The sequence below is a fragment of the Saccopteryx leptura genome, chromosome 3 (genome assembly GCF_036850995.1).
Source record: "Saccopteryx leptura isolate mSacLep1 chromosome 3, mSacLep1_pri_phased_curated, whole genome shotgun sequence".
NCBI lineage: Eukaryota > Metazoa > Chordata > Mammalia > Chiroptera > Emballonuridae > Saccopteryx > Saccopteryx leptura.
In genome coordinates this window covers 270,443,256-270,728,802 of record NC_089505.1, presented here as the reverse complement: position 1 = coordinate 270,728,802, position 285,547 = coordinate 270,443,256, and the positions used below count along the sequence as shown (strand labels likewise).

The following is a 285,547-nucleotide window of genomic DNA, read 5'->3' as shown; positions in this document are numbered from 1 at the left end:
CTGGAAGGAATGTAAAATGGTGTAGTCACTTTAGAAAACAGTTTGGCAGTTCCTCAAAGTTAAACATAAAGTTCCCGTATAACTTAGCAATGACCACTGCAATATGTACTCAAGAGAAATGAAGACACATGTTCCCACAAAAACTTTACCTAAATGTGGAAACAACACAGATGTCCATCAACTGGTAAGTAGATAAATAAAATATGCTACACCCATAAAATGGACTATTATTCATCAGTAAAAAAGAATGCATGTTACAACATTGATGAAGCTTAAAAATATTATTTTACATGCAAGTAGCCAGTCATAAAGGACCAAATATTGATTGGGAAAATCTAGAGACAAAAACTGGCATAACAACAGTTGCCTATGGCTGGGGAGGGGGGTGGATAAAGGAAAATGGGTATGAGATTTCTTTGGGGTGACAAAAAGTCCTAAAATTGTGGTGCAGAACTCTGAACATACTAAAAATGATTGAGTTGTACACCTTAAATGGGTGAATTGTATGGTTCATGAATTATATCTCCATAAAGGTATAAAAACAAAACAAAACAAAAAACCAGTAGTGTATGCAACTGTCACTGATATCACTGGCATTTTCCCAGAATCCTCACATTATCATTTTCTTGTCTCCACAAGTTCTTTCCAGAATGGCTGGTGGGCTCTTTTTGCAGCCTTTCTGTCTCACACTGGCCTTCCAGCTTTGACTTTCTCATGCCACTTCTCTGCCTTTGTCCCTGTCCTAGTGAATCCCCACGAGCCATCCCAGATCCTCCCTCTCCCATATCCCCCACAACAAACTCATCCAAAATTCCAATCCATTTCCCCCCGCTAAATGTTTCTTGAATGTATTTGTCTTGTTCTTCTGCACCTGACTCCACAGGCCACCATCAGTGTTGCTTGGATGGCTCCAACAGCTTCCTCCCTGGTCTCCCTGCCTCCGGCCTTGACCCCTTTCCATCTTCCATACTGCATCCAGAGTCTTCTATCTAAATTACAGCCAGCTGGGGACTCCCCACTGAGCAGCCCCCTTCAGGATGTCATCTCCAGCCTCACATCTGCCTGCCTCCCACTTTGGAGTAGCCTTGCCCTAGAGGCCATTGTCAACCCTTGCTGGCCCCAGCTCCGCATTCCAGCCTGTAGGAAGGGGGAAACTGAGGAAGTATAGGACCAGCAAGTTCTTTTCATAGAAGTCACACACTACCTTTCATTCCATTGCACTGGTAAAAACGTTGTCACATTTAATTGCAATGAGGACTGGAAAATACAGTCTCTAGTTCGGTGGACTTTTGCTGTTAATAAGTTTCACTACTAAAGAGAAAAAGGAGAGGTTGGCTCATAACATCACAGCTTCTTCCATGCACTCCTGGGAATTACTGGACCTGATTCTATCCACGGAGGTGCTGGGAGCTTGGTGACATGGGGACTATATCAGATATCTGCCACTCTGTAGCAAACCACCCAAAACTAAGTGACTTAAAACAACAGCTATTATCTTGGCTTATGACTTTGTAGGTTAGCAATTTGGCTGGGCACTATGGGTGGTTCTGTTACTGATCTTGTTTGGAGTCGGTCATGCAGCTGTAGTCATCTGGTAGTTTGATTAAGGATGGATGTCTAAAATGTCTTCACTCACATGTCTCACAGTTGACAGTCTTGAGGTTGGGACTCCCACATATACGATCACCTGGGAGGTGAAGGGGAAGAGGGAGCACTGTTGTGGGTTAATGGTGGTCCCCAAAATGATATGTCCTTATCCTAATCCTCAGAACCTGTGAATGTGACTTATTTGGGAAAAGGGTCCTTGCAGATGTGATTAAAGATCTTGAGATGAAATCATCCTGGCTTATTCAGGTGGACCCTAAATCCAATAACAAGTGTCCTTATAAGAGACATACAGAGGAAAAGACAGACACAGAGAAGGCCATGTGAGGGTGGAGGCAGAAATTGGAGTGACGCAGACAGAAGTCAGAAGACTCAAGGAAGGGTCCTCCCCTCGAGCCCCCAAAGGGGGTGTGGCCCTGACAACACTTCCATTTCAGACCTTTTGCCCCCAGAACTATGAGAGAACAAACTTATGTTATTTTAAGCCATCGAGTTTGTGGAATTTGTGATAGCAGCCCTAGGAAACTAATACAAGCACATTACTCAAAATATAGCCTCCTGGCAGCAGGGCGCGTTGGTAAGACAATTTCTCTGAGAAGGCTGTGCAGCCATATAAGCTACATAAGCACAGACCTTATTCTCTCTGTTCTTTCCTTCCCAGGCCTGAGACCGCAATTGAAGAGCACTTGAATCCCTATGTCCTGCTCCTCAGCATTAACACACATGACGCTTTCAAGAGGTCTCAAGGGGAAAAGGAAGGAGTTGGATGGATAAGTAGTTTAAAAGAGGATTATCGGATCCTGGGGAGTGTTGGGTTTGGCTGCTTGTCTCTGAAGGATGCAGAGTCCTAAGAACTCTCTTACAGGCTGAGGAAGAATCAAAGGAGAAAGAGAGGAAACATGAAGAATACATCCTTGATGCCGATCACACGCTACTTCTGTTCACACACATCAGAGAGTCGTGGAGGTTAGAACTGGACAGGACCTTGGTATTTTGCCCTTCCCTTGATGGATGAAGAAGCAGAGGGGGAAAGAGAAGAGTGACTTACCCAGGGCCCCCACAGCTATTTGCTCCCGACATCCAAACTCCTCCTCTTCCCATGCATCCAGGATGTCATGGGGTACCTTTGGCAAAGACAACTGTTTTTTGAAACTGCCTTTATTCTTGTCTCCACGCATGTAAAACGCCTCTTCTTCTTCTCCTCTTTTCCTGTGCTATCTCCCTGCTTCCCCAGACTCAGTGGCTTACGACCCCTTATTCCTGACAAGTGCAGCCGAGGGAATGGGGCTGGCCCTCGGCTGAGCAGACAGGAAAGGATGCCCCAGAAGTGGTGCTGGTCCTCCAGGCTGGCCAGGCCCACAGCACCCCACCACACCCTGCATGTTCCTCTGCCGCCAGCAGAGAACTCTGGGGGTTTCAGTTCCCTGCGTTCCATGCCAGCGAGGCTTCCAGTCAGATTCTGGAAATAGAGTCACTTGCAAAAGATTCGGGAGGCCAAAGACGGAAGAAGCCCTTCTTCTCTGAACCAGCAGTGGCCGCATGAGCTTTACCAGAGCCTCTAGGACAGTGCTTTCAAGTTGCTCACTCTGGTGACGCTGGAGGCTGGGGTGATCGGAGCACTTTTTTAAAAATTTTTTTACAGTGAAAATTTTTTATATTTAGAATTAGCCAGCCAGACTCAGTTTAGATGGGCCCAATTTTGTTGGCAACATTCAAAGCATCATAGTTGGGAAATTGTCGAACATATAAGCCTTCTTCTCTCCACCAGGCCTGATCAGGGTGTTGACCTTGGCCACGTCAATGGCACAGAGCTTCTTCATAGCTTGTTTGATCCGTGCTTGTTGGCCTTGACCTCCACAATGAACACAAGGATCTTGTCTTCTATCCTCTTCATGGCTCGCTCAGTAGTCAGGGGAACTTGATGATGACAGGTTGTCAAGCTTCTTCCTCCTGGGGGCGCTTTTCTGAGGCTATTCGGGCTGCCTGGGAACCACAGTGTTTGGGGCCTTATGAAGGTGGGAGATGTGCAGATCGTTTTTTCGTTTGCTTGTTTGTTTCTTGTTGTTGTTTTGTGGCTGTGGACACCTTTCAGCACTGCTCTTTTTGCCTTCAAAACCTTTGCTTTGGCTTCGGTTTTGGGGGGGATAGGGGTTTTGTTTTTCACTTTTGGCATCGTCTTCATGAAAAGGCTGAGTTCAGCATCTTCTCTGCAATTTTGGCACTTCCTGATTTTGTGAGGCTTGATGGTGGCTTCCCTGACCAGCCTCCATCCAGCCCTCCTGCCCATTAGACAAGCCTCTATATCCTCTGTGTTAAAACCCTACACATTACACATTTGGAATATCTAGAGTAGCTGCTGTTGTTTTGACCAAATGAACACAGATAAGGACGCTATATAAAATGATGTGGGGAAAAACCCTTCTGGAATGTCAAGTTTCCTCCTGGAAAGTGGAAGTGTTTGTATAAAGTGACAGCTTGGCTGCTGACCCATTGTTTGCTAGGCTTATTTTTTGTTGTTGTTGTTCAGTAGGGGCCATCTTGGGTGTGTGGCCTCAGAACCATGAGGTGAACATCGAAGCTCTCCTCGGAGACCTGGTCCAGAAAGGAAACCCCTCTGCCACACTCTTACTCCGCACCACAAAGACCCAGGAAAGTCACAGTCAACAAGGCCAGAGGGAGGGCAAAGGTTCCCCTCCCCTCCAGGACTATGTCCACACCGGGGACAGAGACCAGAAGCCACAGAGAAATAAAGAACAATCTGTTTGAGTATTGTCATCCTAATTTTATGAGAGCAAGAAAGAAAAAAGGTTAAATGACGTAGTTATTGATAGAATGAGAACAAATTAGTTGGGCCTTATCCCAACTAATCTTTTAAGACAAATTTTGGGTAAATAGTAATAAAAAGATATTTTGGGTAAATAATAGCATTTGATATCTTTTATTGATACTTGTCTACATACTGCCTGAAGTTTTTTATGTATCATCCTATTTAATCTTACCAATAATGCCATGGGTAGTATATCACTATACAAGTTTCATAGACTGGAAGCCTGAGGTTCACCAAGGTCAAAGCTGCCTGCTCCCAAGCCATTCTCTTTCCACGATATCATTCTGCTTCTCTTCCTGGGAAGGAGGAAAGAAGAGCAAGAGGGAAGGAGGGCTGTGGCAGGGGGAGGAAATGAGCGAGACTGCCAAAGGAGGCAGGGCAGAGACACCTGTGCGAGTAGGAAGTGGAGTGGGAGAGAAACCCCGAGGGTCTTGCTGTGTTGGGGAAACGCTCCTCGCCAGCCCTAGTCAGACTGTGTGCTTTAGAAATGTGAGCCCTGCTTTTGGCAATACCGATTAGCCAGGTAACCACCGTTCACAGCTCTTCAACTGCTCCTTCTTCTCAGGCTTTCGGAGACTCCAGTGTGAATGGTAACAAACCACAACAAACCATTGGATAAAGAACACTCTGGGCTGCCCCATCAGTGCTCATGGTAACATCACACCAGAGCAGCGATTTTCAACAGGCCTGCCACAAGAATTTTTAAAACATGCCATACTTGACTATTTAGTCAGGGGCACTGACCTCTTTTCCCCTTAGATGCTCAAATAAAAGAATGACAACAGCCAAGCCAACAATAGCCATCTGATACGAATGAAACAAAATTATATCTATATATATTTTTTGTCAGATCAACAAAAAATAAATTTTTTGATGTGCCACAGAATTTTAGTAATTAGTTTTTTTGTGCTGTGAAGTGAAAAAAATGGAAAATTGCTATAGTAGAGAGTAGATTAAATCAAGCGAAGGAGCAGCCCCAGCCCTGGGGCTAATGAAGGAGGGCGACCGAGCTTCCCGAGCACCAGGGAGCTGGTGCAGATGGTCTTGATACTCTTCTGCCTCTCCTTCCCGACCCTTCTCTAAGTACTCTCAAGCCCACCCTGATATCTCTCTTTTTTTTTTTTTTAAAGTATGGTTTTTGTATTTTATTTTATTTATTTTATTTTTTTATTTATTCATTTTTAGAGAGGAGAGAGAGGGGGAGAGAGATACAGAGAGGGAGAGAGAAGAGACAGAGACAGAGAAAGAGAAGGGGGGAGGAGCTGGAAGCATCAACTCCCATATGTGCCTTGACCAGGCAAGCCCAGGGTTTCGAACCGGTGACCTCAGCATTTCCAGGTCAACGGTTTATCCACTGCGCCACCACAGGTCAGGCCTTTTTTTTTTTGTATTTTTCTGAAGTTGGAAACAGGGAGGCAGTCAGACTCCCACATGCGCCCGACCAGGATCCACCGGCATGCCCACCAGGGGGCGATGCTCTGCCCATCTTGGGGTGTCGCTCTGCAGCAATCAGAGCCACTCTAGTGCCTGAGGCAGAGGCCACAAAGCCATCCCCAGCGCCCGGGCCAACTTTGCTCCAATGGAGCCTTGGCTGCGGGAGGGGAAGAGAGAGACAGAGAGGAAGGAGAGGGGGAAGGGTGGAGAAGCAGATGGGCACTTCTCCTGTGTGCCCTGGCTGGGAATCAAACCCGGGACTCCTGCACACCAGGCCGACGCTCTACCACTGAGCCAACCGGCCAGGGCCCCACCCTGGTATCTTATGGCCCCAGCTACTCCTGGGTTTACCTTCATGGGATAATGACAGTCTCAGCCCCCACTGGCTCGGAGAGCTGCTCCATGCTCTGTTCCTGGGAGAAAACACGTAGGAGGAGGAGGCAGGCCTTCCTGGGGCCCTCCCGTCACACCCTGACCATGGTCCCTCCCTGTGAACATGTAAGCCGGCCAGGGTTGGGAAGACCAAAGGGGCATGTGAGAGCTGGTCCCTATCTCATGATTGCCCAGTTTCCCAGAGCATAGGCAGGGCCCTCAGAGGTCCCATAAGCCAATCGTTTAAAAATACGCCTTCATTTTATCACTGAGGAAACTGAGGATCAGAGAAGGGAGGGCAGGAGCCAAAGGCCACGCTGTCTGCACACTGACCCAGGGCCCCGACGTCTGGCCTGGCACCCTCCGCAGTGGCAGCCCTGCGTCTCCCCCATCCCCAGTGCCCAGCAAGCCAGCGAGCCAGCGAGCACCTCACATGTGATTACAATTACCGTGGGCTTGGCCCGGGCCCAGCCGCACTGAAAGCATGTCCAGGCCTGGTCGCTAGCCAAGTTTCCATCTCAGTAGAAAAATGGAAAGATTCAAGGGATACATGTTAATCCCGAACACACAAGCAGGAAGGAGTGAGGTGAGAGGGAGCAGGTCAGCCAGGCTCCCTCAGGGCAACATCAGTCCATCAAGAGCACCCCCTTACCCCCGGGAGACAGAATGCCCCCAACCAAAGAGACAGGCTCTGTGCCCGCCAGGGCACCAGGACTACCCTTAATCGGCCACTGTGGTTCAACAGCCATCTCAGGATTATTTCTGGTTATAAACGCTGCTGGCTCCTGGGCCCAAGATGGAACTCAGCTGGTAAGACTTGGCCAGTGGTCCCCACAGCCGTCACCCCTCCTCGGCTGGCTCCTTCCTTGTTCTAAGCATTTTTCACACCCTTTGTGCTTTTATCCTCTCCTTCAGGATCACCACCCCCTGTCACAGATAAGGAAACTGAGGTACAGAAACGAAGAGACTGGTCTGAAGCCAAGTAGCCACTGAGGAGCCAGAGTGGGCTAGAACACAGGCTCCAGGCAGCCAGTCTGGCGACAGCCCCACCTTTAATGCTGTTGGGCTGCGTGGGGCGGCCTGGACTGTCTAGAATTCTCTTGCTTTCTCCTGCCCACTGCTATGCCCAGCGTCTGAAGATGTATTCATGAGCTATCTGACCTCATTGCTCCATACCTGCTGCATGGCCCTGGTGGATCCCAAATTCCACCCTGGCTGTTAACTTCTGCCCCTCTAACACTGACATCTCACATCCTCGAGGCTTCTAGACTAATATGTCCTCAGTTCTCCCATCCAGAGGCAAAGGTTCCTTCTTTCCCCAGGGCTGAGGCAGTCCTGAGTAACCCACCCCTCCTGGCTTACCTCAACTCCCGGGAACTCCCATCTGTAAGCCATTCTCGGCTCTGGCCACAGAAAGGGCAGGACATTTTCATTTTTGACCTGATATATGTGCATCTACCCTTTTGGGGGCTTATAACAGGTTGGATAAATATTAGGAGAATCACCATTCACTGCCTTGGGGGCAAAGGAGTTCACATGTTGCTGGAAATCTACTAACATCTACTAGTGACATAGTAAAACCGGATGGAGGACAGCAGTCATCCGTTAGATATCAACTGTCAAGTGGGGAAGAGCTGTGGCCCCAGCAGGCGGGCAACAATGGACTGATCTCTGATGCCCCTCAGGGGACACAGTTCCTTAGAAAATGAGGTCTGCTGCAGTTACATGTGCTTATTTCTACCGTCTTCTAGACTGGCGGGGGACGGCCCGGGGCCTGCAGCCAAGCATCTGAACAACGGGCAAGCTCCACAGTGCAGCTTCTTGCCGACTCGGGGATTTATGGGCTTCCTGGACGGCCAAGCAGCCTGGCTTTGAGGCCAGCAGCTGGCCAGGAGGTTGGCCAAGGTTTTCTCAGAGGCTTTAAAAGCAGTTGGGTCCTTGGGGAAAATGCCTTTGAAACACTGGGGTGTTATCTGGTCTCCCATCTCTTCTGGGCTCAAAGCCTCAGCAGGGGGCATTTTCCTAACTGAGACAGAGGGTTGGGATGGGGACGCACTATTCTCGAAAGGTCATCTCCTTTCTTTTCTCTGCTTTCAAAAGGCCAAAATGATCACTTTGTGTTTAAGCCAATAGTGCTTTTTCAAAGAAATAAAGAAAAGGAAAGATTTCTTTTCCAGGTCTAATTATAAAAACTATAAGGCTGGAAAGATATGGAGAAAACTTCTGTCTTTACTTGGGGCTGGTCTATAAATAACCTGCTTGGTGGGGTGCTCCGGCAGCAGTGGAGGGGGGCAATCTCAAGACACCCCTAACCCCCAGTCTATTTGCATCCCCGTTGCTGGAGTTAAAGTCCATTTCTTCCTTTTAGTCCTCGTGGGAGCTGGAAAATAGCCAAGAGACTAGAAGAGATAGTGATTTGGGTCCTTCTAGAATCTGAAGGGAAGCAGTTGGGGGTCCCTGTCACCCCAGGGGCACTCAGTCCTTAAAAACCTGCACTGTCTCAAAAAAGAACAAGCCCCTGAGCTAGGGTTAACCCCAGGCCTCCCTGTCCCTTCCTCTTGCAGGAGTGTCTCCTAACCATGCAGAGAAAATCCGTCTTCTGGTCTTGCTGGGATCAAGAAAAAAGAGTGAGTGTCCCTCAATTTCCTGTTTAAAAAGTGCTGGGGAGGGGGGAGTTATGGGAGAGGGAATGCATCATGCTCTCTCCCCTTCTATCAAACTGCAAGCCTCGATCTCCCCCAGGTGGGGCAGAGGGGGGCTGGGGGAGGGGGGCTCGGAGTGGGCATCTGGCAGCAGTGGCCAGTCTTGGGCAGCTTCTCCAGCTCTGACGAGCTCTGAGCTCTGAATGCAAGCTCTGGGAAACCCCCAACACCCACAGCGAGCCTCTCCTTCTTCCCATAGCAGCTCACAGCCCTGGCCACTCAAGATGACATTTTCTAAACACCAGAGAGAGAGAGATAAGAAGCAGACGGGAGGAGAGGCCTGGGAGCTGGAGATGAGCCCAGGGAGGAAAGGAGGCTCCCTGCTGAGAGAGGCAGAGGCTCCCAGGCCCCGCTGGAGACTAGACATGATAGGCAAGGAGGCCGGCACCCACCCGTGCTTTGACACTGCGCTGAGTCCGGTTGACACAAAGGCTGAGCCCTGGGCTGGACCATTTATTCACTGGTCAGAACCTGTGCTCTCCTGACTGTGCCCAGAGATCCTGCAGGCCTTCGAAAAAGAGGGGATGGGAGAGCTCATCCAATCCCTGGTACTGTTCACTCTGGGCAGCAGTGCCTGGGCAGACATGGCATATGGCCTTGTGACACTCAATACATACCCATGGAAAGAATGACTTGCTGTATTGATCCTCCTGGAGTGAGCTGATATTCTACCCAGGATAATTTCCCCAGGGATGAACTTCAGAGGCAGATAGGATGACCTCGTGTCCAGGTGGAAGCAAACACACGGGCTCGGTTAGGTGCAGATGGCCTGCATAGGGGAATTTGGAGACCTAGGCTCTTGATCTGTCTGAGATGTTTTAGGAAAGTCACCCAACAACAACAGCAATAATAATAATGGGCGCTACGGTGTGTAGAGCTTGGGAGAGGGTCTTCTGACAGGGACTGCAGAGAGTCATTTCAGGGTCACCTCTGGGCCTCCTTGGAACCTGAAGATTAATCAGGGCAGCCCAGCCTGCTTCCCTGCAACCCAGGAACCCTAAAAGTGGGAGGTGATGGACCCTCACTGAATCCTTACCCCCTTGAACTCCCATCTCCAAAGACCATCAAACAGCCCTCACTGGGATCACATGCACACCTTCCATGGATGGATGATTTCCGATTTCCCTCTCAGCCTGGACAGCATGAAATAAATACAGTATCCGGCCACACTACACTCAGCTGCTACCTCCGGGCTGAAACCTTGAGCGCAACCCAGTTCCGGCCAACCCCCCCCACACACAAAAAAAACCTATGAGTTTGGTCTGGCTAAGCCAGGTAGCTTCATTCTCCCCACCTTCTGTCCCCCCCCCCACCTTTGGAGCCAGTGAGCTGTTTGGGTAACCCCAAGACCCCACTCCCATACTGCCTACAGCCAGCCCAGGCATTCCAGAAGGGCTGCAGAACCGTGGCCTATCAGTCACTGCCTTTGAAAGTGTGAGAACTGTGGGGCTCTGGCTTCTGGGAGCCAGCCCACCTTGACCGTCCTGTCTTCTGCTTTCCCTGGACAGGGATCCCTTGGGGTGGGGGGTGATTGTCCTCAGAGGAGGAGCCCATCCCCTGAGCCCTGACCCCTGCCAGGAGCAGCACCAAGTTCCCATTCTATAGGTAAAGGAAGCTGTTTCCTGACCTCTCTTGCCACTCCATCCAGGACCTTCCACTCTCCTCCAGGTCTAACCTCTTGCTGACATGTTGACATGTCCTGTCTACTGGACTTTGTGAAAAAAATCTTTCCTACCTTTGTGGCTTCTGAGTCAAAAGTTTCTCTGCTTTCTCTTCTCTGGAGGAAAAACCCCAGCGTCTCACACACAGAGTTTGTTCACTCTAGAACAGGGTTGTCCAATAGAAATAAAATGCATGCCATAAATGAGAGTTGTGTTTGTAATTTAATATTCTCTAATAGTCACATTTAAAAAAAAGAAACATGTGAAATTCATTTCAGTGATATGTTTTATTTAACCCAACATATTTATATTAACCCAAATAAATATTATCATTGCAAACTTTAATTAACATGAAAAATTATTGATGAGATATTTTACAATCTTGTTTTTCATGCTAAGTGTATTAGTTTCCTAGGGCTGCCATAACAAATTACCACAAACTAGGTGGCTTAAAATAATAGGAACATACCCTCTCACAGTTCTGGAGGTTAGAAGTCCAAAGTCAAGGTGTCGGCAGGGCCCTGCTCCCACTCAAGGCTCTAGGGAACAACCCCTCCTGGCCCCGTCCCGCTTCCCTTGGCTGCTGGCAGTCCTCGGCCTTCCTTGGTTTATGGCTGCCTCACTCCAGCCTCTGTCCTCTTACCACACAGCCTGTTTTCTGCAACTCTGTAGCTTCACATGGCCTTCTTACAAGGGTACTTGTCCTTGGATTTAGGACCCACTTCACTCCAGTAAAATCTCATTTTATCTTAACCAATTATATCCACAAAGACCTTATTTCTAAATAAGGTCACATTCTGAAGTTTCGAGTTGGCATGCATTTTAAGGGGACAGCACTCAACCCAGGTCAATGTCAGATTCAACGTTATCTGATTGGTGAGCTCCATGACCTCTCACCCATCTGATTTTTGGCTCTCAAAATTCTGTCACTGTTTTCTGTTTTGTTGACTTTGTCCTTTTATTTTCACTTTGGTGTTCCTTGGGGCAGGGCCCAAGGTAAAAAAAAAATATATATATATATATATATTATATATATATATAATATATATATGATTAATATAAATATATGATTAATTTTAATTTTATTTAGCCTAATATATCTAAAATATTGTCATTTCAATATATAATCAATATATAAAATTATCAATAAGCTATTTTATATTCTTTTTTTTTTTTTTTGTATTTTTCTGAAGTTGGAAACAGGGAGGCAGACAGACTCCCGCATGTGCCTGACCGGGATCCACCCGGCACGCCCACCAGGGGGCAATGCTCTGCCCATCTGGGGCATCGCTCTGTTGCAACCAGAGCCATTCTAGCGCCTAAGGCAGAGGCCACAGAGCTGTTCTCATGGCCCGGGCCAACCTTGTTCCAATGGAGCCTTGGCTGCGGGAGGGGAAGAGAGAGACAGAGAGGAAGGAGAGGGGGAGGGGTGGAGAAGCAGAAGGGCGCTTCTCCTGTGTGCGCTGGCCGGGAATCAAACCCGGGACTCCTGCACGCTAGGCCGATGCTCTACCACTGAGCCAACTGGCCAGGGCTCTTTTTTTTTATACTAAGTCTTCAAAATCCCATATATACTTGACCGTTTCAACACATCTCAATTCAGACTAGCCACCTTTCAAGTGCTCCACAGCCACACATGGCTAATGACTGCCTTACTGGACAGCACAGCACAAGAGGGAAGAAGGCTAAGGCTTGTGGCAATGCTGGGGACTCCCCTAGGGAAGTCAGTGGGTTCGGGGTGGCATTTACTGATGGCATCACCACCTCCAGGGTCTCTCCTGTTATCTCTCATCGTGCCGTTTCGTGGTGGGGGGAGTCACATGGGGCCAGCTCACAGCACTGCTATAGCAAACCAGAAGGTAGAGTTGTTCATTCACAAGGAAAATGATCAACACTTGGTTGCTCTCTCATCTGTCCATGTATCTTACCCCTTCCCTGAGGCTCAGTTCTTGGAGGGCCAGTCCTGGGGAGCCTGGACTCAGAACCAAAGACAGTCCTTACTAACTGGATGACTGAAAACCTCAGGCAGCAACAGTATGAGGCATCCATCTCCCCCAGAAGAACCACCCCTGGCCAGGAGGACACGGCCAGACTCCCTCCCACTCCCAGGCAGTCTGAACTGGGCATGGCCACCTGCAAGGACCTGGTTCCTTTCTGCACCTCCATGGCAGACCTGGATGTCTGTCTTATCCACAGACATCTTTTTTCCTCTAGACCAACATTGCTCTTGCCAGCCTGGGGCCCATTCTCTCTTTTCAGGTTGACTTTGCCTCTGCCTGCTTGAATGTCTATGTGTCTGTTTTATGGTCAAACTCCCAAAGAGTAACCTCATTCTCCAGCAAACAGATTCCCCCATTTTGCTCCCTTGAAATGCCTTCAATTATTTAGTCTTCTAGACCTTTCTTCACAGCCTCTGTGTTTTTCTGAGAAAGCCAGAAATAAACAGAACGCAGACCTAGAAGCTGGGCCCAGACATCTCTCACCCACCACCACCCCTTGGGTTCTGGGGCCTGCTTATAGTAGGGGCACAGCTCCTGCCCAGAATGTGCTGGGAGGGGAAGCTGGGCCCAGACATCTCTCACCCACCACCACCCCTTGGGTTCTGGGGCCTGCTTATAGTAGGGGCACAGCTCCTGCCCAGAATGTGCTGGGGGTAGGGGGACAGAGCTTATGTTCCCCCCCCCACTGCCTTTCTGTCCTGGAGACCCAAGGACAGTAGTGCCTGAGGCTGAGCAGCAGACTGACATCCTCATGTCTGCACTCTAGAGCAGTACGTCACTGTGAATGGAGAAGGTAGTACGGAGAAATGGAGACCAAGTGTAGCAGATGAGAACTCTCTGAAGTTAATTCAGAGCTACTACCAGTTGCTTATAGCAGCAAATGACCTCTCTCTCTCTCTCTCTCTCTCTCTCTCTCTCTCTCTCTCACACACACACACACACACACACACATCTTGAGAGCCTTCCAATTTTTTTCTGTTATGCGTGGACCTCACAAAATGTGACTCAACCTTACATAAGAATCTGAGGGGGCCCAGAAGTGCGATGACTCATTGCTTTGAAATTTCCAGTGGGTTACACATGTCTTCTTGGATGATTCTTTAAAAATTCATCTTTAATAGTTGTCAAAAAGAAAACAAAAAAGGTTCAGGAAGCAGATTGGGGTGAGCATCTTGCTTCAGGGCAGGAAAGAATCCTGTGATAAAAAGAAGGACCAGGGAAAACAAGGCCCTCTCAGCAGGAACTCTCCTCTTGGGGGACCTCAGGGCATTTTCAAGAAACTCAGTGCTAAAATCACCTCAAGAAATGACCCCTAGAGTCCCCAGAATACTGTGATTGGGGATGTCTGACCGATGCCAATGTCCCTGCTGACTGAGAAGCCGCAGGGCGCTGCTGGGCGCTGGTCCCCAGCTCTGACCATGCATTAGAGCCCTCAGTGGAGCTTTTGAAAATTCCAACACCTGGGTCATGCCCCAGAACAACTTAGATCATAGACTCTGGAGACCGGGCCCAGGCATCAGGATGTTTTAGGTTCCCGGGTCACTGCAGCCACCAGGAGAGGCTGCTGGCTGGAGGGTCTGGAGCCATTTTACAACAGGTAGATAATTCCAGTTGTTGCTACCTCCCTGATTCTCAGAGGGTCATTGACCATTCCCTTGAATTCCAGAAACAACCAGATGTGGTTCCCCAGGGCACTTGAGAGTTTCTCCCTTCTCAGTCATGTTACAAAAAACCCAAAAGAAAGCACGGCTCTACAGGGAAGACTGGTGGTCCCAAAGAGCTGACCAGCGGGCTGCTGAGCAAAGGTCAACCAACCTTTTGGAGCCAGCAAGCCTTTCAAAGGACACGGCCATCAGACTGTTCTACAGACAGCCAGTGGGAAGCCCAATGTCCCCATGCCAAGTCATCTCTACCACCTCACCACAGGCCTGCAGGCCAAGGCCTGTGGGCTGCCTGCTCCGGCACTCCTCTGCTGGGTCAGCCCCACCTAAATCAGCAATGGCTGTCTTGGACAGAGGATAAACTTGCAGGCCGCATACTGGCACTTGAAGACATGCCCAACCTTCCCCCCAACACTCCTCTCCCTGATGCACATGCACCCTGCCCCTCCGGCTGCCCCTCCTGCCCCAAATGCCCTGCCCTCTCTAACATCCAGAATTCAGCTCACACCCAAATGTCCTTTGACCTGCAAGATGTACACGGTCTTCAGACATCTCCCACGGAATGCAAGCGCCCCTGGCAGAAAACTCTCTTGTCAGCCCACAGCTCGGTGGGGATCATCTAACCTATATACGCTCTTGCAAAGACAGAGGACAGGTCCTTGGCTCCAAGGTGGGGCAAAAGGGCACAAAGCACCTGAACACAATTCGTCCCAAGAGCCTCATCCACACATTCCTAGAGCCTGGGCCTGGCATTCTGCCTGTGGCTGCTCGGCATGTGGCACTGCCCGTGCCATCACCTCCCCACCCACCTCCACAGGCACACTCTGCCCTCTCACCTTTGTCAGAATTGAGCCTCACCTCCAAGAGCTCAAGAAAGGTGATGGGTAAGTCTGGACCCTCCCTCTGTGTTCAGTTACATGCTGTCTTTATGCCTGACGGCATGGGATTTCCTTTTTCTGAGCTTCCATTTCTTCATCTATAAAATAAGATAATAAAAGCACTCACCACATAGATTCATCATTAGGATAAAAATGAGGCAATACCTGTAATGAGCACAATGCATACTACCTGGTAAGCTCTCCCCAAAGCTGCTACCATGATCATGGTGTGTGATTATGTATTTGCAAATTCATTCGATTCTACCTTGGACTGTAAATGCCATGAAAGCAAAGATCTTGTTTACTTATATGCTGGGAGCCTAGCACATGCCTGGCACCAAGGAGGCACCTAGTGAGTATTAGTTGAATAAATAAGGCATGAGCTATTATTTTGTTGTTACTGCTATCATTATCATTGTTGTTCTCAGTATTGTTGATATTATTATTATTATTATTATTATTATTGGGTTCTTCCAATAACACCACCAGGTCTGGGGGTATTGTCTACTGTCCCTGGCCCTCTCCATAAGTCACATGGTCCTGGCCCTCTGCAGGGTCCTAGCTGGCTCTGAGCATTTTGTCCCCTCCTCTGACTTCTCTGCAACCCTCCTTTTTGGGGCCACTGCTGTCCTGTCTGTCACTGGGAAGCATGAACCAGGGACAGCTGCACATCCTTGTGACTTTCTGCACCCAAGTGGACAGCTTCACAAGGAACCTCACATGCACTAGTCAGTCTCATGGGCAAGGAGTCCCACTTGGGGACTCAAAAGCCTGTCCCCAAGCACTCACTGCCAGGGAGCTTTTCCATCGAGAGCTGATCGTCACTGCAGAGGAAAGCCGAGGCTGAGGACCAGCTCTGAGCTTACTCAGCTGGGCCTCGCTGGGAAGTGCCTAGGTGGGAGCCCAAAGCAACTGCAAAACAACCTTTTTGACCCTTTCTTTTCCTACCTCAGATCTTTCCTACTCAATTGCCTTTCCCTCCCCCTCTCTGGGGCAGTTGTCCCTCTGGGCAAGCAGACAACCCTTCTCTTGCTGCAGCTGCAGCCAGGGTTTGTTGAGAAATCAGTGGCTCCTGGGCCTGTCCAGTCTCTCTCCTAGGATCTGTCCTGACCTTGGAGGAAGGCTGGGGCTGGGTTAGGGGACAGGGAGGCAGGGAAGTCATAGTTGATGGTTACTGGTGATGCTGCAGTGTCCTGTTTGGCACCAGGAAAAACCATGCCAGGCAACAGAGGCACTAAAATGGCACAGAATTAGGACCACCCACTTCACACACCTTTGTTCTAAAAAAGAATTGGAAAGGTGGGCCTTGAGCCCAAATATCTGTACTCCAGCTGTCTCTGCACTGCGGAACTGCGATAGTGTCAGGTTGCTGGGCAAGCGGGAAATCTGAGCCACGGACCCCACCCCCACCCGCCAGCTCAGCATCCAGTCCAAAAAAAAGTAGTAAGGAACAGTCTAAGAGAAGACTAGGATTTTTTCTATGTTAATTTTTCCTCAAAAGATTCCCAATACATCCCAAATATCCTTAATGTCTTCTTTGTGTCTGTAGTTGTGAAAATGCAACCTGTCACTCAAGGTCTTATTTTTTTTTTTTTCCTGTGCTGTTCTATATCCCAGTACTGCCACTGATTAACCTGATCAAAGGATGAGTGTGACCTCATTAATCCAGCAGTCTAGTTAACACTCATGTCTGTATCAGCAATTATCAAAGGGTTATAAAGTAATGACCACCTGCGATCATTCCTCCTCTTACTTTTATTCAGAAAAGCCTTTGGGGCTCTTTGAGCAATGCTTTCTAAAGTCTATTCCCTGAATCTCAAGTGTTGTGAGATGGTAATTGGTATTGTATAAAAAACAATGGTCTAGCCAGTTTGTGAAATATTAGATTTTTTTCAATTAATATTTTTCTTTATGGCTTGATTCTGAGACTTTACTAATGCATCAGAGGTGGGTAGAGTATTTTCCAAACTTTCCTGACCACTCAATACTCTTTTCTGGAGGATGTCATGTGACTGGTGTTTCATGACCCCAACTTTGGGAAATTCTTCATTTCTTGGCTTCAACATTCAAAGCAACTATTCTCATTGGCCTTGTTATACAGGTTGTAGGATTTTAGATGGAAGTGTCTGTGAAGCGAGTAGCAGCTATTAGAATGTTTGATGGCAAAGCTCTTCCTGTCACCATTCCTTTAACATGAGCCCCAAGTCTGACAGGCCAGGTGACTATTCCCTCTCAGGTGAGCTCTGAGGTCAGCAGAGCACTTTTCTAGTCTTCATGAGTTCCTCTCAGTGGCTGTCCTGGAACCCTGGGCCTAGGCAAGCAGCACCCACATCCACCTCCTCAAAATAACTCAGGGGAAGCCAATGCTTTCTGCATGGAAAAGTGTATGGCCAGTAGTCACGGCCATTGCCGCCATTCACATGCAGGTTCCCATTAGATTCAGACGGACGGTAATGAAACTGTGGAGCCAAAAACTGGTGGGTCATTTCCTTATTCTAGCCTCGCACCCAGCAGGCGAGTAAAAACAAACACATGGGCACCAAAACCCACCCACACATTCTCTGGTTCCACAACCAGCGGAATCTTCTCCAAGTTTTCCTATAATCAAAGGCCCCCACCAGCCTCAGTCACCTCTGGTTCCCCATCTGCACACCTTCTCTCCTCTCTGCACAATCTGGCTTCTCCTTCAGCACCCTGCCATCTTGGCTGCCTTCTCTGCAAAACCAGGGCCTCCTCCTTTCTCCTTCTTCTTCTCTTCTTAAAACTTTTTGGCGGGAAACCACTCCTCCAGCACACATTAGCATAACAAAGCCCCTTCCCAAGCAGGAAGGTAATTAGCAGTTTCACAGATCATATGTCTGGGCAGCAGCCATTTTTAACAATAAAAGTGAGCAAAATCAAATAACACAAATTTTACAAACTTATTTGCCCAACAAAAGGTGACTGAAAACGCTGTGTAGAGACCACCCCCATATCCCTAAGATCTGAGAAAGGAAGATGGAAGGAACTGGGTCTAAACATTTGCTTAACAAAGTAAAAATGTTGTAAATACCCAACAACATGGGAATGGTTGGGTAAATCGGGGCATGTTGGCTCTTTGGAATATCATGTGATCATATGCCATGTGAAAAACTGTCATAATATGATTGACATCAGGTGAAAACAGGCTGCAATGCAGAAAGGAAACCGTTAGCTTACAAACTGGTGACAGTGTTCCAGGGGATGCCTCTGTCTGGCTCAGTATCAGGAGGCCACTAGGGGTGTGAAACATGAAGCCCCCGGGGAACGGCCTGAATGGGCTGAAGGTGTGGAGGAGGCCCACTGAACTGCACAATACAAAGGAAATAACAGGAATTTGAGAGTCAGGGCTGGCAGCTGGAGGAAAATGAGGAGCTGCCAAGTAGAACACTCAGACACTCACCTGTATCTGTGTGGAGGAACGGAGTGGCCATGAGACACTCAGAGGTGTGCACAATTCCGTTTAGAGGCCTGTGCTGTGTTGTCACATAAGTGACCAGAGCAGAGTATGCCAGTGCCGAGGAAAGACAGTAAACAGGAGCGCTGAACCAGTGTGGCCCCCACCCCTCCCCGGAGAAATCCTCCACTGCTGGGAGCACTGCTGCATCTGCCATCCCTGGCATCAGGGAGGAGCCCAGCAGGAAACAGATGGCATGCTCCAAATGCGCAATGTGAGACGGTTGAATAAAGGGACTATTTACAAAGGTGTGGGTGGGGTGTGTGGGGGCTGGTTGTCTGACAAGATTGTGACCTTCTACTGGGGGGCACAGCAAGCCCTCAATGACCCTACAGAAAGGGAGTAAGGGAAATGGTGTTATGGGATAAATTGTGTCCCTCAAAAAAATTCAGGTTGAAGCCCTAACCCCCACTATCTCAGAATGAGATATTATTTGGAAACAGGGCCTTTACAGAGGTGACTAGGTTAAGATTAGGTGGGCTCTAATCCAGTCTGGCAGGTACCCTTATAAGAAGAAAAAATTTGGACATGAAGAGATTCTGGGAGCACGCACACAGAGAGGAAAGACCACGTGCGAACACAGGGGAAAGGTGGCCATCTGTAAGCCAAGGAGAGAAACCTCAGAAGGAACCAGGCCTGCAGACACCTTGATTTTGGTTGTCTAGACTCCAGAACTGTAAGAAATAAATTTCTTTTGAACAAGCCATCCCGTCTGAGGTAGTCTGTTACAGCAGACCTAGCAAAGGAATGTAGATGAATACCCCAACTTTACCATCCTCCCTCTTTATAAACTTGGGCCACATTGGCCAAATCCCACCAAAAGCACAGGGCATAAGAGCAAGTAGACATGGTCCACGCAGGTCAGCCCACGGGGCCAGAGCAGAGTGAACGTGGGGTGGAGCGTGGACCTGCTGGGGCAGACAGAGGGTACCTGCACACCTGGACAGGGTTGGTGACCAGCTCCTGATCCCAGGTAACGAGCAGCACACAGGATGGGGTGCTAAAAGCAGGCCACTGCTTGGACCAAGATTAGAAAACAATTAGAAAAAAATGACAATGTTTGGCAGCATTGTGGCTGATTGGTTTTTAAAATCAAACTTCTCTTTACCGATATGGTTAGTTTGTTTTTAAACTAAAAAGCAACAACCCAGAGGCAGACACTGCAGAAGAAACAGCTTCAGCTCACATGGAGCGTGGGGATCAGCTGCTGGGCAGGCCGCAGGGCAGAGGTGGGTGTCCGAGAGCAAGCAGCTCCCTGGGAATATTTTAAGCAACACGGGAAAGAGGTGTTCCAGCCTCGTGTGCATGTCAGCCCTTTCTTGGGTATGACAGGTGATTTCTCCAGTGCTGGTCTCCACCTCAACAGGAAGCACACCCAGGACACAGCTCAGGGAGCTGCCCTAACTGCCTCTCAACCCTCAAGTCTGCCTCAGAGTCCCTGAGACGCTGCCATGTTTGACTTTTTGCCCGGTGTTCTCACCTTGGGTCTGTGAGCACCGTGCATGTCCTTCCTACTGGGTGAGACAGGCCAGGCCGCCAGCCGCCCTCCCAGCCCTTCTCTCTCTCCGCTTTGGAGCCCTGGTACCAGTGCCCCAGGACTGGCTCAGCCCAGCCCTACAAGCCTCGGTTCCCCAGATTGGGCAGTTCTGATTATTCTCAGTGGTTCTCCTCATGAGGACCTCAGGCTGGACACATGGCGGGGGTCCTGAGAACACTCCTGTCTTCCTTACAGAGCTGGCATGTGCTCAGCTGCTCCCCGGGCCTCCTTAACCTACAGGAACTGATAACATGGGACCAGTAACAGGGGACCGCCCACCTTACGAGATTAACAGGAGGGCTGCGTGAGAATCAGGCCTGGGGCTCAGAACACGAGGCATACAGACATGCCCTACAAATGGGGAGATGACAACAAGATGCAAGGCCTCTGGGAGAGAACCCAGCAGGACACCTCACTGGACAACTGGAGTCCATGATAGTAGCTCATGTCAATTTGGCACCCACCATGTGCCTGATAAGGGCACTCCATGGGCCATCTGTAGTGACACTCCTGGCCATTCCATGAAAGGGGTGCTGTGATTCTTCCAGCTGTGTGAGTGAGGAGAGCAGGACGCAGAGTGGTCACATAATGATCACGCTGTCGCACAAACAGTAATGGTGCAGCCAGTATTTGCACTGTGCTACATTCAGAGTCACTGAGCTGCTGGTCAGAGTTTCCTCCTCACTCAAGGTAGTGGGTAACACACTCACTGTCTCCAGGAGAACAAGCTCTATTTCCACAAGCGAGAAGAAAGCCTCGTGAAGTGGTGAGGTGCTCCCTGCCTACTCCTGACCAGGTCCACCTCTGTCCTCAGGCTGCCGAGGCTGTCCCTGGAAAGACCAGACAGGTCTTTCCTCATCGGGGCTCAGCTGAACTCAGAGCCCCTACAGCCCTGACCTCCCCAGAAGGTCTACTCACAGATTCAACCTGGGCCTTGCAGAGCTCCACAGCAGGGAGTAACTGCAAACAGTAGGGACAAGCCGTTTCCGATCTCCCTACTCCTCCCTGGGGGTTGTACGACTTGAGCACTTGACCACCAGGATATTAAGTAGCATTCTCCTTGGTTAAAACACATTTGTCAAATAGGGGACACAGACTGGGAGTCCTCCTGGAAGAAATGGGCTCCCCTCTGACCACTGCCTGGCCCCCGGGCATCTCAGAAATAGACAAGGGACAAGCCTCTGAATGGCCCCAGCTGTTGGCTTGGGAGTGTTTGCGGAGGGGAGATGTAGGCCTTGAATCTCCTCTTCTTGACACCAGAAAGAATTGACAGCCCTACATTAATCAGTTCTTCCCCCAGGCAAAGAGCTGAGCCCGCAGACTCCAGATAGGGCAGTTCCTCGTTTTTTCTTACAGGAAAGCCGGAGATTTCCAAAGGCACCCATGCAGCTTTCAGGTCTCACACTGTCTACATTCAGGAAGCACAGGATATTCTAAGGCAAAATTAGACAATAGATGTTCAATAATTCACCAATGGCATCCAATATAAGCTTACATGCAAAAAATCTCATAATTCTAATTAATATCACATTCTGAACAAGGCACCCATAAAACAAGCAGTGAGGGACAGTTATCAGACAGGTACTTCCTAAGATCATTTTATGTTTGCTTGAGAGAACATATCTACCATAATGAGTCCCATCCATCAAAACAGCCTGAGCATTGGAGAGACAACGTGGTTGTTACTTGAACCCACCCATCTTGCCACCCTTAGGGATGTGTTTGTACCTGAGGGGGTGACTTTTTCAATGAAAAGCTAAAAGAGAATGACACCACAGGGACCAAGCAACCCAGCTATGGGACTGTCCAACATCAGGAAGAGAACCTTCTTCTACTACCCATTTTTCCATGAAGCAAGAAGTAGGAGGGACACTTCACTGCCATTAACAGAAAAGCCAACTCAAAATGGCTTAAACAATGTCACATAATGAGAAATCAAAAGGTAGGCTGGCTCCAGCAATTTAGAAGCTGCATGACATCACCAAGGACCCGGGTTCTGTCTACCTCTCTGCTCTGCTATCCTTAATGCTATTGTCAGCCTTGGGCTGGGAGTCAATGCCTGTGATGGTTCCAGGCACAATCTCCAGAGGGTTAAGAGATGATCTCCTTTGAGAATGGGATGAGAAGCCTTCCCTTGGAGCACCCTTAATGAACACCCTCTTGTATCTTAGTGTCCAGAATTGGGTGACATGTCCATACCTAAGCCAATCACAGGTTATGAGGAATGGGACCACCATGATTGGCTGAAACTAATCAGGACCCACCTTCTAGAGCTAAGAATGAGCCCAGCGGCTGAAGCACGTGGTCGGAAATGGGAAAATAGAAGCTTGAGTTAAACCGGGTTCTGTTGGTGAGAAAGAACCTATATACCAGCTGAGAAGGCCAACCCAGGGTTGGCATAAAGCAGGCACAAAATACACAGAGCCATTTCCCTTTACATGGTTTGCCAAAGGGCACAAAGTTCCAAGGGGCAGAGCTGGAACTCAAATCCAAAAGAGAAGAGCAAAGGGGTTAAAGACAAACAGAATTTTTCCCAGGGGTCCCCCAGGGCAGCCCCATGATGTAGGTACCTCCTTCTTTGTGGAACTGGCTGTTTTCTCAGGCTGAAAGAGAGGGCCACAGCAGTGGTTTTCTGGGGCAGAAGAAGCCCTCCACTCCCCGGCGACCCACCTCAGCCAAACACCCAGCCAGCCCAGCTTTCACCTCGCAGCTGCATTTTTCCACCTCTCTGTATGAAATAACTCCAAAAAGTCTGACAGTTTTCCCTCTGTCCACACTTGATTTATGGCTGCAATTACAAGCTTTCCTTCACGTTGTCCGCATGCCAGCAGACATCTTTTGCAAGTCAGCAGCACTGCCATCCCAGCTCCTCACTCAAACCCCTAGCGTCAGTACTACAGAGGGCCCTTCCCTCCGTATGCTGAGACACCAGGTGCTGCCTCCTGTGGGACCCCCACCCCTATTTTCTGGGTCTGGGTTGCCAGGAATGTATCACAGTTGGGGCAAAAGGTTGGAAGATCTCTTTCAACAGAGGCTCTGAAAGATGGGAGAGGCTACTCCCCCCACCCAGCACCCACCTGGAATAGCTCAGAGCACCGCCTGCAGTCAAGGGGATGGACATTGGAGTCTTGACCACATGCTTAGAGGGCTCTCATCTTTAAGAACAGAGCAAACTCTGGGCCATGTTTGATTGGCAGCCCCGCTTCTCTTCTGCACTTTTTTGCTACCCCTTCCTATAATCACCACACTGTAGTCCAGGTCTCTGGTTCAAATTCTGGCTCTGCTTCTTGAACAAGTGACTTACCTCTCTGTGCCCCAAGTTCCTCTGAAAATGGGGATAGCAATACTACCTGCCCCACTGAGCTTTCTTGGATTAAATATGACTAGATCAAAGTCCTTAGCTTCAGTGTCTGGCATATAGTAAGTATTCTCTAAATGTTCCTTTTTATTATTACTATTACTTCTGCTTTTTCCTTTTATTCTTTTTTTAAGGGAGAGGAGGGGAAATAGTGCGACTGACTCCCACATGCACCCCAACCACGATCCACCCAGCAACTCCCATCTGGGACTGATGCTCGAATCAACCGAAGCTATTTTCAATGCTTAAGGCCGACACTTGGACCAACTGAGCTATCCTCAGCACTCAGGTTTGAACCAATCGAGCCACTATTTGTGGGAAGGGAAGAGGGATAGAAAGGAAAGAAGGAGGGGGAGAGAAGCAGATGTTCACTTCTCCTGTGTGCCCTGACTGGGAATTGAACCCAGGACATCTATACACCCGACCGATGCTCTACCCTCTGAACCAACCAGCCAGGGCCATGCTTATTTTCTAATCCAGAGCAGCAGTTCATAACCACTCACTGGGCACCTACTGCCACCAGGCACAATGCAGGGTGTCCCCACATGGTATCTCAGTGGTCCTCACAACCACTCTGGAAGACCACACCCCCATCGTGCAGTTGAGCAAACCCAGGCCGAAGGAGCTAGGAACTTGTCCAAGCTCTCCAGTCAGGAAGTGAGAAAACAGAGATCTCAGTCCAGATCTGGCTGAGTCCACAGCTGACATTTTTTCACTACACCAACAGCCTAGCAACTCCTTTTATCTAAGTAAAAAAAAAAAATTTTTTTTTTGGAGGAGTGTTGAGGAAATTGGGAGAAATCTGAGCTGTGGAAAAGGGACATTACCCAATTAAAACACAATGCCACAATTTCAGAGGTCACCAAGCATCCTGGGCCACCTCTACAAAAAGAAGTTGGGGACTGCAGGACCCTTGTGACCTCTCACATCTGTTGCTATTGTTGTCTGCTACCTGATTTTCCATAGTGATCTTAGGAAACTTGGTAAAATTAATAAATAAAAAGAATGCCTTATGTGTTGTTGTGCAAAAAGAGAAAGAAAGGGGGAGAAAAGCCGGGCACGTATATCAGGGCAGGGAGGTGCAGGTGTGGCCCTTGGCCCTTACACTGCCCTGTGAGAGTGGGTCGGGCCATCGTGCCTATTTAAAAGACCTGGTACTCGGGCATAGCCCCTTGCAGGCCCAGCCAGAGCTCTTCCGAGCCAGGGCTGAGTCCAGACAGGAAATGCTCAGGACCGCTCTCCTTCAGAACAGCTGTTTCTCTGGGGATGTCTTTCTCCCCACTTGTTGCAAGTGGCCCTAGACAGCTCTTTCTTGCACCTTCTTCTTCCCCCACCCCAAGCTTGCTCCATTCAGTCAAGGTGAGTCTAAGTTTGTTCCAGGGCAGGCACTGGGCCATGTAGACCCACACACTGGGGTGCCCCACTGCTCCTGTGCTGGCCTCTGCTCACCTCAGACTCAGGTGTGGCGCCAGGGGAAGAGGCCGCTGGGTTCAAGGCTCTTGGGCCTGACTCTCCAAGGAGAAAAGTGGTCTGACGTTGCTTTCTAGGTTTGGGGTCCAAGCTCCAGCCAGCAACACAGGATCCTTCCCTTGTTTTACCTTCTTGTGGGAGTGGCTAGAAGGTTGGGAAAGATTTGAGTGCCTCTAGGTCTTCTGATCTAATATCCATCTCTACCTGAATCTCACCATGACACCTATAGGGGGTGGTGGCAGCTATACTGTAAAAAAAATTTTTTTAAAGAGAGAGAAAAGGAGGGTAGACTCTGTCCTGGAGCCGATGAAGATAAAATGTTTGGGTCTGTGGCCCTTGGGAGTTTGCAGCTGAAAGGCCCATGCACTCCCCGGACATGCGGCGCCCAATGCCAACAACACCGAACTGAGGAAAGGAGACAAGTCCAAGAACAATGGAGACCCTAGGCTGGAGCGCAGATGATGGGGAGAGGGAGACCTGGAGAGGGAGCATGTGCCTGGCAGACCTGCCAAAGCACCTGGACTTAGACCAGACACCTTCCTGCCCTCTAATATCAGCTCTAACGGCACCAAGGCAGCTCTGACAAAGCACCCATTGTCACACAGAAGACCATGGTTCCAGACCTTCAGTCTTTTGCGGCGAGGATGGGACAGCCAAGGCCAAGGTCCAGCTGCCCAGTGGAAATGTGGGGCGGGTTCTCAGGAGGGAGGTTGTGGCTGGGGACACAGATTCGGGGGCAGAGGCTGAAGCTGCAGTAATGGGTGATTGTGGGGGGGAGGGTAGAGATGGACGGGGTTCTGAGGAGAGAGGAGGGAGGCCTCCGGGAACACAGTGTTCTCAGGAAACAGCAGTTCCTGTTATAGGTCTTGGCTCCTTGCCCCCAACAAACTTCCTGATGCTGAACCACATGGCCTCAGTGCTGGCACCTTGCCCTGCAGACAGGAGGGGCAGTCACCTCTGAATAGGCCTACCATGTGTCGGCACTATGCTAAGGGACACCCACCCTTGGGGGTGGTGCCTTCCCAACCCCTGCCTCCCTTGGGGGGCGGACACTGTGTTCCCATTGTGCAGATGAGCACCCAGAGCTGAAAGGCAGAGTCTGAACCCTACCACACAGCCATCAGAGTCAGGGCTACTCCTCGGCGGGAGCGGCTTGCAGCGACCTGCATTCTTGTCCCAGTCGAGTCACAGAGAACCTGGATGTCTAGGGAAAGGCACATCATTTCTTTGGGCCTCGGTGTTTATGACTGTAAACAAGAATGTTGGATCTCAGAGCCCCCTTTCAACTTCAAGGTTCTAGAATTCCATTTTAGAACCCAGCTGGTGCCACACAGATAGCTTGCTGTGCATTCCTATGTTGGTTCTATTTGGGTGTCCTATAAGCTCTTGTGGCGAGAAGGGCAGCCTTTCTCCTTCAACAAGTGAGAACCTTCTGGAGGTGAGACCTCTGCCTTCCTAACAGGAGCTGAGTCTCCTCCTGCCTTTGCGAAGTGTCCCACTCAACAAACATTGACTGGGCCATGGCATGTGGCTGGCTCTGAGCTGGGCTCGAGAAATTCCCTCCAGGAATTCTTACTCTAGTAGGATTAGACAGACAATAAAACCTCCCTGAGATAAAGGCAAGAGAGTAAGTCAAGGAAGGAATGAATTTGCTTGGTCAGGGAGGTCCAGGAAAGTTTCACAGAGGAGATGGTTCCTAAACTGGGTTTTGATGGGTGAATAGGAGCTCGACAAGCAAACCAAAACACAAAAATAAAAACCCTCCAGGCAGAGGGAATAGAATGTGCCAAGTGATGAAACAGCATGGCAGGGGAGAACTGCAAGGGGTTGAAACGGAATGAATGTGAAGAGAAGAGGAAGACCAGGACTGAGGCCAAGCCTGTGAGTGAGGGAAGCGCCAGAGCCTCGGGGGCCGCCTGAGGAGCTTGAGCTTTACCCTGTGGGCCTTAGGGAGCTAGCAAAAGGTTTTAGGCAGGAGAGTATGATACAGAGATCTGCTTCTCAGAGAACACACTGTAGTGTGGAGGACAGACCGGGGCAGGGGTCGAAGGGGCAGAGACTGCAGGCAGGAAGAGCTCTGGGAGCTGTTGCAACAGCCCAGCCCCAGAGAGAAGCAAGGAGGGCTGGGCCATGAGGTGACGGTGAGAATGGAGAGGAGAGCATGAAATTAATTGCAATCCAGAAGAGAGAGACAGCAGGAGCGGAAACTGTCAGAAGTGTCTGGAAAGAAGATTCGCTAGGGTACCAGAAACCAGACAGGTGTGTTTATACGCTAGGTGTGTTTCTGCACACCCAGTGCCACTGTTCTCAGAGGAAACAAACCTGTGCCCCGCACCAGCTTCCCTGACCATGCACCCTTCCTCCTGGTGCTCTCCTGGGGGGAGGGTCTGTGTCCCCCAGCCTACCAACCCTGACTCAAAACAGCTTTGTGGGTCTCAAGCAACGTTCCTCCCCAGTCTCAGAGGCCCAGAGTTCTGGTCCCCATTACAAGAGGCAGGAAGTTGAGGACCTTGTGAGAAACGAAGGGTCCCATCCAAAGTGCCACCAGTCTGGGCATTTCCAGTCCCAGTTCCTCTCCCCCCGGGCCTTCCTTTTAGACCCCTGTTCTCAACAGGGGGCAATCTGTCCAAGTCTTGAGATGGTTTGGTTGTAGTGGCAGGGGGGTAATACTGACACCTCTTGGTCTGAAGGCAGGGACACTGCTACATATCCTGAAATGCACAGGACAGCCCCTACTGCAAAGATTTTCCAGCCCCAAAAGTCAATGTGTCCAGGTGTAGAAACTCTGCTTTGGACAGGGGTGTCAGGGGTGCCCCAGCCCACACAAGGGCCAGGAGGAGGCTAGGTGCTGGAGCAGGACTCCCAGGAAGGGGGTCCCCGTGATAAGAGTCGTCCTGACAATAGGGATAGACAAGTTCTGTGTGCTCATGGCACTGATGAGGCACAGAGGGGCTGTGACCAGCTGAAGGTCTCACAAGGGGTAGGACAGGGCCAGACCTGGAACCTACCTTTCCACCTCCTAGGACAGAGTCCCAGAAGACTCCCTGAGTCCTCTCTGAAGGGCAGCGCCTGCCAGAGTTTGAGAGGCTCCTTTCCTCCCCTTCCCAGCATCCCCCACTCCAGTGGGTTAGGTGACTTTTTTCTCCTTTGGGACTTACAGTATGTTCCACTACCTCTGACACCATGGGCCATGTGGGTTCAAGTAGGCTTTTGTCAAGAGCAGCTCAGAGCCCATCTTCTACTGGCCTGGCTCAGGGTGTTTTAGCAGCAAACTCAAAACACAAACGTGCGTGCGCGCGCCCTGACCAGTTGGCTCAGTGGATAGAGTGTAGGCCCAGAGTCTGGATGTCCCAGGTTTGATCCAAGACAGGGCACACAAAAGTGAGCATCTGCTTCTCTTTCCCTCCCTCTCCCCTTCTCTCCTTCGTCTTCTCCCACAGCCAGTGGCTTGGATGGTTTGAGTGTTGGCCCTGGGTGCTGAGGATAGTTTGGTTGATTCCAGCATCAGCCTTAGACAGGAGTTGCTGGGTGGATCAGGGCGCGCATGCAGGAGTCTATCTCTCTATCTCCCCTCCTCTCATTAAAAACAAAACAAAACAGCCTGACCAGGCGGTGGCGCAGTGGATAGAGCGTAAGACTGGGATGCGGAAGACCCAGGTTCGAGACCCCGAGGTCACCAGCTTGAGCGCAGGCTCTTCTGGTTTGAGCAAAAAGCCCACCAGCATGAACCCAAAGTTGCTGGCTCCAGCAAGGGGTTACTCAGTCTGCTGATGGCCCGTGGTCAAGGCACATATGAGAAAGCAATCAATGAACAACTAAGGTGTTGCAATGTACAACGAAAAACTAATGATTGATGCTTCTCATCTCTCTCCATTCCTGTCTGTCTGTCCCTGTCTATCCCTCTCTCTGACTCACTCTCTGTCTCTGTAAAAAATAAAATAAAATAAAAAATAAATTTAAAAAAAAACCACACACACAAAAGCAAAGCTGTCTCTAAGACACATAGACTGAGTCCTCAGCTGGCCTCTCCCTAGATCACAGATCCTGAGGCCCCCACAGCACCCAGCCTTGAGTTAAGGACCTGTCACCTCTGCAGGGAAACATTCCATCAGAGCAGCTCACATTGGGGTTGGAACATAGGCCTGAGAAAGCCAGACACAAACACCAGCCTAGAGCACACTCCTACCTCTTGTGCAACTGGGCAAACCCACTGCCTTCCTCTCCTTCTACCTTACATTGATTTTCATCTCAGAGCTCTCAGAGTCCTTCCATGCCCCGGGTCTCAGTCCCAGGACTACCTGGTACACCCTGATTTGTTTCAGTAACTTAAACCCTGGGAGCAGATCCTCCCCTTCCTAAAAGTGCCACAGGCTTGGTATGCAAATTTAACCCCTGCTGCCTTCCCCACAGCCACCACCACTTCATCAAGCAACTGCCAAGCTCCCTGTCCGTGCAATCACAGGAGAAGGTGACACAGCTCCATGTGCCCACAGGGCTAGAGCCAAGGCCCTCATGGATCAGAATACCCACCACACCCTCCCCCGGAATCATGGGTGACTACTGACCCCACACTTGGGCATGTGGCTGCCCAGAAGTGTGGAAGCCTGCTTCAGAGTACAGCAACATCTTCTCTAAACTGTGGCCTGGCCCCCAAATGGCATCTTCACCCCACCCTCACATGGGACTCTCGGCTCCTAGCTAAACGTCCAGCAATAGTATACCCCCAGCACCCCTGAATATCAAGGGCCCACAGAGACTGCCTGATAAACACACCTGGCAGGGAAAGAACGTTCTCAGGCCCAGCGAGAGAATCAAGCTGACAGCCAGGACCAGTGCCACCTTTCCCCCACAGCTCCGGCCCTGAGCCCAGGACAGGGAGAGGCAGGTGGGGGGAGGAGGGATGGCAGAGGATCAGGAATGTGCCTATGGTGGTGGTAGGAAGTGGCTCTGATGGTCCAAGACCCTTTCTGACCTTTCAACTGGAAATTTCTGCCCCCCACTAGGCTATTCCTCGCCCCGAACACTCTAACCTCACTTTGCACCATCAACAGGTTCCTGAAAAGATGCCAGGAAATCGGTTTGGGGGTAATCATACCCTGTTCTGAACTCCCAGTGGGGAATGCTGTGTTGAAATACATGTCCAGTAAATCCTTTCATATGGAAACACCCACCACCCTACACCCCCTTCCTGCAAAGATCAGGGGAGCTTCTCTAGGATGCTCCTAAATTAATGTCTGCTCCCTTCTAGGTTTACCTGGATGGAAATGGGAGGCAGGCTGGGGACCCTCCATCTCAGAGGACATAAAGAACAAATAACGAGACTTTTGCCCTTTGCTGCAGGACCTGAGGCCCTGCAGCGCAGTGAGTCACAGGCCGTGAGTCACCCCCGCATTGTTTGTGTTCATGATCCCAGGAGGAAGCAGTCAGGCTGCAGGAGAAGTTGGTTTTTCTCAGCTCACTCTGGGCATGTGAGTTTATGGGTATGGGTGTGTGTATGGTGTATGCCTATGTGTGTGTCCATGTGTGCAAGTGTGTACACGTGTGCTTGAACCCCCTTGAGTGCACATGGAGTAGCATATACCTGAAAAATTACTTTCCTAACACAGTTGGAGTAAAAGTAATTGTTCTTCAATCACAAGCTCAATAAAGATAACGGGGTCGTGGGCAATAGAAGCATCCACCTCTGGACCCACTCCTTAGTGGTCCAGGGGGATGGAGGGCTGTCCACTCAGCACTGCACCCACTCCGCTCCCTCTTCCTGTGAGCTGCCCTTCACCCACCACTTGTCGACTTTGTCCATATAGCATGTCCCCTGCCCCTGCACCTGCACACAGTTTACAAGGCCAGGAGTAGGCACAGAACCAGGAAATGGGAACTGGGACTAAGGTTCCGCCCTTGGTCCAACTGTCCCCCTGACCAGAAGCCATATAAAGTTGAGGCTGTGGGTGGCTGTTTTCCCCACTCTGTAGACTAGAAAACAGAGAACACAGCTACCAGAAAAGAGAAGAATGAAGCAGGTGCCCAAAGGAGCAGGGAAGGGAGAGGTTTTCTGAGCACACAGTCCCCCATGCCTCTGCCCAGCTCCTGCTGCTCCCCACCCCACCTGGTCCTCATCCTGCAAGACCAGCTAAGGGGTCACCTCCTCAGCGAGGCCTTTCCCAAATCCACTCCAGCAGGGCACCACCTTTCTCCTCTGAGTCACCCCCTCTCTTCTAACCAGTCACCTCAAAACTGGTTGGATTCTGTTTACTCACAAAACTGAGCTTCTTAAAGGCAGAGCTGTGGCTCATTTATCTTTATACACCTGGCACAGCGGGTGCATGTAATGGGTGCTTATAATACTTCTGGGCTAACGCCCCAAGGCTAGTGTTGACCTTGACCCTCTCTGTTCCCTATAGTTAGTGGAAAGAGCCAGGTTCAACCTTGGTGTTGGTGCTTTCTTTCTCTGCAGAAGCCTGAGTTCCCCTCAGCTTACAGGGTTGAGAGCAACTGGTCTCCTTCACTTTTCTTCCCCACTCTATCCTGGGAAAACCAAGGCAGGAAAGCATCTGTTTTCTGATCTGGGGAAAATTCTGAAGACATGAATCCTGTAAGCTGAAGGGCTTGTCTCCTAATTGGTTGTAATGTTTGGCTACCAGTAACTATTGCCCCCTGGAGCTGGCTTCAGGAACTGCAGCTTAAGAAATTCAGGGAGCCTTAACTCAAGCATGAGGGAGGGCCTTAGCAATCTCCAAAAACATTTTCTATACAAATTTGGGTACATATACACTCTTATAAATAAAAAACCAAACTGTACAACCTCTCTTTGTAACCTATTTTTTTATTCAGCAATATATTACAAACATTTTTTCATGTTAATAAACCTAGATCTAAAACTTCATTTGCTGCCGGTACTATTTCCATTGTAAAGATGTGACAGAGTTAGAGGCATGTGCCTGGTTCTTGGGCATTTAGCTTATTTGCAGTTTTGACACTGAAAACAACACTATGAAGGACTGCCATTGTACATACATCTTGCCTGATTATCTCCATTAGATAAGTTACTGACAGTAGCATTGCCAGACTAAAAAAGGGTAGGCATTAGGGTTTTTAAGTTTTTTGAGGCATCACCTAACTGCTCTGCCAGAGAAGACTGTAGTAGTAAGCCCTCCCTCCCCCACCTCAGGCGGCCTGTGAAAGTGCACTTTCCCTCCCACCTGTGTCCTATGATCCTGCAAATGGTTTTCAAAGAGTCAGTCATAAGTAAGACATTTTTCCCTCCTGAGCTTAAAATATGGCTTCATGGGAGAAAACCCCCACTCTCTGGGGAGGGACTGAGCGTGAGACCTGGGCACTCTCACTTAATCCCACGAGGTAGATGTTACGTTTCCCACCTGACAGATGAACAAGTGGAGATTCAGAGAAGTTGGGTAACTTGTCCAAGATGACACAGCAAGAAGTGGCCAGAGTCATGTTCTGACCCCAGGTCTGAATATAAGGCCCAAGACTTCTCTCCTTATAGCGCCTAGAGACACAGAACAACCTGGCCCTAATCTATGCCTTCAAGTCTCACCTCTTCCTGGATCCAGCAAAGTCCCTGCCCTTTAGTCACACTGGTGGCCTTCAAAGGGTGGACACCCCATGTGAGCACAGGCACCACTGGATGGTGGAATCAGAGATGATTTTTCTTATTGTTTATCTGTACTTCCCACCATGACAATATTTGGCTTATTTAATAAAGAAACAGTGGGGGGTTTTAATAAAAAAAACACCTCATTGTCAAGATTCTTTTGGAGAGAAGAGTCCCTTCCAGTGTTTGCCAATGTGTGTGTGTGCGCGCACGTATGCTGTGAGAACCTGGGGTTGGTGGGCCACGGTTATAGGTGGAGGAAGAAGAGCAGTCCAGAAATATCACGTGACCTACCAAGGGGTGACTAGGGCTAAGCCCACCCACAGTCAAGTCTCCCACACCAGGCCACTGGCCTCTGAAAATGTCCCAGAGCTATTGCTGGCCTCTCTCTCCTGCAGGGACTTAACCCGACACACACACACCTCAGGCTGGCTGTCTCCGTACAGAGCCTCCACCAGCCAGGCCCTGGGGACACAGCTGGAACCAAATGACTTCAGTGGCTGCAGCTAAATGGCCCAACCTTCCAAAATAAGCAAAGGGGAGCCGAGGGACCCAAGACTGCCAGGTTCAGTGAGGGAGTCAGCGGAGGGCAATAAGGCAGGACAGAGCCTGAGCACATGTGCCTCAGAGGGAGCCAGGGTACACCAAGGACTAGGGTAAGAAAACGATAGAGATTGGGGGGTAGACTGGAGGGCAGAGCAGGGACTTCCTCTCCTAGACCCACATCCACTCACATGTCCCAGAACACACACTCTTTGTGGGACTTCCACAATATATTTAAGGCCTAGGGGAAATGCAGTATATTGGGTGAGTGGGTGGCTGGCTGGCTGGTTAAGCAAAGCAATGAACGCATATATTGATGGCTATATCAATTCCTTTGGAGGTCAATAACACCAAGGTGAATCAAGAGTCATAAAGATGTTGACACTTGCCAGACCTGTACTGGCACAGTAGATGTAGTGTCGATGGAATGCTGAGGTCGCCAGTTCAGAACCCCGGGCTTGCCTGGTCAAAGCACATACGAGAAGCAACAACTACGAGTTCATGCTTCCAGTTCCTCACCACATCTCCTTCTCTCCTCTCTCTAAAATTAATAAATCTTTAAAAAAGAAAAAAAAAAAGATGTTCACACACATTGAGTCCTTAATCCTATTCCTGTGAATTTGCTCTAAGGAAACAATTCAGGGGAAGAAAACTGCCCCGGCCTGAAAAGTTTGCAATAGAGTTGCTTCTAATATAGCAAAACCAGAGTGGCCTCCATGCACAAAAACCTGAGGCTGATGAGTAAACTGTGGAAAAATATTACGCAGCCATTCAAGTATAAAGTGTAGCCAGACAACAGTATGTAAATATATTGTAAAATTTGTAAGTTTGGAGTTATGTTAAAAGTCAGGTGGAGCCCTGGCCGGCTGGCTCAGTGGTAGAGCGTCGGCCTGGCGTGCAGGAGTCCCAGGTTTGATTCCCAGCCAGGGCACACAGGAGAGGCGCCCATCTGCTTCTCCACCCCTCCCCCTCTCCTTCCTCTCTGTCTCTCTTCCCCTCCTGTAGCCGAGGCTCCATTGGAGCAAAGATGGCCCAGGCGCTGAGGATGGCTCCATGGTCTCTGCCTCAGGGGCTAGAATGGCTCTGATTGCAACAGAGCGACGCCCCAGAAGGGCAGAGCATCGCCCCCTGGTGGGTATGCCAGGTGGATCCCGGTCGGGCGCATGCGGGAGTCTGTCTGACTGCCTCCCCATTTCCAACTTCAGAAAAACACACACACACACACAAAGGCAGGTGGAAAAGTATTTTGGTGGAAAGAACAGCACAGACTCAGATATTAGATCTGTATGCAGGGCCAATCTCATCTCAGACATGCTGTTTAACACCTTCAGCCTCATTTTCTATGTCCCTGAAGTAGGGACAACAAGCAAACTCCATCTCCTGGTGGGGAGGAACTGCAATACTCTTTTTTTTTGGGGGGGGGGGGCTTTTGAAACTGTAAAGCTCATCACACCCTAGTCAAAATTACATATGCCTCTGTGTGGAGATCAGAAAGCAAGCAAAACAAACACAATGTGGGGTTAGATCTATTATTCAAAGAAGCACAAATTAAAACAAAAAATAATGCCCCTATATCAGATTGCCCAAACAAACAAATTACAAGAAACACAGACAGAATGTCTTCCACATCTGATTAAATTAAAGCTGAACCCTAACTTGAGCTTCCTGAACATTTCTGTCCATCTCCGTCAGGCAGAGCTGGGTCATGGACATGGCAGGTGAGACTGTGCAGGGCTCTGAGGTCTCCTGTTCCCTGGAAAAGGAATGATAAATTCAGAGTCACTGAGCATGGTGCTGCTGCCATGGGCCAGCGTGTCCGTGGACATTGAAATGATAACAGACGCTTACACCCTGTTTGCTCTGGGCCGGGAACTTAGTGCTTTTTATGTTAACTCAAATAATCCTCCTAACAGCCCATTGAGAATGATACTATTAGCTACACTTGACAGATGGGAACACTGAGCATGTAGTTAGGTAACTGGGCCCAAGACCAGCCACGGGTCGCTGGCAGAGCCATGATTACAAGCCTCACCACCTCCCACACACTCTCCCTGACACACCTGCGTCAGTCTCCCGGGCTCACCTCGGAATAGTTGCAGAAATGCAGGGCTCTTTCCAGAAGACAAAACCCGTCAGCTCCTCAGCAGTTGGCCATTTTCCCCTGGTGAGCTGGTGTCTTGGCTGCACTGGAGCAGTGCACCTGGCCTGACCAACCCTGGGAATTCACGCCCCATTCTTTCTTCCCAGGTACCCTGCTCCGTCATCTCCAGGCCCCTGGGTTCTGAGCTCTGTCTCCCGGCCCCAAGCTCCCCAGCCAGAGCTCTCTCCCTCCAAGACGCCACTCAGGAGAACACTCCAGAAGGCGCCTTCATCCTCCAGCGCAGGGGCCTGAGGGCCCAGGGTCACCTGCTTAACTTCCCTGAACCCTCGCTTCCTCACCTGTGCATTGAAAGAAGGATATGTATTTTATTCCAAGGTCTAACGACCACAGAGGGCTGCAGCTGAGGTGAAAGGGTAGTCTGAGGGGTTACAAGGGCCGTTCAGGCTGCTGCCCTAGGGGTTCCCATATCAGGTGGGGGGGAGAGGCCTTGGTGTAGACAGCACTCAGGAGAGGAAAAGAGCTTCTCAGCACGGAAAGGGAGGAGGCCTCACATTCCCACCAACCCTATTCACAGTTCGTTGGAATTCAGCTCTCAAGTATTTACTGAGCTCCTGCTGCTGAGGACACTGTGGCTGTGTGCGCGCCTGTGCGTGAGTGCGTGTGCGTGCGTGTGAGTGTGTGCGTGTGTGCGCACGCGCGGTTTGGTCAGGGACGGGGGTCGGAAACTGCAGCCAGGTGGCTCAAATAAACCATCGCCTGGTAGGCACAATGTTTTTCAAATCCATGGTCTCCTTTGACGCTCTGAGTATCCCCAAAGGGTAAAAAGAGTCACCTCTTTCACAAACCAGGAAGCAGAAGTCATTGGGAACTTTTCCTTCCGTACTGCCCCACTAGGTCTGGCCTGAGACGGGAGGAGGTGCTCTCCAGGGACGTGGGTCTTGGCCGGGTCAGCTGGCCTGGATGGATGGCCATTTCATAGCCTTTCCATTACTCACTGACTGAGCATATGACTGGGCTCCCCACAGGCAGTACCACTAAGCACAGGAGGAAATGGGAGGGCTGTGACACAGAAGCTAAAGCCTCAGTTACCCTTCGTGACAGGAATATAGGACATTTTTATGAAGAGAGAAATTTTTTGCCTCATAAATCACACTTACAAGAAATCAGCCTGAGCTGGTGCCATGGTGACAGCCAGAGGCAGCCTCCCCAGCGGGCATCACCCCAGCCTCACCCCTGCTCATTTAACCCGTGCTCACGGGGGCCACATAGGGTCAGCCAGGGCCAGGGTTAGGCCAAGACAGGCAGCAAGAAGGGCTGGAGCTCAGGTACATCCCTGGTTCCCAACTTTGTCTGCTGGTGGGTATCAACTGTGGAAGCAGAGATGTGGGAGTCAGAATTTAATAGGCCCTGTCTCCTGGGTCCCACCCAAGAGGTTCTGATGTCATCGGTCAGTGGCAGCCTGGGCATTGGGAGCTCTAAAAGCCACCTGTGGGGAAGCAGCTGTGTTAGGCTTCCTCGCTGGTTTACTGGCTGCAAGCACTTTTCCTCGCAGGTGCGTGAGCACGTGGCAGTGTCACCTGTGTATGGCCTATGTAAGCTTGCGGTGCTTTCCCTCAGTGGAGATTCCCCTAGATCGCTCTCCCACCACTGCGAGGAGCAGTATTCCTGCTCCCTTGCCCTTCACTGCGAAAAGCAGGCTTTCCTTTGTTTATTAGCCCTTTCCTTTTTATTTATTTGCTCCCCTATCTTTGTGAGCCTCCAATAAACGAGTATGGCCCAACGCTTTCCGGCTCCACAGTTCCTCTACCATCTGCCCAAATCCCATGAGAACTTGCCTGGCCTTGGCCACTGGCCTTACACCACCCAAGTGATTCTGATATACTGTCCAGATTGAGGGCTAAATAAGCCGTAGCCTGCCTGCCAATCAGTGACTCAAACTGCAAGCTTTTTGCAAGTAAACAACCTGACAGGGGGACCCAGAAATAGGATACATTGAGAAGTAGTTTCTGCCCAGGCTCATGAAGCCATATTGCTGACTCCCATACCCCATGGGTGACAAAGACCCTGGGAAGAGGTCTCGGTGCAGGATGCAGAACCTTGGGGAGCTGCACCCGATCCGAGCCCAGATGCTGAATCTGTTTTGGGGTTCCCACCAATGCACACAAACGTTGCCACGTGCAGTGGTCATACAGGCATGCATACTTTTCATCCTACTTTCTGGCTCCTCTGCCCTCCGCCAAATGTCCTCAGGGCAGCAGACGCAGCTGCCACGGGAGCTTCTTTCACTCCATTTACAAACCTTTGCTGACCATTTGAGGCACACAGTGAGCACCAGGACTGCATTGGGCAATGGCCTGATATGGAGCAGGAACACAGGAGTCAACAAAACTTCCTCAAGCACACAGCAATCCGTATCTCTTAGCAAGTGGAATCCATGCCTGTGATGAGCTGCCTCAGGCGGTGCACACAGAGACTCCGAAGAGCCTTGTGGGGCAGCTGTGTTAGGCTTGCTCGCGGGTTTACCAGGTGCAAGCACTTTGCTTGATTAGTGTGTGAGCACGTGTGCATAGCCTATGTGAGGTTACGGGTGCTTCCCCTGGGGGGTGATTCTTTCAGATGGCTCTTCTGCCACCATGAGGTATGGTTTTCCTTGCTCCCTTGCCCTCGCTGCAAATAGCAGATTTTTGTTTATTAACTCTTTCCCTTTTGTTTATTTGCTCGCCTGTCTTTGTGAGCCTCCATTAAACAGGTATGGCCTGATACTTTCTGGCTCTGCAGTTCCTCTACTGTCTGCCCGAATCCAATGTGAACCTGCCGGGCCTTGGCCACCGGCATTACAAGACTCTAGCCATTCGTGTTCTTTCAATGAAATTGCAGGCAGTTTCCATAGCTTTCCAGTTATTCTTGGGTATTTGTAAATAATCCCATATTTTATAATAAAAAGTCTACCTCAACTGAATCTCAAAACCCCAGACTCTCACCCAGTTTAAATGTCTATCCTTCCCCCTGGCGGGGAGATCAGCCCTGAGCTGGCTTGGGTTCAAAGGTGAGCCAGTGTTCAGTGCTGGCTCCGGGGAAGATTCGTGCACTATTAGAGACTCCCCATGACTGGGGAGCCCGGATTTAACAATGTTTCCTCCTGAACTGACACAACAGCATAATCCCTGTTCAATATTCGGATCCTGAAATGATATGCAGACTTCTGAGGGTTGTTGATGTTGTTTGTTTCTAGTAAAAGCATTTAAAGATACAAATTTTCATCAGAGTACAGCTTATTTTATGTATTTTTTTATAGAAAGAGAAAAAAAAACCAATTTGTTGTTCCATTTATTTATGCATTCCCTGGTAAATTTTTGTATGTGCCCTGACAGGGGATCAAACCCACAACCTTGGTGCATAGGGACAATGCTCTAACCAACTGAGCTACCCGGCCGGAGCCCCAGTACAGCTTATTTTATTGCAGTTATATTCACTGCTTTCCCTACCTTTCAATAATTGTATAATTCATACACTCATTGTATAATTCATACATGCAGAAATGCATTCATTAAATCAGTCAACAAATATTTATCTAGTGCCTTCTGTATACCTGACATGGTTCTTGGCACTATGGGTAGGTCAAGAAATACATCAGACACAGACCCTACACTCAGCTTTCAGTTTCTTTCCCCGGGCATCAGGCAGACACTAATGATTATGATGTCATGTGATGCAGGACGATTTAAAGAAAAACACAACTTATTCATCACCTCAAAGCGCAGAGATTTTCATGGTTCATATTTTACTACATGACCTTCTGGTATCAGTGTTATTAGTATTACACATAGCATTAGACTGTAAATATCTTCCCATATCAACAACTATCTCAACCAAATGATCTTAGTATTTCAAAATGTGCATGAATCATAAATATCTTAATCATAGAATATTTAAAGAGTCCTTAACAGGCTCTCATTCTGTGGGTGTGTGAAGTGGGTATAAAAATCAGGAAGTGGTGGGGATTATGAATTGCAGTGGCATTCCCCTTCTAATAGCACACACATTTTTGGAAGGGAAGGGAAAGAAGGAAAGTTCAAACTCTCTGCAACATTTAGCCCCAACCCTCCATGTAAAGCCCCTGAAAAGCCACCCGTTCATTGACAGATGAGAGCTCAGAGACCCAAACGACTTGTGTGCCTGGTGGCCTGTGGGTGACATGATCAGGACAGCTAATCATGACCATCAAGCTGCACCATCTCCAGAAACTTGTAGCCAGGTCTCCCTCCTCCCTCTGGATTTCTGAATTACTGTACTTGAATAATTGCTTTGATCTTTTCAGCAAAACCCAAGGTTGAGGGAATCAACTGGGAGCTCTTTATTTTAAATTAATTAATTAATTTACTTTTAAGACTTTAGTTCTTCATTTTAGAGAGGAAAGAGAGAGAGAGAGAGAAGGGGGGAGGAGCAGGAAGCATCAACTCCAATATGTGCCTTGACAAGGTAAGCCCAGGGTTTCGAACCAGCGACCTCAGCATTTCCAGGTCAACGCTTTATCCACTGCACCACCACAGGTCAGGCTAATTTATTTATTTTAAGGAAGCTCTTCTTAAGGGAAGATATTGTACTCGTTGGAGCTACAGGGCTGGACCATTTAACACCTTTTTAATTCCAAGGCTGCATTTGGCTCAAACTCTCCTTCCTCAACTGCAGCCAAACTGCTGCTGAATTTCAACTTTATTTAAACTTTGGGAGAGTCTGGTGCATGCCTTTAACTGGGAGAGGTTTTCTTCCTTCCCTTTAATCAGCTCATAAGTCAATAAGCAGCTTGGGCAATAAAGTCCATAGTTGGAGAAACCAGACTAAATCACCGTCCACATTCACACCCAGGGTGGACGGTCTCAGCTTTCAAGAATTTAGTGTTTGTCTTGGAGAAAACCAAGAGCCTAACTGTAGCCAAGGGAAAGAGAAAAATGCCGCCTCAGCCCGGAGCTCTGTTCCCCAGCAAACACGGGAGTGGTGGGAGAAGAACCATAGCACAGGCAAGAAATACAAAGGAGATATCTGTGCAGTTTTGTTAGTCTTAAGCTTCTGATCTTGCATTGCCCTCCGAGTGTGTTGGTTTAAGTGAATTCACAAAACCATCTGCTGACAGCACCCTCTGCAACTTTGCTTGGACATCATGCTCAAGTGATTCCCTTGTGACTATTTAACTTTTCCAACTAAACTTTAAGCTTTGGGCAGGAACCTTGTGGGACTTGGGGTTTGGTTTGTTTTAACAGCATCCACCCACCCAGGGCTCTTCACACAGGCTCTGCTATGATGAGACGGGGGTAGGGGTCGGAATACATCAAAAGTTATGGTTCCAGCTTCACTATAGCCACATGACATGAAGCAAGTTGCTAAACTTCTCTGAGTCTTGATTTTCTCAACTGAAAAATGGAGATAGATATCTGTATTGGCCATATTTAATATGCCACCTTAAATACAGTGTGTTAAATTATAAAAGGTGATATAAAGTTAGTTATTATCCTTACTGTTAAATGCTAATTATCTACATAAAGACTTGAATTGTATCATGAAGATTATACATTTCATTTCATTTTCTTCTTGGCAAGTTCCCAAGGAAAAAGCATTATAGAGGAAACTTCTGGAGCTAAAGAATAAGCTATAAATTGAGATTGCCTAGCACTGGACTAGATGTCTCCTCATACTTGAAGATTCATTTATTCTACCACAGGTCTATGAGGTAAGAAATATAATTATCCCCTTACAGATGGAAAGACAGAAGCTTAGAGTAATTTGCAATGGCATTCTTTCTCGAGGTCATTCAGCTAAGGAGAAGTCACAGTGGTGTGTTGATAAACTTCCTCTCTGAAGGGAAAAGAAGTTTTGGTTTCTTGATTTGTAGGGTTTGCCATTGCTGTGGTATAAATATTCCCATTGTGGCTGGTTTTACACCAACCAATAAGAGCTAGTTTCAGCACACTACAGTAGCATCTGGAAGCAAACTCAAGCATCCCAGTTTTAGATAAAGCTCATTTCCTGATCCCATGTCTGAGATGATTCCTGAAAACAGAGAATCTCCATATACCAGGGTGGGGCCAGGGCTGGCTGCCTGTTCTGGGGCTCCACCACCGGACCTACCCCACCCGAGCCTTGGGAGCAGGGCCTAAAGGCCTGTATTCTAAGCAGGAACCTGTACCGGACTTGGAGTTCAGGTATAGTCCAGCCCTCAGTCACCAGGAAGGTCATCAGCCCAGGCTCCCAAAGGCCCTCCCACTCCTGTCTCAAAGGCAGTGGGCAAGCCCACATATCCAACATATCTGAGGAGAGAGAAGACAGCATCCCGAGTCCCCTGCTCTGCTTCTGGCCATCCATGAAGGGGATGGGTCACGATGGCAAACCGCTATCTCTGTCTTCATGACTATACAACTTTTCACCAAATCTAAGATTCTGCTAATTGTAAGCCACACCATTATTTCATTTACCACTAAGAAAGAAAAAAAATGTTGCCAAATTCAAAGATGTTGAAATGTGAGAGTACATTTCAGAATTGATGAAATACAATAATTCATATGTATACTCATATAGCTCATTACATATCCTGTTCTTTGAGGGCAAGACTGGGTCCCACTCATCTTTATGTCCTCAGAGATCCATCAGACCTGTTTCAGTGAATACATGCCTAACAACATGTCAATATCTACAATTTATTGGTAAAATTATCAATAAAAACCCCAGGCTCTGTGCCAGCACTTTATACTTACTCTCCACAATAATCCTATGAAATAGGCACCAGATTATTCCCACTTTACAGAGGAGGTAACTGAGGCTTGGTGAAGCCATATAACTTGTATGAATCCTGCCTGGAACCTGAATCCCAGGTCTGAGAGCCGCCCTCACAATCCTGGCTCCCCAGAGGCATTCAGAAATGTTCACCAAACTGGATGGTAGAACACTACACCTTAATCAGTTCCTCAGGCTTGACAATAAATAAACCAGTGTGATTTCTTTTTTGGTGCTTCTGCAGAAAGAACAGGTAACATTTTAGAAAGCAAAGTTTTGTCACCTCTGCTGGGGTCTCAGCTCTTTCAGACTTTGCCAAGGGAGGGTGGCAGGAGGATTTCCTCAGCTTTGATCAAGTCTGGAGGGCTTGCTGGCATCAAAACTTCAGGACGACATCAGGATGTAGACTCTGAGGTACGAGGCACTTCCCAAGCTCCCCAGCCCTCCTCCCACCCCCACCTCTTCCCAACTACCGTGCTTTCTAAGCCCAGGCTGTGTCCCATCAATTCCCGTGCCTCTCCACCCCATCCCCACTGCTGCGACATCTGGGGTGGCCCTGCTCCCCTGGAGACCCATTTTAATGATGGAGTTTTGGAGAATGCTTTTTCCCGTTCATCTCAGCTGCCACATGGTGGGGATTTTTCAGAAAGGGTTGTATCAGGAAAAGAAAGCACAGTGGCACAGAAGTCGACAAGCCTACGTTCCTTCACCAAGGTCTCGGAACAGTCTGCGGCCCGTTCGGAGATTACTGGGTCCACAGCGCCACCCCACCTCTCCTTTTCCTGGTCATCACTTCCATTGCTGGGGGAAAGCTGAACAGTGCTCTTCCCACAGTAGTCCAGCCTGAGCGGGTCTAGTCTCTTCAAGTTCTTGTTTGTATGTTTGTTTGTTTGTTTTCATTCAGTGAAAGGAGGGGAGACAGAAAGACAGACTCCCACATGCACCCCAACCGGGATCCATCTGGCAAGCCCACTAGAGGGCGATGCTTTGCCCATCTGGGGCCCTTGCTTCATTGCTCAGCAACCAAGCTCCTCTTAGTCCCTGAGGCAAATGCTATGGAGCCATCCTCAGCACCCAGGGCCAACTTGATCCCATCGAGGCATGGCTACAGGCAGGGAAGAGAAAGAGAGAGCGAGACGGGGAGAGAGAGAGAGAGAGAAGCAAGAGGGGAAAGGGTGAAGAAGCATATGGGTGCTTCTCCTGTGTTCTTTGACTGGGAATCTAACCTGGGAACATCCACATGTCAGGCTGACGCCTACCACTGAGCCAACCAGCCAGGGCCTCTTATTTGTTTTTGAATGATTTTGTTGTTGTTATATGATTGTATGCAGATGTGTGTTGTACGTGTGAGGGGGCAGGGCCTCTCGTGGCCACTTGATTCAGGGAGATTTGAAGAGGAGTCAGCCCACCTCTTGCCCTTGTAAAGGATGGTGTGGGAAAGGAGGGCGTCACATCCAATTAAGACTGTGTCATTGTGCTCTGCACTCTGGAAGCATTCGATATCAGCCAGCCTGCCTCTTGAATTTAAAGATTAAAAGGCTTTTGTTCCACCTTGAGGCAAACAAAGCAGCCAACCCCATGTGGGAGTGCTCTGTGTTCCTGCCACTTCAGCCTCCCAAACACAAATACAATAAGGTCTCTCACGAAACCTGACTCATCTACGAACAACATGGATGATAGGTTTCAAGCCTAGCTTAACGTCTTCTCCTTGCTAGCATCACTTGTTATATGTTTCTTAAATTATGAATGACAAAAGGACAGAGCAGTTTGTATAAAGAGCATTTTGTAGATACCATCACTCTTCACTGCCATCCCAACCACTGATTCACATTTGCACGTCACCTTGGGACTTCATCCGCATACTTCAGCTTCACTGTAGTCAGAGTCTGTGTGGCTTAAATGCTCCAAGTGGAGTGAACAGCCTCGTGAGAGCATTCCTGCTCATGCCAGCACTGGCTCCCTGCTGCAGTTCTAACTAAACTTTCCCCATTCCCCCAAAGACCCCAGCTACACTCCCCTTCATGCTCACTACATGGCCACACATCTGTGACAGGGACAGTGTGTCTATGTAAGTGAAGTGTCTGACACATAGTAGATGCTCAGTAAATGCTGAGAAGAATTGAATTTCTCATGCAGACCAGTCTGATCATTTTGTACATGACCTTGGACAGTCTACTTACCTACCCATGTTTTTCCACTGTTCTATACTACACCTCCTGACAGGAGAAGAAAAATAATGCAATGATGACTCTGTCTTGGAAATCCACGCAAGTGAGGGGAGGTCAGGAGGGAGAGTGAGCTTGGGTTTCCCAGGAATGACATAGACTAAAAAAAATAAATAGCCCTTGGAGGAGATGTAAGGTCTGGGAATGGACAGTCTGTGAGACACTGCTGCCATCTAGTGGTTAATGTGCAAATGACAAATTTTGTATCAGACTGAGGGGTTCAATAGTCAGGATAGATAATAAAAATCTCAGAATCTTAAAATGTTGGCATTCAAAGAGTCATCACAGGCAAAGAGTCAATAAATGCTGATGGCTAGCCAACAAATGCTGAGCCCAGCTCCTGCAATGCACAAGAGCGGGGCTGGTGGTCCAGGAGACAAGACAGACTCGGGTCCACCAAGCACCAAACACCAGCCAGAACAATACCATATAGAAGAGGAACGGAACCAAGAGGCCAGCAAGCAGAGGAGTGATGGGGACTGGAATCTCACTTTCATACACATCTATTTGCTGCCCAGGTTTTAAAACACATCATTTCGGTGGTTATAATGATTCATGGCTTCTTATTGACCATGTGCTCCCTAGGCATGAGTTCTTAACCTCAGGTCTACAAGTCCTTCCTAGATTCATTTCAGGGGACCCATAAAATTAGGTAGAAAAAATTACATTTTTGTTTTCAGAAACCTCAGATTGAAATTTCGCATCTTCTTTAATTATAAATTAAGCAACAAACTGTGATGGTATCATCAGAACCTGTGACTTCATCATTCATAGAAATTATAAAATATTTTCCTATCATAGTACAGTTGTTACAGATATCACAAATCATTCATTCATCACATCTTAGAAATTACAGTCACTATTAGACCTGCAGCTAGCTAGATCTTATTAATGTTCATTAAGAAGCACATATATTACTAAGTCATTTGCCTTTTTAAATATTTTCTTATCTGTATCTCAACATAATTAGTTTCTTTGAAATCCTTTGTTTTTTATTTTAGGTATTTGAAAACATCATTTTCCTTTTTTAGATTTTATTTATTAATTTTTAGAGAGAGGAGAGAAAGAAAGGGAGGGAGAGAGAGAAAGTGGGGGAAGAATAAAGAAGCATCAACCCATAGTATTTATAGTTATTTCCTGTATGTGCCTTGACCAGGCAAGCCCAGGGTTTCAAACTGGCAACCTCAGCATTCCAGATTGATGCTTTATCCACTGCAACACCACAGGTCAAGCTGCACACATCATTTTTTAAAGGAGTCCATGGCACACAAAAAGTCAAGAATGGCTGTTCTAGAGGTTCACAGAAGGGACAGGTGACCGTGGGTTTCCCAAAGGACAGGAGATGAATGTCTTTACAGTATTTTTCTTTCAGTTTTATTAAAATACAATATAATTATCATAATTATATTTGCACTTTATTAAAAGGGGCCCCACAGAGCTATTTCAATACAGATGTTATCTGGGGAAGCAGAGGTGGGCTTCGCCAAAGTGTAAACACGGGAGGGTTTCTGAGACCTCCTGTGTCCAGCCCAGCAAATGGCTCACTGGAAAGAATCTGAGAAAGTACTTTATACTAAAAGATAAATGACTAAAAAACACTTTCATTTCAGGAAGATTTGCATTTAATAATATTCAAAGCATCCATGAACACAGAGGACTAGTCCTCTGTTGATGAAATTTGGCTGGTGGGGCACACAGGGCCAGCCTGCCCGTGAATCACACTGTCCCTCCTGACTTGCCCATATGTATTAGCAAGGTGCCTTTGGTTGTGAACAATATAGAAACCAAGTTGCCCAGACTTAGAAAAAGACAAGTCAACAGGATTCCAGGGGAATCCAAGAAAGGATGAAACCACGCCTCTCAGAACAGCAGGAAGGGGGTGCCCAGGGGTCTTGGCAGTAGGTGTCAGGGCACCTCTTCTCCATAGCTGTTTCTCCTGCACCTGTCACCGGGCATTTGTTAAAGAGCAAATTCTCACTCGGTTGATCCGGGGTGATGCCTGAGGTAAGGCAGTTATTAAATGCCAACGTTATGCTGGTGGTCTGGACCACACACTGAATAGGAAGGGCACCACTCACATGCCTCCACCATGTCACCCTGCTGCTGTGTCCATCGGTCCCCAATATCAAATCTCTGGGAGAGAAAATGTATTGGGCCAACATGAGTGGGTATCTGGGCCTACGTCTGAAAACTGTGGTATATAGGCAGGGCCTTATAGCCTGGGTATGTCCACCTTGGAGAGGGATAAGTGTTATCAGAACAGTTGAGAGGGAGGCTCAGGCCCTAGACAGTTGGCTCAGTGGTAGAGCGTTGGCCTGGCGTGTGGATGTCCCAGGTTCGATTCTTGGTCAGGGCACACAGAAGAAGCACCCATCTGCTTCTCCACTCTTCCCCCTCTCACTTCTCTCTCTCTCTCTCTCTCTCTCTCTCTCTCTCTCTCTCTCTCTCTCTTTCTCCTCCTGTCATGCAGCCAGGCGCTGGGGATGTCTCCATGGCCTCTGCCTTAGGCAGTGAAAAGAAGGCTCCGGCTGCAACAGAGCAAGGGTCCCAGATGTGCAGAGCATCGCCCCTTAGTGGGCTTGCCAGGTGGATCCTGTCGGGGTGCATGCGGGAGTCTGTCTCTGCCTCCCCTCTACTCACTAAATTAAAAAAAAAAAAAAAAAGAGGGTGGCTCACATGTGCTTGAGCTAAAGGCTGGAGGCCCCACCTTGAGGCAGAGGAGGTCATCAACTAGAGCGCTAGACTTGACTATTAGCCTCTGTTCTGTGCTCTGGTCTATCTATTTCATTGTGTTCGCACCCAGGGACTTCCTCCAACAGCCCACGGCTGGGTATTTTGGGTTTATTTATTTATTTATTTTACAGAGACAGAGAGTGAGTCAGAGAGAGGGATAGACAGGGACGGAGAGAGATGAGAAGCATCAATCATTAGTTTTTCATTGCGCATTGCAACACCTTAGTTGTTCATTGATTGCTTTCTCATACATGCCTTGACCGTGGGCCTTCAACAGACCAAGTAACCCCTTGCTAGGGCCAGCGACCTTGGGTTCAAGCTGGTGGGCTTTTGCTCAAACCAGATGAGCCCACGCTCAAGCTGGCAACCTTGGGGTCTCAAACCTCGGTCCTCTGCATCCCAGTCCGACGCTCTATCCACTGCGCACCGCCTGGTCAGGCCCAAGGCTGGGTTTTGATGAGGTTGTTATTAATGGGGTTCTGGGCTTCCATAACCCATAGGCTATGAGAATGGGCACTTTAAAACCCTTCAAAACAAGTCCTGGGACACTGGTTTAGCATCATCTCACACTCTCCACAGCACGCACAGAATTTTATAGACACCAGAGCCTGCCTCACAGATAAGCCATCACAATTTCCTCTGACATCCATGAAGGTCAAGATCTCTCCCTAAGATCTCCATTTGTACGCCTGTTGGATCTCTTTTCTCAGGTTCACCAACTACAGACACACACTCCCTGCCACCCTGACTGTACTCACAGCCAGGGGACAGGAACACTCTCTGCCTTTCAGTCCTGGGACTCCAGCCATTTAGGCCAGCCCTCTATACTTCCCCTCTAACCAAACCAGATGAGCCTGCACTCAAGCTGGTGACCTCAGGGTCTTGAACCCGGGTCCTCTGCGTCCCAGTCCGACGCTCTATCCACTGCGCCACCGCCTGGTCAGGCAATATACTCCCCCTCTAGCGGGGTACAAGAACCTCCTCAAATGTTTCTTACCTAGGTGGACAGCAGAGCCTTTTAGCCTTGGCAGGCATGACCTGCACATACTTCCCAAGCACCCAGTGGGAGGGCAATTGGAAATTCATGCCCAGAAAATGCCCAGTGCAATGTTTCCTTTCAGTTCTGGCAGAGCAAAGCACATTCTCTGAAAGCAGACTCCGCTTGTGAGCACAGCCAGCACAGCCCCGGCCCTAACGCCAGCCAGTGGGCGATTCTAACACTGTTCTGAGTTCAAAAGCGCCATGGTGGTATTGAAAAGACTATGACTTTCAAAACTGGTTTTTAAATTAAACTTAATTATTTTTTAATTTAAGTAAACAGTATTGTATTAGTTATATTAGTTCCAGGTGATTTGACATTTTTATACTTTACAATATGATCACCCCAGTAGTAATCATCTGTCACCATGCCTGATTAAATGTTTTAGTTTAAAAAAAATGGTTAGGTTCATACACATTCTGTTGTAAGAAATCAAGGGGAGGCCCTGGCCGGCTGGCTCAGCGGTAGAGCGTCGGCCTGGTGTGCAGGGGACCCGGGTTCGATTCCCGGCCAAGGCACATAGGAGAAGCGCCCATTTGCTTCTCCACCCCCCCCCCCTCCTTCCTCTCTGTCTCTCTCTTCCCCTCCCGCAGCCAAGGCTCCATTGGAGCAAAGATGGCCGGGCGCTGGGGATGACTCCTTGGCCTCTGCCCCAGGCGCTAGAGTGGCTCTGGTCTCAGCAGAGCGACGCCCCGGAGGGGCAGAGCATCGCCCCCTAGTGGGCAGAGCGCCACCCCTGGTGGGCGTGCCGGGTGGATCCCGGTCGGGCACATGCGGGAGTCTGTCTGTCTCTCCCCGTTTCCAGCTTCAGAAAAATACAAAAAAAAAAAAAAAAATCAAGGGGAGATCCTGCATGCCCTTGTCCCAGTTCTCCAAGGGTAGCATCTCCCAAAACTATAATACAATATCCCAACCAGGATATTACCACTGATATAGTCAAGATAGAGAACATTTCCATTACCACAAGGTTCCCCTGTGTTGCCCTTTAATAGCTGTGCCCACTTCTCTTCGGCTTCCTCCTTTCCTTAATTCTTGCTGACCACAAATCTCTTCTCCAGTTCTGTAATACTGTTGTTTCCGGAACCCTATAAAAATGCAGTTATTCAGTGTGCAATGTTTTGGGATTGGCTTTTATTACTCAGCATATACTCTGTAGATTCATCCAGGTTGCTGCCCATATCCATAGGCTGTTCCTTTTGGTTGCTGAGCTGTGTCCCATGGAATGAGTGTGCCACAGCTTGTCTAACTATTTACTTGTTGAAGGACATCAGCGTTGTTCCCAGTTCGGGACTATTACAAATAAAACTGCTATAAACATTCATGTTCAGGTTTTCGGGCAAACATAAATTCCCAAGAATTAAATTGCTGATCATACAGTAGTTACATGCTTCCTTTTTTAAAGAAACTGCCAAATTGGCCCTGGCCGGTTGGCTCAGCGGTAGAGCGTCGGCCTGGCGTGCGGGGGACCCGGGTTCGATTCCCGGCCAGGGCACATAGAAGTGCCCATTTGCTTCTCCACCCCCCCCCCTTCCTCTCTGTCTCTCTCTTCCCCTCCTGCAGCCAAGGCTCCATTGGAGCAGGGATGGCCCTGGCGCTGGGGATGGCTCCTTGGCCTCTGCCCCAGGCGCTAGAGTGGCTCTGGTTGCGGCAGAGCGACGCCCCGGAGGGGCAGAGCATCGCCCCCTGGTGGGCAGAGCATCACCCCTAGTGGGCATGCCGGGTGGATCCCGGTCGGGCGCATGCAGGAGTCTGTCTGACTGTCTCTCCCCGTTTCCAGCTTCAGAAAAATACAAAAAAAAAAAAAAAAAAGAAACTGCCAAATTGTTTTCCAGGGTGCCTGTCCATTTTACATTCATCATCTTACCAGTTCAAATGAAGTATAGAAAACTTACTCTTATTTACATTATTTACCTTCCTCATTTGCAATATAATTGTCTTAAATATTTCCTCTAAGTTCATTTAGAACCACATCAGGCCACATTATAATTTTTGCTTCAACTATTGAATATAATTTACTGAAAAAGGAGAGTCTATTGTATTTACCTATTTCTTTCATTTTAAAATTTATTTCCATTATAGTTGACATATAATATTAGTTTCAGGTGTTCAACATTTGTATACCTTATGAATAAGTCTAGTTATTCACAATAAGAAGTCTCGTTATTGCAATAGTATTGACCGTATTCCCTATGCTGTACATTATACCCCATAATACCCCAAATAACTCATAATTGAGTTATTTTATAACTGCCAGTTTGTACTTCTTAATTTCCTTTCCCTTTCCCCCCATCAGCAGCCCTACTCCCTTCCCTCTAGCAACCATAAGTTTGTTCCCTGTATCTATGAGTTTGTGTCTGATTCGCTTGTTCATTTTTTTTTAATTCTACATATAAGCGAAATCATACAGTATCTGTCTTTGAGTTATTTCACTTAATGTAATACTCTCTAGGTCCATCCATCATTTTGCCACCATGACAGGATTTCATTCTTTTTGTGGCTCAGTAATATTCATATATATATGAATATAATCTCACATTTTTGTCCATTCATCTACTGACACCAAGGTTGCTTATTTACCTATATTTTGTTTACCAAGTTCTTTCTTCCTTCCTGATCTTCTAACTTTCCTTCTTTTATTGTTCCCTTTCTGTTCAAAGAACTTCCTTAACCATATTATTTGCTGGTGAGAAATTCTCTTCACTTTCCTTCATCTGAGAATATCTTGATTTACCCATTGTTCCTAAAGGATATTGTCACTAGATATGGGATACTAGATTGAGGATTCTTTTCTTTTAGCACTTGAAACCTGTCATGCCACTTCTATCTAGTCTCCATACTTCTGGTGAGAAATATGTTGTCATTCAAGTCATTTTTCTATTATGAGTAAGGTGGTTTTTCTCTCCTGCTACTTTCAAAATTTTGTTTTTGTCTTTAGATCTCAGAAGGTTGGCGATGATGAGTCTTGGGGTCGATTCTTAGGCTTTTTCTCTCTGGAGTTTGCTCAGCTTCCTGAACCTATAGGTCTTTGAATGCCTGTTCAGCTCATCTCCTTCTCCTCTGCTCTGGGACTCTGGGTTTGGGAAGAACATTAGATCTTCTGTCCCAGTCCCCCAGGTGCCTGAGGCTCTGCACGTTTATTTTTCAGTCCATTTTCTCTGTTGATCAGATTGGATGGCATTGGTTGTTCTATCTTCAATTCACTAACCCTTTCCTCTGCCCCTCCATTTCACTGTTGAGCCTATCCAGTGGCATTTTTATTTTATTTTATTTGACTATAGTTTTCAGTTCTCAAATGTCCATTTGGTTCTTCTTTATATCTTTTATTTCTTTGCTGAGATTTTTTTTTCATTTGTTTGATGCATGTTTGTACATGTATTTTTTTAATCATGGCTGCTTTAAAACCATTGTCAAGCCCTGGCTGGGTAGCTCAGTCGATTAGCACATCATCCCCATATACCAAGGTTGTGAGTTCAATCCCCAGTCAAGGCATATATAAGTATCAACCATTGAATGCAAAAATAAGTGGAACAACAAATTGGCATTTTTCTCTGTCCCCCTTCCTCTCCCTCAACTAAGTAAATAATTTTAAAAATACATTAAAAAAAAAAACCTTTGTCAAATAATTCTAACATCTGTTACCTAAGTGTTGGCATCTTTTTTTCTTCAGTTTGAGATGTCCTTGTTCTTGGTATATTGAGTGATTTTTAATTGAAACCTGGACAGTTTTGTATTGTCTGGATCTCATTAAAACTTCTGTCTTAATTGGTTTTCTGTGTCATCACTCTGTCAGGGGAAGGGGGGCGTGCTGCCTCATTACTGACAGGTGAAGGGAGAAGTCCAGACTCTCTACTTGGCCTCCACTGACGTCCAGGCCAGGAGTTCCTCCTTGCTGCTGGGCAGGGGTGGGAACTTGCCCCCCACCCCACTCCACCCCACCATGATCTCAACTGACAGGGCAGTGGAGGGTGGGCATGTTGTCACTGGGCAGTGGTGAAAGTCTTGACCCTCTCTGCTAGGCCTCCTCTGACACATCCAGTGGGAAGGGGGAGGGGAGCCCCAGGTCCAGGTCCTCTCTGTGTGTTCTCCACTGACTCTGTGGGCAGGACTGGGGGTGGGGGTTGTGAATGTCCAGAGAAGCAAGTCCCAGATTATCCCTAGTTGGCCTCCCCTGGCATCACTTCAAATACAGGAAGGAGGAAGGGTGCGTCATGACAGCTCGGCAAGGGTGGAAGTCCGGGTTCCCATCAGCCCTTGCGGGCAGGGCCAGCTTTCCCTGTGGGGTTTGGAGTAGCGCAGTTATTGTCTGAAAGTTTTTTGCCTTGTTAGGCGTGCCTTTTCTTCACCCTCTAGCTAGAGAGAGTAGATTCTTTTTCTTGTCTTGCTTTTGACATTTCTGGGTTGCCGGTTTTCTTAGCTCCAAGTCTGAGACTATATGGGGGTTGGGCTGGGGGGACAGGAAACTTACCACATGTTGTTGCTTAGGCCCCAAGGCCACTAGCCAGTTTGACGTCTCCATTTCTTATGTTGCTTTATATATATATAAGGTCCCAGGGTTTTGTTGTGCTTAGTTTAAGGAAAAGGGGAAAGTATACTTAGTCCATTTTCCCAGAAGTCCAGTAATAATTTAACATCCAAGAAGTTCAGACATAATGTTCATGGTTTCTGCTACCAATTTTCTGGTTGAAATGCTGGCTATTTGGTTAGGTTCTTGAAATAATGAATTTCCTCTTGAGGCAGAAGTGTGATTTAGCTCTTTTTTTTTTTTTTTTTTTTTTTATATAATTTTATTTTTTTAATGGGGTGACATCAATAAATCAGGATACATATATTCAAAGATAACAAGTCCAGGTTATCTTGTCGTTCAATTATGTTGCATACCCACCACCCAAAGTCAGATTGTCCTCTGTCACCTTCTATCTTGTTTTCTTTGTGCCCCTCCCCACCCCCTATCCCTCTCCCATTCCCCCCTCCCCCCCGTAACCACCACACTCTTGTAAATGTCTCTTAGTTTCACTATTATGTCCCACCTACGTATGGAATAATACAGTTCCTGTTTTTTTCTGATTTACTTATTTCGCTTCGTATCATGTTATCAAGATCCCACCATTTTGCTGTAAATGTTCCGATGTCATCATTTCTTATGGCTGAGTAGTATTCCATAGTGTATATGTGCCACATCTTCTTTATCCAGTCATCTATTGATGGGCTTTTTGGTTGTTTCCATGTCCTGGCCACTGTGAACAATGCTGCAATAAACATGGGGCTGCATGTGTCTTTATGTATCAATGTTTCTGAGTTTTTGGGATATATACCCAGTAGAGGGATTGCTGGGTCATAAGGTAGTTCTATTTTCAGTTTTTTGAGGAACCACCATACTTTCTTCCATAATGGTTGTACTACTTTACATTCCCACCAACAGTGTATGAGGGTTCCTTTTTCTCCACAGCCTCTCCAACATTTGCTGTTACCTGACTTGCTAATAACAGCTAATCGAACAGGTGTGAGGTGGTATCTCATTGCCGTTTTGATTTGCATTTCTCTAATAGCTAAAGAAGATGAGCATCTTTTCATATATCTGTTGGCCATTTGTATTTCTTCCTGGGAGAAGTGTCTATTCATATCCTCTTCCCATTTTTTTATTGGATTGTTTGTTTGTTTGTTGTTGAGTTTTATGAGTTCTTTGTATATTTTGGATATTAGGCCCTTATCTGAGCTGTCGTTTGAAAAAATCATTTCCCATTTAGTTGGCTTTCTGTTTATTTTGTTATCAGTTTCTCTTGCTGAGCAAAAACTTCTTAGTCTGATGTAGTCCCATTCATTAATTTTTGCCTTCACTTCTCTTGCCATTGGAGTCAAATTCATAAAATGCTCTTTAAAACCCAGGTCCCTGAGTTGAGTACCTATGTCTTCTTCTATGTACTTAATTGTTTCAGGTCTTATGTTTAGATCTTTGATCCATTTTGAGTTAATTTTTGTACAGGGGGAGAGACTGTAGTCCAGTTTCATTCTTTTGCATGTGGCTTTCCAGTTTTCCCAGCACCATTTATTGAAGAGGCTTTCTTTTCTCCATTGTGTGTTGTTGGCCCCTTTATCAAAAATTATTTGACTATATATATGTGGTTTTATTTCTGGACTTTCTATTCTGTTCCATTGGTCTGAGTGTCTATTTTTCTGCCAATACCATGCTGTTTTGATTGTCGTGGCCCTATAATAGAGTTTGAAGTCAGGTATTGAAATGCCCCCAGCTTCATTCTTTTTCTTTAGGATTGCTTTGGCTATTCGGGGTTTTTTATAGTTCCATATAAATCTGATGATTTTTTGCTCTATTTCTTTAAAAAATGTCATTGGAAGTTTGATGGGAATTGCATTAAATTTGTATATTGCTTTGGGTAATATAGCCATCTTGATTATATTTATTCTTCCTAGCCAAGAACAAGGTATATTCTTCCATCTCATTATATCTTTTTCGATTTCCCTTAACAATGGTTTATAGTTTTCATTATATAAGTCCTTTACATTCTTTGTTATGTTTATTCCTAAGTATTTTATTTTTTTTGTTGCAATCGTGAAGGGGATTGTTCTTTTGAGTTCCTTCTCAGTTGTTTCATTGTTGGCATATAGAAAGGCTATTGACTTCTGTATGTTAATTTTGTATCCTGCGACCTTACTGTATTGGCTTATTGTTTCTAGTAGTCTTTTTGTGGATTCTTTGGGGTTTTCGATGTATAGTATCATATCATCTGCAAAAAGTGATACCTTTACTTCTTCTTTTCCGATATGGATGCCTTTTATTTCTTTGTCTTGTCTGATTGCTCTGGCTAGAACCTCTAGTACCACATTAAATAAGAGTGGAGAGAGTGGACAACCCTGTCTTGTTCCTGATTTAAGGGGGAAAGCCTTCAGTTTAGTGCCATTTAATATGATGTTAGCTGATGGTTTATCATATATGGCCTTTATCATGTTGAGATATTTTCCTTCTATACCCATTTTGTTGAGAGTCTTAAACATAAAATTGTGTTGTATTTTATCGAAAGCCTTTTCTGCGTCTATTGATAAGATCATGTGGTTTTTGTTCTTTGTTTTGTTGATATGGTGTATTACATTAACCGTTTTACGTATGTTGAACCATCCTTGAGATTCTGGGATGAATCCCACTTGATCATGATGTATTATTTTTTTAATATGTTGTTGTATTCGATTTGCTAGTATTTTGTTTAGTATTTTAGCATCTGTATTCATTAGAGATATTGGTCTGTAGTTTTCTTTTTTTGTGCCATCCTTGCCTGGTTTTGGTATGAGGGTTATGTTGGCTTCGTAAAATGTGTTTGGAAGTATTGCTTCTTCTTCAATTTTTTGGAAGACTTTGAGTAGAATAGGAACCAAGTCTTCTTTGAATGTTTGATAAAATTCGCTGGTATAGCCGTCAGGGCCTGGACTTTTATTTTTGGGGAGGTTTTTAATGGTTTTTTCTATTTCTTCTCTACTGATAGGTCTGTTTAGGCTTTCTGCTTCTTCTTGACTCAGTCTAGGAAGGTTGTATTGTTCTAGGAATTTATCCATTTCTTCTAGGTTGTTGAATTTAGTGGCATAAAGTTTTTCATAGTATTCTACAATAATTCTTTGTATATCTACGGTGTCCGTGGTGATTTCTCCTCTTTCATTTTGGATTTTGTTTATATGAGTTCTTTCTCTTTTTTCCTTGGTAAGTCTTGCCAAGGGTTTGTCAATATTGTTGATCTTTTCAAAGAACCAGCTCCTTGTTCTATTAATTTTTTCTATAGTTTTTCTGTTCTCTAATTCATTTATTTCTGCTCTGATTTTTATTATCTCCTTTCTTCGGCTGGTTTTGGGTTGTCTTTGTTCTTCTTTTTCTAGTTCCTTAAGGTGGGAAGTTAAGTGGTTCACTTGGGCTCTCTCTTGTTTGTTCATATATGCCTGAAGTGATATGAACTTCCCTCTTGTCACTGCTTTTGCTGCATCCCATAGATTCTGATATGTCGTATTGTCATTTTCATTAGTCTGTATATATCTTTTGATCTCTGCACTTATTTCTTCTTTGACCCATTCATTTTTTAAAAGTATGTTGTTTAGTTTCCACATTTTTGTGGGATTTTTTTCCTCTTTTTTGCAGTTGAATTCTAGTTTCAAGGCTTTATGATCAAAAAATATGCTTGGTACAACTTCAATTTTTCTGAATTTGCTGATGTTGTTTTTGTGGCCCAACATATGGTCAATTCTTGAGAATGATCCATGTACACTGGAGAAAAATGTATACTCAGTCACTTTGGGATGAAATGTCCTGTAGATGTCTATCATATCCAGGTGCTCTAGTGTTTTGTTTAAGGCCACTATGTCTTTGTTGATTCTCTGTTTGGATGACCGATCTAGAGCCGTCAGCGGTGTATTGAGGTCTCCAAGTATGATTGTGTTTTTGTCAGTTTTTGTTTTAAGATCAATAAGTAGCTGTCTTATATATTTTGGTGCTCCTTGGTTTGGTGCATATATATTAAGAATTGTTATGTCTTCTTGATTCAGTGTCCCCTTAGCCATTATGAAATGGCCATTTTTGTCTCTGAGTACTTTTCCTGTCTTGTAGTCAGCATTATCTGATATGAGTATTGCTACACCTGCTTTTTTTTGGATGTTATTTGCTTGGAGTATTGTTTTCCAGCCTTTCACTTTGAATTTGTTTTTATCCTTGTTACTTAGATGAGTTTCCTGTAGGCAGCATACAGTTGGATTTTCTTTTTTAATCCATTCTGCTACTCTGTGCCTTTTTATTGGTGAGTTTAATCCGTTTACATTTAGTGTAATTATTGATACTTGTGGGTTCCCTATTGCCATTTTATATCTTGCTTTCTGTTAGTTTTGTGTCTTGTTTGATCCTTCTCTTTTGTTTTTCTATCTTTTGTTTTTATTTGGTTGTATTCCATACATCTTTCCACTGTTGCTATCTTTTTTATCTCATGTACTTCTGTGGTGGTTTTTTCAATGGTGGTTACCTTTGAATAATGAAAAGGGTCCCTACCCTGTTCATTGTAGCAAACTATTTTGTGAGTACTTTTGCACTCCATCGTCCTTTGCTACTGTTAATCTCCATCTTCTCCCCCTCTTTCTTTTTGTTGTTGTCACAGTTTAAATTTGGCTTTATTGTGTTCTTCTTGGAGCTTTTACTTGTGGCTCTGTTTTTTTTTGTTCTTTGTATCTGATTGGAGAACCCCCTTTAGTAATTCCTGGAGTGGGGGTTTTCTGATGATAAATTCCCTCATCTTTTCTGTATCTGTGAATGTTTTTATTTCTCCTTCATATTTGAAGGATAGCTTTGATGGGTATAGTATTCGTGGCTGAAAGTTCCTCTCTTTCAGGACTTTAAATATTGGGGTCCATTCTCTTCTAGCTTGTAGAGTTTCTGCTGAGAAATCTGATGATAATCTAATGGGCCTTCCTTTATATGTTGTATTCTTCTTTTCCCTGGCTGCCTTGAGAATTTTTTCTTTGCTGTTGGTTTGTGTCAATTTCATTATGATATGCCTTGGAGTAGGTTTGTTGGGGTTAAGAAAACTTGGAGTTCTGTTTGCTTCTTGAACTTGAGGCTTTAGTTCTTTCCACAGGCTTGGGAAGTTCTCATCTATTATTTGTTTGAGTATGTTCTCCATTCCATTTTCTCTCTCTTCTCCCTCTGATATACCTATTATTCTTATGTTATTCTTTTTGATGGAGTCAGATAATTCTTGTAGGGCTATCTCATTTTTTTTAATTTTTGAGTCTCTTTCTTCTTCTCTCTGTTGTGCCTCAAGTTGCTTGTCTTCTATTTCACTAATCCTCTCTTCTATCTGACCTGTTCTATTAGCTAAGCTTGTTAATTCGTTTTTCAGCTCGTGAATTGAGTTTTTCATCTCTGTTTGATTTGTTTTTATAGTTTCAATTTCCTTGGACATATATTCTTTGTGTTCATTGAGTTGTTTTCTGAGCTCCCTAAATTGCCTTTCTGTGTTTTCTTGTATATCTCGGAGGATTTTTAGGATTTCTATCTTGAATTCTCTGTCATTTAGCTCCAAGGTTTCCAATATATTAAATTTTTTCTCCATAGATTTTTCCTCATCTAGCTGTGTTACCTCTCTTTCTTTTGTATCCATGATATTCGATTTTCTCTTCCTTAATGGCATCTGAGGGTGGTTTTGTTGATAGTATTAATGAGATTTAATAAAGAATAAAAAGTTTAAAAAATAATAAAAAAAAATCGAAAAAAGTTGTTTTTTTAAAAAAAAATTAATAATGAAATAAAGAAAAATAAAATAAAAATTAAAAAAAAAAAAAAAGGAAATTATTCCCCCCCTCCTTTTTTCCTCTCCTCTCCCCTCCCCTCTTTCTTGATAAAATCTTGTGGTGGACTGTGAATTATAACAAACAATGCCTGTGATGGAGGGCCTGAATTGGGGAAAAGTAATAAAGGGGCAAACAAAAAAAAAAAAAAAAAGAAAAAAGAAGAAAGAGAGAGAAAAAAAAAAAGAGCGTATGGACCCACAAAAAGCAAATAAGGAAAAAATTTGGGTCAAGAATAAAATGATTTGCTTTTAGGTGTTGGTTGTCTAAGAGTTATGATGAGAGGATTAAGAGGAAAACGGAAAAATGGGGGGACAAATTAAAAAATTACTATTGTATTTAGTGGAACAAGAACTAGATAATATGGAGAGCCAGGGATGGGAGCACTGCTAGTAAGTTAAAAAGGTGAAGTAAAAACCCCCCAGAATGCCACAAACATAAGTTTGAGTCCCAGATAAGATAATTTGTTTGTTATTGAGGTTTGAGTGAGAGGAGATGTAAAGGAGAAAGGAAGAAACTAATATAGAGGGAGAAAAGAAAGAGAGAGAGAGAAAAAAAAAGAGGGAACCACTAAAAGAAGAAAAAAGAAAGGAGAGAGAGAGAGAGAGTTAAGGGTTTTGGAGTGCAACCCTCATAGAGAGAAAGGAAGAGAAGAGAAAAGATAATGGGAGATGTAACACTTATGGGTAGTGTAGTTCAAGGAGAGGAGAGAGTAAGACCGGTAGAGAGTTAATCGGCCAAATTGGAGGAGGAAAAAAAAAAGTATCAAGAATGAAGATAAGAGAAACAAACGAACAAATATAATAAAATGGGATAGGTTATAAAGTCTGCAGATTATTCTTGATTTTGAGAGGTTATCTTCTTGCTTTTTCTTTTCTCTCCCTCTTCCTGGTCGGTGACTCTGTACCCCAGGTTTTGCCCCTTTGCCACGCTCAGGTGGAGGTTTGCAGTTGATAAGTCTCTATGGCAATGTCATGTATTGTGCTTTAGTCTCGTTGGCAGTCTAGGCTATTAGCATTTATAGGCTCCGACAGTGAGAGAGTCCGTGTTCCTAGAGCCTTTCTCCTAGTCTTTCCTTCCTCAATTAGTAGCCTGATAATCCAGCTATGGGTTGCTGCTGCCTCTGCCTGGATAGTAAGAGGCTCAAAGAGCTGGCAACTCCCCACTCTATTTCCACTCAGCACAGGGCTCTGGGTAAGGCTCAGTCAGTCAGAGCTGCTAGCATAATCAGGCGGGCTTTCCGGCCATTCAAAGACCTCTGGCTCTGCCACTCTGTCCGGTAACACAAGTGGGTGCCCACTTCCGGGGCGCTTGGAGGAAACTCTCACTCACTGGCTGCGCGCGCAGACCAGGATATCCGGCCAGCAGTCTCACGCTCTGAGTGAAACCCCCAACCGCAGGGAAAAGTTGCAGCGTTGGAATTGAGTCTCGCTCAGTCCCCGTGCGCGGCTTTTGCAAGGTGCTGGGGCGGCCCGAGATTCTGCTTTGGCCCACACAAAGGCCCCTGACTCTGCTCCTCTGTGCGATAACACGGGCGCGCACTGCCGAGGCACTCGGAGGAATCGCTCACTCCTTATCTGCGCGCGCAAACCAGGATATGAGGCCAGCCGCTTTCCCTCTGAGTGAAACACCCTCCGGCAAGGAAAATCTCCACCATTGGAATTAGTTCTCACTCCCTCCCGTGCGTGGCTTTCCCAGGGCGCTGGGGCTGCCCAGAGACTCTGCCCTCGGCCCACAGAAAGGCCTCTGACCCTGCCTCTCCGTGAGGCAACACGGGCACTGACTCCCGGGGCCTAGGAAGAAATCTCTCGCCCACTAACTGCGCACCAGCCAGGAGACCGGGTAAAATGGCCGCACCGCTTGTCTTTCTTTGTTTGGGTTTGGCGCGAGTGTTAGCTTGTATTGCCCGGGTTGCCACAGGATCAGATTTTCCTCGGCTTGGATCTCCGTGCCACAGCCTGGTTCGGCCGTTTGTTTCGCGGCCTGGATGTATTCACCCCCTTTGCCCGCTTCAGTTTCTATATTCACAGTTACCAGAGAAAGCCGCCCTGTTTAGGTTAGTGAGGAAGGCGGAGCATTTCTTACTCCCTATTTCCTTCGGGGTTTGGTTATATATTTAGCCAATTTTTCACTCAATCATACCTTTGGGTGTATTGCGAAGCATCTGGAAGCTCCAAGTATAGGTTTTTCTGCTTCTGGTTGAAGATCTTGTTGAGTTTTGGGGGAGATTTATCGGTATCGCTTCCTACCCCGCCATTACTCTGACGTCATCTCCGATTTAGCTCATTTTTATTGTGCAAGAATATCTGTATCCCCCTTAGAACCTTCAGGGGAAGTCTGGCATGTGATTAAAAATAAAATGCTTTTTTCTCTCTCTCTATTCTCCAAAAGATACTGAAATTCAGAAACTAGACCAGAGAGGTTATAAGGCAAACACACTATAAATATCCAGTGGATGTTATTGGAGCCATGCCCCTGAGGCGTCATCAGTTTCTGTATAGCCCCTCCAGCTCCCATTCTTTAATGAGGAGGGGGTCTAGGCTCTACAGCCAGGCTGAGGAACAGGTAAGTTCGTGTTTAGCTTTGTGCCTGGCACTTACTAGACGATTTATATCTTTTTCTCCATTTTGTTAATCCTCTTAACCATTCTGTATTTGTTTTATTATAGTTTCTAGATAAGAAACTACAGTTCATGGCTAAAGAGTAGGATTTCAACTCAGGTTTGCCCAAGTCCAAAGCCTGTGCTCATATAAGGCTGACTCATTTGGGTATATTTATGTCCATTTTAGAGATGAGAAACTGAAGTACAAAGATGTTTCTAATACATTCTGCAAAATCCTTGTGGTGGACTATGAGAAGTCTAAAGCCTCATGGAGGGGAGATACAGGGAATGGCTACTCATGCTGTGTCCCTGAGCGTCGCAGGCCCCTCACTCACCAGGGAGCCTCTGTAAGGAAAGGCAGACCGAGGACTGCATGGGCCAGTGGAATCATTACCAACGGCAGCAGCTGTAGAGGGGGAGGTGTCCATCCTGGGTTTAATAAGATGACTCTATCTTTCAGGACCTGCTTCTCTCTCTCCCCAGCTGCCTCTCTGACCCCTTCCTAGCTGCCAACAGTACGCGGTTCCTCCCACAGTGAGCCCACTCACTAGACCCGTCCAGAGGGGCAGCTCTGGATGAAGAAGGGCTGGTACAAGATGCAGGATCTTGGGGGGAAAGGCAATGGCCACTTCCTTCCTGCTTTTCAACTGGCAGAACAAAGTGTCACTTCCAAAAAAGCCAGGGGAGACTGCACTTTTTGCTTGGTCCTGGGAGGCCTGCAATGCTATCTAATTAAATTTTCCAGCAAAGAAAGAACAGTCACCGGACTCAAAGAGAAAATACTTTATTTTCCTGTGCCAGAAAATGCTGTCATAATCTAAACTTGGCCAGAAAAAAAAAAGGTCCAAAAAGTGATTTCATTCAGAAGAAAAAAATGTCTAAAAGGGGAAATGACTGAATACAGTACTGGGAATCAACCCCTGCAAAAGGGTCAGGAGGCAGCCAGGGAGGGCCACAGGACCTGCGACAGAGCAGGCACGTGTAAACATCTATACTAAACGAAGCCTTCACGTGGTGGGAGAAGCCTGTGTGGACAAAATCAACAGCTCTTTACTGGTTTCATCAGTTTTATTAGTCATATATCCAGAATTTATTATATAAATCTTCCAAAATAACTAGATTTTACAAGAATAGTTTATAAGTCAGCTCTGATTGCACAAATACCTGACACAGGAAACCATGTACAAATACATGTTTTCTTATAAGAATATTTTAATAAAGAAAATAAGTCTCTATACATCTTACAGCATTTTTATGCAGTTTCTAGCCCCACCCCATTCTCCCATCACAGTATGTCCATCACAGCCAATAAACCAAATGACAATTTGCTGCTGCTTCTCATTTTCAACTCTTGAGATGCACACTGTTAAACAGTTTTTAGGCTTCTTCTAATCTTTCCTGATCTGAAAGAATTCACATATTTAGGCTAATAGAGGTCATTTAAACAACACTCCTAAATGTAACTTGTATCAGGTTAATCACTGTGGTTGGTGAATGATCTTTTCACTTTCCACTTAGGCTAAGGCAGGAGGGATAAATCCCTGCATTCCTAAGTTTCTAAACTGCAAAAACAAAACCCTAGAAACAAGAGTTAAATACAAATATTAAGAAAGCTAAAACATTTGCTATTGATTAGAGAACACTTTAAAATACAAGATCTCTCCCCGGTTAAAGAAGACATAAAAGAAATGAAGTATAAGGACATGGCAGTAGTTTTATAAAATATTGAAAAACTGAACAAGGTTAATCACTTGGGTCAGTGGTGTGTCATATCCGAAGTGCCAGGAGACAGAGACTCTCGCTGGCTGAACTCAAAATCTGACATTCCTGCTCTGCTGTGGCTTTAAATAGCTTAATCAATACTCACTTGCCCAAAGTAATCATTTAAGCCAGGGAGACTTTACAGAATACTGACCACGTTTACCTGAAGAGACAGGACCCACAAGGGGAAACATTTGGCATTGACTCCATTCCTTCACTGTTACTGAAAAGTGTGTCTATTTGGCAAAGCTTCTCTTACTTTTCAGGTAGCATGAATTAAAACCAAGAGCCTAGCAATATTCTGCAGCCCTGTTCCTGAGTACTCAGCTCCAATTATCCACTATTCTTAAACAGATCCTTTAATCAAGCCCTTGTCCAACAGGAGATTTAACAGTACTTGGGGATGCCAACATGTCCCATTTTGCTTCTTTCATTTCTCTTGACTTCTATCTCTCACACCAGTGTAACACTTGCTACAGGTTTTTACCAAAATACATCAGCAGCAGTTGGAAAAGTTATTCTGCATTACTGAAAGTGTTCAATCACATTATAACGGTCACATCTGCATAATAAGTAGATGATCGAATAATGTCTATTGTAGTGACTTTGCAAATTCAGCATAGTCGATGTATCCATCATTGTTCTTGTCATCATCTCTCAAAACGCCATCTATTAAGTTAATCAGTTCCTCTTCACTCATCAGTGGTGCCTGGTCATTTCCTCCCTACAAAATTTAAATTAGACAATGAGTTGACACATTTTACTATAAGTATTTACCTAATTTCCAAATGTCCATGTTCATTTGTGTCCAAAAACTCCTTCAATGTAGTAGGTGGCTACTTCCAGGAATAAACAAACCATATATCAGATATACAGTCAATTCATAATAATCTAACTTAGAAATTATATTTTCCAGTTAAAAGATACAAAGTAGACCCTTGTTTATTTATTTTAAAAATTACTTTTAATTCTTTCCTAATTATAAAAGCAAGATCTGGCTTACACAGAAGTGTGTGCTTCATAGATTCCACGACCCACAGACCTGTCCTAGAGAAAAGCTCATGGCCCAGGACCTCCCGAGGCTCAGCTCTGGGCACAATTTGCCCTGCTAAAGTAAGAGACAGTCCACACTGGACTACACCTTGGGGTCAGAACAAGAGGCAGAAGGCACAGCCGACCAGTAGAACCTGTTAGGATCTCCGAGGGGAAGGTACTGCTCCTGCTCCAGAGGCTCCCTGTGCCAAGTGCTAAGCCGTTGACATCCTTGCCGATTCTTCCTTGGCGCCTGCCCACGTCCACCCTTTCCTCCGTATTGCCACCACCACCCTCGCCTGCCAGGACACTGAATCCGTTCCTCTCCCTGACGCTGACTCTCCTCGCATCCATCAGTGGGCCTCCCATAGCAAAGGAGCTCTAGTCATGCCACTCCCTTGTGTAGAGCTGACAGAGCTCCCCACTGCCTTCAAAGTAAATCCAGACCTCCCCTACCGGGCAGCCAACCTGACTGCACCCACCTCACCAACTCTGCCTCTCCTCCTCTCTACATTGCAGTGTAAGCGAGCAGGACAGGCATCAGATCTAAGACATGAGATCTCGGTTTCAGTTTCCTCCCCTCTAAGATCAGGTAATGACAATGCCTGGCCCTGACTATTCACAGGCTATTGCAAAGATCAGGTGAGATCTCTAACCTACTTGAAAGGGCTTTGCAAATGCTTTGTTTGCAATACTGTACAAACCCTCAATTATGTTGAGTCTCTTGAGCCCTTGGTTCCCTGATGCACCAGTCTTCTTAAATAAAATAACTTCTCCCTGCTCTCCATTTTGAACATGGTCTGTCTTCTACATGCTGTTTTTTTATACTGGTGTGCAGCAGAAATGCCTACCACACTTGTTAGAACACAAGAACCTGGGGCTTCTGCCTCAGCAGGTCACCCTGTGCAAGAAGACCACTGGGCAGGAAAAGAGACAGAACTGAGTGGTGAGCAGAAAAAGGAGAAGCAGCGACACTGTTGTACAAGGACAGCACAGGTCATCAAGACTGGGGACTGAAGTGTCAAAGGGAAGCCTTTCCGAGGTGCTGCCCAGTGCACCACTGCCTGACCTACCTCCTTATGGACATGAGTGATGGCTGTGGAGAGTTCTAGGCCGTCAAGCAAATTATTGCCATCATAATCATGCATTTTGAAATAATGAAGCTGCAGTTCTTGTGGGGACATCTCCGCCTCTGGTTTGTTGATGACACCTTCTAGATGTTCCATGATATGCCTAGAAACCAACAGTTAGACTCAGACCACTTGGCAGGGACAGTGGGATCATGCCAAAATCATAAAGACTCTTAAAAGTTCCAAGGTCTTAAAATCCATCCATCCCACAAAAACAAACAGAAACAATGACAGACCACACTCAAGGATGGCAGACATAGGCAAGGCCATGAAAGGAGCAGGGAATAAAATCAAACACTGCATCTATCTGCTGGTGAGGTCATGGGTGTTTTTCCTCTTTATTACTAGAATGTTGTTATAACATTTTTTGAAGCTATCAATTAAAAAAAAATTTTAAGCAATTCAAGGAAAACAGAGTATAATGTGTGAGGTTAATTGGCCCAAGACAAAAGTTGCAATAAATGATTCAATGTGTGAATGTGTTAATAAAAAAAGGAAATGGTCTTATCAGAGTCAAGAACCTTAACTCTATTCTGGACTCCACCACTACTGCTGCATGTGTGCATGCATGTGTGTATGCATACCTGTCTGTCTGTCTGTGGTGAGAGACAGAATGAATTCACAGGCAAGTCATTTATCCCATTTGGGCCTCAAGATCCTCCCTTGGTGATATGATGACAATAAAGAAATGCCTGATTTACAGGTGGCTATAAGGAATAACTATCATCCTCGAGAAGTGCCCAGGAGGAGTATAAACACCAGGAGGAATGAGGACTGGGTGCCATCGCAGCAGGCTGCAGCTGCAGAGGATGGGGAGAGCCCTGGGCCCTGGCCCGCAGCGTGGCTGAATACGTACTCTTGGTCGTGCACTGTGTTCTTATCCAGGGCCGCACTGCCGGGATGGGAAGAGCCGGCCCCAGGCTCCCCGGCCCTGGTACCTGGGGCACAAAAGAACCAGAGCAGGCCGCAAAGGAAGGGGGTTCTGAGCAGCCGCAGCGATCTCATGGTCACTGGTACCTGGGAGGTGGGGAACATAGAAGATGAAGGTGAGAGCACCAGAGCTGAAGTTCTTTCGAGACTCAACACAGTGTGCTCCTGAGTACCTGATGAAGGAACAGGGTTGGGGAAGAGAACATGTTAAACGGGTTCCAAGGCTGGCTCTGCCACTAGACCACTAGACTCCAGGGCCCCATCACTCAAATGACATTTCCTACGGCATCTTCAGAATGCCAAGCAACTCACTGACAGCTTAAAGGGATAAGAAGATCATTCCTGCCTACAAGAAGCTTCTAGTCTGGTGAGAGAAACACTTCCTAACGAGAATGCTAATAAAGGCAGAAAGTTAGGTGTACTGAAGACAGATAAACCCTATGAAAGTTCACAGAAAACTTCCTCTGGGTGAGAGAGAATCAGAGAAGGCTGATGGACATGGGACACATCAGCTGGGCCTGGATGGATGGGTATGCTGTGGACGCGCAGGACTGAAGGACTAAGGGAATGGTGTGGGGATAGTGGCAGGAAAGAAACTGCAAGTAGTTTTAGTCTGGTTTTAGTCGGTCTGGGGCACAGAGGGTGTGAAGTAGGCAGAACAATGAACAAATAGGCTACAAAGGTTGAGCAGGCAGTCCTGAACATGACTTTGCATGGTAGGCCAGGGGACTGAAGTTTCCTGAGGATAATGGGGTGCCACTGAGCATTCCAGAATGGGAGATGAGACCAGAGCTTGTTTTCAGAATGGTTAATCTGGCAGCACTGCAGGGAAGGTATTTAATTGAGCTAAGGTAGTTGAGGGAAAGAATGAGGTAGGTCATTTCAAGGTCAGCACAGAGAAGAGGACATTAACCTTGCCTTGTTTATTTACAGGGCTGTGACACAGGCAAGTAACTGTGACAGAGGCAAGCCACTGTGAAAGAGCATTGGAAAGGAGAGGTACATCAAAATTATGATTCCATCAAGTACTTCCATGGTTGGCTAGACCTGCAATTGTGACAGACAACAGGAAGACACAGTCAGATACAGAGTAAGCACCCTGAGGTCATGAGTACTTCATTCCCATCAGTATTCCCTACTAAGGCTTAAAGCAGGGCTTCAGTAAGTGTTTGTTAAGCTGAACGTCCTGGTTCTTCCTGGAGCTTATGGAGTGACCTCAGAAAGGAAGGGGAAGGACAACCAGGACACCTGCACACCAACACAAAGAGAAGCCCTGACTTACCAACAGGAGCACAGACTCTGCAGGAAAACAAGGACCACAGATTTTAAGGGACCGCCTGGAGCCACAGCCCCAAACACACATCAATAAACAGAAAGCATAAGGTACTGGTCATATCCTTTCACACGCTATAGAGTTCAGCTCCGAAGCTGTGCCATCTCTACCCCCTGCGCCTGGGCTGGGAAGTAGACATGTTGCAGCCCCTTCACCCATCCTAAAAGGTAGGACCCTGGAAAATTCCACCTCTACAACATTTAGGAAAATTTCCCAAACCCACTTTGCCTATCAACAGTATAACCTCCCATGGCATGGTCCCTAAGGGAAAAATAGTCACTGGGATGTATAACTTTTAGGGCAGAAAAGCAGCATCTAATCTTACTACCGAGGAGGGATATCATAATGCAATCTGTCAAAAGTAATACTAAAAAAGATGTTTATATATGTGAGTGTGTGTGTGTGTGTGTGTGTGTGTAAAATCAAACAAAAAGAACAAGCTGCAAAAGTCTGAAAAGAATAATTGACTTTTATAAAAAAGAATGTATATATATTTCACACACAGAACTAAAAACAAAGATTATCTTCTGAGTCACGAGAACAGGAATGGTTTCAATTTTTCTTTTTACTTTATTGCTTTTAAAATTTCCACTATAAACATTTATTTAATTTACATGTATGCATTTATTGTAACTCATCCCATAAACCTGTTCCAATATTATATGGCTAGAATAAAAAGGCTTCCAGCCTGACCAGGCGGTGGCGCAGTGGATAGAGCATCAGACTGGGATGCAGAGGACCCAGGTTCTAGACCCCGAGGTCGCCAGCTTGAGCGTGGGCTCATCTGGTTAGAGCAAAAAGCCCACCAGCTTGAACCCAAGGTCGCTGGCTCCAGTAAGGGGTTACTCGGTCTGCTGAAGGCCCGCGGTCAAGGCACATATGAGGGCAATCAATGAACAACTAAGGTGTCGCAATGTGCAACGAAAAACTAATGATTGATGCTTCTCATCTCTCTCTGTTCCTGTCTATCCCTCTCTCTAACTCACTCTCTGTCTCTGTAAAAAAAAAAAAAAAAGGCTTCCAGTTCTCATCTCTAGAAAATAATTCAGGAACAGAAACCACATTTCCAATTTTACCAAATACAAGTGTCCAGACCCTGATGAGGCCACTGCCACTGTACCTGGCATGAGGAAACATGGTTTTAAGTTACTCTCACAGTGACAGTGCAGGCCAGAACAGAACAGCTTGTTAAGAGTTCTGGGACAGGAGGGGTCAGAGAGTGAAGCCAGCTCCTCCCAAGCCTTTCAGGTCTCTTCCTCAGCAATCACCTCCATTTCCAAGTCTGGCTGAGGTGCCTCCCAGATGCTTCTGAGAGCTTCCCTTCAGAATGGTCCTGTCCATTGCTGACAACTGCTGTGAATGTGAGCTTGAACAATGCCTGACTGCTGTCAGTGACCCTTGCTGAGCTAGGCTCTGTGAGGGTGGGGACTGGATCTACACGGCTACAATCAGGCCCAGTGCCAGGCACAGAGGTTGACAGTTCTTAGCCTGTGTGCCGTGGTCCTTGGGGGATGAGGAGAGTCTCACTTTCAAAGACAGGCTGCCAGTTTTGATGTCAATGTAACTGAGCATAAAACTTTTTTTTGAAATATCAATCAGATAGTTGAGCTGCGTAATCACTAAACCCATGGCACCACTTCCTATAAGTACATGGTTGGAAACTTAGTATATCAAAGGGGGCGGGGGTGGTGGTGTCTGTCCAAAGAATATCAAAAGTAAACAAGTGATTGACAGTATAGTAACTATGGGTCCAAACAATCCCTTCTTCAAGGGAGGCGGAATAAGGGCCAAAACCCATTGATACTGATCATGTCCCGTCTTGGTTTGCTGTTTGGGTTTCTAACTACAGGCATAACTTATTTTATTGTGCCTCACTTTATTGAGTTTTCAGCAGTGCGGGGGCAAGACCCTCCATCAGCAGAAAGAATATGTTTCCCTGAAGGCTCAGATGATGTTCAACACTTTTTAGCAATAAAATATTTTTTAATTAAGGAATACACACTATTTCTTAGACATAATGCTTTTGAACACTTAAAAGAGAGTAGTACATTATAGTATATACATAATGTTTATATGCACTGGGAAACTGAAAAACTTGTATGACTTACTTTATTGCAAAATTTACTTTATTGTGGTGGTCAGGTACCGAACCTGCAATATTTCTGAGATATGCCTGTATTAGAACACAACAAAAACCAAATCTAGAAACACAAAGGAAATACTCTCCCTCCAAGTGCTACAATGAAAACAGGGAATCTGTCTGCCACCTAACACTTTAAACCGTCACATTCAAAAAGAAACATAAGCACTCCCTTCAGCCCAATGAACCAGGTGTTGCATCACCCATACACCAAACACTAAGCCCAAGGCCAAGACCACGAGCAAATAGCCAGGCAGATAAACCCCAGGAGCTCCTGACCTCGCTGGCCTTATTTGAGAAAATATAAGAGCCAGGTTGGAGAAAAAAATCCAAAGGATGAAAGATTTCTGAAAGACTTCAGGGCCTGACCTGTGGTGGCACAGTGGGTAGTGTCCACCTGGAAATGCTGAGGTCACCGGTTCAAAACCCTGGGCTTGCCTGGTCAAGGCACATATGGGAGTTGATGCTTCCTGCTCCTTCCCCCTTCTCTCTCTCCTCTCTCTCTAAAAATAAATAATTTTTTTTTTTTAAAAAAGGAGAGACTTCGGAATACAGCCCACGTTTTGAGAGATGCTTCTCAAGTTGAAGCCTCAGCTCTGGGAGCAAAGCACTGGCCCATAGTCAGCAGAGGGCCTCCTGCGGTGCTGGGATTGTGACAGGGTTCCCTCCTTTCTCCAGCATCCTCTTCCAGTCCCAGAGCATTTGCTCCCATGGGTCTCACCTGTCTGTCCTCCCTGTTCCTTCCAGGGCTAGTTCAAATATCATCTCTGAATTCTTCCAGCCAAGGTTAATTGTCCCCTCCTCTGACCTCAGTCTGTGGCTTCTCACACTCATTTGGCCTTAACATATGGTCACATACTGTTCTTTTGTTTTTCTCTTCTCCTTCTCTGAGGGATAAGAACCTATCTTTTCTGCACTCTCACACTCTACTAAATTATCACAAAGTACAGAGCTGACCTACAGAGAGCAGACCTCCACATCTGAATCAGGGCAGTGAGTGTTGGCCTCAGGTTATGTTGTTCCCTATCACAAAAGATCTAGCCTAAGCTGGAGAAATAACTTCCTTTGGAGCCCTCCCACCAGTGATTTGGTCTGGCCCACTGTCCCTCCCATTATGTAGTTTGTCCTATCAGCACAGAAAAGCCTGGAGCCAGCATTCCTCCCTTAAAGACCACAGCAGCTGCTGGCAGCTTTTTTCTCACGCCAAGATCCCTCGGTTAGGAATTCACGCTCAAAGCAGGCACACTCACCAGCATCCAGACATCCTGTACCCAGCATCGATGCCAGAGAAAACCTTTAATCAGTACTTCCTCATTTAAAACTTCCATGGGCCTGAACTGAACATGAAAAAAATAGCCGCCTGACCTGTGGTGGCACAGTGGATAAAGCGTCGACCTGGAATGCTGAGGTCGCCGGTTCAAAACCCTGGGCTTGCCAGGTCAAGGCACATATGGGAGTATGGGAGTTGATGCTTCCTGCTCTTCTCTTCTCTCTCTCTCCTCTCTCTCTCTCTCTCTCTCTCTCTTTCTCCTGTCTAAAATGAATAATAAAGTCTTAAAAAAAAGAAAAAAAGAAAAAAATAGCCAAGTTCCTAAGCCAAGGAAACCTCTATATGGGTTGGGGGATGAGGAATGGACTCTGAAAGAGCAGGCATTTAAAATAAGTGGATCTATTTGTTCATTTCGGGTGCCCAAGGAGCTGCCATGCTTAATCTATACCTTTAACTAACATACTCTTTACTAACAGCTTGGTACCAAGGAAGAACTGTGGCTGAGACTCTACTCATACAGATTACAACCTTTGAACCAGTAAGACACACAACCCACACCTGGAGTAATTTATTAAGGATGAGGAGGATTTTTTCAACCAAAGGATAGCACCTCCAGGGAGGGAACGTGATGTAAAAGACACCTACACCTAGAAGGAACTTGGTCCATCCCAGGAACTAAAAAGGGTTCAATATGGTTTGAGACAGAAGAATGGAGACCGATGAGTTAGAGTAAAAAGAGGCCGGGCCATGAAGGGGCTTGTTGCCCCCTTGGACAATTTGGAAAAGCAATGAGAATCCCACTGAGATGTCGGAAGGGGAATGGTAATGTGAATGGATCTGCGTTTTAAGACCATCACTCTGGCTTAACAATATAAAACAAACTAGAGAGCATCAAAAAGGCACGCGGGGGACCGGTCAGGAGGCTCCTGAGGAAGTCCTGGGGAGAGATGATGACGGCCTCAACCAGCCAGAGCAGAGAGGCTGAGAGTGGAGAAGGGGACGTATCCGATTGGTACCTCTCAACTTGTGATAGATTCGACATGGAGCAGGGGAGGTGCACATGACTCCCAGGTTCTGGCTGGGGCACTGGGTGGATGGCGGTGCCCATGCCCAGATACATGCAATCCGTTTCCCTCGCCTTTCCCCTCTACCGGCACAGCCAAGCCAGGCTCGCCCGGCCAGACCGGACCTGCTGGTTGTCTCCTCCCGGGGGGCAGCAGACCGAGTCACGTCTCAACGCCTATTCTCCAAGAGGGCGGAGATCGGCCCCGGCCTGGCCCATCTGGCTTCAGAGCCCCCAGCAGCTTCTGTCCCGGAGAGGCTCCGCTCCCAGCCCGCTAAGCTTCCCGAAGCGGCTCAGGGGCCGAGATCCCCACCTAGGCCGCTCCCGCCTCTCAACCTGAGCCCCAGGCCCCGAGACCTCAGAGAAGCGCCGGATCCCGCTCTGCTGCGGACCCCTGGGCGTCGCCCCACCGACTTCTTCCCCCAGGGTCGGGTCACAGGCCTCACAAGCCGCGCAGCCTGTACTGGGGTTGCTCTCAAGTTCACTCACCTTCGTTGCTCTTAGCTGCCCAGGTTTCCCAGACGCGAAGCTGTCCAGCGTGAGCCTCGCCAGCCCCCGTCTCGCAACGCTTTTTCCCGGCCCCGACCCACCCCCTAACCTGCTGCGCGCAGGCGCGTTCCCCTCTGTCTGCCCATTGGCGCCGCGAGGCCCCGCCCTTCCCCGGCGACTGGCAGTGTGTACGGCTCGGGTGATTCCACGTGTAAAAGGCTACGGGGAGTTGGGCACTCGCAGTTCTTCCCAAAGGCGACACTGGCCTGTAAACTCGGTTGGGTCACCTGAACACTCAGGGGTCCGGAAGGTTGTGAGGGTAAAGCCAGAAACCCCGAGGAACTAGTCTCGCATGTGACGTAAAGTGGCGAAAACCGATGGGGCGGACTCCAAAGCTGGTCCAGTCCCGCCTCCACTTCCACTTTTCCAGCGGTTCTTCCAACTGCAAATTGGGAAGAAAGATACTAGAAGCCTTAATTCGCTCTACAAGACGCTAGAACCGAGCTTTAATCCCGTGTTTCCAAGATGGGCCTAATTCCAGACTCTGCTTTCTCCATTCTACAAGAGCCATCATCTGCAATACCTATCCACTGGTACTGGAGTTTCACAAGACTTTATGGGTGGCCCAGTTCAAACGCCACCTGACCTGTGCAGTTCGGGAAATCAGCTGCTATCTCAATAGAAGACAAGCATTAAAAAAGAAAAGAAAAGAAAAAAGACCCTCTGGATCGGTGTGCGCAGTGGATAGAGAGCATCCACATAGGACGCTGAGGTTCAGGTTCGAAACCTAGGTCGCTGGTTTGAGCACAGGCTCACCAGCTTAACCCAGGTTGCAGTGAAACGTGGAATCATTGACATGGTCCCTTGGTCGCTGGCTTGAAGCCCAAGGTCACTGTCTTGAGCAAGGGGTTACTGGCTGGGCTGGAGCCCCCAGGTCAAGGTATGTTTGAGAAGCAATCAATGAACAACTGAAATGTGGCATCTGGGAGTTGATGCTTTGTATCTCTCTCCTTTCCAAGGCCCCCCTAAAAAAAAAAAGACTCAAATAAACAAATAGAAGTCCTGCATAAACCTGCCCTTATACCCTTCCCTCCATACAAGACTGCCATTCAGTGAATATCTATTGACCAGGTGGGTAAATAAACGTGAAACTGTCATTTTTTAAATCTTTTTTCATATGAGTCTGGACCCAGAAAGGGAGCAGGCAAAGAAAAGTGGTTAAGTAGATGGTCCCAGAACTCTCCCTGCAGTCAGCTTTAGCAAATCAGCGCCTTGAGAGTTGACCAAGGCAACAGCCATAGACAGTGACTCATTTCTTTCACCTTCATCTGAGTTTGAAATTTGTCAACCCTCTCCCAGAGAAAAGTCCTAGGATCCCAGAGTCCCTGAAGAAATCCTATTAATCCAAGACCCTTTCTCCTTTCCTTACTCTGATGTTTGAGTTAGGTTTGACATAATTCATTTTCTAGCCCTGCATCTGCCATCCATCTTATTCTTCCATTTGCTCATTTGTTCAATAATTTAGTAGTATTTCTTGAGTACCTCCTATGTACTGGAAGTTACTACAGATACAAATACAAATACGGCATGGTCTCTTTCTCCAAGAAGCTCAGTGTCTGACACCAATGCCTCCCCTTCTGTGGATCTTACCCTGTTCCCTCTGTTTAGTCACCAGTTACTCCCTCTCTAATAAACCATTCTTATTATCATGTAACTTTGCCCTCTGATCTCTTCCCTACCACACTACTGAAACTGCAGTCTTCATGCAAATCCAACAGTACTATCTATGTTTTTACTTGCCTTCTCAGTATTGTTCATTGCCAATCACTCCCACTTTGAAACATTTTCTTCTCCTGTATTCTGACACCATACACTTTTCCTATCTCACTGGCTATTCTTTCTTGGATTCTTTTTAGTTTTCATCTTCTGCTCAACCTATAAATGTCAAAGCGCCCAGGGTTCTATCCTGAGTTCCCATCTCTTACCTACCTACCTACTCTCCTTATGTGATTTCATCTAGACCTATGGTTTTAGGTGCCATTTATAAGTAGATGACTCCAAAATTTATATCTTATGATGACTTCTGCCTGTAAGTCTTAACTCCTCTAAATAATTGCTTACTTGCCTGACCAGAGGTGGTGCAGTGGATAGAACGTCGACCTGGAGTGCCAAGGTTGCCAGCTCAATCCTGGGGTTGCCTCCTGGAGTCGGGGTTGCTAGTTCAATACCTGGTTAAGGCACATAGGTGAAGTAACCAATGGATGTACAAAATATGTGGAACAAGTTGATGCTTCTCTCTCTCTCTCTCTTTCCTTCCTCTAGGAGAAAAAACTGTCTACTTCAATCTGACTTTGGGCGAGGGGTATGCAACATAATTTAATGACAAAATAACCTAGACATGTTTTCTTTGAATATATGTACCCTGATTTATTAATGTCATCCCATTACCATTAATAAAAATTTATTTAAAAAAAAAAACAAAAAAAAAAAACTGTCTACTTGACATCTGTAAACATGAATGTCTAATTGGCTTCTCAAACTTAACTTGGTCCCCTCAAATACTAAATTTTATTCCCAAACATATACCTCTCTCTGTTGTCCATATTAGTGAATATCACCACCATCCAATTAGTTGTTCAAGCCAGAATGCTAGGATTTAGAAACCATCTTCTGCTACCTAGACTACTATGAGAGCTTCATAACTGACCTCCCTGCTTCCATTCTTGCCCCATTCTAGTCCAAAAGTGAGGTGATACCTTTGTTTTAAGCCATTTACAAGTGAGTATTCCATAGCTTGCAGGTGAACACGTTCCTAAGAGGCAAATCATTTGGTAATGGGACACTAAAAACACATTACAGTGTGGAACTGGCTAACAAAATTTAAGATAGCCAGTGGTGAAGACTCTATTCCAAACTGGAAACTTGGTGACCAACTTGTTAAGCAGTAGCAAAACTGTTAAAACTGCTGTCACTTGCCAGACTTGGCCACATGCCAAAGTTTAAAAAAAAAAAAAAAAATATATATATATATATATATATATGTATGTATATATATATTTCAAATTAATTTTCTGTAGAAAAGAAGGGGAAGAGAGAGGGAGAGAGACATTGATTTGCTTCATGCATGCATTTATTAGTTGATTCTTGTATGTGCCCTAAGGATCGAATCCACAATCTTGGTATATCGAGATGATGCTCTAAAACCGAATGAGCTGCCTGGCCAGGGTGCCAAAGTTATATACAGGGTAATAGGAGAAATCTAAGGAACAATATAGAATATTAGTGTATGTCGGGTGTTTTTCTTTTCCCTCTTTTTTTTTTTTCTTTCTCATTTATTATTAGTAGCTTTCAGCAAAGTCCTTCAAGAGACTGGCAAGTCAAGATTAGAGATAACTAATTTGAAAGCAGAGATTAAATAAGACCTTGGTAAGAACTCCTTACCTACAGCTTACAACCTAAATTGGCTGAGTCCCACAACTTGGAGCCTTGCTGGGTTGAAATAAAGAATTTTCTTTGTATACCCCAGCTAAAGCCAGCAAAGTGGAGACAGGATGGAGGCAGCTTTGTCGGGAAATTAAGATTGAGCCCCGAGGTCACACAAAAGGGACTGAGGTTGGCCTCTCTCTACCTGCAGCTGTTATTTTGAATTGCCTCAACTGCAACTGAGCACACACAGGCCAGCCCCTAGAAGACAAATATTCTAACACTTGGTGGTCTCCCAGTTTCTATTTTCAACCCCCTCCTCTCTCTCTCTTGCCATCTCCACAAGATTGGCTAAAAAAGTCACCTTTTTGAAGCTACATGGACATGTGACACAATACTGGGCCATGAGACATAAGGGGAAGTTGGCAAATCTTTTGCATTTCTGATAAGAGAGAAAACTGGTGCAGACCTTTCCCCTTTTTCCGGCCCTGAATGGGCTATGTACCACCTGAGTCATCCTCAACCCTGAAGGGCAGTTGAGAATTTCAGAAATACTGTCCCAATGCTGTGGGGCTACTGAATCAGCATGAGCAACTGCTTACATCCAGTTATCCTGTTATGTGGGGAGAACCATTTGTGTAAGCCACTCTAGACAGTTACCTACAGTCCAAAGCATTCCTAAGTGATACAGAAGTCAAGTAAGATATGGACTCAAATGGGAACTGAATTTATTAATGTGAGGTCACTGGGGGCTCAGAGAACAGTTCATGTGGAGTGCTGAGCAGCAGCCAGATTGCATTGGGTGACAAGTAGCTAGTAGGTCAACAGTGGGTACAACAAGTATGTGAAAGTCTTTCAAGCACTGGCTGTGAAGAAACAGGAGAGTAGCTAGAGGGGGACACAGGATGCAAGAAGGGTTGTCTTTAAGCCTTGTGTAGGTCTTAAATCCTTCTGGGAAGAGCCAGCGAAAAATGAGAATAAAGAAACAGCAGAGTGGATAAAATTGAAAGAATAAAGTTATTGAGGTGGCAGGAGAGAATGAAGCCCAGATGAAGGTTAGCCTCAAATTTGTAAAGCATGACTGTTTTTTGAGACTGCTGTGATTGAGGGATGACCAGGAAGATTGAGTGGGTCAAAATTTGAAATCTTTATTTACTGTTTTACAAGGAAAGCAAGCTGCCTAAGGGAGATAGAAGATCTTCTGGCTGAGTTGAAGGCTCAGTTGAAATGAAAGGTTGTTCATTTATAATGGTACAGTGCATAATTAGTTGACTTTATACAATGGTTAATGTACATTTCTTGAATTTTAATTTTAAACATTTTTGTATCTAAGTAATACATGGACATGGCTAGAAAAAAATAGAACAGAAAGTTGTCTAATAAAGGAAATAAAGTTCCTTTCTCAATCACCAGTTCTTCTGCTGCCCCCCCCCCCTTTGCTAGTTGCTGTTTAAGACCACACCAGGGTTGAGTGGGGGATGGATGGGGGAGTGGTTAGGGAAATAAGGAAGTTCTTACTTGACTAGTACAGTTAGGTTGGCTTTTCCACCCCCACCATGCACATCCTGCCCCATTTGACTGATGGTTACTGCTGATTCACTCATGTGCTTTCATGTTTTTGTGTGGCTCCCTGCTGGAGCCCTCCCTGCAGTTCCCTTGACATGGGCAGCACCTCTTTCAGAAGGTTGCTGGCCTTCTCTCAATATCTGGTTTCCCCTGGTATTCCAGCTGACCCTCTTTTGGGCAGATCCCCTTAAAATGATCCCATGCTCCTTCAAGGGCTCATGACTTGGACTGTGTTTGAGCCAGGGTAGAGTCTCCAGTTTCTTCGAGTGTTTTCCAAGCCCCATGGGGTCCAATATGGGACATGAACAATGGAAAAGCCATACTGAGGGTGATGTCTGAAAAGATGAGCCCAAGAGCATCCTCAAGGAGTCCCTCCATCTCCTGCATGGTTTAGCAAGAATTCCCAAGCCCTCTAAGGAGGCCAGGTGTAAGAGCAAAAACAACCAGATGAGACCTGGTAATTGAGGTGAGGAGTACACAAAGTAGATCTATATGACAATGAGAGGCCATGGCAGGACTCCAAACAGTAGTGACGCATGCAGAAAGGTGTCCTGTCCTGGGACTGTTGGCTTTCAGAGCCATTCCTCTTTCTTCCCCCATTGTATTTTGCATCATGAGGGGGCTGACACCAGTGAATTGCATTTCCTAGCCTTCCTTCACCTGCATTCCTGCTGGCTAAGCTAGTAGAGGGCCCCAGCAAGGGATCAGAGGATGGAAGGAGGAAGCTGCTTCCACTGGCAAGGGAGACTCGGGGAGTTTTAGGAATTCCAGGTACTCAGATACATTGAAATCCACCTAGATTCCCCATTCTAATTCCCAAAGTCCCATATGTTCTTAGTGCATGTCACAACTTTCTCATAAGAAACATGAGTTGTTGGCAAATTCATCTTACATTATAATAATACAGTTTCCCACAGTATCAGACACGACATCTAGAATTTAGCTACTTATGTTCAGGAACTCTAAAATAGATTTTTTTGGGACCCTTTTAGCGGCTCTGACTGTGGTTTGAGCCAAGAATTTTAAATTCTGAGTTGGTGATTTTAAAAATGTTTTATTTAAAGCTCTCTTATGCTTAAAGCCATCAAAACTATCCAGCCAGCCTATCTTAGGTTGTGTTTCTCATTTCCCTCATGAACTGTCACTGTTCATACAGAACATGGGTACTCAGAGAGTACATGACATTCCAAGGGGTGTCCAGGCATGGATAGTTTAATTTTATTTATTAATTTTAGAAAATGGAGAGAGAGAAGGTGGGTGGGCAGGGTTGGGAAGCATCAACTCATGCTTCTCACATGCCTTGACCAGGCAAACTTGAGGTCTTGAACCTGTGACTTCAGCATTCCATGTCGACACTTTATCCATTGTGCCACCACAGGTCAGGCTTAACATTCCTTTTATCTCCCATTCCTTCCAGTCATGTTTTTGTTTGCAATTTTTATATTAGTTATTTTGGATAAACATTCTCTTTTCTTCGGTCTTAACTAGTTTTTGTTTGTTTGTTTGTTTTGTTTTGTGACAGAGTCAGACAGAGGGACAGATAGGGACAGGCAGACAGGAACGGAGAGAGATGAGAAGCATCAATTCTTCATTGTGGCACTTTAGTTGTTCATTGATTGTTTTCTCATATGTGCCTTGACGGGGGGGGGGGGGGGGGGGCGGCTACAGCAGACCGAGTGACTCCTTGCTCGAGCCAGCGACTTTGGGCTCAAGCTGGTGAGCCTTGCTCAAACCAGATGAGCCTGCGCTCAAGCTGGCGACCTCAGGGTCTCGAACCTGGGTCTTTTGCTTCCTAGTCTGATGCTCTGTCCACTGTGCCACCACCTGGTCAGGCTTAACTGTTTGTTTGTTTTTTAAGAGCAATAAATTTATCAAAATATTTGATCACCCTGACATCCCATATCTCTTGAAGATGCTCCTGGATTTGTTTCTCTTACTTGAATACTTCCTTTAAGGTGTTTTCACTATGGATTTTCGTGTGGCCAACTTCCAAGGCCTTGAATGCCTGAGAACATTTTTATTACCCTCTCTCATCGAAATGAAAATTTGGTGGCATACACAAGGAACTCAGGCAAGAGTTCCTTTTCTTCAGCCCTTAAATAAATAAATAACTGTATGGTCATAAGAAATGCTATATCTAAAATATGGGCAGGGGGGAAGGGTATGTAACAAATTTCAATACTGGTTTATGATAAGAAAACTTTCTGCAACCTAGGAATAGAAGGGTAGTCTCTCAAACTGACAAAGGGCACCTATTAAAAACCCACAGTAATGTTCTTAGAGTGGAAGACTGAATCCTTCCCCTTAAATCAGGAACAAAGCAATGATGTCCACCTTCAACATCTATTCACCGTTATATTCACTATTATATGAGACCATTAAGCCACTGCAGAAAAAGGTGTAAAAGGCACACAAATTGGAAAGGAAAAAGTAAGAGTCTTTATTCATAGATAATATGATCATGCACAGAGAATATCCTAAAAAAAACTACAAAACTACTAGACTATTAAGTAAAGTTATCAATGCCATAGGCTACAAGTCAATATACAATAATCAATGATATTTTTTATATATTAATAATGAACATATGGAAAGTGAAATGTTAAAATACCATTATAATAGCATCCCAAAACATAAAATACTTAGGGATAAGTTTAAATATTGTAAGCATGCTTTTTTTTAATAGTCTGGTAATTCTGTTATCTCTAGTTACTGTGGGTTGCTTTGTCTATTCTTTTGACTCTATCTAGCCATAACTCACAGACATTTATTTATCTGCATGCAAATGATATACTCATTTAAAAGAGTATGATCATTAGGCCGTTGTCAACAAAATGATTTATAAGCGAGAAGAACTAAAGACACTCTGAGAACAGTAAGTTTTGTGATTTTTTTTTCTTTTGATATTTGGGTGGGAAGGAGGCTAAGGCAACAGGCTGGCTAGTTACTGACAGTTCAGTTATTGACAGATTCTTCCAATGTCCTGAAGATTTAAAAAAAAAATTTTTTTTTTTAATTTTTCTGAAGTTGGGAACAGGGAGGCAGTCAGACAGACTCTCTCATGTGCCCGATCGGGATCCACCCGGCACGCCCACCAGGGGGCAATGCTCTGCCCATCTGGGGCGTCGCTCTGTTGTGACCAGAGCCATTCTAGCGCCTGATGTGGAGGCCATGGAGCTGTCCTCAGCGCCCGGGCCAACCCTGCTCCAATGGAGCCTTAGCTTCGGGAGGGGAAGAGAGAGACAGAGAAGAAGGAGAGGGGGAGGGGTAGAGAAGCAGATGGGCACTTCTTCTGTGTGCCCTGGCTGGGAATCGAACCCGGGACTCCTGCACGCCAGGCCGACGCTCTACCACTGAGCCAACTGGCCAGGGCCTGTCCTGAAGATTTTAACTGTGGAACATTCTTGCCAGGCTGATGATAAGGATGTTAGGTCAGGTCTATCTTCCCTCAAAATTTCTCAACTCTCACTCCCAGTGATTATTTTCTCCTGCATTTTATAATTTTAGATGATGAGCTCATCTTTAGTGGGGTTTCATCTGTGGGAATACTGTGTGGTTCAGGTGGAGGGTATATTCCTTCAAAGCAATGTTATTATCTGCTTAATATCCACTTTAAGTTAATTTTTCAACTTGTGCGTTCTGGCTTTCTGGAGGTAGCGTAAGATTGAGCACTAGCCCTGAATATGGTCAGACTGTAATTTTAAATTCTCAGGAAAAAAAATTTTTTTTTGCTGCTTTTTCCAAAATAATTTTTCCCCCAATCCAGATGCTAACAAGAGATACAGCTTTGCTGTTTCCCTGTCATCTCTGCAGCTTATGTTTCTGGGTCATACTTTCACAAATGATTTAACCCTTTGAGAAGTTCAACCTTATGTGAAAGTATAAAGTATATCTCTTCATTTGTGTTAACGCAACATTTCTTCTGTTGCTATGTGTTTATTAAAACTCAAAGTCCTTGCCTGACCAGGCGGTGGTGCACTGGATAGAGCGTCAGACTGGGATGTGGAGCACCCAGGTTCGAGACCCCGAGGTCACCAGCTTGAGTGCGGGCTCATCTGGTTTGAGCACGGCTCACCAGCTTGAGCCCAAGGTCGCTGGCTCGAGCAAGGAGTCACTCGGTCTGCTGTAGCCCCCCGGTCAAGGCACATATGAGAAATCAATCAATGAACAACTAAGGAACCACAATTGATGTTTCTCATCTCTCTCCCTTCCTGTCTGTCCCTATCTGTCCCTCTCTCTGACTCTCTCTGTCTCTGCCACAAAAAAAAAAACCTCAAAGTTTTTGCCTGACCAAGCAGTGGTACAGTGGATAGAGCATTGCCCTGGGATGCTGAGGACCCAGGTTCAAAACCCCGAGGTCATCAGCCTGAGTACGGGTTCACCAGCTTGAGTGCAGGGTCACTGGCTTGAGTGTGAGATCATAGACATGACCCCATGGTTGCTGGCCTGAGCCCAAAATTCACTGGCTTGAAGCCCAAGGTCACTGGCTGGAGCAAGGAGTCACTCGCTCTGCTGGAGTCCCCCTCCCCCATCAAGGCACATATTAGAAAGCAATCAATGAACAACTAAGATGCCATAATAAAGAACTGGTGCTTCTCATCTCTCTCCCTTCCTGTCTGTCTGACCCTCTCTCTGTCTCTCACTTTCTGTCTCTCTCGCTAAAAAAACCCCTCAAAGTTCTTGGTTTCTGAGACCAGTAGCCCCCAGGGAAGCCTCAGTATCAGCTCATCCAACACTCCCTTTCCCATTCCCCATTTACCACCCCCTTAATTTTTTGACCACTGAGAATTTTCCCTATGTTCTTATGAGCTTAGCTTTTCAAGAATAGAAAGTTTGATTTATTTTTAACCATCATTTCAAGATGTTTTGAAAGAGACAGGAGTAAATACTTTAGGGAACATATTCATATTCATAAAGAAAAATATAGTCTAGAATATATTGAATATGAATGTTTTGAATTAGAATATTGGGGAATAATATCTGGAAGAATACCTTGAATTAAAATATTTCATGTGATACTCATAAAAAATACCTTAATAGTCACTGGATATTTTCAAGAATAGTCCAAGGCCTGACCTGTGGTGGCGCAGTGGATAAAGCGTCGACCTGGAAATGCTGAGGTCACCGGTTCGAAACCCTGGGCTTGCCTGGTCAAGGCACATATGGGAGTTGATGCTTCCAGCTCCTCCCCCCTTCTCTCTCTCTGTCTCTCCTCTCTCTGTCTCTCTGTCTCTCCCTCTTCTCTCTAAAAAATGAATAAATAGAAAATTAAAAAAGAATAGTCCAAGGTTTTGGTAAATTGCACATTTGGCAAATTGGGGATAGCTTGGACATTGAACTAATTGATCCTTCCATGAACTGGCCGTTGGGGATCTGGACTGCTTCACTCAGCTCTCGGTTATTCTTTTAAAGTACAGGTCAGTTCAGTACATTGCACTTGTTTTTTTGTTTTTTGTTTTTTAGTAAAATGTTGACATAGGCCTGCTCAGAATAAATTAACTTGATTATTTCAAGGTGACTTTTCTCCTGCCTTCCCCCCCAAATCCCCACCATTACAGTCTATTTTTCTCTAATCAACCTTAATAATTGTTTTCTCTTCTTGACCCAACGGCTAACAGTTTTAATAACAAGAAATGAAGGGGTGGATGAGTAAATGAATTGGTTAATCAATTCTAAAAGAATGGAAACCTTTTTAAATTTTATTTTTCAGTGACATCTGTTGACTTATACCTGAAATTCTTCTTATTATAAATGCACTGAAAAGTGCAATGGTAGCACTATAGAAAAGGAAAGCAGCAAGAGAAGACTTTTTAAATGTACTAAGTATTATACCTCTTTTCCAAAAGAGAAACCAAAACATTGCAGGAGTTGAATATTGAAAAGAGCTGAACTGTAGGACACCGACGGTGTTAAAACTGAGTGCAGAGATGAAAGAACATGAGTGGGAAGACCTCCGTGGCAGGGAAAGCTTCACCGAGGAGGTGAGAGTTGAGCTATGGGTGTTCAGCCATAAGACTGGATTATATACATATAGGCCATTAACTAAACAGACACAATAATCTATACGTTATACTGTTCACATTATGAAAGTCTCTTCTTATAGAAGGTATTTTCTATTTTTTAAGGCATTTTCTATGATGATGAGTTTTGCCTAAGAAGATTTAATTTACAAAACTTCACTTGACATGTCACTTTTCAGCATCATAGCCACTGCATGAACGGAGGTACTCATTCATCCTAGAGTTTTCCTGGCCACAGCATTTACTCCAAGAGTTAGTTCAAGCCCTCTGCTTAGTCATCAATGGATTCGTTATTCTTTGTGAGTGATTAGGTCAGTGTTCTCAGGGTCTATGGTACACTCCAGGACCACCCTGGACATGGAAAAAGGAATACACTAAAATTAAAAGTGACTCCTTTTGACAGAGCATTCTTTTTCAGAAAAGGGTAAAGGTTTTTTTAAAACTTGGTTCTGTTTTTGTGTTTTTAATTTTTATTTATTGACTTAGCAAGAGAGGAAGAAAGAGAGAGAAACAGGAACATCATCTGTTTCTGTATGTGCTCTGACAGGGATCAGACCACAATCCCCACGTCCCGGGACGACACTCCAACCAGCTGAGTTATCCAGCCAGGGCAAAGGTAAAGGTTTGCATGATAGAAAATGGTCCTTCTGGAAGAACATTCAAAACTTCCTTATAGCCAAAGAACCATCCAGAGTGTTTATATGAACCTCTCTGTACTGACTGATGGCTCATCCTCCGGTGCTTGGAGGTAGAGCAGGGGCGAGGAAGAGAAAGCAGGTCCATTTTAGATGCCATCCTGGAGGTGTAGTACTAAAACTGCCAAGAGGCTTTTAATAAACAATGCTCTCCCATCCAAGTTTAAGGAGAGAATTTATTGTAAGCACTATTGTGTACCTGTCTTGTTTTTCTTGCAACATCCATATAAACTTGCACACCCTTTATCCTACACAATCAGAACCTTTTCTCCGATGGTTTGAGAAGTCTGGCAAGCCTAATCCAGTTAGTCTATCAGAAGCATCTATTATCTACACCTGCATAGCTGCTGGTACCATGCACAGGATAGGTGTGGGCCAGGCGGAGCAGAAGGTGCTGCCATCCTCCAGCAGACTGGCCCCAGGCTTCCAGAGCCAGGCGGGGTGGCTGCAGCTCCAAGATGGCAGCCCCGCTGCAGGTGGAATCCAGCGGCACCTCCCTGGGGGAGAGGTCCCTGTGTCAAGGGAACAGCCTCTCCGCTCTGTCTATCGTCCTCTCCCTACTCTTTAATATGTTTTATGTACTTCCCTTTAATTGTGTTATTTTGCACAACAGAAATGGTTTCTGAAAGGAAGAAAATAAAAATAAATGATTTGAAAAGCAGATGGAACAAAGCTCTTGTTTAAGGCCTGAAACTGGTAGAATCCCTGAAGGGCGGATCCTCAGGTGGCTTTAGGGGATGAGGGGGGCTGAAGGTCAGAGCAGTGAAGGTGAGCTGGGAAGGCTGGGTGCTGGTGCACTGGGCTGACTTCTGTCCCCCGGAATGGCAGGATCTGGGCAGAAAACCAGTGCTGGCCGAGGCAAAGGGGAAGCATGGGCCCGCACTCTTGGAAGAGGACCATTGCAGCAGTCCTGCAAGATGACACAGAAGCGACCCAGGAGAAGCCGGGGTCACCTGGGACCCCAGGGAACAGAAGGAAGTGTGATGATGGGAAGGAGGTCAGTGCATGGAGGGAGGTGCCGGTATCTCAACCCTGAAGTGGGTGGGTGGGGATAGGAGACCCCAGAGTTCTGGGAAAACCTTTAACATTCTAGGATCCTAAAATTCACATAACAAATAATCATTAAGTGTCTTCTATGCACAAGCACAAAGAATTTATGATTTTGAAGCTAGCTATTGTAGGACTTTGTCCCTTACCTCAGGACTACCCCCAGCTTTTCTGGCAGCTGTTAAAGGGAAAGAGTGAGCACACAGCCAGCCCCTGGCAGAGTTTTCATGTCAACATTCCAGGAGGGCTGGCTCAGCTGGTCAGTCCACAGTCCTGATAATTTACTAAGACAGGAGACCTTGTGACCAGATATGCTATGAGCCAATAATCATGGTACTAAGGAAAAGTTGATTCTGAATGTGGGGATTGTGGGCCACATGACTACAGAAGTTTGGGAAGGCAGTTTGTCATTCTGCTCTACATCACGTATCCTGGTGATCAGAGTGGATGAAGGCACTGTTGACTATGAAAAAAGGTTTAACTCATATTCAAATTTAGGATTGTTAGGGTTCCTGGTTGGGAACTTAGGGCTCTGGAGGACCCCAAATGGCAAGTACAATAGTATAAAGGAAGAGGCTGGAGTAGAAAGTGAGGAGGACATCTCATCAGGCTGTCTCTACCTCCAGATGTCTTCACTGTCCACGGCCATGGTGACAACTAGTACAAATAAGTGGGATTTGATAGGAGCAAGGGGATGTTGTAATAATACACATACATAATACATCTCTGAGTTGTACACAGGAAAAAGCAAAACCACCTACACCCAAATTGCTTACTGTTGACACTGATATGAATTTACTATTGCAGGAAACTTTGCCCAGGGTGATAAAAGTTGTAACTAACTTCTGTTTTTTGCAGAAATTCCAAGCAGAAACCATTTAAATGGCCTTCACAACTTTTCAATAGATCGCATCTTTATTCTCTTTTTGAAACCCTTGCTCAAAACCCTTACCTTTCCCTACCCAACAATCCCCAACTATTGTTCATGACCTTTGCCCAGTTCTAAACAAGCCCCCTCATTGAAAAAGCCACCTTAAAATAGACCCTAACACTTCATAAATTTCCCAACTTCGCGCTACTCCCCATTCTAGATGCTATTACAGTTCTACAGAGTACTGCGCTCCCTTCATGCAATGAGAATTCAAGCTTTGCATTATCACAAAGTTGTTTCAATGATATTTTCAGGGAGCCAACCGTTACTTATTGAGGCCCACTGAAATCCACTTGAGACCTCCTCACCACTCTGGTACAAGACCCCTGACTCAGAAACTGTTTGCTCCTTTGAGGCCCTCAGGGGTCTTTCAAACCACACCAATGAGGGATGAAAGGCCTGCTGTATTAGGCAGGAGTTCCAATTTCTTTTGATAATTGTTCTTTTTACTGAGCTCCCCAAACACTGAGTCTATTTTGTCTCCTAGCAATAAGGAATGCCTTTTAGGAATCCTTTCATTATCTGGCCATTTTTGAAAGTCTTTTTCTCAGTGGGTACCTGCCTTATTATTAACAAGGTTACTGCTCATCAGTGTCCGTCCTGGTCATTTGTTGTTATGTATCTAGAAGAGGAGACTTTACAGTGAAGAGGACAGGTGGGTCCTAATCAGTCTGTCCGAAAGCTGTCCCAGGGACAAAGTTTGCCTCAGGCCACTATCAACATCTTATGGGAACTTTCCTCAGACTTGTTTTGTCTGTGAGAGTTTGGTCCAGCAGAGATCTTTCGACACCCTCTATCCACAATCCGAATTGTGGTTGGATAAGGTCTAGCTGGGAGGTTGGGAGGCTCTGAGCCACAGGAGGCATAAGCAACTTTTTTTTTTTTCTTTCTACAGAGACAGAGAGAGAGTCAGAGAGAGGGATAGACAGGGACAGACAGGAACGGAGATAGATGAGAAGCATCAATCATTAGTTTTTCATTGCAACACCTTAGTTGTTCATTGATTGCTTTCTCATATGTGCCTTAACCGCGGGCCTTCAGCAGATGGAGTAACCCCTTGCTCGAGCCAGCGACCTTGGGTCTAAGCTGGTGAGCCAGCGCTCAATTGGCGACCTCAAGGTCTTGAACCTGGGTATTCCACATCCCAATCCAACGCTCTATCCACTGTGCCACCACCTGGTCAGGCCATAAGCAACTTTCAACTGACCATTCCTAGACTCTGGGGGGGGTTCTCGCAGTATAAACCTCAATCCATGCCTTCCTGGGGGCCAACTTCTGCTTCTTACATGTGTTTATGGTGTGGCCCAAATTTGTGCACTTATCTTTCTAAACAGCATCAATTCACCAAGGATAATTTAGAATTACAGTGGCCACTATAAGGAGCTTTGGACATGAAGAAAGTTATTCACTTGAGAAGTGCCTAGAATGAAAAGGGAACATAATCCCAAATATCCAATTATCTTTTTTTATTAGTAGTATGAGGAAGCATCCGAAAGAAATTGATTTCAAATTACTTCCTTAACAGATTGCTTGGCCAAAGCAAAAGAAAAATGTGAACTTAAAACTGTCTTGTACATCCCCTCTAAATCACAACTCAAACCTACTATCCTCTTCCCATACCCTACTTTCCTGTTGCCCCATGTCTCTCCCTCTGACCCGCTTGCCTTCCCTCCTGCCTGGCCAAGCTACTCCAAACTTCACTTACCTCTTTTTTTTTTTTTTTTTTACAGAGACAGAGCAAGAGTCTGAGAGATGGATAGATAGGGACAAACAGGAACGAAGAGAGATGAGAAGCATCAATTATTAGTTTTTTGTTGCGACACCTTAGTTCAGGGGTTGGGAACCTATGGCTCACGAGCCAGATGTGGCTCTTTTGATGGCTGCATCTGGCTCGCACACAAATCTTTAATAAAAAAAATAATGTTAAAAATATAAAACAGCCTGATCAGGCGGTGGCGCAGTGGATAGAGCGTCGGACTGGATGCAGAGGACCCAGGTTCGAGACCTCAAGGTCGCTAGCTTGAGCACAGGCTCATCTGATATGACCAAAGCTCACCAGCTTGGACCCAAAGGTCACTGGCTTGAGCAAGGGGTCACTTGATCTGCTGAAGGCCCAAGGTCAAGGCACATATGAGAAAGCAATCAATGAACAACCAAGGTCTCACAACGAAAAACTGATGATTGATGCTTCTCATCTCTCTCTATTCCTGTCTGTCCCTATCTATCCCTCTCTCTGTCTCTGTAATAAATAAATAAATAAATAAATAAATAAACAAACAAATAAATAAATAAATAAATCAGCCATTCATTTCCTACCGCTCATGTTCATGGTTGCAGGTGGCTGGAGCCTATCACAGCTGTCCTCCAGGACAACACCAAATTTTTATTGGATAATGCGTAACATACACGGGTCGTTGTGAGGTTAGGAAGTAAACTTCCCTCCTTTTAATCAAGCAGTCAGCTAGCTAATTGCAGAAACCCTTTTGATGAAGAAGATGGCTAAAAGAAAAAAAGATGAGGAGTATCGTACTTTTCAGCAGGAATGGACAGAGGAATTCGCCTTTGTGGAGAGAGCAGGTTCTGAAGTGTGTTTAATATGCATCAGTGAAATGGTCAAATACAAAGCGGCACTTTGACACATGCCATACTACATTTGCATCAAAATATCCAGCGGGGTATAGCAGGAAGAAAGCATTGTCAAGAGCTACTGTGCAGAGTGCAAGCTAGTCAGCAGCAACTCCATGTTTGGACCCAACAAGGTGACTGGAATTTGGCTAGCTTTGCTGGTGCTTTGGCAATTGTGAAAAATGGAAAGCCATTCACAGATGGGGAGTATGCCAAAGTATTCATGCTTGATGTTGCCAATGAACTTTTTGACGACTTTTCGGATAAAGACAAGATAATCAAACGAATAAAAGACATGCCTCTGTCGGCAAGAACTGTTCACAATCGTACCATCATGATGGCAAATCAAATTGAGGCAACACAAGTGAAGGACATAAATGCAGCACCATTCTTTTCTCTCACTTTGGATGAATGAGTCAACAGACATAAGCCATTTATCTCAGTTCAGCGTGATTGCAAGGTATGCTGTCGGTGACACACTACTGAGGAAAGCCTTGCTGTTTTGCCTATGAAAGAGACAACAAGAGGGGAGGATTTATTCAAGTCTTTCACTGAGTTCGCTAAAGAAAAAAATCTACCGATGGATAAACTTATTTCGGTGTGTACTGATGGTGCTCTGTGCATGGTGGGGAAAAACAGAGGATTCGTAGTGCTTCTTCGTGAACATGAAAAGAGACTCATCCTAAGTTTTCACTGCATCCTACATCAGGAGGCACATTGTGTTCAGATGTGCGGTGAGCAGCTTGGTGAGGTGATATCACTGGTCATTCGGGTGGTCAACTTTATTGTTGCCCGAACTTTAAATGATCGCCAGTTAAAACACTGCTAGATGAAGTTGGGAATAATTATCCTGGTCTGCTTCTGCACAGCAATGTGCGTTGGTTGTCAAGAGGAAAGGTGCTCAGCAGTTTTGCGGCTTGTCTGAGCGAAATCCGGACTTTTCTTGAAATGAAAAACGTCGAGCATCCTGAGTTAGCTAACACTGAGTGGCTCCTAAAGTTCTACTATCTTGTGGACATGACTGAACATCTGAACCAGCTCAATGTGAAAATGCAAGGCGTTGGAAATACAGTTTTATCCCTTCAACAAGCAGTGTTTGCATTTGAAAACAAGCTGGAACTCTTCATCGCCAACATTGAAACAGGTCATTTACTACACTTTGAAAAACTGGGAGAGTTTAAAGATGCATGCACAGCAAGCGACCCTGCTCAATATCTTGATCTATAGCAGCTAACGGGCTTCACATCTAATCTCCTGTAGTCATTCAAAGCACGCTTTGGAGAATTTCATCAGTGCACTCATCTTTTTAAGTTCATCACCCATTCACACTAGTGTGCAGTGGACAGCGCCGACCTAAGTTACATCCCTGGTGTCTCCGTCAGAGATTTTGAGCTATAAGCTGCTGACCTGAAGGCCTCAGACATGTGGGTGGATAAGTTCAAGTCACTGAATGAAGATTTGGAAAGACTTGCATGACAGCAAGCAGAGTGGAGAGCAAACACAAGTGGGGAGAATTGAAAAACTTCAACCTGCAGACCACCTGATTGTTAAAACTTGGAACGTGCTTCCCATCACATACCACACACTACAGTGAGTGAGTATTGAAGTACTGACAATGTTTGGCTCTATGTATGCATGTGAGCAGTCTTTCTCACATCTAAAGAACGTTAAGACCAACCTACGATCACGTTTAAGGGATGGAAGTCTCAACGCCTGCATGAATGAAGCTTAACCTCATCACGTATCAACCAGACTACAAAGCCATCAGCAAAACCATGCAGCACCAGAAGTCGCATTAATGGTAAGAAGTACTTTACTCATCATTGGTTAGCAACAGCATAACAACGTTATTAAAAAGAATTCAGAGGCTTATTGTACTTTAAAAGTGTTGGTCTTACATAAAATGCACATATTTACTTGTATTTAGTGTTAAACATATTGTATGGCTCTCACAGCCATACAATGTTTTAAAAATAAAACATCGTTCAGACTTAAATATAAATATAAATAAAATGGAGATAATGTAAGTTATTTATTTTTTCTCTGCGGACCGGTACCAAATGGCCCACAGACCAGTACCAGTCCGCGGTCTGGGGGTTGGGGACCACTGGTCTAGAGGATCCAGATGTATACCAATTAGTTCATATGTCAGTGAAAAGTAGAATGGGAAATAGCACTATGGTCAGACCTCCAAAACGAGCTTTCTATTGAAAGAGCGCTAGGTAAGTGTTCAATTTCCCATTCTTTTTTTTTTTTTTTTTTTTTTTTGTATTTTTCTGAAGCTGGAAATGGGGAGAGACAGTCAGACAGACTCCCGCATGTGCCCGACCGGGATCCACCCGGCACACCCACCAGGGGCGATGCTCTGCCCACCAGGGGCGATGCTCTGCCCCTCCGGAGGGTTGCTCTGCCGCGACCAGAGCCACTCTAACGCCTAGGGCAGAGGCCAAGGAGCCATCCCCAGCGCCCGGGCCATCTTTGCTCCAATGGAGCCTTGGCTGCGGGAGGGGAAGAGAGAGACAGAGAGGAAGGAGGGGGGTGGGGGTGGAGAAGCAAATGGGCGCTTCTCCTATGTGCCCTGGCCGGGAATCAAACCCAGGTCCCCCGCACGCCAGGCCGACACTCTACCGCTGAGCCAACCGGCCAGGGCCCAATTTCCCATTCTAATCTTAAACCTGCAAGGAAACATTTCTCTAAAAATGAAAGGGCAACCTTATACCTTTTTGACTGATACAGGCACAATAATATCAATCTTAAACTCAAGCACTATTATACAACCTGTTCCTTAGAGTCAACAAAATACTCCAGTCATGCATCTAATAATCATCACCACGCTGTCTCCAGGCCGCCTGCCCAAAACTGTCAGCCTTGAACCTTTAACCAAAGAAACTTTTCTCCTTTGCGACACTATGCTCATTAACTTAATAGCAAGGGATTTACTGTGTGAATGATCTCCTGCTGGTTTCTTCCCTATTCATAATGACATTCTGTCTAATTTGGATATGGATTCAACATTACTTTTGAGTGTAGATCAAGTATAGATTGAAGCTATTTTGTGGGCAAACAATTCTACTGATATTCTATCAGACTAAACCCATCAAGGTCCAGATTGACCCAAGGTCCAGATTGGGTAGAGGTTTACTACCCAAACTTGCACAATAGCCTCTAAAACAAAGTGCTAAAGAAGAAATAAAACTAATAAAGTCTTAAAGAAGAAAGAGTCTTCGTATCTCATCCTATTGTCCCATCAAGAGACCCAGTGGGCAAGAATATAGGTTCACTTAGGTCCCCACAGTCATAAATAAATGAGTCACTCTATGTTTAGAACCAAACTCAAATACTATTTTATCTTCAGGGCCTAAGGAGACTGTGTGTTTTGTAATTATAGAACTATGTTGTACTTTCTTTGGTGTCTGTTGGGCAAATAAGTTTGTAAAATTTGTGTTATTTGGTTTTTCTCACTTTTATTCTTAAAAATGGCCGCTGACCACATGATTGTGTTGCCCAGGTGATACTGTTAACTACCTTCATGCTTGGGAAAGGGCTTGGTTATGCTAATGTGTGCTGGAGGAGGAGTTGTCTCGCTGAAAAGTTTTAAGAAGAAGGAAGAAAGAGGAGCTAGGAGGCCATTTTTGGCAGAGGCCATGTGATTGCAGGGAAGAAGCAGCCAAGATGGCGGGGTGCTGAAGGAGAAGCCAGATTGTGCAGAGTTTGTGCAGAGAGAAGAAGATGTGGAACAGAGGTGACTGAGCTAGTGGGGCCTTTGAGTCTAGGAAAACCAGGAGAAAGTCAGTGGTTTTGGAAGCCCTGAATGGAAAGGAAAGTATTTTCCAATTATGTGTATTTGCTTGCCTGCTGGTGCGAGGCTAGAATAAAAGGGATGGCTCACCAGTTTTTGGTTCCACTGATTCATTACCGTCTATGCGAATCTAATGTGAACCTGCATGTGTCAGGTGGCTGTGATGGCCGCGACTACTGGCCATACAGTGTCTCTTTAAATCAAAGTTAATGCCTAACCTGTGGTGGTGCAGTGGAGGGAGCATTGACCTGGAATGCTGAGGTCTCTGGCCGGAAACCCCTGGCTTGCCCTGTCAAGGCACATACAAGAAGCAACTATTACTACTATGAGTTGATGCTTCCCGCTCCTCCTCTGCTCTTTCTCTCTCTCTCTCTCTTCTCTATCTAAAATAAATTTTAAAAAAAAGTTAATGACTGTTTTCTCCAGGAAAAATCAACAACATACCTGGACCACTATGCCTTGGTTCACTGAGGTGCCCTTCTACTATTCACAAGACTTCAACCAGGACTTCAAGGGCTTTAAATTGTCCTGTGATTCTATTCTTATCCAACCTGTGGATGATAATTTATTTTGAAAAGATACAGTGAGCTCTAAGATTCATCTATCTGCTTACTTTTTAGCTCAGAGAGGGCATATTGCTTTCATCGAGAAGTTAACAGTTTGTCAAAGGACAGTGTGTGACCTAAGACAGGATTTATCCCATAGAGGTAACACCCTTCCTGGTTGTGCAAAAGATTAACCGTCAGTCACTAAGAGACAATTAGGATATCCATATCTCACTGGCCACTGCAAGCAGTGCATTTCCAACTTTCCTGCAATTTCTGCAGCATTAATTTGACTCACCGAAGTACTTGCTAACCAAACCTTTACAGACTTGTGTGAGTTCAAATGAGCCCTACAGTAGCTTCCCATTCCAGGCCTAACTAAATATCATAAACCTTTCCACCTATAAATAAATGTATGAGAGATCTCACCATGAAAATCAAGACCAATAATTTATTCGACATGGCCTGGAAATTAGAAGCAAACTTCCTTTTTTATGTAGTAAAGGACATTTAATATAAACTTTTAAAAAAAAGTTACATGCACAGTAATTATTCTTAAACTGTTTTTGTAAAAATTTTGCCACGTCAGCATTTTTATGGAAGCTTGAAGGGGAAAATTTACTCTGTTAACTTTTTCCTTCGCAAGGCAAAGAAAGATTTTTTAAAAAGACCCATAACTTACTACTCTCTCGTGATCCAGTGGCAAGCGCCTCCCTACCTTCTCTGGGGCAGCAGGTAAACTAGTAGCCTCTTCTGTTGGCTTGGTTTTAGAGTCCCTTTAAACCATATGGTCCCTCATGCTGTGTCTTTGTTGCCCTGTAAAAACACACATTTCTCAGCAAGGTGATTTACCTCCTATGAACTTCAATGCTTCCTCTGAGCTGCTACTAAGACATCAAGGCAAGGCTCTCCCTCACTCTGGTAAGCAGTGAGCTCACCTTCACCTGACCAGCAAGTTATCTTGGTAGCCTATTCAAGCTGGCAAGCAGTCTTTATCAGAATTTGTCCTAAACTCTCATCTAAGAGATTTCAGTTAATAAAAAAATAATCACTACCATAAAGCCAGTGGCCGTGGCCATGCAGGTTCTCATTGGATTCAGGCAGATGGTAAAGGAACTGTGGAGCCAGAAAATGATGGGCCATTCGGTTTATTAAAGTGTCCTAACGGCGGACAAGCAAACAGGCAGGGAAGACCGCTTCCCTGTCTCCGGATTCACCTAGACTCACAGGCCCCCACCAACCTCAGCACTCCTCCCGCCCAACAGGGCTGAAATCTCAGGGCTCCCAAGCCCCTCAAGCACTCCCTCTCTCTCTCTGGACTCACCAGCAAAACAGGCTGCTGGTGGTGGGGGGCTTCTCCAGCAAACAAGAGCAAACTATGGCCCCTCCAAGCAGGAAGGCAACCTGCAATCTGCTGCCCTGAGGGCAAGCAGGAGCAGCCCTTCACCATACTACACACATGACACCTATGCCAATGCCAAATACAAGCAAGCAAACCTAACTCATTTACCCAACAACTACCCTTTCTGTATGCTTTTGGCAAATGTTACTAATACAATCATGGTTGTTCTTTGTTGTACCTACAGTCTCTGACCGTCCCCCAAAATACTAGTCACTAGTGTTCTGGGGTCTTGTCTCTGCTGGAAAATGGTCATGAAGGCACATGTTCCACAGTTTTGAGGAGCAGCTTGTCATAAGTTTTAATCGTGATACTTGGCAGGCCTTTTCTGCTAAGCAGTGTTCCTCCCCACCACAACCCATGTCCACACAAATACTGAAGCATCCGTCAAAGAAACAAGCAGCCATTCCCCTTCAGTAAGTTCCCCAGAGTCCAGCAACTTGGAGGCAGTGCTGGCAAAGGACTAGAGAAAAGAGGGAGGAGGGGAGGTTTTCTTTTTTCCATAAGGATTACCTCTACTTATCAACTCTGCTTTTCTTTGCCTGCTTCAGGGCTGATTCTGGGAAATGCCAGACCTGGAGTCAATCACAGGGTGTTCTCAGGCCACCCTCACCTGAAGGGCATGCGCAAATCACTCTCTGAGCATTACCCTGTCCTGGTAACTAGCAAGGGCAGCCAAAGCGTAACTAACCAAAAGCCAACTAGAGGAGTTGACAGGAGTAGGCAAGCTGGAGTGTATGTAAACAGTAAATTCTAACTGCCAGAGCTCTCCCAATTTTCCTACACCTGGCTTCTGGGAGTTCAGAACAGACCCCAGGTGCTCAGAGCAGCCTCCAAGGTCAGGAAATCCTGCTTGCCAAGTGAGGAATGGAGCTGCATTTGGAACCTGGAGAGCAGGGTACTGACAGAGGAATTGGAGGTGGGGGGCAGGTGCCTTCAACAGATAATCCCCTGTGGCTGCAGATCAAAGGGCCCAGTGGGACTAAGCACTAGGAGCCGGGGCTCCACTTGACAAAAGCCGTCCCACAGTTACAGTTGTCCAGAAGCCCGAAGCAGTGAGCTTCCTAAAATTGAGAGTGTCAAGTTCACTCCCAAGGTCACATATCTGGCAGTGGTAAAAATACAGATAGGGAGTCTTAGGAGTCTATACTTAAAAGCTTCCCCTGACTCCCGTTTACTGGCGTCTTCACTTAAATACAGGAGGTTTTTTGTTTGCTTTTTGTTTTGGTCTGGCTGTGATTTCTTGCGTGATGACCTCAATCCCTACAGGAAATTGTAAACGGAGGTCACCCCGGAGGCGGGGCCAATATAACCCATATCAGGGAAAGAGTGTTCGTCTGCGCCTCCCCCCCCCCCCCTCAAGCCACCAATTAATCCTTTGAACTTCTTAGTACCCTACAGGGCCGGATTAAGCCCTGCCAATAGCTCAAGACAGCTCTGATCACAGCCTTTAGACACCAGAATTAAGAAATAAATTCCAAGTTGGAGAAAGAGCTTAAAACCTTAAAATCCAGGGCAACTGGATTCTGCAGAGGACAGGCCAGTCTGTTAGTGTAGGGAGGTCAAGTTGGAAAGAGGAACTCCGCTGTTAAAAACAATAATAAAGAAAATGTCGGTCAGAATGGAGGCGTCCAGAGAGGCGAGGAACTCAAAATTGGCTTGTTTTCTCCCGCGTACCCCGGGGGTGGCGCGCGAGGTCCGCGCGTTCCCAACAGGGAACAGGGTAGGTCCCAGGCGGCGGCAGCTGGTTCCCAGGGAGACTCTCGGAGTTGGGGACTCCCGGTCTTCCGGCCTCTTCCCAGATTTATGACGTGCCCGGGGCAGCAGCAGTGACGGGGCCACCACACAAAGCCAGGACGTCGGGGCGGGGTCTCCCAGGCTAAGAGCCCCAAGGGGATGGGGAGGGGGCAGAGAGCGACGCGCCCCCGGGCGCTGGGTGTCCGCGCAGCATTAGAGTGAACGTCGAGTCCGCCGCCCGTGCGGCGCGGGGCTGGCGCCCGGGCGGTCGCGAGCGCTCCTCGCGCGCCTGGTTGCTGTGGCCCCGGTGGCCGCGCTGGCCGCCCGCGAGCCCCGCTCGCCAGGGCCGCGCCACGCCCCCGTGGGGGTGGAGCAGAGGCCGGGGGCGGGTCCGCAGCTGGCGGCGCCCCGGCCCGGGGCGGGGGCTGTGGCAGCAGCTGCAGCAGCGGCGGCAGCGGCAGCGCCAAGAGCTGTTGCAGCAGAGGCGGAGGCTGCTCTTGGAAGCGTCCGGGCCGCGCAGCCGGAGCCCCAGCCCGGAGGCGCCGGGCGGTGCACTAGGTGCTGCTGCTGCCCATCGTCCGCCTCCTGGGCCCCCGTTGCCACCAGGGCCCCGTCCGCCGCCGTCCGCGCCCCCATCGACCCCGCCCGCGTGTGCGCCCCAGCCGGGACGCCGCCCCCGGCCGGGTCTCCACTTCTTGGCCGCACCTCCCATGACAGCGCCCGCGCGAAGATGGCTGCGAAGGGCGCGCACGGCTCCCACCTGAAGATAGAGAGCGAGCTGGAGCGCTGCCGTGCCGAGGGCCACTGGGACCGCGTGCCCCAGCTGGTCCGGCAGATGCAGGCGCTGGTCGTGCCCAGTGGCGGAGGCAACCGGCGAGCTATCCCGGGTGCCTCGTTCACTTCTCTGGACACCGGTGAGTGAGGGAACGGGTTGGTTCAGAAGCTGGAGCGCGCGAAACGCGCCTCCTCCTCCAGGAAGCACACCCCGACTGCCCCCAGCCGGCGACGGCCACTTTTGGTATTACTCTTACTGTAATGTTGGTTTTAGGAGTGCCAGGGCAGTTACAAAAGGTTTTTCTGCCCCAGGAGAAAAATCATGCAGGTTGGGTGCTTTGAGGGAGAGACATAGACGGCTTTTGCTTTCTGCCCTTTAGGATCATGTGGGTAAATCCGTCTACTGTGAAATGGTAGTATTGGCATATGCCAGATTAGAGTTTGGGCTGGAATATGCACTGCCCCTCCACCACCTCCAACCCCCGCCCAGGTCTTTAAACTCCATCAGGTGAAGGCTGTGTCTCTCCTTGCCCTCCTTCTCCTTCCTCTCCTTCTCCAAGTCACGCTGACAGCAGAGCTCTGTTCACAACCGACCTCGTTGGAGGGTTTGATGAGCGCCAGGGTGGGGTAGTGACGTGTGAAAGAGGCCTGGTAAGCCTCAGTTTCCTCATTTGTGGTCAGACTCGGGACCCTTCTAGCCTTGGCAGCCCGTGGCTTTAGCAGTAGGGCTGGTTTGGCTGGGCTGGGCTGGGCTAGGCTGGGCTCTTGCGCTGGGGCGGGAAAGCACCCTGATGTGGCAATGGGGGAACAGCTCACCCCAGTCTCTAACCTCAAATCCTGGCCCTGGTGCCTTCAGCTCAGCCTGGAGAGCCCTCCCTGAGCCCTATCTGTGGAGCAGTGCAGAACCCTGTGGAAGGGAGTAAATAAAAACAGATAGAAAGAGTTTCAAAGACTGCCTGTGGCAGGCTCTGTGGGGGAGAATGAATGATAATAGTAATAGCTAACACTTACTTATCTAGCAGTCACTGTATGCAAGACATTGTCCTAGGCATTTTAATCAACTCATTAATTCCTCCCAGAAGCCCCATGAAGCGAGTACTCTTGTTTGCCCCACTTACAGATAAGGACACTGAGGCACAGGGAGAAGTTAAGTAGCTTGATCATCCAGCTGATAAATGGTGGAATGGGGATTTCAACCCAGGTTTCTTAGTACATCCTTTTTAACCATTTGCACTCTTACTTCTCAAAGATGTATAGCACAAAACCCCAGCCTAAAGAGTTGTGAAAAAGGATAGGGAGGCAGGTAGGTGGTCAGAGGGCAATTTTGTGTTAGATTGTTGAGCTCAGAGGAAGGGGAGAAGGTTTCAGGAAGAAGCAGAATGTGTACTGACCTGTGGTGTTGGGAGGGGCAGTGTTTCTACTCAGTGAGGAGGAAGGAGAGAAGGACACTGAGAGAGGCCAGGTGACAGGGATGGAGGAGTTGCGATGAACCTTTGAGGTAGGTCTAAAGCGTCACAGTGAAGAGCAGTGGCCAGAGCATATATGGGGAAAGCTGATGAGGCCCCCTTTTCAGGACAAAATAGATAAGTTGCAGGTTCCCCTCTGTACCCTGTGTGGAGTTATATCGTGGGGTGAGTCTGGTGAGGGTAGGAATGGGAAGTGACCCACACAGAGGGCATTAAGACCTGGGAGAGATGTGGGAATCTGAGTCAGAATGGCCCTGCAGAGAAACATACTGCAACCAAGACAGGAACAGGGCCTCCTCGAGTCCTGTAGGGCTGTATTTCCTAAGCTATTCTTCAGAGGTCTCAAGGACATTGAGTAGTTAATTTATTGGTACCCCAGGAAGAAAGGATTTAGAGAGCCACACAAGTTAAGAAATTGGACCTATCATTAAACAGACTTTTTAAAACTGCAGGACTTCTCAGGGCCTTTCATAATGTTTGCCTGTATGTGATATAAAAGCCAAGGTTAGAGTATAAATACCACATTTCTCAAACTTACCTTACCCTATTCTATGAAGCATTATTGGGAAACACTGATATGACATTGTTTATAAAGTGCTTTCTCTATATATTTTTTTTCCCACTTTTCTAAACAACCCTGTGGGGAAGGCAGTAATTATTGTCCCCATTTTAAACACAGGGACACCAAGACTCAGAGAGATCACGCAATGTTTATGTGGCAGAGCATGTACCCAAGCTTGTGGCCCTGCTACCACTACTAGTGACAGAGTGGGGTGCATGGAGCCTGGCATGGCTTCAGTATGGGAACTGACCAGCCAAGAGAGATCGAGGGATGGTGGGGGGGTCTCTCCTGCCAACTTTTGGGTTTGGTTCGGTGAGTGATTTCCCCCGACTGTTAAATCCAAATACACTATCCCAAAATGCCCACACACACAAGCAAGGGAAACAAGTGACTCCCAAAGCCCATATGTGTAGCATGTTTTTGTTTTTTTGTTTTTTTATTCTTGATTGACTGCTATTTTGGTTCTCTCTCCAAGGGGTTCTTGATCACTTAAGGGACTGAGAGCCTGTTTTCTGGAGGGTATTGGCGCTGACCTACCTGCAAACCATGAAGGAGATTCTTAAACTCCCACCTGGCCTGTTAGATAGATTTATAGTCAGTGACCGGAAGCTTTAACAGTTATATAATTTGGGAGAAGGAAGGTACTGAGGGGGAAGCCAAACCCCAGTTGAACCCCATTTTGCAGAGTGAGTTCCTGAGGCCCTGCTGTATCTGTGAGATTTCCTTCAGGAACTAAAAATCCCAGAGCATGGATTTTACTGCCGGGAGTAGGAGGCAGGGACCAAGCTGGGGGCCCCTCTGTTGGGAGTGACAGACCGGGAGATGCTCCCTCAGAAGGGGCCCCTACCCCCTTTTCCTGTCTGGGGAGGCTGTTCTTTGCCACCCACCCAGGGGGAAGGTGGTTGCTACTTTTGTACATTTACTTTCAAACTCACATCCGGCTTAGATTTGGTCAGGATGAAGCAGGGGAACCCCAGAGAACAACTGTTTGTGGTGGGGTTGGTTCATGCAAAAACAGAGAGCCCGTGCAGGTGGCTAAAGAAAAAGAACACTTCATTATGAAAATTTACCAAGACATCAAAAGAGTAAAGAGAATGAGTCTCATGTGTCCAACATCAGCGTCCTTGATTATGAACTCACGAGCAGTCTTGTTTGAGCTATTTCTCCCCCCATTCCCCCCTCGCACTGCAATATTTCAGCATGTGTTTATTAAATAAGAACTCTTGAAAAGTATCATTGCCATACCATTCTCCACACCCCCCCCCCACAAAAATTTAATGACTACATGTTACAGTTCACTTGTTAAAGTCAGGATCCAAATAAGGCCACACAGTGCATTTGGTTAATAGATTGGGTCTCTCTTTTTCCCCCCAACATTTTACTACGAAGATCTCAGACAGCAAAGTTGAAAGAATTTTGCAGCAAATATCTATATACTCACCTCCCTGATTCTGATATTCTATTACTATACTTGCTATGTCACATGTCTGCCCCTCTCTCTATCCATCTTGAGTCTCTCCTAATCTGTATGCACACACACCCATCTTTTTTTTTTTAACCCGAATATTTTTCCAAGTGTTTCTTCAGGTGAAGTTAGCGGGGATATTTGAGGCAGGTGTTTCGACCTCTTCTTCCTCTCTGGATGGGTGGAAGGTCCCAACCCTCTGCAGTCCTGCGAGGTGAGCAGCTGCAGAGACTGCTGTGTCCCCATTTGACCCAGTGAGGAAGGGCTTGGTCTGAACTCTGAGCCCGCTGGCTGGACCCACGTTTCTGGACAGCGAATTGGCAGGTCGTGGAAAGGTGAAAACTGTCCTGTAAGTGTGGGTGCGGGGAGGAGGCAGGTGTCCTTGAAATGGGTCTCTGTGATGTGGCACCCTAAGAAAAGCCTGGACATGGGTGGGAGCAGAAAGGAAGCTAGCTGCCAAAGGCCTTCACAACAAGGTGGGTGGGCAGACTGGGTAGCCACTAAGTGGTGTCCTCACTGGGGTCTGGGCTGGGCTGCCAGAAGCAGCACTCAGGCTCCTGGAGCCTATCTGTCAGGAAGGCTTCCTGCTGCCCTGGGCGGGGGGAGAAGCTGGGACACTTAACCCAGACTGGCTATGGGGGAGATTTTGGACAACATGATAAAAAGCAATTTGCTTTACCTTTAGAGAAAGACAGGAAAGCCTCTGTCCACCTGGATTCTTATTTACCAACTGAAAATCTAGAACTTTTGATTGCAGAGTATCCTTCAGTTCCATAGACTGGCCAGTTGTGAACAGTCGATGGAAGGAAAGGGGGAAAAGAAGAGGAAGAGTGGCTGGCTCAGGGAGAAGAAATGAGCAAGAAAGTAAAGGGAGTGAATTCACAACACCTACTGAGTGTCTCCTAAGTCAGAGAGATTGAGTTGGGGAGGGGGTGAAGAGGAGGGCAAAAAGGCTCAGGAGCCTGACCTGGCGGTGGCACAGTGGCTAGAGCATTGGACTGGGACGCAGAGGGTCCAAGTTCGAGATGCCGAGGTTGCCAGCTTGAGCGTGGGCTCATCTGGTTTGAGCAGAAGCTCACCAGCTTGGACCCAAGGTCGCTGGCTTGAGCAAGGGGTCACTACATGAACAACTAAGGTGCCGCAATGAAGATTTGATGCTTCTCATCTCTCTCCCTTCCTGTCTATTTGTCCCTATCTGTCCCTCTGTCTGTCTTTCTCTGTCTCTGTCACACACACACACACACACACACACACACACACACACACACACGGCTCAGGAGAAGGACCTGAAATATTTACAAAATAGTCTGAAATTCATAGGTATACTACAGTGAGGACAGTTCTTATTCCTGCCCTTGGAATTACTATTCACTTTTAACCTACTGTTTACAACTCTTAGACTATTCTTTATTTCTAAGCTACCAGAAGCTCTACATTGCATGGGATGCAAGAGAGACAAACTATTGTATATTATTGTTATAGGCTATGACCATAACAATACTGCTTATCTTTATTATTATCTATAAAATGGGAATAATATCTACCTTTTAGGGCTGTGCTAATTCAATGATACTATATAATAAAGTACTTGGCACTGAATAGGCCCTCAACAAATATTAGTCCCCCTTTCTTTTTAAAAGGCACTCATGTGGTTTAGAGCAGTGCTTCTCAAGCGATCTGTGAAGGACCTGTTTTGTGTTCTTGAATTCCCAATCTGATGTGCTCTGATACTTGCATAAGATACACAAACTTTTACCCCTCCCCCAGTTTTTTCATTATTTGATTCAACAGATCCAAAATCGTTCTGTCACGTTATTACCAACCTTTGTGAATGTGTACTCTAAATTTCTGCACTTACCTTCAGGGACTGGATCACACTCATAGATCTACCTGTTCCAGTCCACGGGCCACAGTTTGAGCATCAAGTGTTCAGAGAACACTCCCATTATTTTGAGGAGTGGTGCGTGCCCTGGGGAGTATTTCAAGATTGAGGGTTGCCTGGAAGGAAGCTGGTTTCGCTAGGCACTAAGAAAAAACTGAGCCAGTGAACCGTGGGGAACTCTGGGCCTGGCAGTTGGGTGGCAGAGGTGGGGCCAGGTGGCGGGATGGCTCTGCTGCTGTGAACTGGGTGGAGTGCTACTGTTCTCAGCCCAAGTGCACTGGAGGGCGGGGACCAGCTGGAGAGGTGGAGCCTGGGAAGGGGTGGTTCCTTGCCAGAAGCCGGTTCCTAACCCCACCCCTAGTATTACAGAGGCAAACAGGTGATGAGAAGAGCAATTTGCCTGGAGACCCACCCTTGGGCTGCTGCTCAGACACCTGCTTCTGAGCATCCCACCCCTCCTTCTGGCTGAAATTTGGAAATGAAAAAGAGCCCCAGCCCTGGCCGGTTGGTTCAGTGGTAGAGCGTCAGCCTGGCGTGCAGGAGTCCCGGGTTTGATTCCCGGCCAGGGCACACAGGAGAAACGCCCATCTGCTTCTCCACCCCTCCCCCTCTCCTTCCTCTCTGTCTCTCTCTTCCCCTCCCGTAGCCAAGGCTCCATTGGAGCAAAGTTGGCCCGGGCTCTGAGGATGGCTTTATGGCCTTTGCCTCAGGCGCTAGAATGGTTCTGGTTGTAACAGAGCGGTACCCCAGATGGGCAGAGCATCGCCCCCTGGTGGGCATGCTGGGTGGATCCCGGTCGGGTGCATGTGGGAGTCTGTCTGACTGCCTCCCCATTTCCAACTTCAGAAAAATACAATACAAAAAAAAAAAAAAGAGAGAAGAAGAAAAAGAGTCCCTTCTGGGGTTGATGTGACTGCTTAATACATCCACATGGGTCAGCTTCCAAAGGTACCCACAGTCAAGAGTGAGCAGCCTCCCTCCATGTCTGCTCCCTTTCCCTATAACCCTGCAAGGTTATTACATGTTATGTATGCTTTACATATTTTTATGCGTGCATAAACACACAGTGGCCCATTATGTCCACTGTGTGGACTCTGCCTACTTCTCAATTTATTTTGGAGTGCATTCCATAATAGCACATACTGAGCGTCCTCATTCCTTTTTATGACAGCGTGGTATCCCTTTTTATGGATGTACCATGCTTTAATCAGCCTCCTGGTGATGGACATGCAGGTTGTCTCTAACTTTTTGCTATTACAAAGAATGCTGCAGGAGTAACCTTGTATGCAAGTTGCTTTATACATTTGCAAGGACATCTGTTGGAGCAGAATTGCTGAGTCCACGGGAATGTACAAAAATAATTTTGATAGTTGTTGCTAAATTGCCCTTTATAGAAGTGTCCTGCCAACTTCTACTCTACCAGCGATGGATGATAATTTGAACCAGGTACTTGTCTCGCCATTTCCTCCAAAAGTTAATTTTAGAAATCGTGACGTAGGTATAGCAAAGGATCTGCTAGAAGGCTATGCCGTTTTCAGAGGGAGGGAAAATTTTCTGTGGCTGTACTGTGGGATCTGGGCTTTGGGACACTCTTTGCGTGGACTCTCCCTCCCATACAGATGGAGAGGCTTCCTTAGAGGCACGCAGCTTGGGACCAGTGGCTTTGAGTTGTGAGCAAACTGCGGTGGTCATGAGGGTGTGGAGTTAGTGGCATAACTGGATAGGTCTGAGAATGCCTTCCTGGCAGGAGAAAGAGCTCTATGAGGAGATGGGTCCACACACACATTCCTGGAAACATTTTGGATTGGCACATAGCCCCCTGAGCCTTATGGCTTCCTCCTGGGGTAGTGGAGAGGATCCGATTCACTGGGCAGCTATTTGTGTGTATTAAGGGGTTTTCTCACCTGTTTCATCATTTTGTAACCTTCAAGGGCGCAGAGGGAAGACTGGTGACATTGAGCCCCAGGCTGCCTCGGGATTGTAGGTAGAACCCCAGCCATCCCAGGGCCAGAGTGGCTGGGAGGAATGGAGGAGGACTGATGTCTTAAGTAAAGTGGTCAGTTTACAATTCTTATCTCCAATAGGCACATGGCAAGGTTGTAACATTTCTTCAAAACAGACAAGGAAAAGGTCCTTAAGGCCAGACACAGCATTTTCCAGGGCCTGGCTCGGTGCTTCATCCTCTTTCTAGTTGGAAGAGTGCAGAATGGATTCTTCCTGGGAGTCCTGCTCCGGACGGGCTGTCATCAACCGGTGGGGCAGGCAGGAGTAGGAGGAAAACCCATGAAAGGTGCTCCTGGTCTTGTATTTCCAATATTCTGCAAACAGCTACTTCTCATTAATGATGTGGGTTAAGCAGCTGATAATTCACCTGTCTTTCTAATATGAAAGGGCACCTATATTGAGTGGTGGGCCTGGTCCTTGCCCTGGTTGAAGGCGAAGGGCCATGAGCCAGTCGCATTAAGCACAGCCACCCAAGGCTATCAAAGCACACTTGACCTCTGGCCCTACACACTGAACATCTGAATCCCAGCCCAACCCAAGTAGTCTTTGCTGTAGGCAGCAGGAGTATGGTGGTCACAAGATTGGAGTTTTCAGTGTGGTGGGGAAGACGGCAAATTAAGCAAGCAGTATAAATTCACCTGCTAGGTGGTGAAGTCTGCAGATCAGCTAACATATGTGAGAGAATTCCAGAAAGTGCTGGTACTAAACCTGTTCAAGGATTTGCCTTATTGCAGAAGTGAATCTGCTTCCCACCTTAATGGTGGCTAGGTTCTCCCCGGGTCATGTTAAATAAAATTCCTTCATACTGGAGAAAACCAAGTAGGGTTACGTGGAAATTAGGAAAATGTGTTATTGAATCGCCTCATACATTTTTCTTCTTTGGTCACTTGGAGAAATTCCTTGTTGGTTTTAAGAACTTATTACGCACAATGCGGCATGGGTGTGACTTTGTCCCTCATTTTAAATTCTGGGACTTTGTCCCAAGTCCTAGGAACTCTGCCTCCTCAACCAGTGAACTACAGAAAATAAACCCATATGGGCAATTGGTGCTGGTAGAGTGGTGGAATGCCTTCTTTGTTGTTTTATTTTTAAGGCTGTTTAAGTTTATGGAAACTTTTTATTGACTTCTCGGACCTGGACCGTGCATATGCCTGGTTCGGGTGGTTGGGTTGGTACAAGGACTTGTGCCGATCTCCACATTTGCCATGTTCAGGGGATCTGCCCTGTTTTTCAGAGGACTTTGGAAAGTTGCTCCTGGCTGAGGCCCTCTTGGAGCAGTGTCTGAAGGAGAACAATGCCAAGATAAAAGACTCCATCCCTCTGCTGGAGAAGAGTGAGCTGAAGATGAATGAAGCCAGGAACTATCTGAGTAGTATCCTCAACCAGGGGAGGCTGTCGGTAAGTTGTCAGCCCCCCAGGATGGGGTTCCCTTTCTTCTCCTGCCTCCTATCCGCTGTCAACCTCCCTGGGTCATGTGGTCACCTGAGCAGCAAGTGTCTCTTAAGGTTGGCTTTGTGCTGTTTAGTACAGTAGCCACTAGCCACAGGTACACTTGAAATACGGCTTTTCCAGATTGAGATGTGCTATAGTTGTAAAACATATACTGGATTTCAAAAACTTAGTACAAAACAAAGAATGTAAAAGATCATTAATTCTTTTTTTTTTCTTTTTTTGTGACAGAGACAGAGAAAGAGGCAGATAGGGACAGACAGACAGGAAGGGAGAGAGATGAGAAGCATCAATTCTTCATGGTGGCTCCTTAGTTGTTCATTGATTGCTTTCTCGTATTTGCCTTGACCTGGGGGCTACAGCAGAGCAAGTGACCCCTTGCTCAAGCCAGCGACCTTGGGGTTCAAGCCAGCTATTTTTGGGCTCAAGCCAGTGACCATGGGATCATGTCTGATTCTATGCTCAAGCCAGTGACCCCGCGCTCAAGCTAGTGGGCCCACGCTCAATCTGGCGACCTCAGGGTTTCAAGCCTGGGTCCTCTGCATCCCAGTCTGACATTCTATCCACTGCGCCACTGCCTGGTCAGGCAGATCATTAATTCTTGACATTGATTACATGTTCAGATGATAATATTTTGGGTAAATTGTGTTAAAGTGTTATTAAAATTAATTTTACCTATTTATACCTTTTTTTAATGTGATTGGAATATTTAAATTACACATGTGCTTAAGTTATATTTCTATTAGTTCCTGGTTGACCTCGTATGTGCCTGGTCCTGGGTGCTCTTTGGGGGTTTCAGGCAAATAAAACCTCAGTGAGCCCAAGATCTAGTTGGAAACAGGCATATATGCAGAGCTGACTAGCGACGGAAGAGCTCAATAGCAGGGCGAGCTAGTTTAAGTCCAAGGGTATTTATTGACAACCTACTGTATACAAGGCACCAAGGAGAGGTATAGTAGGAAGTATAGTCACAGCTTTCTCTAGATCTTGACTACTCAAAGCATGGTCCTCCCACCTATAGATTGGGCATGATCTGGAAGCTGGTTAGGAATGCAAAATCTGAATTAGAATCTGCATTTAACAAACTCTCTGGGTAATTTTTTGCACGTTCAAGTTTGAGACTGTCCTAGATTAAAGTGTATCCTGAACTACAATAAAGGTACTGGTATGTCATTAGAGACCCAAAGAAGATATGATTTTTCAAGAGATGGTCAAAAGTAATACGTTTATTGACCTAAACATTTGATGGCAACCAGCTCTGTGCAAGGCATTGTATTGTGTACTTTGAGGGCAATAAAGATGAGTCCAGCATGGACCCTGTCCTCCGGGAGGTTGCAGGTCTACTAGGAAGTTAAATCTTATCATCACATGGTCCAGTGTGGACTGTGACACATGCCACAGGCATGATGTACGTGTGGAGGCAAGTCCAAGAGGACACTCCTTGAGCTCAGGTAGGAGCCAGCTCGGGATGGTAGTACTAGAATTGGACTCTGGGAGGAGGGCTGGACCTTGAAGGGGAAGGGAGATGGATATACAGAGATAGGACAGGGCATTCCAAGCTAAGGAAGCAGTGTGTGATCGAAGGGCTCCTCTTACAAGAATTTCATTAAAATATGTCAGCAAGCGTGAAAGGGAATGGTGAGTAATTAGGTTATAAAGAGTACACTGGGCCCAGAGAATGGGGACTGGAACACCACACCAAGAAGTGTCCTGCTTTTTCTGTAAGCAGTGCAGGAAACGTGTTTTGGAAGTTTAAGGTTACTGCATTTAGACTTTTTAACAGAGATTATTGCAGCTCTGGGAGATTTTTTTATCGGATTAAAATAGCATGTCTCCTGACCTCTCAGGCCTTCCAGTTCCCCATCTGCCAGTTAAAAGTGTTAGATTTGATGGGTGGGTTCCAAGCTTTTCCCACTAAGACCCCTTTCAATTTTTTTTCTTTCTAATAGACTGCATTAAATATTTAAAAATTGTTTTGAAAATAGCCCTGGCCGGTTGGTTCAGTGGTAGAGCATCGGCCTGGCGTGCAGGAGTCCCAGGTTCGATTCCCGGCCAGGGCACACAGGAGAAGCGCCCATCTGCTTCTCCACCCCTCCCCCTCTCCTTCCTCTCTGTCTCTCTCTTCCCCTCCCATAGCCGAGGCTCCATTGGAGCAGGGATGGCCCAGGCGCTGAGGATGGCTCTGTGGCCTCTGCCTCAGGTGCTAGAGTGGCTCTGGTTGCAACAGAGCGATGCCCCAGATGGGCAGAGCATCGCCTCCTGGTGGGCATGCCAGGTGGATCCTGGTCGGGCGCATGTGGGAGTCTGTCTGACTGCCTCCCCATTTCTAACTTCAGAAAGAAAAAAAAAAAAGAAAGAAAAAAAATTGTTTTGAAAATAAATATGACCCTTGCTTATGGTAATAATTTCAGTACATAAACAAGCAGTTTGAATAATAAATAACAGTCCGGGCTCTGCCACCCTTACCCCCCAGCCATTCCCTCTCCAGAGTTGGGCACTGGTCACCATTGGCTGTATGTCCCACACTTGTGTGTGAACAAACACCCGTACACACATAGAAAGCTTTCCCTGTTTACTGCAGCCGTAGGGTACATATTTACAAGTTGCTCTCTTGCACCGAGAACTTTACTTGGAACCTTCTCCTTGCCAGTGTCTCCTTCTTTGTCCTGGCCGAAGAGTATACACATGTATTGTTGTGCAAACTGTTTTGTCTGCCACATCACATGTATTAAATACAAATTTTACCATGCTTTATTCATCAAAGACATACACAGGCACCGATAACATTGAGAAATTCCCTGTTATCCAGGCCAGAGCCAAACACTTGATGTTGATCCGGCAAAATAAGATATTAAAAGTAGTTTATGGGATGCTCTATCTCACCCCAAAGGCCAGAGTGTGGCTGGGGGAGGGGGTGGTTTTTCCTGGCAGCAGATGAAATCCTAGGTGGAGTCCCACATCCTCTGAGTAACTGTGATGGGACGAGGAGAGTGGAGACGAGATGGGCCTGGAAGCACCTCCTCAGCGTAGTTTGAAATCTACTCTCCGTGACCGCAGAGGTCCTGCCCAGCTCAGTTCTGTGGAGGTCGGTGAAAACGAACCATTTGTCATAACTTACCCACTGAGCACCAGGCACTGCGCCATCTCATGGGTGCCTCATGGGAACCCTCTCAGTGGCATTACCTAGCATCCCCGTTTTCCAGGCGAAGAAACTGAGACCCAGGAGAGGTTAAGTGCGCACGCAGCCAAGGACCACAGTAGCAGGTCCGGCATTGAACAGTCCTGTTCGTCTCTGCATCCTGAGTTCTCAAGCTCTTTGCTACTTCTCGATGCTGTGTCCCTAAGTCCTGTGTGGAGATAAAATAATGTCAGAGAGAGTTGGATGCACGTTAGTGATGATGGTGACACTTCTAGGTTTGCAAGTCCTGTATTGCCTCTGGGAAGTGTTTTTTCGTGTGTTCTCTCCTCTGAGTGGGGTATTCACATGTGCTCATTCTCCCCTTTTTATTGACATAGTGACAGTGAGGCAGAAAGACTAGGTGACATGCCTGCTCCACAGCAGACTTCCTACTTAGCATCCTTCCACTGGACCAAAGTTCTGGGGTTCCCTGACTATTGGATTGGCAGGCCAAGAACATTTCAAACTCAAGTGCATGGGTCCCACAGAGTGTAGTCAACTTTCAATTCTGCCAAATAGAAACATTAAAAAAATAAAAGCAAAACCATACCATTTTCTATCATCATCACTCCATAAAAGAAAATACATCTTAACACCAAAATGCAAGAAAATATGCTTTCAGAATTAAGGGCAGCCTTTTAAATAGTATAAATTTAGCTTTATGAAACATTTGCCACATTGTCCTTGATTTTTTTCCCCAGCTTGGAAGAAGCTCTAATGTAAACTGTCATTGGTCCACCAGGAGCCACTGAGCTCCACCCTGTCATCATGCCCTGAAACTCGTCCTTCTGAGCTTAGTGGCTCTTTTCCCTGTTTATGGTAGAAAAGGATAATAATAATAATTACTCATGATGTGATTTATCACGCTTCTTTCTAAAGAAAAGTTCAAAGATCTTTTCTGGACTTTGCCCTATTAATACTATTGGCATTGCTGTGATGGGAGGTGAGGAGTGGGAGTTAAGACCTCTCCCACACAATGGGAAAATAAGGCCATAAGGTGAGCAGGGAGGAAGTGTGCCTTTGGCTTGAGACCAGTGGAGAGAATAGCAGAGATGCTGCCCATTTTGGAGGGAGACCACGGGCTGCATGCCCTGGGGGATGTGTGATCTATGGCCCTGGCCCAGAGTGGCCTATGGGGAGACTAGCAAATGCCCTTGAAAAATTCAGCTTTTGAGAGTTCATGATAGTCAGCAAGTCAGGCTTCCAGGAGCCAAATCGGTCCTTTTTTTTTTTTTAAGATAGTGGGGATGGGGGACAGACAGGCTGGAAGGGAGAGAGATGAGAAGCATCAATTCTTCGTTGTGGCATCTTAGTTGTTCATTGATTGCTTTCTCATATGTGCCTTCACTGAGGGGCCGTGCTCAGGCCAGCGACCTTTGGGCTCAAGCCCCAGTGAACAGGGGGGCATGTCTATGGTACCATGCTCAAGCCAGCGAGCTCGCACTCAAGCCAGTGACCTTTGGATTTCGAACCTAGGTCCTCAGCATTCCAGGCCAAACCTCTATCCATTGTGCTACCTCCTGCTCAGGCCAAATCGGTCCATTTCAAAGAGGCATTGTAGGAATGCAGTAAAACTGAGCTCCCTGGTAATCAGGGAGGCTTCCCAGAGGAGGTGGGCCTCTGAGCAAAGCCCCAAAGGATAGAAGAGGATCTGGATAGCTTGAGAAAAAGGGGAGACTGTTCCAGTTAGGGGGCCTGTGTGAACAAAGGCAAAGGCAGAATGTGTATTTACAGACGCTGTGCTGTGCTCCATTTCTCTCAGTTTGGGCTTCTGAGAGGGCAGTAGATGGTGGGGAGTGCCAAAGGCTTCCTCTGAGGTCTATCATATGTGACCCAGAGTCTGATCTGCCCACAGGGAGTCAGGGACACACCTTCCTGTGGTGACAGAGGCTGGGGTAGGGACAGTGCCCAGAGCCTGGCCGAAGGGTGGTGGGCCTGCTGAGCACAGAAATGGAGGCAGCAGGCTAGGGCAAGTAGCCTCAAAAGGTGGGAGATCCCGAAGCCAGGCCCAAGTCCAAGGCCATAACTCTGGGGCAGGGCCAACCAGACCACCTTGGGGCCCGAGAGTCCTTGTGTGGGGTGGAAATTTGGGCATAAGCAGCACTTGAAAAAGTAGGGCAAAAAGAACAGGTTTGAATTCCGGCACTTGATTGTGCACTTTTACTTGCTTCTGATAAGATGGGACAGGGGCCCAGCAGCCTTTGTCTCCCCATCTCTTCTATCCCACCCTGCTGGTGTGGCCGTCTCCCCACAGAGGCCCTGCTGTTGTGTGGGGCTTCAGCTTGAGGCCATTCACTGCGTGGGCTCTTTCCAAGGACTTTCATCTAATGCGGTATTGCCTGCAGTGTAGCTAGGCGCTTAAGACACACATGTGAAACAGTGAGGGACTCCTTTCAGAATTTCAGTAAGAATGTCAATAAGAATCTTAATAAGTACCACAGACTGCAGGTGTGGAGAGAAGGGAGCCCTCGGCATGTGCTCGAGGATCAGGGAAGGCTTCACGGAGTAGGAGGAGGTTACTGAGCAGGGTCTTAGGCAAGTTGTCATGACTCAGTGAGAGGGTGTTCATCCTACCTAGGCAGGGACTTTGGCACAGGAGCCCGCTAATGTGGCCCTTGTCCTTTCAGCCGCAGTACCTGTGTGAGGCCATGCTGATCCTGGGCAAGCTGCACTACGTGGAGGGCTCCTACCGAGACGCCATCAGCATGTATGCGCGTGCTGGGATCGATGACATGTCCGTGGAGAGCAAGCCCCTGTATCAGATGCGGCTGCTGGCAGAGGCCTTTGTCATCAAAGGTGGGTGTGAGCACCGGCTTTGCCCCCCACTCCCATGCCCAGCGCATTGCACTCAGGGCCCCCTGTGCCAGGAGCAGGCGGCAGCTGCAGGGCAGCAGATGCTGGGTTGAGGGTGAGCCTGCCAGGCCGATGTCCAAGATACATCACCCCTGGTGGTGCCCAGGTGCTGACCAGGCAGGTGCCCACCAGTGGTAGCTGGCTGATGGGGGCAGCAGGTGGAGCCCAGAAGACTCGGGTTCTCAACCTGGCTCTGTCAACAACTAGCTACCCTTATGTGTGCCTTGGGGCAGATTACCTCTTCACCCTTCTTAGCTGCAGTCGACTTTTTTATCAGATGGGGTTGTAATACCTGCCCTCCCAGGGTTACCATGACCAAGGGGATTCGAATCAGTTGTGTAACCAGGTTGAGAAAGGCTTAAAAAATGTGTCATCCCATTGTCAGGCTGGTGCTGGTGGCCGACATTGGCTACAAATCAGGTACTCGATGGTTTAGAGCAGTCTGTCACTTCTCAGAGTTGTTGGGTACTGCTGTGAGTGGCCCAGGGAGGCGGTGCCAGGACCCAGTGATGGGCAGGTCAGAACCAGCTCCCAGGGCGAGGCATGTTCTGGTGGAGACCCAGGCACATAGGATCGGTGATGTAGGAATTTCATGATATAGGGGCTATGGATGGCCCAACTGGGGTAACAGTGCCACTGAACTGGACCCCGACGGTGTTTCATGCCAGTAAAAGCTCTACCCCGTACTTGGTGCTTCAGGCTCCTTCTTCCCTGGACCCTGAGCCCTGGGGTCACAGCGCCTGTGGCATGGGCCTTGGTGGCCCTGAGGCTCCAGAGCTCTTCTGCCCAGCAGTCTGGAATTTTTGAACATTTCCCTATTTTAGCACAAACCAACCCCCAGAGAAAAGTCTAGAAATGCGTGTGGCCCTGTGGGATTTGGTGTCTGGCATTGGTAGAGTATTTGTCACCCTCTTGCCATCACAGATAGGAATGCTCTCCCATCTTATATTTGAGAAAATTGAGGCCCGAAGAGGATATGCACCTAGATGTTGACTGTCACATCTGTGCAGGGCACAGCCGCCTTCTTCCTAGTGGGTGGAGCTTCTTGAGTGTTGTTTGTCCACTGCTGGGGCCCTGGGACCCTTTCCCCATTGAGAGACTGTTCCCACCATCCCAGCAAATCTGCCGAGAGTGTTGCCCTGGACAGACCCAGCCCCAGCCTGCAGGAGGCCAGGTGCCCATCTGGGGTGGTCCAGTCTGTGGACTCTTTTCCCTGTATGCCATCATCCCCTTCTCTGGGCCCCTGGCACAGGCCGGTCTTGGGGGTGATCTTTATTTGGCATTTGGGTCTTTTGGGCCTCTTGGAAACCACTTCTGCCATAGACTTCCCAAACCTAACACCTTTCCTTGGGGGTCCTTTCCAGCACTTTTTTTCCTGTAGAACTGGCTGGGTACCTACTGCTCCCTGTCTCCTGCTCTCTACTCTTTCCAGCACGCCTCCAGCTTCTTGGTGGTCAGAGGTCCGGCAGGGGAGGTAAGGAGCCGGGCGCCGTGGCGGGTGCTGCTCAGTCGTGGGCTGCGCCAGCTCTCCGCCCCTCACTGACTGCATGTGGCCTCCCACTTGCCTGCCTCCTCTCTTCCTGTCCCCCCTGTCCTGTCGCAGTGACTGCCCTGCTGCTTGGTATGCTGTGGTTCACCTGACCCTGCATGTGCTTGAGACCATGCACGTGGCCTCCAGAGTGTGCATGCCGTTGCTTTTCCTAGGTTTGGGGGGACCCAGTGGGTCTCTCCATGTAGAGAGTAGGGGTTGGGGGTGGTTGATCATTGGTCCTGATTCCATTTGTGAGCAAGGGGTTTGTTTTAGTCAGTTTGGGCCCTCAGGAGGTGAACGGGGCCCTGTCAGAGCCTGTGGTGTTGGAAGAAAAACTGCCTCTTCTTAGCTCCTGCTCCAGCCAAGTTGACTTGTCTGCCACTCAGTAATAGGCCTGTCCTGTGGCCAGCTGCTTCCAAGTCACTGTCAGCCCTGGGCAGAGCTGAGGGCCCTCTCCGTGCCTGTCAGAATCCCGTTCAGTCCTTCATTCTCCAAGTACTATTTTCCCGAGCCCCTCTGGTGCACCTGACTTCGGTGGTATACTCAGAAATGGAGTGTGGGCCCTTCCCTGTGGAAACTGAAGGTCTGATGGGGGAGAGAGGACAAGAATACCGCACATGTACCACCCAGGAGTTTGGTGGAAATGCAGGCTCCCAGGCCAGGCCCTGCAGCCTGTGTGTAGCAGAGCTCAGATTGGTGGCCAGGCGTTTGTCTCCAGCTTGTGTACTGCCTGTGACAGAGAAGCCCACCAGAGGGTGATGGGGAGCAGCAGTTCTGGTTACCTCTGAGATGGGTTTGTGCAGACAAGGAGGAGGCAGGGGATGCAGGAGCCCGGGATAGAAAGAGGTTCCTAGCACTTACTGCAGAGCCTGGGGGCCAGCCCTGGGGGACAGTGCCTTTGGGTTCCATCATCCTGTCCCTGAGGGTAGCCCAGAGGGGGCCCTGACTGGACTTTGTGGAAATAGGGGACGTTAGCCCATCCTGGCTTCCTTCGCCCTGAGCCGGAGCTGCAGCCCCCGGCGCAGCCCCGTACCACTGTCCCGTGGGTCTGCTTGTGCAGAAGCCGCCCAGTACCGTGCTGTCAGTGGGCCAGCTCTCCAGGAAATTTGCTTTTATATGTCAGCATCACTCACCTTGGTTCAGAATGGGGAGCCTACCCCACTCCTACCCTTGTCCCCCGGCTCTGCAATGGCCCTGTTGTGACTTCTGCCAGCCCCCTGCCCGAGCATGTCAGTCCAGGGGATTGCCCTGGGAAAGGATATGTTCCCAGCCGATCCAAGTGCAGGCGATTGACGGTGCAGCCCACCACCGCTTTAGTTTGTTGGGGGAGGGGAGAATATTCCATTTACTTTGTATTAAAAACAATCTAGACTAGTTTGGTTTCCAGATTCTCCTCAGAAGGCCTAAGTGTCGCTCACTCTCATGATAAAGTCCTTAGCAGAACCCTGCTCACTTGACTGGGTGTGCTCATGGTTGTCAGCCCGCCTCACCACTGAACTGAGAGCCCCTCGAGCACAGGTGCTCATTTCTTCTGCGCCCCAGTATCCTCTCCTTTTCCTCCCTCCCCAGAGCCCCACACTACAGGCAGATGAGGTCTGTCCTAGCATGATGGACAAAGTTCTGTTCCTTCACCTTTTCTTGGGCCACTGCCCTCACACATAAATAGCCCTCATATTCCTGTCAGACACAGACACAGCACAGTGCCTCCTTCACCAGGAGGCTCCCTTTGGTTGTTCAGCCTACAGCATGCTCTCCCTCCCGTCTCATGTGGGCCTTGGCTCAGCACATCTCCCCAGTTGTATACAGGGCTGTCAGTATGTTCCTCCTGATTACAGTTGTACCCCTCAAGGCCCATCTCCCACAGAAAAAAGTAAAATTTGCCAGGAGCCGACTCAGCCAGTGCCTACCAGGGCCCCAAGAGGAACAGTTAAGGGCCCTCCCTGCGAAGGCGTCAGGCAGGTGAGCAAAGCCTGCCACGGTGTGCGGTGTGCGGGAGTGACACGGCTCTAGGAGAGCAGCTGCTGGGGGGAGGAGCTGAGCTGCCCGAGGCTGATGAGTCATGAGCTACCTGGTGCCACTCTTTCCTGCCCAGTCTCTTCATCCACAGGCCATAGTGTCAGTGCAGTCTGCTGTGGGAAACACCAGGCCACGCAAGCACCCCAGACGTGACTGGTCTGCAGCTTATTACCGTGGCTGTGGCAGGCCGTGGACCTGCTGCCAGGCTGTGGTGCCCTGGCCGTGCGGCTGCGCCTGAGCTCTGTTCTGTGGGGAGCTCTACCTTGACACACACGATGGGGGTTTGTGAGGTCCCCTCTGGGGCCACAGCTCCTCGGCAGTCCACTTCCAAACAGGCCTGTCCCACCTGGGGTAGCCTTTTGAGTTGAGCGGTCTGAGGCCTCATTTGCCAAGACTGGGGTTTCTCTGCCTCAGCAGCTCCCGAGAGCTGATGATAATAAGCCTTTGGGTATGTGGCCCTGGATCACCTCCACAGATGAGAAACTGGAGCCAAAGACTGTTGACCCAGGGTCCGTGGATCTAGATCCAGGACTAGAGGTTTCTGTCTCTCAGCAGTAGACCCCCAGGCTCCTGGCAGCATCCCGGCCCTCAGTATCGTGGGTAACCCGTGGGCTAGGCTGGGGTTTCCATGCCCCTGCCCCACGAGCTGCATCTGGTTGCCCAGCAGGGTGTGAGAACCACAGCAGTGGGGGGCCTTGTGAGGTTTGGGGGATCAGGCCTTTCCCGGGCCCTAGTCCTAACTTCTGATAGGGCCTGGTCTTTCTGCTTCCTACCTTTAGAAAGAGTAGAGAATTTCCGACCCTGATTATCTGACTTGATCCTTAATCTTGAATTGTCCCCAGGGTAAAGGGGGTCCTTAAGCAAAGCTGTGCCGTTCAGCGGGGCTGCTGGGAGGATGGGTTCTTCATAGGAAAATCAAGGTGCTGTTACCAAAATAGATGAAAGAGGTTCAGAGGGCAGAAGCTCAGAGCTGAGGCAGAACTGACTCACCCAGTTACACCAGTAGTAACCAGGTCAGAATTTGAACTTGGCTCTCTCTGACTCTGGCTTTTGGGCTCATCCAAGGAATACTGGTTTGCTTGGACTGCTGTGTTCTCGAGAGGGACGTGAGTGAGACAGCTAGGGTGGAGCCTTCCCAGGTGAGCTGGGAGGTGAACTTCAGGAGAAATCACTGGCAGTTGAGTGGGAGAGATGCATTCCAGGTTGAATCCAAAGGGAAGTGAAGGTGACTTGCTTAAATAAAGGTGGGGTGTAATTGCACCTTTCTGGAGCTGAGAGAAGGGTGCATGTAGGAGGGAGTGGGAAATAAGGGGGCATTGAAAGCCTGGCAGTAAGGCTCAGGATGTCCCTTTATGCTGCTGTTCTAGCACTTTGGCCCCAGGGAGCCCCACCACGGCTGCTGTGGCACAGCCTGTTTCCCCTAAACTAGGGCCCACCTGCTAGTCAGCAGTGTCTGAGTATGTCTGGAGCAGAGGGGTCTGGGCTCTAGACCCTAGGATGAGGCCTTTGTGGATCCAGGTTGACACGCTGCCCTCCTTTTTGTTGATCTGAGCTCTGAGGGTTATTCCCATCTCGGATGGACGTGCAGGAGGCGTCAGGGCCTGCAGACATCTCAAACCTTTCCCAGTTCAGCCCCCAAAAGCCCTGGTGCCATTTTCCACCTCAGAGGCCTGTTCCATGGTGGAAGGCTTCCTTCTCTCCATAAGCCTTCCCATGTCACTTCCATTTCTGGTGCTAACTCAGTGTGGCTTGATTCCCTCCACCTCCCGCCGTGTCTGCAGTGTGAGTCCTGCCCCAGGACCCATCTGGGGCTGGCTGTGGCCCCACAGAGGAGCTGTGCTTCAGCCTCGCCAAGCCCTTTCCTTCCGCTCGCAGCCCAGCGCCAGGAGGGCCACAGTTCGTGCTCTGGGCAGGCTGGCCCCGTGCACCCGAAACACTGCAGTGAGATGCTACGTAAATTGTGAAGGTGCTGTGACAAGTAAAGATGTAAAGAACGCCAAACAACTGTGAGAGTTATGATCTGCATTCTCTTCTCCTGGCCCCTCACAGTTAGTTTCTCTTTTTGGGATCATTCAGCCAGTGCCACCCCAGCTGTTCTGCTCCCACCTGGGATTTTGTGGCTTATTAAAACAAGAAAATAAAAGAAAGAATACTAGGTCTCCTCTAGGGCAGGATATGGTGACCAATTTGGGATTTGGTTTTTTGGTTTGTTTGTTTGTTTGTTTGTTTGTTAGTGGTGGTATGGCAGGAATTAGCTGTGTATTTTGGGTTCCTTCTCAAAGGAGCATGCTCTGTTTGCCCTGTGGGGAAGCAGGTCAGCACTTCTGGTTCTGTGGCCCTGGCCCTGGACTAGTCCATGGAGTAGAGCCTGGCTTCAGGTGGAGAGGCACGAGCAGGCCGCTCTTGGGCATCTTGGAAGGAGGCGGGAGTGTTAATTGTGTGCACACCAACCTTCTTTGTGTGGCTTTCTGGGCTGCGATACAAAATGGCAAGATGGTAAACTGAGTCACAGGAGAGATACAATTGGGCTGGGTGGAAGACATTGGTGTGTGGTCTCCCCACATCTCCTGCCGGAAGCCCTGCCTTCCATTGTGGGAGGCCACCCCTGAGAGTCAGTGGGGTGTGGAGTGTGGACCGGGCTTTGAGGGGTGCATCTGAGACACTGGCTTCAGCACTAGGGTAAACAGCTATAAATAACTCAGCCATAGATACATGTGGGAAAGGTGAGCCACCATGGGCTGGCCAGAAGCCAAAGATTTGGGAACCCCTGAATGACCAGAGGGTAAGGAAAGACACCTGGAATCTCAGCTGAGAGAACAGACAGAACTGAAGACAAAAGACCTGGGTCTAGTCTGGACTCAGTCACTTTTAGCTGTGTGGTGTTGGAAGGAATCTCTTCTCCCTGAATTAGATTTTCCATGTGTCATTCATTCCAAGGAAGGGCTAAACCCCTATCTAGGAGGTCAGTGTGAGGATGACTTGAAAACATTTTCTGAGAGCATACATTCTGCTTTTTTTTTTTCTACAGAGACAGAGAGAGAGAGGGACAGATAGGGACAGACAGACAAGAAGGGAGAGAGATGAGAAACATCAATTCTTTGTTGCAGCACCTTAATTATTCATTGATTGCTTTCTCATATGTGCCTTGACCCGTGGACTACAGCAGACCAAGTAACCCCTTGCTCAAGTCAGCAACCATTGGGTCATGTCTTTGATCTCATTCTCAAGTCAGAGACCCCGTGCTCAAGCTGGCGAGCCTGCGCTCAAGCCGGTGACCTTGGGGTTTCAAACCTGGGTCCTTTGCGTCCCAATCTGATGCTCTAGCCACTGCGCCACCGCCTGATCAGGCATTCTACTCTTTATAGTATCATCTAATTGAATTTCCATGGACACACTATGAGGTGGGCATTGCTAATATGTAATCCCATTTTGTCTTTGGGGAAACTTCAAACTCTATAAACATTTTGAAATATATCCTTCCAATTTTTTTAAGTTCATATATTTTTTTAAACAAAAATAAGTTCATACAATCATATATATATATATTTTTGTATTTTTCTGAAGCTGGAAACGGAGAGACAGTCAGACAGACTCCCGCATGCGCCCAACTGGGATCCACCCGGCACACCCACCAGGGGGCGATGCTCTGCCCATCTGGGGCGTTGCTCTGTTGCAACCAGAGCCACTCTAGCGCCTGGGGCAGAGGCCAAGGAGCCATCCCCAGCGCCCGGGCCAACTTTGCTCCAATGGAGCCTTGGCTGTGGGAGGGGAAGAGAGAGACAGAGAGGAAGGAGAGGGGGAGGGGTGGAGAAGCAGATGGGTACCTCTCCTGTGTGCCCTGGCCAGGAATCAAACCTGGGACTTCCGCACGCCAGGCCGACTCTCTACCACTGAACCAACCGGCCAGGGCCTACAATCATATTTTTTAAAGTTAATGTTTTTGTGAATCAGTTTCCAGTACACATCTGCATCACTACTTAAAGTGGTTTCATAGCAAGCATTTCATTGTAAGGATCTGTTGTAATTTAGCAAACTTGTTCCCTGTTAATTGGACCTGTGTGTTAAATCTCTCTCTCTCTTTTTTTCCCATTATAAATACTGCTGCGTTGGATATCCTTGAGAATTTTTACATACATCATTAACTTTTTTAAAGATAAATTCCAAGAAGTAGAGTTACGTACTAGATGAAAGCATATGCATTTTTTGGAGACTCTTCATCTTGCAGAACTGAAAGCCCTTACCCATTAAATCACTCCTCATTCCCCGCTTCCCCTGCCCCTGGCAGCCACCGTTCCACTTTCTGTCTCTATGAGTTTGACTAATGTAGGAACTTCATAGAGAGTGGGATCATAGAGTATTTGTCTTTTTGTGACTGGCTTATTTCATATAGCATAATGTACTTAAGGTTCATCCATGTTGTCACATATGGCAGGATTTCATTCTTTTTTCTTTTTTCCACTTTAAATATCAGGTCAAATTTTATTTACAAGAAGAAATTCGCACCAATATCAATTTTATATCAAATTGTACCATTCGTTAATACAACAAATAAATTGACTATATCCATTTTATCAATTATACTATGAGAGTGAGGAAGTCTAAATCAAACCCAGCTACAAAAAAATTATAGCTTATTCATCAATTGCTCACATAGGATGAATAACAACAATTATAATTTATAATCCAACTACAATAATCTTAAATGTATTAATTTATAACACTCATTACATTCATGTTATTTCTATTTAATTCAACATTATTGTTCTCATATACGCGATATAAAATGCCCTTAATTACTACATCTATTACCATTTTCATATTATCATTAGGAGGCCTTTTCCTACTTTCAGGATTTCTACCCAAATAAATAATTATTCAAAAAATAACAAAAAGCAATCACATTGTTTTACCAACGTTAATAGCTGTTATAGCTCTACTTACTCTATACTTCTAAATACAATTGTCCTGTTCCACATCATTAACTATATTTCCATCAGTAAATAACATAAAAATAAAATAACAATTCAAGAACATAAATAAATAATCCTCTGTACTCACTGATTGTAACATTACTCCTTTCCTTAAAATCAATATTATCAGGACTGGATTAAGAATGTGGGTTAGTATAAATGAAGATCCTCCAAAGCTCTAAACAAATATAATTAATTTAATTCTTGAAAAATAAGGAATGTAAGACTTTATCATACATCTATTGAGTGCAAATCAAACATTCATTAAAAGCCATCATTGTGCCTGGCCTGTGGTGGCGCAGTGGATAAACCTTCAGTCTGGAATGCCAAGGTTGCCGGTTCGAAACCCCGGGCTTCCCTGGTCAAGGCACATACAACAAGCAAGCAATGAACAACTAGCCTGAAACAACTATGAGTTGTTACTTCCCATTCCATGCTCCCCTTTCTCTCCTGTCTCTGTAAAATCAATAAAGTATTAAAAAAAAAAAAAAGCCATCATTGTATTTATTGTATTTCAACTATGAGAATATAAATGACCAATATCTGAAATCTCACCCACTAACCAAAATTATTAACAATTCAATAGATTCACTAGCCCCATCAAATACTTCATCATAATGAAACATTTGATTCCTCTTCAAAATTTGCTTAATTTAATAAATTCTAACAGCATTATTCTTAGCTGTTAGGCACAATTACCACCTTTTCCTGTGTACCCACATCTGTTGGGGTGTAAACTGTGGTTGAATTATATCTACACGCCAACTGAGCATCTATATTTTTTATCTGTTTATTCATTCATATAGGGCAAATCTTATACCTTTCTAAAAACATAAAACATCAGAATCATGTTACTTTTTATTTGAGTTGGGATGCTTTCATGGTGCTAAGCTCAATTCGGACAAGCTAGGCTCCAAGAAAAACTAACTGGTTTCTGCTTCCTCCTAAGGCACTTACCATTGATTGCCCTTGATACTGAAATTTGGCTCAGGCGACTCAGACGACAGAAATTTCAGGCAATGATGAAAGGTAGAGGGATTTCTTATTACAGAAAAAGATAAATAACTGGTCTGTTTAGTCTGTTTAGATTGGAGTCAACCCATTAAAAGTATTTGGAAATGTTACTCAGTTTGGCAAGATTTGGGCCACAGACCTTTCTCAAGAGCTTGTGGATGTGTGAGCCATCACACTGAAGGTCAGTCACAGCCATATCCCTTCCACCAGGGCCCTATGAAAAGAGATATTGATCTAGACTGCTTGGGTGATCATTCCCAGATAAGGCATATCCATAGTTGTATAGGGAATGGAGGCCCAAGGAAGATCAGAGACACCCACACATATCTGCTAGCGATCATGAGGCTGAGAATCCCATGATAAATTCCACACAGAGATGACAGCCCCTCCAGGTCGTTTGATACCGGAAGGCTCAGGTGGTTCATAGTCATAGACATCTGCGATGCTGGGACTCATGGGATGAGTGTTTGTAGGAGTTACTAGTAAAGGGGCCTCTTCCTCCTTCTCTGACATGATCTGCTTTAGTCCTTCTAGTGCAAGACTTGGCCAAGATTGTGGCTGCTGCTTCCTCCTTTCAGTGCACTGGTTCTTGAACCAGGTCTTTATTACTAACTCATCAAGTTGAATAGCTGAAGGAAGTTCTGCCATGGTAACCCAATGTGGGGTACATGATCTTTTCAAGCTAGGTTGTGTGGTACCAGTGAGCAGATATTGGCTTTTCTGATCTATTTGAGATAGAAGATTCATGGAGCAGGCCCTTAATCTTCCTACACACACATGCCCCTAAATCACCAGTGTGCTAGCCTCATCTCCTGACTGCAAAGACAAGAGGTCAAACACTCAGATTTCACTAGCTTTTCAGTGTCTACCATGATGTCTTTTAGAAGTAGAGTTATCAGTGGTGTGTGTTTCTGACCTCCTGAGGTTTTGTTTGTTTGTTTGTTTTTGTTTTTGTATTTTTTTGAAGCTGGAAATGGGGAGAGACAGTCAGACAGACTCCCGCATGCTCCCGACCGGGATCCACCCGGCACGCCCACCAGGGGCGACGCTCTGCCCACTAGGGGGTGATGCTCTGCCCCTCTGGGGCGTTGCTCTGCTGCGACCAGAGCCACTCTAGTGCCTGGGGCAGAGGCCAAGGAGCCATCCTCAGCGCCCAGGCCATCCTTGCTCCAATGGAGTCTTGGCTGCGGGAGGGGAAGAGAGAGACAGGGAGGAAGGAGGGGGTGGGGGTGGAGAAGCAAATGGGCGCTTCTTCTATGTGCCCTGGCCGGGAATTGAACCCGGGTCCCCCGCATATCAGGCCGACGCTCTACCGCTGAGCCCTCCTGAGTTTTATCTGTGAGGATTTCCTTCTTTTTTAAGACTGAATAATATTCCATTGTATGGATATACCACATTTAGTTTATCCATCCATCTACCAATGGATACTTGGGTTGCTTCTACCTTTTGGCTGTTATGAATAATGCTACTATGAATATGGGTGTACAAGTATCTTTTCTAGACCTTCCTTTTAATTCCTTAGGGTATATATCCAGAAGTGGAGTTGCTGGGTCAAATGGGCATTCTATTTTTAATTTTTTGAGGAACTGCCAGGCTGTTTTCCACAGCAGCTAAACCATTTTACATTCCCACCGTTGCCCACTTTTGCGTGTGGTTATGAGCCTGGCCTTGAGGCTTCGTCCCTAAGGGCTGAAGCAGTGACTCCAGTTCTTCCTCCTCCCACCCCCCCAACCCAGCATTTTGCAACACTGGGCTTAGCCATCTTTGGGTACCCTCTGCTCTTGAATCAGCTTGGGTAGATGAGAGGGAGGGAGTCCTCCTAGACGGAAAGTTCCATTGTAGAGAAAGTGTTGTGTTCCCACCTCTGCATCCAGAGCCCAGAGCTTCCCGGGTGGGGCTTCTTGGAAGGGCAGCTGTCTGCGTTGTGATGAGTCATCCCAGACTAAAGAGGCTGGCAGCAGCCTGGGTGCTGAGCCCGGGCCTGTGCTAGGATCGGCTTGCCTCCAAACTGAAAGTTAATGAAAAAACATGTGCTCCTCTTGAAAGGGGCCCTCCCTTGGCTCGTAGCGCTGGGTGTTTTCACAGGTCACTGAACCTGCCAGTGGCAATGGTGAGGCAGGGCCTGGCACTTCCTGGCACTTCTGGCAGCCCTGGCTTCCTCCCTGATCGACCAAGCTGTGCTACAACCACTGGGACCCTCTGAGGGCCTGGCTCAGGAGCAGCCCATCACCGTCTGGATCTAGTGTTATAGTCTGGACACTTGAGCAGAAACGCTCAAGGTCAGAGGGCGAAGGGGAATCCAAGGGTAGGCGTCCCCAGCACATTTCCCATCAGGTGTTTGTGGACAGGAAAATGGGTCTTCATGTGAATCAGAGAGCAAATAGGAAGTAAGCCCCTTCTTATGGGCAAAACTAGGGGGGGAGTGGACTGTGACCCCGACTAGGAAAAGCCGTTGCCAGCCCCAGGAAGTTTTTTGGTCTTCTGTATGTTGGAAATTATTTTACAGAAGACGTGGCCCCTCTGCTTTAGTCTTCTAGTTCTCCGGAATCATGATGCTTCCTTTAAGAAGGCATTATATCCATTATTTTTAGGGAAATTGTCATACAGTAAGGTGCACAAATCTTAAGTGTATAAATTGGACAAGTGAAAATACCCATGTAACCAACACCCCAATAAAGACAAAGGCTGTTTCCTTCACCCTGGGTAGTTCCCTCGGGCCCTTTCCCAGCTGGTCTCTCGCCCCCACCCCAGGCAGTGATTGGTTGATTTCTATTAATATAGAATAATTTTGCCCCTTTTCTAATATTATTTTGAAATAGTACAGCTTTTTGATTCCTGGCTTCTAAGTTTCTGAGACTCGTCTGTGTTGCGTGTATATCAGGAGGTGGTTGTCCCTTTGTTTATTTCTGAGCACTGTTCCAATGTATAAACATACGATTTGTTTATGAATTCCGCAAGAACTGCTTTTTAAATGGAGAGGGAGAAGCCCGCTGGGCTCTACACTCAGCATGAGTGTAGGTTTGCTCATCTGTGTGTTGAGTCCCAGGCTGTGCTAGGATGCCTTGCCTCCAGACTGAAAAGGCATGCACTCCTCTCGAAAGGGGCCGTCTCTCACTCACTCAGCGCCCGGCCCCGCTCTCACGGGGTGCAAGGATCAATTAGAAATGGGCAGAGAGGATGGTAACAGTGTAGGACAAAGGCATAGACAAAGGAGGTGCAGCTGAAACATTCTGCTGGTTTGAGGTTGGGAGGCCTAAGGAGGGTGCAGAGAGGAGGTGGCTTTGCTGTGAGCTTCAGGGAGGATGGGGTCTGGAGTTCTCAGAGGAGCCTGGAGAAGAGGCCTCGCCGGCAGCAGAGGAACAGTTGAAGCACGAGGGCCCCACAGACAGACGCTACTGAATTCACTGCTTTGCTGCAGCCACTCAACCGAGGGCTTGGGACTGGCTTCCTGAACCTGCCAGGCAGCTGGCATCACCCATCCAGAGGTGGGGCAGGAGGGGACCCAGCCAACAGCACATCTCGGGGGGAGGCAGGAGCAGGGTGGCGTGTTAAACAGATCCACGCTGGCTTCTGGAGCTGGCAGTGTCCTCCTGCCATCTGCAGTTGGTCTTGCAGGCTAGGCCAATGGCAGCTTGTACGTTTGTCCCACGTGCCTGCAGGGCGGACAGGCCACGCGGCCCGAGAACAGGGGCTGGGCCAGCACCAGCAGTGAGCAGCGGGCCTGCCTTCTCCTGCCTTCTGTTTGCATCTCCTGCAATGCTCTATTTCCCCTCTCCCTTTAGTCCTCTCCAGCAAGGAGTGGAAATGGTCGTGAGTCATTTGGCAGGAAGCACTTGACACTCCGTGACGCGGATAACCGAGTCCTGGTGTGGAACAAGGGCTTTCGCCCACCTCCCCCTAGGCGAGGCCAAGGCACCCTGACCTTCAGACCCTGGCCTGGCAGAGGGCAAGGTCACCGAAGGTGTAGGAGTTGGGCTATAACCGGGAAAACAGTAAGAATCCCTCACCTTGTCAGACGTGATCGGGCTTGCTGCTTCCTCAGCCAGCCAGGGCTTGCTGAGTGCCTACTGTGCGCCAGGTTGTGGAAAGGTGAGCGCGATAAGATCAATGCTTTCAGGAGCCTACAGTCTGGCTGGGTGAACTTGTGGACACCTAGTCTGGGAAATGGCGGGGTAGGTCTATGCAAAGTATAGACAGAGACCCAAGAAGGGAATGGTTGGTTATACCAGGTTACGTTGGGAAGGGCTCCATAGAGGTGACTCAGTGGGGCAAAGGAGAGAGGTCATTTTAAGGGCACTAATCCCATTACTGAGGGATTCACCCCCAGGACCTAATGACCCCCCCCAAAGGCCCCACCTCCTAATACCACCACACTGGGTGTTAGGTGTGTCAGCCTGGCTCAGGTGCTGTCATCACCCTGGAACCACGCAGACTGAGACTGCAGGAGGGATGCTCCAAGGGCAAGCGAGGTGCTGCTGTTGAAAGAGTGGGCCGCGGATGCCGGGGAGGAGGCAGAAACAGCAGATGTCCATTCACTCGAGGCAGACGAGACCTGCATCCGGGTTACTTAGGCGCGGTAGAAACTGGCTCCCGGGAGAGGTGCATGTAAAATGCCCTGTAACTCGAGCATGTGCCATGCGCTAGGGATCGTGGAGGTCCCTACAGAACCACATTTTGTCCACATAGAGCTTTTAACTACTGGGGGAGAGAAGACCTGGCATAAATAACACTGTACAGTGTGGCACTGGGGAGTGCCTGGTGGTTGGGTGTTTTAGTCTAGCAACGGGAAGGGGGTTGGTAATGGTTCCTGGAGACGTTGGTCTGGAAGCATAGGCAGGAGATGCATGTGGGGATGTCACACTGTGACTCCTCACGTGAGGCATGAGTGTCTGCTGTCTGCCTACCGCTTGATCCCAGCTGCTGCTAATACCACCGTGGCTTAGCCTCCTCCTTCCCCTCCACGGCCCCCGCCTCCCGCTGGCTGCTCCAGAGCGAAGGTCTCCTCGGCTGAGCCCACCTGGGCCCGTGCGCAGGGCCTGGAGTCGGGGGCGTGTGCAGGGCAGGTTTGAGGTGCTCTCCTTCTGCAGGCCTCTCCCTGGAACGCCTACCCAGCTCCATCGCTTCCCGCCACCGCCTGACTGAGAGGGAGGAGGAAGTGATCACCTGCTTCGAGAGGGCCTCCTGGATCGCTCAGGTGTTCCTGCAGGAGCTGGAGAAGGTGAGCTGGGAATTACAGCACCACGTTCGTGGCTGTCCTCCACTGAGTACCGACCTCTAAGGCCCCCGCTGACCCATGTGGGCCCTGTGGGCTGACCCATAGGTCAACCTTATGCAAACCAGGAAAAGGTGCCCCGTGCCCTTTTAAAGGCACTCTACCTCATCAGTTCGAAACTCATAGTAGACTGATTCCGTTAGATTGAGACTCTTTGCTGCCAGGAAATAGTTTTAATAAATAGATGAGTCCACATTGTCTTTGAGTGGCTAGGAACCTCCTCGGTGAGCTCAGCTTGTATGTCCAAACGTGGCAGTCCTCTTTATAACCATTAACTCGTCTGCTCCTCACGACAGCTCTGACGTGGGTCTTCTCTTCATCTCTGCTTCACAGGTGAGGTGTAGAGAGATCAAACCATGTGCTCACTCCTTTGCCCTTGGAACAGGTACAGTCAGGCTGGTCTTGTAGACACTTCCTGGCTCTCCTGTGCCCTAGAAGCTCCCTACTGCTACCACGGGGAGTGAGGTCTGAGGCTCATTCTCCAAGCCTTTCAGAGGCCGGCAGGGAGCCGCCCAGCAGGGGTCTGGAAGTCCTCAGGTCCCCTCATCTCCCGGCTCCCCATGGTGGGGCCTGTCTGACCTGTCTGTGGGGTGGCATTTCTAGAGGTTAGCAGTATACTGTGAAGTTATCCCCGTTCCCCCCTTTTGGGGGCTCTTGGTTTATTGCAAGGAGAACAAGCAGGTTCATTCCACAAAGATACTGCTCACAGTCCCTGAGTCCCTGCTTTTGTGTCAGGCGCTGTCTGAGTGCTTCCCATTCCTTCTCTGATCTAAACCCACACTGGGGGCTGGATGGAACAGACCCTGAACTCGTTCCCGTTCACAAGGGAGAAAACTCGGTTTGGGGAGGAATTAAATAGCTTCCTGGAGTTCAGAGAGTGAATAAATATATGACATCTGACATCTGCAGGATGTGGACCCTGGTGGTGTGGCTCTGGTCACGTGTTGGGGAGAACTTGGGGTGGGGCTTAGGCATCCTCTTTAGTAGATGTTTAATGGCTGCTAGGCGGCAGGCGCCGCGGCAGAGTAAGTGAGGATTGGCGTCCTGCAGGAGGAGGTAGTTTTGAGCCGAGAGACCTAGAGCCCTCACTCGCCTACTTTGGCAGGTGTCAGAGTGTCCACCCAGCTCCTGTTTTGTGATGGGGCTTTAGGGAGGAGTCCTCCTAAAGCCAGGCCAGTTCCCTTTGAGAAGGGTTTCTCAACCTCGGCACTATTGACATTTGGGGCCAGAGAATTCTTGGTGGAGGGGCTGAGTTTCACAAAATGTTTAGCAGCTTTTTGTAATCCCTGGCCTATACCCACTGGATCCAGCAGCCATTTTTGGTTGTGACAACCAGAAATGTCTACAGGTACTGCCAAATGTCCCTCGAGGGCAAAGTCATTCCCTGTTAGGAGTCACTGCCCTAGGGTCCCTCTCCTGGATTGGACTTCAGGAGGGAAGGAGCAGTGATCGAGGGGCTCAGCAAAGACAGAACTGGAGTGCATCCCCTGGCAGGGGGCCACGTGGAGACCTGATGGGGCTGAGGCGACCTCTGCCAAAGTCACACGGATCGTGCTAGCCAGCAACGCTGTAGGCGCTCTTTGCATTTGAATTGTGTGGGGTTTGGAGGAAACTTTCCTGGAGAAGATCACGTCTCCCATTCAGCCAGGAGCCTAGGTTTTGAACTTAAAGGGGATTAAGGCAATGAGCTGCAATGGGCCCTGACAGCTGGTCGTTTCTGGTTGAAGGAGGACAAGCCAGAGAACCGCATGCGTTTTCAGAAATGCTGTGTATTCTTCCTGAGACCCAGCCCCCAAGCTCCGAGGAACTGAAAACATCTCTTAAATCTACTTTCACTTCTGAAAACTAAGGTGGCTGGCTCGGCGATTTTTCTTCTTGGCTCAGAGAAGGGAAGTGGTATTGCAAAGGCAGACCAGTCTGCCGGGCCTGGGTGAGCCTCTTACAGCTGAGGCTTAGGGACAGCTCAGTTAATAAAATGTCATTGTTCCTCAGCTTTTCTGGAACCAGGGGCACCTTCCCTGGGCTGTTTTGCTATTTCATGATTATGTTACAGGGACAGTGTGGTACCCGTAGGGTAGGCACGCAGGTATTTGTTGAACGAATGAACCAGTAAGGAGCAGAGACTGGCTGGAATCCGTAGCTGGCCAGACTTGAGTTTGAGGTCGGGACGCATGCCAGCCCTGTGACTTTAGGCTCTTTCTGAGCCTCAGTTACCTCATCTATAAGATGCAGACAAAGCCAGCTTTGTAGGGCTGTTCGGCATCCAGCATTTGGATGGGGAGAGAGTACTACAGACATATTTTAAATGGAAGCAAGTTAGGTTGGATTTGATCTGAGAATTGCAGCATGTTCCTGTGGGGTGGCCAGGGACTTGGGGTGGTCATGGGGCCATTTGTACCTGTGCTGAGGACCCTCACCCCAGCCCCGGTGCCTCAGAACTTTAAAACAGTGGCTTTCTCTGTGTTCCCTTCCCAGATCACAAATAACACCACCTCACGGCATCTGAAAGGCGCTCACCCTGTTGACTATGAGCTCACCTACTTCCTGGAAGCTGCTCTCCAGAGTGCTTACGTGACAAACCTGAAGAAGGGGTAGGTCACCGGCAGCCAAGTGGGGACGTGGACGTTCTTCTCTGGGCCAGGTGCTCCTGGTGTTGGTGGCATTTAATCTGGCCTCCCTCTGTGGGTGTGCACTCTGGAGGGGACCGGCGAGGCTGGCTTGTTCACGTGTTGTCCTACCGAGCTGCTCAGAGGCGCCCTCGGGGGGCAGGGCCGAGCTTCAGGGGCAATAAACCTGCACCTACGTCGGGGGAGAGCGGGGTCTCTTTGGGAGGGAGAGAGCGAAGGACAGTGCGCTGGGCAGCAGGTGCCCGTCTGAACTGTTCACTGTACCCTCGGGTGTCGGGTGAAGTTATTTCACTTCCCTGAGCCTCAGTCTCCCCAAAACTGAAATGGGGAGTTGATTCCTGCTCATTCAGCTTTCGAGGCACAGTGAGCTGTGAGGGGACGTGTGGTGAAAGTGGAGGCCTGGCGTCGCTCTAGGGATGCCCTGTGTCTGCGGGGATGCGCAGGAGCGGCTGTTCTCCGCACGCTGCCCGGAGGGCCCTGGGGAGGCTCTTCTGCCCCAGACCAGGAACCACGGTGCCGGACACCTTCCTCCGTCTTTTGTGCCTTCCCTGCGTGAGGAGCGCAGCGGATGCTTCCCTGGGTGGGATGGGGCAGAGGTGGGGGCCAGGCCAGAGGGGTGCTGCCCGGGCTGTGTTGGGCGGTGCTGGTGAGGGAGGGAGACGCCGCAGAGTTGGGAGGACGCGTTGCAGGCAATTGTGGCTCTTTGGCGGTTCTACAAGGGCTGCCTACTAGGAAGGCCACCGGGCACCCCGAGACTGCCATGCCGGGGTTTCCTACGTGTGCCTGAGGCGGAGACTTTGTGCCCCGTCACCTCCCTGCTTGGCATCATTACCGCCCTTCACAGACACTGTCTGGGGCTGTGAGGACATCGTGGGCAAGCGAGGGGCTCCCCGTGCTCAGGACACATCTTGCCTCACTTGAGCCTCCCTGGGGCGGCGTGGGGGAGCCACACGCGTCCCCTCTTTCTCACGGGTGAGGAAGCTCGGGACAGCATCACAGAGCTCGCTCTGCTCTGACTGGCTGGAGCCCTCGAAGCCTGTATTTTATTTGGAGTATGCTTTATTTTACTAATTCTCCTTTATTCATTTTTTTAATTCAACATTTTTAAAACAGGCAATTCTTGCACATGACACTATGTTTGAACTTTATACCTTTTGCTTTTCTTTTCTTTTTTTTTATTAATTTCTCAAGCACTAGGCCAGGGAGACGGTGCCCCCCCCCTTAGGACTGTACACCAGGAGGTGGTGGCCCCCACTTAGGACTGTACACCAGGAGGCCCAGGCCCCCACTTAGGACTGTACACCTGGAGGCCCAGGCCCCCACTTAGGACTGTACACCAGGAGGCCCAGGCCCCCACTTAGGACTGTACACCAGGAGGTGGTGGCCCCCACTTAGGACTTGTACACCAGGAGGCCCAGGCCCCCACTTAGGACTGTACACCAGGAGGCCCAGGCCCCCACTTAGGACTGTACACCAGGAGGTGGTGCCCCCCCACTTAGGACTTGTATACCAGGAGGTGGTGGCCCCCACTTAGGACTGTACACCCGGAGGCCCAGGCCCCCACTTAGGACTGTACACCAGGAGGTGGTGGCCCCCCACTTAGGACTGTACACCAGGAGGCCCAGGGAGCAGAGGCAGCCCCCCCCCCAAGGGTGGCTCTCACCGCAGCCCTGCGCGCCTCAGGCCACGCAGTGTCCCATCACAAGGACACTGGGGAGCATGCTCCCTCTGCTCTAGCTCCACCATCTGCTTTTTTTTGTTGTTGCTGAGCTTCAGTTTTAGAGGGTGGCCCAGAGGGCTGGTTCCTGTTGTTACTGCTCAGGCAGCTGTGCCTGGCTGCCTCCCTCTAGCTGGAGACTGCCAGCTGGCAGTTGTCGCTGAGGGGTGAGTGGAGGACAAGAAGAGATGCCACCCTCAGCCCCTACCCACAGCGACTTGGAAGAAGGGGCTGCTGACCCTCCGCAGCAGGCTTAGTGCGGCCTGCTTCTGCAAATAAAGTTTTACGGGAACCTGGCCACACTCAGTGTTTACACAGTGTCTGAGCCATGGAGCTGAGCAGTTGAGATTGGTAACCTGGTAAGGCAAAGCCTAAAATATTTCCTCTCTGGCCCTTTATGAGAAAGGGTTTGCAAGCGCAGAGGTTGCTGGTTCGATTCCCCAGCAGGGCACGTACAGGAGCTGCTCAGTGTTCCTGTTGCTCTCACACTGCCTCTCAAAAAAGAAAAAGAAAAAGAAAAGAGTTTGCTGACTGATGCCTGCACTACGTTTAAGATACCCCCACCAAAGGCCTCTGGTAGAAGCGGCGCCGTTCTCCTTCATGGGAGCCCCGTGGAATAGCTTTTGTGGGCAGGGGACAGTTCTAATTTTAGTGTTCTGTCCCCTTCATTCATTCATTTAACAAATATTCATTATACTGAGGCGTGGTACTTATTAAGTGCTGAATTTGTGCCTGGCGCTTGTTAAGAGCTTTGCTTGCATGTGTATTTAGTTCCAGCAGCCCTTTGAGATGGGTGCCGCTGTTGGCATCCCCATTGCACAGGAGGGAAACTGAGACACATAGACCATAAGTGACCGTCATGGGCAGAGAGAGCTAGGAGTATGTACGCAGGGCCCATCTGTCACTCTGAATCATTATGCTCCCCTGCCTACAGCAGAAAACCCGAGGTTAATGAGACCCCGCTGCTCACCATCTAACATTCGTTCCCCTGAGTGTGCTCAAGCTTGGTAGTTGTGGTCCCGGCTTCTAGTTCGAAGAGTTTAGTGGGCCCCCTCACCGTCTAAAGGGCATCAGGGCAGGACCCTGGAGATGGAAGCCACTGGATGGCCCTGAGCAAGTTCCTGTTTACCTTCCAGCTCTGCTTCCCCCCTCTAACGGGGTGTCTGTATGTCCTGCCTCCCGGGGCGTGAGGGTCCAAGAAGAGGGAGGAATGAGCACCGGAGGCACTACCATTGCCCCCTCTCCACTGAGGTCTCCCCATCTCCACTCCTCAGGGCGGCCTGCCTCCCTTCCCACAGTGCATATTCTGCAGGTGGGAAGACCTTAAGGTGAATGTCAAGAACAGCGAGGAGGGAAGGAGGGAGAAGACCAGCAGGTTCCAAGCACTTGCTTTGTGCCAGGCAGGACCCCCGTGCTCAGTACACAAGGCTGTGTGACCCCTCTACACTTGCAAGGGAACAGAGGCTCAAAGAGGTTGGGTAGCCTGGCCTGGAAACCCGTGCCCTTTCCAATTTGGGGATGTGGAAGGGCAGCCTTGGCAGCCTGTGGCGTGTGTGGGAGAAAGAAAGGAGGGCTTTGATGCTGGTCCCAAGCCTCTGGGCTGATTCTTGGTATACTAGCCAGGGGCTCTCGTTGCCTCCCTGGGACCTGAGTCACCATTCCCAGAGGGGGTGGCTCCTCTTCTGTTAGCTGGTCCCACACCCTCTTCAGGGCGGGCCTGTTTCCTCCCCTGTCTTCCGCGAGCTGTGCACCCAGGCTGTGTGTGTGGTGGTGGTGGTGGTGCCCGCAGTGGGCAGAGGCATTAACCAGCCATCACCCTCCAGGAAATCCCAAGTAATTTCAGTTACTTTTCTGTTCCTATCACTTTGCTACCCTCCCTTCAAACTCCTTTCCTCCTGAAACACAACTGCAAGTCCTTAAAATCAGGATGCTGACTATTCTCCCCTCCCCCTCCCCCCCTCTGGTGCCTCCCAAATAAAAAGGAATGGAGATTGAGTCATCATTCATTTCCAAGCAAACAGCCCAAACATTTGGAAGCCTGAGTGTAAGCAGCAGTCCCCAGGACATGTGGCAGCAACTCAGCCCCTCTGTTGGTTTCTGGGGCCACATCCAGCACTTAGATGGCTCCAGAATGTGACAGATTTATATAGCTGAGCTTTAATTCATTTTCCTCACACTTTTCTTCTTAATAGTAGCTAATATTTATTGGGTACGCACTGCACACCAGGCAGAATGCTATGATGTATATATACATATACTACATATAATATCCCTGTTTTACTGCAGAAAGGAGAGGTGAACTACTTGCCCAAAATCAGGGCCAACAGGTGGTTTTGCCAGCAAATCTGGTGCTGACCTGGGTCTGTGGGGGCCTGTCTTGTACACTGTAGGGTTTGGTGGCATCCATGGCCTCTGTCCATTAGATATTAGTAGCTCCCCCGCCCCAAAGCGTGACAACCCAAAATGTCTGCAAACATTGAGAAATGTCCTGGGATGGGCATGGGGGGGGGCAAAATCACCCCAGTTGAGAACCACTGTCTTAGCCTAAGGTGTGAGAAGCAGAAGGTCAGGAGGAGATGGGGACCCAGATGCCTGACATTCAGTCTCCTCCAAGTCGGCTCTGAAAACTCCATAAAAGGGCTCTTGCCTGCTGGTTACATTCACCCCCACTTGCTGGACTCTTGGGGTGTTTGGGAAGGGGAGAAACCTTCCCTGTGTCCGGAGGGGTCACAGCCCAGGAGAGGGGATAAGGCTAAGGTAAGAAAGCGCAGAGATGGCCCTGGCCGGTTGGCTCAGCGGTAGAGCGTCGGCCTGGCGTGCGGGGGACCCGGGTTCGATTCCCGGCCAGGGCACATAGGAGAAGCGCCCATCTGCTTCTCCACCCCCCCCCTTCCTCTCTGTCTCTCTCTTCCCCTCCCGCAGCCAAGGCTCCATTGGAGCAAAGATGGCCCAGGCGCTGGGGATGGCTCCTTGGCCTCTGCCCCAGGCGCTAGAGTGGCTCTGGTCGTGGCAGAGCGACGCCCCAGAGGGGCAGAGCCTCGCCCCTGGTGGGCATGCCAGGTGGATCCCGGTCGGGCGCATGCGGGAGTCTGTCTGACTGTCTCTCCCCGTTTCCAGCTTCAGAAAAATACAAAAAAAAAAAAAGAAAGCCTAGAGAAGAGCCCACTGCATGCCAAGCACCTTATCTGACTCACAGGGTTGGAGCCAGGAACAGGACAAGGTCCCCTCCTATGGAGCTTGCATCCCAGTGGGAACCAACCGTGAAGGAACCAGAAGTAGCCGTCTGACCACTCTCTGCTAGAGAGGAAAAGGCAGGGAGGTGGGGCGCTTTGGGGACCGGATGGACTCTGAAGACAGTTCTTCCTGAGGGGCCATGTGGAGTGGAGCCAGGAGCCAAGGTGCTTGGGTATCCGAAGAGGTTCCTTAGGGCCTAAGGAAAAGGACAGGTGGTGGACTGCTTCTGGGTGGGTATCTGAGACCCACGGCTCATTCCCAGCTGGGCCTGGAGTGGGCCTGGCCCCCTAAGGGGCCGAAGAGCCCAAGCTAAGTGATTGCTTTGTGCCCCCCACCCCCTGCCCCAGGAACCAGCCCTGTCCCTCCAACCAAGGATTTGACATAACTTAAAGGGTGTGGTGTTCTTCCCTGTGCAGAATGGGAGATGTTTGCTCGAGCTCCAGACAGCACTTCGTTTATTCTGAGCTCTGGTGAAGCTGGGCGCCCCCCTCATGCTGCCTAAGTCTGGAGCCACTACCCAGTTACTCATGCAGTGTGTCTGGGGGACATTAATTTTTTCCAGGGGCCTTGCCCTATTGATCCAGCAGTTAATTCTCCCAGATGACTCCTGCCCCTTGCTCTGGGACTGGTGACAGGGTTCCTAATTGACCTGGAACTCTTAAGTACTGGCCAGAAAGGACAATCATGAATTGGGAGGCCCCCTCCCAAAGGGCCGGGACCTGAGACACCAGGCGTTCAATTCCCCTCATGGCCACCAGAGGGCAGCCGTGGACTCTGGTTGGAGCCTTGCTCCAGGCAGTTCTGAAGATGCCAGCTGCCAGGAGGGGGCACCTTTCTGGCTTGTTTTTGGAAGGACAGTGGTAGCTGGGCCCAGAGTCCTGCTTGGGGAGGAGGGTTGGTTCTCCTTTGCAGGAAGCGACTCCAGGGGTGAGGCAGCAGGGGAGCTGGGAAAATACAATGCCCCAGAAGCGGACTGTTCCTCCCTCAGTGGCCTTGACCACTAGGACCAAGTCTCTGGGCATCTCCCAGCAATAACAACACGAGCTGAGTTAGCTCTTTTCCCCACCCCCCACCCCAAGTGGGAAAGGGGCCATCTCTCTCTGGGGTGGTTTTCTTCCTCTTCCTCTGCCTAGCCCTGCAGAGCCCGTTCTTGGCTCAGGGCTGGGAATGAGCTTAGGCCATGTGTGTGGAACCAGGTGGGCTATATGTTTTGTGCATGTTTAAGTAATTTTTGTTTTAATTACTGAAGCAATATGTGCTCATTGTACCAAAACCAAACAATAGAGAAGGGAGTGTATGTTTTCTAAGGGAGTTCCCAGGAGCTCGGCAGGTTGTTCAGCCTTATGAAAGCACTTTCGCCTTCTGCTGATCTGGTGTCTGTGTGTTTGCACCCTTTTATGCACATGCTTCACCTTGCCAATTAGGTGCTGAGTCAAGAAGCCACTAAAGACAGTTGGGGCTGCGGATGGCCATGGGGAGGCACCTTCGAGAACCCAGCCTGCTGTTTGCTGTGACCCCGTGAGGGTTGTGTTCAATCAGCGTCATTTTGTCTTATTTTTAGCAGCCACCCAGTAGCTGCAGTGGTGGGGAGGACAGGAGGTGTACTGCTCTAAGGGAGAACGTATGGGCTAGAATCCCCCAACAGCAAAGCCCAGGAGAACCTCCTGGTGGTCTGTGTCACGCTTTGGGGCCTCGGGAGACCTCTGAGTCCCACTGGAGAGAACCCACTCTTCCAGCCTCCCTGGATGCACAGCCTTTATTTATTGTTAGCACCACTGTCCATCCGTCCGTTCCCCCGCCCATCCCCCACCTCACTGGAAAGGAGAAGGCCCTTGCCCGGACCTTCTCAGAGCCCCACAGGGACACTGTCACAGCCTTTTTCTGAGGCCAGGGGTGAAGAGGAGAGCTTTAGTTTTGAAAACTGATGGATGGTGTGGGTCTATGACAGGAGTAAACAGCTTGATAACCTTTGAACTTCACCTGACCGTGTCTCCTGATTCAGTCCTCCTGCTGTTGGGATCTGCCAACTATCTGTGTTCTTCTGAGGCTTTAACTGGAGCCTTCTCTGACACGGTGTCCAGCGCAGCCCTGAAACCGGGACTGCTGACCAAGGTCATGTGCGCTTGTGTCTGTTTAGGTTCCGACTGGAAGTTCCATACAATTTCTCATCCTCTGTTTCAAATCAAACTACCCCCCCCCCTCTAATTTTTTATTGAGCACCTCCTGTCTGCAGAACACTTGACTAAGCTCTGAACACCTCAGGAGCGGGGCGAGTTTAACAGACCGAGCCGCTTCTGCGCAGGGCCGTGGATGAGACTCATTCACTCACTGAGCCCCTTAGTTCGTCCCGCCAGTGTTGTTGGATGCCTGTGGAGAGCAGATCTGACCACCAGGCACTTGGTCCGCAGTAGACACTCTGGAAAAGAGTGAGTTGAGTCCTGGGCGTCCTGGAGTTCTAATGACTGGGAAAGGAAGGTATAACCATGCCAAGTCAGCAAGAGGTATCCTTCTCGGGGGTCTTTTTGTTAAAAGGGAGTAAAAGCCGAACCTCCTGGTGCCTGTGGCCAGCCTACCTCTCCCCTTGGGTCGGTGATCACATGCAAAGGCAGGTATCGTCTAGGCTTTAATGTTCCCGTTGGGAAATGGGGGGTTACTTATGCCGTGTGGGTTTCTTGGGTGCCTTCTGTGTGCCAAGCGTTGTGCTGGTACCTGGGGGAACACAGCCTGCCTCATCAGCCTCCACCAGAGCTGCACTGGCTGAATGAGGTGAAGCACTTGGGAGAGTCCGCGCAGCTGCCCGTGGCTGGTGAGGGGACCTGAGGAGCCCGCCACCCCCCTGCATGGCCCACCTGGAGGCCTCGCGCAGGCGAGCTGTTTTCCTCAACCCCTCCCTGCGCACACATCTCCTCTTTCTTTCTGTCCCTGGCCAGCTGGGCTTTACTGGAGTTGGAATCCGTGGCTTCCTGGCTTCTCCACAGGCAGCCTGATTCTGGGCCAGGGTTTGTTTGAGCCCTGTTTGGATATTGTTAAAAGTGGCAGCTTTGCTCAGAAAGGTCAGCATGAGAGACCAGAACAAAGAGATCTTTCAAGCTGGCTTCTCACGAGGCTCAGAAAAGCCCCAGCTCTACCTGGTGCGGGCAGCTTGAGACTTTGGGGCACGGTTTCTCCTGCTGGTGGGAGAATCCCCCGTCTGGTTTCCCGTCTCCCGGAGAGGTGAGCGGAGGGGCGTTCCCAGCACCTCAGAACAGGTCTGCGCCAGCTGGGAGGCCAGCTATTTCCCTGGGCAGCTTAGGCACTAGAACCTCTGTGTTGGTTTTTCTCTATGTGCATTTAATAAAATTTGAGATTTACCCAAAAGAGGCCTGAAGGTGATTATTTCCTTAGCTTAAGAATTCCTGGGTGCTGGCCCTGGTCAGAGAGCCAGACACCAGAGAGCATCTGCTCAGTGGTAGAGCATCAGTCTGGCATAAGGAAGTCCTGGGTTTGGTTCCCGACCAGGGCGCACAGGAGAAGTGCCCATCTGCTTCTCCACACTTCCCCCTCTCCTTTCTCTCTGTCTCTCTCTTCCCCTCCCACAGCCAGGGCTCCATTGGAGCAAAGTTGGCATGGGTGCTGAGGATGGCTCCATGACCTCCACCTCAGACACTAGAATGATGGCTCCAGTTGCAACGGAGCAACACCCCAGATGGGCAGAGCATCGCCCCCTAGTGGGCATGCCGGTTGGATCCCGGTCAGGCGCATGCGGGAGTCTGTCTCTCTGCCTCACTGCTTCTCACTTCAGGAAAAGAAAAAAAAAAAAAGTCCTGGGTGCTGATTTTGATACCAAAATCCCGTATAGACATGAAAATGGTAAAAATACACAATTTTTTGGACATAAGATCTTACTAAAATGTAACTCTAATTCCTTAATTATGTTTGTGCTGGGGGTAGCAGGGAGTCTAAGGCCTGCATTTCTCTCAAGCCCCCAGCTAACACCAGTGCCACGGATCTGGGAGCACTCCGAGTGTTGATGACAGGGGACTAAAGGCAGAGAAGACAGTCCTTGCGCTGGAGTGGGAAGAAGGAGCCATGGTCCCTCTTGGCTCTGGCCTCCTGGTAGCAGCCCGGGCCAGGCTTCCAGGGAGGAGGTGGGCAGGTAACCCGGAGAGTGGAAAATACCCACAGGTCCCAGGAGCCACCAGCTTCCTCTGGGCCGGAGGACCTCCTCTGGGCCGGCAGCCCCAGGACCCAGCCCCTCCTGTTGGCCTATGGCCATTTGGCCCAGCAGCCAGCAGACTTGAGTCCCAGAGCTGGACATTTCCTCTCTTCCGGGAGTGCAGCAGTCTCTGTCTTCTCTCTGTCCTGGTGGTGGCCTGCCGTCCAGCAGACTTGATCCCCAGAGCTGGACATTTCCTCTCTTCCGGGAGTGCAGCAGTCTCTGTCTTCTCTCTGTCCTGGTGGTGGCCTGCCGTCCAGCTCTGGGTTCTCTTCTAAGGCAGAGGTCTCAGTGGCACTGAAGCACTTCTGCTGCAGATTGTCCTTCTTGGACTCATGGGGCTTCCAGCCTGTCTCTGGGTGTGGTTTGTCGACCAAGGACTCCTGTTCTTACATCCTCTGTGGGGGCGGGGGCGGTGGAGTGAGAAAGATGGACCCAAGGCTGGGGATCTCCACAGGCACTTGTCCCCTCCCCCGGTTTATATTAGCTCCTGAACATCCATGCAAAATAATGTGGCAAATTGAGTTAGGAGTAATAAGATCTTTGGGCCCAAATTAGAAGCGGAAAGGAAAATAACTAATATTCAGTGACCTTCTACCACATGCCTTGGGGCTTCTCCTGTGTCCATTTTCCTGACAGTGCTCTGAGTAAATGGGGAACCTTCCTCCTGCAGGTGGGGAGACTAGGGCTCAGAGAGGCCACCTTCCTTCCCAAGATTACAGATTTTGGATCTGGCTGCAAAGCTGGGGTGTCCGTGTCTGGTTGTCCCTTCTAGAACCTGAATTTGTAGCATAGGAGAACTGGGAGACACCAGAGAACATCTAAACCAGTGGTTCTCAGACTTGAGTGACCATCCGAACTCTCTGGAGACTTGACAAAACCCAAGTTGCTGGACTCCATCCTAGAATTTCTGATTGAGCAGGTCTGAAGTAGGAGGGGGGCTCTCTCAATTTGCTTTTTAATAAGTTTCTAGGATGTTGATGACGCTGATTAAGGCACACTTTTGAGAATCTATGGGCTAAACTATTGTTTCTCAAAGTATGGGATGAATAGCCCTAGCAATACACAAGGTGGTTTTAAGTGATACACAAACTTTTTTAAAGTGCTTCAGTATTTAATTCCTGTTGCCAAAAAATAAAATAAATAAATAGCACACCAAATCTATGGTTTCAGGTATTTTTGATTAAAGCAAGATATCTACTGAAGTAAAAGAAGATATAGCCTTGGCCAGTTGGCTCAGCAGTAGATCGTCAGCCCGGCGTGTGGAAGTCCCGGGTTCAATTTCCCAGACAAGGCACACAGGAGAAGCACCTATCTGCTTCTTTACCTTTCCCCCCTCTCCTTTCTCTCTGTCTCTCTCTTCCCCTCCTGCAGCCAAAGCTCCATTGGAGCAAAGTTGGCCTGGGTGCTGAGGATGGCTCCATGGCCTCTGCCTCAGGCACTAGAATGACTCCGATTGCAGTGGAGCAACGCCCCAGATGGGCAGAGCATCACCCCCTGGGGGGCATGCCAGGTGTATTCCAGTTGGGTGCATGTGGGAGTCTGTCTGACTGCCACCTGCCCCCCCCCCCCCCCGCTTCTCACTTTGGAAAAATACAAAAACAAAACAAAAAAAAGAAGATATAAAGAAAAGTATTACATGGATAATAACTCTAATGGTATGCAGCTAGTAGCAGAAATTGTAAATGAGGTATGCAGGTAACGGAGATCTGGGAGATGCTGATTCAAACTAAAGGCCTGACTTTATATAGAGTAGGAGCCCATGCATGGCGCAGAGGTGAGCCTGACTCCCTGGGCCACTTGGCCATCCGTAGCAGCATCCAGACTCGAGCTGTCTCTAAGGACGCTATGGTGCCCTGTTCTGCTTGCCTCTTCCGGTCCTTCAGAAGCTCCAGGTACGCGAGCGGTCACTGTGACTCTGATTCCATCCCCTAAGTCTCTGTCTCCATTTTCAGCCTTATAAACGAGGATCTGTGTTTATAATGTTGGTAGTCTGCACATTTGGAACTTGTTAGTGTGAAACCAGAGGCCTCAAAAGGCAGAGTTTTGATCTACAAACCTGTCCTTTTACGGACCTGGGTTCCAGAGCCCCCAGGAATCTGTTTTGTACCTGAAAGTTGCAGGAGGGGCTTGTGTGACTTTCCTGGCTGCCACCGTTAGCATTTCACCCTCTGTGATATTTCTTTTCTTAATTTGCCGCCCATCAGCCTCTGCCTTCCCTTTGTGCTGTGATCCACAGAAGCCCTAGAGCAGATGAGAAGAGTAGCCTCAGCCATTGGTTGAGCACATGCAGTGCGTTGGGTGCTGTGTGCGGGCCGAGCTTCGGGGGCAAGTCCTCGGGGCAGGGGTGAGCCTGTAAACAGAATGTAACCCAAACCTGGCGTGCGTGCTTCCAAAGACAAATTAACAGGGTGCAAGAGTGACACGGCATGGCGAGGGACCTGGGAAGGCTACAAGAAGGAAGCCATCTTGGAAAGGGTTTTTTAAAGGATAAGGATGGGAAACGCTATTTAAGGAAGTGTGAGATGCCTGTGCCAAGACCTGATGTAGGGAGCTGTGCTCGGTCATCCTGAAAAGACTTGAGACGTGGGAGACGAGATGAGAGAGAGGTAAGAGGCAGGCCCAACATCTGGAGGCCTACACTGGACTCTGTACATGCTGAGGGCACCGACAAAGGGGCCAACCTGGGGCCAAACAAGGTGACTTTTGCATGTTGGGTAGATCCTACGAAGGATGGTGGAAGCAGTTTTTCAAACTGCAGGTCACAATCTCTTAGTGGGTGGCAAGATCTATTTATTAGGCCTCAGCCAACATTTTTGAAAAAGGGGAGTATTGGAAGACAAAATATTGTAGAAATGTCAGAGAGGATGTGGTGGAGGTGGGTAATGTCAAGAAACTTGCTTCAGTTCTATGTGAGGAAAGTGAGTGTATATTCTGGGTTGCAATGTCAAATGTATTTTTTACTATGGGTCATACTTTAAAAAGTTTGAGAGTGGTTTTAAGGCACAGAGGGCTGACCGGAAGGGGTGAGACTGGCCGGGGTGGCTACGCAGGCCCACGGTGCAGCAGGCCGCCGGTCTAGGCCCCAGCAGGAAGGACTGAGAGGTGAGGATGGGGTCTAGCGTTGAGCAGACATGGAGATTGAAGATGGAAGATTTGAGATGGACTTGAGTCAGAAAGTTGGACACCAACCCAAGGCTCTTGGGCCAAAATAACATGATTTGAAACGCTTGATCTTGGTCTCTTTCCGGTGGCAGACGGCAGGGCTGAGTTTCAGGGGGTCTGAAGGGAAGGATCCCCCTGTTCTTGGATGGGTGATGTCCTGGCCCTCTGGGGTCCTGGTGTTACAACTCCGGCCTTCCATCCCAATTATTGAATGTTTTAAAATAAAATTTATGCGGTCTCCTAGGATCTACAGGTTTGAGAAGGATGCCCTTGGGGGAACTAGGCTGATAATGACCCTGCCTGTGCTGTCTTCCCACTAGGAACATCGTGAAAGGCATGAGAGAACTCCGGGAGGTCCTACGGACAGTGGAGACTAAAGCAACTCAGAACTTCAAAGTGGTAACAAGGAGGAGGCCCCAGGGCTGGGTGCTGGGTGCTGGCTGTGGCTGGTTTATTCTGGGCTCCAGTTCAGGGGGAGATAGCAGAAGTCCTAGCGGGCAGCCCCTGAGTCAGGGATGGCAGTATGTCACGTGCATACTCCTATTCTGCCCATCTGTGCTCATAGCACACGTTGATAGTCAGTCTCAGACTTTCCCTCTGAGCCTAGGAAGCACCCTCGCCTACCTTCTCATCACAACACTCAGATGGCCCCTCGTCTTAGGTCCGAGTTGAAACCTATTGCCACCATATCCTAGCAACGTGGTGTGCTAATTCGTAGGGAGTTTTGATCTTAGTAAATAAACTTGACTCTGCTTTGCTGCCACAATTCAGGCCTGCCTTCTTAGGCTGCCGTTCACTCCAAATCAGTCAGAGCTACTTGTCGCTCTAGAGTTTTTGGCCCAATATCAGAAAAGGTATCTGGTAGAGAGAGTTGCATGTACTCGTGGCTTTAAGCTCTCCAAGGGCCTGTGAAGACTCAGCTCTGGTAGGGGCTCCTTAGGAGTGGAGTGGTGGACCGGCAGGAGGGCCAGCACTCTGCGAAGTAGGCGGGTTTGGTCGGGAGGTGGGTGAAGGATGTTCTGGCCACATCAGGGGAGAGCTGACCTGTGGCTGGGCCTGACCCCTTCCTCTCTGCCAGATGGCGGCCAAGCACCTGGCCGGGGTCCTGCTGCACTCCCTGAGTGAGGAGTGCTACTGGAGCCCCCTGTCCCACCCTCTGCCTGAGTTCATGAGCAAAGAGGAGAATTCCTTCATCATGCAAACCCTGCGGAAACCTCACCTCTACGAAGGAGACAAGTAAGCTCCCTGGCCCTGCTGGGCCACGCCAGTCTCACGCCAGCCCCCGCTGACGTCCCCTCCCTCTGCCCTGTGCACTCCAGGGCCCCGCTCACTGCCATGCAGGCTCTTTGGTGTCAGCAGGAGCCAAGGAGACTAGACAAGGCAGGACTTGGGTGGGGGTTGGCAGGAGACTCCTGTAGGGCATCCCAGGCCACACAAACTATTGGGGGGGGGGGCATCTGCCTTCCTAATTGTCTTAATATCTTTGTGACAAAAGCTGAAGGTAGGGTCTGTGAGCCCCAGCAGAGCTCCACGCCCCAGCATCTTCACGCAGTGTTGGGCACTGGAAGACCCATTTCTGTCCCGAGAGCATTTGCAGTATCTCCAGCCTGGCCCACAGTGGCCTTTCAGATCCGTAACTGGGCCTGGTACAGAGCTGCAGGTGGTATCCGGTGCCTGTGAATTATGTAGGAGAGGGTCACCTTACCCAGGCTGGGCCATGCTGACTGGGACTGAAGGGCAGGCGTGAGGGCCCTGCTGGAGCCTGGCCGCCTTCTGTGTCTTTCAGCCTCTACTGCCCGAAGGACAACATTGAGGAAGCCCTCCTGCTGCTCCTCATCAGCGAGTCCATGGTAAGCGCCAGGGCCTTCCTCTGCCTCTGAGGGGTAGGGCGGCGGGACTCAGGCACAGGCCACCAGGTCGTGGCCAAGCTCCGCCTCCCAGGATTCTTAGACCTGCTCCCCAGCCCCCCACACAGGGGTGAGGGGCACCAGGTTTGGGTCAGGTGCATAAGGCTGAATTTGGGGGCCTGGGGCCTGCCCCCAAATGACTAGGAATTGAGCTAACAAGTCCCCACCCACCTCTTCTGGGATTACAAGAGATGCGTATCAGCAAGTCAGCCCTGTGCACACGGCAGCTCTGCTGGGCCTGGGACCAGGGTGAGGGAGTGGAACGAGCGTGCGCTCTTGATGCAGATGGCCTGGGTTCAGGCTCCTGTTCTGCCACTTGTTGGCTGAGGGCCCTGGGCACACCGCCTGACCCCTCTGAGCCTCAGTTTCCCCACCGATAGGATGATAGTAACCCCCAGAGGTCAGTGTGCCTGTAAAAGGAACTCACTCGTTCTCAGAACCGTTCATCAAGCGTCGACTGTGTGCTGGGCCAGGTGCTAGATGCGAGAGTTGTAGCAGCAAGCAAAATGGAGAAGAGTCCCTGCCCTCTTGGAACTTGAGTTCCAGTGGGGGGGTGGACAGTATATTAGTTAATTACTAAAATATCCCAGTTAACATTGTGTGCATGCCATGGAAAAATAAAGCAATGGGCAAATAAGCTGTGCTGTACAAAGCACATGTGAAGTGATTTGTAGACTTTTTAAAAAAAATTTTTATTATTATTATTATTATTAATCAAGTGAGAGGCAGAGAGACAGACTCCTTCATGCACCCTGACTGGGATCCACCGGCCATCCCCATCTGGGGCTGATATTCTGCCCATCTGGGCCACTGCTCTGTTGTTGCTCGGCAACTGAGCTCTTTTAGTGCCTAGAGGCGAGGCTATGGAGCCATCCTCAGCACCTGGGGCCAGCTTGCTCATAATGAGCCATGGCTGCGGGGGGCTGGGGCGGAGCAGATGGGCGCTTCTCCTGTGTGCCCTGACCAGGAATCAAACCCAGGACTTCCACACGCTGGGCTGATGCTCTACCACTGAGCCAACCAGCCAGGGCCCGTTTATAAGACCCGTTTCCCCTGCCTTGAGCAGGGAGATGTGCACACATGCAATGAACGTGCGCATACACGCCTGGGCTTTGGAGGCTCAACAAAGGAGAGAGGTGTGGTGGGTGGAACAGGAAGGAAGTGGTGAGATGATGGGTGCCCTGGACTGATCCGAGGGAGGTGGAGGAGGAGGGTTACCTTCTGCTCAACAGGTCCTCTGGCCAATAGAAGGAGGGACACTGGACTAGAGGGTAACAGATTGTGTCCTTCCTTAGCCGGGTCCATTTGGATTTGAGAGTTCCCGTGAAGGGCGTGGATATTTGGTTCTGATTGCTAACTGGCCAGGGCATGGTCCTGAAAGGTTTGCAGGGTGTGTGTGGGCTTGTGAGAGACGAAGCAGTTGCTCCAGGGAGGGGACATCCAGCTGGAGAGCCTGGTGTGAAAATAGAAGTACCAAGTGCCAGATCTGATTTTCAGTGGGGGATAGTACACTTTCCATAGAAAAGGGATCCTCACTCTGACCACAGACTGAATCCCAGTTTCTAACTGTGGGACCTCAAACATAGACCAGTGCCCCCTCTCTGCCCCTACACACACCTCAGTTAGCCGTCTGACCACCCACACACCCTCAGGTGAGATTAGCCAAAGTGACCTGTCTCAGGAAACAGGGAAGATTGTTGTCACTTTCCTCTGCTGAGGGGTACAGTGTGGTCCACAGGTGGGAGGTCAGAGGTGAAAACAAGGACATTTCTGAGGTCCTTCCTCTGCCAGGTTTAAGCTGATTATCTCATATAGGTAGGCATTATGTTGAGCCATATGAAAACTAACAGTTTGACATGGTTCAGCTTAAAGCTGTTATGTTCCCATCTTACAGATGAGATAAGTAAGGTCCAGAACAGGTACGTGTCTTGGTCAAGGTCTCACTGTCATAACCCTTGCAGCCACGATTCAAGTCACATCTTTTTTCCTGAATAACTTCCAAAGTACAGGCTGGGATGGATGCTGGGCTGCGTCTCCCCGAGAGTTTTTTGTGGCCTCTGCCTGACCTGGGTGCCCAAAACCAGAGTGCAGATGCCTTTTCATTAAGGTTATTCCTCCTCAAACGCTCAGGCTCCCAAAAACAAGGTGAAGAATGCCTTTTGCTAAAAGTTGGCTCACACTGGGAGCCAAGGTAAATTTTCCTGAATGTGTGGTTTCCCTCCAAACAGCTCACTCCCTTTTCTGAGAGGCCGTGTGGCTGGCTGGCCTGCTGTGGAGGCTCCAGAGGTCTGGGCCTGCAGGCCAGATGCTGTCCTGGGAATCCCCTGTAGCAGGCAAAGCAGAGGAGGTGCTCGGAGCTGAGTGTGCCGCAGCGGGGAGGAGACACCTCTCCCGGGGCTGGCCGCTGGCTTCCTCTTGCTCACACCCAGCCCATCACACATTTAGAAACGGCAGCAATTTGAGGGAAGAGCTTGGGCAATGGACTTAGCTTTGGTGTCTTGTCTACAAGGCGCCTTTTACCTGGGATCTGGATCTGGTTGCTGTGGCTCAGAGCATTTTCTCAGAGTGACCAGACCGCCCCTGGCTTCTCTCTTGTACTTGTTTCTGACTCTCCTTCCCTGCAGTCGCGTTCTCAAGCAGGTATGGGCGTCACTGCGGGAGCCTCCCAGGCTCCTGCTTTGACCCCTCCATCGAACAGAGGTTCAGTCTGGCCTCCGTGTACCTGCAGGGGTTTCCTCATCTCCTCTTGATGCTGGCTGGGTTTGCTTGCAGCTGATAGGGAGAAACCTCTAGAATAACAGCTGGATGCTATGGCTGCTACTTGGGTTTTCCTCATACCTGCAGAATTCAGTATACTAGAGTGAAAGCTACCTCAGCACAGCCAGCCCAGCAGGTACTGTCCTAGCTCTCTCCACCTCCGGGATTGCCAGAGCAGCTGTTCTGGGAAAAGCTGTTTGCACATTTCCTGAGCATTTCCGCCTGTTTGTGGTTGGGAGCTCAGAGAAGTAGCCTGCATGGGATCTGAGTGGGGGGCTGGTGCCTTCGTGGGTATGGTTTCTGTTATGGGCTGACTGAGTGTGATCAGAATGAATGGGTAAGTTCCTGTTTTCTTCCAAGAGGCAAATAGAAACCTTACAAATGCTATCACAGAAACTGCAAGGGGTATAAGCTATTAACCCTTTGAGCAGTATGAACATTCATGTACGTCCTCGTGCCTCTTGACCATCCAGAGTACGATCGTACATGTGTAAGGCAACGTTAAAAAAAGACAAATGTATGTTCTTGTTTCCATAAATTGGTTATCAAACCAAGATGATTTTAAGTTAATAAAAGTGGAACTGATTTCATTTTTTCGAAAAACAAACAAACAACAAAACTCACTCCCAGGGGTCAGTGAGCATTAAAAAAACCTCACTACTCAAAGGGTTAACTGGTTGAAGATTTGTGTTTTGGATCCAGTTTTGAGTCTTCAGGGCCAAAAGAGCATTTTAAAATCCGCCCACGCACGCAGCCATCTCTCATTCACCCAGTCATGATTGAGCAGCCTGCTGTGCTGAGCACGAGACACGAGGTGAACAGTTCAATCAGAGCCCCTGTCCCAGTGTACTCCCACCTGGCGGGCTGTGTGTCCAGAGCCAGGAGAAATCCTGGTCCCCAAACCCGAAGGATGTACCCCAATCTGCTGAACCTCAAATGCATAGTCTAGGTTTTGAAAGAACAATGTATCAAAATGAGCTTGATTTTTCTCTTACAGTCAGGGAACCAGAAGGTAAAAGGATTCCTGGCCGTTTCTAATATACTGATCTAGGGCATAAAAATGTGTGACAGCAAAGTAAATCCTTGCGTCCCTGTCCATTTGGCTGCTGGAAAAGTGGTGTTGGTGTTGGGTTATTGGAAACTGAAAGGGCAGAAGAAGCCTCGTCATGAGTGATAGGGAGGTAGCCTTTGTAAACTAATGTTTTGGCATACCCAATGTCAGGTGGCAGTTTGAATCTTGAATTTGCCATTTACAACCTATGTGGCCTGAGTAAGTTGCTTACCTTCCTGATCCTCATTTTCCTCACCTGTAAAATGGGGCCAAGAAGACCTCGCTTGCAGGGATTTGAGCGGAATCAGTAGGAAAATGAACATGAAGGTAGACATTGTGGGTGTCCAACATATATCTGTTTTGTCCTGATAAATACTTGGTTGTGACTCAGTCATTTTAGAAAATGTTTAGGTTCAGATCTAGTTGGGAGAAAAACTGGTTTGAGGATATCATTTGGTTAACAGAGAAAAAAAAATAGTGCTTCCTGGGCTTGATTCCATGTGGGACTCAGCAGACGAGCACAGATTGTTCCAGCTCTTGGCACCTGGTTTGCTCTGACACGAGGCCCTGCTCTGCTGCGGCTGCACTGGTAAAGGGTCTGATCACGTTGCCAGCTCAGAACGCTCAGGTCAGGAGGGGGAGAGCCGCTCGCCCGAGCTGGCAGGAAGAGCTGGGATTCCTGCTGCAGGAGCCTGGCGCAGCAGCGAGCGGGGGCTGGCGTGGGCCTGGCCTGGGCCGCTCGGCGGATGGGACACGTCACAGAGCATGTTATTTCTTGGCTCTGGATGGGCAGCTTGAGAGCCGGTGGTAATTATGTCTTCCAGTGGGGGACGACAGCACAAGTGGAACATGACAGTGTCCTCCCAGGAGGGGCGGGCACCGGGCACTGATGCTGCTAGGGGACTCCTTTCTGGGGCAGTTGTGGGATGTCAGCCAGAGGCCCTGAGGCTGGGTCCTTGGCCAGTGGAGAGGCTGTGGCTCAGAACAGGGCTGAGTGGGACCCCGGCCTGTTGCTCAAGTTCTCTGCAGAGAAGCGGCATTTGGGGGCTTGGCCTTGGGTTTTGTTCTGGCTCTTCCACAGGCAGAAGCACGTTGCTAGGCCCTCTGATGGCCTGGATGAGCCCACTAGACACTTTTTCAGAGGCATCTAGAGGTACAGAAAGAGCCGCCTGCTGCAGCCAAAATATCTAGGTTCTAACCTGAGTTCCCCACCATCTATATGTATGCCTGGGGGTGCCTCCCTGGCCTCCCTGTGCCTCGGTCTTCTCATCTACAAAATAGGAGAGTAGTACATAAGAAGGTCATTGTGAGAATTATGAGTTGCCACTTACAAAGTGTCCACAAGGTAGTTCCCTTTCCTTCTCTTACCCTGTTTGTGCTGAGGTTAGAGAGGAGAGACAGTGCAGGACAGAAGAGAAGGTTATTATTGTCTCAGGCCCTGTGGTCAGCAGAGGGTCAGCCCAGGGCTGGCAGGAGAGGAGCACAGGGAAGCAAAAGCTACCCTGGGCAGGCCAGCAGGGGCTGAGCCCTAACTCCTAGAACCTTCTGGGGCTCAGTTTCCCTATCTGCAAAGGGGCCGTAGTGGTTTCATCCTGCCTCTCCAGCGGATCACTGTGAGGCAGATGAGATTATGGGCATGAAAGTTCAGCTCCTGAATGGATAATGCATGGCACACAGAGGGATGGCTATCTGAACAGGGGTTGCCAGGTGGCTTAGGTTTGACGGGAGCTGGACCACGTGGGGAAATGGACATTCCCCCGTGGACCTTCTTGTAAGGCCCGTCTTTGCTTCATGCCTGTTTGTCCAGAGGCCAGATGTGGGTCAGGCTGGCCACACCGAGCTGTTGGGTAATGGGGCACGGAGAGGAGGATGCTTCTCTGGCTTTGGCTGTTCTGACCTGCTGGAAGACCTGGGCTGAGTGTCCTTTAGTCTGGGGAGGACAGCCAGAGGGCCCCAGCCTAGGAGCAGGGACATCCCATGAACCTGGCCCGGGATTAAGTGCATGGTTTGAACAAGCGTTGGGGATCCCCAGAGGACTGAGACCTGGGTGGGCCTGGAGATTATGCAGGGAGAGACCAGTGGAGAATATTCCACCATTATCCCAAGACTAGTAAGAACTGTCAATGTAAAAAAAAAACCTTCCAAGCCCGTAAGAATTTTTATGAGTTTATTTGAGACAAACTGTCGACAATTGCCAGGAAGCAAGAGTCTCAACAGATTGAGAAAATGCTCCTGAAAATGGCTGTTTCACTACTTATTTTATACATTAGAATTAAACGGAAAAAGGTAAGAGGGTTACATTAAATTGATTGGTGATAGATTAGGGAGAGGGGAGAAAATAAAGCAGGAAAATCTCTGGGATTGGATAAAAAGTAAAAAAGTATATACTGAAACTTCTTTTACATTGGAGGCATAAGCTAGGTAAATTAATTAACACGATAATAACAACAGCGTAGGCGGCTGTTGGTTCCTGCTCTGGTGGGATGCCTGCCCTACATTTTAAAGGCAAGTTATCAGGTATGTTATTGAAGATGCAAAAGGCAACAGACAGACTTCAAAGCAAGCGTTGACCTTTGTTCAGGTAAAGAATAACTCCATAGGACAGGACTCCCCACCATAAACTGCTTTTAGTTGAAAGTTTCCATTTCAGACCTTCCTGTGTGTTTGGTGTTTACTTTAGGTCCCGGAGTCTGTAAGGCCAGCATGCAGGCTTTCCCTGAGCTTGTCAGGTTCACCATGTGGCCCCTTTTTGTCTACTGAACCATGATGGTGGGAAGAGAATTGAGTGTCCATATGTTGCTTTAAGGGTCACGGGTGCATTCACATCTGTCACAGCATTTGTCCTGCAGGATTTCCTAATGAGGCCGTTTAAATGGTGGGAGGAAAAGAGTGTGACTGGCACTAGTTCAAGGCAGGCTGCTGATGGAGCTGGAGCCTTGTGTGGCTTTAAGGGTGGTGTGCCCCGGGGAGGAGGGAGCAGGACAGCTGGGGCGCCCTTGGGCAGGGACTTGACGCCCCCAGGGTGTCTGAGACCTTGTCCTCTGCAGCTTGCTCTAGCCCCTGACCTGCAAGTGAATTCCTACCCCCTTGCTCCCTCCACAGCTTTGGCTTCCTTCTTTCTGCCCCATTTCCCCCACCCCGCCCTGTTGCCATGGTTATGTACATAGACCAAGCCCAGCGAGCACTGGAGCGTAGACCGCAGCCCAGCCCCAAAGCCATAGCAACTGCTGGACCGACTTCTGCTTTTGGCTTTCTCTTGGGGAACCACGCTTCCCTCTTGGCACAGGCTCCAAGTCCTGAGTACCCCTGAGAAGGTGCCTTCCCTACTGTCAACCTTTTGGGGAGCAACCAGTTCTCAGCCAAGGAGATGCTGCTGCAACCCCCTCTTCTGGTCCTGTTCTTCTGACCTAATTTCTTCTCAGTGCTAGAAATCCACCCCTCCCTCCCACCAGGCCCACCTTAGGAGACACTGTTCTCTTAAATATCAAGATCGGGGTCTACAGTGGACAGGAGGAAGTTCTTGCCCCAGGCCCAGAAATCTTTCTCTCAAATGTCACTCGTTGTATATATGTGAACCGAGGAAAGTGCTGTGTGAGCCGGTACCCGGGCTGGGAGTCTAGGGACATGCCCCTGCCTCAAGGTCTGGTGAACCGGTTGGCTGTGTGGGGGTCATGGCGTGTGCCCAGTGTTGGAGGAGGATGAGGTGGTCCAGCCTCACCTGGTCAGAGAAGTGCAGGTACCTGCTTTAAGCTGTGAAGAGCCAGGAGGCATCCAAGGTGACAGAGGGGACAATGACGGGTGGAGGTGAGGATAGGGGGCTGCAGGGAGAGGACCTGGGAGGTGGGTTCGGGTGGGGGGATGGGAGAGGAGAAGCCCGTGTAGGAGGTGTGTGTGTGGGGGGGGGACACAGGCAGGGCCTCCGATGGCAGCCACAGAAAGGAAGCTAGACTGAGGTAGTCTGGAGGGGGCTGGGAGTTGGGTTCTGGAAGGGCTACTCTTCAAGGACAGACCAACCAGAGCTGAGGTCTTTGTTGACAGCTTGCTGCTCACCTGCTCCTGATGGAGACTGGGTATGCCCAGGCGGGCTTCTCTCTCCGCCCCACAGAAAAGCCACTTTGCAGGCTGCCTGCCTGCTCCCTCTCACCAGTACGCTAGCTGAGATCCCACTAGGTCCATGCCCACGTCCTGCTGCTGAGGGCTGGGGCTGTCTCCCTTCCTCTTGTTCCCTAACCCCCCCAGCCCCAGTGCTGCCGGGTGGGAGCTGCCCCTCCTGGTGCATCCTGGGCCCCCTGAGCTGGGGCTGTCTCCCTCCCTCTTGTTCCCTAACACCCCCAGCCCCAGTGCTGCCTGGTGGCAGCTGCCCCTCCTGGCTGCATCCTGGGCCCCCTGAGCTGGGGCTGTCTCCCTTCCTCTTGTTCCCTAACACCCCCAGCCCCAGTGCTGCCTGGTGGCAGCTGCCTCTCCTGGCTGCATCCTGGGCCCCCTGAGCTGGGGCTGTCTCCCTTCCTCTTGTTCCCTAACACCCCCAGCCCCAGTGCTGCCAGGTGGGAGCTGCCCCTCCTGGCTGCATCCTGGGCCCCCTGAGCGGGGGAGGGGCTGGAGGTAGGGGAGTGGGAGGAACAAGGCCAGGCACTGAGCGAATTCGGGAGTTTTGTGTTCCTCCTCAGCTCAGTGGAATAGCTCCTGCCAAGCATCTCTTTAAAATTTCTCCCTTCCTGTTGGGCCCCGTGTGAGTAGATTTCACCAGGGAGGAGGGGGGTTCTCTGGTACTTTCCCTCTCCACTCTGCTCCCTTAACCCTTTCTAGTGCCTGACCTGCTCTTACACCACCTGCACCAGTGCTCAGCCTTCCTGGGGGGTCTCCTGGCCTCCCCTCCCCTCTCCTAGTGCTGGTCCATGGTGGCGGTGGGCAGCCCTTGCCGGTTGTAGACCGCTGGCCACTGGCCTTCCTTACTGCCTGAAATGCCCTGTGAGTGAGTCACATCCTTGGGTCTTAGAAGCACTTTGGCCTCCAGAAGCCTTTATGAGAACACAATTCAGGTCTACACGGCAGGACATCCAGAGTCTGCAATCCAAAGGCCACTGGACTTCTGCCTCCGCGGCCACTTGGAAGCCTCAGCCCCATGACCTGGAAGAAGGGATGGTAGTCCTGGCCAGGGAGAGGATGTGAGGACCATCTGTGACGGGACGGATTGTCTGGGTCTGACTTTCTAAGGGCTAGCACTTCCCTTTTACTCTGTCAGGAAGGCCAAGTTCCTGATCTCAGGTCCTGCGTGGGGAAGTAGAGCAGGGTGAGTTCCAACACATGGAGGAGGTTCTGACGCTCCTGGAGGGAGGGGGATGCCGGGAAGAGACCAGCTGGGCAAAGGGGAGAAGAGGTGGGAGGGAGAGGGGAGGATGCTGGGAGCAGCAGCAGGAGCATCTGGCCAGAACTCAGCTTTGCTTCAGCCCTCCGTGCGTGTTGGGAGTGGGGCAGATTCAGGGGTCCCAGAGCACCCCCAGCCTGGTCCCTGCCCTGTTGCTCAGCTCAGAAACCCCCATAACTTCTGGTCAGCCATTCCTGAGCCCGAGTGCTGTCTATCCATAGGGAATCGGTGTAAGGGGACCAGGCCGCACGCCATAGGCCACACAACAAGAGGTCTGGGATCCGTGATGATGAGGTTTCAGGCTTGGTGTGACAGAGCTTCCTCTTCAGATTGTGGGCCTCCCCTCTCTGAGCAGACACCTGGCAGCTCTGAGCTACCAAACTCCTGCGTTCTGGATGCCAGCACAGAGGCCTCAAGTTTGGGGAAGGCTTCTTGGGGAGGAACAGAGAGAGCACCGTAGTTGGAGGGAGTCAAGGATAGACATGTGGGTGATGGGAAGGAAGTATGGGGGGGTCTTTATCAGAGGGGCCAGGCAGACCCACAGAGTCAGAGAAGAGGGCACCAAGAGCCCACAGCCTGAGCTAGCCTCCGTGAGTCTAGCAGCAAGCCACTACTTGATCTAGACCAGGGGTCTCAAACTCAACTCAGCATGTGGGCCGCAGAGCAAGATCACAGCCGTTTGGCGGGCTGCACTAGGTCTACAAAAGGCAACTGTTACGCAACACTTTTCTCACTGCAGTTGAAAACAAAAAAAAATCAGTACAACAAGCACAATCGTACATGCAGTTTACTCAGTGTCACAAAACGACCAGAAACTGTATGTTCGCATCACAACTGCTGTTAACTAAGCTAATATCTAGCTAGGATGCTAGAGAAATGAAAAATACAAGTAGGCCCCTAGGCTTACTTAATTTTATCCAAAATATTTTGAACTTCGTGGATTAGTCTGCGGGCTGCACAAAATTGTTTGGCGGGCCGCAAGTTTGAGACCCCTGATCTAGACCATCCCGCATATTCTCTGAGGCTGTTTCTACGAGTGAGCAGCTCTTCCACAAAACAACTGGTCTAAAGCCTTAAAACTGCTGGTGTCCTGAGAGGCAGAGGAAGGCTGAGGGGCTCTTCCAGATGAAAGGACACTGAAGAGACAGAGTATGTGAGTGCAAGGCACGGACGGTCCTGGGTTGGATCTTGGAATGAAAGTAAATGACTACAAAGGTCATCAATGGGACGGACAGCTAGCAAACTCTGAGTATGAACTGGTATTAGATGATAGTAGTTTCAGTGTTACAGTCCCTGAGTTTGGCATTTCTGTTGTGGTTACAAAAAGAATGTTCTCTTGTGTTTAGGGATAATGGGTTATGTTGCCCTAACTTACTGTTGTTATGTTAAAGAAACAAAGCAAGTGTGGTAAAAGTTACCAATTGGGTTTACTGTCAGGGTGCTGTTCTTGCACCTTTCCTGTAGGTTTGCGATTTTGCAGAATGAAGCATTGACTACCCGGGGCTTGACCCTTCAGAATTGCTCCCTCAGCCCAACCTGGGCAAAGAGTGGAGGTTTTCTCTGTGTGGGGAGGGCCTCAGTGGGGGTGAGAAAGAGCTGGCTCTTCCTGGGAGTGTGGCCACCTGCCTGGCCTGGGTCATTGGTGAAAAGGTGATGGTCCCTGGACCTGGGAGGCAGGGGCCCTATGAGGACAAGCACCTGCTTATTTTCTGTTCTCATTCTTAACTAAATCTCGTCCCTCCACAGGCTACTCGGGATGTGGTTCTGAGCCGGGCGCCGGAGCAGGAGGACGACCGGGCGGTGAGCCTGCGGAACGCGGCGGCCATCTACGACCTCCTGAGCATCACGCTGGGCCGGAGGGGGCAGTACGTCATGCTCTCCGAGGTACGGCCAGCCCCCCACCCCAGGAGTCGGGTGGCGCACAGGGGGACTCAGGTGGAGACAGCAATCATTCCTCTCTACTGTCCCTTCTTTGCCTCCACCAAGGGGCGTGGTTCTTGGGAGGCTGTGCTTGGGACTTTTCCAATGCGAGGAGAGCTGCCCTTCACTGGCAGGGTGGTTTTTTATTTTACTAATGTTTTTATGTGTTTTTCATTTGAAAGTAACACATGGCTTTGTACAGAGAGGCACAAGAGGAAAATTACGCACCCCTTGGGTTCCCTCAGAGATGACACTGGTTTTTGACTTCCTCTACTGGCAGCTTCTGAGCTGGATGGACAGATAACCCCATTCTGTTGGGCAAACCCTACTGGGGCAGTGCTCAGTGGGCTGAGCCCAGGGGTGGCATCTTTGAGGGGTAGAGGGAACCAGAGGTACTGAGCCACTCCTCGTCTGCCCCCTGCCCACAGTGCACATGGCAGTCACGTTTCTGAGCTTTCTAATCCAGGCTGAGATCAAGGTGGCTTTGGGACCCTTTTCGCCTTGTGGCAGGAGTAAACCTCTTGGCAATAGATTTCGTGTGTTTCAGAGGGCTCCTACAGGAGGGATAGTGACCCCCACCAAGCCCCTGCTCACAGCAGGCACTGTGCAGGGTGCTTTCTGAGATGATCCCCTCTTTGATGCGGGCAGGATGTGTGATGTTCTCTCAGGTTTACCACAAGGAAAGCGAGGGACAGACGTGGTTTTGCCCAGGATGGCGCAGGGAGTACAGGTTGAGCCAGCACGTGAACCCAGACCACTGAGCTCTTAAAGTATATGCTTTCTGGTCCTGTGCCCCTAACCTCTGTCCCCCACCCCACTTGGTCATGGACACATAGTGAGTCCTGTCCTCAAACACTGTCTGCACCTGCCTCTAGCCCTGGGACCACTTCCGCTGGGGACTGTCAGATCTCACCAGGCAGCTCCTGCTTTGGGTGGCCCAGGACTGGCCGGACCAGTGGAGCAGTAGATTTTCTTGGTGGGCGTGGAAAACAGCAGGATGAAGAGGAGGCTTCACATTTTGGCTGCCTTCTATCCATGGGCTTTGCCGTCAGCCTGCTCTGCTGCTGACAGGCCCTGTGACCCTGCCAAGTCCCTCAAGCCTCAGCTTCCTCATTTGAGAAATGGGAGTAATTAGATAACACACCTCCCAGGGTTGTCGGGGGGAGTAAATGAGTTAATACATATAAAAAGCTGAGAACAACAGTGCCTGTGTGATATTAATAAAGGTCAACTGTTCTTATTTTTATGTATTACTTACATTTTGAAAGCACTTTCACAAATCTCATTTCATTCTCCTTTCACATTGCCCTGTGAGATTAGTCACATGCTATGGAGGTGGGAACTGGGGGCCAGAGAGGGTGAGAGTCTTACCCGGAATAACACAGCATGCCAGTCGCATGGACAGGTTGCCCCTGGAGTTTTCTGAGTGGAACCAAGTACAGGCCTCCTGCAGCCTCCTGAGGGCAGTGATATGGGCACTGATTACCTTAGAAGAGTGGGCTAGGCTGGGGTGGGGGCAGGGGTGTCTTGGCAGAGAAGTACTGACTGTCTCCCTCTCCCCAGTGCCTGGAGCGAGCCATGAAGTTTGCATGTGGAGAATTTCACCTTTGGTACCAAGTCGCCCTCTCCATGGTGGCTTGTGGAAAGGTAAGGCCCAGGTGCTGAGGCCTAGGCATTCACCTTCAGGTGACTGCTCCCTTCTGGCCCCTCCCAGAGGTGGGGACAGCGGGCGAGGATTCAGAAGGGTTGTCAGGCAACTGTTTTCATTTTCTGGACAGTGAGGGCAAGGGAAGGCCACACACAGACCCCTGTGTGAATCCACTATCCATGTGTAGGTTACGAGTGTGCCAGCTATACAAATGTGAGTCTGGGTGCTTTTCTCTGAGGATGTGTGCACATATAGGGCACGGTAGTATTTTCATGGGTGAATTGATGGGTGTGACGGCATGAGACAGGCATGGGGAGTGGGTTCCCACAAGCGGAACATTGTTGCATTTGGGCTTTAGCTGCCTTCCTGCCCCTGAATGTGGAGTCAGGAAGGGACCTGCCCCTGCCCCTGCCCCTGCCCCTGCCCCTGCCCCTAGAGCTGACTGTATCCTGGGTCTAAGGGCTACATTTGCTCTCCACCCACCAAGCCCTGTTCCAGCATCCCTCGATTTTCCCTGGATAAGAATCACACTTACATAAGCCTCTATTTTAAGGAGCGACATGAAAGGAAAAGCTTTTCGGGACTGGGTGCTGGGGCTGTTGGAACTGAGAATGCTTCGAAGGCAGGAAATAATGTGGCATGAGCTCACAGATCATTCCAAGAGCTGTAAAGACCCAGGGCCCTTTCGTGGGGCTGAGAGAATTCCTCTCCACCCGCCTGCCCGTCTGTGCCACCTGCCATGGCTAGCCCCGCAGCCATCTCCGAAGAGGGCCCTCCTAGGCTTGCCAGCACTTCCGTCACAAATGGAGGGTCTGTAGGCTGGGTCCTGGCAGGGAGAGGGGAGGAGAGCAGGTGCTGTCGCCTGACAGGTGGGGAGTACACTGAGAATTAAGGGGGGAGCCTTCTCTGCCCCCGCCCCACCGGGCATTCGTCTCCCCAAACCTCTTCTCCTCCCCCATCACTTTGGCCACCCCTCAGAGCACCCTGAAGTTGTGACACGATGTACCCTGGCTCTGTGCCCTGCAGGGTTTTGTCAAGGCTCAGGGAGAGCTCAGAGCAGAGGTGGGGAGGGAGGAGCGGGGGCTGGAGCTTACATGGAGCCTGGGCAGACAGCTCACAGTGCATGTGACGGCTTCTTCCTGCTTCCAGGAAACAGAAAATGCCTCTCGTTTTGTAATAGTGGGTATGGACCGGTAGCAGAGGCCTAGGGCCACAGTGTCTCTCATTCTTCTGTGAGTCATTGACCCCTTTGAGATGCTAAGGAAAGCTGGGGACCTCTCCTCAAAAGACTGCACCACACGTAGAAGTTAGCTTTAATTTCTGTGGCTGCTCCGGGAAGCCCCCGCAGTCTCAGGAGAAGGTGTCATGTTAGCCCGGGAGGTATAGTGTCTGCCACCTCCTTCCTGAGAAGAGCCAGGCTCAGAGAGGTCCAGACGCAGCCTGGCACGTCCCAGGATTCACAGACCAGCAAGGGACACACAAGAGTGTGCTTAGAGACGAGGAGCAGGGTGATTGGTAAGTTCCTTACCCGTGGGGCCCCTCGGGCTGAGGACACCAGGTTACACCCACCCCTGCATTCCGTGCAGCTGGAGATTGTTCTAGAAGTATACTGTCCACCTTCCTCAGGGAACCTGCCCACCAGATCAGTCAGTCAGCCTGGTTGGCCAGACCTCACCTTGTCTAAGATCCTAAGATGGAAATCAAGGTTTTGTACCTGTGATTGTGCCCGAAAGGTCTTCCAGAAGGCGAGGCTGGGCAGATATAAATACATCCAGCACTTCAGCGTGCAGGAAGAAGGGATGAGTTCCATGGCACGATTTAGGTCGCTCTTTCTTTCGGTCTCAGCAATCACATTGGCTGCGTTGCTAGGTAACCAGCATGTTTTAAAAAAGAAAAAAAAAGAGCCGGGGTCCTCAGATGGCTCCTTAAATAGCAGCATTTTGTGGTCTGTGTAGGGGTAGAATGTGAATGTGGACAATCAGGGTGAGAGAACCCTGTATTTCAAGGATGCTCAGTTCAGCGGCCAGGGAAGGAAGCTGAGGAAAGGCCTTAGAGCTTGCTGGGGTGTGTGGCCCGCCGGCTGCAATGAGGGTGCTGGGAGTGGCATTCACCCCAGAGGGTTCTGGAAGAGGTGATGGCCTGGCAGCTCCTTCAAGCCCCTCTGCAGCGTCCCTGGCTCCAGCCCAGCAGGGCGCCCTGTGCAATCTCCCAGCCTGCAGGAGCCTGTCATCTGCTAACACCGACTTGTGTGTGGTCCTCATTTCCTGAGAGCAGTGGGGGACGCTGGCATTTGTCCTCTGTCCCCAGCCTTCCTGATAGCCAGGAGCTGTGGCCTCTTCCCCCTTTGCAGTACTGGGCACATAGCAGGCCTGAGACACTGGAATTGCCCTGAGAAGCCTGCGCCCAGACCCAGGGGAAATCTGCCACATCTGGGCGGAGAAGAGCTCTCCTTCCCTAGCTGGTGGGAAAGGGAGGGGTCGCCTAAGAAAGGGGGACCAGGGTGGACACAGACCAGCGGGCCCCAAGTCTGCGCCTGCCAGTCCCTCCCACCGTGCTGTGGGTGGCAAGCCCCTATTTCCTCAGTAGGACCTCTGGAATTTCCAGGGACAGTGAGAGCTAATTAATGGTGAGGAGCTCAGCCCACACGAGTGCCCAGCACGTGGGAATGGTCAACGTTATACTCACATGTCCCTGCCTGCCCAGAGCTCACCCAGGAAAGGGAGTGAGTGGGTGGGTGGGATGGGTCACTGCTGAGTTTCATGGAAAAGCATTGGACTCGGAGTTTCTAGCCCTGTGTGTGCGCGCGCGCGCGCGTGTGTGTGTGTGTGTGTGTGTGTGTGTTGGTGGGGGTGGGGGGGAGCAGGGGACAGAGGCCTCCTCTCCGGCCCAGGCAGTCACCGCAGAGACGGGATAGGACAGCAGTTATAAACCTAGAGCCAGACTGTTCAAGCCCCAGTTTAGCCACTATGGGCAGTGTGGCTTTGAACAAGCTACTTAACTTCTCTGCACTTATGTGTCCTCATCTGTGAATAGGGACATAGCACCTACGTCATACGAGAGTTGTGAGAATTAAATAACTTTATAAAGTACTCTGAATAGGGGTCAGCAGACTTTCTGTAAAGGGTCAGATAGTAGACATTTTTGACTTTGCAGGCCAGACAGTTTCTGTGGGAACTACTCAACTCTGCCTTCACATCCTGAAAGCAGCCACGGACAATACACATATGAATGGACGTGGCTGAGTTCCAATAAAACTTCATTTAAAAAACCAAGTGGAAGCCACGTTTGCCTCTGACTTACAGCAGTGCTTGGTCCATAGTAAGATCCAAAGAAGTGTTGCTAGTGCTCTTCTCATTACTGTGATTACCTATATCCCTGGCTCTGAATGCTCTTCTCCCTTGGCCCTCTGTCCATACTTGGCCGTCCTCAGCAGGTCCAGTCTGACCCCTTCTCCATGACCGAGTTCCAGGAGCTTTGGGGGACCCCCATATTCCTGTCTGGAGGGTCTCTGGCTCTGCCACCTTGACTTCTCTCCTTGTCTGCCAGCCTGTAGACTTCCACCCCACTCTCCACCACTGCCCCTGGCTCCAAGTCCCCATGTGATTTGGCCTGATCTTATCATCTATTAACTCAAGAGCACTGAACACAGAAGTTTGAGAGAGCCCCCTTTTAACCCTAACACTTCTGTGAGTCACATCTGGATTCTTTTTAAAGAGCTTCCATCTGTTGTCACCTTAGCTTTTGTCCTGTCACTTCTGAGCAAGGGTCACAGCCTCCATTCTCCAGATGAGGAGACTGAGGCCCAGGAAGGGCTTGCCTGCCCACACTGCCTGGGCTCCTACTGGGCGCTCTTCCTAGCTCCCGGGAGGAAAGGGGTGCAGAGCAGGGCAGAGTTTGAGGACCCCACACACTGCGCATGAGGCACCTGGTCTGTCACACCCGGGGCTGCATGTGATGGCACAGCCTGCTTCCTTCTGCAGTCAGCCTACGCCGTGTCGCTGCTGCGGGAGTGTGTCAAGCTGCGGCCCTCAGACCCCACCGTGCCCCTGATGGCTGCCAAGGTCTGCATCGGGTCCCTGCACTGGGTAAGTGATCTGCGGGGGCAGGCCCAGGTCCTGCAGCTTCCTGTGGGAGGACGGCAGCAGGTGGGCATTAGACAGGGGCACGCCCATCTTGCTGTGTATATGAAGGTGATATAAATGACAAAGTACAAAGAGAGCTGGATGGGTCAGGGAGACATCCTGGAGGAGGAGGCCTTGGACTAGGCTTAGAGGTCTGGGAAGGGTCCACCCAGGCCAGTGGCAGGCACTTCTGTCACAGCTTGCTTTCCCCAGTCCCATGATAAGCAGGGAAACTTCTTGCTCCCCAAGTATTTTCCGGGAAACTGCTGTCATCTTGCACCCTAGAGGTGGGGCAGCCTGGGGATGTGTGTGGTACGTGGGTGCTGGCAGGAAGGAGACCTCCAGGCTGAGCAATGCAGCGGAGGGCAGGGGTGTGAGCTGGAGAGCTCGGAGAGGGGGCTGGCCAGCCCCAGCTCCCAGCCCTCTGCCTTCCCGGGCTCCCGAGCAGGACCTCAGTCCACACTGGGAGGAAGCCCCCAATGCCCACCTCCCTGAGGCGGGGCGGGGGTGGGGGTGGGCACCGCGCTCCCACTCCCGAGGCTGCCAGCTCTGCGGTAGCTCTGGGTCCACCCAGCCATCAGCCGCTCTTGCCAGGAAGTCCTAAATTTAGGTCTTCCCGCCGTGGAGGAGTTGTTTCCCTCAGCAGCATAATTACAGTAATTATGTGCATTCAGATTACATGGTAATAAAATTAGGATCAAATCAGTCCAAATTGAAATCAGATGAGTTAGGAGCAAAGTAATCAATGACAACATAAATAGAAAAGCCCAAAAGGAAACTTAAACATGCAGGCTTGTCATCAGAATCAAGGAGGAGGGTGAGTTGTTTAACCTCAGCTGAGGGCATGTTTGGGTTAAAGGGCTGGGGTAAGCCTGGGTTTAAATTGGGCACCGTCTAGAATGGGTCATGTTGGAGGCTTCTGGTGGCGTTCCCTGACTGAAGCAGCTCCCTAAAGCCTCACTTATACCTGCCTTGCTCACTTAGAACATCACACTGGAATCATCCTTGTTTCCTGAGGGCAGGAACCGTCTCTCTTCCATCTTGAAACCCAGCTGAGAGTTGATGCCTGGTGCTTACAGGGTGGAATACTGTTTGCTGATGAGCACAGACACATGGCACTGGATTCTGCCTTCTATAGTACTTGCCTTCCCCGTTAGATGGGGAGCTTCTTCACTTGCTGTGTCTTGCACCCTGAGCTCCTCTCCCCCACACAGAACCCTGTACGTAGTAGGTGTTCACTAATTCCTTACAGAATGGCACCTGCCCCGGCTGGCTGGGAGGGACGGGTGTGGGGGTCTGCATCTGGTTCAGTGGTTCTCCCTGGCTCCCTGGGTTGCTGCTGGGCCAAGAGCAGGCATCTTGTTCTCCAAGGGGGCCAGGAGAGGGATGGCCTAGCATTCGCTGTTATCAAGGCTGGGAGCAGGAAGAATGGGTCTGACTGTGGCACACAGGAGTGCTAGTACTTGGGACAGGACACGGAACCTGAAAGGTGTCTGATATCACCTCTGTCCTCTGCTTGCATAGCTGTCCTGGCTCACCTCAGCCCCCAGCAGGCCTAGCCATTGCCCAGCCATGCCCTGTTAGCAGGGGACAGAAATCAAAGTGTGGACAATTTAGCCCAGGTTGCATGAAGGGAGGAGGCTGAAACTGGGACATTTGTGCTGGATGAAACCAGATTGGATGGCCCTGTGCCCAGAGGCGGAGAACCCGCTGTCCCTACGTCCTGTCCTTATGCCCAGAGCCAGTGTGGGGCATCCCAGGCTGGATCGGGGTCTGAGGGTGGGCAGGGAGGGGACCAGGCAGAGGGATGGCCACGTGCTGGGTGCTTTGGGCTTTGCAGCAGTGCAGGAACAGCTGGGGCAGCTATGGGGTTGGGGAGGCTAAGCCTGAAGCTCCCCTAGGTGATAGCCGTGTGTGGCGTGGCCAGCATCTTACCGGGTTCCCCAGCCAGTTATTTGGGGCAGGAAAAAAGGGAGATGTAAATATTTTTTTATATCCCTTCAAACATAGTTATTTAAGATTGATGTAATTTAAAACATTGATTGTTTTCTAGGCAGCTAGGAGATGAGGGTGAGTGTGCATCCTGTGTGTCACACCAGAAAGAGGAGAGGAGGTCACACAACAGAAAAGGAGGCCATGTTCCTCTTTGGAAGGGTCTGTGTTACTATCTCCGGACCTCTTCTCTAGAGAGGATAGGGTTCAAATCCCTGCCTACCCACTTAGTGCTGTGTGACTTTAGGGGAGTAATTCAGCCTCACTGTGCCTCATCTGTAACCTGGAAACCTCAGAGCTGAGGAGTGTCCCTGCTGAGCACCCTGCAGGCACCTGGTAAATGGCAGCTCTCCCTGTGACAGCCTCTTCAAAAGAGCAGGCTCTCAGAAGAGAGGTGCTTTTGTGTGTTGCCTTTGTTTTTTCAGATTCGGGGATGGGCAGAGCCAGGAAGATGGATTAAGTATTTATGAGGCAGGGAAGAAAGAGGGCTGCTCTCCTGCCATTAGCTTGTGGGAATTAGGAAGTCATCCTGCTCCTCCCAGGAAGACGAAAGGGCATTTTCAGTAGAGCAGATAACAACAGGTCCTGGGCTGTGTGGGATGGGCTCAGGGAGAAACCAGAGGTGCTTTTTAAACACCAGAGGTGCAGGCTCAGAGGTGACCCTGTCTAGGTCCCAGGATGGGAGAAGGGGGGTGAAGATTCTGGGGAAGGGCCACTCGGCGATGAAGGAGGCAGCGACACGCTCTGCAGGCTCAGAGGTGACCCTGTCTAGGTCCCGGGATGGGAGAAGGAGGGTGAAGATTCTGGGGAAGAGCCACTCCGTGATGAAGGAGGCGGCGCTGGGCGTGGGTAGCAGCCTGAGTGTGAGCGCAGGGTAGCAGCTGAGTGTGAGCGCAGGGTGCAGCTGAGTGTGAGCGCAGGGAGCAGCCTGAGTGTGAGCGCAGGGTAGCAGCCTGAGTGTGAGCGCAGGGAGCAGCCTGAGTGTGAGCGCAGGGTGCAGCTGAGTGTGAGCGCAGGGAGCAGCCTGAGTGTGAGCGCAGGGTAGCAGCTGAGTGTGAGCGCAGGGTAGCAGCCTGAGTGTGAGCGCAGGGTGCAGCTGAGTGTGAGCGCAGGGTGCAGCTGAGTGTGAGCGCAGGGAGCAGCCTGAGTGTGAGCGCAGGGTAGCAGCCTGAGTGTGAGCGCAGGGTGCAGCTGAGTGTGAGCGCAGGGTGCAGCTGAGTGTGAGCGCAGGGAGCAGCCTGAGTGTGAGCGCAGGGTGCAGCTGAGTGTGAGCGCAGGGTAGCAGCCTGAGTGTGAGCGCAGGGTAGCAGCCTGAGTGTGAGCGCAGGGTGCAGCCTGAGTGTGAGCGCAGGGTAGCAGCCTGAGTGTGAGCGCAGGGTAGCAGCCTGAGTGTGAGCGCAGGGTGCAGCTGAGTGTGAGCGCAGGGTGCAGCTGAGTGTGAGCGCAGGGAGCAGCCTGAGTGTGAGCGCAGGGTAGCAGCCTGAGTGTGAGCGCAGGGTGCAGCTGAGTGTGAGCGCAGGGTAGCAGCCTGAGTGTGAGCGCAGGGTGCAGCTGAGTGTGAGCGCAGGGTGCAGCTGAAGGCGGTCTTACATGGGGACCAGATGAGGACCACTGGAGAGATGCAGGGACTTCCAAAGTCACATAACACTCCTCTTACTTACGGAAGGCAAAAGCAAAGGGTCAACCCATGATATCCTTCAGTGCATCCTTTCCCCAAGGGGTCAGAGAGGCGAAAAAGAACCACAGAAGGCAGCTCTGAGTCGGGCAGCTCAGAAAGAGCCAGCTGTGAATCGGGAGACCCGGGTTGGAAACTCAGTTCTGCCACTTACTACCCAGGTGACCTCGGGTAGGTCCCCTACGTTCCCTGGGCCTCAGAACTTTCAACCATGAAATACCCACCCCGTCAGGTGGCCGCAGTGCTGGGAAAGGTCAGGTGCACACTAACTTGCTCTAGAATTGCAAGGGAGGGAGAGAGCGGGTGAGGGTCTCCACCTGGGTTTTGTGCAGTCACATGGCTGCTGTAGGTAAAGAGGTATGAAAGCAGTGTATCACTGGGAAGGGAACAGGTGAAAAGATCTTTGAGAACCCCTCACCCCAGTGGTCCCCAACCCCCAGGCCGCGGACCAATACCGGCAGAGAAAGAATAAATAACTTACATTATTTCTGTTTTATTTATATTTAAGTTTGAACGATGTTTTATTTTTAAAAAATGACCAGATTCCCTCTGTAACATCCGTCTAAGACTCACTTTTGACGCTTGTCTCGGTCACGTGATACATTTATCCGTCCCACCCTAAAGGCCGGTCCGTGAAAATATTTTCTGACATTAAATCGGTCCGTGGCCCAAAACAGGTTGGGGACCACTGCCTCACCCTACCAGTGGTCAGCAAACTCATTAGTCAACAGAGCCAAACATCAACAGTCAATGATCGAAATTTCTTTTGAGAGCCAAATTTTTTAAACGTAAACTCTATAGGTAGGTACATTCCTTATCGAGGTAGCGCCCGCACATGGTATTTGTGGAAGAGCCACACTCAAGGGGCCAAAGAGCCGCATGTGGCTCGCGAGCTGCAGTTTGCCAGCCACTGCCCTGGATGTATTGTGATGAGCAGGGAGGGCCAGTGCTGTAACCTGAGCGAGTCTGGCAGAACCACAACGACAGAGCTACCCGCTGCTACTCTTCAGGCCACAGGAGGAAGCAGCTGGAGATTGGAAAGTGAGGTCCTGGATGGGAGAAGGATGATTAGGGTGGTTGTAGAGGGGCAGAGCTGGGCACCTCAGTCAACTGTTTGTTTTTCACAACCCAGGTTGAGCCCCATTGGAGGGTTGTGAAATAGAACTCTTGAAAAAAATTGAAATAGACTGTTGGAGAATAGGTTAGAAACTACCTCAGTGTATCATCCACGGTTGGGGTGGGTGTTGTGACGAAGAGTAGCTTAGTGGTTACTTGTGTGTGTGTTCTGGGCCACGGCTGGGGTCAGAGATTGAGCAGCCTGCCACCGTGGGCTGCCCAGGGCACTGAATCCCAGCTTGTCCTTGTGCAGTCACTCCTTTTCTGTGACTAAGGCTCAGGCCAGGGACAGAAGGCAGGCGGTCGTGTCCCCTTTCGGGATTCAGGAGGGTCTTTGATATCACTTCCTAATTTGTGACTGAGGGGAGGGGGTCTACTTAGATGGCGCTTGCTACAGCTATCAGGTTGTGACCCAAGAAAATTCTGGAAGATTGCCTGGCCTGTGGTGGCACAGTGGATAAAGCATCGACCTGGAACACTGAGGTCGCCAGTGCAAAACCCTGGGCTTGCCTGGTCAAGGCTCATATGGGAGTTGATTCTTCCTGCTCCTCCCCCTTTCTCTCTCTCTCTCCCCTCTCTAAAATGAATAAATAAAATCTTTAAAAATATTCTGGAAGGGCGGGCCTCTCCCCGCAGCCCGGCTTGTCCCAGCCGCCGGCCTGCTGGCCTGCGGCGCCTCCCACGCCGCCCGCACCCCCGGCCGCCCGGCGTCTCCTCCGTGGACACCGGGAGCCTGGCTGAGGAGAAGGGACTTCGCTGTCAGAACCCCAACTGTATGGACAAGGGGCGGGCGGCCAAGGTCCTAGCTCCAGCCCAGCTCTGGCCCGCCTGGAGTACAGCAGTGCTGACATTGGCATCAGCAGCCAGAGGGCTGCCCAGCCTTCAGGAGGAGAGCCCACACCCTGTCACTGGTGGGACCCACTTGGAACAAATGGCACAGACTCACTTCAGGGACCTGAGTGATCAGAGGGAGGAGGGCTAGTCCAGGAGAACATCCTGGAAGAGGTGGCCTCTGGTGGAAGTGAAAACATGGATAGGCGGAGCAGGAAGGGGAAACTGCCAAAGACAGGTGTTGCCAAGGGGATGCGGTGGCTGGAGGCCAGGGTGAGAGGAGGTGAATGATCCCCAGGCTTGGTGAGGGGTGGGGGGCAAAATAAAATTAAAAAAAAATATTCTGGAAGGTTGAGCTAATTAGAGATACAAAATTACATCTAATAACAATAGTTTACATTCATTCAAGCACTGCTCTAAATGGGGGTGCAACTCCACATTCTGCAGGTGAGGACCGTTGGGCCTTCTACACTAAGTGACTTGCTCAAGGCCCCGTGGCTGTGAGGTGCTGAGCCAGCATCAGAGCCAGTGTCGGGACGCTTGTCCTCCAACCTGGCCCTAACTTGGGACTCGCAGCCCTCCTGAGTCCTGCAGAGCCAGGTCCCCAGGAGACAGGTCTCAGCGTCTCCAGCCTCAGGCCCTCCCAGCTGGTCGGGGCTGGGCTGTAGGCAGCTATGGGGTTTCCTCAGCTGCTGCAGCCCCCCGAACCCCAGCTTCTCAGCTCTGAGTATCACAGGTCCAGCTCCCCAATTCCCTCGGGCTTTTGGGGTTTTTTTAATGACCAGCCTACCAACCTGGAAGTGGCCCCTGCCCGAGCCAGCAGCTTGAGCTGGGCCACGGGGGACTGGAGGCGCCCCGGTCAGCATTTGCCAGGATGGTGGTTGAGCCACAGAGGGATCCAGCCTCCTCAGCCCCCTCTCTCCGGACTGCGAGCTCACGCTCCCCGCGACCCCTGTACTTTGGTTTTGTGTTTCCCTCTCCGTTCACTGACTGAGTCCTCACCACAGCCGTGCCCAAATGGCGGATTCTGCTCAACTTGCTGCTCCACGGTGATGGCCTCTGTCTCAGCATCTCAACTCCACACTCCAGGGAAGGAGTCCATCCCCCTGGCCCCCACAAGCTATGGCCAGTGGTCAGGCCATAGAGGCACAGAGCTGCCTCTCTCCTAAAGGAGTAGGGTTGAGCCTAGGCAGGGACAGCAGTGGGCAGGGCACAGTGGCTTGGGTGCCAGAAGCCAGCTTAGGTTTGATTCTGCTCCCTGTCTGGCTGACTTCATGGGCCTCTACTGGGGGAAGACACCCCACATGAGGGGCCCTTGTGGGTCACAGTAGGCTTTGGCTAAGATTTGTTAAGCCCTGTTGCTATGGGGAAGTATCTGTCTTGTTCTTGGTGACATGAACTTGGATACACTGCCACACCAGACATGTGGACAGATGACATTCCTGGACCTGAGAGGAGGAAGGGGGCATTTCTGGAAGGCCCGTGGACTGTGAGTGGGCATGGCTGAGACCCCCAGCTGTCCCCTGCCACCTTCACTGGCCTGACCGCCGTGGGTGACCTAGAGGGCTCGGGAGGCTGCCTTGTGTAAGCCCTTCTCTCAGTGTCATGTGTTGTATATGATGATGTGTGCACACATAACCTGTGCCGGTTGGTCCCTTTCCAACTAGAACAGGATAAAGACAGCCTCAGGCCTTTTTCCCCTGAAAATTTTTAGTTCTCTGCCTCAAGGAGCGAGCTCATAGGTTGGCAGCCTGACAGCTTCAGGGTGGGTAGTGTCCCCCAGGCCCAGGCCCAGATCCCTGCCTGTTTCCCTGCCCTGACTTCCTGCTGCTGAGCAGGGACAGACACAGGCCCCTACAGAGGCCAGATGAGGAAAGGACCAGGCACACGTGGCCTGGGCCTGCGTCCCTGCTCTCAGCAGAGCACACGATAGGAGATGCGGGTCTCAGATGCAAGGGCGGCTCTCCCAGAGAGCTAGTGCCCTGTGACCTTGAGCACAGGGCCCTGGGTGGGTGGAGAGGTCCAGGGAGTCACTGGTAGAGAAACAGCTTTGACACTTTTACTCTGGCTGTGTGGCCTCGGACAGTGACCTGGTCTCTCTGGTCATGCTGCACACACATGAAGAATTGCAGTTCTGAGTGACCGGGGCTGATGACCATGTGTGGCCTGCATGCCAAGGCCAGCAGAGCCCTCCCAGTAACCTTTGCCTCACCTCTTTGCAGCTGGAGGAGGCTGAGTGTTTTGCCATGATGGTGATCAACCTTGGGGAGGAAGCTGGGGAGTTCCTCTCCAAGGGCTACCTGGCGCTGGGTCTCACCTACAGCCTGCAGGCCACCGACGGTGAGTGCCAGGATCTCAGAGTCTCTGCTTGAGTGACTCAGGCCTCCTCTGGCCTCCCAGGCCTCTTGTTCCATCCGTGTCCATCTCCCAGCACATCCCCACCACTCCTCTGGGAGAGATGTGTACACACACATACATACCCGCCGCACTCCCCAGCCCCGTTTCCACCCTTCCGCCTAGATTTCACCACTCTCAGAGATGGCTTCTTCATCAACCAGTTCTTCCTGCCCTTCACGGCCCAACCCCAGGTCCTGGCACAACCCGTGCGCGCCTCTGGGACTCCTGTGGTGCTGGCAGCCTCCTCTGGCGGCACGGCACAGCTGCCAGCCCTGACCTCATATTCTAGTCCGCCTTTAACCTCGGCACTGCTGTGATCTTCTGGGGTCTTTCAGATCCCCCGCACGCATGGTATAGAGCTGGGTATGCAGCAGGTGTTAAATACTTGTGGTTGGTGGAAGGGTTTCACTCCTGCCACCCATCCGTGCCAGCTCAGCTGGGTGTCCTCCACGGGTCGGGTAGCTTGAGGGAAAGGGAGTGATGGGCCCCCCAGTCTAAATCTGGGATAGGAATTGGCCCCTGAAAATCTGATAGAGGTTACTGGGGGGCTTGAAGCGGGAGAGTTAGCGTTCAGTGGGTAGAGACTTTATGTTAGGAATAATGAAGAAGTTCTGGAGATGGATGATGGTGAGGGTTACACAACATTGTGGGTGTACTTAACGCCACTGAATTGTACACTTAAAATTTGTTGAAGTGGTTAAAAAGCAGCAGCAGCCTCTCTTTAAGGGTAAGGAAGCCGATGGAGGCATGTGGCCAGGATGGGAGTGTGAAGCTTTTTCTCCAGGCTCGGGCCTTTGAGAGGGTGGGGTTGGTCTGGGTGGCAAAGAAGGCGGTGGAATGGAAGAACTTGTTGTGCCAAGAAGCGTGCCGGGTGGCTGGGGCCCGGTGGACACCGCACACCCTTCCCCAGTAACCAGGGTGGTGGGTGGCGTCAGTCTGGAGCTGCTTAAATGCAAGCGTTTGCCAGACAGGACCCGCGGGAGCCTCCCCCGCAGAGCCCGTGTGCCTGGGGTGGGGCCGGGCTGGTCGGCACCCGCAGCCCCCCTCACGGCTGTCTCTGTTCTGTCTTCTGCAGCGACTCTGAAAAGCAGGCAGGATGAGTTGCACCGGAAAGCGCTGCAGACCCTGGAGAGGTGAGGGGCCCGAACTGCACAGGGACAGGTGGCCAATGCCCCATGTTTATCTCAGGGGACCCTCTGGTGTAGATGGAGCAGAGGTTTATGTCCCCATTTTGTTGACCAGGGAACCGAGGCTCTGAGAGCTCACAGGTGAGGCAGGGACAACAGGCCTTTGAGACTGGGTAGGTGGCTGAGTCTTTCAACACTGGTGGGCTGCCCCCTACCCCAGGCTGAGCCCCAGTCCTCCTGAGCTCAAGGCTCTAAAATGGAAATGATAACTTAGTTGTTGTGATAATTATCTGAGGAAAAGCAGGAAGAGCACCTTGCACAGTACCTTACCTATAATAGGAGCTCAGAAATTCAAGGGCTGTAAAAACCCACACACACATCCGTAGTGCTCTCAGAGATTTCTGGCAGCCAGGATCTGGAAGGTGTGAGTAGGGAGTGGGAAAGGGGGACAGAGAAGCCCCCCCCCCCAGCACGGCCTTCCCTGCCTCTGACCCATCCCCCTGAGCTCCTGTCTCCCACAGCCCCGAGTCCCTGAGCACCCCTCCCCACTCCTTCCTCAGAGCCTGCGTGTCCTGTGCCCCATTCCCCCAGTGGAACCCAGGGAGGTCAGCGAGTCCCATCCTGGGTCCCCAGGACAGGGGGACGTTTCCTTCCTTCCCTTGCCACCTCTTCATTCCTAAAGCTTCTTGCCCGGAGAGGCCGTTCCCAGCCCCTCCTCCCTCAGGAAGGTGTCCCCTTCCGTCCTGCAGTAGAAAGGACAGGCTCCAGGCTGGGTACAGCTACGCCAACGGCTGCCCAGAGATGAGGGGCTTTCCCTCCCCTAACTTTACCCCTCCCGGGAGGCCCCCCTACCTCAGCCAGAGCTGTCAGGGAGACTGCTGCCCCTGCCAGTGGTTTTCTGCCCAAGCCATCATCTTCCAGCTGGGCACCCTTCCAAGCAGGGCCAGGCAGAACCCCCAACACTTCACCCGCAATGCCCAGCACACGTGGCATGCTGGAGCCCTGTGTCACACACCAGGTGCTCAACCCTTGGTGACTGATTTGGTGCTCCCTCTCTCCATACAGAGCCCAGGAGCTGGCGCCTGGTGACCCCCAGGTCATCCTCTATGTCTCCCTGCAGCTGGCCCTCGTCCGACAGGTGGGTCCTAACAGTTCTCAACCTCCAAGTCTCTGGGGCTGCTGATCTTTTCCTGACACCATTGCTTTTACCAACCGTGTGACCCTTTGCACGTGACTTGACCTTTCTGACCTTTCCTTACCTGTTACATGAGCACCTTCAAAGTCTACCTCAGAGGGACCTAGATAATATGGTACAGTCCCCGACCCATGGTGGGCACATGGTGGGCTGATTATTCTGTCCTCATTCCCCCTAGAATATGTCAGACTCATGAGAAGTTGACAAGTGATCACAATAAGTATTCATGGGTACCCTCACCTTCCACCAAGCTTTCTCCATGGATCTGGGGGAGCAAAGTGATTGGCACATGGAGCTGTTTCTGTATTCCCTGACCCTTTGGACTCCACCATCAGGCATGGCCTCGGGCTGATGGGAGGCAGCCCATCCGCCTTCGTCCCACTGGGACCACCGCCGTCACCACCCACGGCTCTCCAGGCCAACCTGCCTTACTTCCCCAAGCTGAGCAGCCGAGCTGTTGGCCCTGACAGTGAGACCAGACAGTCGCCCACCCAGCAGGTTCTCTTTCCAGAAAGAGTAGTCCCCAGGCCCTTCAGAGTCTGGGCTTCACGCGTGTGCCTGGGTTCTCGGGCTAGTGCTCTGTGCTCACACCTGGCCTCTGAAGCAGGACCTCTCGGTGGCCTTGGCCCAGTGTGGACTCTGGACTGCTGGGGACAGCAGGCAAGGCTCAACTCCTACAGCGCAGACCTCACCTGCACCAGCAGGGAAATATCTGGACTCCACATTGTTGGAGAGAAGCCAGCAGAGCTCCCGTCTGCCCATGGTCAGGTGACATTCAGTGCAGCTAACATGGTGCTGCTGTACCCACCCCTGCTGGTCTGGTGAGCCCTGCCTCTGATGACCAGGGTGCCCTTGGCCCCATTTTATACCTGAGCACCTTGGATCCTCCTGAGCTCAGTCACTGGGCGCTACTGGCCAGGCCAGGCCTGAACCCAGGCATCTGGCCCAGAGCCCGCGGGCCCCAGTCAAGAAGCCCCAAGCGACTCAAAGTATCCTGATTGGTGACAATGCACTTGGAGCCTTGTCCCCTGGTCTGGAAGTTGGATTTACTAGTCTGTGTCAACTTCTGACCTCTGGTTTTGGCTCCAGTTGGTTCACTGAGCCAAGTCAACTGGTCAGGTTGCTGTTTGCTCCACCTTCCTGTCAACCCTGTATCACCTGGCTTTTCCTTCACTGCACCCTGGCTCTCTGCTGGGACCCTTCCCTCTCATGTTCTGGTGCCCCTTGTCACTTGTCATCACTCTTATTTCTGAGTCACTCTGTCTCCCTCTCTGGGTCCTTCTGTCTCAGCTCTTCTCTCCCTAGCAGCCTCCCCTCCCCCAGCTCGCTCCGCCCCTCCCCCAGCTCGCTCCGCCCCTCCCCCAGCTCGCCCCGTCTCTCCCCCAGCTCGCCCCATCCCTCCCCCAGCTCGCTCCGCCCCTCCCCCAGCTCGGGCCACCTCTCCCCCAGCTCGCTCCACCCCTCCCCCAGCTCGCTCCGTCCCTCCCCCAGCTCGGCCATCCCTCCCCCAGCTCGCTCCGCCCCTCCCCCAGCTCGCTCCACCCCTCCCCCAGCTCGCTCCGTCCCTCCCCCGGCTCGGCTCGGCCATCGCTCCCCCGGCTCGCTCCGTCCCTCCCCAGGCTCGCTCAGCCCCTCCCCCGGCTCGCCCCGCCCCTCACCCAGCTCGCTCCGCCCCTCACCCAGCTCGCTCCGCCCCTCACCCAGCTCGCTCCGCCCCTCCCCCACCTCCAGGCTGCCGCTGACTGCCTCAGCCCTTCGCCCCACTGTGCCCATGGCTCCTGACTTCCAGGTCCTGGAGGAGGCTCTTGGTACCTCTCTGCTCCTCTCTCTTGAGGAACCTCAGTCTGCTCTGGTGCTCCCAGGAGCACAGACGGATACCTGAGACCGCTTTATTTTTAGTCCTCTGTAAATCAAATTCATGATTTGATTTTTCTTGCCAAATTCATGATAAACCTTTGATGATGCGTGTATTAATATCTTTCATTAGTCAGCTGCTTCTGATGAATGGCATTTGTTATCTCAGAGAAGTGGCTGGACCAGGCCAGTGGAGCCCATGGGGACCCCAGATTTTGGTAGCATCAGGGGGTCAAGGGCCTCTGAATGGACTCTAAGGGGGACCCTGGCCTGCCTGGGTCTCGGGCCCACTGGCCCTTTCCGCTCACAGCGTGTGTTGCTGCCTGAGAAGTGAAGGCGTGGTCTTGGATCCCCAGCCCGGGATAATGGGGTCCACTCTGGAGAATCACCAGGGTGGAAGCAGCTTCAGGGAGGCACAGGCGCGTCAAGCTGGCAGCCACACGACCGTGTCTTCCTCCTTCTCTTTCCTCAACCTTTCCACAAAGGAAGTTCCCCATGGGATGACCGGGGCCTGGCACTGCCCACAGCCTTTACAGGGGCCAAGGGGAGACCAGGCACGGGCCAGGCACGCCAGGACCCAAGGCCTCAGCTAGCCTGCACCATAGGCCCCTCAGGGAGTCAGTGTCAGGTTGGATGAGAAGCAAGGGTTTCTAAAAAGGCTCAAGGCTCCTGGGAGGATGCGGATCGAGTCGCAGGAGTTGATGCAAATGCCAGAGCTGAGAGCATGAGACCACACGTCCCTCAGGACTAGAAGGAAAACTCCAACCTGGCCATTTGCTGCCTGGCTTTGAGGACGTGAAGGAGGAAACACATTTTCAAATGTCCTGGGACTCTGCAGAACATTGGTCACGTCCCCGCGGCCACTGTAATGGGTATGACCGGTCTCACTTTGCAGCACAAGCACTGCCGCTCAGTCCCTTGCCCGAAGGCGCCAGCTGGAGCAGGCGAGCTCGAGTCCACGCCCCCATCTGACCCCAGAGCCTCCGTTCTTGCCACTGTGACCCTCTTAACTAGGAGGGGCATTTATTCGGCAGCCTCTCGAGAGCCTGGCCACCTCCAGGTCTGTAGCCAGTGGCCTGGTGGTCTCTCCTTACAACCCCCACTCCTCCAGCTTAGAAAATGCTTCCCAGCCTCTGCGGCTCTTTCGTGCTGCGCCGTACACCTGCCCTCTTTCCGTACAAGTGGGGACAGCAGAGGCTTCCTGGGCCTGGCGGGGCAGCAGATCCCTCTCACCATGTGACTTGAGGTTATGTTTTCTCATCAGAGCACCAGCCCTGTCCCCCCAGTGCCCAGGGCCTCACTTGAGTCTCGTGTCCTCTCTATGGCTGGCGCCTGACACAAAAGTCCTAGGGGGAAGTGTTGGCCTTGGGGAAGGTCACTGAGCTGGCAGTTTTCTCTGGCAGATCTCCAGTGCCATGGAGCAGCTGCAGGAGGCCCTGAAATTGTGCAGGGACGATGCCAATGCCCTCCACCTGCTGGCTCTCCTCTTCTCTGCCCAGAAACACTACCAGCACGCTCTGGACGTCATCAACATGGCCATCACGGAGTACCCCGAGAACTTCAAGTGAGTCCCTGTAGACACCGCTGGGCTGGGGGGGATGGCTGGCCACAGGTGCGGGTGTCCCTACACACTTCGCCATGCCACTTAGCCAGCCAACATACACTGACTAAATACCCACTGCATGCACATCCCTGGCTGGAGAGTCAAGACGTGGCCAGGACCAATGGGTCAGAGAATCACTCTGCTTTTCTGTGCCCAGGGGGGCCAGATTGGGAGAGGGGAGTTCTGTGTGGCACCTGCGGGCTCCACGGGTCCTGTGTGGACCACAGAAAGGGTTACGCTGGAACATACATTTTCAAGCTGCTTCCACCCTGCCCTGGGTTCTGCACTTGAGCCTCCTGAGACACTAACTTGTGTAACTTAGTTATAGCCCTGGCCCAGTTAGCCAAGGGTGAATTCTAACACTGGCTAGGCTGGTGGAGGCCAAGGGAGCCATCCCTCTGCCTCCAAGCAGGTCAACGGGCAGTTGGGGGAAGGAGTTATCTACCCCCCAGGGTGGTCCTAGCCTCTCCCTTCATCCTCAGATCCTACACACATTAACACTGCCACCTCCGCCACCAGCACCATTTACAGCATCACCCAAGTGCCCATTTCTGGAGCAGGGTTCACACTGCAGCTGGCCCAGGCGGTAGTAGTTTGAGCAAGACTAGACCCTCCTGTTCCAACCTGTGCAGAGGACCTGGATCAGTGGGAACAAGAGTCATGCTGGGCCAGCCGAGGCAGAAGGGTTCATTGCTTTGCAAGAGGGACCAAGGGGGTGGTCAGCTTATTTCTGCCCTCCTCTTCTCGGGCAGGTGATGCCGGGTATAACAGACCTTGTTTCTCTGAACCCTGTGATTCTAGGCTGGGAGTCCCTCAGCACACCCCACTCCTACTGAATCCCACCTCAGGGTCCCAAAGAGTGCCATTTGGAGCCAGCCAGTCCTGAGAGGTGGTGCGCTGGCAATAAAAACAGGTTCTCAAAGCACGAGGGGCAGCTTGTGGTGCCACAGCTGTGAGAGGTGACTGAGGGAAGCGGCAGTTGTCTCTGCCCCGGCAGGGAAGCCCAGTGTCCACCCCCGTTCATTCCTAGCCCCTCAGAGACAGGGCTGACCCTTGGCGAGGCTCAGGCTTTCTGTGTGCCTTTGGCTTCCTTGAGAGGACGCCACCAGGGGCTTGGCCTGTGGACTTTTCTGGGGATGGCTTTCTCCTTGCCAAGGCTCAAGAAAGGTGCTCTGGCAGTGGCAGAGCATCCTAACCATGAACTTCCCAGTATGCCCCAGTGATGAGGGAGCCCCGGTGAGTACAGCCTCAGGTGGGCGTTCATCCTACAGGCCAGCCTGCTTACCCGGGTTCACACCAGCCCCCCACCTGAAGCACCCTGGCTCCTCTTCCCCCCATCCTGGCCCAGGGGGTTCCCAGTTACCCACAGCCGGGAGGGTAAGCAGAGGAGATGCATGGCCAGCTGGACAAGGTCCTCTTCTTCCTATACCAGTTATCTTGCTTTTCTCCAAATTCCATCCTCACTCCTGTCTAGCAGGGCCTGACCCATGGTCTGCAACGGGCCAGTTGTGCATACGCACATATGTGTGAGTGCCTGTGTGTTTTTATTCTATTGTTAGGCTTCAGTGGGAACAAGCTGTCAAGAAGAAAGGCTTAGAATCCTAGAGTGGGGAGTGGGCTTCTCGCCCAGCCCCTGGGTTAGAATGGGTCACAAAGAAACAAGAGGCCAGATCAGACCTTAGACATCGTTTTTATCAGCAAGTCTTTTCTTCCAAATGAAACATTACATTTAAGTCAAGGCTATGAACAGACAGGAGCAGAGCTCTCCTGTTGGAAACAAGGGAAGGGGACTCAGATGCTGCCTGCTTGGCCCCTCCTAGGCCCCCCGGGCCCGGCACCTGGCACCTCACTGCACACTCTCTTCCTAACTTCTAGGCAGGCTGCTTGCTGCTGGCCTGATGTGGGGAGGCTGATGCCACTTTTTGAAAATCTGCTTGAAGCCCATTTGCTATTCCAGGCCCAGCAGGAGGGGGTGTGTCCAGGATGTAGGGAGCCCTCTGGCTGTCCCTCAGCTCCTGCAGCCACCCAGGGGAGGTGCTTCCCGCCTCCTCTCAGCTTTCTCCGTCCTCCCCGCCCTGGGTGGGGGAGCTGTTCTCCCCAGTCCTCCCTTCCTTACTGGCAGGGGGTGCGCTCTCCACCCGCCCTTTCCTCCAGCCTCAGCCAGGTGCCCAGTTCTTTCCCAGGATGCTTCACTCACTGAAAGCGTCTTTGTGGGGAGGCAGGGGAGGTGGTCCTTGCTGTGAGGTGGGTGACTCCCCTGGGAGGCCCATGGGTGAACTGGGCCTCAAAGAACGCCTGGACCTGACTCTGAGGTCTGCGCTGTGCATGCATCTAGAGAGATGGCTTTCAGCAGACCCTCAGAGGGACCCTAAACCCCAGATAGGTAGAGAGCTTCGATGCAGATTGTGCAGCTGGTCAGTTTATAGGATAACTGTGCCCGTCTGTGTCATCTGTGTCCCTGCTTCTGCAGGCAGGAGCCTTCTTAAAGGGGCAGCCTCCGCTGTGGGAACAGACCTCCCCAATCCAGATACCACAGAGCCACTACAGGGGCCGCAGGGCTGGGGGCCATGTGGTCAGCCACAGGGGACCCCTTTGAGGTCTGAGCGCAACTAAGGAAGTATCCTATTCCCGGAGGCCTCCTCGGGGCTCTTCTGTGCCTTCATCACTGCCGAGAGGCCTGCTGTGGAGCTTTTGGGGACCAGAGCATCCCATTCCCTGTGGTCCCTCACTTTTCAAAATCTGTGCCTTGGGCTTAGTAGGATAGAGAAACGGGGAGAGGTTCTCTATCTCTGAGCCACCACGAGCCCCCCTCACCTCCATGACCATGAGGAGAGCCATCTTGCTCTGAGCCAGCCCTAAAAAGCAGCTGAACTAAAAAATGCCGGGGGCTTCTGGCCTCCAGAGCTGTAAGAGAACATATTTCTGTTTCTTAGGCAGGCAAAAAAATCCATCTTTAAAAAAAAGTGGGGGTGGAAAACCCACATACCTCATAGCTCTGGAGTGACCATAGGGTATGACCATGGCTCTTTGCAAATAAGTCAGTACTTTTCCCCACACATAAAACCCCCAAATACAGAAAGCCATGGATTAGCAGGAAATGTCACTGAGTCTATTACTGGTCAGGGATCGTGGAAAAATGTCATTGCTCTTCAGTGGAAACTGTGTCCTGCTTCTCCAGCTGTTCCCTGCGTTGGGAACAAGTTATGTGGCTCCAGCTGTTACCACGGCAGTTAATTAAAGGGCCAGTCCAATAAATATCACTGCAGCAAAAGAGAACTCTCAAACCCCCTTCGCTCTGTCCTCAGCATCCCCAACAAGGTCTGCATACTCCAAGGGCACTTAAAGGCCCAAGGCCTGGGTCTGTCTGCCACTGAGCTCCTCCCCACTGGCTGTCCCAATTGGCTGAGGCCTTTTACAGGCTGCAGAGCCTGCCTTAGTGAAGAAAGAGGCGGGCAAGCCAGTGTCAGGGGTGGAGGAATCCTGGCTCAGCGCAGGGTGTTGTTGGTAACAATGGACGCCTTTCCACATGAGCTTATCCCCCTGGTGAGTCATGCCTGCCCCTTACCTGTAACCCCTACAGCAGCAAGCTCCTCCTTTCTGTGCCTTTGTTTTCTTATCTGCCAAAAGACTGACGTCTGTCCTACCTTTCTCTGCTTCCAAGGTCTATTGTGAGACTCGGGCAAGAGAAGGTCTTGTAGTCGGTTTACAACCATGTTGAGGGACAGCAGTGTGGTGGGATCTGGAAGTGGGCCCACAGACGATGTAAGACTGCACCATGGAATCCCAGGGGGGCCGTGCACGTGGGCCAGGCGATGGAGAAGGGTGCCCTTTGTGTGAGGGAGGGCAGAGAAGCAGAGGCAGGGATCCATCTTGCTCTGAGCAAGGCTTTTAAGTTTTTTAGCTGCATACGTAGCCAGTCTTCCTACAGGCAGTCTTAAGACTCCTGGAGAAAAACCCAGCTTTCGTGGAGTTGAACTTTTGAAAGTCCTTCTGTATTCAGGGATTAGGAAGCAAAGCAAAGATCTCAATTTCCATGCTGCGGGATGACCTTTAGTTAATGGAGCTCGGGTTTAAAAAGGCAGGAACGTGATGAGGCAGAGACCCATGGCTGCAGGGACAGTGTGAACCTGGCACAGTAGGAACTGACACCCTGAGCAGGTTCCTGAAATCCTGACGGCTTCTGACTAAGCCTTGGACACGTGTGCTGGCCAGGCTGGTCCTGGCTAGCCTGCAGGGGGCCTCATGGTGACAGCAGCCACCCTGTTTGGGCCTAGTTCCAAGCCAGGCCATGCCATGGAATGTGAGAAGGCCCATGCAAGCTTGGAGATGCCTTTGCTAGTCTTTTCTGATGGTCCTGGGTATGGGAGGCAGTTGGGAGGCCCAGAGGGGAGGGGCTGGAATATAGGGTCAAAGGGAACCTGCCACTGATAAGTGTGGTTCCTGAAGCCGGGGCTCCTTGAGGCTCTGGTTTTAGGTAACAGATTCCTTGTGCTTTAGTCAGGCTGCTTGTAGTGAAGGTCGCCATAGTAACCAAACAACATTCCTGGCCTAATGATGGGAGCTTTCCAATAACCAGCCTGTCAGTCACTGCCCCCACTCCAGGCCTGGCAGCCTGCCAGACCGGTTTTGAAAGCCCAGGCCATAGGGCTAGAGGCAGAGGAGCCAACTGGCTTGCCCTGCCCACTCCTCAATGCCAAGGCTGCCTCCTCCCACCCTTGTGGGTCGGGATAGGCCCTCATGGGAGTTTCTACCCAGCCAAGGCCAGGTCCAAGGGGACTTGGAAGGTCCTGGGGGAAGGGGTGTCAAAACACCAGGGGGCACTCCCCAGCACAGGACAGTGCAGCCCCCTGGACAAGCTGGAGCTTGCTGTGCACAAACAAATGGGACCATCAAAGCCATCTCCGCAGGGAAACGTAGGCTGTTTTGGAAAATGTTTGAGTTGATAACTAGGCGTTGGCTGGGGCCAGGCCTCGGTTTTTCCGGTTAAGGCTCACACTGGCCCCAGCGGCACCTCTCTGGTCTGCCTGCCTGGCCTGCCTTACCTTTTTCTCAGGTGGCTAGCAGTGCATTCTGCAAAGCAGAGGATCAGGGTCCTGGGGCTCCTGTTAACATTTCTGACTTAAATCCAGGGTGTTTATTGGATGGATCTTATTAGGAGACTTGCAGTAGATCAAAAGGACGCTTAAAATACCAACCTTCCAGTGAGGGGACTGGAATCAAAGGTATTAGCACAAACATAGTTTATCACTTTACTGCATTCATTAAACATGTTTGGCGGCTACAGCCCCCTGAGAACAAGAGCTTGGGTTAAACTTGCAGGCCACGTGGATAAGGGAAGTGTTAAGCCAGGCATAATCACTGGCACTGTACTCTCTTCCTTAAAGGTCAGCTCCTCGTCGCTCAGCTGGTTTGACATTCAGCATTTCCCCTCGCTGGTTGTTCCCTGCAGCCTCTTGTGATCTCGCTCTGTGTGACACTGCAGCCACATAGAGTCCTCGTTCCCTCCTTGTAGTGGTCTGCTTACACTCAGTCTAGGAGGGTAGATGAACTTGTGTTCTTTTGTTTGGAAAAGAGGAAGGAAAGGAAAGCAGTATTTGCCAATTTTTCCAAAAGGAATTCTTTATTGTTTTACAACAGTGTTAGCCCTTTGCTTCCTGACTCCTCACTCTCCCTGCTGTCAACCTGTGCGGGAGAAGGACACTGGGGTCTGGGGTGCACCATTCTCTAGCAGGAATGGTCCAGCCCTGAGAAGCGAGGGCCAGGCGTTCACGCCCGTGGAGCAGGGCTGGCTTCCCCTTTGCGGTAGGTGGTCTCCAGGTCCCGAGGGTTGGTTCTCCAGGCAGAGATCCTAAACCAGGTCCAAGGTGTTTGCTTCTTGGTGTCTTATGCCTGAATGGGAACCTACCTTTGTTCTACCTGAGGGCCTTCCTTCTGGAAGTTCCTCCGCCCCTGAATAGTTATGAAACGGCTCTGTGTGCTTTGTGTTCATATCCTTCAGGACCGTGAATTTGTGAATCATCTGGAGGTGACTGGAGGTGGCCTGGAGGCCACCAGGTCAGCCTTCAATCTGCACAGATAAGGAGGCCTTGCTGTGTAGCCCCCCACAAGGCAGGCACTGGCCGTGGTCAGTGCTGGGGGGCGGGGCAGGCCCTGTGAAGTCAGGAGATGCTCACTTCAGTGAGCACAGCTTACAGGCTGTTGATTTTTGAAACTTTAAACTTAGATCACATTAAGTGAATGTATGAGGAGGTGGAAGATCAGCATGAGTCTTAAAACATTAGGGGAGCTGGGTCGGTGTAGTCCTCCAGACCCAAGGAGAAACCGTGGGTTTTTAGGGCTAAGAAGAGCCACCATCAGGGTCCCTTTCACACTGAGGGTTAGTCCACTGGAAGGTGATAAAGCCAGGCCTGACTACGGCCTTCTCCCTCTCCTGCTAGAGCCTTGAAATGACCACCTCAGAGAGCACCCAGGGTGATTTTAATCAGTTAATTGTCCTGGTGGAGTCTGTCCTGGAGGCATGAAATCTAGAGGAGTCGGGGAGACCTGTGTCCTTCAGTGATCCCTGGTACTCCTGGCCGGGCCAGGCCAGCCTGTGCGTGCCTGGTGATTACAGCCCGAGTCAGGGCAGGGAGCGAGAGGGCAGTGACCCTACTCAGAGGGGCTGCTCCCTCTTCTTCCTGCCCCCATCCTGTCCTGTTGGGAAGGGATCTGCGCCTGGTCAGGCTGGCCCCTTCCGTCGTACCTCCAGACCTCTGTCCCTGCCAGCCCAGCCCTCTAGGGTGCCCTCCTCACCTCGCTTGGCTTCCAGATCCTGCCCATTCTCAGAGGCTCCCCTGGGCTCTCCGTGGCCTTGAAGCCTCTGCACGTTCCTCAGTGCTGAACTCTTCAGTTGAATACTTGGTTCTCATCTTGTCTTGTTTCCTAATTGCCTCGGGTGTACTGTTTGAGCTTCCCCTGAGTTTGGAAGCACCTCAGGGACAGAAACAGTGACTTGTCCTTTGTCTCCTGATCCTTCTGTAGGGAGCCCACAGCTGGGCACCCAGCATCCAAGTAGACCCTCAGACGGGTAGACCATCGGAAGGAAGGACGGGAACACATGGGGATGTTGGCATCTTACAACCCTCAAAATTGCTCATGCCCCTTATCCTGTTTATTGTTCTTTTGGTTTGATTTGTATATGTTTTAGCTTTTATAACCCTCCTACTTTAAAGATGAGCCTGACCAGGCGGTTGTCGCAGTGGATAGAGCATCAGACTGGGACATGGAGGACCCAGATTCGAAACCCCAAGGTCGCCAGCTTGAGCGCAGTGTGGTTGGCTTGAGTGTGGGATCAGAGACGTGACCCTATGGTCGCTGGCTTGAGCCCAAAGGTCGCTGGCTTAAAGCCCAAGGGTCGCTGGCTTGAGCAAAGGGTCACTCATTCTGCTGTAGCCCCCCCCCCCCCCGTCAAGGCACATGTGAGAACACAATCAATGAACAACTGAGATGCCGCAACGAAGAACTGATGCTTCTCATCTTTCTCCCTTCCTGTCTGTCTGTCCCTATCTGTCCCTCTTTCTGACTTTCTCTGTCTCTGTCAAAAAAAAAAGAAAGGGAGGGAAGGAAGGAAGAAGAATAAAAGTGAAAAAACTAACGGGATATCTCAAGGTCCGGTAACTGATGAGTGGCAGAGCAGGGACCAGCACCCATGCCAGCTGGGGGGCTGAGCCACCTTGGGATTCTTGAACCCGTGAGCTTCAGTAATAATGACACAGCAGTACAGCCAATGCTCTAAGCACTTGGCGTTTACTCATTGAATTCCCTCAGCAACCCTAGGAGCTATAGGAACTACCATGATTCCACTTTGCAGATAAGGAAACAGAGGCACAGAGAGCATAGTGAGCAACTGGACAAACAAGAACCAGGTAAATAATAATGCCAGGTCAAACATGCATTGGACCCTTTATGAAGTGCCAGCCCCCTGCTAGGCCTTATGTACATTATTTTCATATAAGAACCCCTGAGGCATAGAGATACTGTCATTCTTTCTTACAGATATAAAACTAAGGCTCTGAGAAGTTATGTGACTTGCCCAGATCACATGGCTATAAAAAGAGAAACTGGGACTTACACGGACCCTGCTTTTCACCACCGTTGAGTCAGACCTGGGATGGCCCAAGATAGGGCCCACTTCCTGCAGAACCCCATATTGTGTGCAGGCTTTGGCCTCCTGGCCTAGGAGTTAGACTTTCCAGAGGTGTGGTTGCCTGACTCAGAGAATAGCCTGCTTTTTCACTCAGTTATGTGTTTTCTATAAAAAATAGGGTGCTTCATTAAAACAGCACAGTGTAGTGGTCAGCTGGAACTACAAGTTACTGTCCTTTAAAGAGATAATGCCTCCTTTCGTGTATTCATCACACCTGCTGCCACCCCTCTCTCAGCGGGGAGGGCTCCCATGGTGGCCAGGAGCCAGGGGCGTCGGCAGAGCTGCTCAGGGCCTAGTGAACGGATAGATGCATGGGCAGGACCAAGAAGAGTGGAGAATTCCACAGGACGCGCTGAGCTGCACTTCCTTGGAGTTGTCTGGTCCTGGGAACCCCGCAGCTCCCCAGAGTCCTTGTGACTCGACTTCCATCTTTCATTATCCAGCGAAGCTCCATTGAGTGACATTAGATCAGGTATTGGGGACTCACGTGGCCCCTGTCAGAGCACAAGATCTGGTCATGAGTGAGCGGTCTGGGGGTGGCAACTGATGCTTCTTGAGGGGTGACTTTGTCCCAGCACTGCCTTCGCAGGCTGTACTGCCCGTAGGCCTCCAACAGCCCTCCTGGCATTGCCATTGCTGTCCCTGCTTCACACAGCAGGCGGGACTCGGAGAGGCCAAAGCACTGGCTAGGCAGTGGCAGAGCCGGAAGCGTCTGCTGCCAGAGGACATGCTCCTGCACAGTGTCCTTCCTTTTGCCCCGGAGTGAGCTGGGGCGGCTCCCGCAGGTGCACAGCAGTTACTGTGTTCAAGTGTTATTGCATGCTGAGCAATTTACAGGCAGCTGCTCTTAGGAGGTGAAAGTGAAGATGTGGGCCTGTTGTACTTGCCGCCTACACAGCCAGGTCCTTCCTGCAGCCAGCTCTGCTCTGCCCAGACTCCCTGCCACCAAGAGTGGGGGCCGGGGTGAGCAGCCAGGCAAGGGACATGGAAGAATGAGCGGAGGCTCCTAGAAAGGGGGAAGGGACAAGATGACCTCTGACCCCAAAGCAGTCCTTGCTTAGCCAGAGCCATTGTCACAATAATATCCCCAATTCACAAAATAATTCTTTTTTAAAAAAAATAAGGTTTCAGAAAGGCTTGTGCTCGCCCAATTAGGAGGTGCACCCAAAGATAGAGCCTTTTCATAACAGTGGAAAGAAATGATTTGTCTTTGCCCCAAATGGGAAGAGCTCCAAATCTGTCCTTTTGACAGATAATTAGCGGGCCAATCCTGCCCCTGCCCCAGGAGTACAGACTAGGCAGGGCCCAGCAAGGGTGGGGAGTCACAGGATGGGTGCCAGGCCTGCCCGCACATTCCCCTGGGAGCCTCCAGCATCAGCCCGGCCAGAGTGAGAGGGAAGATTGCAAAGCTGGTGACCTGTGGTGACATCCAGAGACACTGACCTCCCTGGTCTCTGTCTTTCCCCACAGTGGGGGGCTGGCCCAGACACAGGCAGACATACAGACAGTCTGCAGTGCTGAAATGTGTCATTGCTCAGTACGGGCACCCCCCTCCCCACCCTATCCTGTGCTGGACTGTGAAAGGGACTCCAGAGGTGGCCGGTCCCCACCTTGACCAGAGTACGGTGGTTAGATGGGGTGACTGAGGGAGCACTGAGCCTGGGTACAAGGTGCCGCGCTGGCTGTCAAGGCTTTAGGGGCATTCTTAGGGAGGGCGGGAGCTCTCAGGAAGTGGGCTGTGGCCAAACTGGGCCTCCCCACTAGGACCAGGGCACACAAGTGGTGTCCATTAGATGGGGCTGTGGAGAGTGCAAGGACCCAGGACTCTCCTCCCTGGAGGCCCAGCAGCCTCCCTGGGGGGGACAGAGTGCCTGGCGTGTGTACACTGACCCTCGCTGTTTCCCCTCCTCCAGAGAGAACACTCACTTTCACATCTGCCTCAGATGCTATGGCGTGGCAGGGGCTTGCAGCCTTAAAAGGCCTCAGTGTTTATTCCACATGGGCTTCCACAGCTTAAAGAAACAAATAAACAGGAAAGTGCTTGCAAGAGGGGGTCATAGCCGAGGTTGCTGTGGCTGTTCATCCCTCCGTCCTCCTCCTTTCTCATGATGGCCCTCGGGTCCCAGGGGCCACAAGGAGGATCACCTGCCTTGCCAAACGGGCCGAGAAGCTCAGGCTTTTGAGAGCCTTCAGGGACACCTGGCCTGGAAACTGGTTTTCCAAGTCTGCTAGGGCTGCAGTTTCCAAGCAGGAGTTCCTGCCCTGAGCCTTGGATGGACCTGTGCTTGAGAACTAAATGCAGCTGTTTAAAGTTCATCTGTGGGATCCCTGGGCAGGCGGGACGGGAGACCTCGCTCCTATTTCACAGGTCTGGGACCTATAACATGCCCAGCTGGGCAGCCTTCGAGCTGGGACTTTGGCTCAGGTTTCTCACTCCGGGGCCAGTGTCCACTCTGAGCGAGGTCACAGTGCAGGGTCTAAGGACAGCACTGTGGCCATTCCTGTCCCAGAATGGCTTTTGTCAGGGTATGAGCAGACAGCCTGATTCCAGAATTCCGGTCCTTCCTATCTCAGACTCTCCCCAGTTGTTCTGTTGGCTCAGCCTGGATGACTGTCCTCCGGGATAACGACTCCCCACCCCCCACCCCAGTCACAAGGAGCCAGCCGTCTTCACACCGTGCTCAGAACTCCCTATTCCTCCCCAGGCCCTGTACAACTTTGCCTCTGAACAGCTCCAAACGGAATCAGCCAGCATGTTTCTTGTTGGCTGCAGGCGTCCAGCTCACTGCAGTTAGGAAGCAGCAAGTGGTCCAGTTCCTCTCCCACCTTCGTGGCCTGGACCCGGTGGGAAGTGGTGTCAGAAACTGGCTTTGATTTAACATGGATTGTGAGGCCTAGACCGTGGCCAGATAGTTGTAGCAATGCAGATTTCCACAGTACCAAGCGGGCAGTGTGCTCAGCTCTGGACCAGGCACTGAGGAAGGTAGAAGCGCACTGACATGGAGGAAGGGAGGGCCCTGTCCTCCAGGTGGGGGACCCACTGCGAGACACAGGACAAAACAAATGGTGGTTTTTCCATCTGCAGGCTAGACTGGCCACAACTATTTGCACCGTGTCTTAATATTAAAAGACTTGATGTGAGTTTATCTTCACTATTAAACTCGTAAGCCTATATAGCAAAAAGAAATATATATATATATATAGATATATACACACACATATGTGTGTGTGTGTGTATAATGTAATTAAGTACTAACTGCAGACTATCCTGAACATTCAGAGAAGGGTGGGGTGGGTCATACAAGGATTTCTCGGTGGAGGATTTGGAGCCACAAGATTAAATTAGTGGACTTTTTAAAATCCTTAGAATCCTTTCTTCAAATGACAGTTTAGATGCGTTCAGTATATAAAACACTGCCAGGGGCTGGGTAGCTGGGCTGGTCCCTTGTATCTCCTAGCCCCCACTGCTAGTAGCTTCCCCATGGCCCATCCAGGAAGGCCAGTGCTGTGATGTGGCCGTAGTTCATTGTGTGGGCCCGAAAGTGTCTCCCACCAGCCAGGGTGGCCTACCAGGGCTCTGTCAGCCTTCCATGCTATTGCTTGAAGAACTGAGCCACCCATCCTGGCTGACAGGATGGAGAGGGAGCCCTGTGCTCTCACAGGCCTGGGGGTTTGATGGTCTTAGAAGAGCAGAGTCGCTACTTTGGAGGGAGTGGAATTGTTTGCTGATTCATGTTGCAAAAGGGGAGAGACCAGCGGTGAGTTAGAAGCACTCCCAGCAAGTGTGCAGACGACCACATCTGACGCAGTGAAGTCTGTTCTGGAGGGGTGTGTGCACAGCCCTCGTGGGGACGCACAGAGGGTAATACCTCACTAGGCCAGATGTTGGAAGGGGAAGGTTGAGTCTCAGCAGGGCGACAACATGAAGCAGAGCATGGACGCGTGCGGGGGCCTGTCCTGCAGTTCAGGGAGCTGCCAATGCCCATCTGAGCAGTGCACAGGCCTCCAAGGTCATGCGGAGGGTGACAGGAGTGGAAGGGGGCACGGGCGGGCACTTGGATTGATGTCATGGACAGTCAGGACAGGACTCTTCCTGTGGGGAAGATCTCTCTGGCAGCTCTGAGCTGTGACACCGAGGAAATCTCGGGAGCTAATCTGGAGCCTCCCAGGACCTGGGAGTGAAGGCTCTAAGCAGAGGGTGACTGTTGGAATACTTGCCCGGGCCCAGAAAGGATGTGGTTGGGTTGAGAAATTCCACTCTGGGTCACTCCTGCTGAAGGAATGTCAGCAGCTGAGAGGGTAGCAGCCGTGTTGGTAGCAGTGACTGCAATGCCGGCTCACTTCTGTGCCAGCCACACGGCTGGTCAGGTCTGCCGTGGCCCCAGCCTGGCTCTCGGGGACTCCCGGCAGCAGGAAGGGGGAAGCGCCCCGGCAGAGAGCAGGCTGAAGAGGAGGCGGGTCTAGGGAGACTGGGTATTAGGAGAATGCTGCAGGGCTGGTCTACCCAGAAGCTGTCCCGGAACCAGCCCAGCCCAGAACAAGTGGCCCCGCCCAGGGGACTCTGCTGCCTGAGGGGAGGGGCGGCCTTGGAATGGAGTTGAGCCTGGATGTTTCCTGCCCTGCCAGGGAGGGGCGCTCGCTCCTGCTGTTCCTCCTCCACCCCGAGGCTTCCCCCCTCCTCCCCCACTCCTAACTATAACCCATCTCACCCTCCTTTTCATCAAACACCAGCAAGACCCCTTCTCTGTTTTTTCCTGGCACTGAGTCTGATCCAAAAATACAGCACTCAGTTTGCCGGGCAGATTGTCATTTGCAGCACTAATTGTTACCTTGAAAGCAGAAATTGCCTTCCACTTCCTATTCCCTGAGGCAGAGCTCCTAGTACTTGTGGAGTGCTGGCCTCTTTGAGAGCCTATGGAAGGGGAGCAGGGGTGGCAGGACCGGAAGGGGAGCAGGGGTGGCAGGACCATGCTAGCAGCTGCCCACCAGAGTGTGAGACCATATTCCTTCTCAGGCCTGTGCAGGCCACACTGTGGGGACTACGGTTTCTGCCCTGGGGACCTTGTAGGTAAGCAAGACATCCTAAGAGTCTGGGAAGGCTTCCTGAGGGCGGTGAGGTTTAATGTCCATCATGGGGGTGGATGGAAATGGAGAGGAGAGGCTGTGTGTGTGTGTGTGGGGGGGGGGGGGTTCTGCAGAGGTACATGTAAAGCCAGCAGGCACGGCCAGGACCACTATCACAGCAGCCCAGCCTATGCAGGTTCGCATTGGATTCGGACAGTCGGTAAAGAAACAACGGAGCCACAAACTGGTGGGCCATTTTCTTTAATTCTAGCTTGCACCCGGTGGGCAAGTAAAAACACACTGTGGGCTCCAAACCCACTCACATTCAGTGCTCACAAAGCCACTGACTTATCTGAGTTTCCTAGAATCAAAGGTTTCTAGCTCACCAGCCTTATTCTCCTCAGTTCCCCATCTCCTTCTTTATCCCAGATACAAACTCTGCACAAACTGGCATCTCACTCAACACTCCGCCATCTTGGCTGCTTCTCCTGGCCACATGGCCTCTTTCTGCTCTCCTCTCTGCTCTCTCATGCTAATCATCCCAGGAACCAAGAGCCCCAACTCTCGTTCTTCCCCCATTTTATATTGTAGCTTCACAACCTCTAATCCAATATACAAAATAGGGAAGTCTCTAATACAAAGTCACTTCTCTGAGGCATGATTGGATTGTACCACCCCACATCAAAAAGGGTGGGAAAGGCTTAATCCCAAAACCAAGCCCCAGGCTACAAGGATTCTCAACACACATTAATATCACCTGGGCGATGGCCTCACGTGGGCAGCGCCTATTTTTAACAAAGTGAGCATAATACATTTTATCTGCCCAACAGTACAAAAGGCATGTGGCGTGTTTGAGGAAAAGTTAGGAAGAAAAATAATACTTGCACAGACCCCAACCCCACCTACTCAGAAAAGAGGACTGGGGCAGATTCCACCCTCTTCCTTCTCTACCAACAAGTCACAATCTTAAGAAAAACAAGGTGTGAGGAGAAAGCAGAGGGGGGCCCTCAGAGTCCTTCATGAGGCTGGAGGCCCAGGTCTCAGAACAAGACAGGGGAGGCCAGCACCCTGAGTGAGGGAGTTCAGAGGGGCAGCTCCCAGAGGGACTCCGGGCCTCCCTGTCCGTGGGCCTGCTGCCGCACCCTGAGATCACAGGGACGCCCCTGTCTAGATGCAGGACTCGGCTCCCATGAAGGCCTGTGTGCCAACCTCAGATGAGCTGGCAGAACCAGCCAGCAGCACTCAAGTTCAGGCCCTAACAGTCACGTGGATTTGCCCAACAGCCATACTGGCAATAAAAGGGCCTCACTGCTCACCACCCTGCTTACACCTCCTACGTGTCCCCAGACCTCCCCAGCAACTGAAAGTCGAACCCCTGGCACAGGCTGTCCAGGCCCCACCCAAGTGCTGGTGAGCCAGTTTTCCAAAGGTCTCTGCTCTGTCCTGGGCAGGGGGAGGTAGCCACGTACCCCTCCTGTAGCCCCCTTCCCAGTGGAACCAGCTCTTTCCCTCTCTGCCCAGCCCCTCTGAGAGCCACATCCCACAGTATTCTTATATCAGAGGACTTCTGGTTTTCAGCTTGAAAGAGATTCTGAGTTTGCTCTCTCCCTTTGCACAGTAACTGGTGACTGAGTGGTACTTCATGTAGCTTTAATCCTATTGAGTATATGAGGGCGCCTGATCTGTGGTGGCACAGTGTATAGACGTCGACCTAGAACACTGAGGTCTCCAGTTCGAGGCCTCCAGCTTGCCCGGTCAAGGCACAGGTGATAAGCAACTATGATTTGATGCTTCCCGCTCCTCCTCCCCACCTTTCTCTTTCTCTCTCTCTCTCTCCCTCCCTCCCTCCTTCCCTCCCTCAAAAGCAATAAATAAAATCTTAGGGGAAAAAAGAAGAATATATAAGGGGACCAGGCTCTTCTAGAAAATTCAATAAAGAATCCTTTGATAAAGTCAAACATAAGTGTCCTCCTATATCCACTGTCAGGAAACAAAGTTTATAATTCAGTTGAGGTGCTAATTGAGCAGCTATTACATGCGAGCAAGGTGGAAAGCAGAACTCTGCCTGCTAGTGACCTTTTTACCAATTTCTTTCTTAGCCTCTTTCCTTGCCTCAGAGTTGCTTTCTGGGTCTGTCTCTTATACAAGGCCCCATCGTGGGCCTGTGGGACATGTTGGGATAAAGAGAGCCATGTAGCTCTGGCCAGTTGGCTCAGCAGTAGAGCATTGGCCTGGCGTGTGGAAGTCCTGAGTTTGATTCCCAGCCAGGGCACACAGGAGAAGCGCCCATCTGCTTCTCCACCCCTCCCCCTCTCCTTCCTCTCTGTCTCTCTCTTCCCCTCCCGCAGCCAAGGCTCCATTGGAGCAAAGTTGGCCCAGGCACTGAGGATGGCTCCATGGCCTCTGCCTCAGGTGCTAGATTGGCTCTGGTTGCAATGGAGCAACACCCCGTAGCTGGCTTGCCAGGTGGATCCTGGTCTGGCTCATGCTGGAGTCTGTCTCTCTTCCTCCCTGCTTCTCACTTCAGAAAAATACCAAAAAAAAAAAAAAAGAGAGAGAGAGCCACATGTGCAATGAGGATATGCAAGCAAAGCAGGACTAGTAACCACACTTGACAGTGCTTCAGAGTGTGGGGCAAAGTGGGCTGTGATCAGGGGACAAGTGGCTGGGCAGTGTGGACCCTGACGAGTGCAGAAGTGTGCTCCATGCATTGCAGAATATGGCCAAGGCCACCATGCTCACGGACACTCTGCCTTCTGTGGGCTGGGGACTACTCTGGTGGGGCCGAGCCCCCCGGGGTCCCACCCGGGGAGGAAAGCTGAGGGAAAGGGAGCCTCCTCGGGGACAGGCTGACTGCCGCTCTCTCCCCTACAGCCTGCTGTTCACCAAGGTGAAGCTGGAGCAGGTGCTGAAAGGCCCAGAGGAAGCCCTCGTGACCTGCAGACAAATGCTGCGGCTGTGGCAGACCCTGTACAACTTCTCCCAGCTGGGGTGAGTGGTTGTCATTGTCCCTTGGGTTTGCCAGAGTTGACAGGCAGTGGTTGCCAGGGCAACCGCCCACTGCACAATGGCCACAGGCCTGGTGGGTAGGGGGAGGGGCGTGATGAGAATGTTTGAATGAGAGTGTGGGACTTACTGCTTCTGGGGTCCTTTACATGTCTGGTCTAATTTTAACCTTGTGACAGTCCTCTGTGAGGTACATAAAGAACTTATTTAGGAGGCTGAAGTTCAGAGGAGTAGAAGGAAGAAAAAGCAGGACTCATTACTGAGCATCTGGGCCAGGTCCTAGGCTTGCTGCTCTGTCTTCCACCTCAGCTGCTTGTATCTTCAGCAGTATCAGATTTTATTCTCACTCCAGTGAGGAAACTGAGACTCAGGGACCTTATATAGTTTGCCAGAGCCACTTGCCTGATAAACAGTGTGCTGGGTCTCCTGAGTCCAGCCTGTGCAGCCTGACACTTCTTTCCTGGTTCTATCTGAAAGCCGGAGGAAGCAGAATTCCAGCAGGGCCCTGCGACATCTCCTTGCTTACCCAGTCTTGACACGTCCTGTCTGCTGCTACAGTCCCCAGCCTGGCTCCGGGTTTTTCCTGGGCCGGAACAGGGTACTTTTTCCAGGCTGAGTCTACAGAAAGTCTTCATTCAAACCCACCGAGATGCTGGGATTCAGTCTGTGGGCCCAAAGTAGAAAAGGGCGTCGTTTCAGGGCCTTGCACTGCCTCTTCCTGGTCCTCTAGACCCCGCCTCCTCCCCTTTCTCTAGGACTGCTGGCTGTGTCACCTCCCTAGGGCCTCAGGGAAACCCAGCTCTAACAGATGTATTTGCATGTTCACAGGGACTGGGAGCCCAGAAGGCTTTTACAGTCCCCCGAGGCGGGTCTGTAACTGTGAAATTTACAGAGAGGTCCCAGGGCAATAACATGGAGTAAAATCCTTCAGCAGGGTAGGGTCAGCCTTCTACTTGCAGGCCTTGGGGCCTGGAAAATTCCAGGGCAGAGCAGGACCCAGGGGTAGAAGCTGCCAGAAGGAGGCTTTGGGGTGAAGGACTTTTCAGAAAAGAAATGGGGAACCACCTGGCTAATGTGAGGTGAAAGCCAGACTCGGGTATGAGGGGGCCCTATGTTGAGGTGCACTTTGCCCTGCAACTTACTGGCTGTGGCCACGTGGGCAGGTGCCCAACCTGGCTCTCCTTGTCCCTGAAGCTGGCAAGGCCCGCCTCTTAGGTGACCGATGCCTGCTCATTCAGGTCTCCAGGCATCTAGGGCCCAGCCTGTGCTCTTCCCTGGGCTGAAAAACCGTGGAGCTGCAGGGGCATTGGGGTTTGCCTTGGAGTCTTTTCAAGTCAACAGTCACACTCATCTGTGACCCGAGAACCTGGTGAAGCTCCTCCCCTGGACACGCCTTCTGGGGAAACTTCAGGGTGGGGTCGGGCTCAGCCAGGCCAGCTACCTGCAGACAAATAGGATCAGAGGACTCAATTCTCTACCCTCCAGGCTTTCCTAAGAATAGGAAACATTCTTTCTCAACCTGGAACCACTGAGCAGGAACTGGAGCTTGTCAAGTCTAATCTGGGGCAGCTAAGGATCAAGACCAGAATCCACAGCCTGAGGGTCTGGCCTACCCTGTCCCCCCTCCTGCTATGCTCCCAGCCCTGCTGTCCACAGGACCCCCTGGGCCCTGCTCAGAGGCCCCTCCAGTCGCCCTGCCTCATGCTTCCGCTCAGCCCTCTCCGTCTGAGTCTTGCTGATTGCTCAACTTCCACGTCTCTTTTCCGCATCTGGCTGTCAGATTCTCCAGGGCTGCAGCAGTGCTGTATATCAGCCTAGAACCAAGTGGCAGAACCCCAAGATGGGCTGTTTCTGGAGACCTAGGAGAGGCCCCTACAGGGGCAGGGAGGGCAGATGGGACATGACGCTGTACCCGGGGATCTGCTCCAAGCCAGCACACTCCGGGCACCTGCCCGTATTATCTCATAGGGTCCTCACAACCTCATGAGATCAATATTTTCATGCTCATTTCAGGATGGGACAACTCCATCTTGAAAACTGCCCTTGAAAGGTGGCTTTGCTGAGGGTCACACAGCTAAGAAGGGGTGACCTCGTGATTTTAACTCAGTGTCTCTGGCACCACACTCAGGTGCCTCCTGGGAGAGGGAAGAGAGTGGGAGAAGACAGGAACCAGCCCTGACGCACTGGGCTTTTATGGGTGGTTCCCTCTAGTACCCGTGAAGATGGCTGTGCATCCCCGGGCCCAAGTTCAGGCCACGTGAGCCTGAGTTAGGGTGGCCAGGGTGGCCCAGCTCTGGCATTCTTTATGGGGCCATCATTTTGGCACCCCTATACAGGGCAGAAACGTCTGGCCCCAGGCTGTGCCTGCCTTCTGTCCCCCTCTTTCTACCTCAGGCCTCCTCTGAGCTTCCCTAGTCAGCAGCTCCAGGGGCCAGGGGCATTGTAGGCTGGGCTGCCTTTCTGAGCTGGGGGCTTCCCCACCCTCCCCCTCTGAGAAAAGAGGAACCTCTCTGGCAGTGTGGGAGCTGCCGGCACCTGGGGAACGGACAGGGGAGGGGAATGGGATCACCGCGCTTGTCTATCGCCACGCCAGGGGCCCCCTCGGCTCCTCTGAGGCCATTCTGGCAACCAGGGTAGAGTGCATGAGGCAGAGAGTGACAGCTGGGCCTTCCTTCCCTGCGAGGTGGGGACAGTGAACTGGGGACACTTCTGGTAGCCTTCAAGAACCAGGCTGTCCTTGAAAGACAGCCCTCAGTACCCATTCTGTGCCTGGCCCTCAGCTAGACATTGTGAAGGCAACAAAAAGTAGAAAGACATGCCCATAGCCTGGGAGAGCTTCGGGCCTGGAAGGGAGTTTCTGAACCTCCGCCTCTGGAGTGTGGGGGTCCCTGCTGAGGGAGAGCAGGGGAGGAAGGCCACTGGGAGGGTCAGGGAGCCACAGAAGGCTTTCTAAACAGATGAGGGACACTGAGGCTGGGTTTTAAAGGATGGGGAGGGGGTTGGGGTGGGCCGAGAGAAACAGCAAGAACATTGTGGTCGGTGGCTTCAGCATTAACAAGGCCACAGTGTAGCCTTGGGCAGTGATTTTCAACCTTTGTTTCTCACGCACTCATAAACTAATTACTAAATAAAAAGGGGCCCTGACCTCTTCTTCTTTAGTAACTAATTTATTTGTGCCATGAGATGAAAATGGTTGTATTTAGTCAGGGGCACTGACCTTAGTAATTAGTGTGTGTTTGTGCCATGAAAAAAGGGGATGAGCCTGACCAGGTGGTGGCGCAGTGGATAGAGCATTGGACTGGGATGCAGAGGACCCAGGTTCGAGACCCCAAGGTCGCCAGCTTGAGCACGGGCTCATCTGGTTTGAGCAAAAGCTCACCAGCTTGGACCCAAGGTCGCTGGCTCCAGCAAGGGGTTACTCGGTCTGCTGAAGGCCCGCGGTCAAGGCACATATGAGAAAGCAATCAATGAACAACTAAAGTGCCACAACGAAAAACTGATGATTGATGCTTCTCATCTCTCTTCGTTCCTGTCTGTCTGTCCCTATCTATCCCTCTCTCTGACTCTCTCTCTGTCTCTGTAAAAAAAAAAAGGGAGGGGTGGTGGAACGTGGTGATATTAGGGACTAGTGAGGAGACTGATGGTCCTATAGACACACAGCAGGTCAGGTCAGTTGAGCCTCTGGGGTGAGCCAGATCCCAGCATCCCAAGCCTGAGCCCTGGCCCTTCCTGCTGCTCTGTCTCCATCCTTCCTACGGGCTGCGGCTTTGGCTCTGTTCTGGCGCCTGAACTTTCAGCCCCAGAGCCTGCCTACCAGGAGGCCCCCTCGTTCCCCCTGTCAGCCCTCCGCCTCACTGGGGCCTGGCCCTCTTGCCTTCCAGAGGCCTGGAGAAGGATGGCAGCCTCGGCGACGGCCTCGCACTGAAGAAGCAGAGTGGCATGCACCTGACTCTGCCCGATGCTCACGATGCGGACTCAGGTAGGAGTGTGCCCTGGGCCGCAGTCCATGTGGGCCCACCGCTCGCTCCCCCAGCCTGAGCATGAATGGGGAGCATGTCATCTTCCGTCCGACATCTGTCAGGGCCCATCATGGCTCTGGGATGAAATGGCTACTGGGCCTGAGGTGGGAACTGGGCGGCTGGAGTAGGCCAAGAAGGGACCCTACCTCCTGGGTAGAGGTGAAGAGAGAGTATCCTGGAGAACCCATTTCCTCTTAGGCTGCAGCTTGAGGTGAAGGTCCGCCATTCTAACATCCTTAGTAGATCAAGTCATGTGGGAAGGAATGAGCTGAGCTTATATTTACCACTCTAAGCCCAAAGCTGACTTTTAACAGAGGGCCTGAATAAAGCTGCACACATTCCTCAAAGACACGAGAAGAATTAGTCACAGGAATGAGAGTGCAAGGGAGTCGTATTTAGTGGCCTTGCTCATTTTTTCCACTCGTGTGGCCACGAACCAAGTTGCCCCTTCGTTGTAAAGTGAAGGCATTGATCCCCGGTGCCAAGCCGGGCACCTGAGTGGAGAGGCGCAGCAAGGAGCGCGGACTGTGCGTGGAGCCGCTGGCTCCAAGGAGAAAATGGCGACGGAGGGCGTAGCGCCCTTGCCACGAAAGAGGGAAGAACCACGAACAGATTGATTAGGATTCCATGTGCATCTGTCGTAGAAAATGAAATTGTCTGTGGTTTGCCCTAGGTCCCCTGAGTTTACTGGAGCCTTTATTGCCTCTGAGAGAAAGTGCTCACATTTCACCTGCATGTGAATTGTAAATGTCAACAGCTCATATATCCCGAACAGGGACCCACGTCACCCAGAACTGACACAGGGAGAGGTTCTCCAGAGGGCACAGGCTCTGACCTGCGCTGCTACCCACGGATCCCTCACAGCGTAACCTCAGATGGGACATGCTGTGGAAGAAGCAATAATGTCCACTTGTGAAAACAGAAAGCCAAAATAGCAAGAGGAAGAAAAGAAAAATCACCCATAATTTTCCCACCCAGTCCTTAATGCAGTGGTTCTCAAACTTTTTGAAGTTGGGCACATTTAAAATCCTACAAATAATTGTAGGCACACTATGTACAAATCTCTGAGAAATATGTTATAATAATTAAGTCAAATATTAAAGAAAAATATATAAAGTTCAAGCGTGCTTTTATGGTAATTAAACAAAATAAATATGACAAAATTAAGTTTATTCTGACATTAAAAGACATTTTTATGTTACATTTTTTGAGTTATGCTTTTTAGAATTCGTAAAAGAGAGGGGTTAAAGAATAAAAGAAAACTACAAAAAAGTTATCTTTTTATATATATAGATACATTCTTAGTAAGATTTATTAAATTCAGCAGATCTGGCGTGAATGTGTTAAGTTTTTTTATTCTTCTGTTTATGAGAAACATGAGCCTGATGTGTCCTAGCAATTTCTTCAATGTTTGGACATATATTTGAAAGGCAAACTCTCATTTCCTCATCAATACATTGAAGAATTCTTCTCTTTTTACTCTTAATTGTTTTGAGTGCAGAAAACCCCCACCATACATATCATCTTAACTTTACACCAAACAAGGGATAGAGGAAACTTGCTTCCAGTCTTTCCGGGGAACATGGGGGATAGTGTGAACAATCCAGCACCACAGCTTAACAGCCTTTTGCAACCTAATCAGGCAAGTGAGGTGGGGGGGTGGGCAGACTGTCAGCTTACAGCCAATTCCCCACACCTCTGTCCCCCAAAAATCTAAACTCCAAAAACCCTGTTGGTTTTTTGGTCCCCAACAGCCACATATTTCTCTGGAATACCATAGGGTGCACCTAGAAATCTTTTAGGGCACACACATTGAAAACCACTGCCTTAATACATGGCCTTTCAGACTTTTCTCTACGCCCAGGTTTCTTTTTTCAAAAAATGTGGTCATGCTGTTTTTCAGCCTGCTTTTGTCACCTAACTCAGTGGTCCCCAACCTTTTTTGGGCCACGGACTGGTTTAATGTCAGAAAGTATTTTCACGGACCGGCCTTTAGGGTGGGACGGATAAATGTATCACATGACCGATACAAGCGTCAAGAGTGAGTCTTAGACAGATGTAACAGAGGGAATCTGGTCATTTTTTAAAAATAAAACACTGTTCAGACTTAAACATAAATAAAACAGAAATAATGTAAGTTATTTATTCTTTCTCTGAGGACTGGTACCAAATGGCCCACGGACCGGTACTGGGGTTGGGGACCACTGACCTAACTGTAGAATCTGGACATCTTTCTGCATCGATGTCCAATTTGTATATTGTCATTTGAATGACTGCATAGTCTTGTATGATTATACCTTCACTTGTTTTTAATCAGTCCCTGTTGGGCATTTTGGTCAACGTCAGGGTTACAGGCAGTAGTAGAAGGAACATTTTCGCTGACATTTGTGACTGTCTTCTTCAGTGAGAGACTCCTGGAAGTGGGCTTGCTGCCGGTTGCCACTTTGAAGCTCCTCTCCCCAGCGTGGGTGAGGGGACGAGATGGGCATTTGGCGGCTACCCGGCCCTGGTTCAGTCTGCCGTCTCTCTCCACGGGGCTGCGCAGTCCTGGCCTCGGGGCCTGTGGTGTGTGGCACTCTGACTCTGCTGCTGAAGTCCTTCCCCTCTTGCTGTGCAGGCTCTCGGCGGGCATCGTCCATCGCAGCCTCCCGGCTAGAGGAGGCCATGTCTGAGCTGACCATGCCCAGCTCTGTTTTGAAGCAGGGCCCCATGCAGCTGTGGACCACGCTGGAACAGATCTGGCTCCAGGCTGGTGAGTCCCTGGCCTCTGTGACACCCACCCACCTACCAACAGGCCGCCCGGCTCAGAGCTGGGTCCTGTCCTGGAGAAGGGAATGTGGGGTGGTGCGGGTCCCTGACAGGGCTCACCTGGGCTTCACTCCTCACGGAAAAGCCTAGCAATCAGGAACCTGCAGCTCCAGTTCCAGCTGTTTCTTCTTTGCTTGGCACAGGAACAAGTCACTTAATCGGTGTGATCGTTGAATTCCTCTCTGCCTAATGGGGACAGCGCCTCCCTTCCTACCCAGGAGAGGCTCTCTGGAGGCAAATACAAATGTGAGAGGATTTGAGGAAAGGCCACCTAGATGGACGGTCTTAGTCTCCACAACAGGCCCCACCCTTCTTCTTGCCCACCCTCTGCTGAGTAAACTCAGTCCGAGGAGCTCACAGAATAGCTAGAGAAGAGGTGAGGTATGGCAGCCCCAGGGAAGGGAGGTCTGCTGGTAGACGTAGACACAGCATGGCACCAGCACCAGGGACTATCCTTGATGCTCAACTAAAGATGCCAAGGAGTGACTCACTGGAATGATTGGAAATTTAACCAGATGGCGGTGTGAGAGGTGGATTAGAGTGAAAAGAGAGTCAAGGCCAGAGATGTGCCCGAGATGAAATGGTGGCAGCCACAGAATAAAGAAGGTAATAGAGTGAGTGGAATGCTAAAGATGTACCAGGCCAACGTGCCTCCTTGTTTGAGATCCGCCCCAGCGAAACTCCTCGCCTGTTTCCCCATGACCCTCCCCTGTGCCCCCCCCCCAAAGCAGTGGTGCTGCTAGCCCCCAGGGGAAGATGGAAAAGAGACCCAAAGTATATAATTAGTTCCGGGGACATCAGGTTTTGCAACTGAGTTAGAATGTGCTTAACCAGAATCTAAGGTTTCCTGCTGCATGGAGTTCACGTGTGGACACATTAGTATGCTGTACACCCCCACTCTCCCACCACAGGTTCCGAATCTGGAAAAATAAAATTTAGACTAAGATTCACATAAAGGCTAGACAGGGAAGCATGTTAATAATGCAAATGTTGCCCCAGTTACTATATCAGTGTCCCTCAGGATGCTAGGGGTGGGTTGGAGCCGTGTTCCATGGTCAGCTTCTTGCATTTTAAGTAGGAAAAAGAATGTTGAAAAATTCAGAGGAATAATAGACAAGGCCTCCTCTTAGGCAAATACTGTCCTGTTTTCTTCTTCTTTTCCCCCCATTTTGTCCTAAGACATGGAGCCGTAACTGCTCTGGAGGGCTACGGTGGGGGCTTCATCAGCTTCAAGAACTGTACCAGTAACACGGTGACCCCATTCCAGAGCTGTGTGTTGCCTACTCTGGAGCTCCCAGAGCCATTTGTTTTAATATTGTGTCTTGTTTACAGTCATCAGCAAAATGAAAATGTTTTTGCACCTTACAAGCCTGCTTACATTGCACAGATATGCTACTTTATGTTAGGTTTATCGGTAACACATTCCAGTAACTCCAAGGAGAGTTAACGTTGTTCCTGAAGTCTGTACTTAGAGGTGGGAATATTGGTATAAGTACATGCCCTTCAATAATTCTCACCTTAGCCTTTCTTTTCTAGGCATTGTCCTAGATATTCAGCCCACAAAGTCTGGGTACTCTGAACATGGTGCCAGGTAAGGGTTGGGCAGTATGGCATTAGGAGACAGGTGTGAGAATGCCTGACCAACCCAAAGTAGCAGTGGCTTTACAAGGTAGATGTTTCACTTTTTCATGTAACAGTTCGGAGATGGCAGCCTGGTCTGGGATGACAGCTCTGCCCTCCTTGTGTCACTCTTCTCCGTGTGATCCAACATGGCTCTCCACCACATTCATACTCCAAGGCATAACTAGGAAAAATAGGAGAAGGGCACATTCCCCCCTTAAGGTCATATCCTGGAATTTGCTCACATCATTTCCCGCTACCACCCACTGGTCAAAGCTCAGTCACTTGACCACATACCTAGTTGCAAAGGACTATGAGAAATATCATTATTCTGGGTGTCCATATGCCCCATTAAAAATCAGGGGGTCTGGGCCCTGGCTGGTTGGCTCAGCGGTAGAGCATTGGCCGGTGTATGGAAGTCCTGGGTTCAATTCCCAGCCAGGGCACACAGGAGAAGCACCCATCTGCTTCTCCACCCTTCCCCCTCTCCTTTTTCTCTATCTCTCTCTTCCCCTCCTACAGCCAAGGCTCCATTGGAGCAAAGTTGGCCCGGGCACTGAGGATGGCTCTATGGCCTCTGCCTCAGGTGCCAGAATGGCTCTGGCTGCAATAGAACAATGCCTCAGATGGGCAGAGCATCGCCCTCTAGTGGCCATGCTGGGTGGATCCCAGTTGGGCGGATGAGAGAGTCTGTCTCTCTGCCTCCCCACTTCTCACTTCAGAAAAATAAAAAATAAAATCAGGGGATCTGTCACTGTGGAAGAAAGAAGGAATAGACTGGTGGACAGCTGCCACAGCCAGAAAGGGAAATGAGAACATGTCCTAGGTCTTCTGTTCTGAACATGGGAGAATTCTGGAACAGTCTGCATTCTCTGAGCCCTCTCCCCTCCCCTGGCCTCCATCATCTCCAGCAAGTGTGCTGAGCACCTACTGAATGAAGGGCTGCCAGGAGCAGATCACCAAGGCAATGACTTCTCCCTGACTACTGCCCTTCCCCCACCTAACCCAAACTAAGAGAACTGACATCTGCACCCCCACCCACCACCTAATGAGTCCACCAGCTGCAGCAATTTTGCAGGAAGGGAAAAATATCCCCCTTTATCATTTTGGAATGAGCTAATTCCCCTAGTTTGGTTCAAGATAAACTGCATCCCAGTCTGTTTTGGCAGTAAGTTCCATCACTAACCCCCCTCTTAGGTTGGGAAATGTTATGTCCTTCCTCTCCCAGCTCCCTTTTTCCTCCCCTCCCCTATTCAAGTGTCTCTCCCATTCTGGTCTGATGTGAGAAATTTCACAGAGGGTTCCCACTGGAGAGATGAATTTCAGGAATGTTGCCTCCTTGGCAGCATGTCTGTGAGGATGGGAGAGGCACTGGGCCCGTAGGTGCTCCAGGACCCTGAGTGTCTAAAGGTGCTTCTCAGGAGAGCAAGACGGTCCCCCTCCCTCTCTCACTGCCGCTCACATCTCCGGAACTAACAGTGTGCTGAAGAGGCAGGATGGAGGGAGAGTACCCTCACCTGGGGGTCCGTGGGCTCACAGGCGTCCATGGGCTTTCCCTGGGGAAGGGGAAGTTGGCCCAAGTCTTAACTCCCAAATGGCAAATTCACTGGTGCCCGCACTCTATAGGTGGCGCTGCAGGTGGAAGCTACCCCCGCTGTTAGCTGGGCAGCCTGGGGACCTGGAGTGGGCAGCCAGGGCTGTGTCTCAAGATCATATTTGTCATAAAATCCCAGTCAAGGAAGAAGCTCTCTTACCCTGTTGTCTCATTTCTGCCCATTCCTTTCCTTATCTTCTTCACTCTCTTCTCCCAGCTCCCACCCCCCACCCCCTCCTGCCTTCTGCGCTTTCTTTCCAAGGCCCCTCCTCCTGTGCTCTGGCTCTGTCTTCCCTCCTCCCTGCCTGCCATTCACTCCTTGCAGGGGCCTGGGTTAGTGAGGAGAGCGCTCCCAGGACAGGAAGTCAGGGCGGAAGTCAGGGAGTTGGCCGCCCAGGGACAGGAGCTAGGACCACGCAGGCTTGATTCCCTTGTGGCTGAGGCACATCATGTCCCTGTCTGGGTCCTAGGGGTGAAGTGTCTCAGACCAACCCCAGAAGTCCCTGTAGACCTTTGGATTCGCTCTGTATCTTCCTGGGCCCTCCCCTCTGGGCTTCTCTTCCATTCCCCCCTTCCTCCCCGCTCCTCTGCTCTGGGTGTCGTTGTGTCCTGAGGGTCTGCTCCATGGGGAGGTGGTTTATTTCCTTTGGGGGCAGTTTTGGTACTCCCCTGGGGCTCAAGCTTAGCTACCAGGGATCCATTTTAGGGCCCAACCTTTACTTCTTTCTCTCCTGCCTTTTGGGTGGGGGGGCTCTACCTTTTTAGCCAGCGCCCCCCTTCTTTCTGAGGTCTCTCAGAGGGTCTCTATCTCACCCGGGAAGGCCCCTAAAAGGCCCTAAGCATGGTCCTGGGCCCTCTCTCATCCAGCTCCTCAGCTCATGCCCAGCCTGAGGGCAAGGCCTTCCCTGTAAAGAGGGTGTGCAAATAGCCCCTGAGGAGTGAGTCCACCCCCCAGCCTTGGGGGGTGAGGCCTGGGCACTGGCAGGAGTGGCAGGCAGACCGGAACCAGCTCTGGGTGCAGGGTTAGAGCAGGATGCCTTAGAAAAAATAATAAAAGGGACTGTTGCAAAGCTCCAGGGAACAGATGTTTTCCATTTGTAGTCTGCTGAGAGAGAGCGCAGAGGGGGGCGGGTGGAGAGAGAAGGAGGGAAGAGGAAGAAAAGCCGAGACAGACAGGCAGGACAGGAGGTCCGGAGCAGGCAGGGAGGAAGATGGGAGAAGTAGGAAACCAGAGAGGGAGAGAGTAGAGGAGCCAAGAGAATCGGAGAGGGCCCCGTGACACTGAGGAGACAGCAAGGCCTCTGTTTCCTGGGGTGATGACCACGACTGAGAATTCAAGGAAAATGCAGTAACAGTGAGTGCTCATCCAGCCCAGGCCAGGAGGGGCCGGGACGGGTGTGGGCACCTAGGGCCGTGGCAGCCAGAGCCGGCTGGTAGAGGGTCAGGGCCGAGGGAGGGCACAGTGCCATCAGCTATCTCTTTGGTAAAACGATTGCCCAGGGACACTGAGTCTCAGATGAAGGGGTGTACTGCAGCCCCCAGACCAGTGAGCCTGTCTGCGCGTCAGGCCCCGCCCCCAGGGCAAGGCCGCCAGCAGCCCTCAGAAGACCTCGATTCTCTGGCTCTGCTCTGTGTCATCTGGTTTCCTGCCTAAGTGGTAGTGAAGTCTTGGAGCAGAGCAGCCCTACCTACTTCTCAGGGCATGTTTTCTGGGGGAAGGCCAGCCTGACAAGGCCCAGGGCCTCCAGAAAGGAGGAAGGTAAAGAGCCTGTCACTGAAATCTGTGGATGTCAAGGCACTGTGAGGAATCCCCAAGGGAGGGACCAAGGGCAGCCTCCAGAGATGAAGCTCAGGAGACCAGGAGGCCAGTTGTAAACAGCTTAATGAGCTGTGCCAAGACCAGGCGGGCAGGTGGACCAGGCCTGGGCACTGAGCTGCTGGAGAAGGTCTCGGCCGGGGAGCCTGGCCGCGGAGCTGAGCTGGCAGTGGAGTGGAGGAAGCCACCCTGAGGGCAGGTGCAGGATGGCTTCCGCACCCCGACACTCACACCACACACTTCCTTCTGCTTCTCCCCTCTAGAATCTTTGTGACCCTAGGGACTTCCGTGCAGTAGAGCCCAGCCCTCCAGGTTAGCACAGCTTCTCTTCTCCTCTCTGCCAGTCCAAGCACCCCTGTGCCTTCAGGCCTCAGCTCAAAGGCTGCCACCCCCAGGAAGACTGCCCTGATCACACCAGCGCAGCAGACCTGACCCCTCTGAGTGCCCACGCAGAGTTGGCACTTGTCACCCCACTGCCCTGGGTCGCTCCAGTCGTTTGGTGGCTCCACTGTTTCTCCACAGGGGAGGACCAGGCACAGCGTCAGTACTCAATACTTGCACATTGGACACCTAGTTATGAAGGCAGGCTGCTCAGAGTGCCAGGCAGCAGCCCCAGCAGGGAACACAGCAGCACAGCCGAGGCTGAGAGAGCCAAACCCCTGCCACTGGGCCAGCCCTCCCTGCAAGGCCCCAGGTTCAGAGCCTGCCGTACCTGGCCTCACCTGTGGTCTCCCTGCGAGGCCCCAGGTTCAGAGCCCACCGTACCTGGCCTCACCTGTGGTCTCCCTGCGAGGCCCCAGGTTCAGAGCCTGCCGTACCTGGCCTCACCTGTGGTTTCTGTCTTGGGAATCCCCAACTCAGGCTGGCTCAGGGAACAAGAACTTGCATTTCTCTTTCTTGCCTTATCATGAAAGTCTGGCTCCTCTGTGTTTAATTAATTCTCTGATTCTCCCAAATTCTCATCTACACTAGGGAAAAAGTACCCTTGCTCAGCAAGCCCTCTGTCGTATTTTAGGATGTGGCAAGCTATTTGATTACACAGCGAGCCTTAGGCAGCATTCCTGCTCTGTACCCAAGTGCTGTGAGCTGCAGTCAAGGCCTCAGTTAGGCCTTCTTCCTGCTTCTTGTTGGAACCGGAAGATGAGATGCCCGAGCCCAGGTTTTCCACCTATTTGGGGAGCTTCCTTTGGGGTATCTGTCATCCAACCCACCCCAGACCCAATCTGAACTCACATAACCTCAGCCCTCGGCCTTCACTAGGAGCAGCTGTTGGCAGAGTCACTAGCCAGGCTCTGCTTGCCCTTCTGCGTTTCCCTCTGTGTGCGGGCAGCAGCCCCAGGAGGGGCAGCCGAGGCCAGGGCTGCAGGAGAGCAGCGCCGAGTGGGTCGTGAGGCTAAGCTGCAATCCCAAAGAGCTGTGTTGCTAGAAGCACCTGCTGTGGGTGGGTACCTGCACAGAGGGTGTGAAATGTGCGTTTATGTGGGCTGGCCTGGGATTGGAGAAACCGCCCCGTTTTCCACTGATCTAGGGAAGAAGGCAGCTGGTTAGGGGCAGACTGTACGTGTGTCCTCTGTTCCTGGGTGCAACAGGAAGTCCTCCGGAGGGAGGCCAGGAGCTGCTGGGGCCAGCCACTGTCTTGCCCCTTCCCACTGAGGACTGGGGTGGAGGCTCAGGAGAGCACCTGCCTCCCTCCCAGACTCGTGGGGATTAAATGAGAGAAGATGCTTCACACAGTTCGGCCGTGGCCCACAGTCAGCTCTCAATCGGTTCAGGCTTTCGGTAGTTATTACTAAGGCTCCTTGGTGGAGCCCGGGTCCGCCCCTTCACAGGTGCTCCCTGGGTCTCTCTTCCTCCCCCAGCCGATCTTCGGCAGGATCACGGGGCTGTCCCTAGGGTTCTGTGCACACTGTCGGCCTCCCTCCCCGGAGACCAAGAGCTGGAGGACAGCCACCACATCTGCCTCCAGCCCTCTGCCCCAGCCACACAATAGACAAGTGACGGTGAGAGGACACTGGAAACGAGTCAGGGTCGCCTGAGCAAACCCTGAGCTGTAGGAGATGCCACTTGGTCCCTACTGCAGGGCTCTGAAATCCGATGGCCCAGTGCAGACCCTGGCTCCTAACTTAATCTCCCTGTGGCCTCAGGCGAGTTCCCTACCCTCTCTGTGCCTCGGTGTTCTCCTCCCTGAAGCGGGGCAATAACAGTGCTTGCTTTGCAGGGCTTTGTGAGAATTGGCTGAGACAGTGTGTGTAGAGCACATAGCACATGCCTGACACAGAGTGAGTGCTCAGAAACCGTCACCTGGTGTTACCCTGCACCCCAGGGCGAGCCTGTTCTGTGTTGTGGCTCATGGAGATAGTTTTCCTCACCCAAGACTGGTTCCCAGGGAGGGAGTGCTGCCTCGGACGTGTCCACCACTCACCTCCTGCTGTCCTCCTTTTGCAGCTGAGCTATTCATGGAGCAGCAGCACCTTAAGGAAGCAGGTTTCTGCATCCAGGAAGCAGCGGGCCTCTTCCCCACCTCGCACTCGGTACTCTACATGCGGGGCCGGCTGGCCGAGGTGAAGGGCAGCTTGGAGGAGGCCAAGCAGCTGTACAAGGAGGCCCTCACGGTGAACCCCGACGGCGTGCGCATCATGCACAGCCTGGTGAGTCGGCCCTGCACCCCCCGAAGGCCTCGGGCCCTCCTCCCCCTCCCCTCCTCCCCCTCCCCTCCTCCATGCCCGCAGGGGCCTTGCTGCCACTGTTCCCTGATGTCTAGGGGATGTGGCTTCCTCCATGCTCTGTGGGGAAAGGCAGTGCTCCTTCCCGCAGAGGCAGTTCCTTTCCCTTCAGTCAGAGCCTGCCCGAGTAGATGAGAGAGTCTGGGAGGATCGTTGATGTTCCTTGTGGCTTCTTGCTGAAGTTTTTGTACGGCAATCTAGCCCAAAGGGCTTTCACTGTTACTCGTCAGATCCTCATCCTAGAAGCTCCAGATACCAAAAGGCTGCTCTGTGGAGGTTCCCGGGCCCTTCCTGCTCATCGGGCAGCCTTTCCCATTTCAGAGGTGGTCCTCGGCAGGGTTCAGGGGATGTCCAGGATGGGCTGTCATTTCAGGTCTGCCCCTAGCACATATTGAGAATGGCCCCTGGAGTCCCCAGTCTTAGGACATGGACTCAGGACTTGGGTGCCCAAGGCTCAGTGGCCTTCCTATGGGATGGTTCAGAGATTGGGACCAAATGCTCGTGCTCCTGTCCAGGCCTTGCCATTGTGTTCCTGGGTGATCATGGGCAGGTCAGCCACCATCTCTGTACCTCGCTTCTACTTGTCTGTGCTGTGGAGATTCTCTTGACAGGTAGGACAGTAGACCCTAGGCGTAATTTTTTCCCCTGCCTTCCTTAGCTGCTTTCGGAGAGCGGTTAGACTAATGCAAGGATCTGAAAGTGTACAGGCCTGCGCGTGCACAGTGATGTAGGAGACCCAGTTAACAAGACGGTCTGCCCCTGCCAGGGTCCAGGTTCCACTTCGTGTCCCCCTTGAGAGCTCTCTGAGGAGAGGGTCACTAACGACTCACTGGAGAACACGGAAGGATCAGGAGGAGGACCGCGTGTGGCGGCAGGGTTATCATGGCCAAATGGGGTGTGTTTGCTCATGAGTAGCAGCTACAAGGAGTTAGATTTCATCTCAGTGTCAGGAAAAGGGGTACAACGCTTAGAAAAGCACAAACTTGGGAATCGAAAGAATAGAAACCACACATGGAGTAGAGCTGGACCAGATCATCTCTATAAGGTCATTTTTAACCCTGAGAGTCCTTGAAAACAGATTAGAATAGCCGTTATTCCTGCCGCCTGATTTCTTAAAGGTTCTCTAGCTCAGGCCCGTGTGGACACTCTGTGTCAGCTGAAGAAAGTCCGCGTGGCCACATCACTCCCCGGCCCACGTCCCCTCGCGGGGCTCCATGTTGCCCTCCATTCTGCTCAGCACATGTTTGTTTTTTCAAGGCACACTCTCCTTCCTCCCACAATTCAGACATGAGCTCCTCTGATAAATGCCTCCCCAGAGGTCACATCCAGGAACTTGATGAGGGAGTGGGAGGGAGCATGTGGGCTGTGTCATTAGGCCGCCAGCCAGGTAGAGATGTCTGCCTTCCACTGCACTCAGGATATGAGCCTGCTGCTGTTCAGTTCCTAAAATCCAACGAAATCCAATAACAAGTACAATTTTGAAGTAACAGTGTACCATTTTTCATTTATGCTTATTATTGTTTGTAGCTATTTCCCTGAAATTGAAGCAGTCTCCTAGGGTGAGTTTCCATGGTAACTGAAGAGCTGTCCAGAGTGGCTCCCTACAGATGTCTCTGAAATGGTCCCTTTCCTCCTCCCGGGGTGCCTTGCCAACGTGATGAAATTGGAGCAAGTTGGAGGCAGGCCTGCCCACTGTTAAAGTTGCAAGCAACCAGAGGAGCCATCAGCTGCAGCGTGGGCAGCCCATCCCCTTTCCACATGCTCTGTTCCTGCCAACATCCTACACATATGCATATGGAATAGCAAATCTCAAGCCTGGGGGAGATTTACTAAGCACTCTTTTCCCAGAGGCTCAGCAACCCTTTGGCATGTTGATCTCCAGTGTTCCCCAATCTAAGTGTCTTTCCTGCACTGGCCTCAGACTCAGGAAACCTGGGACTGAACTCTGGCTCTGGCCCTAATTACCTTGGGTGACTTAGGAAAAGACACACTTAACTGTCCTGATGTCTCCCTTTTTAAATGAGTAATAATCATCATTCCTAGACCAATGTTCTAATCAAATGAGGTGATGCATGTAAAAATGCTTCTAAAAGTCTTCAGTGTGCCTCACCAGGTGGTGGCACAGTGGATAGAGCATTGGACTGGGATATGGAAGACCCAGGTTCTAGACCCTGAGGTCGCCAGCTTGAGTGTGGGCTCATCTGGTTTGAGCAAAAGCTCACCAGCTTGGACCAAAGGTCGCTGGCTCGAGCAAGGGGTTACTTGGTCTGCTGTAGCCCCACAGTCAAGGCACATATGAGAAAGCAGTCAATGAACAACTAAGGTGTCGCAATGAAAAACTGATGATTGATGCTTCTCATCTCTCTCCATTCCTGTCTGTCTGTCCCTATCTATCCCTCTCTCTGATTCTCTCTCTGTCTCTGTAAAAGAAAGAAAGAAAAGTCTGCAGTGCAATAACAAGAGAAGGCAAAGCAGCATGTACGCCATCGCTCTCCAATCCCTCACCCATGACAGACATCACTAATCAATCACAGCACTCTTCCCCACCGAGCACAAATGTGACACTGGGATCTTTTTCACCATGGTACAACATAAAGGGAGCCACTACTTATTGGCCTAAGTCAGCTTGACATTTGTGTATAAGAGTCACTGTAAAAATATTAGAGAATAAGAGCAACACATCAGTTTTCTCAGCCTTTGTGGACTCCAGAGGTGGGTGCATCCCTGGAGAATTATCCTAAGACAGGAACTGGTGTGCCTCCCTGTGGATTCACGAACAGTCAGGTTCCCTGGGAGGATATCCTGGCCTTACCGTGCCACTGTGGCTTTGTGAGGACACTGCCTTTTGTAGGTACTAGAATCCTCTGAGAGCACAGCCACCCACCCACGGCATGGGCTAGAGGAGCTCTGGGTCCCTCATGAGCTCTCTAAGGCTGTGGTTGAATCCCACTCCCTGAGATCTGGAAAGAGGAGGGTGAGGATAGGCCCAGTGAGCCGTGTAGGGGCCAGGCTTGGCCCTGGAGCTCTTAGGGCAGCAGCATCAAACACCAGGAGGCCAGCCTGCAGGCCTCTCCTGTGTTTGTGTACATGGGATAGTGTATTTGGGGACAGGCTGGAGAAAGCCCCTGGGAGTGGAAGGCTATTGCTTTGAGGAGCCAGGGTTCAGGCATTTCTAAGAATCTGAACTTTGGCCCAGAAGCGGGTTGCCTACTGTCCGTGTCCTGCTGCCCTCTTGCCCTGAATGTGACGGAGACCTTTCCATGGCTCTGGCTCCACTCTGGGCTGGGCACGGGTTTTCCCACCCAGATCAGTCAGGAAAGAGACACCTCCTTGGCAGTGCTCTGCCACGGAAGAGCCATTACTGTGCCCACAGCAGTGTCCCAGAGCAGTCTGTGTCCTCGCGCCCTGGGCCCGCAGCTGCCACCTCTGCCAGACTCAAGGATGGCCAGGTGCTTCAGGAGAGTGCCAGAGTACAGAAAGCAAAGGGCAGGCTCTTGCAGATGGAAATTCCCAGGGAACTCTCAGCAGCACGTCCTGACAGTCTCTGCCAGCTCATCCAGCCTCCCCTCCAGGTAGCCGGAAACCCCAGTCACTCGGCCTGGGTGTTCAGAAATTAATTTGCTGGCAGAAGAATCTGGCTAAGAAGGGGAAGCCTGAACTTGACTTAGCTGCCTGCCCCTGAGGAAACATGAGAAGGAAAACAGGGTCTTTCCCGGGATCAGCAGAGGAGCTGGCCCTGGGACGGCTCTGCTCTGAGAGGCTCCACTCACTGTCTCAGCCAGAGAACAGTCCCGCAGCCATCTCTCTGAGCCGTGTGTGCCCTGCTCCCCCCAGGAGCCCCTGCGCACCCCCAAGGGGCAAGGATACCTGGCGACAGTAAGGTGCCCAGATGTGGCTGATGGACTGGCTAAGTCACCGAGAGCCCATAAAAGGGGTTTCACTGAGGCCACCTGACCTTATGACAGGAGGGTCACCAGCCCTGGCCACGGACCCAGCCACTCTCCCTGCCCCCCGCATCGCTGAGCTGGGGTGTGGGTGCTTTCGTGCAGCCTATCTCACGACAGAGAAAGCCTCAGCCAGGAGGGGCAGGTGTGAGTGCATTCCTGCCACCTACACTTGTGGGTGGCACCCCTCCCTTCTCTCACAAGGACACACTCTTGGGGAAGGTAGAGGGCGTTTGCTGCCCCTTGCTGGCCCCTGTCCCTGGTTATGTTTTCCTCTTGGAAAGGGGTCCTGGCTCCTGCTGCCCCATCTCCCCGGAAGCCTTTCCTCCTTGGGCACCCCAGCCACCCGGAGAGATGGCCCTGCATGAGCTTTCAGCTCCTGGGCTGTAGTTCCCAGAGATGTGACTTCTGAAGCAGTTCTACCATGCGACCCGGCCTCTTCCCTCTCCAGATGCCCTGGAAAGTTGGGAAGACAGCATTTCTGTCACCCACTGCCCTCTGATGAGAGCGTGGCCATGAATCATTTCCCTGCATTTGTTCCCTCTTGCTCCCAGCATGAGGCTGATGTCTTATTCTTGAAGTGGGTTGGGGGGATCGAGGGCGTGGCCATCTTCTCTCCAGACCGGGGTGTGCTGCAGCACATCTCAAGTCCCCAGAACTCCCCACCACATCCCCGGCCTCCCTCAGGGTGTGGTCTGAGTCTGAGCGTCAGGGTTCTGCCTCATCGAGCCCTGAGGTTCTGGTTTTGGATCAGGCCTTTCACAGATGCTCCAGGATCCAACAAATCTCTGCTCTCTAAGGCAAAAGAGGTGAACTGTGGTTACACAGAACTTCCCCCATCACCCTTGGGCTGGCTCATCCCCAGTCCTGGGGGGCAGGACCAGACAGTAGAGGTGACACCCATCTAAGACAGACACCCCAACCTACCAGTCCTCAAGTTATGGGGACATGGAGGTCACTTCCTTTCACTGGCTCAGTTTTCTATCAAACGAGGAAAATAATTCAAGACCGTATGAGCTCCAGCAATAGTTTTAGGGCTCAGATGAGTTGAGAGCCATGAAAAGATAAGTTAGTATCAGGAATTTTTGTTGCCATTTGTGTGGGAGACTTGGTGGCAAGTGGCCTAAGTTCCACTGTTGATCAGGCTGCTATCGGGTGAGGGTCACAGGCCCAAATTTCCTTGTGCTTTCAGGTGGCCCATGGGTGCACAGGGTGGGGGCCAGGGACCTAAGACCTGCCTTTGGGTTGCTTTTGGGGCTGGTTGACTGGGACGGTTTTTTGTTTTTTTGTTTTGTTTTTTTAATTTTATTTATTTACAGGGACAGAGAAAGGGACAGATAGGGACAGACAGACAGGAACGGAGAGAGATGAGAAGCATCAATCATCAGTTTTTCGTTGCGACACCTTAGTTGTTCATTGATTGCTTTCTCATATGTGCCTTGACCGTGGGCCTTCAGCAGACTGAGGAACCCCTTGCTTGAGCCAGTGACCTTGGGTCCAAGCTCGTGAGCTTTGCTCAAGCCAGATGAGCCCGCCGCGCTCAAGCTGGCGCGACCTCGGGGTCTCGAACCTGGGTCCTTCCGCATCCCAGTCCGACGCTCTATCCACTGCGCCACCGCCTGGTCAGGCTGGGACGGTTTTTAAACCCCAGTGTCAGAGCCAGCTTGTGCCTGAAGGTTCGAGCACAGCCTTTGAGTCTGACAGACCTGGACTTGATGCCCACTTTGCCTGAACTTGCTGTTTAACTTTGACCAAGTTCCTCAACCTCTCAGAACCTCAGTGTCCTCATCTGTAGAATGGGACCATAGTGCCAAGCATGTAGGGATCCTGTTAGAATTAGGTTGAATAACTGCAAGTTAACAGCCCAGTGGTTGGGGTTACTTTTATCTTTTTCATTTAGCAGTGTGGCTCCCAGGCCAGGTTCAGACGCTCTTGCTTTGCATAGGGAAACAGAAGCCAGGGCCCAGCCCCAGAGACTCATTGCAGCAAAGCTGCTCAGTTCTCAGTGAGCCCACCAGGCCGAGACACAGATGTGCAGGATGTTGACCCCAACTGCCCTGTGGCTGGCTGGGACAGGAACATACATAGTACAAGGCCTGGCTGACCTTAGTTGAGAGCATGGGCAGCCTGCTCAGTGGGCAAGAGTGAGCTGACAGATGAAGGAAATTTGAGACCTGGTCTCGCAGTCTCATATGTTGGGTGAGACTCTTCAGCTAAAGAGGCATGCTGGGGCCCTGAGGCCGAGGAGGCAAAGGAGCAGGGAAGGCCAGGCTCTGGGGAGCCCTGCACTCTGACCCATTATCATGCCAGGCTGGTTCAGCCTCTGCTTCGGACTCTAAGGAGGAAGGGCGTCCTGAGCAGCTGAGAAATAAAACTCGGTGCCCGGCCTCTGGACGTTTCCTGCCTCTGGATGAGGATGCAGTGACAGAACAGGAGGGTCTCTGGAGCCCAGGACGCCTGTCTGCTCTGGGCCCCTCCTTGTCGGCTTCCTGAGCTGTAACAGGTGGCTTAGAGGGGCCGGCAGCCCGAGGGAATGGGAGGGCCCAGAAGTCTTGAGCTCTGCTGTGTGTGTGTGTGTGTGTGTGTGTGTGTGTGTGTGTGTGTGTGTGTGTGTAGAACCTGAGTTGTGTGTGTGTGTGTGTGTAGAACCTGAGTGTGTGTGTGTGTGTGTAGAACCTGAGTTGTGTGTGTGTGTGTGTGTGTGTGTGTAGAACCTGAGTTGTGTGTGTGTGTGTGTGTGTGTGTAGAACCTGAGTTGTGTGTGTGTGTAGAACCTGAGGTGTGTGTGTGTGTGTGTGTGTGTGTGTAGAACCTGAGTTGTGTGTGTGTGTGTGTGTGTGTGTGTAGACCCTGAGTTGTGTGTGTGTGTGTGTGTGTGTGTGTGTGTGTGTGTAGAACCTGAGTTGGTCCCTTGTCAGTGGAGTCTTTCTGCCTCACCAGCTCTAGTAGATGGGGAATGTTGCTGCTTTTTGACAGAAAAGTTCAATAGGAAGATCTTATTGGTCATTTGACCTCCTGGTGTTGTGGTTTGTTTTTTTGTTGTTGGTTTTTTACAGAGACAGAGAGAGAGTCAGAGAAAGGGACAGATAGGGACAGACAGACAGGAACGGAGAGAGATGAGAAGCATCAATCATCAGTTTTTCGTTGCGACACCTTAGTTGTTCATTGATTGCTTTCTCATATGTGCCTTGACCGTGGGCCTTCAGCAGACCGAGTGACCCCTTGCTCAAGCCAGCGACCTTGGGTCTAAGCTGGTGAGCTTTGCTTAAACCAGATGAACCCGCACTCAAGCTGGCAACCTCGGAGTCTCGAACCTGGGTCTTCCGCATCTCAGTCCGATGCTCTATCCACTGCGCCATCGCCTGGTCAGGCTGGTGTTGTGGTTTTATTGTGAGTTTATTCCTCATTTCTCCCCAATGCTACCTGAAGTCTGTAGTTCCTGATGGAAAAGTAAGGAAGGAGGGAGGAGAGAGAGTTCTGGGGGCCTGCTGTGTGGGGGTGGGAGGGTGCAGGCGTGTCCCCCAGCACGGCACTCACTGGTGTCTGGAGGCCCCTGCCCACCCTGCCTCCCCACCCCCGGCCTGGCACGGCCTCCAGCACACACTCTGAGCCCTCAGCCCAGGCTCAGAGACCTTCCACAAGATGAGGGTGGTTCCCCCGGCACTGGAGTTTGGAAAGCCTTAGGCTGGTGCGTGGGCTCCTGAAGTACATGCCAGCCCTGAGGAGGAAGCGGAAAGGAAGCTTTCTGTCATCCTGTCACAGCTTCAGATCAGAGTGTGAGCGAAGCAGGAGCACTGCTAGCTTAGTTTAGCCCCAGGATCAACGTCAGAAAGACTCACCCCTGTTGACCTGTCCAGCCACCTCCCCCACGTGGCGCTGTCTCCTGGGCCCAGAGCAGGGCCTCTGCAACGGGCCCCCTTCAGCTGCCTGTTCCAGGGCTTCTCTTCTGAAACCTAAGGTCCAGAGGCTTTGCTGCAGCCTCCTGACTGAGGCCTGAGGGCCTGGCCATGTTCAGGGTGGAGCCCCCCTAGGCTGGGTTCCAAGTGCGTCTGGCAGCTCCCTCAGCAGGGATCTCTTTCTCTGAGAGTCTAGGAGGGGGTGTCATCAGCCAGGCATCGGGTGGGATCGGGAAGGATTTGTGTCCCTTCTCCCAACAAGGAAGTAGGAAGGACCCATCTGTGGGGCCACCCCAGCTCCAATGTGGTGATGGATGTAGTGATATGTGGGCTGGCTTCTCGGCCGGAAAAGCCGCCTCATTCCAGTCTGGTTGGACAGGTTGAGGCTGACATACCTGGGAGAATCCAGCATGCAAAAATGTGGGCCTCCCTCACGGAGCATGTCAGCACCCCAGGATGGGTGAAGGGGGGAGCCTTTCTGTGGGGCCGCCTCTGAGGAGCCCCTGTGGGGCTCCTCCCTGCAGCCCAGGGTCCCCGAGCAGGAGGCTCCAGCTGACTTCCAGCTTCCCAGCTGGAAGGACTGTGACAGAATCCCAGGAATGTGCCTTGAGCTCAGAAAGAAAATTCCCAAAATAACTTCTATAAATACTTGAGGGTAGGGGCAGGGAGGGAGCTCTCAGCATGGCCGGCAGCTGGCCTAGCACTGGGGACTACTTCCCAGGGCCAGCCGCCCCCAAAAGAAGACAGACATGGCCAGGACCTCCTGCTGTCTCTCCCTTCCGGGGGACAGTGTCAGGCACTGCATTAATGGGGTGAGATGGTGTTCAGTGGCAGTTCTGAGAAATTAGACGGGATTCTTTTTCTCCTTCATCCCCATCCCAGCCTGCAGCCCCCGAGCCCGCCATGGAGCTCCACAGAGAACCTGGGCTCCTAACAGGGAGCGGCCCCCTCGGGGAGGCGGCCTGTCCTGTGGCCCTAAGTATGTCACTAAGCAAGCACGAGTGCCTCTGGTGTGAGTGGCTCTGAGCCCAGGACCCTCCCTCCTGAGTTGTAGTGAGCTGCTGTCCTGTGGGGAATGGTCACGCAGGCAGGGGCCAGGGACCTGTGCCTCTGAGCCTAGAGAGGAGGACAGGATCGCGTTCCACAGCCCGCTGTATCGGAGTACAAGGTCAAGGTGATGGGTGTGAGCTGGAGGGACTGCTGTCCTCAGAGAGGGCTTACTGGGGAGCAGGGTCCCAGGTACATGAGATGTGTCCAGATGTTGACTGCTCCCTGAGAGCCAAGAGGGAGGGGGGAAGGAATGGAGGAAGTTGGGAATTTCTGGGACTTTTCCCTCCAGCCCTGCCCCTCCCTGAGCAGCTGTAATCAACCCTGGCCCCTCTTAGAGACATAGTGTTTCATCATAAGCACTTGCACCTCGCTTTCTGATCCCTGTGCATGGGCAGCACAGATGTGGCCTTTCCCAGGTGAGGGTCACCAGCAGGTCTGGTTTCTCTGGGTTCAGGATACCCCCCCCCCCCGCCAGGGTGGGGAGGAGTCCACAGGGACATTTGAATGGAATTGCGTTCCCACCATCTCCAGGAGACCTGTTCTCTGGGCAGCTGGGGGCCGGGGTGCCAGGAGGGTGACGGCGGGCCCTTGGCAGTGCAGGGTGGGGGCAGAGCAGGTGAGACCTGCAGTCTTCCCGGGCGGGCCCTGTCCAGTTGTCAAGCAGCAAACAGCTCCGAGTTGCTACCAAACATGAACGGGCTGGTGTCTCAGGCAGGTGGCAGCAGATCCTGTTACAGGCCCTGGGCCTCTGGGCCTCTGCCTGACCCCAGCCCGGTGTCTCCTTTCAGGCTGTAAGGTCAGCACCCCAGGGTGGTGGGGACATCTCCAACCCTAGCCTAGCCTACAGTCTTGCCCCGCAGAGAGTCCTGCCCTGTAGAGAAATCAGCTGTCTCCCCCCACCCCCCACCTCCTCCCAGGAACCTCTGCTCATCCTAGGGACACTTCCTTTCACCATCTGCCCACCATTTGCCCCAGCTACGCGATTTCAGATTCATCATTGCAGAATCCTCACAATAGCCTACGAGCAAGGACTCTTCTGTTCCCACAGTTTACAGATGAGAAAACCGGGACTCAGAGAAAACAGGGCCCCTGCCCAGGGTCACTGCACGTCTCAGAGGCAGAGCAGGTAGTCTTGTGGCTGTGGAGCCCTGGGCTTGTCCTCAACGCTTAGCATGCAGAGCAGCCTCCTGCAAACCTTCCAAACTGAGGCTAACACACACACATGCACACAGTCCCTGTTCAGCCTGCAGGCAGATCTGGCCCCTTCCCAAACACCCACATGCTTCTTGAGATTAGGGGTTTTCAAACTCATTTTTAGATGGAGCCCTCTTTTCAAACAAAATCTCGTGTGGAAGCTCAATATAGCAATCTGAGTATGTAAAAGCCTGTGCGGCCCCTCCCCTCCCTGGGAGGGTCTGCTGGCCTTCCCCCTCTGTCCTCTGTCGCTCCCCAATGGGCAGCACTTAGAGGACTCAAACCTTCCATTTTTGGTGCTTAATTTTGGTGTCTGGCAGCCTGTCATCTCGCCTTCCTTCCCTCCTCCCTGTGGGCCCTGTTCCATCGTGAGCCGCTCAGGGTCCAGCTCCCAGGCCCTGCGGGCAGAACAGCTTGGCCTGGAGCCCTTCTGGCCAGACTGGGCACAGCCCTCTGCTCCTAGGCAGTCCTGAGTCAGCACCGCTCCCATCTGGCCAGAGCCGGAGCTGGGGCTCCTTCCGAGGCTCTGCCCGGCCACAGCTCCCCTGTCCTCCCCTGTCCTCTGCCCCGTCCTCGTGGTTCCCTGGCGATGGCTTCGCCCTGGGTTGAAAAGGCTGTGATCGCCTCTCTCTCTCCCTTTCCCGGCCCCTTGTCCCTATACCGCCAGCCAGCAGCTCCGGAGAGGGAGAGGCCTTTCCTGGGGCTACCTGAGCGCCATCTTTCCCTCTCGCCTATTGGTCATGTTCCAGGCTCTCAGAGGACTATATGAAATCAAGCATGTGCATCTTCCCGAGTGGGTCTCCATAGTAACGGAGAGCCTAACTCTGGGGAGCGTGTTGAGGATGAAAATGTTCCAGCTAAAAATGTACATGGCCATCAGTGGGCGGGCACCCGAGAGGGGGCTCCCGGCACAGAGAAGGCAGCTCCCCATCCCCACGCCAGCCCCCGCCTGTCCAGGAAGTCAGTGTTCGTGTTTGACCTCATATCTCTGTGCCTTACCTCGTAACTTTGGACGAGAGGAAGTCCCCCTGTGCTGTCCTCCTGTGCCACCTTTGAGGGCTGGGATACAGTTCGGTGAGATGGTATGGTACAAAGCAGCCTTTCTGGGAACAGAGGCCAAAAGAGAACCCCAGCCCCTTCCTCTGCCCCCCTGTATTCTTCCCAGTATGAGTGGAAGTGAACATCTTGAGGCAGGTGCCAGTTTCACTTCCTTCCCGACCCACTTTTGTGACAGTTCCTGTGATTTCCTTTGTCTCTCTGGCAATGGAGTTTTTGGAACCAAAGGTAAGGCCAACCTTCTGGCCACCCTCTCAGATCCTTGGCCCAATGACCGTCCTGTGACCCTCACCTGCCAGGCCAGCCTGGGATGGGCATTAGGTCCCACGACCCAGATGTCCCTAGCAAGACTGGCTGCTGATGCAGGTAAAAGGTCTGCCCCCAGCCCCGAGCGCTTGAGGTGCAGCAGACCTCCTTGGTCTCATGGCGTCCCCGGGGGGTGGGGGGCGGGCAGCAGGCCTGGAGGTTACAGAGCATTGCCTGAGACTCATGCAGGCCAGAAGCTGGTCGAGTGTTTTTCATAGACTGACTCGCATCAGCTTCACAACAACCCTCCAGGGGGCAACTGTGGTCTTTCCCATTTATGGATGAGGAAACCAAAGGCCAGACAGAGTGGTAGATTGCCCAGGATCCCCCAGCTGGTAATGGGGTTACTCACAGCCAGGTCTGCTAACGTAAAAGCCCATCCCTTGGGGCCAGTGGGTGATCTAGGAGGCTGGGCTAGAAGCAGGTCTGGGGTAGCGACAGGTAGGATTTGCATTAGTCAAGGGCATGGTCGCTTAGCCATACCCAAGCCTGAGATGCCACGTCTGGGGCCCTCTCCAGCTGCTGGCCACGCTGCTTCCACTCTTTCCCCTGATGGCCAGGGTGCCCCTGCCCCAGGATACCCTCACTAAACCCCCACCCTGTGCTTGCTCCCCAGGGTCTGATGCTGAGTCGGCTGGGCCACAAGTGCCTGGCCCAGAAGGTGCTGCGGGACGCCGTGGAGAGGCAGAGTACCTGCCATGAGGCGTGGCAGGGCCTGGGCGAGGTGCTGCAGGCCCAGGGCCAGAGCGGGGCCGCCGTCGACTGCTTCCTCACTGCCCTCGAGCTGGAGTCCAGCAGCCCGGTGCTGCCCTTCTCCATCATTCCCAGAGAGCTCTGACACGCCCTGCAGCAGCGGCGAGGGAGGGCAGGCAGCAGGGAGCATGGATCGGGAGGTACGGGGCCTCAGGGAAATATATCTCCAGGGAGCACTTCAGCAAGCTGCAGCCCTAATTCTCCTCGCCTCCCCCTTCCCACCCCTGCATTCCCTCTAGGGCCAGTTGGATCTGGGAGCTGCTCTTATGGAGCTGGGTGGACCAGATTTGCATCAAAAGCAAATTCCTTGCTCCTTGGGACTCAGACATGGTGGCATTTATGAGCAAGGAAGTAGTTGAGAGTCCACATCAACCTGGGGGCCCCTCCCCAGAGTGTCTGTGCATCATCTAAATGTGTAAGGTCTATGTGACTTGGCTCCCAACCATCTAGAAACTCCTGTACTGTACTTGCTACCCTCCCTCAACATCCCTGACCCTTGCTTTTCACTTTGCACAAGCTTTAGTCTCGAACCTCAGCTCTGGGCTCTCCAGCACCAAAGATGAATCCTGCAGGCTGTTCTCTGGTTGGGCCAAGAGGATTTTCCTGGGTTCCTTCTCTGGTGTCCAGAGGACAGTCCACTTGAACCCTAAGTGATTTAAGGAGTCATGGTGACTGACTTGCTCCCTGAGAGCATCACAGCGGTACTTCACACACACACACACACACACACACACACACACACACACACACACACACACACACCATGCCTCTCTGCCTTGGAGAGCCCACAGCTCTGGTCCCACGCCCCAGTCTCAGGAAAGGTTTTGGATCTCTCTCAGGTCTTGCCCAGAGCAGTCATGGCTTGAACAGTCCGCTGGCAAGCGGGAAGATGGGCTTCCGGGTTCTTCTAGCAGACTTTTAGTGGGTAATGCTCAGCGTTGCCATTCTTTGCCCGATAAGGCCAGTGGGGACTCACTGTGCGCTCTTCTCTGCTGCCAAGTACCTTTGAGGCCTATGGTGTTGGGCAGGGACATTGAGCACTGGCGCTAACTAACCTTCCATTTCCTCCCACCTCCATCTTCCTGGAAACTCCCCAGCGAAAGCCACCTCCTTAGACTCTAGGCCGCAGCCCCAGGTTGGGCTCAGGATACACACATGGCTGCTGGACCCAGCCCTTTCTGATACCTTACATCACACAACATTTCTTCAAGCCGTAGCTTCTGGCAGTGGGTACGGTGTAGATCACTAGGGGTTATGACATGGGGGTGGGGAGTTTCAGGGCCTGTCCCCTGCCCATCTCACCACCCACAGCCCACTTCACCTTGGGCCTTCTTGGCCATTTGGTTCCCTTGCCTGGCACCAAATGGTTGGAGACCTGAGGAGGAGGCGGAGCCTGGCATCTGCTAACTGGTTAAATGGGTCTCTGGATTACTTGCCAACTTTGTCTGCAGGGGTCCTGGGTGCTGGTGGGTGGGTGTCCTCCCTGCTGCTCCACTAGCCCACTGCATCATGCTCTTCGGATTCTCCCCAAGAAGTTGCCCCCCTCCACAGGCCTATCAGGGGAATTCCTTTTTTATTGCCTTTGGGTTTTCATTTTAAAGCTCCTTCAGGTACTTTTGTCATTTTAAAGTGTGTGTAGAAAGGTCTGGCGAGGACTGCCTTGGTCTGTCACAGCCCGGTCTCTGTTGGAGAGCCACCCTCCTCGCCCCACGGGTTCAGCACTGCACCCCAGGTTCTTCCCAGGGACAGCGTGCGCCTCCTGGCCTCCCGCCAGGTAAGCGACACTGCAGAGGACGCCGGGGTCGTTTGCCTCTCGGTCGAAGGATCTCTATTATGTGTGTATGTGTGTGTGTAAATATATATATATATATATATGATAGAGCTCTATTTTTATTCTGGAATTCTGTTAGAAAAAAAATGTAAACAACACAAAGCAAATGCCATTGATTTGCCTTGGAAGGCCCAAAGATGTTGGTAGTCAGTTCTTGGCAACAGGAAAGGCACCGAATGCATTTTGACTTGTGTGCCCTCAGAGGAGGTCTCAGCGGGCTGGCCCAAGTTGTTGACAGTTTGCAGATTGAATAAAGAGACCCCTGAAGGGGAAGCAGGTTTGTCTGAAACTGTGTTCATTCAGCGCGTCAGGGGGCCCTGGAACGGAGTGAGTATTGCAGGAGAGGGGCCTGAGGAGTCATGCAGGCCAGGGCCTGAGCCACGCGGGGTAGGAGTTGGAGGAACAAGGAGGGGAGGGAGAACGGAGTGGGTATTGCAGGAGAGGGGCCCGAGGAGTCATGCAGGCCAGGGCCTGAGCCCGCGGGGATGGGAGTTGGTGGAACAAGAAGGGGAGGGAGAACGGAGTGGGTATTGCAGGAGAGGGGCCTGAGGAGTCATGCAGGCCAGGGCCTGAGCCACGCGGGGTGGGAGTTGGAGGAACAAGGAGGGGAGGGAGAACGGAGTGGGTATTGCAGGAGAGGGGCCTGAGAAGTCATGCAGGCCAGGGTCTGAGCCACACGGGGTGGGAGTTGGAGGAACAAGGAGGGGAGGGAGAACGGAGTGGGTATTGCAGGAGAGGACCCTGAGGAGTCATGCAGGCCAGGGCCTGAGCACGTGGGGATGGGAGTTGGAGGAACAAGGAGGGAAGGGAGAGGCCCGCTGAGGGAGTTGTGATTTGACTCCAGCGAGAGTGGAGGAGCACAGGAGCACAGTGGGGGCTTGGGAAGCCTTCCAGGGCCGGCTGAAGCCTAGAGATGGGTGGGAGGAGGCAGAGAGGGATCCCGGCAATGCCAGCTAGAGTGTGTCTTTAGATTCCCCGCCATCTGTCCCTTGGGTAGCTCTGAGCCCCTTCCTGCCTTCAGGACCCAACTGGAGAGCCCCGGGCCAGACTTGCCATCTGGATAGAGAGACGGTTCCAAGGGCAGTGCCAGGGAGCAGTCCCCTCCAGCACCTAGGGCAGAAGCACCGGGGAGAGGGGGGAGGATCTAGGCTGCGTCCAGACTGGCCACCTGTGTGGAGAGGTCCGTACCAACATGTGTCTAGTATATGTTATGCCACACACCAACATACTACATACATTATAAAGTGCACTGAATTTTGAAGGATGACATATTTACACAGGAGCTCTTCATGCACCCCAGGGGGTTACCTGGTGTACCCCCAAGGCTGCACCCACCCACTTTGAAGACAGCTGTCCTTGAGGCTTTCCCTAGAACTTGGGGATGACCTAGACTGAGCTTTCTGCCCCCCTGGCCTCCCTGCACCTGGCCTCCCCCACCCTTGGTGGGGTTCTCCCCACCTTGGCTCTCGTCTCCATTATGGTTTTGCTGTCCAAGGAGAGGTTTTGCTTGGAACCTTTAGGTGCCCAGCTTCTCCTCTGCTGTGATGCCTCCTATTAAGGAAACAAATTCACAATCCTTAGTGATTTAACAATATCAGATTATTGTCACACCCTCACCCCCAGCTCATGCTCCCCTGGGGTGAGAATTAAAGGCCTTAGGTGATGTTACACTATCTGCCAGCCCTGGAGAAAGTTCCAGAAGGGTCATTCTTCAAGAAAGAGTGGAGGGAGGGAAGGTCTTCCTGTTCAGTTGCTGAACTGACCTCAAGTTGGTCAGATGTTGAAAAGTCAGGCAGGGCTGGACACATTTCCTGACCCCTGGGTCTTCAGACGCCTTGTTCACACACGAACCCTCAGTGGCAAGGAGGAGTGTGTCCAACCCATTATGTCAGAACAAGGACTGAGGTCTGAGAACAAGACTTGTGTCGCATTGTCACCCCATGGCCCTCCAGCGCACCCGCCACTCCAGGACACAGCCCTCCTGTATCAACAGTGTTTATCTGCAGACACAGATATGAATGGAATCCCAGCCACCACCACCCAGACTCCTTTCTGGTACCAAAGTGCTCATTGTTGCACTTGCAGCCCCTACCCAGGCATTCAGATGTCACCATGCAAATATTTCTTGGCCTTGTTTGGGAAGCAGCCAGCTAAATAAACCTCCAGCCCATGCTGCCTGCCCTAGTGACAACCCACTGTGATCCCAGAGCCCACAGGCCAGCCCGGCCTCAGGAGGACCTGGGGACTGCTGGAGCACTGATGAGATGGACCCCATCAGCCCAGAAAGGACTAGGGAAGGTACTTGGGGCACACCCAGGGTCACGGGGAGGGCAGTATTTCAACCAGAAGAATGCTTCATTCCCTACCCCAGCTATAAGTTAGAGGGTGTGGAAGGCTGAATATCATCCCCTTAAAGGTGTCTATGTCCTAATTCCCAGAACCTGTGAATATATTCCCTTACATAGAAAAGGGATTTTGGACCTTGGGGAGATTATCTGGATTGTCCAGGTGAACCCATATAACCACAAGAATCCTTAAAAGAGGAAGACAGGAAGGTCAGAGTCAGGACTAGATGTGATAGAAGCAGGGATTTGGAATGATCTGAGGAAAGGATTGTAGGTAGTCTCTAGATCGCTAAAAAAGACGAGGAAACATTCTCCCCTGGACCCTCCAGAAGGAATCACCTGGCTAACCACCTTGTCTTTAGCCCAGTGAGACTGATTTTGGGATTTCTGACCTCCAGAACTCTAAGAGAATAAATCCGTATTGTTGTTTTAAGCAAAAAGTCTATGGTAATTTGTTATAGCAGCCACAGGAAATTCATACAGATGGTTTAGATTAAAAAGCTACCCCAGGCACAAGATTGCACACGTGGGCTCAGGGGGCCCTGCAGTCCAGCTCCCATGCCCAGCCCAGGACGGGTTGAGGATTAGAAGCCATGCCTGTCATGCTTTCAAGGGTCCCTTCTGGCTCCATTGAATAAAGGAAGCTCCAGTAACTTCCTTTCTCCTTGTTGGCCTTCAGTTACCATGCAGGACCCCTGAGCTGCGGGACTTCAGAAGAGGAATGAGGGGCCAATGGCCAGCCTTCATCAAGCACTAGGCTCCCTTTGTGACCCCCAGAGCTCCCAGTGCCCTGCCTGCTGCCCCACCCTGTCCTCTCCCACGCCACTCAGTTCCAGCACAGTGAACTGAATGAAAAGTCTCGTCAGTCTCTGCTGCCTGCCCCCTCTTAGGCCACTCTGGTGAGCAGAGATGCTGTGTCACAAGGCCTGAGCCCACCTTCCTGTTTAAAGTCCTCAGGGACTAAGCCATACTCGCACCCAAAGCAGCCACACTGCTACCTCCCTACCCTGACGGTGAGCCTCTCTGAGCCCCCACCGCTCTTCAGAAGGGTGACACCTTCTTCTGGGCTCTGCTATGGCCAAGGGTGTTGTTAACAAGGCAACAAGGAGCACCCTCTGGGAGGGAATCTCCACATGTCCCCCCCTGGGCCTCCCCTTCCTCCAGCTCCCCCCTGTCTGTCTGCAGCTGGTGCCTTATTTTCTCACCACCCCAGCCTCGAGGATTTAGCCTTGGCTCCCCCTGCCATCCAGAGTGGCCTCTTCTCTAAGAAAGCTGCAGAGAAGCCCATAAACCCACCCAGCCCCTGCAGCCCTGAATCCAGAACCCACACACCCACCTGCCTTTGGGCCTGGAAGGCTTGGCAAGCCTGCAGCCATGCCTTTGGCCAAAACCGAAGTCTGTGAGGAGCCCAGCCAGGGGGTCAGGCTGGTGAGAGGTGCCGGGGGTCAGGCCTCTGCTGTCTTTCTGACCCGGAAAAACTCCACCTGTTATTGCTCCAGGCATTAGTTTCACCCCAACTCCCTGTGCTTTTTCCCTTTGGACTCAGCCAGGTGCTAACAAGAGTTAATTTCTTCTTCACATCCGAGAGGGCCCTGTCTTCTCCTTAAACTTTTAGGGTTGGGAGAACTACCTGTGCCCTCACCCAGCGTTATTGGTGATTGGTGCCTTCACACCATCTCAGTGGTGGTTCTCAACCATGGCCACTCATTGGAATCAACTGGGGTGAGGAAGCTTTAAAGACATACTGCGCCTGAATCCTACCCCCAAGGACTCTGATGTGATCTCTCTGGGAACTCACAGCACCAAGATTCTTAAAGTCTCCCTGGGGATTCTAAAATGCAGCTTAGAACCACTGATTCTGAACTTGTAGATTGTTAACTGTGTGTGTGGTTTTTTCTGGTTGTTGTTGTTTTATTCAATGAGAGCAGGGGAGGCAGAGATGTGCCCCAACCAGTATCCACCTGGTAATTCTAGTAGGGAGCAATGCTCTGCCCATCTGGGGTGTTGCTCCATTGCTCAGCAACTGAGCTCTTCCTAGTGCCTGAGGTGGAGGCCATGGAGCCATCCTCAGCACACAGGGCCAACTTGCTCCAACCAAGCCATGGCTGCAGGAGGGGAAGAAAGAGGGATAGAGAGAGGAGAGAGAAAGAGCAAGAGGGGGAGGGGTAGAGAAGCACATGGGTGTCTGCCTCTCCTGTGTGCCCTGACCAGGAGTTGAATCTGGGACATCCACATACCGGGCCGACATTCTACCACTGAGCCAACCAGCCAGGGCCTTGAACTGCGTTTTTAAGGTAACAGGGCTTTCAAAGCAATCCTAGGAGTGGGATGAGTCCTCCTGGCAGTTCTGTGCTGCATGTGGCCTCAGGCAGGTAAGCGATCATGCTGGAGGCAGGGCCAGCCACCTAAGCAACCTGTGGCCCTCAGCTTCTGGGTCTGGAAGATGTCACTGCAGGTCCAGAAAGCAGTGACAAGAGAGGGGAGTGAGGAAGGAGGGAAAGAGAGGAGAAGAAGGGGGAGGAGGACAAGCTCTCCCCATCAGCGCTATGACTTTTTTTTTTTTTTTTTATAAATAAATTTTTATTTTAATGGGGTGACATCAATAAATCAGGGTACATACATTCAAAGAAAACACTTCCAGGTTATCTTGTCATTTAGTTCTGTTGCATACCCCTCACCCGAAGAGAGATCTTCCTCCGCCACCCTCCATCCAGTTCTCTCTGTACCCCTCCCCCTCCCCCTCTCCCTCCCTCCCTCCCCCCACCCCCCATAGCCACCACACTCTTGTTTATGCCTCCCAGTCTCGCCTTTATGTCCCACCAATGTATGGAATCCTGAAGTTCCTGTTATTTTCTGATTCGCTTATTTCACCCCGCACAATGCTACCAAGACTCCACCATTACGCTATAAGTGATCCGATGTCACCATTTCTCCTAGCTGAATAATATACCATGGTGTATATGTGCCCCATCTTCTTCATCCAGTCCTCTATTTTTTTTGCAGTGATTAAAAGCCTTTAAGCAAACGCTTGGCCAATACAGCAAGAATCCATAAATGAGTAGTGTCCTTAACATGTTCCCCAAGTCCAAGTTGGCCCCTTCACCATGCCAAATCCCTGAAAAATGCAACTCAACCACAGTTCAGTCTGTTAGGAGCTGTCACAGGGAGCAGGAGTCCAGGAAAGTTCCCCACAGGGAAAGTCCGCATGGCACTGGAATTGTTGTCACCATTCTATACTTTGCAGCTCATGTCCAAGTCCCAATGACCGCTGCTTCTAGCTGGTAACGATTCAGGTAGACTGGAAAAAGCCATTTGCAGCATGCGTGGATATGGAGCTTCTGTTCTCCTCTGCCTGGAGAGTTGAGACCAGGTTGCCTTTCCCTGGAGCTCTGTGACTGTGGCCTGGTAAAGAGAACCTTGGGATACACTAAGCTGGGTGGCAAAGGTAAATTCATAATACAAGTTGGCAAAAGGAGGAAAGAGAGCTCTAAATTAAGAGTAGGTCCCATCAGCGCTATGACTTTTGACATGCTCTGACTTGGTGGAGAGGGAATTTCACATGGAGCCAGTAGAAGGCATTTGCAGCTAAGAAAAGCCATTCTCTTTGGTTGAAGCCAAATTCAGAGGGCAGTTGGAGGTGGGAGGTGGGTCTGGGAGAGGAATAGACAGACGCTCAGGGAAGCCAGGGCAGGGGCCTTGGGAAGCCAGTGTCACAACAGCCAATGGGGGAAGGAGGAGGGGTTCTACAGGGAAAGCCTCTCGGGACTTAGGATACAGGCAGAAGTCTCTTTCATCTGCTCTAGGCTTCTCTGAGCCTTCTGGGCATGTCATTTAATGTGCACAACAGTCCTAGATGCCAGGTGTTAATAACCCAATCTCAGAGCTCAAGCTTTAGGTCAAGCCAGGTCTGACAGCCTCTCCATCTTGGAAGGGACAAAAGGAGGCCCTGCTCTTCAAATAGTGTCTCAATTTTAGGCTTGTGGTGAGAAAAAGCCATCCAGAATCCCTCTGCTCTCCCTAGCTGTATAAAATACTATAAAAACATCAGAATATGCCAACAAGGAGAAGTAAAACATCTTCTCAGCACCTAGATCCTGCCAGCACCTCAGCTAATACCTGGGGCAGTTTCTGTCTCGCCACCACATCGCAGAGGAGGCAGAGGGCTGCACTGGAACCAGATGGCAGGAGTGGTAAGGAAGACAGGGCTGAGGTCTGAGAGACAGACAGACTCCCAGCTCCAGAGAGACAGACAGACATCATAGGAGCCAAAGACAAACTTAGAGAATAGGCCCAAAACACCAGGGTGTCCAGGCGGCCCGGAAGAATGTTCTCCAACAGTTTCACCTCCAGGTGGAACCTCTGCAAGCCATTCAAGACACTCTCTGTTTTTTATTCTGAATGGGTTTTCATTCTCTGCTGGGACACCGGGGAGCTGCCCTGCACCCCAGTGACACCCCCCCACACGTGGCTGGCCCCCTGCAGCCTTGTCTGCGCCGAGGGTCTAGGTCAGGCGTGGCCAACAGTTTTTGCCCCTGGGCCAGATTAGAAAGAAAACTTTTTTCACGGGCTGGACGAAATATTAAAATTAAAAAATGTTGCCCTGGCCGGTTGGCTCAGTGGTAGAGCGTCGGCCTGGCGTGCAGAAGTCCCAGGTTCGATTCCCGGCCAGGGCACACAGGAGAAGCGCCCATCTGCTTCTCCACCCCTCCCCCTCTTCTTCCTCTCTGTCTCTCTCTTCCCCTCCCGCAGCCGAGGCTCCACTGGAGCAAAGATGGCCCGGGCGCTGGGGATGGCTCCTTGGCCTCTGCCCCAGGCGCTAGAGTGGCTCTGGTCACAACAAAGCGACACCCCGGAGGGGCAGAGCATCACCCCCTGGTGGGCAGAGTGTTGCCCCCTGGTGGGCGTGCCGGGTGGATCCCGGTCGGGCACATGCGGGAGTCTGTCTGACTGTCTCTCCCGTTTCCGGCTTCAGAAAAATACAGAAAAAAATAAATAAATAAAAATAAATAAATAAATAAACGATTCGTTTAAGTAAACAGAATTTTATTATGTAATTTGTTTATGAATAAATGTGAGTGAAAAAAATTTTAATATACAATATTATTTTAATAAAAATATAATTACATACTGTATAAATATCCAAACTGTATCACAATCAATTGAAACAATATTTAATTAATAGAATGAGCTTAAAGGGGTTATATTGCAAATAAAACAATTATTTCGTTTTACAAATAGCCTGGACATGTTTTCATTATCAACTGCAGCTATTGTCTATGCTACAATGCCACTTGATTCAGCACACTTGACCACAAAAATAACGAATTCTTTGACCTTGGGTGCGCACTGGCAAACTAGCCTAAAAGAATGTGGGTTTCACATCGCCGCTAAACGTCAAACAGTTCATATCGAGTATAGACAAGTACAAAAGTTGTAAATCTTTATAATGGAACTTTTTTAAAAAATAAAGAAGTATCATGAATCCATTCGACCAATTACACTGGGGAACAATTTTTTTTTTCATCTTCGGTTGCATGAGGGTTTAGAACTGTTTCTATATATTTTTGCATCACTGATTTCAAATCTGAAATCCGTTTTTTGGTGCATGTTCTAGTTTTTATTTTATTTTATTTTTTAACAGACAGAGAGAGAGTCAGAGAGAGGGATAGGGACAGACAGACAGGAAGGGAGAGATGAGAAGCATCAATCATTAGTTTTTCGTTGCGCATTGTGACACTTTAGTTGTTCATTGATTGCTTTCTCATATGTGCCCTGACCATGGGGCTACAGCAGATCGAGTAACCCCTGCTCGAGCCAGTGACCTTGGGTCCAAGCTGGTGAACTTTTGCTCCAACCAGATGAGCCCTCGCTCAAGTTGGTGACCTCGGGGTCTCGAACCTGGGTCCTCTGCATTCCAGTCCAACGCTCTACCCACTGCGCCACCGCCTGGTCAGGTGATGTTCTAGTTTTTATGCAATTTTAATTTCTTTTTGTTGCAGTTAATGGCATGCATTGGTTTTTAAATTGGAGTTAAAGGGCAACGACTCTTGGACTGAACATAACCACAGGCAATTAATGTTTTACAAACATCACTTCTACATAACTTGTTTTTAAATGTAAAAAATTATCTGATAAACACACCCTCTTATTTTGTTTTAAGATTGAATCATGGCTTCTTCGAGTAGGTATAAATGTAAGAATAGTCCTGACATCTTCTGTTATATATGTGCTGTTACACACTTCAATGTCAAAGGCACAATATTTCATCATTTGTGACACGTGCATATATTGCCTATTTTCAAGTTCCCTTTGGCAATCAAGACAAGAATTGGGCTCCTCATAGTGTGTGTCATAATTGTGAGGAAATGCTTTATGACTGGACAAAAGGAAAACGCAAAGGAATGCCTTTTGGTATTCCCATGGTTTGGCATGAACCTAAGGACCACAGCAGTGACTGTTATTTTTGTCTGATCTATACAAAGGGCACCGGCAAGAAAAAAACAGCATATGATCGCATATCCTAATATTCTTTCAACAATACGACCTATCCCACACTCTGAGACACTCCCAGTTCTAGTTTTCAATGGTTTTATTTCCTCTAAGGATGAAGAAAGTGAACATGGTGATCAAGTGTATTTTGATAAGATGCATGAGGAAATGGTTGTAGAATCTGAAGGGTCTTCTTCTGATGCCAAGCAGTCATTAACCCCTCAGCAGTTTAGCCAACCCGAATTGAATGACTTAGTAAGAATGACATAAAAACTGTCCTCGACTTTCTGAAGTATAAGGAGTATAACTGGATCATTTGTGTGTATCTTAAAATGATAAATTTCCTGCTAGGACAACAGAGAGGTTTCACAAAGTATCCTTGCTTTCTGTGTCTGTGGGACAGCCGAGCTCGGGAGAAACACTGGACACAGAAGGAGTGGCCAAAACGTGAAGCTCTGGAAGTAGGGATGCAAAATATTGTGAATGAACCTGTAGTTAATCGAGACAGGATCATTTTCCCCCCACTTCACATCAAACTTGGCTTAATGAAGCAGTTTGTTCAGGTTTTGAATAGAGAAAGTGAATGCTTTCAACATATTATTTCTGCTTTTCCTGCCTTGTCTTTCGAGAAGATAAAAGCAGGTGTATTCGATGGACATCAAATTCAAACCCTCATACGTGATGAATTTGCCAGGAAGATGAATAAGGAGGAGAAAACAGCATGGCAGTCTTTCGTGGCAGTTACAAAGAACTTCCTTGGCAACAAAAACAGAAAACTATGAACTTCTGGTTCAAAGGATGCTGTTGGCTTTCCGAGACATTGGATGTAACATGAGCGTTAAAATTCACTTCCTGAACAGTCACCTTGATAAGTTTCCTGAAAATCTTGGAGCTGTTAGTGATGAGCAGACTACTTCTGGAACATCAATTGAGATTGTCCTCAACAAGTACACAAATGCAAGAGCTACAAACGCAAATTTTTGCCTGAATAGAATTTAAAGTTTTGCGTAAATTTTATAATTAAAATAAGTGTTTTAATATGTTATATTTTGAAATTGTAGACAAATTCTGATGCAATCATATCTTTTAGTGTTTTCGTGTATTTACTGCATTATATAAATTATTATATTTTCACAAAGATGATGCCCAAGAAGACATTCTACTTCATTATGTTAAACTAAATGGTGAAAATTTTACAATAAGATGAAAACCTAAAATCTTGAATTGCAAAAAAAACTATAGCTTACAGAGAAAAACTAATGTCAGATTTAAGATCAGCACACTCGAATTAGGTAAGAACAAGTGTTTTTGTGGATGCAACAAAAATTTTGTTCCCCAGTGTTATTGCAAGTTAACCCTAGATTAGTCACACATGGAATTCTTTTCCGCATATCACTATCTTCTTAAATATCTCAATTTCCAATAATCAAAGACACTTCCGCTTCTGAGTAGCTGAGATTTTAAAGTAGCGGAGAATATTAAAAATTTAATCGTTGGCCACATAAACTCTAGCCCGTGGGCCTATGTTGGCCATGCCTGGTCTAGGTGCTTCTGGTCACAGCTGAAGGCCCCGGGGGTGGGGAAACGACTCCTGGCCCAAGCTGGCCAACTGGATTCTCTGTCCTGGGTACTGGAACCAAGAGAGGCAGGTTGCATCCTTGTAGGGTGTTGGCTCAGGAAATGACATGAGGAGGGGCCGAGGTAGCTGCATTAGATTCTGTACGGGGAAAGAGGCAGCACAGTCAGCCTGCTGAGGGAGAAGCAGGTCTGAGGGAGAGGCAGAGAGGAGGCAGAGGGACAGAGAACTGGTTGTTGCCAGCCCCTGCTTCACACTCTTGTCAGGAGATACCCCTACACAATGACACCACCATCTCACTCCTCCCCTTGCTGCTGGGAGGGGTTTCTCTAACTTCCACCCACGAGCTCTAGGACAGACAGGACTGCCTCTTCCTGTCTAGCACCATTCCCCTGAGCACCGGGTGCAACCTGGAGAAAACACCCTCCGTCAGCACTGCCAGCCGCAACCTTCTGATCCTGCTTGGAGACTCTGACCCACTCGGAGAATGAAATTTGGAACTATCTGCCCTGCAGCCATCTTCTGATCAAAGCGGGACAAGAGCCACCAGCCCTGAGACCAGCCCTCCCATCTTCCAAGTGATTGTTTTCAGCTCTGAAGGAATGCAATGCGGGAGTTTCTCCCACAAATGTGAAACCTGAATAACTTCAGTGAGATGGTGGCCTTCCCTTCCTTGCCCATTTTATAAGGGTTTATCAGACTAGAGAAGAAAGGTGGGTTGTTTTTTTTCCCCCCTTTTAGGATATAATAAAATACTGTATAAACATTTAAAGTTTCCTTCCAATTACTTAGAAATGACTCTGGACTCACCCCAACCTTTCTGAGACACAGGCTATCATACATGGGACCTGTCGCTCAGGTTCCTTCAACAGGACTTCTGGGCATGTGTGGCTGCCTGTGCTCCCAAGGGGACCACCCTCCTCACACCCTGCACTCTCGTTGGGCCAGACTAGGCTCCCTCTCTTCCCCTCCAGCAGATGTTTATACTTGCTTTTTGCCCAAACAGGGCTCCTTGTCCCTGACCTCTTCCCTCTCCTCTGCCTCTCAGCATCTTGGGTCCTTGGTTGCCAGCCAAGCTTCCCTCCTGCATTCCGCCTGCTTCCCTGTCCCTGCTCTGATCGCCTGAGGTCTTCATTGTTGAAACTGCTCCTCTGGGCGCCAGGCGCAGTGACATCACAGCTTCCTGAGGGGAGGGCCACCTTCCTGGTTAAACCCCCATCTGCATGAAGGTAGCTCCTGAGCTCCCAACACCAGAAGGAGCTTGTTGGCACAGCTTTTAAAGCCTTCCTCAAGCCGAGGGTGACCCCAAACTACCTTCCTGGCCTGCAACCCTCCCCAAGCTCAGTCACATGCCTTGTTCATCTTTCTTTTAAGCCCACACTCCCTGATCCCAACACAGCACTTGGCACACAGCAGATACTCAAAATATTTTTGTTGACTTGAAACCACAAATACTCACCGGGTTGAATAAATATTATTCTTTTCAAGGAGTTGAAAGAGAGAAAGAACCACCTGTTGGGATCCTGTCAAGCCCTGGTTGAATACACACCCCCTGGCCACCCCTAAGGAAGTCTCCGTGAGGCCTGCGAGGTGTTAAAACTCCAGGGCCATTGAGACCCAGCTGGAGAGCCCGAGGCTGCATGGAGCACACCCTGGACGGGCCGGGCCTGTCTCAGCACTGCGAGGGCAGCCCTGACAACCCACTCCAGGAAAATAGCCTTTGACAATAAACCTTGAGTATAGAATTTATTGTTCAAATCAGGACATCTTTGAGAGTGAACGGAACATTACACCGGGGCTAGTCCAGATCGGCAGGCTGGATGGTCACTCTGGGCAGTCTATTGAATTCTGTACTTAAACTCTAGTAAGAGGAAACAAAAGAGAGTTTTCTCAACCTAACAACTTGCTAGAACAAAGTCACTTATGGCCAAGATGGTCCTATTTTAAAAGCCAATGGTATTGTTGAAGAAAAGGCTATGCTCCTGCCCCATTTTGGCTATGGTCCGGGGCTGCTTGGGGTATTGTGCTGAAGCTGTGTATGCTCCTGGGCCCGGGGTTTTCTGAAAAGAGAACAGAAAACAGGAACTGATGAGAGTACGACACCAAACCCTGGAGCCTGCTGAGCCTGGCTGCTGGCTCCCGCACGGCTGGCAAACGCCCATGGAGGGAGGGAGACAAGGGCCGCTCTGGCTTCCCATGGAGGGAGGGAGACAAGGGCCGCTCTGGCTTCCCATGGAGGGAGGGAGACAAGGGCCGCTCTGGCTTCCCATGGAGGGAGGGAGACAAGGGCCGCTCTGGCTTCCCATGGAGGGAGGGAGACAAGGGCCGCTCTGGCTTCGGCTGAGGCCCGGGGCTCCTTGCACTGGCGTGTATCCTTGGAGCTCAGACCTGCTCCTGCCAGCCGCTCTCCCCAATGCTGCAGAGGTGCAGAGAGACAGCGGATAAGCGACAGCCTGAACCTGAACGGGGGAGAGGTGCCGAGAGACAGCGGACAAGCGACAGCCTGAACCTGCGGGGGCGGGGGGGGGGGGGGGGCAGCTCACAGGCCACCTGCACCTCCAGGCACACTCAGTCACAGGGCAGTTTGTCCCTGGGAATGGCATTGCTGTCCCCTCTAGTGAACCTCCGTCTAGTAGTAAGGGGTTAAAGAGTGGATTCTGAGCTGAGTGGCTGACCTTAAAAGCCCAAACTCGTGTGTTTTGATCATTGACCCAGCATGAGTGGTAAAGTATTTTTCTGCCATGGTCTGTGGACCCCAGGGTCAGAAGTATCCTCAAGGGATCTACGAGTTCTACTTTTTAAAAATCATGTTTTCATTTTGATGAAATTCTTTTATTTTTAATGATTTTTTTTTTAGAGAGAGAGGAAGGGGGTTAAAGAGAGAGAGAGTTCCCGGGTCACTGTTCCCGTATGTGCTCTGACCAGGGATCAAATTAGTAACCTCTGCACTTGGGGACGATGCTCTAACCAACTGACCTATCCGGCCAGAGCTTGATGAAATTCTCTCTCTTTTTTTCTTTTTTTTTAGATTTTATTTATTTATTTTAAAGAGAGGAGAGAGACAGAGAGAGAAGGGGAGGAGGAGCAGGTAGCATCAACTCCCATATGTGTCTTGACCAGGCAAGTCCTGGATTTAAAACCAGTGACCTCAGAGTTCCAGGTTGACATTTTATCCACTGTGCCACCACAGGTCAGGCTTGATGAAATTCTTTAAAAAATTATTGTGCCAATTCTTTAAACAAAGCTTCTTTTCTGTACTGATAAATGCAAATGACTGTCATTTTCATAAACTAAGACTTGGATTTCTAAGGTCAGTGTTTTCCATGCTGGGATGTACACACAGTCTGAAAACCCAGAGAAATTTTATCTTGAGTTGTCCGAGAAACACCAGGGTCTCTGTGTATGGTTAAGGGAAGAATTTTATTGTCACATAGACCTGGTTTAAGTCCCAGTCTCACCCCCAATGGCTCAGTGTGACCTTGGGCGATGGGCTTCCCATGCCTCCCCCATTAAAGTGAGGTTCTGAGTCTCACAGGAGGCTCTGCAGGGCAGACAGCACTGAGCAGGCCCAGCCAGGGTCTCCACATGCTGCCTACCACTGTATTATTCTCTGTTATCACCTTCTTGTCATTTCCTTGCTTGCTTGCAGCTTGTTATCTCTTCAGGAGACAGTAAGAGTGGCAATTGGATTACTCTGAGAGTAGGACAGAAAGTCGGCCCAGCGTGGATGACGTCAGCTGCCTGCAGAAGCCACTTTAAATGACAGGATGTTTCCCTTGCCAAAAGCAGAGGAGCAGCCTGGAAATCTCATCAAGTCCTGGCCGGATGTCAAAAACACTGAAGCCTTTATTAGTGCTATTAGTGAGGAAGCAGGCTGTGTGAGGAGTCCTGGATGACCGGCCCACAAACTAGGTCTGTGGGCTTGCCCCCAGCCACCCCGCCCACAAGAGCACCCCTCGGGAGGCTGCCGATTAAGGTTCTCAGACCTTGAGAACATCTGGCTCCATCATCTCCCAGCCCTAGCCTCACTGACACCAAGCAAACTTCTGGCTGTCCTTGGTTTCCATGAAGTTTCCTGTAAGAGGAGACACTCCACAGAGCAGCAGCCTGAAACTCCAGCAACTCCCTTGGTGGACACTTGTAAATTAACCCTACACCTCTGGCTTCTCTCTCAGTTTCCTGGGGGTACTCAGCCCTGTGAAAGCTAAAAAAAACCCTCCATGTCTGGGTCTCGGTGAAGCCATGGAGTATGAGGGTTTCACCCGCCTCTTGCTGGTGGTCAGTTTTTAGTTTTACGGGCAGGGACTTCTCAGTATTCACACTTCCAGATAAAGACCGCAGGACCCCATACTGGCAGCTCTGAAACCAGATCCTGAAGGCAAGGGCTTGGGACCCCACAGGTGGGTTGGGGAGTGACCAGTAGTACTAGCCCTCTCCTACCCACTGCCTAGCCTCACCCCCCAGAGTGGGCCCATTTCCTTACAGGCAGAATTTGTATTTCTGTCTCCCAACCATGTCAAATAAGGCTAAATACCAGCGACTTGCAGACTGGGGTGCAGGCTGGAAATACTAAGGTCATGAAAATGAAAACTGTCTTTTAGCATTTAAAAAAAAAGCCAGTGTGTTCATAAACTCCACGTTATGCTCTTGAGATCTTCCTTGGCCTTCCCTAGGTCTTCGAGGCTTTCACATACTTCTTTATACATCTCCTTGCACTTGAGCCTCTTCCTTGTCTGTCCTGAGTCAAGGGCAGGGGATTGCTCCTGCCTTAATGGTCTCATTTGGTTTCATAATAATGTTTCTGCTCTCAGAAGCCACACACAAAAAGGCAGTTCTGGATGGATGAGGGCAGCCACTGTCCACTGCTTGCTTCAGTTCATTAAAGGTGTTTCCCCACAAAGCATCCAGGTCATAACATGGATGGCAGGTCACTCTGCTGGCTGTTCTCAACTGAACTCATAATTCACTACAGTCTTCAGGAGTCACTCTGTGCCTGACCCTGGCCGAAGGCTTGCCCGGTATTTGAGCTCTATATTCTTTGCTGTCTTGACAAGCATTATATTTATACAATTGTATATGACTCTACTAGAATTGTATATGACTAAAATACCCCTACCCCACCTCCACTACCCACCCACCCCCCAACACACAGCCATGAAACCTACGACCATATCTGTCTTTTAGAATACTTACTGAACAGGCAGGCAAGAATCGAGGTATTCGGGATTGGAAACAAGAAGTAATAGAAGTTGCTGGAGGTATTTTCAAGTCATAATGACCTGGCCCTGGGCCTTCACGCTATAAAAAAAAAAAAAAAGTTTTGTTTTTTTAAATAGTGTTTCATAATTACTAATATTTGATATATGTTAATGCTTTATTTGCCTTCTAGAAATAAACATATGAATCAGGGTGATATAGTAGACAAACTGTATTTGGGCTTGAAAGATCTTATTAATGTGTGCCCTGGTACAAGTCATTGTGAAATGGGAAAAATAGCTACTTTATCTACTTTGCCTGCTTGATGGATGACTGTGAAGACTAAAGGTCAGGTGACAGTAAAAGTCTCCCCTTGTGCCTGGGCCCCTTCGCCACACTGGCATGCCTCACTCCATAACTGTCCCTTTGACTGTTAATAGTGACTTGCTTCTCTGAGCTGTTAGCTTTATAAAACACACTTATTCTTTTATATAACTATAGTATATTTTATGTTAATCCAAACAAGTATTTACAGCAATTCACTGACATAAGTATAATGCTATGAGAAAAAGAGAGGTGAAAGGAAGGAAGGAAAAGAAGAAGGAAGGAAGGAAGGAAGGAAGGAAGGAAGGAAGGAAGGAAGGAAGGAAGGAAGGAAGGAAGGGGGGAAGGAAGGAAAAAAGGGAGGAAGGAAAGAGAAAAAAACAAAACTTAGCATATGATTGTGGTGGAAGTATAAATTTAAATTTAGCTTTTCTGGAGCACAACTTGACAAACTATGAAATAGCTTAAAAACATATATACCTGTCAGCCCTGGCTGGTTGGCTCAGCGTTAGAGCAGCGGCCCAGCGTGTGGAAGTCCTGGGTTCGATTCCCAGTCAGGGCACACAGGAGAAGCACCCATCTGCTTCTCCACCCTTTCGCCTCTCCTTCCTCTCTATCTCGCTCTTCCCCTCCCGCAGCCAAGGTTCCAATGGAGCAAAAATTGGCCAGGGCGCTGAGGATGGCTCTGTGGTCTCTGCCTCAGGCACTAGAATGGCTCTGACCACATCAGAGCAACAACCCAGATGGGCAGAGCATCACCCCCTGGTGGGCATGCCGGGTGGATTCCTGTTGGGCACATGCGAGAGTCTGTCTGACTGCCTCCCCGCTTCTAACTTTGGAAAAATACAAAAACAAACAAACAAAAAATATATATTTATACCTGTCCAAATGGAGAGAAAGAAGAAAGAGACTGTTTACAAGATTGTTTCAGAAATTCAGGAGACAAATGAGTCCTGAGCCCAGAACAGGGAGAGTGGAAACAGCCATACCATAGCAAATAATGCGGGCAAGATGTTAGCCTTTTATTTTATTTTCTAGTAATTCACTGTTTTCAAATACCTGTGCTATCTGACAAAAATGAGGCTTTCTGGCATGATGTCTTGGATCTGTTTCTAAATAAAGCAGGAACTAGGGGAGTGAAGTGAGTGAAGGTAGAGACAGTCCAAGAGCTGATCACTGTTGAATGGGAACACGGGTTCAACACAGCATTCTGTCCATGAGGTAGCTTTTTAAGTTTTTATAATACAAAGTTAAAGACCATGTATATTTATTATTTTAACTCAGCAATTACACATTTAGGAGTTCATCCAAAGAAAACAACTGAGAATGTCTGCAAATATTTAGCCACAGAGACATTCAATGTAACATCATTTCTAAAATCTGAAATTGAGAAGTAAACTAAATGACCGATGCTGTGTGCTTGGTTAAATAAATTGTGACTCTCTCATCCAGCCATCCAGTGTTGATGAATTTTTTTTTTTTTTTCCCTGAAGCTGGAAACAGGGAGAGACAGTCAGACAGACTCCCGCATGCGCCCAACCGGGATCCACCCAGCACGCCCACCATGGGGCGACGCTCTGCCCACCAGGGGGCGATGCTCTGCCCATCCTGGGGGTCGCCATATTGCGACCAGAGCCACTCTAGCGCCTGAGGCAGAGGCCACAGAGCCATGCCCAGCGCCCGGGCCATCTTTGCTCCAATGGAGCCTTGGCTGCGGGAGGGGAAGAGAGAGACAGAGAGGAAGGCACGGCGGAGGGGTGGAGAAGCAAATGGGCGCTTCTCCTGTGTGCCCTGGCCGGGAATCGAACCCAGGTCCTCCACACGCTAGGCCGACGCTCTACCGCTGAGCCAACCGGCCAGGGCAGTGTTGATGAATTTTTATGAACATAAAAGCTATTTCAAAATATCCTTAAGTAAAAAATAGAAGCTTAAAATGATGCATGAAAAAGTTGGGACTGGATGTTCACTGACAGTTTATCCAGGTGATGGCATGTTGGGTAAAAAGAAACTTTTTTTTTTTTTTTTGCTTATCAGCACTTGCTAATTTTTCTACAGTGGACTTGAGTGCTCTTAAAATATGAAAAACAATTATACCTAATGTATAGATAAATGAGTATGGAAAATGAGTGAAGAAGAAAAGGAGGTAGGGAGAAAAAGATAAACTGAAGGGAAGGTTAGAACAAAAAAATGTGTCCCATAAGATCCTTCTAATAGGTAGGACTGGGCCATAAATTGGCCAACGGGTTTGGCAGGACGAGCCCCGCACAGCGCTCAGAGCAGGGCTTTCCTGTTCCCTCCTGCAGTGGCACAGCGGTGTCATCACAGCTCCAGCTCCTTTCTCAGTTACCCCACCATGATCGGAGTCTGTCATTAACAGCCAAGCACAAGTCTGATGCGCCTCATACTTTCACAACACGTGGCAGGGAGATGAATGCACTTGAGGAACGGAGATGGCTATCTGTATGCAGTGACCTCTGTACCCGCAACGGAGAAATCTGAGCCACCCCAAAATCAAAGGAATAGAAAGCCAACAGGTTCTGACAGGAAAAGTTTGTGCAATGACCCCTTGGTGTGGCCATAATAAGCACAAGACTCTCAAGCCAGAGTGATAATTGGGGCAAAAGATGCTACTGAGTGTACAACCATTGTCTCCATGGCTATGACAGCCCAGCTGTCTGCAGAGTGGCCAGGAAATGCCACCATCTGCACCCTTTCCCCCAAGCCTAATATGGTTTTCACTTCTAAGCGTCCAAGTCATGAGCTCGTTGGCAGGCCAGGTGTCAGGCTTAGCAAAGCACTGACGTCTGCCTGTGTCATCCAGCAGCCTCCTTGCATGGGCTTGGTCATCTGAACCAAAAAAACTAAGACTTGGGGAAGAAATAAATGACTGAGTGCTGTTTGCCCTGCATGTGTCAGATGAAATCGTTTAAGTGGGAGCATTAGGGAAGTGGATACAGGCCCAAGTTCATATTCCAGAAGCCACAGGAATGCTGTTCTAAGTGGAAAGTAATGATCAGGTCAGGGTCCTGCGATGAGTGGGAAATGGCTCCAGCAGAGTCCTGGCTCTGCCCATCCGAGGGCACATGAATGGGCAGAGGAGGAATGAAGGGAAGGGGACACGTCCAGGATGGCTCTGAATGCATGGCAAGAAATGGACCTCATTCAACAGGAGCCTGTTTAAAACAAGAAGGACTTTAAAATGTGCCTTACTCTCCCTTGAGACAGGGGACTTTGTTCCCTCATTTACTGGGGATTACTGAACACGACCCACAGCTTTGGTCCATATTACGTGCAACGTGTGGTTGAAGAGCAACACGCAGGTTTATCAAGCAGTGCTAAGCACCTTTTGCACAAATCAAATGGATCATTTCTTAAACCTTGCTGTTGTCAGGGCTGTGCTTTGGTCACTCTGGATTTCCCAGAACTTAACCTTCCAAAGACCACTGACAGTTGATGCTAAGGGAGAACAAAACTGTTGCCTTCCTAGAGCCTGCTGCCAGAAGAGAGGACAGGAACCCTTTTCTAGGGCTCATTCTTCTGCTTTGGGGCATGATCATATCACAACCTCTTTCCTTTGAAAAAAGTCCTGTTTAATGGAGTTTCTACTTAAGGGCAGCTTTAACCAACAGGAGCTATAGGAATTACACAGATGCTTCGAGCTCAGAGTTTACAGTACAGGGAGGGACCCAGGCAAAACTAAATAAAAACTCCTCAAAAGAGTCAACAAAGGTGTGAGGACCTGACGCAGTGCTGAGAGAGGGCTGAGTTAGCTGCCTGGCTCCGAGATTCTAAACCAGACCCTGGCACCTGGGGCGGAAGCTAAGCAAAGGTCGCAGTAGGCCCCGGGATGTTACAAGGGCAGAAGCTTCTTACTCACTGCACACGACTCACACACATAGGTCCTACTGACTTTTCTGGAGTGCTCCTGAGTTTCTGTCATACCATGAAGAAGCTTGACTTATTTGGTTACAGCTGCTAACAGACAGGAATGCTCATTGCCACGTTAGGACTTTGGTAAGCCCTGCCAACCCCCCTCCCCCACTGAACACACTACTTCAGGGCTGAGCGGACAGAACTGGCTCATCTACACAACACTGCCCAGGAATTCAAAGGTACCAGGTGCTTCTGAGAGACTGTGTGAGAGTAGATGAAATTTTCCCAAGTTTGAATTATGTCCTCCCAGAATTCATAAGTCCTATGAATTTTTGTTCTGTTGAATATTAGTGTCTGCTTCAAATTCATAAGTCTTGTGACTTTTGAATTCCCAGTACCTCAGAATGTAATTTGATTTGGAAATAGGGTCATTCTAGACATAATTAGTGAAGATGAGGTCATTAAGATGGGCCCTAATCCAATATGAATGGCATCCTTTATAAAAAGGGGAATTTTGGACACAGAGACACGTACACAGGGAAATCACCGTGCGAAGATGAAGGCAGAGATCTGCCAAAGATTGACAGCAAATCACTGGAAGCTAGGAGAGAGGGGAGGAGCAGAAGGACCAACATGGCTGGCACCTTGACCGTGTACTTCTAGACTCTAGTACTGTGAGGCAATGTATTTCTGTTGTTCAAGCCACTCGGTTTGTAGTACTTTGTTTCAGCAGCCCTGGAAGATAAATACACACCTCATTTCTTCACCTAACTAATATAGTACAATGTGCCAGACAGTGTGCTGGGAGTTGGGAATACAGCAGTATGTACTGGTAATTGTCTCCCAATATCCTTTCTCCTATTCCTTGGTATTGGACCATTTTTTTACCTGGGCACATATCTACTCAGAATAAGAACTAAATTTCCCACTCTCCCCTGCAGCTAGGTGTGGCCACATGGCTAATTTCTGGTCAATACGACAGAGGCGGAAGAGGTATACACAAATTCCAAGGAGCATCCTTAAGGAAGAGGCAGCTTGTTCATCTTCCCCGCCCTCCTGCCTGCCAGCTTGTCCCGTGTTCTCCGCTCTCTGGGACCAAGGGAATGGAAGCCATGCTTAGCAGAGCAGCACACCGAAATCTGACGCTGTGGAACTGCCACACCAACCCTAAACCACCACTGCAGGCACTTCATACCAGAGAAAAATATGCTCCTCTCTTGCTTATAATATTGGTTCTTTGGGAACATTGCTAACTTGTGCAGAACTCAGTCTTAATTGAAAAGATCTACATGTTTCCCACTCTCATGGTGTTTACATTCTACTAGGGAATATATACCTTACAAATATGAGGAGTAACACATAAAGGAACACATGATGCTATGGAAAAGCATGTAAGAGAGTAAAATGATCTGATCTGAGGGGCTGGGAAGCCCCTTAAAGAAGTATATTTAAGCAGAGACCTAAAGAACTGGGAGGAGGAGGAGTCTGCAGGGCACAGGGGTGGAAGGAAGGGTTTATGTAGGAAGCAGTGCTAGGAAAGGTTAGGGAAGGCCAGCCCCGGCAGAGCCTTCAGGCCAGCTGAGAGAGAGGAGGGTGTTATTCACTTTAACCCTATAGGGATAAGTTCACTGCATCACAAAAAATAAATAAAATAAAGTGCATACAGTTAGGAATGTGAAACTCAGCTTTTTCTCTACAGTTAATCACTTCACTGTTGTTATACTTAGTATTAACACTAAAAATTGTTTTGCAAATTTCTTTTTTTCTTAAAGATTTTATTTATTCATTTTAGAGGAGAGAGAAGAGGGGAGCAGCAGGAAGCATCAACTCCCATATGTGCCTTGACCAGGTAAGCCCAGGGTTTCGAACCAGCAACCTCAGCATTCCAGGTTGCTTTTTATCCCCTGCTCTACCACAGGTCAGATGGTTTTGCAATTTAATTGCAGGTGTAAATGTTAAATGTCTCCCTTGTCGTTCTAGTCTCGGTAAGGCCTCAGTGTTCTGAAGTTTCCACATGCGCAGGTGAGTGTGCGATCTAACAGGCACCTCACCAGTCTGCTCCGACGCAGGCTCAGCAGACGGTCACCAAGGGTGCGCCCTGCCTGCTCCCCACCACCGCCTGACCCTGGGCACCACCAGAGAGCAGCCCTGTGCCTGCTGCCGTCTCTAGCTCCCAAACCCCCTCTCGTTTGACCCCCACAACAGTGCAGGAAAACACTGTCACCACTGTTTTACAGACAAGAAAGGGAGGTTTAGCGGGGTTAGAAACAAATGACAGCAGCTCAGCTGCAGGAGCAGCGCCGGTTACTGAGCCTGCTTCTCCACTGGCAGGTGTCAGTACTTGGCTCGAAGCTAATTTTTTTCTTATCCTAAAGCTAAATGAAACCTAGAACGAGTACATAGGGTGTCCCTATGGATCCTAGGTACAAACGACTTTCAGTGAACCATACTTGAAGAGAGAAAGGGTCAGAAATAAAATTTATAGCCAATAATGTCCATATATACACATAAAACATAAATGATATGCAACATAAACTGAAATTGTCACATGGGATAATCAAGGTGATCCCCCTTAAATATGGTGGGACAGGTGTGAGAGGTGGGCCACACTGTGCAAAAAGGGAAACAGATGATCCTGCAAGGAGGGCGGAATCTCCTATGGAAATCGGGCACCGAGAGAAGCTGGCGGCTTCTGGGAATTCAAGAGGAGGCAGGTGGCAGGGTGTGTCCGACTTGGGAAATTCCAGAACTCTGCAAATATCGGTCTGCACGTTCATAGGAAAAAGAGATACCGGCATATTGGTGGATGAGGTACAAGCAAATCTGTCAGGGGCCAAAAGCTATTCACATTTGTGGAATTAAGGACTGACATACCTCTGAAGTCTAGCTCAGTACTGTTCATTTCTGCTGAGAGAGAAGCTGTGGCGGTGTGGGTTTCCAGGAATGGGGCTGGGGGGGGGGGGACACACTGAGCTATCACAAACCTGCACACACTAAAAATGTAGCTTGTATAGCCTGACCAGGCAGTGATGCAGTGGACAGAGCATCAGACTGGGATGTAGAGGACCCAGGTTCCATTCCTTGAGGTTGCCAGCTTGAGCGTGGGCTCATCTGATTTGAGCAAGGCTCACCAGCTTGAGCCCAAGGTCGCTGGCTCGAGCAAGGGCTTATTATGAGAAAGTAATCAATGAACAACTAAAGTGCTGCAATGAAGAATTGATACTTCTCATCTCTCTCCCTTCCTGTCTGTCCCTATCTGTCCCTCTCTCTGACTCTTTGTCTCTGTCGCAAAAAAAAAAAATAATAATAATAATAAAATAAAATGTAGCTTGTATAGAATTCAGAACTGTTGCAGGTGTGTCCTGGCCCATCCTCCCTTTTCTACATGACTCTCGGAGCAGAAGGGGCTCCATCATCATTAGAAATCGGAGGCAGTACTTCTGTCTGGGAACTTCCAGGCAAACTGGCAACCCCCTACTCCTGGTCTCAGCAAGTGGTGCAGGGTCAGGCACAGAACCATCACCTGGCCAATCAGAAGTGCCTGCCTTTTCACACTCTGGGGGCTAAGCAGGCAGGCGTGCCTCTGGGACTGCTGGAGGTGTTCTTGTCCAGCTCATGGAGAGAACATGTCCAAAGGACGAGAAAGGTCAATCAGTGCCAGAGTGCCTGAGGCTGTGTGCACCAGTACACCCCACCACACCTTTAGCTTTTTATCTTTTGCTGCAGCTCATTGATATGGGCTTCTGTCACTTGCCACTGAATAAAATCCTAATATATTCTTTTTCTGTTTGTAGTCAAGATATTGTTATTAGAAAAGAGCTCAGGAAATTCCTCACACTCACAGCCAGGCAGGGATCTATGATTCTGCTGCTAAGAGCACCAGAAAAGTTGCACAAATTGTTTAAAAAGAAAAATTGCCAGAATACGTTTTTCTTAAAAATGCTAGTACACCTGTAACTATATTTGAAAGACTATATTTCTTCCAAAAATGTTACCTACACACAAACTCATTTCTGAGAACACTGAGACTGAGACCTGCTTTCATGACCTTAGCATTCAGGTTCCATTCAATTTGTGTTTGGCTTTATTCAATCTGACCAAGTTTATTAATTATTTTCCTGCTCCTCATAAAATTTTAAACAACCAGCTTAGTTTCTTTTTGTAGTTCATTTTTAAAGTATAGTTAGTAAACAATATTAGATTAGTTCTATTAGTTTCAGGTATATAATATAGTGACTTGACATTTTTATACCTTACAATGTGGTCATCCCACTAATTCTAGTAATCATCTGTCACTGTGCAAACTTAACACAATATTATTGACTATATTCCCCTTCACCTTTTTCTATTTATTTATTTATTTATTTATTTATTTATTTATTTATTTATTTATTTATTTCAGAGACAGAGAGAGAGTCAGAGAGAGGGATAGATAGAAACAGACAGACAGGAACGGAAAGAGGTAAGAAGCATCAATCATTAGTTTTTTGTTGCAACACCTTAGTTGTTCATTGATTGCTTTCTCATATGTGCCTTGACTGTGGGGCTACAGCAGACCGAGTAACCCCTTGCTCGAGCCAGCGACCTTGGGTCCAAGCTGGTGAGCTTTTGCTCAAACCAGATGAGCCCGCGCTCAAGCTAGCGACCTCGGGGTCTCGAACCTGGGCCTTCCACATCCCAGTCCGATGCTCTATCTACTGCGCCACCGCCTGATCAGGCTTTTTTCTCTTTTTTAAAAAATTTATTTATTGATTTTGTTAGAGAGAGGAAATAGAGAGATAGAAGGGGGGAAGAGCAGGAAGAAGTATCAACTCATAACAGTTGCTACTCACATGTGCCTTGACAAGGCAAGCAGGGGTTTTGAACCAGTGACCTCAGCATTCCAGGTTGACACCCTATCTACTGCGCCACCACAGGTCAGGCTCCCCTTCACTTTTCCCATGCATCCTCTACCCCATCCCCTCTAGCAACCATCCCTTTGATCTCTGTTTATGAATCTTTTTGTTTTGTCTCATTTGTTCATTTGCTTGTTTGCATTTTTAAATTTCATGTATAAGTGAACCAAACATCCACCCCCACCCCTCTGGCAACTATTCCTTTGATCTCTGTTTATGAGTCTGTTTTTATTTTGTCTTGTTTGTTCATTTTGTTTGTTTGTTTGTTTAGATTCACATATAAGTGAAACCATTCAAAATTTGTCTTTCTCCATCTGACTTATTTCATTTAGCATAACACTTTCTAGGTCTGTTCATGTTGTAAACAAATGACAAGATTTTATTCCTTTTTTTAAATTGCTACAAAATAATCCATTGTATGTATATACTAAATCTTCCTTATCCATTCATCTATGGATGGACACTTATGTTGATTCTGTATCTTGACTATTGTAAATAATGCTGCAATGAACATAGGGGTGCATATCTTTTTTAGAATTAGTGTTTTTGTTTTCTTCAGATAAATACCCACAAGCAGGACTGCTGCGTCATATGTTAGATCTATTTTTAGTTTTTTTGAGGAATCTCCCTACTGTTTTCCATAATGGCTCCGTCAATTTGTCGACCCACCAACAATGCACAAGGATTCTCTTTTCTCCATATCCTTGCCAACACATTATTTGTTGACTTCTTGATAAAAACCATTCTGGCTGGTGTGAGGTGGTATCTCACTGTAGTTTTGATTTGCATTTCCCTGATGATTAGTGATGCTGAGTATCTTTTCATAAGGTCACTTGTATTTATTGATTTTAGAGAGGGAAAGGAGACAAAGAGAAGGAGAGAGAGAGAAAAAAACATCAATTTATTGTTCTACTTATTTATGCATTCATTGGTTGGTTCTTGTATGTGCCCTGATTGGGGATCAAACCCACAACCTTGGCATATCGAGATGATACTCTAAACAACGAAGCTACCAAGTCAGGGCTTAAACTAATCCTTAAATGCAAAAACAGCTGGAGTGATTCAGCATTCTTTCATAATACTACTTTTAATGCAGAGAGTATGCCATGAATGTGATACTGCTTTTCAAACTTCTACTATTAAATATGACTACAAGAGACAAATCATATAATGCTCATTTGTATCTGTACAGACTCTTTCCTGTTTATCTAATCCCCTCCTTATTCTTTATAGGTTTGTTAGGTTTTAAGAAATATAGAAACATCTTGAAATATTTTTGACATCAAATAAAAGAAATCCACTTTTGGCCCTGGCTGGTTGGCTCAGTGGTAGAGCGTCGGCCTGGCGTGCAGGAGTCCCGGGTTTGATTCTCGGCCAGGGCACACAGGAGAAGCGCCCATCTGCTTCTCCACCCCTCCCCCTCTCCTTCCTCTCTGTCTCTCTCTTCCCCTCCCGCAGCCAAGGCTCCATTGGAGCAAAGTTGGCCTGGGCGCTGAGGATGGCTCTGTGGCCTCTGCCTCAGGCACTAGAATGGCTCTGATTGCGGCACAGCGACGCCCCGGATGGGCAGAGCATCGCCCCCTGGTGGGCATGCCGGCTGGATCCCGGTCAGGCGCATGCAGGAGTCTGTCTGACTGCCTCCCCGTTTCCAACTTTGGAAAAATACAAAAAAAAAAGAAATCCACTTTTGTTTGACATTGTAAGATTTTATTGCTACCATCAGGAAAGATGTGCATGTCTTGTTTTTCACTTTATACACAACTGTGGGAAATAATGACTAAAGAATCTGCTCAGCAAATCACTGGAAGTCCCAAGTCATGTGACTGACTGAATCCCACTAAGTAGTAGTAGTAAGTGGCACTATTTTTAGTTAAGTAACAAAATATTTTTATGTTGACCATTTTGATGGCTCCTTCCCTCAAATATTATGAACTTTCTAACTTTTAAAAATAATATTTTGAAAAATTATTTTAAAAATGGAAAAGAGTAAACAAAGTAACCAACTACAGGTATCTTTCATCACTGCTGGTATAGCCACTAAAGGCATTTTGGTCCATTTCCTGTTTTCTACACTCATAATTTTTTCTTATTTTAATCATAATATACATACCTATCTGTAGCCTGCATTTTTTCACTAAATTTTAGATCACAAACATTTTTGTTGCTATTTTACAATTTTAACAATTGTTCTAATGGCTGTAAAATACTCCTTTGAGTGGGTGTGCAATATTCTTTGATTATTTCCCTTCGGTTGGATGTTAAATTGTGGCTGTTGCTATCTTGCTGTTATAAGTAATCCCTTTATGATATCTTTGTATAGATGAGTATTTCTGCGTATAATATTATTACTTTAGGAGGATTTTCTCCCAATGGAGTTAGTGGGCTAAAAGATATAAGCAGTTTTTATAGCTCAATACATACTGCCAAACTGCTTCACAAAGGGTGATATTAGTGTATATTGCCACCAGCAATTAGATAAGAAAAGCATTTAGTCTCTATAGTTCATCTGGATAGTGGGGGGAAAAAAATTAGAAAAATAAAATCTTCCTCACTCTTCTTTACCTTAATAGGAGTACTAAATAACATAACCAATGGCCCCGATATATTCAAATAAGTTGTGCAGAATATTTGATATCCTTCATACATGCATTTTGAAAAATATTCAGGAAGAAACAAAATTTATGCAATTTGTTGGTAGGTCAGGAGATTTGGGTCATTTTACAAAAGCAGTTAAATCAATTAAAGAAAAGTGTGAGAAGAAAAAACCTCAAATGACAAGTTTTATTTTTGTTCAACTTGCTTGGATAAGAATGACTAGAATTTGTTTGCTTTCTCCTCTTAAAAAAGAAATCCTGCTATGAGGGCACCGGAACTTAGGGTCTTGGGGTTTGTGGGGCTTGATCATTATCAACATGCTAAAAGGGAATGGTGGCTGGTAGAAGCTGCCAATAAAATTTTTATCTGTAGGGTTAGGGTTAGGGTTAGGGGTTAGGGGTTAGGGTTAGGGTTAGGGTTAGGGTTAGGATTAGGGTAAAGAAAAAAAAATTTTTTTAAATTTAAAATTTTTATCTGTAGGTGCAAAAAGTCATATTTACTTAGGGTAGAACATGTCTTCTGACATCTATCCCCAAATACTCACATAAATATTTACTCTCCGCCTCACAGTCTTCCTTATGGGCAAAACAATTATGCTGATCCATAATCAATCATTATGATTTCAACAATAACTGAAATAGCCAATAAGTATACAACCTTACATTGGTAATTTGAACATTAAAAACCATTTTCCACGCCTGACCTGTGGTGGCGCAGTGGATAAAAGCGTTGACCTGGAATGCTGAGGTCGCCGGTTCAAAACCCTGGGCTTGCTCGGTCAAGGCACATATGGGAGTTGAAGCTTCCTGCTCCTCCCCCCTTCTCTCTCTCTCTCTCTCTCTCCTCTAAAATGAATAAAATAATTTAAAAAAAAGAAAAAAAAAAAAAAAAAAAAAAAAAAAAAAAAAAAACAAAAAAACCATTTTCCAGCCAAATCCCTCACCAATGGCTTCTGCTGAAAGCCACCTACTCTTTGGGGAAAAATGTAATTCACCAACTGAATCCCTGACACCAGAAAGAAGGCGACATTTTTTAACAAGTGAAAATGGCTCCTGAGTGTCACCTAAGATCTTAGAGCATTTTCAAATGCAAAGTTAGCCTACTTTTTCCAACTAAAGAATCATGTAGTAATCTGCTAAGCCTTCACATGGTCATCTACTCCTTTCTACACAGGATGCTTCTGGAGATTTTATGCATAAATGATGAACAAATTTCAACGAGCTAGTTTTCACTGATGATGGAAAGAAAGGAGGAAGAGATATGCACCTGTATTATCTATCTTTTATAACCTGCCTGTTCTGAAAAGGGTTTAAAGTAACTCGGTGTATTTCTCTAGGTGTACTATGTTGCACCAGATCTACAGGTCAGATTTCTGGTGATTGTAGGTTTCATGTGTACCAACAATGAGACAACTTGTCCTAAGTCAATAGAGCTCAAATGACACCACGACCTTATCATGCAACTATACACAAAACACATCTCAGAAGAATTAAATGGTTACAAGTTTTTTTTAAATCAAAATCCCAAATTGATGTGAAAAAAATTAAAGTGAACATCATCTCTCTGGAGATGATTTTTTAAGTGGTGGGAGAAATAAAAAATAAAATGATACATAGATTTCATTCAACACACTTTTAGCACTGTACTAGGTGCTGGGCATTGATGAATAAGACAGTGCCTTTTTTCATGAAACTTACACCCCAGAAAGTGATGACAAACTCTATAATTTGATGACAGAAACATTTTAAACATATATATATATAACACAAAAAGTAAAAAGCAAAATCCCCTGAAAAACTTCAGCAAATGCAAGTGTTAATATTTCTTTACTATAGAGTTTACACAAATCAACAAAAAAGAATGTTAAAACTCCATAGATACCTGGGTAAAAAAAAATGACCAGAATGTATGCAGGAAGGACCATAAATAACTGGTTAACAATTAGCATGAGTACTCTCAGAACCTAGGTTAAATTAAAATATTAAGATATCATTCTTTATTATCAAATAAGCAAATATATTTTTAAATAACAATAAACAAGATTTGTACAGATTTCATAAAATGGATACTGTTTTGATTGCGGGTAATGTAAACTAATGCAATACGTTGTTTTTTTTTGTGACAGAGACAGAGAGAGACAGAGAGAGGGACAGATAGGGACAGACAGACAACAAGGTAGAGAGATGAGAAGCATCAATTCTTTGCTGTGGCTCCTTGGTTGGTCATTGATTGCTTTCTCATATGTGCCTTTACGGGGGTGGGGAGGCTACAGCAGAGCAAGTGACCCCTTGCTCAAGACAACGACCTTGGGGTCATGACTATGATCCCACACTCAAGCCATTATGCCTGCGCTCAAGCTGGTGAGCCTGCGCTCAAGCTAGATGAGCCCACTCTCAAGCCAGAGACCTCGGGGTTTCAAACCTGAGTCCTCCTCGTTCCAGTTCGATACTCTATCCACTGCACGACTGCCTGCTCAGGCACTAATGCAATATTTTTATTTTTTTATTTTATTTTTTATTTTTTTTTCATTTTTCTGAAGCTGGAAACAGGGAGAGACAGTCAGACAGACTCCCGCATGCGCCCGACCGGGAACCAACCGGCACACCCACCATGGGGCGACGCTCTGCCCACCAGGGGGCGATGCTCTGCCCATCCTGGGCGTCGCCATGTTGCGACCAGAGCCACTCTAGAGCCTGAGGCAGAGGCCACAGAGCCATCCCCAGCGCCCGGGCCATCTTTGCTCCAATGGAGCCTTGGCTGCGGGAGGGGAAGAGAGAGACAGAGAGGAAGGCACGGCGGAGGGGTGGAGAAGCAAATGGGCGCTTCTCCTGTGTGCCCTGGCCAGGAATCGAACCCGGGTCCTCCGCACGCTAGGCCGACGCTCTACCGCTGAGCCAACCGGCCAGGGCTAATGCAATATTTAAAAAAAAAAAAAAAAGCTTTAGCAACATCTCTGTTTTCATAAATACCATTTGTGCTAATCCATAAAGAATGATTCCCAAATTTAGAAAAGACTATGTATTGTCTTGTCTTAACATCAGTCTTTTGATCTGAGTATTTAGTATGTGTCCTTGTATAACAAAGTTGTGAATGTAGACAAAAGTTGTCATAACACAAAAGAATTCTCAAATGACCTGACTACTTATAAAATTATATTCTATCAAATATCTCTCCCTGCTTAACACTGGTGTCCACCATTGCAGGTAGGTCAGTTTCTTTGTGACTCAACTTCTCCCCCCATTTTACATGATACTCAGTAATACACTGAAAATAAAATGCAAATCCACTTCAAAGTGAAAGTGCAGATTTTACCAAAATAAGAAATATTTCATGAAGTTGATAAAAGTGATAGAGAAGTGAACAAATCACAGGAAAAGTCTTCAGTTGACCAATGAGAATCCAACAAAATTAGATGAATTAACAACAAAAATGAGGACTGTGACATTGTTCGCACTTCAGTAAAGAATGATTTAAAATACCAAAGGAGATGCCCTCGGGAAAACTGATGAAGCTTCAAATGTTTCTTCTAAAATTTGTCTTCTGTGATTTCATTAGAATGTCAAAAAAATGAAGTAAAGAATGTCACTGGACCATGGAAACAACCAAAAAAAGCCCGTCAATAGATGACTGGATAAAGAAGATGTGGCACATATACACTATGGAATACTACTCAGCCATAAGAAATGATGACATCGGAACATTTACAGCAAAATGGTGGGATCTTGATAACATGATACGAAGTGAAATAAGTAAATCAGAAAAAACCAGGAACTGCATTATTCCATACGTAGGTGGGACATAAAAGTGAAACTAAGAGACATTGATAAGAGTGTGGTGGTTACGGGGGGAGGGGGGAATGGGAGAGAGAAAGGGGGAGGGGGAGGGGCACAAAGAAAACTAGATAGAAGGTGACAGAGGACAATCTGACTTTGGGTGATGGGTATGCAACATAATTGAACGACAAGATAACCTGGACTTGTTATCTTTGAATATATATATCCTGATTTATTGATGCCGCCCCATTAAAAAATAAAATTATTTTAAAAAAAAAAGAATGTCACTGGACTATCATAAAATAGTGTCAAAAATACTAAAATCAACACAATTTCCTTTTTAAATTTAAATATTTGTATACAGTTGCAATGATAAAATATCTGCATAATTTTAGTTTAATATTTTTAAAGTAAAGTCAAAATCAAACTTTATTGACTACATTGAAATTTTGATTCCATTTAAAGTGAGTTCACCTTAATACATATTTTTTGTGGGTTAAGTTATACTTGAATAATAAAGATCCCTTTAAAATGAAATAATTGAAAACAAGATTAACTATCAACAGGGGAATTGATGAATAAATTATTTGTGATAACTTGATTATTTACCCAGTAAAAATAAAGTTGAAAAGGATTTCTAATAACATGAAAGTGAAACATATGCTAAGTGAAAAACGGATGTAAAGTTATGCCTTGATGGATAGCTTGGTTGGTTAGAGAGTCATTCCCATATGCAAACATTGCTGGTTCAACCCTCGGTCAGGGCACATAGAGAAACAGATCAATGTTTTTGTCTGTCTCTCTCTCAAATTTAAATTTAAAAAAAGTCTGTGAAAGGGTCCAACATAACACATCTTTGTAAATTTTATTTTTCCTTATTTTGTAGATGCTTTTATGAAATTTTCTTAAGGCTGATGTCCAAAAGTATACTATACATGTTTTGTGCACAGAATGAATAATTAATAATGATATAATTGTCCAAAAATTGGGAGCCCTTCTAACATTTCTCCTTTTCAGATCTTTTTCTTTATCCCAGGTATCCTAATTCTTTTTTATTTACTTTTATTATTTTTATTTATTCATTTTAGCAAGGGGGAAGAGAGAGAGAGAGAGAGAGAGAGGGAGAGAGAGAGAGAAGGGGAGAGGAACAGGGAGAATCAACTCCCATATGTGCCTTGCCCAGGCAGGTCAGGGGTTCTGAACCGGCGACCTCAGCGTTCCAGGTCAACACTATCCACCGTGCCACCACAGGTCAGGGCCGGATATCCTAATTCTATTGTCTCATCTATATTCCTGGAGGTGTGAAGGAGGAAAAAAGAGAATCATTTTTTTTTAGATTTTATTTATTGATTTTTGGAAAAGGGGAAGAGAGAAAGAAAGAGAGAAAGAGAGGGGAGAAAGAGAGGGGAGAAGCAGGAAGCATCTACTTGTAGTAGTTGCTTCCTGTATGCGCCTTAACCAGGCAAGCCCAGGTATTCGAACCGACGACTTCCAGTTTGACACTTTATCCACTGCACCACCACATGTCAGGCTCTAGAATCTAATAAGTCACTAATACCTTAGTATCAATTGAATCAATATAGCTCTCCTTCTAGGGGCTTTTGCATTTAAAAGAGGACATGTGAAAAGGAGAGGTCCCCCGCAAAGATTTTCCGATTAAATCAAGAGTAACACATGTCTCCTGTCTCAGGTCTTAGGCACACACATCAAAACCCCTACTGTGGACTCTGAGGCATTGCTGCAGTGAGTGGGAGACAGAAATGCAAATTTCCCTCTGGGCCCCTCAAATACCTTGTGGAAAAGCCCTTGGATCCAAAAACGGACAGTTGGCACTTGGGTTTCTCTGACTTTTGTTTGGGATATGGGCTCTGAAGGGACAGATACAGGTGTCCCTTTCCTCATCCAAGCTTTTTATCCACTCCTGTTCTTATCTCTTTCCTCTACCCGATGTCAGCTGGGCAGATTACAAGTGAATGTGTCAGAAAGTTTAGGAGGTGGCTGTTGGGAGGAAGAAGGTACATGTGCTTCTCTCAACAGATAATATGAAACTGGAGTCATCAGTGTCTACTATTGGGTGCCTTGCTTCAAGTTATGCATGCTAAGCCATTTGGTCCCATACCAGTCAGACATTCATTGTGAGTCATAGATTATTGTTTAGTATGTGTAAGTTTGTGTGTGCTGGAATGTGTACTGGTTGGTTGAGTTATTGACTTTAGAGGAGTGTCCCTGTCCTCAGAAAGGCAGAGAGAGCACTGATAAAATGTCTCATTTGCCTTTGAATGTTTAACAATGCTACTTGTGGGCGTTACACACATAGCCATCAAAAAAGATTCACTAGAGCCTGACTGGGTGGTGGCGCAGTGGATAGAGCGTCGAACTGGGATGCAGAGGACCCAGGTTCAAGACTCCGAGGTCGCCAGCTTGAGCGTGGGCTTGTCTGGTTTGATCAAAGCTCACCAGCTTGGACCCAAGATCTCTGGCTTGAGAAGGGGTTACTGATCTGCTGTAGCCCCATGGTCAAGGCACATATGAGAAAGCAATCAATGAACAACTAAAGTGCCACAACAAAAAACTGATGATTGATGCTTCTCATCTCTCTGCGTTCCTGTCTGTCTATCCCTCTCTCTGACTCTCTCTGTCTCTGTAAAAAAAAAAAAAAAGAAAAAAAAGAAAAAGATTCATAGAAGAGATGAAAGAACTATTGAAGTCAGCTAGAAGACATCTGACTCCAGCTTTTTACAAAAAGACTGCTGAGAAAAGACTGGAAGTTCTAACATCCTAAGGATATCCCAGGGGGGAAATATGGCCAGTTAAAAAATAAACAAACACAAAAAAACAGTGTATTATGTTCTCAGAAGAAGCCTAAGCTACATCCATCCATCCATTGTAAAGATATTTGATGATCAGGGCTCAACAAGCAGACTGACAGGTGGACCTTCCAGGAGAAAGAAGCCTCTTGCATATGAACTCATCCTACTGCAGTTAGGTTCAAGCAAGCCAGTCTGGATCCACGAACAAGCCTCAATCATCAGCAGGGAGTTGTGGACTAAGAGACAACACAACGTCTGCCACATGGATTTGATCCCAGATCAGCTCTAAACATCCAAAGACATTAAGTTAGTCACTTGATTATTCTTGCTAACTAAGGAGCAGAGCTTAGAGCCCAGGTTTTGAGGTCACCATAGACTGGGTCGAAGTCCTGGCTATACCTTTCTCTCTCTCTCTCTCTCTCTCTCTCCTCTCTCTTTTTAAGAGAGAGATAAGAAAGAAGAGAGAAGGGGAGGAGAGAGATGAAAAACATCAACTTGTAGCTGCATTCACTTTAGCTGTTTATTGATTACTTCTCATATGTGCCTTGATGGGGTTGCTCAAACTGAGCCAGTGACACCTTGCTCAAGCCAGCAACCTTGGGCTTCAAGCCAGCAACCAACCTTGGGCTCAAACCAGTGACCTTCAGATCATGTTGATGATTATGCACTCAAGTTGGCAACTGCGTGCTCAAGCTGGTAAGCTCACACACTACTCTAGCTAATGAGCCCACACTCTAGCCAGACACCTCGGGGTCTTGAACTGGGGCCCTCAACATCCCAGTGCTCAATCCACTGTGCCATAACTGGTCAGGCCTAGCTATACCTCTTAATAACTGCATGACCTCAGATAATTAACTTACATTTTCCAACCTATTAAATAGAGACAATAAATACAACTCCATCAAGTTGCAGTGAGGATTAAATGAAACAGGGTATGTCTGTCATCGAGCACTGTGCCTGGCACCAGAAAACACTCAATGCATTATCATTAAAGCTGAACCTAATAGTAGTAAATTTATAAAGTATTTTCCAGTTCTAAGAGTCCTTAACAGTTCTGCGAGTACTATTTTAATTTTTAGAAGCATTAAACTGAATGATAAAATCAATTAAATGAGTTTTTCAGATAAAGGTTTATAATGGCCTATGGATTAGTATATTTATCTCAATGTTTGAGATAATGTTCTAGCAAGCATCATTTCCTTACCATATGCACACTTGCACACCACCATCTTCTTCTGCTGGGATCAAAGGAGTTTGCTCTCTGCAGTTTACAAATTTGTGGATCTAAACCAAACCCATAAGTCTGCTCTGGAAATGTATGTTTAGGACAGACATGAATCACAGCCCTGTGCTATTTCTTTGTCTTGGAACATTTTAGTATTCTTTTCACTTTGTTGAAAGACAGGATGTTCCAAATCAGTGAATCACTTTTATTTATAAAATGAAATGGATGAAGTGACACCAATAAAAATGGCAGAATAAAGATCTCCAAAAATCTTCTCCTCCATAAAAGCAATGAGAACAAAGGTAAACTTTGTCAGATCAACTACCTTGTACTATTTCCATACCAGGGTACTTATCTTGTAGGAAGCCTAAACTAATAATAAATAATTTTTAATTGAATCTCTTGACTAAGAGTAAACAAAGCATCATTAACTCATGACATTCATTTAAAGCATGTATTTCAAAGGCAATACAATATCACCCAGCGAGGAAAAAAGCTGGTATTTTGACTGCTTGCTGCCAAAGCCAACCATAAAATGCATTTATAACTATCTCCTCCACCCCTACCCCCCCCACACACACACACCTGTACACATATACACGAACACACACAGAGCCAAGAGAGACAATGGCCAACAGAGATAACATGTTTTCGGAAGATGTGAAGCAGTTCGGAGGAATGAAACCTGATGTGGCAGGGTGGAGAAAGCTAAGGCTAAGTGCCCAGACAGGGCCTGCCAAGGCTCATTTGCTCCCCAGAACCCAAAAAAAGCTCAGGCATTTTAGGCATCACCACCTGTGAAGTGAAGGTGAGGGTGGAACTGAAAGCTGGAGGACTCGGTGAATGGCTTCTCCCTAAGTCCTGACTCAGCTCACCCCCAGAGCTCAGGTAGCTACCCATCCCACATCCCTGTAGGAAACAGGGTTTTGTTTCCGGAGAGACTGCACCCGAGATCTGGACTCAGGTGCCCCAGGCACTGTGAGGACAGGGGGCTTTACTGAAGACAGGAACTAAGTGAATTTCTACCCTACAAATAGTGAGACTGCCAGCTCCCTCCCCAATTCAGTTCCCAGAACCCTGGCAATAAGCTAAGGAGTCCTTTTTCTTTTGACAGAGAAAGTCAGAGAGAGGGACAGACAGGGACAGACAGGAAGGGAGAGAGATGAGAAGCATCAATTCTTCATGGCAGCTCCCTAGTTGTTCATTGATTGCTTTCTCATATGTGCCTTGGTGGGGGGGCTCCAGCAGATCGAGTGACCCCTTGCTCAAGTCAGCGACCTTGGGCTCAAGCCAGTGACCTTGGGCTTCAAGCCAGCGACCATGGGGTCATGTCTATAAACCCATGCTCAAGCCAGTAACCCTGGGCTCAAGATGGTTAAGCCCACGCCCAAGCCAGATGAGCCTGCACTCAAGCTGGCGACCTCAGGGTTTTGAACCTGGGTCAAATGTCTGCGCCACCACCTGGTCAGGCAGGAGTCATTTTGAAGTAACTGATGCGTCCAAGAGAGAAGGCCTACAGCTATAAGCACTTATGGTTTACCAAAAGAAAAAGCCAGGTCCTTGTCCTCATCCCATCCACTTTATTACTGTGAAATTCACCTAAAATAATCCCCACCTTATTAGTTTCCTGTGGCCGCTGTAACAAATTACCATATATTTGGTGGCTTAAAACAACAGAATTTTATTCTTTCAAACTTCTGGAGGCCAGAAGTCCAAATCAGGTTCACTGGGCTAAAATCGAGGCGTTGGCAGAGCCATGCTCTGTCTGGAGAGTTCAGGGGAGAATCCATTCCCTGCGTCTTCCAGCTTCTGGTGGGGCTGCCTTCCTTGGCTTGTGGTCACAATACTCCTGGCTCTGCCTCCGTGGTCACGCTGCTTGCTCCTCCTTTCTCAAATCTCCCTCTGCCTAGCTTGTTAAAGGACACTTGTGATTGCATTTAGGGCCACCAGATAATCCAGTATAATTTCTCCATCTCAAGATCCTTAACATAATCACATCTGCAAAGTATCTGCCATATAAGGTAATAGTCACAGACTCTGGGGATTCAGACATGGACATCTTTGGGAGCCATTATTAGCCTACCATATCACCCACATACAGAAAGTTTTCAATCAGCCTTTTAGTTTCTCACACTTCAGTGTTAGTGACATCAAAACTTTTTCACCTTTGTTGGATATCAGAATTTTTTAATGAATTATCCATTCATGCCCTTTATCTGTTTTACTTTTTACTGATGTTTTTCATATAGATCAAGAGAATTTTCGATAAGTCCATTAACCTTTTATCTGCCATGTATGTTGAAAATGCTTCTCCTAATTTGCATTTGCCTATTAGCTTGTTTACAGTGTGTTTTAAACATTACATACAATTCTAATACTTCCTTTGCTAATATGTCAGAAAATCTGCCTTATCCTAAAATTAAATATATGCTAATATATTTTCTCCTGGTTTTATGGTTTCAAAAGTATTTAATTCTTTAACCAATATGGGGTTTATTTTATATGTGATATAAAGCAGTGTTTTTCAAAATTGGTCCATGGACTGATGCCAGTCTGCCAGAAGTTCTGTGCTGCTCCGTGAAAGAGTTAACCACCTGATGTTGTGTGAAAGTTATAGGACCAGCACAAATTTGGGGCAGTGGTAACTCTTTCGCCAACTGGCACAAAATTTCTGGCAGACCAGCAGTAGAAAAACACTGCTATAAAAAAATCTAACTTGCCTGGCCTGTGGTGGTGCAGTGGATAAAGTGTCGACCTAGAATGCTAAGGTTGCAGGTTCAAAACCCTGGGCTTGCCTGGTCAAGGAACATATGGGAGTTGATGCTTCCTGCTCCTTCCTTCCTCTCTCTCCCTCTTTCTCTTTCTCTCTCTCTCCCTCAATATCTCTCTCTCTCTCTCAATGTCTCTCTCTCTTCCCCCTCTAAAATGAATAAATAAAATCTTTAAAAAAAAGAAAAAGAATCTAACTTAATTTTCCCAAGTTTTTTTTAACAATTACCTAACACAAAATGTCTCTCCCTTTCCCTATGGGTTTGTCATATCATCTTACTCAACTCCATCAATCTGATGTATTCTAGTGTCTGTTGCTGAGCTCAGTTCAGTATCTTAATTCCTTTTTCACATGTTTGCTGTCTATCTTTTCCCCCTGCTCCTGAGTTTCTAGTTACAAATAAACAACCATCGTTCATCAAACCATTTCAAAATAATTTCATATTTTCTCATTCTTTCTAAATGTTTATATAATTATTTATTTTTTGGCATTCTACTGGTCACTTATCTAAAAGAGTTCATTTCTCATCATAATACATATACATGTATTTGGGAAATTTAAAAAACAGGAAAGCATTTTCACATTTTGAAAGAAAAGAATCTAGTTATATTTTTCTTTTTTTGTTGTTAATACAATGATCTATTGACTATCTCTGATGATTTTATTAATTAGTTAATTCAACAACCTTCATGATACATATTCTAGTAGGAGAGACAGATAGAAACAGGATAGGTAAAATTTTAATGTAGTGAGTGTATCAGACAGTGATGAGTTGATGGGGAAAATGAATAAAGAAAGTAGGGGACAGGAAATTCTGAACAGGTGACTAGGGATGACCTCACTGAGGTGATATGAGTCAAGACCTAAAAAAGTAAAGAAACTTACTTTTCTTGGGTAAACTGACACAATGGTTAACTTACATTGAAATCCCTATTATAGCTTCAGATATACTCTAAATATATTTTAAGTCAATTACATAATCATTCATTGCTTATCTACTCCAATGAGAAAAATGTTAATCTTGATATAACAAAAGGAATCATTGCTTATTTTAAACATCAAATTTACCATGATTTAAGTGTCTACAATGTACTTACAGGAATGAAGTAGGTTGTTGGAAATCTTTGAACCGTAGAACGAAACACGAAGCTCCTACATTAAAAAAAAAAGAAAAATATCGTATATTATTTTCTAAATTTATGTTTTTTTTGTTTTTGTTTTTGTTTTTTTATAGGGACAGAGAGAGAGTCAGAGAGAGGGATAGATAGGGACAGACAGGAACGGAGAGAGATGAGAAGCATCAATCATCAGTTTTTCATTGCATTTTGCCACACCTTAGTTGTTCATTGATTGTTTTCTCATATGTGCCTTGACTGTGGGCCTTTAGCAGAGCGAGTAACCCCTTGCTGGAGCCAGTGACCTTGGGTCCAAGCTGGTGAGCTTTTTGCTCAAACCAGATGAGCCCGCGTTCAAGCTGGCGACCTCGGGTCTCAAACCTGGGTCCTCCGCATCCCAATCCAATGCTCTATCCACTGCGCCACCGCCTGGTCAGGCTCTAAATTTATGTTTTAATGTGAGGATCTTTGTTAATTTATTCCCTATCTCTCATTAAATATTTTAAAGTGCTAATCTGGATATAATAGGCATAAATGAGGCTTAAAAGTCATTTGTATTGATTGTTAAGTATGTGGGCATGAGTGAAATTATTAAAAGCAACTTAAGTATATATTTACCTGGCAGCGTACTTGGGAATTGGTGCAGGAAGTAGATCATATTGTCCTGGTGAAAGCTTAACTGACTATACAGAATGGACAAGGACACCAATAATAGATTAATACAGGTCTTAAACTCACTTTATCTTATTATCTGTCATTCATAATCTTTTATTTCATGACCATACAATGTTATGTAATTTATTCTCTATTTTAATAGTGGGAACAGCACATTTTCAAAGGTAGAACTTTAAAACATTCCATAGATATTCACATTTCATAGTGAATTTTATGACTATATACCTGAGATGATATGTTGAAAAATATGTATAATTGGTCATATTTTAAATGTACTAGATTCCTGGAAATGCTGAGGTCACCAGTTCGAAACCCTGGGCTTGCCTGGTCAAGGCACATATGGGAGTTGATGCTTCCAGCTCCTCCCCCCCTTCTCTCTCTCTGTCTCTCCCCTCTCTCTCTCTCTCTGTCTCTCTCTCTCCTCTCTAAAATGAATTAAAAAAAATTTTTTTTTAAATGTACTAGATTCAACAAATAAATTTGACCATTCTTTAGTGAGCCTGCTCTGTGGGTAAAGAACTCCAATATATGTGGTGGGGCATACAAGAATAAGAGAGAGATGGTCCCTGACCAGTGGGAGTGAGAAGGAACAGCAGCGATGCTAATATAAAACAATATAATCAATGCTAAAAGACAGAATGAAGATTTAGGAGGTAGTTAGAGTTTAAATCTAACTAGGTGATTTATTAACAAATACTGAAAAGCTAAAAGCTTTCTCTCCAAGATCAGGAACAGAAGAAGGGTGCCCACTCCCTCCATTTCTGTTTAGCATAGTAGCCGTAGTCCTAGCCAGAGTAATTAGGCAAGAAAACAAAATAAAATCCATGCACACTAGCAAGGAAGAAGTCCCTGTTTGCAGATGACATGATCTTTTTTTTTTTTTTTTCATTTTTCCGAAGCTGGAAATGGGGAGGCAGACTCCCGCATGCGCCCGACCGGGATCCACCCGGCATGCCCACCAGGGGGCGATGCTTTGCCCCTCTGGGGGGTCTCTCTGTTGCGTCCAGAGCCATTCTAGCGCCTGAGGCAGAGGCCACAGAGCCATCCCCAGCGCCCGGGCCATCCTTGCTCCAATGGAGCCTTGGCTGCGGGAGGGGAAGAGAGAGACAGAGAGGAAGGAGAGGGGGAGGAGTAGAGAAGCAAATGGGCGCCTCTCCTGTGTGCCCTGGCCGGGAATCGAACCCGGGACTCCTGCACGCCAGGCCGACGCTCTACCGCTGAGCCAACTGGCCAGGGCCGACATGATCTTAAATATAAAAAAAAAACCTAAAAACTCCACCAAAAAAACTGTTAGAACTAATCAATAAATTCAGTAAAGATGCAGGATACAAAACAGCATACAAAAATCAGTTAAGTTTCTATACATTAACAATGAAATATCTAAGAAATTAAGAAAACAACCTTATTTGCAATAGAATCAAGCACAATAAAATACTTAGGAATAAATTTAATTAAGGCAGTGAAAAATCTGTACACTGAAAACTATATGAAAGAAATTTAAGATACAAATAAATTGAAAGCTATTCCATGTTCACAGATTAAAATAATTAATATTGTTAAAATATTCATACTACCAAAAGCAATCCATAGATTCAATAAAATCTCCATAAAAATTCCAGTGGCTTGTTTTGCAGGTTCAGAAAAACAATCATAAAATGTATATGGATCCACAAAAGACCCTAAAATCAAAGCAATCTTGAGAAAGAACAACAAAGCTGAAGGTATCACACTTTCTGGTTTCAAATTATATTATAAAACTATAGTCATAAAAGCATCATGGTATAGCATAAAAACAGGCACATAGACCAATGGAGAGCCCAAAAATAAACCCATGCATATATGATCAACTTATTTCCACAAGGGCACCAATAATATATAATACAATGGAGAAAGGATAGTCTCTTCAATAAATGGTAGTGGGAAAATAGGATTCCATATGCAAAAGAATAAAACTAGACCCCTATCTTATATCACTCATAAAAATCAACTCAAAATGAACTGAATAATTAAATATAAGACTTGAAACCATAAAACTCCTAATAGAGGCTGCACGATTCAGGTCTGCAATGGCCTGTGTCAGTCATATGCGGCCGGCATATTAATAAGTCTCCTCCTTTTAATAAAACCCTTCAAAATTAAAAAAAAAAACCTCCTAAAAGAAAATAGCAATAATTTGTCTTAGCAATAATTTGTTTTGATATGATATCAAAAAAAAAAAGGAAAGTCAAATAAGGCAATAAAAGCAAAAATAAACAAGTGGGAACACATCAAACCAAAAAGCTTCTGCATAGCCAAGGAAACAATCAACAAAATGAAATGGCAACCTAACCGAAGGAATGGGAGAAAGTATTTACAAACCATATTATCTGATATGGTTATATATATTTATATAATGCATACAACTCAATAGCCAAAAAGTAATCTGATTAAATTGGGCAAAAGACTTGAACAGACATTCTTTCAGAGAAGACATACAAGTGGTCAACAAGTACATGAAAATGTGCTGAACACCACTAATCATCAAAGAAAATGCAAATCCAAACCACAATGTGATGTCACCTCACAACTGTTAGGATGACTATTATCAAAAAGACAAGAGATAACAAGTATTGGTGAAGATATGGAGAAAAGGGAACCCTTGTGCCCTGTTAGTGGAAATGTAAAATGGTACAGCCATTATGAAAAACAGGTTCCTCAAAATATTAAAAATAGAACTACCATATGATCTAGCAATTCCACTTCTGGGTACACCATCCAAAGGAAACAAAATCAGTATCTGGAAGATATATCTGCACTCCCATGTTCATTGCGGCATTATTCACAATAGCCAACTATGGAAACAACTAAAGTGTCCATTGATGGATGAATGGATAATGAAAATGTAATATAAAAATAACTGAAATATATCTATTTGATAATTCAGCCATAAAAATAGAAGAAAATCCTGCCTGCCTTTTGCAACAACATGGATGAACCTGGAGGGCATGATGCTAAGCAAAATAAGCCAGATAAGAGAAAGATAAATATTGTTTTTCTTTTTTATTTATTTATTTATTTTTTTCATTTTTCTGAAGCTGGAAATGGGGAGGCAGTCAGACAGATTCCCGCATGCGCCTGACCGGGATCCACCCGGCATGCCCACCAGGAGGCGATGCTTTGCCCCTTTGGGGCGTCGCTCTGTTGCGTCCAGAGCCATTCTAGCGCCTGAGGCAGAGGCCACAGAGCCATCCCCAGTGCCCGGGCCATCTTTGCTTCAATGGAGCCTTGGCTGTGGGAGGGGAAGAGAGAGACAGAGAGGAAGGAGAGGGGGAGGGGTAGAGAAGCAAATGGGTGCCTCTCCGTGTGCCCTGGCCGGGAATCGAACCTGGGACTCCTGCACGCCAGGCCGACGCTCTACCGCTGAGCCAACCAGCCAGGGCGATAAATATTGTTTTGTATCACTTATGTGAATCTAGAAAAATATCTAGAAAGCTTGTACATGTGAAACAGAGTAGAATGGTGGTTGCCAGGGGCAGAGGTGAGAATAGCGGTTGGTCAAAGGGTACAAAATTTCAATTATAAGATGAAAAGTTCTGGGGATACAAGCCCTGTCAGCTTGATCATAAGGTGAATGCAGCCAAAGGGCTGGCAAGTACCATATTTTTAGGTACTATTGGTACAGATTTCAAATGTACCTTTCTCTCTGGGAAGTAAAGTCCTTTATGTCATATGGAGTATCACTGACTCACTGCTCAGACTTCTTTATGGAATAAGAAATAGAAAACAAAGCACTCTTAAAAATAAGCTTGCCTAAGCCTAATGATACCAATTATAATGCTCTTAATTTTATCAGTACTTTATTTTCACCAGCTCCAGATAAACTAAGAATTATAAGTGGGTCCCAGTCCTTGAGATAAGTTCTCTGTATCCATCATTCAAACTCCATTTTCATTTGCCACTCTCTTGACATATTTGCATGTGACAATCAGTGCTTTGCCTTGCACTAGCTCTTTGAGAATTCCGCTTCAAAAATATCTATTAAATGAGCCAAATTCTAGGGCCACTTTTTTTTTTATTTAAATGCTTTTGGTGCTGGTACAATGAATCGCTCTATCTTATCTATGTTTTGCTCTTCGTTATCCCAACATTGAGTTCCCTACAGAGTTAGCTGCCAGTCCGGTCTTCGGCACTAGGTCTCTTTGTTGATACCTTGCTCAATGAAAAACCATCCTGTTGAAAATCTCTTCAGTTTTTATTTACTATGGAGGACTTTCAAGTTAAAATGTCTGCAGAGATATCATCATCACAGCTATAAACACAGCTAACAGAGATCAATGAACTGGCAAGATTCAATGCAAAGACCCTGAAATGGGAATGGGAGCAGCAAATTCAGGAAGCTTCCAGGAGTCTAGTGGGGCAGGAAGAGAGAGTAAGTAAGAAAGAATAGTAAAAGATGAGGTCTGGAATGAAGCCAGTTTGCAATAGAACTGTTGACCCTGAGAATAACCACTCAGAGATCACACCCATTATTGCCAAAATTTAAACCCAGTGGTTCTCAATCAGGAGGGAGGTTGCCCCTTCTGATTGAGATTTGGCAATGTCCGGAGACAGTTTTGGTTGTTACAACTGAGAGAGGAGGGTTGCTAATGGCATCTAATTATCCAGGAATGCTGCTAAACATACTACAAAGCATGGAACAGTCCCCCACAACAAAGATTTATCCAAGTTTGAGAAACTCTGAATTAGATATATAAGTGGAGGAGTAATAAAAGCAGTTGGATATACAAGTCTGAATTCAAAAGAGAAGTCTGGGCAGGAGATATCATTTGGAAATCACAAAAAGATGGTGTTCAAAGCTGAGACTGAATGAGATCCCCAAGGGAGTGGGTGTGGATGGAGAAGAGATCTGGGGACCTAGCTCTGGGGCACTCCCAGAAGAGGCCAGGAAGAAGGGGTTGAACCAGCAAAAAGGCTGGGAAGAAAAACTAAGAATGAGGATTGAGGAGGAGGTATCAAAGATTTGGAAAGAGGACAGGTGTGAGATAAAGCCACCCAGGAGAGGGGGAGAGTAAACAGAATAGGAAAGTCCATTCAGTGCCCATGTGAGGTGAAGACTATAAAATGAGGCCACTCATTCAGCTACATGGATGCAGGTACAAAGTTCCCAGAGTTAACTTTAACCAGTTTTGTGACTTTGTTAAACAAGTAAGATGTGCCATCAGGGGCAGAAGAATTGAGGGCATATGCAGGGAGTAACTCTGATGACTAACTATGGGATTTAAGCTTTGTAAGAAAGAAAAACATCAGAAAGTTGATAAGCAGTAAAAAGATAGTAGGATCACTGGAGTATAGATTGGGGGGAACATAAAAATTGGGGGAACTGGGATCCTAGAGTGAGTGAGGCTGAACATTAGGAGTGATCAGAGTGGGGTGTATGTAGTTGAGATTATGCAGGGTTGAAATGATGGGTCTTTCTTGTGGTGGCGCAGTGGATAAAGCGTCGACCTGGAACACTGAGGTTGCCAGTTGAAACCCTGAACTTGCCTGGTCAAGGCACATATGGGAGTTGATGCTTCCTCCTCCTCCTTACCCCGCCTTCTGTCCCACTCTCCCCCCTCTCTAAAATGAATAAATAAAATCTTAGAAAAAAAAAGATGGGTCTTTAAAAAATCTAAGGAGAGAGTGGCTTAGGAAGAGGAGAATTTATGAAACTGAGAAACGAGATTGTTGGAAGATCATCTCCATGTGTACTAAAATTATAACAGGAGTAGTGGAGTGACAGGGAGCAAAGGGGGTTAAAATTATTTAGAAACAAGGGGGAGTAACCCTGGGTGAGTGGATGACTGCAATATTGGGGAAAAGCAGGTCACAAAGCTATAGGTATGGAGAAAGATGCTCCCACTTTTATACATATATTTTAAATAAAAATGTATCATTTCTCTGATAAGAAAGAAATTACTGTAAAAAAATTGTAGGGCCATCTCAAATACTCTTTTGTTTAATTAAAATTATTGTGGTGACATTGGTTAAACAGACCATATAGATTTCTGTTTTTTTTTTTTCTTTCCACAGAGACAGAGAGAGAGTCAGAGAGAAGGACAGACAGGGACAGACAGGAACAGAGAAAGATGAGAAGCATCAATCATCAGTTTTTCATTGTGACACCTTAGTTGTTCATTGATTGCTTTCTCATATGTGCCTTGACCATGGGCCTTCAGCAGACTGAGTAACCCCTTGCTCAAGCCAGCGACCTTGGGTTCAAGCTGGTGAGCTTTTGCTCAAACCAGATGAGCCCATGTTCAGGCTGGCGACCTCGGGGTCTTGAACCTGGGTCCTCCACATCCCAGTCCGACGCTCTATCTACTGAGCCACCACCTGGTCAGGCCAGACCATATAGATTTCAAGTGTATATTTTTATGATACATGATATGTATATTGCATTATGCATCCAACACCCAAAGTCAAATCATTTTCTATCACCATATATACTGCTCACAAAAATTAGGGGATATTTCAAATGAATATGAAACGATAAAAAAAAGTATTTGATTTTTTTTTATTAAACAAGAACATCAGAAAAGCAAATGGCAAGTCAAAGAAAGTTGTTCAATTATGCAAATGAGATGCAAAACCAACCTTTATTTCATTGGTGAAAATGAACTATACAAAAGGCTAAAAGTACTGGAGTATCTGCATGTTCCCTGATCTTGAAAGTGCACATTCTGCAATTCCCCAGCACTTGCAATGCCCCTGCAGCACCATTTCCCCAGATGCGAAGCCTAGAGAGCCATAGAACGTCTTGAAGTTGGTCAAACACAGACAACAGTGGCAACAGCACTGGAACATCCCAAAGCATGATTAGCAGACTGTGGAATTGCTTTCAAGACACTTGACACAGTATGAAGAAGATGAGGGCAGGGTGGCCCATCTGCCACAACAGCAAGAGATGACCACTACTTGACCTTATTGGCAAGAAGGAACAGGTACAGCAATGCAACAGAGTTGCGGGGACAGTTTCTTGCTGCCATTAGACGAGGGATATGCACCCAGACCATATGAAATCAGCTCCATTGTGTTGGATTGCATGCCCAGCGACCAATGGTATGCATTCTGTTATCTGCTGAACACTGTAGAACCCATAGAAGGTGGGCTGATGAGCATCGTCATTGGACCCGTGATGAGTGGTCAACTGTCCTCTTCTCTGATGAGTCACGGTTCAGTCTGGAGCCTGATAGTCATAGTGTCCTGATCTGGCATGAACGAAGAACATGGGAGAATCCATGTTTCATGTGAGAAAGAGACTCCTTCAGTGGTAAGAGAATCATAGTGTGGGCTGGCATCAGCATTGGTGGTCGTACCAACCTCCATGTCATCAAAAACAGATAACAAGGTGAGGCCCTGCACCCTACAGTGGTACCCTATGCTGGAGCAGTTGGAAACAACTTTCTTTTCTTGTACGGTAATACAAGGTCCCACCGTGTGCATCTCGTCAACAACATGCTACAGGAGGCAGGAATCGAAAGCATGGACTGGCCTTCACGTTCTCCAGACCCGAATCCCATTGAACATGCTTGGGATGCACTGGGAAGACGTCTGTCAAACCCTCCAATGCCTCCCACAACATTTCTTGAGCTGGAAGTTGCCCTGGAGCAAGAGTGGCAGAGGATCCCACAAGAACTGCTGGACAATCTGCTCCTGTCCGTGCCCCATCGCTGTCAGTGTGTTTTGACAGTCTTGAGTGACCATACACCCTACTGAACAGTCAATGTGTGGCACTCTTGTCCAGTTTGACATGCTTCTGTTCACACCAACTAATATGTCACTTGCTACTCAATCACGATCATTGAGAGTTTGCATCTCATTTGCATAATTGAACTTTCTTTGACTTGACGTTTGCTTTTCTGATGTTCTTGTTTAACAAAAAAAAAAAATCAAATGCTTCTTTTTTTTATTGCTTCATATTCATTTTGAAATATTTCCTAATTTTTATGAGCAGTGTATTTGGCCCCCTTTATACTTTACGAACTCCCCACCCCCATATCCCATATATACATACACACACACACACATTCAAAAAATAAAAATAAAGTAAATACATATATTAAATTCTTTGTCCTGGCTGGTTGGTTCAGCAGTAGAGCAGTGGCCTGGTGTGTAGAAATCCCAGGTTCGATTCCCAGTCAGGGCACACAGGAGAAACGACCATCTGCTTCTCCACCCCTCCCCCTTCTCTCTCTCTCTCTCTCTCTGTCACTCTCTTCCCCTTCTGCAGCCATGGCTCAAATGGTTTGAGCAAGTTGGCCCCAGGTGCTGAGGATGGCTCTATGGCCTCGCCTCTGGTGCTAAAATAGTTCGGTTGCTGAGCAAGCAAGCGGTGACCCCAGATGGCCACAATATTGCCCAGTAAGGGGCTTGCTGAGTGGATCCCAGTCGGGACGCATGCGGGAGTCTGTCTCTGCCTCCCTGTCTCTTAATAAAAAAAGGAAAAAAAAGATTCTTTGATACAGATTCTCTAGTTGAATTACATGCTTAATAAAGGTGTTAAAAATAGTAAAAACTTTCTTACAAATAATAAATAGCCCTAATAGAGAGTGAACAGTCTATTAAAAACTATGAATTTTGAAAAATACAAAAAAAAACCCAAAAAACAAAAAAAACAAAAAAACCCTGGCCAGTTGGCTCAGCGGTAGAGCGTCGGCCTGGCATGCGGGGGACCCGGGTTCGATTCCCGGCAGGGCACATAGGAGAAGTGCCCATTTGCTTCTCCACTCCCCCCTCCTTCCTCTCTGTCGCTCTCTTCCCCTCCCGCAGCCAAGGCTCCATTGGAGCAAGGATGGCCCGGGCTCTGGGGATGGCTCCTTGGCCTCTGCCCCAGGCGCTAGAGTGACTCTGGTCGCGGCAGAGCGACGCCCCAGAGGGGCAGAGGATCGCCCCCTGGTGGGCAGAGCTTCGCCCCTGGTGGGCGTGCCGGGTAGATCCCGGTTGGGCGCATGCGGGAGTCTGTCTGACTGTCTCTCCCCGTTTCCAGCTTCAGAAAAAAAAAAAAAAAAAACTATGAATTTTGGGAGAATGCTGTTCTATCTTAATAAAATATAATAATGATGTATACTATATCTACCTCAAGTTCAAATTATTATTTCATTGAGTTCTGCCATTAAAAAAACAACAACAGAAGTATGAATTTTCCTGGTGAGTAAACAATGTTACAACTGGGATAGTTCTCTTCTTGAGAACATATTGCCATAGACCTTTGAAACAGAAAATTAGGAAAACATTTAATCCTCCCAGTTTCTGGAGCTCAACCCCTCAATCCTTCTGGAGGGGGGGGGCAGAAAAGAAAGAAATAGGAAAAACGTGTTTTCAAAGGTTTTATCCATCCCTCTGGGTAAGCCAAATTCTTTTGTTCTTTTAAAGCTTTAAATTTTGCCTAATACCAACCTTCTGTGTTTTCTCCTTTCAACAATGAGCCTGCGCCTACCCTCAGACACCCTGAGAGCAAGACGGGAGGAAGCAGAAGGGAAGCACATGGTGGTGGAGAATGAGGAAGAATGATTTTGCTTTGAACATGGCCAGAAGATTTCACATGATACCAAGCCATAAAATTCTAAGTATAATTTACTGTTTGTATTCATCCAGTGAAGTGAATAGGATAAGATTTATCCAGTGAACTTTTATCATTCTGTCCTGTTTCCAAATTATAATCTGGAAACAATTTGCAGAGCAGTAGGATGGGTTTACGTGTTGGGTACAACATGCACTCATCACACGGAAAAATTCTTGTCTATCCTAATAACTACAACCACTTGTATTGAATTCAACTTCCAGTTATAATGCATTTCCTCTGAGGTTACCACAACGATATTCTGATAAGTTTGTGAGGACTGATACAATTATCAGCTTCCTTATAAATGGGAGATATTAAGGATCAAAGTTCAACAACTCTGATCCTTGAACTGGCCCGTGAGAGTGGGTTCCAACCATCCAAACCCTGCCCCTCATTCACAGTCAGATGCACAGGGGAGGTTGGAAATAGCACCAAATTTAGGCTCAGAAGCCCTTGCTTAAAAGTACTACTTCCCCTACTTATTGGCTGTGTCCCTCTGAACAAGTTACCTAATCTCTATTCACCTCAGTTTACTTGCATGTAAAATAGAAATAACATGTGCTCTGCCTGTTTCTAAATGCTTGGGAAGAACTGCTAAGCAAATATATGTAGAAGCTCATAATAAACCATTAAGAGCCACATAAATGTTGTGTATTATTCAAGGTCCAATTTGAGTTCTACTTTAACCAGGGAACCTTCCAAACTTTCAATCCAGTTTACACTGAACTCTCCTCTGGTATTTCCTGCTACACTATTTATCTCAGCATTTGATACATTCGCTCTTGTATTGTCACTTAAATACTTCCTAGTCAGGAACATCTTCCCTCCGCAGAGTCTAGCATACAGCCATAAGCTAGGCAGTGCTCTATATTGTCAATGTTGTGAATGAACCGGTAGAGCTGAGAATAGACTCACCTTACCGGTACCACAGTGCTCATTTCTACAAGAAATTTTGGAAAAAGCTTCCCTATGGTATATAGTTATTATATTCATGCTCTCATAAGGGTACTTATTCACTAAAAGGCAGATTTTTCTTTTTAAAAGAAGAGAGTATCCTGTGTAAACTGCTCGAAGGGGACCAGAAGCATCGCCCAACCACAGGTAAGATCCCAGAGGCTCCTCCAGTCGGGGGAATCCTGCTAAGAGTCCCTCCAGAGGAAACATTTTTTCCCCATTTCTACTTAGGTTAAGTAGGCCTCACAGGGAAAAATCTTGGGGACATACGTGCAAATTAGGCAACGCTTGTTTGATTTCTGTAGAAAATAAAGCATCCTAAAGGTTGTTCATTTTCCTGGGGAAGATACACTCTAACTTATATAGAATTATTTTCCAGGGGCTCTTGGTAGCTTTCCCACAAAACCCCTGCTGCTAGTAGTACTTTACCTGATCTTTGTACACCAGTGTACTGGGGCTTGACCGTGGTTTGTCTTTAAATGAGTAAGTAGCCACTTGCTTCTTCAACAAGCTCATGAAGTCAGGAGGCATGTACTGGGGAAGGTCATTTAGGACCGGATCATTTCTTTGCACAAGAGGTGGTTTTCTCCTTCCTTCACCTTTAAAACTATAGGTTGCTACCACTGGATTTAATAGGGATTCTTCAATAAAAGTTTTCAAGTGGTAAGTGCCAGGGATAGGAGTATTCTGTGGAAAAAAGACATCATTTTTCATGTCAGTGTATAAACCAGCAACATCTCCAAAAGCAGCATTCTTGAAAGGGTCACTCCTAAGCAGCATTTCTCTGTTTCAAGGTTTAATAAAATTCTATTAAAAAACTGTAAGTGCTCTGGACAGAATAGCATTTCAAGAGAATTATGATTCTTTCCTTTCTGACACAACTGCTGAGTTCTAGCAAATAGGTTATAGCCACAGTTGAAGCTTTACCTTCTTAAAAAGTAGCTTCACAGATACTTAAATTTGAGATTCAATTTGACGCTAAGTCTCAGGCCTCCAGTGAGACCACTCAGGGTACTTCTTGGCTAAGTCAAAGTTATCCTACTTCTGCTTTGGAGGTGCTACGGGTTTCTGTCTAGCCCTCAAATGGGAAGCTACAGGATAATAACATGAGGCGAAGCATGAATTGGCAGAACATATCGCCTAATTAGTCCAATAAGGGGTTTGGTACTTTCAAATCCCAACCACAATGTGGCTAAATGGCCAAACCTGAACGTTTAGTCACTGCTGCTTTTGTGGCCATCTTTCCACTGAGCACTCAGCTCAGTTCCACCGTTAAAACGAGTTCAATTCCAAGAATGCTCTGGCCCATGGGGCCTCTCTGTTATTGCAGGGTGTGGATAGGAAATATTTCTGCAATATAGAAGCGATGTCTTTAGAGGGGGTTCTTCTGGTTGTTTTACTTTCATGTATTACCATCTTGCTTTCATATGCTGATCTGTTAGTTAATAAAAGTTATCAGGCCCTGGCCGGTTGGCTCAGCGGTAGAGCGTCGGCCTAGCGTGCGGAGGACCCGGGTTCGATTCCCGGCCAGGGCACACAGGAGAAGTGCCCATTTGCTTCTCCACCCCTCCGCCGCGCTTTCCTCTCTGTCTCTCTCTTCCCCTCCCGCAGCCAAGGCTCCATTGGAGCAAAGATGGCCCGGGCGCTGGGGATGGCTCTGTGGCCTCTGCCTCAGGCGCTAGAATGGCTCTGGTCGCAACATGGCGACGCCCAGGATGGGCAGAGCATCGCCCCCTGGTGGGCAGAGCGTCGCCCCTGGTGGGCGTGCCGGGTCGATCCCGGTCGAGCGCATGCGGGAGTCTGTCTGACTGTCTCTCCCTGTTTCCAGCTTCAGAAAAATGAAAAAAAAAAAAAGTTATCATAGGCTCTATGCCATCTAAGTAAGATAAAAACTGAAAACCCCCAAACCTCAGCAAAATGTATGCTTTTTAAATTTTTTTTCTATAACCTTACCAAGGTCATAAAATGGGTTGATCTTACCTAGATATTCGGTAAGGCAACTAGATTTCGAGAGTTGTTTTACTTTTCCTACCTTTAAAATTGAAAATTTAGTTTCTTAGTCACATGCTAATACTAAAATTATAAGTATAAAATAAGGCCCACAGCTTCCTTATGAATTGTTAGTGACTTTAATAGGTAAGACTAATTAAATCAAATATTCATGGGAATAAGAATAATCTGAATAGGAAAGAATGGAAAATACATACTGTTAATGCTGTTCTCCACCATCCTTCTCTTTCAAAAGATGATGGCTTCCGGGTTGGTCTCTATTAACAAACACAAAATATGCTTATTCATCTGAGAGATAATTCCTGGAAGTTAAATAGAATTTATAAAATATTTACTCAAATTAATTAATACCTGCACCAAATTGGGTCAGTCTGAATTAAAATAAAAGCTACATTATGATCAATTTTGCTTGTAATATTTCTTTACATTGTTATTTTATGATTTTAAGTACTTTTTATTTATTCATTTTTAGAGAGAAAAGAGAGAGAGAAGGGGGAAGGAGCAGGAAGCATCAACTCCCATATGGGCCTTGACCAGGCAAGCCCGGGGTTTTGAACCGGCGACCTCAGCGTTCCAGGTCGACGCTTTATCCACTGCGCCACCACAAGTCAGGCCTTAAGTGCTTTTTAGATATCTAAATTCCCTTTGGAAAAATTAGAGCAATAAACATCCCCATCTAACAGAGATGGCATAAGGATAATTAGATGTGACAAAATTAGGTGTTCTTGGAAAGAAAAGGATTGTGTAAATCCAAAATTGTATTATCATAGTTGTTATTAAGACTTCTGGCTCAGTCCTTTTGTCCACTTCAGTGGGTGAAGAGAGCTTGTCCTCTGACAAGGATGAACTGAGAGACATGGCAGAGTTTGGCGCCAAGGACGGTATAGATATTATGAGATGTTTCAGATGCTTTAGAAAACCTAAGTTTAAACGACAGTAATAAAGGACACGAGCCTCCATCTCCTCCCAATTTGCTGACAGTGCTCTCGGTGCTGTATTTTTGCCAATGAAAATGAACAACTATCTTGGGTTTGTTTGGTGACTGTAATTTCAGATCTGTCACTCTTGCTATGTTATACACATTCAAAAGGAAGAGAAAAATGTGTAAGACAATCATTTCCACTTAACTAATTTTTACTTCTAGCAGGTAAAAATACAGGTAGCAGTGCAGAGGTCATCTCTGCTTCCCATACCTTGACATGCAAAAGTCTCTCCTAATACTCCACATTCAAACTGAAAAGGAAAATTAAAATCTCTATTGAGCCTGACCTGTGGTGGCGCAGTGGATAAAGCATCGACCTGGAAATGCTGAGGTTGCCGGTTTGAAACCCTGGGCTTGCCTGGTCAAGGCACATATGGGAGTTGATGCTTCCAGCTCCTCCCCCCTTCTCTCTCTCTCTGTCTCTCTCTCCTCTCTCTCCCTCTCTCTGTCCTTTCTAAAAATGAATAAATAAAATAAAATAAAATAAAATTTAAAAAATCTCTAATGAAGCTGCTATTTGTATTTATGGACATTAATGAATAAAAACTGCTTGGTTACCCTAAAAAATAAAAAGATTTATGGCTGAGGTGATTGTGCTGGGAACTCAAGGCCAAAGTGTGTAATCATCAGATTACTATGATATTGGGATATAAAATCCTGGAGATATGGCAAATGTTGCCAATTGCCATTTCCCAGACTTACACACATTATCAAATATGTATATGATACAGCCAGTTCTCTCACCTTGTCTAGCTAGCTGTGACACTGAAGAGTCAGAATGATGGAGGAGCCAGAAAGACTTGAGCTTGAACTCTAGCTCTGCCACTAACTAGCTAAGAGTACTAGGCAAATTACTTACTCTTATGAGCCTCAGCTTCCTCTCAGGAGTATAAAATTAAGGCATACCGGGGTTGGCATAAGAATAAGACACTGTACATATAAACACTTGCACCCACAACCAGTGCTCAATAATAAATGGTAGCTTTTATTTTTAACATCTCATCTGCCAAGTTAAGAAACAGATTGTTTTGGTATTTTTCGGTTTCCAAGGATGCTCATGTCTTCCGTAATAAGTACTCTATACCCTTTAATTATTTTTCCACATTTGACTCAGCCTCACTGTTAACAGAACAAAATTGTTCAGTTTTGTTGTTTGTTTGTTTTTTGGTGCTATTTTCCCAGTAGGTAAAAGCATTAAAATACTGATTTCTACTTTCATTTATAAGGCTTTTGTTATTAGTACAGCATATAGGTTATCACAAGCACAATGCATTAAAAATAATACACAATTGAATCAGCAAAACTGATGTAATTCATTGTTCCTGTCTAGCAACTTATATCCACTCTACTTGAGTATCATGGCTTTAGTTTCATTACTAAGTATGTGCATTTCTCTAAAAAACATTGTTTCATACACACTAATCTGAATTTCTTCCTATACATTCTCTATTGGATTTACATCAAATATTCTCTGGGCACATTTTACAGAAATTGAACTTTCCCAGGCAGGTCAAGACAGGTCTCCCACCTCTACGTGGGCCAGGAAAATGAGTTGGGAAGGACAAGGGAAAGTAAACATGATACATCTAAAGGAAAGCAATTGGCAGCTGCTGTTTTGTTTTGCCCAAGGCAGGTGATCTAAACTACACCCATCTACCACTTCAAATTTGCTTTAGGGGTGAATCACTTCATAAAAGATAGGTTAAACCTCCCTAACCAAAGGTAGTTTAAAATATTTTATAAATGCTAAATTAAAAAACGTGTCCATAGACTAAAAAACAAAAATAAAAACCCAATCTCTCAACAAATGGGAAAATGCAAGAAATCTAATCACCCTATTCAAGAGTTGGTCCGGCATTAGTAGTGAAGAAGCAAACAGAGAAAATAAAAAGCAAATAGGAATGATAAGGGAGTAGCAACGAAGAGGAAATAAAATAAACTAGAGTTCAAATAAAAATCAGAAGAAAGGACTACATAACGGTGAGAACAGAGAGAGAAGAGAGAACAGAAGCGGTGCAACGGCCCTGGATTAGAGCTGGGATTTTTGGCGGAAGAGCCGGGCGAAGAGGAAGGTAGTTGGGTGCGTGCACCAGGGAAGGACGGTAGTACCGAGACCATGACCACCGAACCGTCAAGCCCTAGGTCTGCCCTTACTGTGGTGGAGCTGATGGTGGGAACTGCCTTGTTCATTGCGACCACCTCAGTCCTTAGGCCCAGACTGGCATCTGGTTGCCAGGAGACACTTGCGACCGTCCGCTCTCTAGCGTGCGCAGGGCTCACGCCAAGTCTTTCTGCAGTGGTGGGGGAAGGGAGGCGGGCACACGCTTTTAAGTCCCGCGCTCAGCCTCGTGCACGCACCCGAGGATGGAATCGCCCGAAAGCCCTCAGATAAGTATCTGCACCGAGACTTTTAAAGGTGGTTTGTAGCCCTGGCCAGAGAGAGCTCTATTGGTTAGAGAGCATCTCCCCGCAGAGGTTGCGGGTTCGATCATTAGTTAGGGTACACACAGGAATAGATCGATGTTCCTTCCTGTCTCTCCCTTCCTCTCTGGCTAAAATCAATAAAAATATTTATAATAATAAAGGCGCCTTGTAAAGGCTTAAACATATCACAATCTCCATCAATCCATTCTTATATCATCCCTAATCCCATACCCCCAGCAAAGAGGACAGAATGCTGGCTAGGTATACTTAGCTTTAAGGCAAAAATCAGTTTAGCAAACACTAAAATTTTTAGCATCCTCCAGATGGTAAATTCGTGTCACTTCTCTTGCCTGACTTGAGAAGTGGCATGAGCACTAGATCCAACAGGCTTCACTGTGAAACCAGACACCCTTCCCTCTCTCTGAGACCCTTTCACCTTCAACCTCCTTTGATGTAGCATCTCAACTGATAATCTCATCTTTAAAAACAAATCCTCAACCTTAAAGAATCCATTTTATAGAGTACCTGCTGTGCTCCAGATAGTTCACATACATTAATTTAATTCTCACAACCCTGTGAAGTAGGCATTAATCCCATCTTATGAATGAGGAGAGAGGCTGCCTTGGACAGCTTTCTCAGCATTATACAGCAGTGGCAGTTCAAATCCCCGACTCCAGTGCTCCACTGTCCAAACCGCCATGAAGTTTCTGCTCCCTTTCACAAATTTAAGAGTAGGCTCAATTCTTTCACCTCCCATAATTTCCTGAAACCACCTTAATCTGACGTGTACACACCTTTCCATTAAAATGGCACTGGCTAAACTAATCAATGATCCAATGGCCAAATCCAATGAGCATTATTTGAGCTCTTAACTTGACCTTTGTCATGGTGGGATAGATTACTCCTCTACTTCACTCTTGATCCCTCTCCTCCCTTGATTGCAAGAATATGAATGTTGGCTGCATTTGATGACTTGCGCTTGTCTATAAGGGTAATAATAAATTGGTACCTTCCCACGAGGTGATTATGAAGACTGAGTAAAATGTTTGGAGCCATGTCTGGCATAGTATGTTCAGTAAATATGGGCTACCACTACCTTTAGGACAAAAACAAAATTTACAATCCAATCTCTTCTCCTTCCCCTCTTTGGAAGCTCACACTTTGATATATGGAATTGACCCTTGAACACCGGATTAGGGAGGGGTGCAGATCCCAAGCAGTCACAAATCCATGCATAATTTTTTACTCCAAAACCTTCAGTCCCTTGGTACCCACAGGTGATTGGTTCCAAGAACCCCACTGATACCCAAATTCTCAGATGCTTATGGCCTTTTTATAAAATGGCTTAGAACAATGCATACAATTGGCCCTCTGCATCTGTGGATGTGAAACCCAGGGATATGGAAGGCTATGTAACTACTGAAAAAAATCATGCAGTAAGTGGAACCAAACATGCCATCTTCACACTGCTACGGTCTCCTCATATGCTTAGCTCTTCTTTAACAGCCTGATACACCTCAAAGGTTAACTCCTCTGAGAAGTCTTTAAACTTAATTAATCCCTTGCAGCCCAAAGGGACCCTGTGCCTATCTACATTGGAGGACTAATTTCAATAGTTCACAATTTTAAATATATTCAAAACACAAATTGTCTTCTGAACCCTCTGAATGCAAGTTTAAATTATTTAATAAAGGACTGACCAGTTTTCTCTCTATAAATAAAACCAGAGAATGGCCTGACCAGGCGGTGGCGCAGTGGATAGAGCGTCAGACTGGGATATGGAGGACCCAGGTTCGAGACCCTGAGGTCGCCAGCTTGAGCATGGGCTCATCTGGTTTGAGCAAGGTTCACCAGCTTGAGCCCAAGGTCGCTGGCTCGAGCAAAGGTCACTCGGTCTGCTGTAGCCCCCCCCCCCAAGGCACATATGAGAAATCAATGAACAACTAAGGAACCGCAACGAAGAATTGATGTTTCTCATCTCCCCCCCTTCCTGTCTGTCTCTGACTCTGTCTCTGCCACAAACAAACAAAAAATACCAGAGAATGAACTACAGCAGTGCTTTTCAAAAATTAATATGCACACAAATACCAGGGGATTTTGTTAAAATACAGCTTGATTCAGATTCTGGGGCAGAGCCTGAGATTCTGCATTTCTAACAAGCTTTCAGGTGATTCTGTTGGCAATTTTTTGAGGAGCAAGAGTCTGGAGGACTCCATTTCTCTTAAAATACTGGGATTCTAAATTTATTAAACAAAGCCTTAAAACATATAGAAGGATAAAGAAATGACAATCAGGCACCAGATTTGAAATCAAGAATTATAAGGTCAAGAGGGAAGTATTTATAAAAACCAGTTTTCACAGGTGTAAGAGATTAATCAAGTCCATCACTGTGTCTCATTTCATTTTCTTCAAGAAAACTGGCTCAGCAGACTAGGGACTAATACCCTAGAGACTAAACTATGATGAAACATAAAGAGAAGCCCAGAAGCCCATACAAGGTGTGAAACAGAAGGGAACATCTAAATGAGAAAATAACTTGAGTATCTCAAAACCAGAAATAGCATGGGCCAATGATTTCAAGGACTTCACCAGTAACAGATTAGACATGTAGAATAAACAAAATGTCCTCATAAAAAAATAAACTTATTGCCCAGGCGGTGGCGCAGTGGATAGAGCGTCAGAATGGGATGCAGAAGACCCAGGTTCGAGACCCTGAGGTTGCTGGCTTGAGCGCGGGTTCAACTGGTTTGAGCAAAGCTCACCAGCTTGGACCCAAGGTCGCTGGCTTGAGCAAGGGGTTACTCAGTCTGCTGTAGGCCCACGGTCAAGGCACATATGAGAAAGCAATCAATGAACTAAGGCAGGGGTCTCAAACTCAACTCAGCATGTGGGCCGCAGAGCAAGATCACAGCCGTTCGGCGGGCTGCACTAGGTCTACAAAAGGCAACTGTTACGCAACACTTTTCTCACTGCAGTTGAAAACAAAAAAAAATCAGTACAACAAGCACAATCGTACATGCAGTTTACTTAGTGTCACAAAACGACCAGAAACTGTAGTTCGCATCACAACTGCTGTTAACTAAGCTAATATCTAGCTAGGATGCTAGAGAAATGAAAAATACAAGTAGGCCCCTAGGCTTACTTAATTTTATCCAAAATATTTTGAACTTCATGGATTAGTCTGCGGGCCGCGAGTTTGAGATCCCTGAACTAAGTTGTCACAACGAAAAAGTAATGATTGATGCTTCTCATCTCTCTCCGTTCCTGTCTGTCCCTATCTATCCCTCTCTGTGACTCTGTCTCTGCAAAAAACACAAACAAAAAAACTTATTATATAACCAGAGAAAAATAAAAATCTATTTTCAGGTTATCATAGAGGCATTTTTTTTTAATAATACAAGACTATACACTAAGTCTTGTATTATCAAGTAAGTCTTTGATAGTGCTTCTGCTATGCATCAGATCTTTAATGAAAATTATATTTGAGGATTTTAAACTGCAATAATGGTTTTAATTATCTGAGAGCAAACAGGCTATAGATAGTATTGAGCCAAGAATGACCCTGATAATATAAAACAAGTAACATGGTCAAGTTTTAAATGTTTTAAAATTATAGTCCTGGGTTGCTGTAGAAAGTAGGACAGATGAACCTAGCCCCGTTTACGCTCCATGACCAGTTAAACTGCTCTATGCTTCTATTTCCTGTAAAATCAAAAATAATGCTGACTTTTGTGAATATTACAATATTAAATAAGCCATTAACATGACACAACAAAAGTACTCCAAAACTGTGTTTCCCCTTCCACCTTGACAAAGTAAACTTCAAACTATTGTGGAAACTGGAAAAACACCAAGATTAACTTTGCCCAATTCCCTCATCTTATAGGGTCATAACTGGTTTAACAGGATAGTTAACACACCAGTGATCACTTACTGCAAATGCCAAGGACTAAGCTAAGTACTTTTTACATTAATGTAAAAGCCTAGTTAGAAACCAGTTGGATAAAGCATACTCTTTTTACAGGTATCAGAACTGAGGCTTGATTTATATTGATGTCTTCAAGCTTACACATAGCAGTATCTGAAACACTGCAATCAAATACCAAAGCCCAGCCTGGCCTGTGGTGGCGCAGTGGATAAAATGTTGAGCTAGAAGGCTGAAGTCCCTGGTTTGAAACCCTGGGCTTGCTGGGTCAAGGCACATATGACAAGCAAGCAATGAACTAAGCAAAGCAACTCTTGAGTTGATACTTCTGGCTCCCTGCCCCCCTCTTCTATAAAATCAGTAAATTAAAAAAAATAATAGCAAAGCCCAGATATTTCTAACAGGCAGACAGAAATCTTCCACCAAATACCTTGTTTGGCCTTTTTTTTTTTTTTTTTGTATTTTTCTGAAGTTGGAAACGGGGAGGCAGTCAGACAGACTCCCGCATGTGCCCAACCGGGATCCACCCAGCACGCCCACCAGGAGGCAATGCTCTGCCAATCTGCGGCGTCGCTCTGTTGCAACCAGAGCCATTCTAGCACCTGAGGCAGAGGCCACAGAGCCATACTCAGCACCAGGCAAACTTTGTTCCAATGGAGCCTTGGCTGCGGGAGGGGAAGAGAGAGACAGAGGAAGGAGAGGGGGAGGGGTGGAGAAGCAGATGGGTGCCTCTCCTGTGTGTCCTGGCCGAGAATCGAACCCAGGACTCCCGCATGCCAGGCCGATGCTCTACCACTAAACCAACCGGCCAGGGCCTTGGCCTTTCTTTTGACTATAAACTTTTATATCTAATGAGTATCTTCCTATTTGATTTGCCTGCCTAGTATATCAAAATGTAACATACCATTAGTATTATCAATTCCTGTCATTTCTCTTCTCCTATCTGAAACATACTCATCACTCTTTTCCTTCACTAACCATCCAGTTTTCTATTTTCTGGTAAACAGTGGTATTTAAATAGTCAAAGATGGGCAGTAACCTGCCAAATGAATCTCCCTCTGGCAAATTAACCCTTTGAGTAGTACGAACGTTCATGTACATCCTTGTGCCTTCTGACCGAGTACAATTGTACAAAAATTTTTATTTTAAAAATGTAAGGCAACATTAAAAAAAGGTAAATGTATGTTCTCCTTGTTTCCATAAGTTATCAAATATGATTTTGTTAATATACTGGAACTAATACCCTTTTTTGAAAAAAACCCTCACTCCTGGGGGTCAGAGAGCATGAAAAAAACTCACAGCTCAAAGGGTTAAAAACCTTGGGGCTATAATAATCACGTAACAATTATACTCCGTTTGCTATGAAATCTCTCAAGTATTTTATAAAACCCTCAAAAACCCTAATAACCACCTTTTGAGTAGCCTAAATTACAGAGAAAGCACTGGTTTAAAAGCAAAAACAAACAAGGTTTAGTTACTGCCAATCCACTCCTAAAGATACGCTTATATTGGTAAAACATTGCAGATGGGTGGGCCCAACTGAAGTCTTCTTTGCCTTGTAGAATTTAAAAGCACAATGTGTAAATATTAGGAAACAGAGGTAAAACATCATGACCTTTCGCCCTCCCTAGATTTAGATTGTTGTTTTTAACACACACATTTAAAAAAAATCAGCCTGACCAATGGTGGTGCAGTGGATAGAGCATCAACCTGGGACACTGAGGTCCTAGGTTTGAAACCCTGAGAGGTCACTAGCTTGGCTTGAGCCCCCGGTGTGTCAAGGTACGTATAAGAATCAATCAATGAACAACTAAAGTGATTCGTTGTTTAAGAATCAATCAATAAACAGCTATAAGATGATGTTTCTCATCTCTTTCCATTCCTGTCTCTCAAAAAATAAATAAATCATTGTATGGCTCAAGTCAATATGGGCAAACAGATGGCAAATTTGAAAAATATTTAAAATGTATGACATTAAAACATCTACCTTAATGCCAGTTCCCACATTTATATAACATTTTTAATATTTCACTTATCTTTCTGAAGAAAGTATAACTTAAAAACTAAACACGCCTGAACAGGTGGTGGCGTAGTGGATAGAGCGTCATACTGGGATGCAGAGGACCCAGGTTCAAGACCTTGAGGTCGCCAGCTTGAGCGCGGGCTCATCTGGTTTGAGCAAAAGCTCACCAGCTTGAACTCAAGGTCGCTGGCTCGAGCAAGGGGTTACTTGGTCTGCTGTAGCCCACAGTCAAGGCACATACGAGAAAGCAATCAATGAACGACTAAGGTCTCGCAATGATGCTTCTCATCTCTCTCCGTTCCCGTCTGTCCCTGTCTATCCCTCTCTCTCTCTGTCCCTGAAAAACAAACAAACATAAAAAACTAAACACAATTTTGATTAGTTAAAAAAACAGTCATACTAAGTAACCACCTCAAAATTTGTCTCATATTATTCAACTTCAAATTAATTAAATGACTCAGATTCACAGCAACAGTTGGGTAAAATTTTCTTTTATTGGAAAACAAATATACAACTTGGAATGGATTTGAGGCAAATTGTGCCATAAGCAGATTTTCTTTAAGTGGCTAAACAAAGTTTAAAAAGCAAGTAACAATGAAAGAAATGTTTCTGGTACAGTACCAGCAGTACAAAAAAATAGTGTACGAGTACCTGGATAATACACCCGTTTTGCAATAGTGCAACTTTTAAGTACATATTGTTGACTGTCCATAGTCCACGCAGAGTTTCAACTCCACACTTCAACAACAACATGCTAACAGTTCCTAAAGAAAACTACTTAAAAAAAGGCATAACCCAGATGTTCCCTCATTTGACCAACTCCATCTAAGTTTGGATGTGCAGAAGGGCTTAGATATATCCAGAGTAAGCCACATGCAACATGTTACTTGATCAGTTTTCTAAAATAAGGTTTTAGGACAATGACAATAAGATAAGGGAAGAAAACATGGAGGAATGAAGTCCTAATTACTATACATGCATATTTTTTTTTGACAGTAGGGGAAACCTTTTACAGATAAGTTACAAACAAAGAAAAGGCAAATAAACAATTTTGTACAAGAAATTTAACACATTCTGTACAATGTCTTCACTTTGCTGTCATCATTTGTACAAACTCTGAAAAAGAAGAAATACACAAAAAGTTGAGTCAGCCATTGGCAAAAGACTGACAAAACCAATCACATTTGCTCAATCATTAAGCAATCTCTATTTCTCTATTTCCCCTTCTTTCCTCAAAATTATCATAAAGTACTGACAAAAGCTAGTTTACTGCCTAGGCTGGATCTTCATAAACCAAAATTATTAAAGAAACCCAATTAATGCTTTAGATAGCTATTATAAATAAAAAGCATTCTTGCTTAATTTAGTATTACAAATGATACTTTTGAATCTAAAGCATATGTAAACAATTTCAAACTAAAGCATAGTAGAGAAAGGAATATACAATGAAGAAAAAGAAAGTCACCTTAATTTCATTTTGAGGATCTTGAATTAAAGTTTGAAGCTTTAAAAACTATTCTACAAACGTTATACAAACATTATTTTGGCACAGTTTGGAGTATAGTGCTTCTCAAACGTCAATGTACCCATGAAATCACCCACCAGGAATCTTGTTAAAATGCAGATCCTAGGTATGGGGGTGGGACCTGATAATAGTTCTAAAATGTTCTTAGGTGATGGGTGTTGCCTAGTTTTTACACAACATTCTATGTAGTGAAAGGTTAGAAAATATACTATTACAGCCTCTTCATGGACTAAGGCAGTTCCTAATTTTGACCTATAACAGAGGTCCCCAAACTTTTTACAGGGGGCCAGTTCACTGTCCCTCAGACCGTTGGAGGGCCGCCACATACAGTGCTCCTCTCACTGACCACCAATGAAAGAGGTGCCCCTTCCGGGAGTGCGGCGGGGGGGCCGGATAAATGGCCTCAGGGGGCCACATGCGGCCCGCGGGCCATAGTTTGGGGACGCCTGATAAGAATAAACCTATACCTCTAAATTTAAAATCAAACCATAGAATGAAGTGGTAACAGTGAAAGACTTACCTTCATAGTTTACTTGACCATCACCATCAATATCTGCTTCCCTGATCATTTCATCAACCTCTTCATCTGTTAACTTCTCTCCAAGGTTTGTCATCACATGGCGAAGCTCTGCTGCACTAATATAGCCATTGCCATCCTAGAAAAAAAAGTTAGTATAATGTCTAAGTAAAATTATAGAGTTAGAATGGAAGTTAGTAAGTTTACCTAAATTTACACTAGGGGGAAAAACATATTTTAGAAATTCACACAAACTAAAGGGAATCTACAAATAACTGAATGAGAGCCAGGCAATAGGACATCCTATATTTTAATCATCATTTCTTAAATCCAGAGCCAAGTGATACTGCCTTTGCCCCAAGATTAATGCAATACACATTAACTAGGAAATCTGAGCTTATACTGAATTATCTTCATTTCATTCTCAAAATTTAAAACCTACCTTGTCAAACACACGGAATGCTTCTCTAATTTCTTCTTCACTGTCTGTATCTTTCATTTTCCTTGCCATCATTGTCAGAAATTCCGGGAAGTCAATTGTGCCATTACCTGAAATGGTTTGTTTAGTTGGAACATTACAATAAAATGTGAATGCCACTTCAACTTCCCCTTTCCCCAAACCCTCAAATGAAAAAGACTTACCATCAGCGTCCACTTCATTAATCATGTCCTGTAACTCTGCTTCTGTGGGATTCTGTCCAAGAGACCTCATTACAGTTCCCAATTCCTTTGTTGTTATAGTTCCATCACCATCCTTGTCAAATAGTGAAAAAGCTTCTTTGAATTCTGTTTGAAAGACCACAATCCAAATATACAGGTTAACAATAAGAACCTAAATAAAATGTACAATATTAATAAACTCTTAAAGATATATATGAAGATAGCATCTGTAATGCAATTTTGACTTCTGAAGGATTAGATGGAAAAGCTTTGTGGCATTTCAAACACCTTCAGCAAATCACATCAGTATATACTCATATTGATCTACCAGTGAGTTTTTCTATCTAAAATGTTACAGGAAACTGCAATATCTAGACCATTCATACTCTGGGTTTACAGAGGGAAAGAATCAAAACAAATGACTGGTTTCTCTATTTTCTGTTAAAGCTACTCTGTGAAACAAAATTCAAAATTACAGATCTAACCTTCAATCAAAACTGAAAAATAACGCCTGACCAGGCTGTGGCGCAGTGGATAGAGCGCTGGACTGGGATGCAGAGGACCCAGGTTTGAGACCCCGAGGTTGCCAATTTGAGCGCGGGCTCATCTGGTTTGAGCAAAGCTCACCAGCTTGAGCCCAAGGTCGCTGGCTTGAGCAAGGGGTTACTCGGTCTGCTGAAGGCCTGTGGTTAAGGCACATATGAGAAAGCAATCAATGAACAACTAAGGTGTTGCAACGAAAAAGTGTTGATTAATGCTTCTCATCTCTCTCCGTTCCTGTCTGTCTGTCCTTATCTATCCCTCTGAGTCTCTCTGTCTCTGTTAAAAAAATAAAAAAAAAAAAGAAAACAAAACAAAACCGAAAAATAAGACTACTGGCTCCAAATACATTTCTATAAAGCAACTATATTATTTGCATTATGTTAAAAGTACTCTTCAAAAACTAAAAATTAGCCTGTTTCATCACCCACTAAATTAAAACAAGACTTTAATCTTCAGAACAATATGCCAAATAGGATAGTTTCCTTTTCTGAAAAACAGAAGAGACTACCACCAAATACTCTATATACTGATGTTAACAATGGGATGATCAAGATATGAACGGCTAATTTCAGCTATATCGAGAACAAAGATAATTCAGGCCTTTATGATTATAAAACCCTAAACTTGCAACAGAGTAAAACATATTATCGCCTAAGATCTCTAAGATCTTCTTACAAAATTATGTTGCTTTTATTTTGCCACTCGATTACTAAGAAAGCTGTTGGAGTGATAAGCGAGTCCACAATACTTGGCTTTACCATTTATTTTACAGAGAAACTAAAACAGAGATTAGATCTGGTAGTGCAAGATCATATAAATGAGCTAGTAACAAAACCTAGTACTTTCCAAGTATGGTACTTTCTATATTAGACCCTATCAGCAAGCAAATATAAAAGCAGTTCTAAACTTAAGGGGCCATAAGCTTTCCCAACTTACCTAGAACATTTGAAAATATATACCTAATACATGTTTAAGAAATGGTGTGCCACTCTGACCAGTTGGCTCAGTGATGGTGGAGCATCAAACCAGCATGTGGATGTCCCAGGTTTGATTCCCAGTCAGGGCACACAAGAGAGGTGCCCATCTGCTCCTCCACCCCTTCCTTCCCCATCCCTCTCTTTCTTCTCCTCCTGCAGCCATGGCTCGATTGGAGCAAGTTGGCCCTGGGTGCTGAGAATGGCTCCATGGCCTCCATCTCAGGCGCTAGAAGAGCTTGGTTGCTGAGCAATGGAGCAATGGGCAGAGCATCGCCCCCTAGTGGGTTTGCTGGGCTGATCCCAGTCGGGGCATATGAGGGAGTCTGTCTCTGCCTCCCCCCTCCTCTCTCACTGAAAAGAAAGAAATGGTCCTGCCTCCCCTTCAGTCCAAGTCTACTGTCTCCTGCCTCTCTTATCCTTGCACCAATTCATATACCTCTCCCAGTTTCATTTATCATAATCTCTTCTCTGGACTCAACCATTCTTCTACTGATTTTGCCAGTAATTTAATTATATCCATCTCTGTTAGCGTAAAACTAAATTCAAACCTTAGTTATATTTTAAGTGACAGTCCTTATCTCTCCCCAAATTCTGGAAGGCACTCCTATTCAAATCTATTTCTTCTTTGTCGACTATTAAAATTGCTTCCAGCTCCAACTCATCTGCTGACAATGCTACTAAGTTCACCAAGAAATACCCAGATGCCCAATCCAGCAAGTATGTTTCAGTATATGAGGTCATAAAACATAGAAACTCAAACCAGACTTTGAAACTCAACTGCTTAGGTTAAAAATCCAAGCTCTGCTATTCACTAGTAATGTAACCTCTGGCAAACTCAGTCACTAAACCTTTTTTTTCTGCCTCAGCTTGCCTTTTTTTGCTGCTGTTGTTAAAAAGGGCTAACTGTATCTACTTCCTAATTTTAAGAATTTATATGCAAAATATTCAGAACTGCGTCTGGCAAGTAAGTACTTAATGAATGTTAAGAAAAAAAATTATTTTCCTGCAGTATCCAAAACTACACAAAAAACCCTCAAATTTCTATTGGCCTCCACTTTTATTTACATCCTACTTTACACTGTTCAGAGGCTACTGGCTCCTACTTATTTC

At 48.5% G+C, this 285,547-nt stretch overlaps 5 protein-coding genes and 1 pseudogene across 15 annotated transcripts in view; 1 reads left to right on the top strand and 5 right to left on the bottom strand.

Moving 5' to 3' along the window:
* Positions 1-3,288: 3,288 nt before the first annotated feature.
* Positions 3,289-3,787, bottom strand: LOC136397923 (large ribosomal subunit protein uL23-like; annotated as a pseudogene).
* A 58,182-nt stretch (positions 3,788-61,969) lies between these two features.
* Positions 61,970-96,491, bottom strand: MCFD2 (multiple coagulation factor deficiency 2, ER cargo receptor complex subunit). 9 transcript variants are annotated; one of them, XM_066378342.1, is made up of 5 exons: positions 95,796-96,015; positions 95,621-95,703; positions 65,700-65,860; positions 64,787-64,946; positions 61,970-63,405 (listed from the first exon to the last, which is right to left on the bottom strand). In XM_066378342.1, the coding sequence occupies exons 3-5, from the start codon at positions 65,846-65,848 to the stop codon at positions 63,274-63,276; spliced, it is 441 nt and encodes a 146-aa protein (XP_066234439.1). In that variant the 5' UTR covers positions 65,849-65,860; positions 95,621-95,703; positions 95,796-96,015; the 3' UTR covers positions 61,970-63,273. The 9 variants fall into 9 exon arrangements, 5 of the variants coding, with proteins under 5 accessions (XP_066234439.1, XP_066234437.1, XP_066234436.1 ...); XM_066378340.1 differs by lacking the exons at positions 95,621-95,703; positions 95,796-96,015 and adding an exon at positions 72,069-72,189; XM_066378339.1 differs by lacking the exons at positions 95,621-95,703; positions 95,796-96,015 and adding an exon at positions 72,069-72,159 and having other exon boundaries at positions 65,700-65,946.
* Positions 73,093-218,942, top strand: TTC7A (tetratricopeptide repeat domain 7A). Of its 3 annotated transcripts, none has more exons than XM_066378326.1 (20): positions 73,093-73,199; positions 105,243-105,406; positions 111,263-111,431; positions 126,107-126,237; positions 128,767-128,882; positions 141,550-141,628; positions 142,308-142,465; positions 143,016-143,079; positions 154,056-154,193; positions 155,793-155,876; positions 159,858-159,962; positions 167,835-167,952; positions 169,085-169,142; positions 170,202-170,274; positions 173,589-173,749; positions 189,912-190,028; positions 193,925-194,022; positions 196,680-196,814; positions 204,346-204,548; positions 216,686-218,942. In XM_066378326.1, exons 2-20 carry the CDS (start codon positions 105,353-105,355, stop codon positions 216,905-216,907), a joined length of 2,283 nt encoding a protein of 760 aa, XP_066234423.1. In that variant the 5' UTR covers positions 73,093-73,199; positions 105,243-105,352; the 3' UTR covers positions 216,908-218,942. The 3 variants fall into 3 exon arrangements, with proteins under 3 accessions (XP_066234423.1, XP_066234422.1, XP_066234424.1); XM_066378325.1 differs by lacking the exon at positions 73,093-73,199 and adding an exon at positions 96,446-96,769; XM_066378327.1 differs by lacking the exons at positions 73,093-73,199; positions 196,680-196,814; positions 204,346-204,548; positions 216,686-218,942 and adding exons at positions 96,446-96,769; positions 194,736-195,136.
* On the bottom strand, positions 121,122-121,667 carry LEUTX (leucine twenty homeobox). Its single transcript, XM_066372389.1, is given in 1 exon segment — positions 121,122-121,667. A coding segment is annotated over 1 exon segment (414 nt). The 3' UTR covers positions 121,122-121,253.
* An 11,945-nt stretch (positions 218,943-230,887) lies between the features above and the next one.
* On the bottom strand, positions 230,888-274,111 carry STPG4 (sperm-tail PG-rich repeat containing 4). The gene is made up of 7 exons (XM_066378338.1): positions 273,998-274,111; positions 271,059-271,118; positions 269,281-269,538; positions 258,258-258,322; positions 257,622-257,676; positions 234,257-234,361; positions 230,888-231,123 (listed from the first exon to the last, which is right to left on the bottom strand). Exons 1-7 carry the CDS (start codon positions 274,031-274,033, stop codon positions 231,007-231,009), a joined length of 696 nt encoding a protein of 231 aa, XP_066234435.1. The 5' UTR covers positions 274,034-274,111; the 3' UTR covers positions 230,888-231,006.
* Positions 274,112-280,690: 6,579 nt separating this feature from the next.
* The window catches only part of CALM2 (calmodulin 2), a 16,104-nt gene continuing 11,247 nt past the window's right edge, over positions 280,691-285,547 (bottom strand). Inside the window, exons 3-6 of the mRNA XM_066378324.1 lie at positions 282,900-283,043; positions 282,700-282,806; positions 282,261-282,396; positions 280,691-281,331 (exon numbers count right to left, since the gene is read on the bottom strand). Coding sequence (XP_066234421.1) covers positions 281,303-281,331; positions 282,261-282,396; positions 282,700-282,806; positions 282,900-283,043 — 416 coding nt within the window. The 3' untranslated portion in view covers positions 280,691-281,302. The remainder of the gene's footprint in view (positions 281,332-282,260; positions 282,397-282,699; positions 282,807-282,899; positions 283,044-285,547) is intronic.

Bases quoted from the DNA above. Each gene is read 5' to 3' on its own strand.
- MCFD2 (XM_066378339.1), bottom strand. From the start codon at position 65,878: ATGTTCCCCACCTCCCAGGTACCAGTGACCATGAGATCGCTGCGGCTG. The intron at 64,947-65,699 runs GTACGTATTCAG...GTTGGTTTCTAG, and splicing joins AACACAGTGCACGACCAAGA to GCATATCATGGAACATCTAG. The intron at 63,406-64,786 runs GTAGGTCAGGCA...TAAATTTTGTAG, and splicing joins TCACTCATGTCCATAAGGAG to GGAGGAAATGACCAGGCACC.
- TTC7A (XM_066378325.1), top strand. From the start codon at position 96,586: ATGGCTGCGAAGGGCGCGCACGGCTCCCACCTGAAGATAGAGAGCGAG. The intron at 111,432-126,106 runs GTGGGTGTGAGC...CTCCTTCTGCAG, and splicing joins AGAGGCCTTTGTCATCAAAG to GCCTCTCCCTGGAACGCCTA. The intron at 169,143-170,201 runs GTGAGGGGCCCG...CTCTCCATACAG, and splicing joins GCGCTGCAGACCCTGGAGAG to AGCCCAGGAGCTGGCGCCTG.
- STPG4 (XM_066378338.1), bottom strand. From the start codon at position 274,033: ATGAACAAGGCAGTTCCCACCATCAGCTCCACCACA. The intron at 257,677-258,257 runs GTAAATATATAC...TTTTTAATGTAG, and splicing joins ATTCCCAAGTACGCTGCCAG to GAGCTTCGTGTTTCGTTCTA. The intron at 234,362-257,621 runs GTAAGTACATTG...TTTTTTTTATAG, and splicing joins CAACAACCTACTTCATTCCT to CGTGAAGGCCCAGGGCCAGG.